Consider the following 240,017-nt stretch of genomic DNA (forward strand, 5'->3'; position numbering starts at 1 on the left):
AGAAAGCCCGCGTGCAGCAACTAAGACCCAACCTGAGTCGATCTGACCTTCCCCGCCCCCACTGAACCCTCCACTCTAGGAAGACTCAGGCATCCCCCCCTTCTGAACACCCCATGATGCTCCATCTCCGGAGCCTTTCCCTCACATCAAAATCTTTCCAATCTCTCAAGCTGAGGATGGCCATGCCCTTCTCCACCCAGCCATGGAATTGTTTCTCGCTGGGTTTCACTTTTCCACTTTACTCCCCCGTAAGCATCATCCATTATATTCCGGAATTCATATGCTTTTTCCAATATACATAACAAGTATTTTCCTTAACACTGCATTCCTGGGTTGGCCTGCTGAGTGTGTTTTAATAAGCAGTTTTCCCTAGGACTGTCTGTATGCTTGTGCAGCCATTCATTAATTCATTCACTGATCGCCTACTATGAACCAGTCACTACACTAGATCCTGGGGACATGACCAGGCCCCTGCCCTCTACTAACACACAATCTAAAGGGAAAGACAGTTTGACTGCAATGCTATAGAGGCTATCATAGAGGGATGGGAGCTTGGTGTGGGGGGCAGTGGCTAGCTCTGACTTCCCACTTAGAGAAGAGAGGGCAAGCACTCCAGCCAGGCAGAGGGAACAGTGCTGCAAGGCCTGGAGCAGCAAAAACAAATGGCGATTTTGAGGCACAGTGTGAAAGTCCACGTGGCTAGGGTCTAGACCACAGCCCTTCTCAGACTTGAACGGGCATACAAATACCTGTGGGCTTGCCAAGACCAGATTCTGTTTCAGCAGGTCTGGAGTAGAACTGAAGTTCTGCATTTCCAGCCAGCTCCTATGAGTTGCAAGAGCTTACAGGACACTGGCCTGGGAGGACTAAAGCAGTTCCAGGTGGGTATCTTCTCCTTTCATTCAAAAAAGACATGAACACTCCTTGTGTAGAGTGAATATCTCCTAGAAAGAAAATAGGAAGTGCTTCACCTTTTTATTCCGTAGTTATAAGGATATACTTCTACGTGGCTTGAGTTCCAGGACAGACCTAATCTTTAGTTTTGGCCTTTATATGTATCTCCTGCATCCCAAACTCCCACCATCGACTAGGAAACCGGTCATAGAAGAGGCGTCTCCCACAGCAACTCGTGCTTCCCACACCCCCTCGCGGCTTCTTCACCAAGCATGTGAGGGGCAGAGCTCCAGGTACCCCACGCTACTAGCCCGTGATAGTGATGTGCACTGTTACCCTTAACCTTCTGACAAGGGGTATCTTGAGTTGATCTATGTTGAATACAGTAAAGCCTCATTGGTTCAGGCTCTATTAACTTGAAATAGGTGACCATTTGGGTACTTAATGTTTACTTCTCTAGTCATTTCTTCATAAATAGGACAAAGTTTTATCATGCAGTTGTGATTGTAAGAATGATCAAAGCGTTTAAAAACATTTCAAGTAAACACATGGCTTTAGAAACACTCGTTTATATAATCATCCACTTTTTCTTTATGTAATCCACTTTCTTCTGTAATTTGTTCATTTCCTAAAAGGTTCTAATAGACACCACTGACTGGCTTCCAGGGCTGTAAACAACAAAAATAATAGTGACAGCAAACATTTATTGAAAGCTATAGATTTTTTTATACATTTGTAATGTGAAGAATCAAAAACTTTAAAACTTTTTAAAAAATTACATTATTGGATTTGGTCAAAATGCATCCATTACAAGAAGGTCCCTATACTTGTGTACAAAATGACAAGTCCTGAGCTCTGCTGTGAAGCTCTATTGCAAGGGTTGAGAAGAAAACAGAAGAACACTCCTCCTCAGAGGAACCTAATGCATTCGAAGAGCATCTAGAAAGACACACTGTGTGGGGAAAAGAAAAACTATTTGCTTATTATAGATGGCTACATTTTAGCTTAGTTTGTGGCATTTGACTTGGATTTCCCACTCCCCCCCGCAATTTTCAGTAAATATAGTTTAAGAATTGAAATTTGAAAAGTAGAAGCACAATTGGAATTTTAAGCCATGTCTACCTATTTGCCAATCTGCATTTCCCCACAAAGGCATTTCTGTGATACTCCATCATATTAATCTGCAGAATATGTATAGAAAATCTTTGTGAAGTAATTTAATCCTTTGAGATTATCATCACAAATGGTTTACTTGCTTATACGTCCAGGTGCACATGTTAAAATAAGTGAATCCTCTGGGTTTTTCAAGTGGATAAACAAAATACAGAAATAGATTTAAGTGACATCATTCTGGTAAACTACTAAGGTATTTTAACTTTTAATATAACTGTATTGACTTAAACAGTAGAACAGTGTGCTCTTTCCTTACAGATCAATCATTTTTTATAGATGACTTTTCCTTTAGCTATAACATAATCAATTAATTCGTGATGGCCTCCAAACTGGTAAATCAAATGCTCCCATCTAGAAAGAAATCAAACATAAACGGATACAAGTCAAAATTATCACTCTGTCAATAAATGCTAATTTCAAAATACATTCTCTAAAAATTTTTTTACACTTAGTAGTTAATATTTGGGCTTTTTAAAAAATGGTAGAGTACTATGATAATTAGTCTATGATAAATCCAATATTGTTTAATGATATTAAGTATTTGATCTTAAAATATTTGATTCACATTAGAACAATGACTCGAGATCAGTGCTTCTCAAACTTTAGCATGTATCTTTTTCACCTAGAAGACTTTTTAAGACAGAGATGCTAGGCCCACTCCTGGAGTTTCTGGTTTGGTAGACTGTCCAAGAGGCCTGAGAAGTTGCATTTCCAACAAATTCTCAGAGGATGCCCTTGCTGCTGGGACTGCACTTTGAGAACCACTGTTCTGGGCTAGCAGTTGGCAAACTGTGGTCTGTGGGCCAAATCAGGCCTGCTGCTTGCTTTTTATTGTTCTTGAGCTAAGATAGTCTTGTTTGGGGTTTTCTAAATTAGGACTTAAAATGAAAAACAAAGACAATAATATTCTGTGACATAAAAATTATATAAAATTCAAATTTCAATGTCCATAAATAAAGTGTTATTGGAACAGTAAAAAAAAAAAAAAATTTGCTTCAGTTAAATGATGCATGAGTGGTAACACCAGCATCACTCTCGATAGAGACAATGGCTTATGACCCTTGAGAGTAGAATTATGATGGAGACACTCTCTTCTGTTGAACATGAGGTCCAAGGCCTGGCAGAGGCTTGCTAGGGTCCAGACACCATAGGATTCACAACTTTAAGATTTAGAACAATAAAACTCAACTTGTTACTCTGGAGGCCCAGGAGGCAGCAGGCTGTGAGTGAGTAATACAAAACAAGAGGCAGGAAAACTGAAGCAAGGCTTTTGGGATCCAGCAGGAATGAGAAGTCAGAGAGGTAAAGAATCAGAACCAGGATGACAAGCCAGAGCTGGGACCTGTGTGGCCCAACACAAGCAGAAAAGGTCAGAACCCAAGAAGAAAAACAAACACAGGCCAGAGGGCACAAGTCCAAAGTCCAGGTAAACAGAGCAGAAACCTGGAGATCTACGAAAGATATAAGATGGATGAAGAGACCAGAAAAGTTGGTCTACCCTGCAGTTTAGGACCTGGAGGGAGACTTTTTGCTTAGAAAGGGGTGACACTAAGAAGACTGGGTAGCTGCTGAGCTTATACAGAGCCTGACACTAATAATCAGTGGAAAAGGGATTTAAACCAAGTCTCCATATTACAGTGGGCATACAATAACATGGCTCAGCTGGGAGAACACGCACCTGGATGAATTGATGATAATGAGATCTCCCCGTTTGCCTACTTCCAAAGATCCATGAGTGTGAGATTTTCCCAGCGCATAAGCGGCATTGATGGTGGCAGCGGCCAAGGCCTCGGGCATGGACATTCTCATGTTCACACAGGCCAGATGCATGACCATCGGCTAAGACGGGAAAAGAAAAGCATTGGAGGAAAGCAACAAAACGGCAGCTGCCACCTAGGACATTTCTCAACACAGCACAACAAATAATGATAGTTAAATGTATAAGTGGAGCTGGCTAAATCAGTATGAGAAAAGTGACATTTACATTTACACGTAAAGATCCTTATGCTTTGGGAAAGATTCGTTTATTATAGAGATTACTTACCCACCCACCCCCTATATGTATTTAATATTTTTTATTACTTTTCAAGGCCACTTACTGTGTACGATGAAGCTCATCTCCACATTTACTTACTAAAACTTACTAAACTTCCTTGAGCTTATGCAATTCTGAGAGGGGAAATAGGTTACTGTAAAACCACAAGGCCCAGAGGCTGCATCAAAGCATAGTATCAATAGAACCTTCTCCTTCTCTCTCAGCCTGGAGGCATTCAAGTGGCACAGAAATACCCAATTACACTGCTGTCCACACTCTTTTCTTGTTTCACAGGAAAATCTTTTCAGATCTTTGAAACATTTTAACAGTTAGTGAAATATTTTTAAATTATTTATATGCTTCGTAGAAGTTTCATAGACTATGAAAGGCACATTAAAAATAATTACCATTGCAAAACAATACGCATTAGGGTTGAAATCGCTGCCCAGAGCGACTATTACCCCTTCATCTAACATTTTCCTGGCTCGAGGTTGCTTCAGTCTAAGGAGAGGGAAAAAAATGATGTCAGTCTCTAGAAGTGGAACTTTTGAAGAACAGATGTTCAGAGTTGAAGCAGACTTAAAGATATCCAACCCCTTCGTGTTCTGGAAGAAGAAACAGAAACTCAAGCTTAAGCGATTAGTGGTGGCGTCCAGCAGAAGCCCAGGACTCCTGATTTTTATCAGCCTGCTTTTGAAATCACTTGGCTGTGGCTAGCTTTTTAAATTTGGGATTATCATGACAATCTTTATATATATTCAGAGATTGTTGCAAAGGAAGAAAACTTAAAATTGTTTTCAAATGTAATAAACTTTTTTTGACTCCCAAATATAAACAATGAGGTTTAAATAATGCTTTTTAAATTAACATTTTACAATTTTTTGTTCATATCTCTCCCTCTCCTTTTTTTTGGGAGGGAGAGGGGGTCTCAAACATTATTATAGGTCCTTTAAATTTTTGAAGGCCCAAGAAACTAATATGTAATATATTTGTGCTTCTTCCTGGATTGGGTATCTCCCTGACCTCCTTACAAGCTTTTTGTTTGTTTGTTTGTTTTTGTTTTTGCGGTACGTGGGCCTCTCACTGTTGTGGCCTCTCCCGTCGCGGAGCACAGGCTCCGGACGCACAGGCTCAGTGGCCATGGCTCACAGGCCCAGCTTCTCCGCGGCATGTGGCATCTTCGCGGACTGGGGCACGAACCGTGTCCCCTGTATCGGCAGGCGGACTCTCAACCACTGCGCCACCAGGGAAGCCCTTGCGAGCTTTTTAAAGTAACTGCTCTAAGAGGAAGTTCAGAGGCCTGCCTATCACCAGGTTTTACTGGAACAAACAGTTAATTTTCCTGGCAGGTTGGGCTTTCTCAGACAGGTATTCTAAGGGGGCCTGGGCTCATTCTAGGGAGGCATCCTGGAGCTGTTAGAAACTATGCCAGTGTTTGTTCAAGTCTTATAATGTTGGGGAAGGTGGGTGAATAAAATCATTTGTGCTAAGAACCTGTAGGTTTATAGGCAAGATTGAGGCTTAGTGGAGAGAGGGGCTCAGAGGAGCCTGAATGAAGTTTGGTCAAGGAGAGACCTCCGCTGGAAAGCCTTCCCAGTCACCTTGTTGGCCCTCATTTCCTCTGGCTGCCCCAGCACCCCACACCCCTCCGTTTTAGAAACAATAGCTATTGTTTCATGACAATGATAGTGGACTGGTACTCAGCCATTATGAACCTGTACTGCCCAGGAGCTGTCTTTAAATAAAGCTGCTGAGGGTAACCCTGACCCCTCCTTTGAGACCCTACTCTAGCCTTAAGTTCAATTTGATTGATCGGTTGGTTGTAAAGTATTAAGACTATTACACCTGCCCCTCTGCTGGCAAGTCCAGCAGGGGCTAAGGATCACTGAAAGGATTATTTCTTTTTCTTATAATTTGTCCCAGCACCCAGTCCTGTCTCTGGCTAATTAATATTTTTGATTGAATGAATGAATGATACTGTTATATTCTAGGAGTGTACTAAATATGGCAAAGAATGGAATAACTTTATTATTAATAATAATTATATTAATTATTAATAATAATTCTGTGCTCAGAGTAGGTTCTCTTTATGTTTTATACAAAGTCCACCGAAGTTTGGCATTCGAGGCTCCCCACAAACTGAGCCCACACTTCTTTAAGGCCCTCTTTCTCATCCCTGCCCTACCCAATACTGCACTCGAACCACTGGGGTTTTCTATTTGTACATTTCTGAGTCTGCCGTTCTCCTTGCCTAGAATATCCACCCCTCCCTGAAATGCATTCATATTCCCAGGCCCAGCTCACCTCTCACCCACCCATGCTCACTTTCCCTGGTCACTCAGCCAGAAGTGATTATCCTTTTCATTACCTCTATAGGTATTACTGTCTATTCATTTATCATGTTTCATATGCTTAGACTGCAAATTCCGTGAAGGACCATGTGTGTCTTATTCACCATTGTGTCTCTAGTACCAGAGTGCCTGGTATTAACAGCTGATTGATTATGTTTTGTTAAAGGAATTCTTTAATTTTTTATTATTGTGTTTTCATTGCACCTCAGTTTTATTTTCTCCCCAAAATACAGGGACTTCTTGGCAGCTTCAATGAAAAGCATATGGTATCTAACACATGGAGATCAGTAACACTTGCCTGGTCATTAATTCAGCCAGAGTCATTCTAAAACCATCCCATTAGTGAAAACTCTGTGCCAGGTACTAAAGCCTCAGAGTCATCCTTGAGTCATTTCTCACAGTCCACATCCCACCCATCAGAAAATCTTGTTGGCTCCCCCTTAAAACTATATCCAGAATCCAACTCATTTTTATATCCCTCTGCTACCACCTTGGATCCAAGTCACCATCATTGCTTGCTAGGATATTTGTTAAGACCATCCTAACTGGCTTTCCTGCTTCTACCCTCAAGCCCCTTAAAATATATTCTCTTCCTAGCAGCCAGAGGGATGTTTTAGAAAAATAAGTTAGATCGTGTCGCCGTGCTTTGAACCACTCTCAGTGGCTTCCCGTGGGCTTGCTGTCTGCACCATGAACTCAGCCCTTCAAGAACTGCCCCTCTTTCTGGCCTCGTCTCCTATCTCTCCCTGCCTGGCTTGTGCCTCTCTGGCCTCACTCTTGCTGTTCCTCAAATACTCTCAGTGCATTTCTACCACTGCACTCACCATCCATCCACTCAGAACACTCTTCTAGTTATCCCGGCTCCTTCCCCCAGATATGGCTTGCTCCCTCACTTCCTGGAGGTCTCTGCCCAAATGTCCCCTCCTCCAAAAGCCTTCCCTGACCACCCTAAAAACACAGCACCCTCCCCTCAAACACTCTCTATCCTCTTGTCTCACCTGGATTGTTTTCACAGCACCAAGCATCACCTGACATTTTCTATGTTCGTTGGTCGGTTTGCACATTGTCTGTCTCTCCCCATTAGAATGTAAGCTCCTTGAGGACAAGACTCTGTTTTACTTGTGGCTGGATCCACAGTGCCTAGAACAGTGCCTGACAAGTAGTGGGCCCCCAACACACGTGTTGAATACAGAAATTAATCAAGGATTGGGGGTACAGAGGTGACACTTGCCCTTGTAGCATTCCCAGTCTACGACAGGCAGTTTCCAGGACCACTTAAAATAGTGTTTCTCTGCTAGGACAATGCATGAGAGAGGTTGGTGAAGCAGAGGTACAGAGTGAGGAAAGGGTAGATGTTAAAATTTCCCTGCCGGTAACTCTGACGGCCTCCCCTCCCTTTCCCGAACTACTTAAGGAGGAAAAATATATGTATGTACAAGGCAGTAAAATTATAAAGGGGGCTCCAGATAAACTAAGGCGAATGTGTCCTGAATAAATTTAAATATTATACACAAAGATGCATAAAATAATGATTAAAAGAAGCCCTTGAGTGGCATAAGGCAATGGTTATTCTGGAAATGAGAGTCAAGAGAGTTCAGGGCGCAGCGGGGAAACCTGCAGGTTCCTCCTGATGGAGAGATCAGAGAAATACAGAAACAGAGAAGCCAGAGAAGAGCGTGGCTTTCTCTTTGGTTGCCCCTGTCATCCAAACAGGATGTTAAACCCATCTTGTGGTGATGGCACGTGGCAGCGGCCACTGGCATAGGGACAAAGTGCAGACTTTTAATGCTGAACTGCCCTCCAGCACCGCAGGTCTCAGATTTTTGCTCTGTCTTAAGAGATTCAAGGTGAGTTAAAGGAATCCTTTTCTTTTGTAAAAACTTATTCCTTGGGTGGTGGAAAGTTAACCAGATTAAGTCTTGATTGATGACTCTGATGACTACTGAGATTTGCAAGAAAAGCAGCTGATCATACTGAGAATAGTTATTAATGGATATTTCCTGACGGTAACCTACATTATGTCTACTCTTTAAGAGAATAGTAATAAGAGAAATGTATAATATTTTATATATATAGGTGTATAAAATCATAATAAATTTGAAAAAAGCACTGCAATATTCCTTTCTTCTCCCTTATAAAAGTTACTTGAACCTGTTTTTCCAATCCCTCAGGCAGAGTTTCTCAATCGCAGCACAATTAATGTCTTGGACTGGATGATTCTTTGTTGTAGAAGGTTTTTCCGTGCACTGTAGGATATTTAGCAACATCTCTGGCCTCTACCCACTAGATGCCAGTGACACTCCCTAGTTGTGACAACCAAAAATGTCTCCAGGTACTGTCAAATATCCCCTGAGGAGCAAAATCACTCCAACTTTGAGAACCACTGTCCTAAGGCCATAACTGCGGAATCACGCCCCTCCCCACAAAAAACCATGTATCACAACCGCAGAGAAAGCACCCAGTCCTAAGAGGAAATCAACTGCCTCTTGAACGCTGGACCTTCTGACCACAACTTCGGTGGCTGTCATGGAAGTGGTTCAATGAGTCAGGAGACCTCAGGTCTCATATTTGAACTGGAGCAATGGCCGTGATAAAAGATGGACTACACGGACTCAATCCATTGAGGGCACACAGCCAAATCCCTGGGGAGATGCCACAAAATATACTTAGACATCTCCTCTTTCCTCCCACTCCCAGGATTTATGAGGATTATGGTCCCCACTCGTATCCTCTTAGAAAGCAGCTCATTCAGATTCAGAATACTGTGAAATATCCCTAATATCTTATGCATAAGTATAAAGCCTTTAAAGTATAAAGCCTATATCACTATTTTCTAATTATAAAAGTAATACATATTGATTTTTAATTGGAGAATTCCAAAAATGAGGAAGAAAGAAAATGAAAGCGCCACTCTCGCCAGTAATCCCACCACTCAAACACAATTCGGGTCTAAGCTCCCTCCTCAGGGTAATTCATTACAAATATCATACCAGTATTAGCATCTTCCATGAGCTAAGTTTTCCTGATCTGCATTTTTTTTTTTTTTTTTTTTTGCGGTACGCGGGCCTCTCGCTGCTGTGGCCTCTCCCGTTGCGGAGCACAGGCTCCGGACGCGCAGGCTCAGCGGCCATGGCTCACGGGCCCAGCCACTCCACGGCATGTGGGATCTTCCCGGACCGGGGCACGAACCCGTGTCCCCAGCATCGGCAGGCGGACTCGCAACCGCTGCGCCACCAGGGAAGCCCCTGATCTGCATTTTTAAGGGATTTGTAAGGGTGATGAATATTTGGGCATCTTGGAAGTTTGTGTCTCCACAGCTTATACTTGCAGCTCTCATGCTGGGGGGAGGAACAACCTCACCTCAGCATGTAGGCCGTGGTGGGCAGGAGGACAGCAGAGCACCTGGCCGCTGCCATGGCAGCAATGCCTTCATCACTCACTTCTTCCAGGTGACTGATTGCCTGGGCTCCCAGTTCCACCCCGAGCTAAACAGAATGGGCAGAGAGACAGAGAGAAGTTTCACCAACAGCAACAACAAATCAATAACGTGCCAGCAAATGGTTTTCCTGCAAAAATAAACAGCACTCTATTATTAAGATTTCTTGCCAACTACCTCTCACGAGCACAAGCTCGGTGATCTGAAGTCGGCAGTGTGGTGAAGTGGATCCAGAGATATTTAGGAGGAGAATTGGGAGGACTTGCTGGTTGGCTGAAATGCAGTAGGTGAGGGGGAGGGAGGAGTCAAAATGATATCCAGGGTCTCGACTTAGGCAACAGATGGATAATGACGTCATTCATTGGGGCAGGAAACACGGGACAAGATTTGGACGTGATATTAAGAGATCATATTGAACGCGTGGTGGTCGAGACACATGTAGACTATCTACATCTGTATTTATGCCCCAAGGGCAGTTGTTTATGTAGCTCCAGGGCTTAGAGGAAAGAGCTAGACCCCCAACTGCAGGGATCTGGTGCGTCTTACTGCTGAATTCTCAGTGCCTAGAACAATGCCCGGCACACAGTAGATACTCAACTATTTGTAGAAAGCATGAATAAATTAATCTGGAAAAGACACATAGATGTGAAAATCCTCCTGTGGCTATTAATGGTATGCTCCACTAAAAGCCCTCTGGATGCTGCCACAGAAAGACCCTAGAAGCTACCTGTGAAATTAACAGACTGAGCTAGGGTGGCTTTGCGTGCCAATCAAAATAGGTTGTGAATTTAGTGAATGAGATCACAGAGGTACTTCTTTTTTCTACTAGTATCACCAGGAGGAAATAATAAAAGTAAATGATCAGCAAAAAAGTCTGCGATTCCAAGGCTCAACCGCACCAACCTGCAAATATCTCAAACAAGTTTCCCCATTCTCTATCTTTTCAGATGGTTACTCCTTCCTTTGAACAAACTCATTAAGTTTTCCACAGCACGAGGGTTGACAAAGGAAAAGCAAAAGGTCACCCATACCTCAGCAGCCTTCATTGGGTGGAGTTCATCCCCATGGAAGTTAATCTGTAACCCTATATCTTTCCCACTTTGAAGAATCCTTCTGGTGGAATCGAGATCAAAGACGCCCTTCTCACAGAACACATCTATATTGTCAACGTGTATTTCCCCATTTCTGCCAAGTTCCTTCAGCTTTGGGAGGTGGTTATTGATGATGTCATCAGCGGCTTCAGTAGCAGTTTTTCCTCTGAGGGAAGAAGAAAGTGAGATTACCGTGGGCAAGTGTTTTTTTTGTTTTTTTTTTTAAATTGGAGAAAGGGTTTTTTTGGCACTTGGAGAATCTGAGAAATTGTAGGTAAATGACCCCAAGCCTCAGAAAGGTAAAGAGAAGATCAAAGCTATAACTCAGGACTCTTAGCAATCCGGATGAGCCTACATAGCAGAGGTATTGATAAGACTTCTGTATACACTGACCCTACAGGCAGAGACTCAGATGGTTCATCCATTCTGGCACATCTGGGTTGCCTTTGGGAATGCCTGGCTGAAAAACTGAATCTTCTTGTCAAGGACACGTAGAGGACATCCTGGATGCTTCCTTGACAACCCAACCGTGAGCCCCTTATCTGGGCCAAGCTGTTTCTAGGAGCATCTGCCTAAGGCTTTCTGCCTCATCAGACATAGGGGAAGAAGATAGTAGGAGGCCCTGAAATTCTTTCTAAGATTCTGGGGTAGTTATATATGAGAAAGGTCTGGGCTTTTGAAGTCAGACACAGAGCTGCGCCACTTGCTAGCCGTATAACTTTGGACACATGATGTAGACGTCATTTGGCCTCCTCTGGGCCTCAGGCTTTATCTTCGGGGATCAGGATCAGACCTCAGAGGCTCACTGGCAGATGGAGAAATTTCCTGTAAAACTTTAGCCTTGTGTTTGGCACACAGAAGGCTCTCAGCAAAAACCATCTGGGTGGGTAGATAGAGGTGGGCTCTGAGGAGACACATACTTACATATGCTGTTTCTAATTCTCGAGACAACCATATAGGATAAGCGTGTTATTTAGCTGGTTTAAAGATAAGCAATTCATGTTCAGAAAAGTTAAGTGATCAAAACTTAACTCAAAATCACCCAGCTGGAAGTAGCTAAGCTAGACTCAAACCCAGGTCTGGTGTCCCTCCAAAGCCTGAGACTTTTCTGCCATGTCACATTGTCTTTCCTACTAAAAAAAAAAACAGACTATAATAGACAGGATAACCCAAAAGTCTTAGTGCAGTTTCAAGCCATAATAATTTCAGAAGTATAAATGCTAAAAACATACAACAAACATCATTGGAAATATTAAGTATTTATATTTCTTTTCTACTTAGTTCTGTAAATTTTTCATAATAATTTCAATGTTAATTTTTTTAGTTCCTTTGATTAAAGATGGTAAATGAAATATTAACATTAAAATTTTCTTTGTCAAAGTTCACAGAACTAAATAAATGTACACATTTTTTAATGATTAACCTTAAAAGATTTAATTAACTTATTAATATGACTTAATTAAATGGGCTATTTATGTGATTAAACCATTTTTGTAAGCCTGCAGCGTTTATTATCTAAGTTAGTTATCACAACTTAAAACTAAGACTTTGGAGATGCCTGAGAATTTTCAAGTCCTGGATTTCTTTTGGATCGTTTGGTTCTGGGACTGCAGGCTTTCTGATCTAGTAATTCCGGGATGGATGAGATGCAGATGCAGAAGGGGAGAGAATTCTCTACAGCAAATCCATACAGGAGGAACTTTCTAGGTAAAGAGGAAAGCTGAAAAAAACATTTACAGCATTAAAACAAGAATGTTTGCTGCTAAACAAGCAAACAGATGAACAAAAATAAAAACCTCCCTACGTCATCTTGACGTCAAGATTTGATCTACCTCCCACGGGGTGTTACTCAATTCCTGAAGTGCCTTTGGGCTCACTGTCATGGGAAACTATTTAAATTAATATCTGTCATTTTAAAGGACCTATCAGGGGAATTTCTTTTTGTTAACCAAGAGTTTTGAACATCTCCTCTTCCTTCACTATTAAGGGACTTGCAAACGAATGGGTCTGGTGGGGCCCGCCTTCCTAAACCCATGTGTGTGAGATGTCTGAAGGTTGGAATCAGAACACCTTTCCAAAGGCTCTACTGGTCCCTCTGCAAGAGCTAATGTGCTGGTGCACCTTCACTCCCTGGAGAACACAGCCCCACTTAGGCACCACATGAGCCCTTCTGCGTTCTCAGTACCCTGAGTTAAACCCCGGTCCCTTCGGCTGAGGTTACTTTGGCACCGAGTGAGCCCCGCAGTAAGTGGCTGAGATGCTGATGTCCAGCTCCCGCCGGGCGCGCTCAATCACGCGTAGCATCTTGAGCTCCGTCTCCAGGCTGAGGCCGTATCCGCTCTTGCACTCCACCAGCGTTGTCCCCGCCCTCATCATGCACCCAAGCCGCTGCTGGAAGGAACTGAACAGCTCCTCCTCCGAGGCCTGGCGCGTGCGCTCCACCGTGAAGTTGATCCCTCCTCCAGCCTGGTGGATATCCATGTATGTGGCTCCTGCCAACTGAACACACGGTTCACCCTTAGGTCTGCAAAATGCAGGGAGGTTGCAGGCAGCTCTACAGAACCTACGTACAGGGGTGATATTCGACATGACTGACAATCGATACGGCACAGGCACCAACCGATCAGGAAGGATGGTGGGGCACCATCCTTCTGGAAGTCCCTACTCTGCCAGGGTGGTGGGGAGTTGCAGGGGTCAGAGGTGTTTCAGGAAGGGACTGGGATGGCAGAAATGGGAGAGGTGGGGAGGACTTGGGGCCTCAGGCTAGCGACAGTTTACCAACAGGTACAAAAGTATTTCGGTATTTTAACAAGCCAGTCAGTCTCGGTGTGTACCAGCTAGTCTCGGTACCTATGAGAAAGCAAAGCTTAGGCGATTAGGGACCTCACTGTGGTTATTCAAGTCCCCACTAAGAGACCCAGAGCATTTCCACCCCTCAGTATCTGGCCACCTAGAGTTTCGGGCCTGACCTCTGTCACTCAAGCAAATAAAGAGGCTCTTTCTGGGATCCCACTGGACCCCTGTTACTCTGGGCAGCAGGGAGTGTGGTGCAAACAAAGTGTGCCCGCCTGCGGGGCTCCCTTAGTCACACCCTTCCCTTCTGTTCTTAATTCTGTCACGTTCAAGTTATTGCAAACTTGAGCTTTTAAGGAAAGTTTCAATGGTTTTATAATAAATGATCTTTGTTCATTTCGTGTTAAAAAAAAAAACAACAACACCTGATGGGTTTGGCCCTTTTTGCATCACTTTCTGCATCATCGAATGAGAGAATTGGACCGTAAATCTCTAAGGTTGATTTTTGGCTCTGAAATTCAGTGATTTAAGAAAGTCTTAAAAACAGTTCTAGATTGTTGAAAAAGGCAGACAATTTTTGAAGACATTTTTTCTTTTTCTGAAATAATCCAATTTAGCTGTTAGGCTGCCCAGGTTTTTAAAAAACAGTGTGAAGAAAAGACACGGAGGGAACAACCTGAAAAGGCTACGTACTGTAGGATTCCAAGTCTATGACATTCTGGAAAAGGCAAAACTATGGAGACAGTAGAAAGATCAGTGGTTGCCAGGGACTGGGGCGAGACAGGGATGAATAGGCAGAGCAGAGAAGATTTTTTGGGCAGTAAAATTACTCTGTATGATACTACAATGGTGGGGGCATGTCATTACACATTTGCCCAAACCTAAAGGATGCACAACACCAAGAGTCAACAGTCATGAAAGCTATCAACTCTGGGTGATGATGATGTGTCAATGTAGGTTCATCCACGGTAACAAATGTACCACTCTGGTCAGGGATGTTGAAAATGGAAAAGGCTGTGCTTTGGGCAGGGGGCAGGGAGCAGTGGTATATGGGAAATCTCTGTACCTTTCATTCAATTGTTCTGTGAACCTAAAACTACTCTAAAAAATAAAGTCTACTAAAAACAAGGAAATAAACAATGTGAAAATGGCTCAAACCAGGGATTTGAGGGTTGACTGCAGCCAATTAATGACTGACAAAGACTACAATTTATGTTTCTTAATAAGTTTCATTTTTCTGGAAAAAAAGTGGGAACAATATAAGACATTTTATTTTTGTGATTAATAATATGTTTTTCCAAGTTTGACCCCAATGAATGGTGATTTTCAAACTGTTTCCTGGAGTCCCTTCAAAGGCTACCAAGGGATGGAATGAGGAAAAGAAAAGAGAGGAGAAATTAGTGAGCAAAGCAGGTCAGCTCTATTTTAAAAGGAGGATTCGGCAGCTAAAACAGCTTGAAAACTATTATACTTGAAATGACTGACAGCCCTGGGCACAGTATAAAGATTTGGTACCAAGTTATAAATTGGTTAATTTTGTTGTCATTGATTTCCATAGTCCAAGCCAGTAAAAATATCCGTTAAAAAGACATGTAAACATTTGTTGTAAAGCCTAACAGCCTACAAACTCTAGAAAACCACGTCTATATTTGTGCTTTATTTTGATTTGCTATTGTTTATTGCAGTTACCTTCATCGCAAACTCATGAACTCTTTCACCAGCCCATACTGGATGTGTGTGTGCATCCACTAAACCTGTAATCAATAAATCAAATCACGTTTAAAGTTAAGAAACAGAAAGCACTTAGACAGCAGGCAGACTCTACTATACAGTTCTTAGGAAAGCACGATGGTGGTCAGCCATCTTGGAGGAGGGTGGAGAAGGGAGAATTTGTCTGAGTGGTTCCAAGAAGACTCCCTGCATGGTTGGTCTAGAAGGCTCTAATGGAGGAGGGTGACTCAACATGATGAAAATATCCCCTAAAGAAATACAGCTCCTTTTGCCCAATAAATCCATGCTCACCAAGCAACCTTTTAAAACAGGATGTCAAATCTATTAGCTGAGCAAAACCAAGGAAGAATCTGGGTGTGAAAAAGAATAATACTATCCCTACCCTCAACTTTGAGCAGGAAAAGTATAAAATCAGAAAGATGAATCTTTCTTTAAGAAAGAAAAATATTTTAATTAAAGAGAAACTATAAAATGGTCACTTGAAACTTTTGTTTATCCCAGTACAATTTGGTAAAGTCCATCCTTCCAGAACATTCAAAGTGCCTTATAGATTAAATGGCTCATTAGTGGTTCTGATCGGAGTAAAATCAAAAGTCCCTACCATATATTCTCTACCATATTCTGCTCTTTCTCCTGAGGTTTCACCCTGACTTTCTCTCCTGACCCCCAAGGGCCAGATAGTAGAAGCTCTGTCAGATGCGCACAGCACACAAGTATAAATCCTAGCCTCTGTGTTTGCGCAGAACTCAAAATTTGTGAAATTTGTTTCAGAGGATTACATAAAGCCATAAAACATAGAAAATGTAGGAGATAATGGTTAATAAACTGATTCTGTTATCAATCACTGAAGATACAAATGAACTTCAATGAAATCTCTAGGGTTTCTTGGTTTATGTTTTTTCACCTGGAGATGGGTCCTTTGTTTCATACTCTATACAAATTTAGAGTATATTCTGGAATTACAGAGAGCAATTTGCTCTCTTTGCCTCCCCTATGCCATGGATTAATGAAATTCTTCCAACAGCTTTTGAACCCAAGCCCAGCACAGCTGGTTCTCTTCAACATATGAGTGGGAAGAAGTGGAGTGAATGAATGGGTGTGACTCCCAGCTTGCCCTTCACCTGTTTAGACATCTTGGGTAAGATATTTCCCCCCTAAACATCAGTGTTCTAATCTGCAATGTGTAGATAATGATACTTACCTTCCAGGGCAGTTCGGTTTCATTCAACATGAAAGTGCGTTTGTAAAGCAGCTAGACATTTACTAGTAGAAATTCAATAAATGGTAGCTATTATATTTTCATATCATTGTGAAACCTTGTTTAAAACAAGCTACTACTCTTCCTCTTTACACTACTAAAACTGCTTTCAGGGCTTTACTGAAAAAGAGGTTAATACCTGGCAAGATGCATTTCCCGGAACAGTCAATTCTTTCTTGAAATGTTTCTTCTGAAAACTGTTTTTGGATAGCATCAGCAGGACCGATGGCTTTTATGAACCCATCTCTGAAAAAAAAATCAAGAAATTATGACTAACTTTGGGGAAAATATTGACCAATGATCACATTATTGATGCCTTTTGGTGTCAGTCAATATTTATTGTATTTCCTTCTCGAGTGTGTGTCTTTGGAAATTGACTCTAGCCACATGCAAGGCAAAAAGTCAAATCAGGTGTAGCAGAGATTGCTAATTGTTCCCCAAGATCAATGTTCCCTTTTCCCACAGTGCTAGATTCCTAAATTTTAGCTGGAGGCATGACCACCCAGAATAAAGACCACCTTTCCGCATCTCCCATCAGCCAGGTGTGGCCACGTGACTAAGTTCTAGCCAATAGGATCATTTTCTCTGCCTACTTCCTACTGGCTGGAATGTAGACACCATAATGAGAGATGGCACAGCAATCCTGGATGCTGGAGTGCCTGTGAGCAAGAGGGCAGTGCTCAGCTGAGCAAGACAGTAGGGGTCGGGTCTGGATCCTCCGTGGAGTACGGCCATCAACTAGCTCTAGGTTCCTACATCCATGCAATTCTGTTAACTCATTTTAACAAGTTTTTGACAGTAACACTGGGAATGTTTTTATTTCTTTGTTAATTAAAAACAAACACACACAGAGTCCCTAAAAGCTGGGCTCTTACACAACCCTAAGCAGATTCAGATAAGGGATGAGACTTGTGTAATCGCAGTGCCATGGGCTCTCCAATTCAGATGGGCACCCAACCCCCATTACCACTCCAAGTCCACCCTTCCAAACTTCGGCTGTTCTTTTATTCTCAGAAGTGTAAATGAAAATAACTGAAAATGTCCTCTCTTTCTGGTGTCTGAATCTTAATTATCTATCACCCCAAACCATCGCCATCTGAACGTTTTCTGTGGTTCTCAAGCTTTGGGGTGCAGACAAAGTGGGTGGGAGACGTGCTTTGTAAAAATTCAGATCTCAGAACTCCACCCATAGAGATCCTGATTCAAAAGACCTGGGGATAGGTGGGGACTGGGTGGAGGGGATTGGATGAAGGTAGTCAAAATGTACAAACTTCCAATTATAAGATAAATAAGTACTAGGGATGTAATGTACAGCATGATAAATATAATGAACACTGCTGTATGTTACTTATGAAAGTTGTTCAAAGAATAAGTCTTAGGAGTTCTGGTCACAAGGAAAAAATTTTTTTCTACTTCTTTGAATTTGTATCTATATGAGAGGATGGATGTTCACTATACTTACTGGTAATCATTTCAAGATGTATGTAAGTCAAATCGTGCTGTTCACCTTAAATCTATACAGTGCTGTATGCCAATTATATCTCAAGAAAACTTGAAAAAAGAAAAAAGATCTGGGGATGGGGGGGCGGCATCAGAAGTCTGTCTTTAAAAAAAAAAAATCTCAGGCCGTCTGAGTCAGGTGGTCCCCCGTCCGCACTTCAAGAAGCATTGGAGAGAACCCCTACGCCTTCAGATTGCTGCAATTATATTTTATCAGCAGAAGCGGGATCTTGACGCTCCCCAGTGGGATGTGCAGCTTGAGAGAGGTTTCTTCAACTGAATGACAACCGGAGGCGGCCAAATACATTAGCAACAGGCGCCTAAAAGGCAGGCGTGCCAATGACTCCCTGGGTGCGAAAAGGCTGTTACCGCGTTCCCCTCCACAGCGCACAAGTTACAGAAAGAGTACCAAACTGGGCCTTGGCTGACCAGTGCCCCACAGCACACGACCCGGGTCGCCCGCAGCTCCAGAGCGCGCGGCCACTTACGTGCCCACCACCAGGCTGGCGCCCTCCAGCACCGCCAGGCTGCGCAGCGCGTCCCGCGCCAGGAAGCGCTCGCCGCGGGCGCACACCAGCACCACTTGCCGCGCGTTCTCCAGCAGGAGGCGGTGGCCGTCCGCCATGTCGCTGCGCACCGCAGGTCTAGCAGAGGCTGTGCGGCTCCTGCCGCTGGCGGCCGGCGGTAGAGGGGACAAGTCCGCAGGCGGCGCCGCCCCGGGGCCAGCAAGGAGGGGCGGGGCGGGGGCGGGCGCTCGTAGCAGCTGCCAGTCCAGACCGCCGGGGATGCGCGCCTCCCCCCACTACGAACCGGCAAGAAGAGTACCAGCAACGAGAATGATGATTAGTAATAAACGTTATAATGGAATCTTCTCTTTCCTGTTCGCTTTGTTCATGCTCTGGGTAAATGTGGTAGAGAGTCCTGTCCCTACTTTACAGGTAAGGAAACTGCGGCTCTGCGGAGGGGAGAGAGAAAGGCGGGCTGCGACGATCACGTGACCTGGCGGAAAGGAGTCACCGAGGGCGAGGGGGCCCGGAGTGGGCAGAATCGGGGAGGAGGGGGACCTGGGTAGGGGCAGGGGCCGGAACCTGAGACAGAGTCCCGGGAGGGGACAGAGTGGGGAGAAACCTCTGACCAGAAACTCGCGGCAGCCTGGGACTCGGGGGGCCGCCCGCAGAGGGAACCCGGGGATGGGGAGGAGAGGGAGGCGGGGGGGGGGGGGGTCGCTCCAGGGTCCGCGCGACCGCGAGTACCGCGCACTTTGCGGTTGGCCCGCTCCGCTCCCGGATCCACTACCCCACGGTCCCCGAGATGAAGGAGGAGCAGGGCAGGGGAGGATAGAGCCGAGACTAAAAAATCGATTGGCGCCTTCGCTCATCTTCCCCTATCCTTCCGCCTTCCTGAAGGATAGGTTGGAACGGCTCCTGAATGCAAACTCGTCGAGGTAAGATTGGTTTCAGCTCAGTGTCGCCCACCGCAACTGTATCCGGTGGGGCCTGCCCTCACCGAGATTGGAGACCGAATTAAGTTTGTTTAAAGAAGATGGTCTGTAATTCTTAGCCACATCTCTTCCTGCCTGTCAGTTGCTGTGAATACACTGGCAGGCACTGGGTTTTGAGTTTCTCAAATATTTTATTTTGTTTATACACTTTTATTAGAAGCTCTGTGTTAGGCCTTTCAGGACATTCAAAGATAGGAAGGCCCTTTCCCTGCCCAGCAAAAACTTTACAATCAAAAGGAAGACACTTTATGGACGCAAATAGCATACGATAAAAGAAAGCTGCGGCCAGCAAAACCACAAAACCTAAAAGTCCATTTTTTGTCACTATAAAGCCATTTAAAAACGAAGAACAGAAAGCAAAAACGCCTTTAAATGAACACAATAAATACGAATATACTTAAGCTTCATATTACGGCCATGAAAGAGACAGATCAGACAGGTAGGAAAGAGAGAAAAAGAAGAGGGGGGGAGAATTAAATAGATAATGTGAATAAAAGAGACCCTAAAGGGAAAAAAAATTCATAGATTACTCACAGCTCAGACACACAATCAGAAACAGATGTGTGTCTTTCACAGTTTTAAAAAGAAAGGTATAATATATACAGAGAAATAATACTATAAGAGAAGTATAAAATCCAAACGGAACTTCTTGAACAACCATAGAAACAGTGGAAAATAGAAACACATAAAGTCACTAATTCATAGAGAAATATTAACATTTTGTTTATAAAATTTCTGCTAAAGACTTGAATCTGCTACATTTTGCAATTATAGGCATATTTGCAGATGTTGCAATTAGAGGTATAAACTAAGCACGGGGTGAAATTATAGGCACATAGAAGGCTGTGGGGTTCAGTAAACTTGTCGTAATCCCACTTCTGTAATTTATGAGCTATTTGACCTTGGGCAATTTACTTAATTTCTCTAAGCCTCATTTTCCTCATCCATATCATGGGAGTAATTGATTCTACTTTATGGACTTGTTTGAGCTTTAAATAAGATGAAATGTAAATCACTCGGCCCAGTGCCTAGCTCTAAAGAAGTATTATTATTATTACTGTTAGTTTATTTTAATCCTGCTATTTGCCTTGCTGGTCAATTAAGTTAAAGATTTGATTTCAACCAACAGTCCTTCAAAGAATATACCATGTTCTTAAAGCGTACAAGCTCTTGGTAAGTCTAAAAGAAATCATACTTTTTCTTCACGGGAATTTATATCTGTGGGTGAACTGAGTGTATCCAATTACAGTCCAGATAGACAACATTCCCCAAAAAGCTCCTGCAAACAAGAAGTTTGCAGAAGCAAGAAGGTTAAGAGTGGACTTCTCTCCTCTGGTCATTGTTAAATAATTATAGAGGGGTGAGGATAACACATTTTTCCTCAGAAATAACCAGCATCCCTGTAGCACTTTTTGGTTCACAAAGTACTTTTCACATCATGGGACTCAAATTGGCTATTTCTTTCCCCTACTCTTCCTTCCTCTTGAACTCCAGTAATATTTTCAGTTTGCAAAAGGTGCAGTCAGAAACGTCAACAGAAAAGCCCATACCAAATAGCTAGCTTGACGCCAGCAGGTCCTTAAAGGTCAAGCTGAAGGTAATTTCCTCACCGTCACGCTCTGCTTCTGACCTAATGAAAAGAGGCGGGTCCCAGAGTAGGCCAAGGACCTAGTGGCTCCCGGCTTTCCTGTAAATAAAAAATTGCTAGTGCTGGTCTCCACACACTATCCCAGGACAAAGTTCACAGCCCTTTCTCCTAGTATTTGTCCAACTGGGCCGGAATGAGGTGGGAAAAACTTGAAAGGCATTGAGTCTGAGAGAATCTGTCTAAATCTTCATTTGCATGTGGGGGACAAACAGAGCTTTCTATCTCCTAATAGGAGAATCTGCAAATCCATTTTCATTGAATTGTAGAGAGAGTTGTCGAGAAAATCAAACACAAACTGCTTCAGATAACATGTGCTAGATATTGCTACTGTGAATTCATTTAGAATTGGTCTAGGACTTTAGGTTTGGACATTATAAAACCCCATTCCTAGGGCTTCCCTGGTGGCGCAGTGGTTGAGAGTCCGCCTGCCGATGCAGGGGACACGGGTTCGTGCCCCGGTCCAGGAAGATCCCACATGCCGCAAAGCGGCTGGGCCTGTGAGCCATGGCCGCTGAGCCTGCGCGTCCGGAGCCTGTGCTCCGCAACGGGAGAGGCCACAGCAGTGAGAGGCCCGTGTACCGCAAAAAAAAAAAAAAAAAAAAAAAATTCCTCTTTCTCCACTTCCACAAAGATTGGAATAATAAGAATCAGCCCTAAGGTGAGTCAGATTCCCAAATTTGTATGGATATTGGTGGTCAATTCCTCTTAAACGACCGGGTTTCAATAACTTTAATTCAGGGTTCCTTAGGAAAGCTAGTTGTCACTTACCTCTCCTATTCTTTTCAAGTGCTGTGGTTATTCACAAGACAAAGTGGACCAGAAAGAGGACAGATCTGGATATCTACTCTGAAGAAAGTATAAGCAATTATCTCCCTATCAGTCTATCATCAGTAGGCACTTCCCATACATTATCTGTGCTTGGAAATTGCAACAAGGCTGTAAGAAAGGTATGAGTATCCACACTTGATAGAAGCAGCAGCTAAGGTGCACTGAGTTTACTCGGGTAGGCCTAAGAGAAAGAGCTGGGTGGAGTCAGAGGCAGGATTCAAACCTGCCTGTTCCCAAAGGCCAGGGTCTTTCCACAGTGCCATTCGTGCTGCCCCTACGATGACACGCATCAAAGGACCTGACTCAGTCTTTTATATAATGTGGTAACCACGTGTGATTGCATAATGTTAGAATAATGCAAGAATTAAACCAACCTGCATGGTGTTCACTTGGAAGAACAGTATATTTTATACCCACATCCCCTTAGATGTCTAATATTGATTCTGTCTCTGTTGATGGCAACTCCATTCTTTATTTCCTGGGCTCTTTATCTCATACCCCACATCCAAACCACCAGCCAGTCATGTAGTCTCTACTTTCCAGATATATCTAGAATTTGAGCGCCTCTCACCACTTCCACTACTATCCCGAGACCCCATAAGCTCTTGCCTCTCGATGGCTGTAACCTCCCAACAGGCCTCCCGACTTGACCCTCAACCTCTTCTATAGTCTCTTCTCAGCTCAGCAGTCAGAGTGATTCATTTAATGATCTTTATTCCACTGAGTAAATGACCTACAGGGCCCTTGTTGTCTCTTTGACCTTGGCTGTCACTCCCCTCCGTTCACTGTGCTTAAGCTCCACTGGTTTCCTTGCTGTTTCTCAAACACACCAAGTATCTTCCCTCCTTAGAGCGCTTTCTCCATGAGCTTACACTTACATAACACTTACTGTGCTCCTGATGCTGTCCAAAGGGCGGGACATATGCTAACTAACTCCCCTAACAATTCCACAAGGTAGGTGCTATTCTTACCATCTCTTTTGAAAGAGGGGGAAATTGAGGGGTGAGGATGAAGGAGCATAATGAGAGTCCATGCTCTTAATCACAAGCCTGTAAAACTGATGGCTTGCAATCACACACCACCATTTTCAATCCCTGGTTTTCTGAGCTCTTTATCTTTTTCATCCATCAGAAGTTGGATTTGTACATGTCTTTTAGATGTGAATTTGCACGCATTTGCTGTGCAATCCAGCAACATTTTCCCTCTCATTTGGGTACAGAGCCTTTGTTTAGCCATTCTGCTATTTTTATTTTGCACAACGAAGACATTCACCAGCTTCTACTTATTTTTCCTGGTTGGTACACCATATTGGTTTAGTTCGGGAACTTTATAATACCTTCCTAAGCATAGCTGGTTCTCTTCTTCTCCTTTATGGTCATCACCAGCCCTTCATTAATCAATAGGGGGATTAATACATATGGAAATATAGAAGTATAACAACTTCTAGAGACCACTGATTCTCTTTACGTGTGCTATGAATTACCCAAGAGATGAAGTAAGAGCAGACGTCTGCTATTAGCAGTTGGCTTAGAGGAAAGAGAACTTCCAGTTTTTCTATGAGTGAAAAAGTGCCAGAACCTATGGATAAAGGTGTTTATTGCAGATAGACTTTGAGGATAAAGGGAATGAGAGTAGGGATGAGGAAGGGAGTGAATTTAAATAGAAGAATTGAAGAGGGGGAAATGTGACAAGAAAGAGGTGAGCAGAATCTTAAGGGTGGGGATGAGTGCTGAGCATAAATTTAAGAAAATCTCCTGCAAATCTTTAGTATTAGCCATCCAAATTGCAAATACATCAACCCAACAGATTGTTATCAATTTTTCACCAACCTTGCTTTTCTACCTGTCAGAATGAACCTAATGCCTGTGAAAAAACTTCAGTAATCTGGAAAAGTATAGTATCAATGTTGTAGGTTTTTATTAATATTTTCTCTTTTATACGCTTTAATATATATTTTTTCTCCTGTTCATCTTTGTGTTTATAGTCACTAGAAGTGAAAACACAGGCTAATGAGTAATGATTAGCACCTGGTAGCTCCCATTTACTGAATTCATCCCGTATTCTAGGCATCCTGCTTGGTTGTTTATGTACAACCTCATTGAATCCTCATGAAAGCCTTAAGAGGTGGAACTGTTATTCCCATTTTATGGAAGGAAACTGAGGCTCAGAGATGCTAAGGGATTAAAATGTAGGCTCCATGAAAACAATGGTTTTTATCTTTTTTTGTTGTTCTTTTTAAAAAAAATTGCCCTCTCTCCAGCACCCAGAACCGTGCCTGACACACAGTAGGCAGAAATATATTTTGAATGTTAAATGAACTTGCTTACATATCTGTAAGTACCAAATCAAGATTCAAAATCAGATTTGTCCACTCCAAAGTCTGCATTCCTGATCATCTGCTACAGTGCTGCTGGGACATTTGGGTCTTAAATGTGACTCGTTGAGATTACGGAGGCTTATGTCAATATTTAAATGGGCAGGACTTCTCTGGTGCACAGTGGTTGAGAATCCGCCTGCCAATGCAGGGGACACGGGTTCAAGCCCTGGTCCAGGAAGATCCCACATGCCGCGGAGCAATTAAGCCCGTGTGCCACAACTACTGAGCCTGTGCTCTGGAGCCCCGGAGCCACAACTACTGAGCCCATGTGCCACAACTACTAAAGCCCGCTCACCTAGAGCCCATGCCCCACAACAAGAGAAGCCACCGCAACAAGAAGCCCGTGCACCGAAACGAAGAGTAGCCCCCACTCACTGCAATTAGAGAAAGCCCGCGTGCAGTAACGAAGACCCAACACAGCCAAAAATAAATTAATTAAAACAAAAGTATTTAAACGGGCAACCTGAGATAGGATGTTTTGTCCCATTGTTCCTGTTGTGAGCACACCCTTTTATATAAACTCCTGAATACCTTTTTCCCTCAAATGAAAACATCATTGCTATTTTTTTCATTGTAAAAATTACATAAGCTCATTGAGAAATTTGAATGATACAAAAAATATATATAAAAATCTGGACAAGGATTAGCGTGAGGCAAGTGAGGTACTTGCCTTGGGTGCAAAATTTAAGGGGGAGGCAAAAACTCAGCAATCAGAATAAGCAACATTTTAATTCACTATTGTAAGAAATTAAAATTAATGCAAAAAAATCCATGATGAATAAAATATCAAAATTTTAAATAAAGACAAGATCAGTGGGCTGGGACGAAGGTGTGGCAAGTAAGGCACTCACTCTCAGGGTCATACAAGTACAGAAGCAGATCCATGGTTCCGATTTCATGAGGTTTGCTTTGCTTATCACTAGAAGTAAAGGTTGATTACAAAAAATTTTTTAAATCCTAATTAGAATGAGGGGAAAAAAATCTAGAAATGCTTACTAACCAATTCAGCTGTGAGGTCATGGTTTTCTGCATGTGTTCTATAGTTTGAAAGTATCCGATATTGAGAAAAGATTCAAGAAATGGGAAGCCTGATTTTTTTTAATGTCTACTGGGGAGGTCCATTTGCTCTCAAGTTTTCAGTTCCACAGAACCAATCCTTTCAAATCGGTGGAATCTCCAAGAGACCTGCATTTTGAGCAAGACGAGATCGTGAAAATAAAACCAGAACACTTTCCAGTCTCCTGTTTGTGAAGTTTATGTTTAATCAAGGTTGAACGTTCCGATCTTTGTGCTCAGCTTCATATGAGAAGGAATTGAAAACTGGCACAATCCTTCAGACAAAAGAACTTGAAGTTGCTTGTTTAACGAATTAGTAATGAGAAAAGGGCTTGTTGCACATGATAATTTTATATACAATCACTATTTTAACACATTATTTTCGTATATTAGAAATTCTGTTAAACTTTTTCGCTTGGGCAGGAAAAATTTATGAACACAGCATGAAAATCTACCAAAAGTCTACTTTTTCATCCCGAATGAAGAATCGTTCATACCTGGGCCAAATGGGAATCTTCGCTGACACAGGTGGTACCTCAACTGAAAAACCGGGGCTAGATCCCACTCTTAGTCTCAGATTTACAGAAGGTAAGGCTAAATTACTGTTTGATTAAGAATATTGTTTTGAATATTTACTGTTAATGTTAGGTTTGGGGGCTTTTCTGGAGGTGAGAAAAACGAAGTATGCAGTCTCATAATATGGTAGCGGGTCTTTGTAAATGGGGGTTGAGAGTTGGGAGAAAATCTATTTTAAATAAGAAAACATACCTTTTCCAAGAAATAGACTTGGGCTTCCCTGGTGGTCCAGTGGTTAAGACTCCATGCTTCCACTGCAGGGGGCGCGGGTTCCATCCCTGGTCAGGGAAGTTCAGCAGCTGCGAAAAGAAATAGACTATGACTCATTTTCGTGGCTCTAAGGAAGAAGGTCACAGCCAAAATGATACAGTATTAGAGCTATTAGCTCTGCCTTTTACACTCAGTTCTACCTTTTACACTCATCTCATTTCAGATGTAGAAATACAGAAACTTTCTCAAGTGGAGCCTTGACTGTTCAGGCCGTGAAACTCTTACGTCCAGAATTGAGAAGCTCATAGAATTAAGCAAGTTTGCCTGTTGTTGAAAAAATCATAACCTGTTTTAATGTTCTTTGAAGTCAACCTGTTAAAATAGTACAAGCTATTCATTATTGCTCTATGAATGAGGGCAATCTGGTCATCAAAATGTCATGGGCGTTTCTTACTCATCAGATCAAGAAGTGTCTATAAATGAGATTGATAGCAGTTTGAAGCTAGTGAGGTTAAAGTGGTTAATGGTACGATGATGGAGTCATAAAATCTTCCCCCAAATGTGTCTTGTCCAAATTTTTAAATTGAAAATTAAAAGGAAGGAAGGATGAACACACATGGAGTGCCCAGCATTTGCTGTGGTAACTAAAAAAAAAATTTCTTTGGCTCCCAAAATCCATGTACTTTCCCAAATTGTGGAAAACAAAAAAATCTTCAGAGAACAAGAAAATCACTTAGGAAAGGACTTTGAATTCAATAATTAATGTAGAAGAAGGAAGCCATGTTAACTTATTTAGAAGCTCTTGGAGGTGCATATTCTGCACTGTAATTGTATGAAAAATAGGCAAATGCTGGGCAACACGGTGATACCAGGGACTATACCTTTCTGCCACTTGTTAGCTGTGCAGTCTTGGGCGAGCATCTTGACATCTCTGAGCTTCAGGACCTCACATACAGAATGGGGATAGTAATAAGAACCTTACTGGGGTTATTAATAGAATTAAATTATATATTTTAAAAGTCTAGTGAAGTTCCTGGAATATGGGCATAAAATAAATGGTAGCTAATATTATTAAAGTAATTTTTCAGTGGTTACGAAAAGGTTTATCTGAAGGTATTTTTTTTAAGTCAGATACATACTGTATGCAATAATTTAATTACATACCTTTTATTTTATACAACATCTTTGAGGGATAATGAATCAAACCTAAGTCTATTTCAATTTTCTTTAAAGGTGCAGACACAAAAAGGACTGTCCATGAATTTATTAAAGACCACAGAGACAGATTTATGCTCGAGGTAGTTAAAATAATTTCTTTCTCCCATTAGCCAAATAGAAGACTTCCTGCATATACCTGCCAAATTTTCACCTGGACATTTTATTTTTCCATTTCATGCCCCAGATACATTGCCTTTCCTACCTTGAAGATCTAGCCTCTTCTAAACCCACTTCATTCGGGGCTTTTGTTCTCATCATTCCACCAACACCACTTCCATTGCCAAATTCAAATGGTCATTTCACAGTCTTCCCTCTACTCACTTCCAGCAGGTATTGGCCCAGGTGATCACCCTCCCTTGAAACACTTTCTTCAGCTGGTTTCTGGGCCTCTCTATGTCTTGGTTCTTCCATGGCACTGGCAGCTCACTCCTTCATAATTTTCTTGTTCCTCTTCACCCTGATCTCCAAATGCTGGAATGACCAGGGCTCACACCTCACCCCACGCTCTATCTACCCTTCTCCAGGCTGGAGGCTTTAAATTCTACTGCCCTGTTAACAGCTTCCAAGTTTACTTCTCTAGCCTGATCTTCTTTCCTGAACTCCAGACTCACAAACGCAACTCCAGACTCAACAACTGTAATCGTAGTTCTTAACATCTCTACTTAGATGCTCCGTAGGCATCTCAAACTTTGCATTGCCAGAGCTGCCCCTGCTATACCCTTCCTGCCCCTGCAGATTGGAATCTCAGGCAGTGCTCCCTATCTCTGTAAACAGCAATTCCATTTTTCCAGTTGTTTATGCCCAAAATATTGGAGTTATCCTCAACTCCTCCTTCTTACAGCCCACACCCAAATATCCTTTGGAATATATTTTTTTCCAACTATATCTGTAATCACACTATTTTTCATGACCTCCTCTGCTGCCACTGTGGTCCGTGTTGCCAGTAGCTCTCGCCTGAATTACGTTAGACCTTCTGAACACAGGTCTCGCACGTTTGCTCTCTGAACTCAGCCTGTCCTCCACACCTGCCCCTCCTTTGCTGAAAACCTCTGGTGACTTTTCTGGTCCCCAGCTCACTCGCTCTCTGACCTCATTCCTACCACTCTCTACTCTGTCACTCTGCTCCAGCCACACTGGCCTCCTTGCTGTTCCTGGGACACACCAATCATGCTCTTGCCTCAGGACTTTTGCACAGGAGGCTTTTCCTTCTGGGAGGAACACTTCTCCCTCAGATATCTGCATGCTTTGCGTCCTACTTCCTTCCAGTCTCTGTTTAACGTTCACCATATCAGTGAGGCTTTCCTGGGCTAAACCCCTGCCCTTGCCCACTGGACCACTTGTTCTCCTTTAATCGACACCCTTGCTCTACTAGAATGAATACTTCGTAAAAGCAATGCTGTTTATTTTGGTCACTGCTCTATCAGTACCACTTAAAACAGACCTAGGGGGCTTCCCTGGTGGCGCAGTGGTTGAGAGTCCACCTGCCAATGCAGGGCACACGGGTTCGTGCCCTGGTCCGGGAAGATCCCACATGCCGCGGAGCGGCTGCGCCCATGAGCCATGGCTGCTGAGCCTGTGCTCCAGAACGGGAGAGGCCACAACAGTGAGAGGCCCACGTACTGCAAAAAAAAAAAAAAAAAAAAAAAAAAAAAAACAGACCTGGCACACACCAGGCACTCAGTAACTACTTGGCAAACAAAGTAATAAATGAAATATCTTGGGGTTTTAAACTTGGAGTATCTAACTTTTGGTTGTTGTTTCTTTAAAGTTATCTCATTTCCATATTCTAATCCATTTATATTATAATATATGTGGCTTTGTTTATACTTTATTTTTCATGCATGGCATTAAAAACCCAAGTGGATTCTTATATTATGTACTAAAAAAAAAAAAAGCAGCTAGCTATCAAGGTTGTATTTGGGGATCTAAACAGGATGCTCTGAGGCTGGTTAAGCACCCCCCCACCCTCCTACCCCCTTGGAGGAATCACTGGAACCTGACTCTCCCATGGTACTTCCTACAGGAAAGCTTTTGTGGCTACAGACAGCCCAATTTCCCAAGGCCCAGAAAGTATTGGAGGGACACTGAATAATACTAAGTAGACTTGCTCTTTGGAGCGATATGGACCACCACCCCCTTTTTTTAGGATAGAGCCTGAGGGGATACGTAGCTATTTTGATCTGCAGAACCATTTTGGAACAACATTGAACCTCTTTATAAAAGTGAAAGAAAGGCATGAGTCCCCGTTCTAACTATCCTGAAAATAAAATCCCTACATGCAATGAAGGCTGTAGCCCCAAGATTGGGCATACTGTTATTTCTAATACAAGTGATCACAGACCAGGCCAGTTATTTTTCCCTTTGTTGTGAGACCATGGAAATGTGCTAGAAATGTGGAATCATGTTCTTGATGCACTTCTGTTTTCAATATTCCTAGTATGCTCTGTCAACCAAAAGAAACACAATTCAGAAGTTTGAAAAACACACAATAATGAAGGAAAGACAATTCATGAAAGCAGAAAAAAAGCTCGAAGAAGACGCAATGGCCTTTGAAGAGTTCCTTCGAGAAAACGACCAGAGATCTGTAGATGCTCTTAAAATGTTCGTTTTTTCACTCTGGCCAGATCGCCTTTTTCCCTCCTTCTTTCTTCTTTTTAGTTTCTCAGAACACAGCCCAATACAAAGCAAACTAACAAATCTGTTTCTTTTCAGGGCAGCACAAGAAACTATAAACAAACTCCAAATGACAGCAGAGCTGAAGAAGGCGAGTATGGAGGTACAGTTGATAAAAAGGTGAGGCCGGGCACCGTCTTCTCCTCATCAAGTGTCCTTGCCCCACTGAAACCTACTTGTGCCTGGCAAGACCTCAGTGGGACTAATCCTTATCAGTTGATGATTTCATAAGTATTATCACATTTTAAAAATAAGTAATCTGTCGATCAAGGATTATCTCTACCTGGGTGCCAGGACACAGTGACCTCTGGCTGAAACATTTCTCTAACTTGTCATTACAGAAACCAAGAAATTAGTTGAAAAGAAGTAAAGTAATGTTAGGGGTAAATAATAAATTATTTTCTAAGTGTCCTTTTATCTTCATTCTAAGGCACTGTTCTTCCCCCATTTTACCATCTCTGAAATTGGGGTGCTTTTATATTTTTACAGTCATCTTACAATTATAATTGCGAGTATTTTTTATATTTATACTTACACTTGGTTGAAACTAACTTGGTTGATATTAAAAACTGGATTTATGTACCAATTTTTCTTAAGTCAATCTCCCAAGGCAGTAGAAATAAAAGCAAAAAATAAACAAATTGGGCATAGGCAAACTTACAAGCTTTTGTAAAGCCAAAGGAAACAATAGACAAGATGAAAAGACAGCCTACAGACTGGGAGAAAATATTTGCAAATGATGCAACGGACAAGGGCTAAATTTCCAAAAAATACGAACAGCTCAAATAAGACAATAACCAAAATACAACCCAATCGAAAAACGGGCAGAAGATCTAAAGAGACATTTCTCCAAAGAAGACATACAGATGGGGACTTCCCTGGCGGTCCAGTGGTGAAGACTCTGCGTTCCCAATGCAGGGGGCATGGGTTCGATCCCTGGTTGGGGAGCTAAGATCCCACATGCTGCCCGGTGCAGCCTAAAAACAAAACAAAACAAAAAAACCCACAGATGGCCAACAGGCATATGAAAAGATGCTCAACATCTCTAATTCTTAGAGAAATGCAAATCAAAACTACAGTGAGGTACCATCTCACAATGGTCATAATGGCCATCATTAAAAAGTCTACAAGTAGGGCTTCCCTGGTGGCGCAGTGGTTGAGAGTCCGCCTGCCGATGCAGGGGACACGAGTTCGTGCCCCGGTCCGGGAAGATCCCACATGCTGCGGAGCGGCTGGGCCCATGAGCCATGGCCGCTAAGCCTGCGTGTCTGGAGCCTGTGCTCCGCAACGGGAGAGGCCACAACAGTGAGAGGCCCGCGTACTGCAAAAAAAAAAAAAGCCTACAAGTAACAAATGCTGATGAGGATGAGGAGAAAAAGGAACCCTCCAACACAGTTGATAGAAAGGTAAATTGGTGTAGCCACAATGGAAAACAGTACAGAGGTTCCTCAAAAAACTAAAAATAGAGTTACCATATGATACAGTAATCCTACTCCTGGGCATAAATCCAGAGAAAACCATAATTCGAAAAGATACACACACCCGATGTTCATTGCAGCACTATTGACAGTAGCCAAGACATGGCAACAACCTAAATGTCCATTGACAGATGACTGGATAAAGAAGCTGTGGTACATATACACAATGGAATACCACTCAGCCATAAAAAGGAATGAAATAATGCCATTTGCAGCAGCATGGATGGACCTAGAGATTATCATACTAAGTGGAGTAAGTCAGAAAGAGAAAGACAAATACCATATGTCACTTATATGTGGAATCTAAAATATGACGTGAATGAACTTATCTACAAAACAGAAACAGACTAACAGACATAGAGAACAGGTTTGTGGTTGCCAAGGTGGGGGGAGGGGGGAGGAGGAGGGAAGGATTGGAAGTTTGGGATTAGCAGATGCAAACTATTCTGTATAGAATGGATAAACAACAAGGTCCTACTGTATAGCACAGGGAACTATATTCAATATCCTGTGATAAAACATAATGGAAAAGAATATGAAAAATAATGTATCTGTATATATGTAATCGAATCACTTTGCTGTACAGTAGAAATTAACAAATTGTAAACTATACTTCAATAAAATAAAATTTTTCAAAAAAGAGTAAAAAACTGGGATTTATAATGACAAAAATTACAGGAGCAGGAGTTGGGATAAAATTATTCTAATACCAGCTACTCTTTTTAAACCTTGGATATTTTCTTCTATGGTCAAGTGGATGTCAACTTGATCTAATTTTAAATATCTCAAGAAGCTTCCTTCTGTCACATCCTTAAACAGAAATTTCACGATCCAGGAGACACTTGGTCTTGGTATCGAGTCATGCTAAAACTTGTTTTTTCTTTTTGAGGACTCAGTGTTTCTCTCTTTTCTAAAACTAAGTCCTAGACTTACATCCCAGACTTTTTTGGGAGGAAGACAATAGCTTGTCTGAAACACAGCAAATGAACTGGATGACAGTTTCTTGGAAACTATTGCTACTAACAAAATGTGTGTTTCAAACGCATTCTGGCTTCAGCAGCCTCTTTCGTCAGGAGCCTAAGGTTGAAAGTGCTCCAAGTTGAAGAATCCTGTCCTACCTTCCTTCCCTCCATGATGTAATTAGAAGATTCTCTTTATAGAACTAGAGTACCAGCCTCTATGTTTGCATAAAGTACAGTAACTATACACAATTGCCACCCAGTTAAACCTTCCAAACAGCCTGGCCATAGAGAACTTGCTTGTCGTTTATGTGTCTTGTCACACTAAGAAGGTGCAAAAGGTCATGAAAAACAGGCTGCTAACAGAGCAGAGAGATGCAAGCATCTGCTATATATTTCCTCTTCTCTTTTTGGGCTCAGGATGACCCACAGAGGCCCTCTGCTGAAGGGAGGGCTGGACATCTGTTTACACAGAGAAAGGGAGCTTATTCTGAAGCTTTTGCTTGGAAGCTGTGCAGTTGTAGCCATTTTAATCCTGTTCTTTGTAGAACATCAGAGAGGCTTTCAGTCTAAAAATACTGTGGTGGTAGAATGAGGGGTTCCCAACATCTTTTGACGGCTGATACATGAGCCCGCCATTTATTGACTCTTGAATATCACTCCCAGCAGGACTTAAGGGAGGTTCTGAGCAAAAGAAGTACTGAGGCTGAAGATAGAGGAGTAATATTGATAAGGGTATTGACAAGGGTATGGATAAGGCAGGCTCTGAAGGATAAGAGTGGAGCTCCCTTTCACAAGGACCTTCATTGTTATTTTCAACATTCCTTCTGGGTCCATTTTGTAACATGATTTTATGGGAAAGCAATGCGAGGCTGGGGGAAGGCTTTCTGTCCAAGTCACCGGGTATTGTTGAGAGTGTGAGCATCTGAGTCAGACAGACCCAGGTTTGTGTGCTGACTTTGCTCATTTACCACACAGATGACTTCGCAAGTCATTTATTTCTTTTTCCAAAAGATAGGAATAACAATATGTATTATTATTATCATCAGTATTATCCTGTACTGAGGATGAAATCATACATGCAATGTGCCCTGCATATTACCCGGTCCATAGATGCTCGCTGAGTGTTAGTTTCCCTTCTTCTTCTTACATAAGTGCCATCTTTTGCTGTCTTCTAATTTCTCCCTATGTCTGAAATTTAACACAATATGTCCCTCAGAAATAAGGAGAGTAAATCTATTGTTACCAAGCAAGGGCTCACTGCCTGATGCACATAGCACCCAATACTATGGCACGGGCTTTTGAGAAATGAAAGAGCTTTACTGCGAGGTTGACTGACAAGGAGGCAGGAGGCAGGGCTAAAATCTGTCTCCCTGATCCAGGGTTTGGGGCGAAATGTGAGGGGTTGGGGGAATAAGCTGATTGGCTAGTCTTAAGTCAGTCCACATAAGCTACTCGAGCTGCTAGAAGCCAGATTTTCCTCATTTAAGGACTCTTCTCTTTGTAAAGGGCTCTGGTGGCAACATTTCTATTCTTTAAGTTCGTAGACTGAAGATTCTTTGTTCTGGGGTCATCCTGGAGACATGGGTTCCTGTCTAGCACATGCACGGTGCCGTCTTTAAAATAACTCAAAGTTTGATGAATCAACAACCTATTTGAGGCAAACCAGTTTAAGCTGGTCAATGTTGTTGTTGTTGTTGTTTTTAATATTTATTTATTTATTTTTGGCTGCGTTGGGTCTTTGCTGCTGTGCGCGTGGCTTTCTCTAGTTGGGTTGAGCGGGGGCTACTCTTCGTTGTGGTGCGCGGGCTTCTCATTGCGGTGGCTTCTCTTGTGGTGGAGCATGGGCTCTAGGTGGGTGGGCTTCAGCAGTTGTGGCACGCGGGCTCAGTAGTTGTGGCTCACGGGCTCTAGAGCGCAGGCTCAGTAGTTGTGGTGCACGGGCTTAGTTGCTCCGCGGCATGTGGGATCTTCCCGGATCAGGGCTCGAACCCATGTCCCCTGCATTGGCAGGCGGGTTCTTAACCACTGCGTCACCAGGGAAGCCCCTGGTCAATATTTTACATGCTGTTTCAGTTTCCTTTGTCTTTGTACACCTCCTCAGTCTTGAGGGAAAGAGGGCAAGACCGCCCTACCTGCTCCCTGCTGATTAAAGGGCTTAGATTTTTATAAGAGGAATGAAATTGTTTTGCACTTAAATGTAACTACTTATGAGTCCCACCTTGAACTCTTACGTCTTGGCAATCATCATGCGAGCTGGGGAGGCCTTTTTAAAATAAAATGCAGACAATAAGTACAAAATTTGATGAGTAAAAGGATTAACTCTAAGATACACAGAACTATAACTCCTAATTTTAACAGTCCTTCAAAAATGGACCTTATTTCTTTGGGAATGCAAGAAAATATGTTATTTTGAGTGATTGAATTTGGATTTATATAGGCCTGATCTGGACTCAGGTTGAAGCTGTCTGCATTTCTCTTCCTGGCCAGGTGGAGCCTTAGCTCTCCTGTTTCTTTTGGAGAAGTAATTTAAGGTCAGTTAAGGGTTCACAAGTGTAATGAGCGTGGGGAAATCAGTAGTGGGTTTCCCTCCCGTGTTAGGATGGTTGGGTCCTCCTGTTTCCTCCAGTCCATGGAGAGTGTGCCCTGTTTGGGAATTGTCCATTCCACTCAGGTTGCAGCTGATTCTCAGGGTGTTGATTTTTCCAAGTTTTAAGGAGGACCCAATCCCCTGAGATTATGCAGTGCAGGGGAATGTCTGTGGGAAACATTTATGGACTAGAAACATATTTAGATATAGCAGATAAAGTAACACCTAGAGACTGTACACATTCTATAGTATCTAATTCTTTTATAGTATGATCATTTTCAAGACTACAATAATACTTAGTCTTCAGGAAGTGTCTCCCATATAACATTTCATAAGGGCTCAACTGGAACTTACTTCTAGGGGCTACCCTTACCCTAAGCAGGGAAACTGGTATAAGACCTTAGCCCAAGTTAAGTGGATTTCCTTACATATTAATGCAATTGTCTTTAAAGGTACGATTCATCTTTTCAGTCTTTCCCGTAGACTGAGGTCTCCATGAAGCATGTAACTTCCATGGTATTCTGAGGGTTGCAGACACCCCTTGAGTTACCTCTGTTGTCATTTAATTGAATGAAGCAACCCCAAACGAGGGATAATTTCTTTCAGTAAGGCCTCTGTTACCTTGGAAGCTTTGTCTGTCCAACGTGGAAAAGCTTCGACCCATCCTGTGAAGGTGTCCACAAATACCAGCATATATTAAAGTCTATTTGCCAGTCATTTCCTGGTTCTGTCTGTCGGGTTTGCACCCCTTTTATTACTGTGGGTGGCCCGGTTTTAGTATTTTTCTGGCGCAGATCCTGCAATTCTGTATTACCTTTTAAATGGTCCTTTGCATCTGTGGACCAACAATAAACTGTCGTAGACAATGATAGGTTGCCTCCCTCCCATGATGCATTCCTTGATGTAGATGAGTAGTAATTCTTTCCATTAAATGAGCACTAGTCCCTATTCAGTATAAATCCAGCCTTGTTTGGTTGTTTGGTACTGATCACCCTCTAAGTCTTGAGAATCAGCATGAAATCCCCCTTACTCTATTCTCTCTGAATCCATTTCTAAATACTGAGCTTGAACAGGAGTAAGTGGAATGAGTGCTAGGGCCTTAGGATCTGGGTTTGGGGTTCTGGCTGCCCATTTTGTAGCCTGATCAGCCAGAATATTTCCTTTAGCTCTATTAATATCAGTCTTTAGGTGGCCCGGGCAATGTACTATGGCTACTTCTTCCAGCATTATAATAGAGTCTAATAAGGCCAGTATCTCCTCTTAATTTCTTCCCTTCCTGATGTTAGTAGATGTCTCTCTTTCCACATGGCCCCATGGGCATGCATGACAGAGAAGGCATACTCAGTATAAGTGGTTACCTTTTTCTTAGCTCTGAGGCACAGGGCTCTTACGAGGGCTGTGAGCTCTGCCTTCTGGGCAGACGTACCTGGAGGGAGGGCTTCTGCTTCTAAGGTTCCTGAGGAGTTACTACTGTGTACCCCGCCTTCTGGAGTCCCCAGTCCACGAAGCTGCTCCCGATCATAAACATATTCATATCTGCATTTTCTAAAGGCTGATGAGTTAGGTTAGGACAGCTAGAACAGACTTCTTCAGTCATTTGTATGGTATGAGATGCCTTACGGCATTCCACAGTGCACTTAATGGCTCATTGTCATTTCCTTCAAGAGCCTCGTACAGGGGTTTGGCCATGAGTCCAAAGTTAGGAATCCAAATATTACAAAACCCAGCCGTTCCTAAGAATCCTAGCAATCGCCTTCTGGTCGTGGGTACAGCTACCCTAGCTAACGCTTCCCTTCGATCCAGCAATAAGGGATCTTTTCCTTTTGATAACTCAAATCCTAGGTATTTTACAGTCGGTTGAGAAATTTGCGCTTTTCCCCTGGAGACTTTGTCCCCAGTCTGCCAGAAAGTTTAAAGTGAGGGTTGCATTTTGGTCTGAAGTTTCCTTAGTTTTACTAGAAGCAAATATAAGGATTTGGCATCACGGGATGTATATCCCCTACAGTTTGGTTAATGGCTTTCAAATTCTGTACAAAACAATAATCTCTGGCCCTGGGTTTTTGTACCAGCAGGATTGGAGAGTTATATGGGGATTGACGAGGTCCGATTAATTGGCATTTAAGAAAGGTGGTTATCAGAGGGTTTACACCTTTCTTTGAATGCCTGTTTAAAGTGTATTGCTTTAAATTGGGAGCCTTGGTGCCTGGATGGAGTTTTACTACTATTGAGTCAGGCATCTTGACTCTCCCTGGCCTTCCTGCAGCCCAAACATCCGCTCTTACCTTTTGTGGAATTTCCTCAAGGACGGGTCTCCCAGTTGTAATAGTGCAGCTCAGAGGGCGCAGGTTTGATCTGGGAGTACTTTAATGTCTGGTGAGAAAATCATTTAATTTTGTTAGTAGATCTTGCCCCAACAAGGGAATGGGGGCATCAGGCATGTACAGAAAGCTGGGCTTTAAATATGGTTTTTTTCCGGTTACATAGATCAGAGGTAGAAAGGGGGGAGTGCACAGATACCAACCCCCTGGGTTGACCTTGGTCATCTAGATCGGCAGGAACTTGTCTTAAGGGATATTGCCCTGCCTGAGGCAGAGGACCACGTGGACTCAATTGAATACGCTGGCATGTACGGGGAGGGGAGTCGATCCCTTCTGACTCTCTGGTAAGGAGGGTATGAGGGTGGGGCTGGTTGTGGCTGTAGGAGGATTGCTGGTAGAAGTCTTGGCACGCCACGCAGGACTTCCCCCTTCATATGGCGGGAGGGCCACAGGGCGCCCAAGGCGAAGCCAAATGGAGTAAGTCGAGATCATCATTAGGCTCTGACTGCAGGCAAGACAGGCTTTTCCTGAGGGTCTTGCCTCTGAACCATGATTTTACATCTATTCTGCAAATTCTTATTGTGATATAAAGACCTAATTTGGTTACACTGCTGAAAAAATTGCAAAATAAGTTAGAAAAAACAGTCAAGTGACTTGTACCTGCTACCTCTTGATCTGAGGAAAGTTGATATTCACAGTGCAAGGCAGAGCTGATGGTAGGACAGCCAAGATTTCTCCATGTGGAAGTCCATCCTCTGGAGGAAAAAAAAGCCCCTTCGTGAAGCAGGAGCTCTGTTGTTGGCTGACCGGGCTGCCTCCATCGTTGTGCTCCAAGCACTTTACTTCTTGGCCAGCAAAAACACGGAAGAGCCTGGAACAACTGCCGTTAGCAAACGCCTGCTGCCTCTTCCCAGCCTCCATGGATTGGGCCCGACGTCAGTCTTATCAGAGACTCGACGTCCGTGGGATGCAATGCTGGCTGCACCTGGAAAACCCTTGAGTTCATGGGAGATGAAGGAAAGCACCAGGGTTTGCCAATCTGGGGCTCAGGGCATACTTTGTTCCTTTGTAGGAAGCACCTGGGCACACTCAGGGCTTGCCCCCTCAATGATTCCACCTTAGTGCTGATTCTGAGGGGTTAGCTGGCCCCCCTGAGAATGGACGTTTGGAGAGAGTGTGCAAACAAGCAACTCATAAGTCAACAGTTAGCCAGTACCCCAGGTTTCAAACCCAAGAGCTGAGAACAGTCTACGGATTGCAAACCTCTAGAAAATGGCCTTCCCTCACTCCCGCCGACCCCACCCCACCCAGAACAGCAGACAGCCTCAAGAGGTGTGAGGGAGAAAGCAAGAACCGTACAATTTGGGAACCAATTTCTTCTCCTAGTTGGTTTCTGGAAAGAAGCAAGCAAATGAAGTAGTGACTATTCACAACTTGGCTGTATGAATTCCCCCGAGAATCCAATGAGGAGTCAAAGATGGCCAGCATGGATGTGAGGGTTCACTTAGGGAACACTGGAAACTTTCCATTAGAGGTGATTGCCAAGAACTGTGGCTTGAAAGTCACGCATGCTACCAGCTGCTGAGGAAGCTGCCCGGCAGCTCCAAGACTGTAGTCAATTTGGCCAGAGGCTCCTAATGATTCTCCCCTGTGTGCTAAGGGCAGGCTTGCCTATTGCAGAGGGGCCTGTGAAAGTCCAGACTGTCTCCCTCGCCAGTTCAGAAAACTTACCCGATGAGGAGGAGGGTGAGAGAGGTGACTGGACCACCTTGAAGAAAGTGAAGTGAGGAGGCTGTCTTAGACTCAGTTGGAGCTGAATTTGAGAGAGGAATTCAGGAAGATACAGGCTGAAATACCCAAGCCCTCACTTCCTTTCTGAGCATGTTGGTGTTTAATCTTCCTGGTAGACGACCAAAACATTTTACCTCCCCAGCAGAGATCACAGACGAGCTAATCTAGACGTCTGGGCTATTTCTAGGTGGAATGCATTCAGCCCAAGGCCTCCATGTATGTAGTCCATGGCCTTAAGCACCACCACCAATGTTTGTTCCTCCAAGCAAACTTTCCTTTTACATAGAGAGAGACTTAAAAGCAGTTCAATGCTAACTCCCTGTTAGTTTGGCTCATGCAAAATAGGGTTAAAATTCTCAGTAAGGGAAAACCAAAATGTGTCCAATTATATAGAATTCCTTTAACCCAAGAACAGGGTATGTTCCTCTGGGATGGAGGATTTTCCTGCTTTACACGCCCTCATTTCTCCTTTACCCTCTCACCCCAACAAGGTAATCAGGGCTGGTTCCATTAAGAATACACCCCTGTATCAATACCTTCGGGCAATCATATTAGGGACAAGTGAGAAAAAAAACCCCACACCTCCATAAGGCAAGGTTTCTAGCCAGGGAGCAATGTCTTTGGTCTCCTGAGTCAGAGGGCCCTCATTCATATCTGGTTTAATAAAGTTCTGGTACAGTCATACAAGAGCCAACCGCTATCAGCCAATCCTAACAAATAAAACAGTCAGACACAGACAAACATAGATAAACAATGAAACCAAAGGCCTGGGACTCTAACCCCATCCTTTGAGTACCTCAGTGGCTAGAACCTTTTATATTGTCTCCCTTAATACGGGACTCTAACCCATGATCTTGGCCTTGGGACTCTAACCCAAGGTTTGGGAATCTAACCCAACAAAAATCTCCCCAGGTTGGAGCTCTAAATTATAATCCCAACAAGGTTATTAGACAGGCACAGGTGCATTTTAATGAGCTTACTCGCCCAAAAGACCTCTGATCCAGGAGTTGCTTCTTTTCTCAAAAGTGAAAGTAGCACCAAGGAAGCTGGAGTGCGGGGCTGGGGAAGCAGGAACCTGATAGGTGACCCTCTAGACAGATTCGGTCTAGGTAGCCACTCTGGATTGGTGGCAAGGCACACACTCCACTAAGGGCCACAGCGCCTCTGGCAGGCACTCAGAAGACCTATGTCCTTTTGTGGTCGCCAAAATTGTTCCAGGCAAGGGCTCGCTGCCCGATGCGCATAGAAGCCAATACTACGGCACCGGCTTTTGAGAAAAGAAAGAGCTTTATTGAGAGGTTGACAGGCAAGGAGACAGATTTGAGAGGCTTGCCTCCTGTCGATTTGCTGCTCAACCTCTCAGTAAAGCTCTTTCTTTTCTCAAAAGCCGGTGCCATAGTACTGGCATCTATGCACACTGGGCAGTGAGGCCTTGCCCAGTAACACGATCATCAGTCTATTCTATGTGTGCATATCCTCGGGCATGTTTTATTCAAATAACATTCCTACAGGTTTCTTTTTATAAATTTATTTATTTATGGCTGCATTGGTTGCTTCTTAGGGGCTTTCTCTAGTTGTGGTGAGCAGGGGCTACTCTTCGTTGCAATATGCAGCCTTCTCATTGCAGTGGCTTCTCTTGTTGCGGAGCATGGGCTCTAGGCACGTGGGCTTCAGTGGTCGTGGCACATGGGCTCAGTAGTTCTGGCTCGCAGGCTCTAGAGTGCGGGCTCAGTAGTTGTGGCGCATGGGCTTAGTTGCTCCGCAGCATGTGGGATCTGCCCGGACCAGGGCTTGAACCCATGTCCCCTGCATTGGCAGGCGGATTCTTAACCACTGTGTAACGAGGGAAGCCGTCCTACAGGTTTCTTGCCTCTTGTCTCATATCTTATTGAAGCCCATTTTTTTTTTTTTTTTGCGGTACGCGGGCCTCTCACTGTTGTGGCCTCTCCCATTGTGGAGCACAGGCTCCGGACGCGCAGGCTCAGCGGCCATGGCTCACGGGCCCAGCCGCTCCGCGGCATGTGGGATCTTCCCAGACCGGGGCACGAACCCGTGTCCCCTGCATCGGCAGGCGGATGCTCAACCACTGCGCCACCAGGGAAGCCCGAAGCCCATATTTTTATGGCCATATTTACAATATTTGTTAAACAAATTATTATTCAAATACATGACCAAGAAAATGACTTTTGTAAAATGTTTTTTAAAAAATGAACATGATTTCACACAGGTATATCTAATCATATCTTTATTTCTTTTGAGTAGTGAAATAGCAAAAACAGAATTCCTCCTTAAAGAGTACATGCACTATGGATTTTTTCTGCTGAAACTGTCTCCAAAACAATGGCAAATCCAGCAAGCAACGAAAAGGGTGTCAAAGAATAAAGAAAATGTGAATGTCAAGCTTCCAAGTATAATGACAAGTAAGTCCCATATTCTTAAATTCAATTAAGTAAATATCCCTAATTCTAAAATATTCTGCCTCAATGTTTGTTTTTTATTAAATAGTCAGAATTTTTATTTTAAGCAGAACCTGAACAATCCCACTATCCCACTATCTCTGGTATTATAAATTATTAATTTGGAAATTCAGGTTAATTTCAGATATGAAGTAATAAAAATCTATACATGGAGGGCTTCCCTGGTGGCGCAGTGGTTGAGAGTCCACCTGCTGATGCAGGGGACATGGGTTCGTGCCCAGGTCCGGGAAGATCCCACATGCCGCGGAGCGGCTGGGCCCGTGAGCCATGGCCGCTGAACCTGCGCGTCCAGAGCCTGTGCTCCGCAACGGGAGAGGCCACAACAGTGAGAGGCCCGTGTACCGCAAAAAAAAAAAAAAAAAAAAGTATTTGTTTATCTTTCTAGATGAACCTCAGAATCATTATGCAAAGTTCTACCTAACCCAACACCCAACTCCCTGACCAATTTTTTGTAACATTTTTATTATAATTCCATAAAACATAATTAATTTCAGAAAAATTGGCAGCTTTACAAAATCAACCTTCCTATCTAAAAACATGACACATTTCTCATTTGTCAAATCTCCTGGTCACACAATTAAGGTTAGAGGATCTGGAGTAGAGTGTAGGGGAGGGGGGTGGAGGAAGTAGGTAGTGGGGTCAATGTCTTCTTCTCTTTAAAATCTTGAATATAGAAGTCACTCAGTTTAAATAACATCCCTTAACAAGACATTTTAGTAATATGTGTTCCAGTATCAGTCTAAAAGCTTAAGATGGTAATTTATGGCGGTGGTAGAATCCACTGGTTCTTCATCCATTTTCTTTCCTTCCCCCACTCACCATGTATATATTGGAGGCATACAACGTATCGGGTTCTTTTTAAGACTCTGAGTACACAAAGACCAATAGGACATAGTTCTGCACCCTGGACCTATACTATACAATACAATAGGGCAAACGATACAGCAGTGATAGTGAGGGGTCTGGGAGCAAAAGCAAAAAATGTGATCTATGCCTGAGGCATTTAGAACAGTCTTTTTATATATATATATAAATTTATTTATTTATTTTTGGCTGTGTTGGGTCTTCATTGCTGCACGCGGGCTTTCTCTAGTTGCAGTGAGCGGGGGCTTCTCTTGTTGTGGAGCTCGGGCTCTAGGCATGCGGCCTTCAGTAGTTGTGGCGTGCGGGCTCAGTAGTTGTGGTGCGTGGGCTCAGTAGTTGTGGCGCATGGGCTTAGTTGCTCCATGGCGTGTGGCATCTTCCCAGACCAGGGATCGAAACTTTGTCCCCTGCATTGGCAGGCGGATTCTTAACCACTGTGCCACCAGGGAAGTCCCAGAAGAGTCTTTAAGAGGAGGTGATGTTTGAGCTGGATTTTGAAGAATAAGTAGGAACTTCCCAGGTAGAGGGTGGGAGAGTGGGACCTGCTGTGGTTTCAAGACAGAATAGCAGAAAGGGTGACTGGAAGTCACAAGAGCACAGGCATGAGGAAGTGTGGCCTGGCTGTGGGGGGGACCTGGGGGTCAGTGGATGGAGAGACCCAAGACCAGTTTTGCCCACTTCTCAGTTTCAGACCAGGGTCAGGCCCAGACACTGGTGTCAGGGGAATGAGTGCATGGGCGACTTGTATGGGCCTATGGTAGGTCTCTCCACAAGATGTAATAATTGAAGTCCATCATTTTTATTTTATATATTGATCTTTTAAAATCTCTGATTAGAAATATGTATGATTAGGTAAAAATAGAACCATGGTTTATATTTCACCATCTATGTCCCTGATTTGTGACCTTTAATAGTTGTGCCACGTTTTTGACAAAATGCACCCCCCCACCCCAAACAGTGCCTTTGATTTTATGCTTGGAACCAAAAGTAGTAGAATAAAAGAGCTCTATTTCCTATACGATTATTATTCTAATAATAATTTTTAAAAAGTAATGGGCATATCGGTGCAGAAAAAATGAATATCTTGTACCAAATAACAAGGACTCAGTTCTAATTACGTTATTTTTTTCACTTCCACCATCACCAATGACATGGACTTCGCCTGGACATTTTGAACAGCAAAACCGCGCAAGACGACCACTCCCACCCAGGAGCAAAAGAAATCATCCTTATCAAAGTACAGTACATATTGATTAACTCTCTTGAAAACTGTGAATTTTTTTTTTAAGCAAATATTTCTTTTAGCCTTTCTTTAACATACGTACCATGTATCCACACCCACCGTTAACAGATGCCGGAGGTAGTGGTTCTATGTGCTCCTGAGGTGACCAAGCTCTCATAGGCCTCCCTGCATCCTTTGATGAGGGCCTACAACTGCTATCTGCAGAAACTGCCTGCGCCCTGCGTCTTGGGTCTTTGCCTCTCAGAATTCACTGCCCAGTTGTTTGAATCCACTGCTGACTTGTGTGTTTGCAATTTTACCATGTCATTCAAAATTGCTGCAATGAGACTATAAAGCATTTTTTGTTTCTTCCCTTATTTGATTATTGACTCATTTATACTCATTATTTCATAAATTGGTAGTTCTCAACCCTAGCTACCCCAGGGGAGCTTTTAAGAAAATATATTGATGTTTAGGATGGGTACACCAGCCCCAAAGGAAGGATCTGGGCCAGCACTGTATTATCCATGACAAAAGCCAACACAGATACTGTGCTCTGAATTCCAGGGGCTCTGGGGTGACTGCACTTCTGTGGCATTTAGGAGTCACTGTTTTGTTGTGTTTTTAATTAAATTTTCATTTTGAGATAATTGTAGATTCACACGCAGTTGTAAGAAAAAAATACAGAGAGGCCCCACTACAGTTCACCCAGTTTCCCCCAATAGTAACATCTTACAAAATTGTAATATGATATCACAACCAGGATATTGACATCAACAGAGTCAAGACACAATCAAATACAGAATATCATAAGGATTCTTCATGTTGATGCACACAGTAATACTCAAACGTCACATTCATTCTCTCAGAAAGCTCACCACTCTCCTAGTTTCTTTCATTTACTCAGCACATATTTATTGAGTGCCCTGCAGGGCCAGCAATAAATAAAAGACAGTCTCTGCCCTCCAGGGGCTTACCATCTAGTGAGGGAGACAGACGAGGAATTTGTCAGTTACACTATAATGTGATAAGGCCATTGGAAGGATAAGCTCAGGGTGCCACAGGCATGCAAAGGAAGGACTCTCAGCCCAGATGAGAGGTGAGAGACTCAGAAAGCAAGGGCGGGATCAGTGAACACCCTCCAGATCAGGTGGCATCTACGCTGCTCCTGGTGAGGAGGAGGGGTCAGTGAGGACACTCTGGAAGAGGGAGGGGCCTTCTGGGACAGGGGTGACGGCGTTTGGCTCTGTTCAGAACGGCTGGGCCGCAGGGTGCAAGTGGGTGAGGCTCGAGGGGTAAATAGGTATTGCATCATGAACAGGGAAGCAGTGGTGCCATCCAAAGGAGTCTATGTTTTGTTCCAAGTGCCCTGGGGAGCCACTGAGGGTTTTAGCAAGTGTGTGACAGAGACCCAATCAGATCTGCATTTTAGAAAATTGGATATGGTGGTATTTTAAAGAATAAAATGGACAGGGATGAAACTAGAAATAAAATGGACAGGGATGAAACTCCTAAATGGACAGGCCAGTTAGGAGCCTGTTGTCACAGTTCATCAGGTGAGAGATAATGGACTGCCTCAACCAGACAGTGGCAGCGGGAACGAAGAAGGAAAGGCTGTGGGACACATCAGGGAAGTGGTATTGACAGGCGTCCCCTATACTTTGGGGGAAGTGTGAGGAAAAGAGAGTGGCCACAGACAACTCCCAAATTTCTAGTGTGGCAACCGGGTGTATGATGTTGTCATTCAATGATATTGGGAACACAGTAAGGGGAGCAAGCCTGGCAGGAGGATAAAGAGTGTGATTTTGGATGTGTCTGTTTGAGCTCCCCAGGGGACACCCAAGTGGATACTGGTGTCCAGTTAGAGGCTGGCCATTGAAGTCCAGAGCTCAAGAGAAAGAGAGAGAGATGTGAGAGTTAGTATATTAGCAGTGGTTGAATCTGTGAGAGAGGATGAGATCAGCCCAAAAGAATGGTTAGAATGAGAGGCAAGAAGGCTGAGGAACCAGAGACCCAAAGAAAAGGAACCCCAAAAGGTAAAAGTATCAGAGAGGTGGGAGATTGATTAGAAAATGCTATCACTGAGTTCAAGAAGAGTGGCATGGACAGCAGTACCAAATGCTTTCTCAGGGGATGTTTCCCAAATATTCATTTACTTCTATGGCCCTTTCTCAGTTTTCCTACAACTTATTTCCAATTGCCTAACGGGCAGCTCCAGGTAGGTTATTTTGTCCCCTCAAACTCAACATGAACAAAGCAGATCTTAATCCTGTTCTTATCCCATCCTTTAACCGTTTTCCTCCCTGTTAGTGCAACCTCCATTATTCCAGGCTCACAAACTACAAGCATTGGAGTCATCTTTGTCTCTTCTGTTTTGGCCCCAGTAGCTCTATTCTTGGTTACCATGAATTCTTTCTTTCATGCATCTCTAGATTCTCCTCCCAAGCCCCACCCATTTACTCACTTTTCCCATCATCACTACCCTCTACTTGAAAGTGTTACTTACCTAGATCACACCAACAGCCGCCTTACTCTCTCCTTAGTCCCTGCCCCTTTTAATATTCCAATCATTTTCAATTTATCCTTCTTAAAGGATTTTTCCAGAGCCACCTTGCAAGCCATATAATTATTCTTTAAGGATGTACCTCATCACCCACCCACCCCCAACCAACATTTCCTCAGCCTGATCAGAAGATATTTTAAAAGGTAAAATCTACTCTTAAAAAGACAAATATTGTGTTACTTGGAACACACGTTTTGTTTTGAGCACTAGAGCACATGTTTAGTTTCTCAAGAATACTGCCTTAAAAAGGACAAAGCAGATGTAGCAATGTAGATTGTCATGTGTTTGTTTTTTCTAAATTTTTTTAAAATTTGAAATTTTATAGATGCACCTCAAATAATTGGTATCATGTGGCATGGCCCTTCCTTGTGGTCTGTTTGCATATGTCACCCTTGTCTGGGACTGAATCTGATTTTCTTTTGCATACTCATGGAATCCATGGATTCCTGCAATCAGCAATTCCCTAAAAGGCTAAACAGGCTATTGAAAAGAACTATGTTACCGTTAGGTTCCAAAGACAATTTAGAAATGAAAGCAAATCTGTTGACAGAAAGTGGCTCAGAAATCAGGCATTTTCTTTTTCTTTTACAGCCGAGCTGAAAGTATCAGTTCAGAAGACAGTTCGGAATTCTTTTTAGATGATGATATGGACTATGATCTGGTAACCAGATTATCTTTCTTGATTTAAAAATTGTGTTTGGTGAAAAGTATAAATGCTCATTTCTTCTTTTGAAATTAAAATGTCCTATTCCAAATATTCCACAACTTTCCAGAAGAAAATATGATTTTGATACTGTTCTCCAGTTATATACAGTTCATCTTTGTCATCAGACATTTAATGAAAAATAAATGTCAGGACTTCCCTGGTGGTCCAGTGGTTAAGACTCCGTGCTTCCACTGCAGGGGGCATGGGTTCCATCCCTGGTCGGGGAACTAAGATCCCGCATGCTACACGGTGTGGCCAAAAGATAAAAAAAAAAAAATTAAAAATAAATAAATAAAGGTCTATAAGAAGGTAACAATTTAGGAGATATACATTATCTACAGTCTTCCTATAAAAATAACCACCTTCTGACTGTTTATCATTTTATTGGGGCTTGAGGTATGCTGGGTAGCTGGACTGTGAGATAAATTGACCTTCAACAAAACAGCCCTGTATGGCTACAACCCTGACTTTGAGCTAATCCCACACTATATACAACCACAGAAACTCAAAACGAATGAAAAACACTTGAAAACACCATCCATGTATTATGTATAACATACCTTATCCAAGTCTTTTTTTCTTAATTGTAGGAAAAACATAATTTACCATCTTAACCATTTTTAAGTGTATGGTACTCTAGTGTTAGCTATAAGCACACTGATGTGTAACAGACCTCTAGAACTTTTTCACCTTGCAAAACTGAAACTATACACCAACTGAACAACTCCCCTATGCCCACTCCCTCTAGCAACCACGTTCTACTTTACATTTCTAAGAGTTTGATTACTTTATATACCTCGTAAAAGTGGAATCATGCAGTATTTGTCTTTTCATGACTGGCTTATTTCGCTTAGTCTCATGTCCTCATGTCTTCCAGGTTTATCCATATTGTAGCAAATGACAGGATTTCCTTTTTTTTTAAGGCTGAATGGATATACCACATTTTCTTTACCCATCCATCCGTCTATGGACATTTAGGTTACTTCCACCTCTTGGCTATAGTAAATATGATGAACATGGGTGTGCAAATATTCAAGTCATCTTGCTAATAATTAAATTTACTTAAAGTAATATAAACTTATACTTAAAATTTTGGAAAATAGAAAATCATTAAAATGTGGGGAGAAAATGACCTCCACTTAGCCTCCTGTCTTTCTCGTTCTTCTGTTCCTCTCCCCTTACCTTTCTGTAGACCTGCCTTTTCCCTTTTTCCTGCCCTTGCCTCCTCCTCTGCTCCATCCCTTCTTCCTTCTCTTTTCCTCACCCTCTTCCTTTTCCCCTTCCCTAACAACCTTGATCTCCCCCCAACACCCAAAGTGCTCTCTTCCTGAAGGCCAGCTCTCATGTGGAAATAGGCTCCTTTGTCAATCTCTGCCCATGTCTCCCTCATAATCAGAATGGTATTCCTTTACCCCCCTGTTTCTTCCCTAGATGTCACATGTACACAGGTAGCATGTTTTTAAGCGAATTATATTCTTCATTATTGATTGATTAGGAGCCAGAACTTTATTTCAAAGAACCCGAAGAGTTACTTCAGGTCCTCACAGAGCTGGAAGAGCAGAATCTTACTTTGGTACAATACTCCCAAGATGTAGATGAAAATCTTAAAGATGTAAATAAAAAAGAAAAACTTATACAGGATAAAATGTAAGTCATTAAAAACAAGTAGACTTATTCTATTAACCGATTTCTAACCAGAGATAAAGTCCAACTCATTTATGTATGGCCCTTCCTTGTGGTCTCTCTGGATTTAGGATGGGATTTTTGTTAATAATAGTTTACACTGAAGAGTGGAAAAGGTAGAAGTTATATTTACACAGAATAGACTGGCTTTAGTTTAATTTTAGTCCCTACTTTTCACTTGTCAAAATATTTTCCTAGCTAGCAATAATAAAAGACAATTTAAAAGATTAAAAAGAATTGAAATGTCACCTACTGCCTTAATTTTTGTTCATTACAGTTTTATGCTAGCATCTGGCTAATCAATTCATGCTTTGGATAATGCTAATAAATGCCTTTTACTTGGCTGTGACTCTCAGCAAAAGTTTTTTTTGTGTGTGACTTAAATATATCATTTTATAATGTACATATTGATATATCAGGGCTACTATAAAAAAGGATTTCTGTTGGGAAGGAGGCTGGATTTGATGACTCACAAAATTCCTTTCTACTCTAAAATTTTATATGATTACAATTTTGGAAAATAGCTTCAAGTTGCAGAGAATAGACCTTTATATCTACTCATTCTAAAAATGTGTAGAACCTTTTTTGGGAAGAGTCTTCTGGATCAGAAGACAGCAATCATTTTAAATAGTTAAGTCAAACTACATTGAACTTTGGAACATATTAACTTGTTCATAAGTTAAGAACCTAAAACCATAATCTCATAATCACCCAGTAGACTACTGTATCCTTTTAATCCTTGTCTCTTCTCTCCCAGTCCTCAGTGTATGGGGCCCCCGCCCTGACAATATGATTTGAGGGGATGGGGTGGGTATGGTTGGGCAGGAAAAGGGGATCTATATCAGAATCTCTAAGTGAGTAGTCAGGAGTCTGTACTTCACCCAGTGGCTCCTCAGATATTCTGATTATCAGCCAGGTTTGAGAACGCTGACATACTAGGTCACACAGCTTGGGCTCCCGATACCTCAGCTCTGCTGCTTTCTATTTGGGGGACTTGGGGGAACCACAGAAGTGGGGGTGGGGTGAGAAAAATGCTTCCTGATGGAAGTTAAAAAGCATCTGTGCATTTATTTTTCTCACTTTAACCTGAAAAGTTGCATGTACTTTGTCAATGTCTTAAAATATAAACTTGTATTTGGCTTGCTAGACATAGGATGTTGACACATGATCTGGAGGGAGTGCTGAAGCTCCTGACTGATGGCTTATTTCACTAAACCACAAATTACAGACAAGGGTCTCTTTCTTCTTTTGCAATAGAAATACCAACATAGAGTTTCTTTTGGAACACAAGGAAATGCTTAAGGTTAACTGTGTAAGAGAAGAGGAAAAAGCAGCAGAACTGGAATTAAGGTCCCGGCTATTTAGTTTTGGAGAATGTAATTCAGATGCTCAGGTAATCATTCTTTGCCTGTAGTAATTTTATTTTGGCTCATGATATTAATAATCTGCATTCCCTGTGTATTAAGCATTGGAATAGGGGAATTAAAGCAAACCACAAGTCCCAGGTTGATGATGGAGCCCAGAAAGCAGCTTGGAAATAATTACCTTGTCAATATGTAATAGCTAATTTCACAGTAGATAGAAAGCATTTAAATTGGCATTGGAGTTCTCTTAAAATGTTACAAAGTATGATGCTGAGATTTCCCCGCCTATAAATACATTTCTTTTAGTCAGTATACATATTACCATACATATGAAGTATTTCACTACCTGTGATCATTTTGGTATTAATTTGAGGGGCAAATAATTAACAGAGGAATCACTGAATCAGCACTGAAAGGAATTATCTTCCCAACAGTGAGCTTGTAATAGATTGTGGCCTCTTTCGGGTCTGCATAGATCCATGTGTGCTTATCTGTTTGCGTGCTGGTTTCTCCCAGCTCCATGCAAACCCCAGGGTAGGGGTTGTCTTACCCTATCTAGTCAGCTAAGTTTAGTGTCCTCATAAAGTAAGTGCTCAATAAATGTTTGTTGAATGAATGATTAGGTTAGTTTTAAGACCCATAACAAACTCCAGCTAACATTGGTTTTCTTGTAAAAATCTCAAATGAATAAAATTCAAAACTCATATGTGAGACTAATATCACAATTATAGTTATGAACTTGATTTTCAAACACAGGTAGATTTAAGGGGACTCTATCAGAAGATGACTATGCTCCCCTGCCCATAGGTGGGCAGGGTTATAAAAGACAAACCTGTTTATGGCTCCTTCACAGCCCACATTTCCTAGGGTGGCATAACACCCGGAGGTAGGAGGGGATAGGACTGTGCACTGCCAGGGCAGGAAGTGTGATGACAGCCACCTCTCAGTTCTTCAATGCTGGGGGTTTTTTTAAACCTTTTTTTAAATTGTGGTAAAATATACACAACATAAAATTTACAAGTTAACCATTTTAAGCGTACAATTCAGTGGCATTAAGTATATTTGCAATATTGCATAAGCATCACCATTATCTATTTACAGAATTTTTCATCATCCCAAACAGAAACTCTGTACCCATGAAATAATAATTTCCCATTCCCCCACCTTCCAGCTTCTGGTAACCTCTGTTCTACTTTCTGTCTCTATAAAGTTGCCTCATATATATGGAAGCGTACAGTATCTGGACTTCTGTTTATGGCTTATTTCACTTAGCATGTTTTCAAGGTTCATCCATGTTGTAGCATGCATCAGAATTTCATTCCTTTTTACAGCCAAATAATATTCTGCTGTATTTTTATACCACAGTTTGTCTATCCATTCATCTGTTGACAGACACTTGGGTTGTTTCCACCCTTCAATTCTGTTTTAAATAATTCTGAAGCTGAGTAACATGAAAAATGTCAGGTAAATATCAGTGGTATCTCCCCGTGCCCTCCACCAAGCCCCTTTCATCCAAATTTAGGATGGCTATGAAAAAAAGTGGCATTTCAATACTCAAACTTTGAAGCAACCAGAGCCCTAAATGGAGAAGATAGAATTGATCTGAAAATTACTTTTTTAAAGACTATGACATTTGGGTCACAAGTGTAATTTTGGCATCCGTGTATTATATACTCTGGGAAAATGGAGCTAATAATTCACAGTGTCTCCCAAAAATGTGAAATGTTGGGGCAGAGAAGCAGAGGCAGAGCAGGACAATTGGCAGGGGAAAGTATTCTTTTCTAAGAATTTTCCAGCTTCCCCACTCCCATTCTTTTCATATGTTGAAATGTGCAAAACATAATCCTTTATGAGTGAATAAGCATAGCTGTGTCTAATTTTAATATTCATAAATTATCATAGGTATTTTGGAGCTATGAGTATTTTATTCTTTCAAAATTTCCACACTCTTAACTGTACTTAATCCCCTAAAAACATTTTTCCTTGATTCAATATTTTACTTTTAAAATAAAATTTTAAACTCAACTATAATGTAACACTGAAAAGTGCACAGATCCTAAGTTTATCTCTCAAGGAATTTCCTCAAGGTGAACACACCATTACCACCCCCAGAAGCCTCCCGCATGCCCCGTTCCAGTCTCTGCCATACACCCAAGATGACCACTATCTTTACTTCTCTCACCATCGATTAGCTTTCATGTTTTTGAACTTTATATAAATGGAATCATGTAATATGTCTGGCTTGTCTGGTTTCTTCCTCTCAACATTATGTTTGTGAGATTCATACATGTTGTTTTGTGCAGTTGTTTATCGAACATGAAATGGAATGTAAGCTATTCCGTTGTTCAATTTGCAGAACGTCCTCATCTCTCGTTTTATCGTTCTTGGGCACAGGGAGCTAATCAAGTTCAATTGCAAAAGTTGTTTACAGTCAGCACTCAGCAGAACATAACATGGATTAGAATTACAGAATCCTTGAGTTGGAAAGGACTTTTAAAGGTCATCTAGACATCTACCCCCTCGCCTATCCAGTTTTGATACAACTATTTCTCCTAATCATTGCTCTGGTCAGATCACTTCCCATTCACTGCTGAAGGCATCCAGAGTTCGTATCCAGTATTCTGAGCCTTTCACGGTCCTGTCCCGATCCTGTCCCGCTACACAGCAGGAAGCAGCATCTCCTCCCACTTCTTGCAGCCTCTCTTGGCTGCTCCTCCTCCGAGGTGCTCTGGGCTGGGCCCGCCATCTGGTGGCAGCTCCAGGGATGGGACTGATGCTTTACTTCTCTGTCATCTGTAGGCCTGTGCCTTGAGCTCCCTTTTTCCTTGTCCTTCTGCTCTGTTGGGCCAGGCCCTCAATCTCTTTTTCATACATGAGTATTTTCTTTAACCTCATTCCCCAATCCTACTTCTTACACTGTTCTTAACTTGTTATCTTAATAAAATATCTCTACTTGTCTTTTCCTCTCCTGTTTGACAGGCAGAACTTAAAAAGAAAACAAGACATGCTGAAAGGTCACTGCCCATCCATCTCTAAAGCTCTTTCTAAGTGTTCAAGAGGTTTCCCCACAAAACTTCCATCAACTTACTAATCATTCTCATATTAAAGATGTTTTCTCAGAATATATATTTTTAATGACCCACATTACAGTAATTTTTTCCATATCCAAGTACAATATTTTAGCCCCTTGATGAGTTATACTTTTTTCCTTTTATATTTTTCTATACATCTAAAGTTTCTAAAAGGAATGTGTTAATATAAATAGGAATACAATAAATGTTATTTAGAAAGGGAAAGAAAAAAGCTTTATGGCAAATAGGACTTTTGCTTTTTTTTACTTTTTCCTTTAACATTATTTTGTATTTCTCCAAATTTCCTAGAAGAAGCATATTTTAAATATAAATAGGGAATACAGTAAGTGTTACTTTAGAAGAAAAACGGGGGACTTTATGGCAAACAGGACCATCAGAAAGCTTGTTAAACTAGGTGGGACAGACAAGCTGTTTGAAGTAAACTATTGGTAACAGATCTTGACTTGTAATTAAGTGTTGGTGGCTCTGTAATGAGTCTGTGGTTTCAGGAGGGGTCTCCCATGGCTCCTGGAGCTACATCTGTCTTGAGGATTATTTGTCCTTGGCTTTATGGTGATTCTCATCTTCCTGAGCAGAAGCAGGAATGAGGGCAGGATGCTACCTGGAGAACGATTTACTTTGCTCAGTTTATTGAGATCCTTTCATCTGCGAATGCCGGGTACACACTGGAGAGACAGAAAGTTTCCTTACGGTCCCGAAACATGTTACCTACAAGCTCGAGCATCTCTACCAACAGTTAAAACGGCACAGTGGCCAGGTACAGGGATCAGCAAGGTTTGGCCTAAGCCTCTGCTTAGACTGGAGTACTAGAATGGCTTCCCAGTGGAGAGAATGAAAAAACTCCTCAAAAGATTTTACAGGCCAGCTTAGGAATCTGTTTGCTTGTAACTTTTTTTTTCCTTAGAGAATGCATTCATTTAATCAGCAAACATTTATTAAGTGCACAGTTATGTGCAAGGTGCTGCTTTAGATATAAGTGTAAAAATAAGAAATAGCTCCTGCCTTCCAGGTGCTTACAGTCTAGGAGGGGAGATAAGGCATGTATGCAAATAACTATCATACAGGATTATAGTTTTAGCAAATTAGAATAGTAAGGGCAAAAAAGGGAGCTCACACACTGTGCTGCTAGGAAATGCGTTAGAGTGGGGAAAAAAAGGATTTAAAATGTTTATGTAGTGTCTACTTGAATGAGAATGATACAGAAAACATTCAAGCAAAAAGACAATCTGTCCTATTAAGTTATTTTTATACCTAGACTGAAATATTTTTAAAGAAAATAATCCAAGGTGTTACTATAGTAATGATCTGACTATAAATTATAACATAAATTCAATGCTGCATTTTCTCACTGTTCTATGTTGTACTAAAGTTTTTCTTTTAAAAAAGGAAATACTTAGAACATAAAAGCCTTTTTCATTATAATATAGTAAAAGGGAATTTTACGTTTATTGAATGAACAAGAAAATGGTAATGAAATTTTATGTTTTCTGCTCTCCTTTTCTTCTCAACCTCAGGAAAAACTGATAGACTCTCTTAGTAAAAAAATTAATCAAGTATACAAAGTCTGCATTGGAGATGCTGAGGTTGGCAGCCTCAACCCAGTTCAAAAGCTGGTAAAAGTAGAGTCTCGCCTGGTGGAACTGAGTGATCTCATTGAATCCATTCCCAAAGAAACCGTGGAGGCAATTGAGAGGATGAAACAGAAAGAACGACGGCAAAAGTACAGTCACTGTCTTATGATATAAATGTAGTGAAAGACTTAATGAGAAGCTGTTTTTGCTTGGATTCCACACACATTAAGGAAGTCTATTATACAGCAAGTCTCTATTATACGCAATATAGAGACACAGTGGAATCAAACCCAGCCCTGCCCTCCTCATGGAGCTATTATTTAGTGTGGAGACACATAACATCCATATTCTTACGAAATAAACATCTCGTTATCAATGGTAAAACGAGCACTGTGAAGGAGAGAGTTCATCAGGGGCAAATGACATAGTTTCGGATGGGCAAGGGGTCCTTCTAGCCTGAAAAAGTGAATTTTCAGAGTGAATATTCACTACTTACATGAAAATTTTCAAAGGGCTATAATGTAGAAGGAGAACTATACTTGTGGTGAAGGGCCCAAGACTAGAATTAGGAGCCTTTCATTGGAAAACTACAGGGAGACTCAACCTATGAAGGAATTGTTTGAAAGTTAGAGCCATGTAATGAGGGTTTTCCTCAGTTCCTAACTGCCAACACTTACATACATCACATTTACTCATTAACTCATTTATTCCTCAAGATAATCTCATGAAGATTGCCATCCCTGGAACACATACCACCACCCTCACCTCCACCCCTGCCCAGCCCCCATGTCCCCACATCTTTGCCTAGCTTGGGGCCTTTCCCGGAGAATTCACTGATTTAGAAATTTCCATACCAAGTTAAATAAGGATTTTATGTACATACTACCTTTGAGGCAATGATTATTATAAATATAATATGATCCCTAGTATAATGTAGCATATAGAGAATGCTTATAGGTGGAATAATGTTCTTGTTATAGCAAAAAAACATGTTGGCAGGCATACTAGAACTATGGCTATGAGCATGGGCATTAGAGCTGACCTGCCTGGGTTCAATCCAGGTTCTGCCATTTACAACTTTTGTGACCTTAGGCAGGCCACACAACCTCTCTTAAGTTTCAGTTTCCTTATCTGTAAAATGGCAGTAATAATGGAACTTATCTCACAGGGTTGTTGTGAGGATTAAATTAAATAATCTATGTAAAGCGCTAAAGCATGCTTGGCATATAGTAAGTACTCAAAGAGTAGCCATTAATATTAGATACTTTGTTACTGCTTACATTACTGGGGTGGGGGGGATATGGTTTCCTCCATATAAAAACAAAGTCCAGAATATATTAAGGTGATCCTGATGGGATTTTATTGAATATGAAGCAATTTTTTTAAGAAATCATAAATGAAAATCACTCCTTCCAGAAGATGACCTTTGACTAATTATACTAAGAGCATTTGCATCTTGTAATTACTACTATTTCCAGTAGTGATACATGAACCTAATTCCAATTACTTATCATTCTTATCAAAAGGAGAATTTTACTGGATTTTTCCCATGGTTTGGAGGCACCTAACATAACACCTAATTTTGCATAAAAAATGTTCAGTGAATGTTACATTGATAATTATATACATCCATACAAAAGCTATCACTTGTCCAGTGGTTATTCTGTACCAGGCATTGGACTAGACAGTTTGCATAAGTCAGCTCATTTAATTTTATCCTCATAACAATTCTGAAGAGAACAAAGACAAATACTATTTCTTGGCCTTAATTTGAGGATAACATTCAAAAAGATTTACTGGAAAGTATGTTTTTGTGGTTATCCATTGAACTATATACACTTGTGATCTGTGTACTTTTCTCCACATTATACTTCAATAAAAAGGTTTAAAAAGAGGGGGAAATAGCTGGAAATTAATTCAAGTGGCTGCCATACGGATTAACTGCGAAGTACCGAACTGTAAATGGAGTGATGAGAAAGCTTTGCTGAGGTGCTTGTTTTAGACCAAGATTTGGATAGATTTTACTTCTTCCAAAATGGTGACATGCATTTTCTTCCCATTTCAACACAAACAGGATTTGTTGTTGAAATTTCACCTGAATATTCAAAACCCATAGATTTGGGTGAAGATGAAGTATTATTTTCATTTAACCTTAAAGGAAACTTTATAATATTTACATAATTCTTTACCAAATAGTAATGATGTAGGTCTTTTTTACTTTCTGTGATTTATAGTTAGAACAATGTCTTCCCCTCTTGACAGGTTGCGTGAAGAGAAAGTGAAAGAAAAACAAAAACACCAGGAGGAAAGGCTAAAAACTGCTCTGGAAAGAGCAGGAGCACAACCAAAGAAAAAGGTTTGTGTTTTGTTATTAATAGGTTCCACTACATCAATGTGTGAGGGCTTCTGTGGTGCAAAAACAAAATACCTAACTCATCTAATTTATCCAGGTTAAACTTCAGTAAGATTGCTAACAGCTTAAATTGATCTCTCTCTGGTTCCTTGCTACTTTTAGAATGATTCAAATTACTGGTTCTACAGTTCTCCATTAGACTAACTTTTTGGTAAAAGAAACCTCTCCCCTCTCCTCTTTTTCTTTAGCTCCAGGTGCCATGAAACTAGAGAATTAAAAAAATAATAGTAAGTGAATTACATATTACTGGAAGGGTCTTTTAATCCTCACACTGTAAAAATAATGAGACTTATAGTTGAAGTTAAAATAATTTACCCAGAGTCACTTCAGATTTAGCAGCAGAATCTGACCAGAAGCCAAGGTTCTTCATATTTCAAGATTACCTGTTCAGTAAGTTTAGAATTGGGCAGTCACAGAGTGCACGTGGTCTATGACTCCCCCTAGGTGTGAAGAGCCTTTTGTTTCTATATGCCACTCTCCCTCCTCTGAGCTAGAGTCTGAAGTATGTTCCAGGAAGGCAATCTCATAGTTAACTGCAAAGCTAATATGGACATTGATTCTCACCATAGTCACAGCTAACCTATAGTGAATGCTTCTGTGCCTCACAACCAGCCTTTGAGGTAAGTACTTAAAGTTCTGAAGTATGGTAACTGTTAATATGTACTATGTCAAAAAGTGATGATTAATTTTATTTAAATAAGCATTTCATCTTTAAAAGGGTCTGTACTTATCTAGTTCAACTCTGCTTCTCTTGAGAAGTTCAACTCTAACTTCTCTTCTTCTAAGAGAGAATTAACCATTCATCACCCTGCTACATGTATATACTATTATTTACTAAACTCACCAAATTAAAGTGATTATTTTTTAATATATCCATCTTTCCTTTTAGACCATGAATGAGTTTTATGACCTTTGTATCCCCAATGCCTGGCACATAGTGGACACTCAATAAATGCTTACTGAATTAACAGACTAAAAATGAGAATGAAAACTAAATCTGGAAGAAAATTGGAGAAAGAATGTTGATAAGTCAACAATGTATGAAGACCTCTGAAAGAAGATTTTACTCTTTCAGAGGACATTTAGGACATTTCATCACTGGCAATTTTCCCAGACAGAAATTAATAACAAAGGTTATCAAAGGAGATCATCACCAGTGAGGGAAAAAATATGACATTAGGAAAGGAATTCAAGGATTCCAGTCGTCTAAGGATATTTTTGTTGTTATAATGAGGGGAGGACTGCTAGTGCTATTTAGTTCTCTGGAGTCAGGAATGTCAAACATTCTGCAATGCAGGGGACAGTCACACACAGGGTTGGTGCCCCTTTTGAGGCACAATGGAAATGTCCCATCAAATTTCATGTCTAACAGAACAGTTTTCTTATACATTTAATTTATAGAAATTCAGATATAAAGGCAAAACAAAAAATAAATAAATGAATAAGGAGAAGGGGGAGAAAAGACTCAAAGAGAAAGATTAGTATGATATACTTGAGTATATGCTCCAGAGAGAATAAATAGGTATGAACTGGGGTATTCCTAAGCCTCTCCTGGTGGGACCAAGAGCCAACAGGATTTCTCGTGCCTAAGAAAATAGTACATGGTTTTCTCAAGGTTTTGTTTAACAGGATTTTTTTTTTTTTTTTTTTTGCGGTACGCGGGCCTCTCACCGCTGCGGCCTCTCCCGCCGGGGAGCACAGGCTCCGGACGCGCAGGCCCAGCGGCCATGGCCCACGGGCCCAGCCGCTCCGCGGCACGCGGGACCCTCCCAGACCGGGGCACGAACCCGCGCTCCCCGCATCGGCAGGCGGACCCTCAACCACTGCGCCACCAGGGAAGCCCTAACAGGATTTTTAAATGCCAGTCAGCTGTTGCTTAGCAGAGGAAAGTGGTCTCTTTGAACCAATGGAGTAGAAATTAGCTATGGCAGTTACTGAGAAATGAAGTGTTGGCCTCAAACATGGAGTTTCTCTAAGCTTAGCATACCTGAAACACAAGCTATCTGATGACTTTATCTAAATCCTCCCACTTGCCCATAAAACCTAACTGCCCTGTCTTCTGCATACCATGGTGCTCCATTCGTTACTTAACTTTGCCTGCATTTGGACATCCATTAGGTTATCAATCCCTTTGTAATTGAGATTATTATTTACTATTTTAAACTATATTATTCTTCAGAAAAATCAAGTTAATATTAGTATTTTAGTTACACTTCAATAGAAAATGGTTAGATGAAAATATTAACTACTTTTTCTTTTGTTTCAGCTGGGAAGACAACTTATGTACCGCTCAAAACCTCCATCTGCTAACAAACATGAACTACTTTTAGTCAAGGATACAAGAACAAAATCACTGGAGGAAGAATATTTTTTCACTTGAATAGGAGCAGTAAGACATTTATAACCAGAATGCTTTAGGCATATTTTGCAGATTTTTGCTTTTCAGTAATGGCAATATTCTGCCCCACACACAGGCCTAACCAATTTCAGGAAGACAGGTCCTTACTCTAAAAGGCTCTTAGGATTGGAAATGGGAGTTATTTTCTTTTGTTGAAGACCTTTATTATCCACATCCTAACCATTATTCCATATAGCTAAACATTTATACTTTCTGTTGTCCCAGGTGGGGATACACATCCAAAGTGACCTTACTGATGTAACTGTATGGTGAATGACCATTTAAGTGCAATAATGGCATTCTGACAACCTAAGACTTTAAATAATCTTTTTTTTTTTCAACCAGTCCACAGGAAAGTTCATAGTGTCAATTTTATCACTGTGGAGTATACATTTTAACAATGTGCAACTCTAAAATACTGATTTGAGGAGTTTAAAACTTAAATGAAAACTACTAGATTATGTTCTCATGAGAACATAATGAGACATAACCAACCATGAGACTGATTTTTAATTCACATTAAGGGGTTCTGTTCAGAAAACTTAATTCTCTTAAGTGAACAAACAATATGTCTTCAGCCTACATGTCAGTTCACAATTTCTGTTGTGTTCTATACTCAAAACCATCTTAATTTTCAGGTGACGTTTCAATTTTAGCTGTAATGTGCATATCATTTAGCTCACATTGATATAGAATTAACATGTAATTTATTGACTAGTAAGTAAAAGTCTGTATTAACTCTAATAAAATATTTAACTTTATATGTGTCAAAAGTGGCTCAAAAATAACTCTAAAAGAAACAGTTGCTTTTAAAAGGTCTCAGTTAATATACAATTACAAGGGATAAAATTGACTTTCATAAACATTTATAGAGCATATAAATAAATTTCCCTTATAGAAAAAAAATACAGCATTGGGCTTACATGAAAACCAACTTGAATAAAGTTGGGTGGCTTTTAAAGCATTAGTTCTGTGAATAATTTTTCAACTGTTTCAACATCTGACCTCTGCATGTAAATATCTGAATATGAATAGCTCACAGTCAAGTTGAAAAACAAACAAATCTTTATTGTCTACAAATATATATAAAAAAAATTCCCCCCGAAAGATGCTATTCTCTCATTTCCCCATCTTCTTCTTCTTCTTCAACACCCCTGATATAAAGGACATTATTACACCTGTAAACAGAAAAACAGTCCATTTTGTTGTTCCAACAAGAAACCATATAAGATCTGAATTACGACGTTTATTAGATTTTTTCATTACAAAAATATTAATGCTAAAATTACAATACATCATTTCTTTCTCTTTTAAAAAAAATTTTACCTTTGGTTTGTTAAAGAGCACATGACACTCATTTTTATATCATGCAGTTGTTATAAAATGGTATCTTTATGATCTTCCAAAGGGAATAATGACTAGAATTTGGAGATGTGAAGCTAGTTCTAGAAAATAAGTGTAATACGAATCCCTAATAGCAGCCAGACCCACCTAAAATTCAAAACCAAGCTCTTGCAACTAAAACCACTGAAAAAGGTACAGTTAAGAGCTAGAAAGTTTAATATCAACACTAGAAAAACCTTAAGAATGAACAACTCCCAAATATTTAAATCTGCTTTGACAAGTTTAACAATTTCAAGAATCTTGAAGTCTAGTTGTAGAATGTTATGTTAAAATTAATAGTGATTAAAAAAAAGTAATTCTGAGATTGGGGCACTAATAGTTTATTTAAACAGGTATTTTTACTGCTCACCAGTAACTCCTTATATAAACTACTGATGTTTTGTTACCTTATTAAAACTTCACCCAGATGTCCAGATAATGCTCCATCTATGTATTCTTCTGTGTTTGCAAGCTTTAAATAAAAAGAAAATATATTAGTATAATCACACAAGAGGAAAATAGTATTATACACCTAATATTGGTGAGAGAACTTATTAACAGAGAACTTTCGGTACCAATGACTCACATTTACCTACAATAATTAGAAGATTAGTTTTCTATTACTACTGTAGTACTTTTTGGTTTCATATAAACATTCAGTAAAGTTAACATTGATGGATGTAGAACTGATATATAATAAAGCTCGTTTCAACACAATTTTTTAAATCTCAATAATGTAATATTTCTTTCTATTAAACATTAAAACAACATGTCAAGGAAGACAGTCTCCAATTTATGAATAAGCTGTGAATAATTCAGGTCTAAAGAAACAGACGTTAACTTTTCTCAGAGTAATAGCATTATATCATATTGAGGAACCCAAAGGGTACAAAAGCTATGGCTAAAATACCAAATACTCTTATATTAGTCAACAACCAAACTAAAGAACTGAATAAGAATTTTTAAAAATTATGTGCTAATAAACAGGAAAAAAATAAGTTCTTAAGAGGAGGTTTAATTAAGAGTGACCTTTATAGTTACTTTAGAGAACTCTATTATTTCTAATTTTACATCAAAATGTTTAGCTTTCCTTTTACATGAAGATAATAAACTTTACTTATAATTTAAAAAAATTACAATCAGTGCTACTGGGACTCACAAAAGAAATGAACAAGATAGAAAGGAAACAGGGAAGTTTCCTTCATTAACTAGGCAAGTGGGCAAAGGGAAAGAAAAATAGGTCTTAGAGAGGATATAAGGTAAGGCATTTAAAACATGTTAATGAATTAATAATGCTACTGGATATTATTCCTTCTCCTATAGAGAACAAAAAATAATCTCTTATACTCAGGGGATATGGTTTTGTCTGAAATTGTTGCCAACAATTAGTTTTGTATGCAATAGCTCTCAGAAATAATGTATTAACATCAACTAATTTTTTTTTAAAGTGATTATTTCCGGCAGATGTTCACCACCAACATTTAAACTGGTTTCTAAATTATAATAATGCTCCAAAGGCCTTCTACCACACTTTAAAAAAATTGAACTATAGCTGATTTACAATACTGTGTTAGTTTCAGGTGCTCAGCAAAGTAATTCAGTTATCCCATTTTTCAGATTCTTTTCCATTATAGGTTATTATAAGATATTGAATATAGTTATAGTTCCCTGTTTTATACAGTGGGTCCTTGTTGTTCATCTATTTTATACACAGCAGTGTGTATCTGTTAATCCCAAGCTCCTAATTTATCTCTCCCCCACTCCTTCCCCTTTGGTAACCATAGGTTTGTTTTCTGTCTCCGAGTCTGTTTCTGTTTTATAAATAAGTTCATTTGTATCATTTTTTAGATTTCACATTTAAGTGATATCATATGATATTTGCCATTTTCTGTCTGACTTCCTTCACTTAGTATGATCATCTTTAGGTCCATCCATGTTGCTGCAAATGGCATTACTGCATTCTTTTTATGGCTGAGTAATATTCCATTGTGTGTGTGTGATACATATGTACCACATCTTCTTTATTCACTCATCTGTCAATGGACATTTAGGTTACTTCCATCCATGTCTTGGTTATTATAAACAGTACTGCTATGAACACTGGGGTGCATGTATCTTTTTGAATTAGTGTTTTCTCCAGATATATGCCCAGGAGTGGGACTGCTGGGTCATATGGTAACTCTATTTTTTGTTTGTTTGTTTGTTTTTGTGGTACGCGGGCCTCTCACTGTTGTGGCCTCTCCCATTGCGGAGCACAGGCTCCAGACGCGCAGGCTCAGCGACCATGGCTCACGGGCCCAGCCACTCTGCGGCATGTGGGATCTTCCAGGACCGGGGCACGAACCCGTGTCCCCTGCATCGGCAGGCGTACTCTCAACCACTGCACCACCAGGGAAGCCCACTCTATTTTTTAGTTTTTTTTTTTTTTTTTTTTCCGGTACGCGGGCCTCTCACTGTTGTGGCCTCTCGCGTTGCGGAGCACAAGCTCTGGACGCGCAGGCCCAGCGGCCGTGGCTCCGGACGCGCAGGCTCAGCGGCCGTGGCTCCGGACGCGCAGGCTCAGCGGCCATGGCTCACGGGCCCAGCCGCTCCGCGGCATGTGGGATCTTCCCAGACCGGGGCACAAACCCGTGTCCCCTGCATCAGCAGGCGGACTCTCAACCACTGCGCCACCAGGGAAGCCCTATTTTTTAGTTTTTTAAGGAACTCCCCCCATACTGTTCTCCATAGTGGCTCCAGCAATTTACATTCCCACCAACAGTGTAGGAGGGTTCCCTTTTCTCCACACCCTCTCCAGCATTTATTATTTATAGACTTTTTGATGATGGCCATTCTGACCAGTGTGAGGTGATACCTCATTGTAGTTTTGATTTGTATTTTTCTAATAATTAGTGATGTTGAGCATCTTTTCATGTGACTTTTGGCCATCTGTATGTCTTCTTTGGAGAAATGTCTATTTAGGTCTTCTGCCCATTTTTTGATTGGGTTGTTTGGTTTTGTTTTGTTTTTTTGATATTGAGTTGTATGAGCTGTTTGTATATTATCACATTTTAAATAAAATCCAAAATTCTTACAATCCCTTAAAAGGTCTTCCATGACTACCATTCCAATCTTTCTATCATACTTCCTGTAATTCACTCTGCCCTCACCTTCTTGTTGTGCCTTGAAAAGAAAAAGCATGTTTCTGCCGCAAAGCCTTTGCAACTTGCTGTTCCCTCAGATTGGGATGCTCCTTCCCCAAACACTCTCTTTAGTTGCTCACTCAATTCTGGTCTCTGTTTAAATTTACTTCCTCAGAGAGGCTTTCCCTGGCTATCCTATCTAATACTGTACACTCTTGTCACCCTCTTCCATTTCTGCTTTTTCTCCATAGCATCTATCATTACCTGATACCATATCACATTATATTACCATCTCCCATCACTAAAACACAAACTTCTTGAGGATAGGGACTTTTGTTTTTGTTCACTGGTGTATTCACAGTGCCAGGCACATAGGGGCTCTCAGTAAATATTCACTGAGTGAACAAACTCAAAAGCATCACCAATGCGGTTAGTTACTCAGAGATACATTTCATAACTCTGGCAGGTCCACTAGGAAGCCATATTACTTCTAAAACCAAGTATTTGGTGGGTATTCTTTATCCCTTTCTTTTAATGAGATATAGTTCTTTATAAAATTCTCTTTTAAAGTATACAAGTCAGTGGTTTTTAGTATATTCATAAAGTTATGTAATTATCACCACTATCTAAGTCTGGAACATTTTCAGCACAATGGATATAGTCTTCAAATTTCTCTATGGCCTTGGTAAATGATTCCTGCTTAGGGAATTTTCCAGGCCAAAACCATGCTCTATAAGAACTTTGGGGACCTGAGCATTGTCTGTTCAGGTGGTAAACTCTTAAATTAAGGAAAATGTCAGCTTTGGGCCTACAAGTGCTCCTATTAGTACTTTGCCTACTGCACTATCAGTTTGGAATACTTGGGAGTCATGATTGGTTTGACCACCTATCTAGGTACCCTTTAAAGTTCACTCATCAGCCATTAATCAGTCACAAAAATACCTGCGCTTCAGGAAAATATAACCTCAAACTCTTTCTTCAAAAACCTGGCTGAAAACTATTGAATTAAACAACAAAAAAACCAAACACCCCAATTTAAAAATGAACAAAGGACATGAACAGGCATTTCTCCAAAGATATGTAAATGACCAATAAGCACATAAAAAGATCTTAACATCACTAATCATTAAGTAAATGCAAATCGAAACAATGAGATACCACTTCACACTCATTAGGATGACTATTAAAAAAAACAACAGAAAATAACAAGTGTTGGTGAGGATGTTAAGAAACTGGATCCCTTGTACATTGTTGGTGGAATGTAAAATGATGCAGCTGCTGTGGAAAACAGTCTGGCACTTCCTCAAAAAATTAAACAAAGAATTACTGTATGATACAGCAATTCCACTTCTGAATATAGACTCAAAAGAACTGAAAGTAGAGACTCTGATATTTGTACACCTATGTTCACTGAACTATTCACAACAGTCAAAAGGTGGAAACAATTCAAATATTCACCAACAGAAGAACGATTAAAATGAGGTAGAGTTGACCCTTGAACAACACAGGTTTGAGATCGCATGAACAAGCTGATGCAGAACCACGGATACGGAAGGCCAAGTATGGACTCAAGCATCTGTGAATTTCAGTATACCAGGCAGGTCCTGGAACCAATCCCCCAAGGATACTGAGGGACCGCTACACACAATGGAATATTTCAACCATAAAAAGGAATGAAATTCTGATACATGCTACAACATGGATGAACCCTGAAAACACCATGCTGAATGAAATAAGCCAGACACACAAGGACAAATATTGTAGGATTCCACTTATATGAGGTTCCTAGAATAAAGACAAAAAGAACAGTGTTTACCAGGAGGCAAAGGGAATGGGAAGTTATTGTTTAATGGGTACAGAGTTTCCCTTCGGGATGATGAAAAAGTTCTTTAAATGGATAATGGTGATGGATGCACAACCATGTGAATGCGGTTAATGCCACTGAGTTGCACACTTGAAAATGGTTAAAGTGGTAAATTTTGTGCTATATATATTTTACCTTAATTAAAAACAAAAAACAAAACGTGGCTGAAACATTTACAGAAGCTAGTTTAATAGACAAGTAGCCAGTTCATCAATTCTTTTGGTCAGTCTGTCTTCTCCCTCAAGAATTGCTTTTATCGGGCTTCCCTGGTGGCACAGTGGTTGAGAGTCCGCCTGCTGATGCAGGGGACACGGGTTCGTGCCCCGGTCCGGGAAGATCCCACATGCTGCGGAGCGGCTGGGCGCATAAGCCATGGCCGCTGAGCCTGCGCGTCGGGAGCCTGTGCTCCGCAACAGGAGAGGCCACAACAGTGAGAGGCCTGCGTACCGCAAAAAAAAAAAAAAAAAAAAAAAAATTGCTTTTATCAAATTACTTTGATGTTGTACATTTAGCATTCATCAAAAGACTTAAGAATTTCACTGGAAAAGTTTCTCTCAGAGCTAAGTGCTGGGAAAAGTTTTGCTTTTTCTGCGAACTCTAGTGTATTTGTCTTATGGCATTGTGAATCAAATGTCTGAGCTCTTCTTACTTTTAACCGCTAGGAGTCAAATCCGTGCTTGAATTTTGCTTTAATATGTCTCATACATAGTTATCACAGTTACAACACCCTCCTTGGCCTTGACTTTATTCCTGAATTTTGCTCTGTGTTCGTCAATTAAACTAATTACAACTTTGTAAGTCACACTAAACCTTTGAGGAGTCAGGTGAAGAAAAATAAATACAATTTAATGATCTTTGTAACTCTTCAGCTTACCTGCATGTTCATATAGCCATCTACAGACACCAGGTAGCCTTTGTACTCCATTCCCCACTTAAGCTTCACCATTACTGGCTTTCCTGTTAATCCATTGAGGAAAGGTTTGGGATTGAGGGGCAAACTCTGCACAAAGAACAAAAAAAGAACCCAATTGATTATTTTTCCTTAGTTTGGCTTCCATTACCTACTCTCTTCTCTATCAAATCACCAATATTTTATAGTATCCAAATGAAGCAAAACTCTTGTTTCCCTCTCACATTATTACATAATTTTCACTTTTGTTGAAGAGCATCAGAGAAACTTAAATACCCAGTTAGCCAATTTCACCTTCAATCCATCAAGACTTGTAGAAGTATTCATTGTTCACTTAAGAAACACTGAACACCTAATATGCATCACTCACTGTTCCAAGGCCATAAAGAAACAAAGGTAAAGGCAGAAAAAAGAAAAAAAAAAAGCAGATAACAGTCCCTGTCCTCAGGCCCACAGTGGGAGGGGGGAAGGCCAAAACACATGCAAATAGACAATTATTTTGCAATGTAGTAAGAGGAGATATGCTATGTACAAGGGTACCAAACAATCAAACAATCCAGGTTAAAAGAAAAGGAAGAGTTGCCTGAAATAAGTAATGCCTCTGTTTTAAAGGATGAGAGGTATTTCCAGAGGGAAAAGGGCTGATCTGGTGGGGTGGGGGTGGGGGTACCTATGTAAAAGGAGGGAAGAGTGAATGAACAAGGGATCTCAGGGACACACAAATTAGTTTTGTATGAGGCTACAGGAGGAGGCAGGGACAGATCATGCTCCACGATCTTCAACTGAATTCCAGGAGCTAGGACTGGGTCTTCTTTGACTTTGCAGTGCCTCCTACATATGGGCAATCACTTAATGTTTGTTTATTCAGCTAACCGGTAGTACCCCCAGTGAATTCAGACTTTTCTTCCTTTCCTCATCTGCTCACTCATCGGCCAAAGAAAGAAAACCAATAACCTTGGCTACTAAAGCCTCTAGAATAAGCACATTCACAGTGATCTCAAATGGGTCTCCAGTTTTCACTCATCTTTCTCCAACTTATTAGCCACATGGCAAGTATTATTTTTATCATACCATGTCTCTGCTTAAAATGCTTCGATGGCTTCCAACTGCACTTGGAGTGGAACCCAGACCTCCTAAAACGGCCTAAGAGGTCTTGCCCGACCCCATCTCATGACCACTATCCCTGCAGGCGGCTGTGGCTTTCTCAATTCCTCCAGCTAGTCAGGTGTTCCTTCCGGCCTCACAGCCTGTGCTCCTGTTCCCTGAGCTTGAGGTACACACGCTTCCTCCTGCTCTTCACGGGGCTGCATTCCACATCTCTTAGATTTCAGGTTCAATCCCTCCTCCAACGGATGCCACCTGTAACCACTCTTCTAACGTACCTCGGCGCCCCCATCACAGCACCGTTTGCTCCCTTCTTAGCAGTTAACGTTATTCGAAATTATGTATTTATCGTTGTTTGATTAATGTCTGAGTTAACCTAGAGCAGGGTCCGCATCAGTACTTTTTATCCTATATTCCTAGCACCTAGAACGTTACCTGGCCCTGGCAGGCGGCAGGCGCTCAGTAAAGCTTTGCTAAACGAACAGGAGAATGCTCAAAGCCTGGGCTCTGTATTCCAAAGGGCTGCAGGGCCCCCCAACCTCACGGGACGAAAGCGGATTGTGGAGTGTGATAAGTGGGACGTGAAAAACCGCTGCATTTTTACCCCAGCCCTGTGGCCCCAGGCAGCAAGGACACCTCAGGCTCGGATACAAAACGAAGACGGGGAAGGGGGCAGGGGCACTCCTGGGGAGGGGAGCGCTTCGGAAGGAGGGCGCGCCTCAGACACCCAGAGCAGGGAGAAAGGGGCTGGCCACCCGGCGCGCCGCGCCTCACGCGGATGAATGGGAAACGCGCGAACCAACCACCAGGCCCGGCAAGGCTGGTCACCCGCCCTCTCTCTCTCACGGGACGCTGGCCGCTCTCTTTCTCCTTACCATCGCGACTACTGCTGCAGTAGTGGGCAAATGCTGCAGGCTACTCGCCGCCGACCCAGCTGTCGTCCGACCCTCGTGACTGGAGTAGCCACAGCAGGGTCCCCAGCCGCGTAGCTTCCAGAGAAATGGCCGCCAAATAGCAGCGTGACCTTTCACCTCCGACTACCTCTCTTCTGGCTTCTGTGATTGGACGCAAAGAGGTGCGTGCTGATTGGAGGAGGTGGCTGGGCATGTCTCCTGGCAACCAGCTGCGCCGAGTGGGTGCGCGCCTCCATGGCAGTGCACGGGCCTCTGGGAAACCGGCTGCTCCAAGCCAACGGGAGGGTACCTGCGAGGCTGCAAATGCCGTGAGGCGGCTCTGGTTTCTCGTTTGCTCACCTACCTCAAGGGTGCACTGTGTACCCTGTAGAGTGGACGTGATGTCTTGCCAACTTGGCTAGTGGGGGCTTCCTTTGTCCTCGTACACCTGGGAGAACGAATTTGGGGCTCTCGGGTTTCCTCCTCACTTTCCCACAGAATCTGCTGGGAGGTCTCCTCTGACACGGTCCCCTTCTCTCTGTTCTGTAATGCTCAATGCTCATGTCAACCCACTTCAGGGGAAGTGGGAGAAGCAAGACTAGATAGGCTAAGGGACGTGAAACGCACCGAAGTAAGTCAAGTACAGAATATATTTCAGATGAGGTTACATGGAGTCTAGAACATGGTGTGGTGGGCTCCCGCTCCATCTGTTTCTTTTGCGTTGTGAGCAGAGGCCCGCTACAGTCTTTATACTGCACTTACAGCAGAAGGTGGAGGATGTTTACGCTATCACGGATTGATCCTTCCAATATAAGAGTGGAATTGTTGGGTCATACAGTAATTCTGTACTTGACTTTTTGAGGAGCTACCAAACTACTTTCCACAATGCCTGCACCATTTTACATTCCCACTAGCAATGTATGAGATTTCTAATTTCCCCACATTCTCACCAACACTTATTTACCATTAAAAAATATTATCATAGTCGTCCTAGTAATCCTAATAATAATAAGCCGTCTCATTGTGGGTTTGATTTGTATTTCCCTAATGACTAATGATGTGGAGCAACTTTTCATGTGCTTATTGGCCACTTGTATATCTTTGGAGAAACGTCTGTTCAAGTCCTGTATGCCTTTTTATATGTTCTATTTCTGGAACCCTTGAATGTATTGCCTAATTTGAAAAGTCATGTGACCATTCTGGGTCTCAGTTTCTTCGCTGATAACAATGAAGGGATTGGACTCGATCGGGGTTTTCAACCTCAATACTAGTGACATTTGGGGCCAGACAATTCTTGTTGTGGGGACTGCCCTTTGTATTGTAGAATGGATGTATTGTAGCAGTATCCCCAGCCTCTACCAAGTAGATGCCAGTTGCAACGCCCTCCCTCCAAGTTGTGACAACCAAAATATCTCCAGACATTGCCCAGTGTCTTCTGGAGGGCACAGTCGTCCCCTGTTGAAAACCACTGGATTAGATCCATGATTTGTAAACACAGGCCACAGACTTGGATCACTTTGCAGGTAGTATTGAGGCTTTGCAAACTATTTGTATTATTAAAAAATAAACAAAACAACTAACAAATCGTACATTTATTTAACAGGGATATATAAGAATGATGAAAACCTGATGCTTCTCTGCTTTTGATTTATTTAACAGGGATATATAAGAATGATGAAAACCTGATGCTTCTCTGCTTTTGATTAGAATGAAATCAACTCAAAATACAAATACTAGTTGATAATCATGGATCAGAAGCTCTGATTGACATTTATAGATGTATCTGATTTATAAAAATGGGAAAGAAAATTGTCAATAAATGATGTTTTTTAGCTTCATAAATCATAGATTCAGTTTGGGGGGAGGGTAGATAATAAAACCCTTTGCGGGTAAAAAGCTGGGAACCCCTCAGCTAGCTGACCAGTGTTAAATACTGACTTTAAACACAGTTCGGTTCTTTGCCGTACTTCCACAAGGTGGCAGTGGTGAGTTTTGAGTAAAATTTCTAATCATACAGGCACTTGGAAGTTAATCTGTTCAAAAGGGGACTTCACTGTTCTCAAAACACAAACGACCCACTACTGGGCATATACCCTGAGAAAACCATAATTCAAAAAGAATCATGTACCAAAATGTTCATTGCAGCTCTATTTACAATAGCCTGGAGATGGAAACAACCTAAGTGTCCATCATTGGATGAATGGATAAAGAAGATGTGTGGCACATAGATACAATGGAATATTACTCAGCCATAAAAAGAAACGAAATTGCGCTATTTGTAATAAGGTGGATGGACCTAGAGTCTGTCATACAGAGTGAAGTAAGTCAGAAAGAGAAAGACAAATACCGTATGCTAACACATATATATGGAATTTAAGGGAAAAAAATGTCATGAAGAACCTAGGGGTAAGACAGGAATAAAGACACAGACCTACTAGAGAATGGAGTTGAGGATATGGGGAGGGGGAAGGGTAAGCTGTGACAAAGTGAGAGAGTGGCATGGACATATATACACTACCAAATGTGAAATAGATAGCTAGTGGGAAGCAGCCGCATAGCACAGGGAGATCAGCTTGGTGCTTTGTGGCCACCTAGAGGGGTGGGATAGGGAGGGTGGGAGGGAGGGAGATGCAAGAGGGAAGAGATATGGGAACATATGTATATGTATAACTGATTCACTTTGTTATAAAGCAGAAACTAACACACCATTGTAAAGCAATTATACTCCAATAAAGATGTAAAAAAAAAAAACAAACGAAACAGAACAAAACCACATAGAACTTCTCCCACAGTCTCCTGTGCTGTACAGTCCCCATCCCCCTCATCCCTCAAATGTTTCCAGTGAATCAAATTTTTAAAAATAAGCTTGTTATTCTACTTTTCATCTGTTACCCACCTTGTTGCTAGAAGTATCTCTAACCTCCCCTCCTCCAAAATAAAATGAAAATCTGGACATACTACTCTGCTACCTTTTTTTGGTTCCCATTTACCAGCGGCCTAAAACAAGTTCCTTCCCAAAGTTTCTTTCCAGCTTTACGTCTTTCCGTTCTGTCCCACAAACCACAAAGCTGGCCTTTGAATCACAGGCCATGTTTTTTTTTGTTTTTTTACAACTCCATGTACTTACACATGATACTCTCTCCATCTAGAAATCCTTTCTCCTGTTTGCTTTGCCTGGAAAATTCTTATCTCCATGATCCAATTCAAATGGGCACTTTAGGTCTGAAGACTTCTCTTAAACTTCCCCAGGCCATTATTTATTCTGTCACATGGTTCTACACCATCTATCCTGTTTTAACACCAGCTACCCTCTATTTTAGAGAAAAAAAGATTTTGTTCATTAACTCATTTGTTGCTGTTACATTTCGTTCCCTAATGCAATGCACATCATTTTCCACATTCTGTTGGCTAGAACACAGTCACATGACCTCACCTAAGTCCAAAGGAGGCTGGGAAATGTGCTTTGTCAGTGCACAGGAGGAAAAAGGCAGCGTGAACACAGAGTGGTCTCTGCCACACTCAGAAATTCTACTCTAACAATTAGGTTAGTTTTTACAATTTTACCTAACCTCTTATATGCCATCTGTTTACACTCATTCCATTTTAGGCTGTATATCAATATGTTATCCAGCTTCATTATCACCTTTCATTGTCCTGGGGTATTTATCAACTGTAATTCCAATGCTGAAATAACTACTGTTAAATTTTGTTATCATCTCTTTTCTCTATGTATAAGTGTATGTATTTTGATATAGTTGGAATAATATATAAATTTTTATCCTATTTTACTTAACATTATAGTAAAAATAATTTCTCTTTCTTAGGAATGTTTCAGTGTCAATATTTTTAATGGCTGCATAATATTTATCATATATTTAGATATACCCTAATTGTTGGGATTTAAGATGTTTCTTGATTTGTTACTATATAAAATATCAATCTAGGAATATTCTATTTATGTATGTATATTTCTTTCCTTTATGTCCATGTATCTCTGTACAAGTCTTTCTGTAACATGGGTGCCTCTGTGCTACTAGAGGTAGTTTAGCGCAAAGTGTGTGGACTCTGGAATAGGCACTGCTTGAGTTCAAGTTCCTTCATGGGCCTTCTGACTTTGAGTTCTTCATTTGTATAGTGGGGCCAACGGTAGTCTCTACCTCCTGAGGTTTGGGATGACTAAATTAGTTAATAATTAAAAGAGATCCTTTCCTCCCTGAAACTTTCATTCATTTATTCAGCAAATATATATTGTGTCACAACGTGCTGATCATTATTCTAGGGGCTGTGGATGCAACTGCTCCAAAAGGAAGGAACAATCTGTGGGAGAAACTCAACCAGAAAGCAAAGAAATAATTACAACTATTATGTGCTGAAAGGAAGTGAACTGGGCGGGGAGATAGAGAAAGGGTATGGTGGAAAGTGAAACCAACTCAGATAAGGAAGTTCTATTTTGCCTAAACTTGTCTAAAGACCAGTCTGCCAAATGACGAATATACCAAAAATTGCTAAATATCTAAAACAGGTTGTTCAGAATGTTCCCTGCAATGGTTTCACTGTCAGTGAGTGGCCAGGGTAGAGGCAAAGCTCCAGTTTACAAAAATAGAGAAGACAGCAAAACCTTTCTGATGGAAAGTTTACCCTCAAAGAGGGCTAGGCATCCTCAGATGAAATGCACGCAAAACTGATAATCAACTGAGCTGAACCCATAAATCCTTGGAGGAAAACAGCTGTGGCAAAATGACTGCAGTGAATCTTGCATGTAATGAAAATTTCAAAAGCAATCAGTAATTCAGCAAGTGTGCGTTTAGTGAATTGACTTCCTTCTGGAAGTCAGAGAAGGCTTTTCTGAGGAGGTGATATTCAACCTGAGGCCAAAAATATGAGAAGGCATAAAAACTCCTCTATTCGTAATAATTGGACTACTCACATAGTACATGTTATAGATCGTTCTGTATTGTGGTATTCGTGTACATGTATTTGACCTCCTACTATAAGTTCCTTAAGTGCAAGGTAAACAAAAATTCAGTATTTGGTTACTGCTAAATGAGGACTGAGTGTGGTGAGACAAACAAATTGTCTGCTGGGCCATCCCTGTGGCTGTCTGTGGGTTGCTTGGTAGTAAGCTTGCTGGGCTTGGTGGCTCCTTGCCCTCTCTCTGGCAACCAAGCTCGAAGACCAGTTTTCCTCTACATGCAAGGCTGTTCTCACAAGGAGGGGGCAGGCAAGTTTGCTTTTCTGGAGCACAACCCTTGAAGTATCTAGCCATGCCAAGCCCACACATATCTGTCCATGGGATGCCAAACAGGCCGCTGACCCTTCTGCCTGCAGATTCCTGCCTGCAGTGTTTGGCCCTAGCCCTTCACTCAATTGGATAACACCCAAGGCAGTGTTTCACTTTGCCGATATTGAGTGAATGAATGAACACATGGAAGAAAATGATGACCAGACTCAGCTCTGATCTAGATGATCCCACAGGCATACTACAGTATAAGTATAGGTGAGGAAAGCAATAAAGCCTTGAAACTGCAGTCTTAATGCTTGTTTCTCTTCTCCCAAACAGGGAGCTCCGCTGAAGATGCTACATTTGTTAAGCATAAGGTATCGCTGCTCTTTCTAGTCTTAATTTAGGTTGATGCTTTCAGAGAAGGAAAACCTTGCCAATGGTATGTGGCTTTTTTTTCTTTTTTCTTTTGCTTCCACCTATAATAAATTAATTGTGTATGGAACATAAAATAAATATTAAAGAATACATTGATAATCTGTTATGGTCAGTTATTTCCTCTTTTATTCCCATCTTTTCTCTTCCCTCTTCTTCTCTCCCCTTTCGTTCCTTTTCTTCAGTAAGCATCTATTTATCACTGACTCTATTACAGGCTCTGGGGATACAAAGATTAACAAATAGAGGCTTGGTTCCTGCCCGTGTGGAACTAACTGGACCCAGTTAACAAAAGGAAGAAGAAAAAACACTTTCAAGGCAAGGAAAGGAAGGCAGAGTAGAAAAATAGTGAACTACAAGGGACTAAGCAACATCTTTTATTTTTTCCTACCTCGGTCCTACTCAAATCCTTACACAGTTTTTCCTTGCTGTGTGCTGTCTTCTCCCAGCTTCTCATAAATCCCACTTGCAATAATCATCAAAGGGTTCCACTGATATTACAGCAAGTTAACCATTTATTTTATCATATTTTCCAAGATGATCCTCAAAAACTTCTAGGAAAAGAGAAAACAGTACCTTTACAGCAGAGAAACTGGGCAAACACTGCCTTAACTAAGCAATGAAGGTCAAGATGACCAGTGATGTCTGTGGATCTCATTTAATCTGCCAAATGTGTATGCTCTCCTTTGCCGGTTAACGATGAATGAACCATCTTTGAAACTAAAGGAAGTTCTGTGCGCGAAGGGACTTCTGAAAGTTTTGGGGTCCTCGAGTTATTTGCTTTCTCCTTCAACCCTCTCCTCATCCATCCCTGCTCTCTGCTGAGACTGTCTTTTCTACTTTGAGCTTGATTTAGTGCATTTGGCCTACCAGTCAGGGCCACTTCCATTGCCATCATGCTTAACAGAAGTTGCTTTAAAATTGTTTTTATTAAAGTTTCAGACTATGTCAAACATACAGAAAAAGTGCAGAAAATAATGTGGCAACATGAAACACACTCCATCTCTGATTTAGCACATTCTAACATTTTGCCATATTTGTCTCCCACGCCACCCCACACTCTTTAACGTAGAGAAGTTCCATCCCTTCATCTCATTTTACAGCTCCCGACCACAATGCCAGTACTGCCCCTTTGAGAGGGACTGCAGGCTGCGTACCTAGATCTGAAATTGACCACGCCCATCTTTAGCTTTTCTAGAACTTGTTCAACTTCAGCTTTTCCCGAAATTGCCAAACTGTTCTTCAAAGTGAATTTGTATTATTTAGGGTTCTTCAGAGAAACAGGATCAGGAGGTTCTGTGTATATACGCACGGACACATGGCACACAAAAACACAGACACACACACACACAGATTATATCATATACGTATAACATGGAGAGAGAGACAGACAGAGACAGACAGATTTTACTGAATGGGCTCACAAGATTGTGAGGGCAGACAAGTCCAAAATTTGTGGGGCAGGCCAGCAGGCTAGAGATTCAGGTAAGAGTTGATGTTACAGGCTTGAGCCTGAAATCTGCAGGGCAGCTCAGCAACTGAAAATTTAGGCAGGGCGGTCTTGGGGCAGAATTGCTTTTTTCAAGAAACCTCAGTCTTTGCTCTTAAGTCCTTTAACTGATTGGATGAAGCCCATCCACATCATGGAGGGCAATCTGCTTTACTCAAGCTCTACTGATTTAAAGGTTAATCACATCTAAAAATATACCTTCATAGCAACATCTGGACTGCTGTCTGACCAAGCAACCAGACACCATAACCTAGCCAAGGTGACACATCAAATTAACGATCACAGGGTTGTACCAATTTACACTCCTACCAGCACTGTTTGAGAGTTCTTGTTGCTTCACAGCATTACAAACCCTTGTAATTTTGCCAACCTGCTTAGTGTGAACAGGCATCTCGTATTAATTTGGATTTCCCTGACTACTAGAAAACTGAGCATCTTTTGTACGTTTACTGATCTGAGTTTTCTCTTTCATTATTTGCCTGTTTAAATCCCTTGTCCAATTTTACATTGGTTCTTTGCCTTTTTCTCATTGACGTATAAGATTCTTTTATAATTCTGGTTAAAAATACCTCATAGGTTATATACATTGCAACTTTCTTCATCTTGGCTGTAGATTTTAGTCACCTGGGGAGCTTTTAAAACTCTAGGCACCTCAGCTGTATCTTCATCCACCTAAAATCAGAATCTCTGGGAATGGAACCTATGAATCAGTACTTTTAAAAGCTCCCCAGGTGGTGACTATGTGCTTCTGAGAAACACTGTCCCAGACTGTCGCCTGAACTTTCATTTTGCCTATGGTATCTTCTGCCACACAGAAAATTTTGATTTTAATGTTTTCATTTCACTAATCATTTTCTTTATAGTTTCTGCTTTTCATTTGGTTTACTTTTTTTCTTTACCCAAAGTCACTAAAATATTTCCCTATATTTTCTTCTCCCCATCTCTTTTGTAAATTAAAATTTTGCGACAAGAATTTCTCTACATATATGACTAAAATTCTTATTTTGACAGATTATCAGCATCTTTTTTCTAATGTGCTATTATGGAACTAAGAGTAATTTTAGTAAAAGTTGTGTAAGATATTTATTTTTATGATGTGGCTATGTTATAGGTGAGAAAACTTTTGATTCTAATCGTTGTGTTCCAGTTTTAGAGCTTCATTTTCATTTGTGTTAATATCAAAACTTTTGAAGGGCTATGGCTTTGCTGATATACTCTAATCCAGCTTCAGCAAGAGCTATTAATAATACGTATTGTCCCAATAAGAAATGTTTTAATTACCATTGACTAAATTGGGGAAGACGGGATACTGATAAAATATTTGCAGAGCTGAAATAGTATAAAGTGAAGTGACTAATTACTACTGGGTTCAACTCTGAACACAGGGGAGATATTTAAAGTAGTGGGAAGGTAGATTTGAAGAAGCATAGGTTGAGGCTGCAGTCTACACTTGATAAACTTTCTTAATGGAACACTATTGAGTGGACGCCTGCATTTAGCTTCCTTTGGGACTAACACCAGAAAAAGAAAATAAATCTTCACTTCTATCTTTAGTGTTTTTTGAAGCATGTTGTTTCATATTGTTTTGTTCTTTCTTCTCCATACAGCCCATGTGTCACATTTTCTTATTTTCTGTGTTTCTGTGTCCAAGTTTCTTTGCTGCCCCTTATATTTGTCAAGACTTTTGTTGCATGTAACTGAAACCGAAGTCAAACTAGCCTAAGCAAAAACAAACAAACAAACAAAAACCCTAATTATAGTTTCTGTTTTCATTTTTGTTGCAGCAGTATGCATGTTGGTGAGGAAACTAATTGTTTGGAATCATTCACTAGTGGATGAAAGAAATTTGGAAGCAAGTCAAGAGAGAACAAAATATGATTTAATAGAAGAAAGTAAAGTTGTTTGCTTTATTAATGTCACTTTATCAGATGCAGAGTCTTTTAGCCTTCCTAGAAGTACTGAAATACATTCCTTATAAAAGGACTCTCGGTGATTTAAAGCTCTCAGTCTCAGCACTATTGATTTCTTTTTATTGTGGTAAAATATACACAACATAAAATTTACCATGTTAACTATTTTTAAGTGTATAGTTTATCGGCACTAAATACACTCACATTGTTGTACAACCATCACCACCATTAATCTCCAGAACTTTTTCACTACTGACATTCTGGATCAAATAAGTCTTTGTTGGGGTTGAAGGGGGGTGTCTGTCCTATATATTGCAGGATGTTTAGCAGCATCCCTGGCCTCTACCCATTAGATGCCAGTAGCATCCCTCCTCCCCCTGAGTCTTGACAATCAAAAATGTCCCTAGACATTGCCAAATGTCCCCAGGAGGCAAAGTTGCCCCTAGTTGAGAAACACTGATTTAAAGAGGAAAAATTTTCATTGTAAATTGCGTCATTTTAACTGTGAAGAAATAACTTTGGAAAAATGCATTATGGGCATTCATTAATATCAGACACAGAACTATTTGTAACTTGACTATGTATCGGATCAGTCATGCTTTCAGTAGTAAACAAATAGAGCATTTAATTGCCACAAGAGTGATAACATAATCACTCTGATTGGCATTGCTTCAGAATAGCTAAGACTAATCAGAAATAGTCTAGATTGGAAATGACAGCTTTACATGCATGACTGAACATGCATGAGTGAAAAATTGTTGAAGTGTAAGGTTAAGAAGTCTATTTTAGTTTTTTATGATAATTACTGCCTATTTTATAGAGTGACATCAACTGGCTTACAGGAAAATAGCCATTCTGTGTTATTCTCAAACACAAAGAATATCCTTTGTTAAAAAATTATTTTATTTGACCTTGTTAGCCGATATATAGTAGAGTTACAGTGAACAAGACAATATAGACAAATATTTGAGTGATATATTAATATATACCAAGAACTGTGAAACATCCCAAAGCCAAATATGATTCTATATCCTTTTTTATCCAATGTCTAAAATGATGGACTTTGAGTAGCACTTTAACTTTTGTTTTGTTTTGTTTTTTGCGGTACACAGGCCTCTCACTGCTGTGGCCTCTCCTGTTGCGGAGCACAGGCTCCAGACGGGCAGGCTCAGCGGCCATGGCTCATGGGCCCAGCCACTCCGCGGCATGTTTCCCGAACCGGGGCATGAACCCATGTCCCCTGCAACGGCAGGCGGAGTCTCAACCACTGCGCCACCAGGGAAGCCCTAGCACTTTAACTTCTAAGGCACTGAAGAACATGTCCATGTGTTGTAGAAATGCAGTGGGCTGTTATTCAAGGAGCTGTAGAAATGAAGCACCTAATGTTATTCACAGTGTCCCAAATAGCTGATATTTAACCCCAGGTGTGAGAACCAGTTAAGATTTAAAAAGTCAGATTTATTCCATACCAAGTTAGTTCTATTATTTACTTCTAGCAATTATCAGGTTATATTATTTATAGCTGCTGCAATTCTGAAAACAAAAAAATTTTTAATATTACCCTTGGTCCCACTGATATTTCGTGAAGTCCCTTGACTTCTGTAGGCCTTAGTTTTGCATTAGTCAAATTAAGGGATTGAAATAGATCATCTTAAGGACTTTTCCACCTTTAATATACTATTATTCTCTGATAGTTTAAATTAATAGCTGGAGTGAACTGAAGAGTAAAATAAAGACTATCCCTTGAGTTGTAACTATGGCTTCAATTACAGGAGATTAACCCTTCATCCTCCCAAAGACAGAATAGCTTTTCAGTAAGTGTCTCATAGCTTAAATCTTTCAGTTTTCCATGTATGTTGAGAATGTTAGGCAGTAAAATATAATTCTTTTAAAGCCATACACTGTAAAGTGAGATTTTGCAATGCTGCTGTTAACATCTGTATCTTGATTCTCAACGTATAATAGAGCAATCAGAAATGTAATAATTTAAGAAAGGGAACTGAAACTGATTCTGTTTCTATCCAATCATAGATAACAAATTAGATTTTATTACTGACAGAAGATTAAATTTATCAGCAGAAAATATTTTTATTCATAATATAATTTACTTATCCATAATTATTTAGACAATAAAAATTTTCTTCTCCTTACAGGAACTTATTATGCTTGGAGGAAAGCCTAGACTGTTCTTGGATCTGTATAATAATAATATTTAAGCCAGCAGCAGCATCATTATGACTGCCATTTATTGAGCACTTATGTGTCTACACTTTACATATATTATCTCATTTAATCCTTACAGGAATTCTGTTAAGCAGTTATTATTAGCTAGAATTGCTAAATAATTTGCACAAAGTCCCACAAGGAATAAGCCTCAGAGCCAGGATCTTTCTCCTAACTTTGCTCCTTAGCACTTCTAATCCAAACTGTAAGAAACTCAGGGAAAACAAACACACACAATCAATCTTAATCCTTAATTCCGCATGTAATTAATAGCCTAAGTAAGAGCGAAATTTCTATACTGCAGACTGAGTGTGAATTATTTTGACATATGTGATTGTCCACTTAATTACCCATACACATGACCTTCTGTATAGTATCAGATTCATCTGTCAGTCTCCAAATTAGGTTTTGGTGAGTGGTCAAAATTAAGATCACTCTTATATCCGAATGTCTGCTGTTCTTTATTTCATTCTCTGTCCGTAAGCAGATAGAGTGCCCACAGAAAGCTCCTGGGAGTTTAAATTAGAGGAAGACTTTCTTAGCTTCTTACAAACCTACCCTCTCTTTTGAATGGTAGTCCTTCATAGGCTTGCTTAAAGAACAGACATTTTCCCACAGCCCCCTGCTGATTCTGACTGAACAGATTCTCAACCCCCTGCTGACTGGTGAATATATTGCTTATCCTCATCTTTACTCTTTACTGACAGCCTTCATAATAACTTGTTTAGAAGACAAATGGCATGGCAGAATCTCTGACAACTCATTAAGGAAGAATACAGTAGATTTCTGCCAAATATCACTACCATTTTAATGTGAACTAACAGCAGTTTTTGTCATGATGGAAGAAGGAAAAGATGCTGCCGACAACTGCTGCCTTCTGTCAAAAGCAGCATAATGTCTCTTTGCACTGTTTTTAAAGAGAGATTTAATGACACATCAACGTATCGATTATCTATAGCGTTTTGCCTCAGCACATCCCTCTTCATGGAATGCCTTTCTCTCCCTTCTCTGCTGACCTTTCCAGAGCCAGCCCAAATGGTACATTCAGTATGATCCCTTCCCTGTCCCCCACGGCATCACTCCTTCCTCTGGGATCTGGCAATGCTTCTTTTTTCTACCTCTGTTATAGCAATTAACATGTTGCAATATAGTGTGTATAATTCTTTGTCTGTCTTGAGTCAACCAGAAGCTTCTTGAACACAGGGACCATGGCATACTTATTCATCTTTGCATCCCTGGCACCCAGAACAATGCACAGAGAAGGTGCTGGGTTACTGATTGTTAAATAACTTGCCTACCATAGAATGAGTCTTTTCTCATTGGGGTCCAGACCTACTTAGAGTATGGTGATTGCGATCATGGAAACCACTGACAAGTCCCAGCTCTGCTAATTCTTTGACATGTAGCCTCTTCATTCTATAAAATGGGGGTTGTAATGGTACCTACCTCGTGGAAGTATGGTTCTGCAAGTGTTTTCAGTTTTCTTCATAGTTATAGATCTATTCAGGTTTTCTACTATTCTTGAGTCAATTAATGTAATTTATATTTTCCTGAGAATCATTCATATCTTGTTTTTATTTACTTTCATAAAGTAATAAGTAGTCTGTTGATTTCACCTATGCATTTGGTCATAGCCCATTCCTAATTTGTATATATATGTGCTCACCTGTCTTTTCCTCTTTCTAGAGAGAAATATGTCAAAATGTTAATATTTGGCTCTCTCTGGGTGATATTATAGGTTATTTTTATATTTTTCTGTTTTTTCCAAATATTCAGAATCAGTATATATGTTACTTACATATTTGCAAAAAATACTTAAAGAAAAAAACTCTTTCAATTCCTGTATTTCCAAATAAGAAAACTGAGACCAGGAATATCACTTAAGTGGAACATGGTCTTAGATTGCTGCTGGCTCAACTACTTTTTCCTGAGCCATGAGATAAGAGTCATGAAACCACCATGGTTTCTCTAGTTCTCATCTGATATAAAGAAAATGAGCCACGAAACCATCTCACTTCCTCTTGTTCTCATCTTATATAAATGTGAAGTTTGTTAGAGGTGGGTAAAATATCACGAAGAATTATCACTGGGGCCTAACTCACCTTATGTGGTGGATTGAATTTTTTGGTGACTCAGCACATCGTTATCATAGAAGATCATTACTGTAGTGATAAAGGACAACTTAGTTAATATGTGAGGATAATACATGTGGCAATGAGTGAAACATCTGAATGTGTAATTGCAAGGTGGATGCTATTTATTTAATGTTTTAAAATTTCCTGTGATTCTATAGTAAGAGTTTTTGTTTTTTTTGTTTTTTTGTTTTTTTTTTTTTTTGCGGTATGCGGGCCTCTCACTGCTGTGGCTTCTCCCGTTGTGGAGCACAGGCTCCGGATGCGCAGGCTCAGCGGCCATGGCTCAGGGGCCCAGCCGCTCCGCGGCATGTGGGATCTTCCCGGACCGGGGCACGAACCCATGTCCCCTGCATCGGCAGGCAGACTCTCAACCACTGCGCCACCAGGGAAGCCCTATAGTAAGAGTTTTAAAGGAAAACTGGTTTTTAAAAAACTGTCTGGGAGAAGGCCCCATTTGGTTTCCCAACTCACAGCGAACTAAAAAGAAGAGATATGCATCCCAATTTGATTCGACAAATATTTTTGGATTATCTAGTTTGAATCTCTTACTAGACCTCAAATAGAAATGTCTTAATTACCTTGTTAGGGACATAACTACTTTCAAAGAGGCTTTCTACAATTAGATTTTAAATATTAGTTAACTAGGTTACTACACTGTAAATCACTCAAGGAGAGGCAAGTCATCTTAACTCACCTTTTAACTCAAAGTGATTTGCCTGGTGCTGATCACATAGTAAATACAATGATAATTGTGTCCTTTTCTCCTAGGATATATATAAGCGTTATGAGAGCAAAATCTTTTCCTTATTTCATTGTTTTAAGGTCATTACCAAACCTTAGACCTCTGTGTGACACAATGGAGGCATGTAACAGACTTTTTTAAACTAATAGTGATAATAGTGGATAATATTTATCAAATGTGCCAAACATTGTGCTGGTCCCTTAAATGAATTATTACATTGAATCCTCATGATAACTCTGTGAGTTACTGTTAACATCTTCATTTGACTGAGGTTTAGAGAGATTAGGTATCTTATTCAAGGTCACATAGCTTGGAAATAGTTTGGGCAGAATTTGACACAGGTCCATCTGATTCCAGAGTTTTTGCTACTTTGATCACCAAACTCAAGAAATTAGTTAAAAGAGTGAATGAACTTTCATTCACAGAAATTTGTATTTATTTCATCACTTTTCTTAAAAAAGAAAAGGATTTCTGATTTTACGAACACCTTCCTATGGGCAGGAACAACTGCAAGTGCCTATGAGATTTATTTTACTATACTTCAAAGACATACCATTGTTTTATGTACCAGTTATGTTTCAGTTATAATTATAGGTATCATTTATGTATCAATATAGGTGTCAATTATAATTGTAGACCCTACTGAGGGTTGGTAATATCCCAATTTTAGAGATGTTGAAAGATGTGCCTTAGAACAGGTAATTTGTGTGATGCGTACATACATGTGTTTATTGCAATGTGAAGTTTTTTCTGTAAGTTCTGAGGCAATACAGTGTAGTAGTCAAGCATGAAGACTTTGAAGCCAGTCAGATTCTTATTTGCTTGCAGGCCTGGGAAAGTTATTTAATTTCTCTGATTTTAGATACTTCATCGATAAAATAGGGATAATAATATTTCCTCTGGATCATTCAAAGCACACTTCATTAGACCTAGCTAAGCATTTTTAGTTTGATTTCTAAAGCCTTTTGCAAAAGATGGATCTGGTTCTTTGCTTAAAATATCTATCAGCTCTCAGAAGAACTGCACCCATTATTTCTGCCTTAAAATATCTATCAGCTCTCAGAAGAACTGCACCCATTATTTCTGAAAATAAAGTATTTTATTTTCAAATACTATCTTTTAGTTCAAAGACTTGTCATTGTCTTCAGGAGGTCTCCAGTTCTATGATGCCCTAAAAACAGCCGTCCTATCAGGTTATTGACACTAACTGAGCTCATGGTAAATGCATGATTTTGGGACTTCCCTGGCGGTCCAGTGGATAAGGTTCCGCGTTCCCAATGCAGGGGGCCCGGGTTCGATCCCTGGTCGGGGAACTAGATGCTGCATACATGCCACAACTAAGAGTCCGCTTGCTGCAACCAAAAAAAAAAAAAAAAAATCCCACATGCCCCGCAATGAAGATTCCGCGTGTGGCAACTAAAACCCGGCACAGCCAAAATATAATAAAATTAATTAATTTTAAAAAAGAATGTGATGTTAACGAGACACGTTTCCATGCATTCACTTCCCACTGTAAACCAGTTAATTTTGCATAAAGAAAACTTCCAATCCATAACTACAGCCTACACTTCTCATTCCAGCCATCTAGGCAGGTTCTTGTTCCATATCTCTTTGCAACTGAAAGATATATAGTCATTCATATTTTCTTGATCTCTTGCTCTCTCCTCCTCTGTCTCACCAGTTAGTTTTTGTACAAATAAACCTCTTAGCTCTATTCAGGTAGCAACTGAATAGAATTTATTTTTGTCAGATGAGGCCCTCATGGGTCCAGTGGATCTATTTGGAATGTGCCAGGCTATTTGTTAACTAAGGTGAGCTATAATGAATTTTTGGAGGCAAAAACATGATGTCTTTTGCTGTAAGACTAGGAAATGTTTTCTGAATTTAAGTTTAGGAACTCTAAGATGTGGGGTTTTTGTTTGATTCTGTTGTATGCAATCCTGATGGCTAAGAAAGAATAAAGATGTTGACACGTGTTAACTTTGGACAGAGGATGTAAGAATGACTATTTTCTTTTCGTTTCTTCCACATTTAAAACACTTCCTCTAGGATAAGAAGCCTACATTTCTGCTCCTCTTTGAAAAGGTCAGAAACTACTTCCCTAAAACATTATTTGATCATTATAAAACAGTGGTCCTCAACCCTGGCTGCTCATCAGGTCATCTGAAAATATTTATTTTAATGACGTGCCTGAGACCAAACACAGGGATTCAAATTTAATTGTTCTGAGGTGGGACCTGGGCATTGTTATTGTTTAAAAGTGCCTCTAGTTGATTCAAAATTACAGGCAGGTGTGACAGTCACTGAGGTAACTGTTGCTTTATGTAAACATCTCCCCAATCTTTTAGCAGCTCCTTGGGAAAGGAACTGTTTGTAATACTTCATTTTATTCCTTATAGAATGTTTGATTAATATTTGTAGTTTGATTGAAGATAAAAAGGAAGAAGGAAAAGATATGATCTGTTATCTGAACTTTATAATACAATGATGTAATTGTGATCAATCAGAGACTCAGTTAGTTGATTTTTGAGTATTTATCTTAGTGCCACACACTTATTTTATTAACAGGCTTAAGCTAAATTTCAATGCCTATTCCTGCTATAGGAACTAGAAATTTTACATCCATGAACTGAATAATAATAGAACATGTTCCAGGACCCTTGTCAACCTGTTCAATGAACAGGTGATTGGCCATATGCCAAAGGAATCTGCTGCCCTCTAGAGGGTATTCTGCTGTGACAGATGAAAACAGAATTTCCCTATCCAAAGTATGGGAAAAGTTATGAAAAAAGAAAACAAAAAGGTTTCATGGTCAAATCATTTGGAAGATACTATACTATCTCTGTATGGGGAAATAACAATGCAAACTAACAAAATAAAGACTGAGAAGTTCTATAATAAAGAAATTTGTTTCCCACACTAATTGGATTATTTTTTCCCCTACCTAACTCCTGTTGATATTTGGGGAACTAATATTTACACAAACAATATTTTTATTAATAATCTACAAATAAGAGTTGGGATTTGGAGAAAGTAAAGGAGAAAACTTAATGAAAGATTACTTAAATAAGCTATAAAAAGGGAACAATTGATAAAGTAGATGCAATAAAATGAAAAGATCCCACATCCATGCAGTGATGTTTTGACTGGAGGGATACAATCTGATGTGGCAGTGTGGTGTGCCATGCTATAATATTCATGTTTCTCTTTATTCTTAGTTTTTATCCTAATGAAACATTTGAGATGTTTGTACTGTTGCAAAACAAATGGAATTGTGACTTTTGCTTTATAATATATGAAGTTGACTTCATACACTGTCAAATGTACCAGGAATAACATTCAACCAAAAAGGTATGAATAGCGAGAGGCTAGGCGTAATGAGGTTCCACCCAGAAGTTCAGTTAGTACAGAGGTGGACCCCATGTATGCAACTACAACTGTGCTTTCCTCAGGCTAGAATGATAGCAAGTTTAGTAGAAATAAAATACTTTTAGTCAAGAGACTTGGGTTTCAATCTTTTGTGTCACTAATTTTGTGATCCTTGCCAATTATATGCAACTCTCCTCGTGTATAAAAGGAAGACATACAGAGCTGTTGTAAGTGTTCAGTGAGATACTATATGTGAAAATGCTTCATACAGCCTCTGATATAGTAGGTGCTCAACAAATATAAGTTCAATGTAAAGATGATTGGTGAGCACAGAGATAACGCCAAATTAAAGAGTCAAGGGGGTCAATATAGGAGGAAGCTGAAACTGGAGGTAAAAACAAAAGTGACCTACTGTCCCATTCCAGTTTGCCAAGAACTGTCCCAGTTTTTGCACTTAAAGTCCTGTTTTGGGAAAACTCTTCAGTCCTGGGCAAACTGGCATGGTTGGTCACCCTAACTCAGAATCCAGAATAGGAGTGCAAATGGCAAGGGTATGGACTGCAAGAAAAGAAACAGTGGTGAGAACACAGACACAGTCTGGGAACATTAGGAAGAATGGTGCTGAGATTGACCAATATTTCTCAGGCAGATGGCAAATCAGGCTCAGCATGTGAGTAGGGAAAAGCCCACAGGTGGAATGTGTCAGTAGATACACTTGACTCAATTGAGGGAAACTCAAGGTCCTATTCAAGTAGCGCCATACAAGAGAAATTTGACACAACTAATTTCTACAGTGAACAATAAAGAAGAGATCGTCTCTTCGATGAATAATGCTGGAACAATTATTATCTATAAGAAAAAAGAAAACAAATTCGCAACCTCACACAATACACAAGAGTTAGCAACATGGAAGCCTAAATACGTAAATCAAAACTTTAAACATTCGAGAAGAAAATAAAGGAGAAAAGCTTGCCAAAGGATTTCTTAAGCTATAAAAAGGAAAGATAGATAAAGTTGATTACATTAAAAAGAAAGGATCCTATGAACATAGTGAAGAGCCGAGCCATAAACTGGGGAACAATATTTGCAGTGCATTAAACCTACAAAGTACTCATATCAAGAGTATGTAAAGAACCCCAAGAATTCGGTAAGGAAAATGCTAGCAATCCAACAGGCACATGTGAGGTACAGGCAATTCACAGTGGAAACTTGGGTGGTAAAAACATATTTTTTAAGAAGCTCAGTTTTACTACTAATCAGGGAGATGCAAATTGAATATAAAAGTATATACCTGAGGGCTTCCCTGGTGGCGCAGTTGTTGAGAGTCCGCCTGCCGATGCAGGGGACACGGGTTCGTGCCCCGGTCCGGGAGGATCCCACATGCCGCGGAGCGGCTGGGCCCGTGAGCCATGGCCACTGAGCCTGCGCGTCCGGAGCCTGTGCTCCACAATGGGAGAGGCCACAACAGTGAGAGGCCCGCGTACTGCAAAAAAAAAAAAAAAAAAAAAAAAAAAAAAAATATATATATATATATATATATATATATATATATATATCTGAGCACTACTTCCTTGGCATTCAGACTACAGAAACTCTCAAACGTGTGCACAAGGGTGCTGTGAGTGAATATGAGTGTTCACTGTAGCATGGTTTAAAAGAGCAAGACACTGGAAACAACCCAAATGTCCATCAATTGTAACATAAATTGTGCTATAATTTAGTCAATGTATTACTACCACACAGCAGTTAAAATAAATGACTAGAGCTAATGATCCATATGAATAAATCTGAAAAGCATAATATTGAAACAGAAAGAGCAAGCTGCAAGGACTTACACAGGATGGTGTTGTTTATATCAAGCATAAAAAGTGCAATATAAATTTTACAGGTATATAAATATGTAATAAAAAATATAAAAACAGTCACAGAAATCGTAAACCAGATAGTGGTTACTTCTGAGGAGAAAAAGATGAAAGTGAACCAGGAGAGAGTTCACAGGGCATCAAATGTGTCTATCATGTCTTACTTTTAAGCTATCTGAAGCAAATACAGCAAAATGCCAACACTGGGTGATAGATCCATGAGTGTTATTTTATTCTCTATGCAATACTTCTCTCTGTGCTTTGAGATTTTTTTTATGAAAGTAAAAACAAGGTTATCGACATTTAAATTCAGATTATTTCAAAATTACTCTAAAATGTAAAAAAGAATGAAAACAAACTATGCTTTTAAGGGTTGGTCAAGCCAAGTTTAACATTATTTGCAAAAAATAAGTTAAAGCTAGTGTCTTTATACATATTTCACTGCCACTTAACCAACGCTAGATGTCACTTTACTTCATTCATTTAGTTTAATGTGAGCGCTTTTAGTTGAAATTAGATGAACTTGAGTATGTCTTATACATTTTTTTCCTCCAGTTGATATAGAGAACAAGGAAAACTGAGAGTGTCTTCTGCTATATATCCATCCTGGAAGGTGAGGGATATGTCTGTTTTGGTTCATCGTTTTTATCCTCAACATCTGCACATAATACATTTGCAAAAATATTGTTAACTGAACAAAGGATATGAGACTTTAACAGAAGAAATGTTTAATATTACCAAAATCTATAACATTACATTTAGAACAGTTTTTCTTGCAAATGGTAGCTAGGTATTTGAAGGGTTTTCCAGGGAAAGTCTGTGGTCAGCGGGGATGGGACATCATTTCAAATCTTTCTCTTTTTTTTTAGCCGTGTCCTGAGGCTTGCAGGATCATAGTTCCCTGACCAGGGATTGAACCTGGGCCCTGGCAGTGAAAGCGCCGAGCCCAAACCACTGGACCACCAGGGAATTCTCATTTCAGATCTTTTAATCCAAAGTTGTATTGTATTTTTGGTTTTTTTTTGTTGTTGTTTGGTTTTTTTAAATTAATTTTTATTGGAGTATAATGGCTTTACAATGTTGTGTTAGTTTCTGCTGTACAGCAAAGTGAATCAGTTATACATATACATATATCCCTCTTTTTTAGATTTCCTTCCCATTTAGGTCACCACAGAGCACTGAGTAGAGCTCCCTGTGCTATACAGTAGGTTCTCATTAGTTATCTATTTATACATAGTAATGATTATATGTCAATCCCAATCTTGTATTGCATTTTATTGGAGCACTGGATCATCCATGAACAAAGACTCCCTAAATCAATAATTGTTACCTTTTTAGGGGGATAATGACCTTTGATAATCATGAAAAACATGGAGGGGCTTCCCTGGTGGCGCAGTGGTTGAGAATCCGCCTGCCGATGCAGGGGACACGGGTTCGTTCCCTGGTCCTGGAAGATCCCACATGCCGCAGAGCGGCTGGGCCCGTGAGCCATGGCCGCTGAGCCTGCGCGTCCGGAGCCTGTGCTCCGCAATGGGAGAGGCCACAACAGTGAGAGGCCCGCGTACCGCAAACAAAACAAAACAATACAAAACAAAACAAAAAAGGCACTCTCTGAAAAATTTCATATAAACACATAAAAATTTTTCATGCAGTTTCTGCAGATTTGAAGACCTCGGCTCATTAAAGCTCATGCAGGGGCCCCAGATTGAGATCCCCTGCTTGAGACAGGCAAAAGCACTTGCCTAGGTGCTTTTCCTGAGCCTCTTAAACGCTGCTTTCACTCTGGCAATAACCAGAATGTGCGTCTGAGGCCTGCACACATGATGGGGGCTTAATGATTTGATCGTGTGAATGAAAGGTATAGAAACAAACCCCGTAAATTCAGGTATTAACCAATCATGGGCAATATCTACTTTGGAAATATCTGGCTTATAGATACGAATCAAAGTATTTACATATATATATATGTTTTTTCCTATCAAAATATTTAAGAAAAGAAAAAAATGTAATAATATATTTATTTGCTAAGCTATTTATTGAAAGGTTATTCTTCCTTGCGGAGCAAACTAAATCCCAGGAATTGCTCCACAAATTAAAAATATTTCCTGTGCCCCCTTGTCCAACTCTTTTCATTTTATGCACTCTAAATGGAATGAACTATTTTAATTTTTTATTATTGATTTTCTTGCATAATAAATAGTTCAAAAGTAATCTTTAGCACCAAACTAGGTGATAGTAGTTGATTTTATGAATTCAAGTTAATGAAATTTCACTATATAGTGTAAAGATACTCAAAATCAAATAAGTCTGAAACCTCTTTATCTTCTTTGTTTCAAATTCTTCCCTTATTCAAAAGGCCTCCCCTCTTTCTAGAAACTCTCAGTTCTGTTAGTCATTCTCAATCTACCAATAGCAGGTGTTGAAAGACAAACAGGATTCTTCTTTAACATGACAATTCTTTTTATTTAAACAACTTAGGCCATAGTTAACAGTAGATATATTGGGCCAGTTTTTTTAAATTGTAGTTTTACTCAATAGAGATTATGTTAATGCTGTGAGAATTGCACCAGACTTTATTTTTCTCCTATTATGCAACCCTACTACATGTGTAAGGCCATGGTAAAATAAACTAAGAGTATTTTAGAGTCCTGATTTGGTGCAATGACTCTGTATAGAACTATCCAGTTATAGCACCCATTGTGAAATTACATGTAGAAAACGGAACCTGCTATAAGAGAACAGAATCTGTCTTGGGTTCTCATTATTTGTCCACCAAAAACTTTCACAATCCTAATAGATAGAAAAGAACATATGGCCTTTATCAGAGGTATAAAAGGCTGCATTGCAGCTGTTTTATTTGGGCAATTAAAAATTAAGAGCTCTGTTTCCTTAAAGCAAAGACCTGTATTCTGATTCTTATTTATAATTGACAATGCCCCTAGGATGTTTTCTTAAAGAAAATGATCAATATAAACTTTTTAACTCTATGGAGAAAAACATATTTTCATAGCTAAATATTTAATCATTTACCCAATAAAATCTCTAAATTTTCAGTTATTGATTTAACTATTTCTCTCTGGCCTTAGAATTTAGAAACATTTGATCTTCATTAAAACTATTAGCATAAGTGCTTAATTGAAAGACCAACCTTTTCCTTGGAGGAAATCATCTATATGAGCCATGGCTTAATCAATAGACTCGTATTTCCAGTTCTATAGCCAAAATCTTGGAATAACATTTGATAATTCTGTCAATTTCTGGTTCTGTGATAAAATATTTTGCTTTTATATGATAATACCATATGCTAAAGTTAAGTGTTTACCATCATTATTGACACTTTAAAAATTATTAGCATGTTTTAAGGTTTAGAATTTCTCAGTTTGGGGAGTTCAGTGAGGACTGTTGGGAGATAGCATCAGACCCAGGCGTTCCTAAAAGCTGGCTCCACCTCCTTCCTCATGCTGCTCCTTGGAAAAATAGACTTTCTTTCTGTTTCAAGTTATGTCTCCTTTTCCTTGCATTGTAAGCGTATCTCAAGGTCTTACAGTCTTTTCTCCTTCTTATTAACATAATAGAAGTAATTGGGGGCAGATGGGAATCCAATAAAGTATACTTTTGGCCAAACAGAAAATATGTTACACTCCTGATTAAATCCCACCTGTATCCCTCACCCCCAAAGAATGTTAAACGTCACAAGAGCAGAAACCTGGTCTGTGTTATTTCCCACAGAATCCCCAGTGCCTGAAAGAATGCCCGACACATCGAGAGAACTCAGTCAGTATTGACTGAATGAATGAGTGAGAGAATCCAGTGTTTAGGATTGTGTGACTCTGGCTTTGGGAGAAGAAGCCTGTCTCAGTTCTCACAGTCTCCACTCGCCAAGTAACATCATGATTTTTAAAGATTACCAAGAAGCAGTCTTAATTTTAAACATTCTTTAAATTCACAGAGAAAGGGCTTCCCTGGTGGCTCAGTGGTTGGGAGTCCGCCTGCCTCTGCAGGGGACACGGGTTCGTGTCCCGGTCCGGGAAGATCCCACATGCCGCAAAGCGGCTGGGCCTGTGAACCATGGCCGCTGAGCCTGCGTGTCCGGAGCCTGTGCTCCGCAACGGGAGAGGCCACAACAGTGAGAGGCCCGCGTTCTGAAAAAAAATAAAATAAAATAAAAACACCCATTCACAGAGAAAGTTCTACCTCTGAAGTGATCATGATAAAATGGTCTTTATATATTTTCTGGTATCCTGAGTCACTAGGTTGTTTAAAGACTTTCACAAGTTAATAAATCAACTACATTTATTTTTGCATACAGAATCACTAGATTTTGTCAAATTAGATTCATTTTATATATTTTAAGAGAATTTTTTTAAAATCATAGACACCATTGGTTTTGGTATCAAACAAATACTAGGTAACTTTTGTGACCACTTTAACTCACTTATATGGAAGGTCCCCGATTTATGATGGCTGGACCTACGATTTTTTGACTTTACAACAGTGCAAAAGCGATTCACATACAGTAGAAACTGTACTTTGAATTTTGATCTTTTCCTGGGCTAGTGACATGTGGTACAATTTCTCATGATGCTGAGCAGTGGCAGTGAGCTGAAGTTCCCAGTCAGCCACACAATAATGCGGGTAAACAGCTGACACACTTACAACCATCCTGTTTTTCACTTTCAGCACACTATTCAGTAAAGTACATGAAATATTCAACACTTTATTATAAAATAGGCTTTGTGTTAGATGATTTTGCCTAACTGTAGGCTAATGGAAGTGTTCTGAGCACTTTTTTTTTTTTGTGGTACACGGGCCTCTCACTGTTGTGACCTCTCCTGTTGCGGAGCACAGGCTCAGAGGCCATGGCTCACGGGCCCAGCTGCTCCGCGGCATGTGGGATCTTCTTGGACCGGGGCATGAACCCATGTCATCGGCAGGCGGACTCTCAACCACTGCGCCACCAGGGAAGTCCTGAGCACATTTAATGTAGGCTGGGCTAAACTATGATGTTCGGTAGGTTAAATGCATTTTCAACTTATGATATCTTCAATTTACAATGGGTTTATAAGATTACAATCCCATCGTAAGTCAAGGAAGACCTGCACTCAAATCCTTAGAGTTCCAGTGTTCTTTGCTTGAAATCTGAATTTTTATGAGGCGAATCTATATCACAAATAATGCTGAAATATAAGAAAAATTTTAGAAGCTTCTCAACCTCATGTCTAATCATTTGAGCTGGCCAATGGTGGAAGGGCCATCTACCCTGGAAAAGGGTAAACACCTGGCTAGAGTGTGGACTCTGCAGCCAGACCATCTGTATGAGGATCCTGGATCAGCCACTTACCAGCAACGTGACCTGAGGCGAATCACCTATCTTCTCCTTGCCTCACTTCCTTATCTGTAAAGCAGGGATGATGAACATACCTTGGTCAGAGGGCTGTTATGAGACCACTTGAGTTAATGTCTGTGAACTCTTCAGAGCAGTACCTGGAGCATAATTAGTGTTTTGCTAAACAAACAAGAAACGTGTAACAGTAGATGTTAAATGACTATCAGCCAGAGATGTTATAAAAGAGATTTTTGCACATTCAGAAAGATGACATCTAAGCTCCCTTCCAGGCTAAATTCTATTATTCTACTCACCTCTGTGTACCCTGCTCCTATGACACGCCTACCCAGTGTATCCCAAACATTCCTTATTCACTTTAAACCTTCACTCCTGCCTTTGGAGAATGTCTTCCCTGCCCTTCTTTAGCTTATCCAAATCTTAGCTGCTCTTCTCCTTCTCCTTCTCCTTCTCCTTCTCCTTCTTCTTCTTCTTTTTCTTCTTCTTCTTTTCTTCTTCTTCTCCTTCTCCTTCTTCTCCATCTCCTTCTCCTTCCTCTTCCTCTTCCTCTTCCTCCTCTTCCCCTTCTCCCTTCTCCCTTCTTCCTTCACCCTTCTCCTTCCTCTTCTTGGCACACCAGTCTCTGGTGTGTTTTATTGCTTCATATCATTCTCTGTTTGTTTTACGTGCAATTATTGTATTCTCAATCAGATGTAAGCCTCTTGAGAACAGTCTTACGCTTCACTTATGTTTCCCAGCACATAAATAAATATGTATTAAATGAATAAATGGTAGGGGGAAAGCAAATCAGCAATCAATTCTTTAGTGATAATTAAATGCAATTAAAATGGATTATATATCCAGTGTTTATATTATATATTATATATATATATAATATATATCCAATAAGCAGTTCTTATTCCTAAAGAAATGTTGGTTCATAACTCCTCCTTCACTTTTTTGTGGTCTGATCTACTGTTGGTGAAACATTTGTAGATTAGCTGGTTTCCCTTCATTCCTTCTCTTCTGAAATGTGTGGTAAAGTAAAAATGCCTAGAGCAATAATTTGTGGATAAAAAACAGCTGCACATGAAAAATAATTGATGTGGTTTTAAAATTACCCTGAGATGGAAATTAAAATGCCTTTTCAACCTATGCTCTAAAAAGAGTGCTGAAACTAATTCCTTGTTAATCATGAAATGGAAGCAGAAGAAGACACAAGTTTTTGAATAGTCAATTGATTTTGGATAAATAGAGGTTTTAAATTTTGTACATTATATTTTAAAATCTTCAGTTCTATGAAAGGACATATCTGTAGTTAAAGAAAGTCTTATCTATACCGTTAGTAATGTGAGTAAATTGTTTTCCATAATTATAAATATGAAAGCCGATCACTCTGACTTCTTTATAAGTTAATTTTCTTTTAATTTTTTTTGTAGTTTTAATTCTTTTTCCTATTATGCCTCTGATATTTTCCGAGGAGTGAACCAAATGGCAAATATTCTTTATTCATTTTTTTCCAAGGGGAGGTTATCAGTGTGTGCTGCCTTCATGCCACCTATACCTGGTATGCAGGTATGTAAATGATGCCAGACATTGGGACAAGACTGGAGAATTCACAAAATAATATTCTATTAACATGACACAGACAACACTTGACTGACTTTTTAAACTCTAGATCTACATAGACCTATCCTTTCTAAACTCATAAAAATACTTTTTCTCTATTCACTTTCTCCTTCATCCGAAATTCTTAGCTCTAGAAGATATGACTGTTAAGAGAATTCTAATTTCCTGGTTTTATTTTTATAGAGAATGCCTGAGAAATATTTAAAAACAATACTTTCCTTTAGAAAGAAATTAAGCAGGAAAGAGAAAAGGTTTTATCATTATTATTTAAATTGCTGTATCTCTTAGCTAATTCACACAGGAAGCCTAAAAATTAAGCAGCATTAAAATGGGATGCGGGGCTTCCCTGGTGGCGCAGTGGTTAAGAATCCACCTGCTAATGCAGGGGACACGGGTTTGAGCCCTGGTCCGGGAAGATCCCACATGCCGCGGAGCAACTAAGCCTGTGCACCACAACTACTGGAGTCCGAGCTCTGCAACAAGAGAAGGGACTGCAATGAGAAGACCACACACCGCAAGGAAGAGTAGCCCTCGCTCTCCCCAACTAGAGAAAGCCCGCACGCAGCAACGAAGACACAATGCAGCCAAAAATAAATAAATAAATTTATTTTTTAATTTTTTTTAAATGTGATGAGTCACTGGCATATTTCTCTTCTTGATTTGAGCCTGTTGTTAATTTCAATACTCATAAACAGTACTTAAGCATAAAATTAAAAAATATGTACAAAAACAGTACATGTATTTTGCTTAATTTTTGAGCTCTAAGACTTATGACGTTTAGCAGAGTCTGTACAAAAAATAAAATATTCTAAGTACTTATCACATTCACTATATCTTAACAGTTTGCTTTGTTAGTAAGGGAAATTGCTATAAAATTATATAAACAAGTTTAATCTCAAATAAACAACCTAAACTTACACCTAAAGCAATTAGAGAAAGAAGAATAAAAAACTCCCAAAGTTAGCAGAAGGAAAGAAATCATAAAGATCAGATCAGAAATAAATGAAAAAGAAATAAAGGAAACAATAGCAAAGATCAATAAAATTAAAAGCTGGTTCTTTGAGAAGATAAACGAAATTGATAAACCATTAGCCAGACTCATCAAGAAAAAAAGGGAGAAGAGTCAAATCGATAGAATTAGAAATGAAAAAGGAGAAGTAACAACTGACACTGAAGAAATACAAAGGATCATGAGAGATTACTACAAGCACCTATATGCCAATAAAATGGACAACCTGGAAGAAATGGACAAATTCTTAGAAAAGCACAACCTTCCGAGACAGAACCAGGAAGCAATAGAAAATTTAAACAGACCAATCACAGCACTGAAATTGAAACTGTGATTAAAAATCTTCCAACAAACAAAAGCCCAGGACCAGATGGCTTCACAGCCGAATTCTATCAAACATTTAGAGAAGAGCTAATACCAATTCTTCTCAAACTCTTCCAAAATACAGCAGAGGGAGGAACACTCCCCAACTCATTCTATGAGGCCACCAACACCCCAATACCAAAACCAGACAAAGATGTCACAAAGAAAGAAAACTACAGGCCAATATCACTGATGAACATAGATGCAAAAATCCTCAACAAAATACTAGCAAAGAGAATCCAACAGCACATCAAATGGGGTTTATCCCAGGAAGGCAAGGATTCTTCAATATACGCAAATCAATCAATGTGATAAATAATATTTACAAATTGAAGGATTAAAACCATATAATCATCTCAATAGATGCAGAAAAAGCTTTCGACAAAATTCAACACAGATTTATGATAAAAACCCTCCAGAAAGTAGGCATAGAGGGAACTTACCTCAACATAATAAAGGCCGTATATGACAAACCCAAGGCCAACACCATCCTCAATGGTAAAAAATGAAATCATTTCCAATAAGATCAGGAACAAGACAATGATGCCCACTCTCACCGCTATTATTCAACATAGTTTTGGAAGTTTTAGCCACAGCAATCAGAGAGGAAAAGGAAATAAAAGGAATCCAAATCAGAAAAGAAGAAGTAAAGTTGTCACTGTTTGCAGATGACATGATACTATACATAGAGAATCCTAAAGATGCTACCAGAAAACTACTAGAGCTAATCAATGAATTTGGTAAAGTAGCAGGATACAAAATTAATGCACAGAAATCTCTTGCATTTCTATACACTGATGATGAAAAATCTGAAAGAGAAACTAAAGAAACACTCACATTTACCATTGCAGCAAAAAGAATAAAACACCTAACAATAAACCTACCTGAGGAGACAAAAGATCTGTAGGCAGAAAACTATAAGACACTGATGAAAGAAATTAAGATATACAAACAATGGAGAGATATACCATATTCTTGGATTGGAAGAATCAACATTCTGCAAATGACTCTACTACCCAAAGCTATCTACAGATTCAATGCAATACCTATCAAACTACCAATGGCATTTTTCACAGAGCTAGAACAAAAAATTTCACAATTTGTATGGAAACACAAAAGACCTCGAATAGCCAAAGCAATCTTGAGAAAGAAAAACGGAGCTGGAGGAATCAGGCTCCCTGACTTCAGACTATACTACAAAGCTACAGTAATCAAGACAGTATGGTACTGGCACAAAAACAGAAATATAGATCAATGGAACAGGAGAGAAAGCCCAGAGATAAACCCATGTGCATATGGTCCCCTTATTTTTGATAAAGGAGGAAAGAATATACAATGGAGAGAAGACAGCCTCTTCAATAAGTGGTGCTGGGAAAATTGGACAGCTACATGTAAAAGAATGAAATTAGAATACTCCCTAACACCATACACAAAAATAAACTCAAAATGGATTAAAGACCTAAATGTAAGGCCAGACACTATAAAACTCTTAGAGGAAAACATAGGCAGAACACTCTATGACATAAATCACAGCAAGATCCTTTTTGACCCACCTCCTAGTGTAATGGAAATAAAATAAAAAATAAACAAATGGGACCTAATGAAACTTAAAAGCTTTTGCACAGCAAAGGAAACCATAAACAAGGCAAAAAGACAACCCTCAGAACGGGAGAAAATATTTGCAAATGAAGCAACTGACAAAGGATTAATCTCCAAAATTTACAAGTAGCTCATGCAGCTCAGTATCAAAAAAACAAACAACCTGATCCAAAAATGGGCAGAAGACCTAAATAGACTTTTCTCCAAAGAAGATATACAGATTGCCAACAAACACATGAAAGGATGCTCAACATCACTAATCATTAGAGAAATGCAAATCAAAACTACAATGAAGTATCACCTCACAGCGGTCAGAATGGCCATCATCAAAAAATCTACAAACGATAAATGCTGGAGAGGGTGTGGAGAAAAGGAACCCTCTTGCACTGTTGGTGGGAATGTAAATTGATACAGCCACTATGGAGAACAGTATGGAGGTTCCTTAAAAAACTAAAAATAGAACTACCATATGACCCAGCAATCCCACTACTGGGCATATACCCTGAGAAAACCGTAATTCAAAAACAGTCATGTCCACAATGTTCATTGCAGCTCTATTTACAATAGTCAGGACATGGAAGCAACCTAAGTGTCCATCGACAGATGAATGGATAAAGAAGATGTGGTACATATACACAATGGAATATTACTCAGCCATAAAAAGAAATGAAATTGAGTTATTTGTAGTGAGGTGGATTGACCTAGAGTCTGTCATACAGAGTGAAGTAAGTCAGAAAGAGGAAAACAAATACCGTATGCTAACACGTATATATGGAATCTAAAAAAAAAATGGTTCTGAAGAACATAGGGGCAGGAGAGGAATAAAGATGCAGACGTAGAGAACGGACTTGAGGACACGGGGAGGGGGAAGGGTAAGCTGGGACAAAGTGATAGAGTGGCATGGACTTACATATACTACCAAATGTAAAACAGATAGCTAGTGAGAAGCAGCCGCATAGCACAGGGAGATCAGCTCAGTGCTTTGTGACCACCTAGAGGGGTGGGATAGGGAGGGTGGGAGGGAGATGCAAGAGGGAGGAGATATGGGGATATATGTATATGTATAGCTGATTCACTTTGTTATAAAGCAGAAACTAACACACCATTGTAAAGCAATTACACTCCAATAAGGATGTTAAAAACAATTATATAAGCAAGTTTAAACCTAAGCATGGATTTTAGGAAAAGTAACAGGCTGAGACAGTAAAAGGCAACTACTCCGAATTAAGTATCTGTGGATTAAAATAGAATTAAAGCAATAATTACAATATACTAAAATTAGACAGATAGAAAGGCTTGAATTTCAACCACATATTAAATATATTTTAGGCATTTAGAGTAGGGGAATTTGAATGTTTTCCTATGGACATTTTGCTGATAAATTTTTAAAAATCAATTGACAAAATACATTTTTCAACTATATGGAAAAAGTATAAAAGAAATAATAACTCACGTAAGTGCAGACTATGTGCAAGGCATATTCCTAGAACTTTACTTGTAATGACTCATTTAATCCTCATAACAAGTCTATGACGTAGATACTATTACTATCCTAATTTACAGATGAGGAAACTGAGGTATACATAGGGTAGATAATTTGCCCAAAGTCACTCCGCTAATGAGTGGAAGATCTGGGATTCTTCTAGAGTTAGAATGCCAGAGTCTGGTCTCTAAGCAGCTCACTATTCTGCCTTTGCAACATGATCAATAATCTTTTAATTCATTTTTGTTAAAGCAATATGAATTCCTGGTTAAAATAGTAAGTTAAGGTATGTTGTATTACAACATGGAATATCCAAATAAGTTCTATAGGATTTTAAGAAATATGAGTACATGCTAGAAATCACATTCTTGGGCTACAGGAACTGAAAACATGTAGTGATATTGTAATTTTTTTTATTGTAATTTTTTTGTAGAAAAAATAATCCACTGCCCCTGATAGGAAAAAAATAATAGTTAACTCTTATTAAATGCTTCCTCTGTGCCAAGCATTATTCTCAGTGCTTTAATTAACTTATTCAATCCTATGGAAACCTACAAAATACATGTTATTATTACTCCCATTTTATGAATGAGGTTAAGTGGGCAGTAAAATGCTCACTGTCCCCTCCCACCTCTATTCTTTATTCCTGGAGATTTCTGGATCTTTGGTGTTCTCTTGTTTTATATTGTTAGGTAATTAGAAATGTTTAGGTGGCTTTTTCTGGTGAGGAAGGTTGGAATCGTTGATTGAGTTGAAGGATAATGCTGCTTAATGACAGAATAGGGAAAAAACCCATGACAACTTTAAGGCATTTTACTTTCTACCTGCCATGTAACTAGTGCATAATCTAGTTTAGCAGAATGGTAATAGCCACAGGCTCTGGAGTCCAATTTTTCAAATCCTGGCTCTGTCTCTTCTTAGGCTATCTTGGGCAAGTTACTTAACTTCCAAAGATAGTGCTCTTGAGTGGATTACAGGGAAACATCCCTGCCTCATAGTGTGGGGATGGAAGAGGTCAAGGGGAATAGGAGAAGTCAACATGTGAAAGGGAATGAAAGGAAGGAGGTTATAAATTATCTAGAAATGTCTCCTCCCATCATCATTCAACATTTTCCATTACCTATTTGATGTTTCCTATTTATTTAATGATGAAATCTGTTCAATTTCTGTTAGCGTCTTCTTAGTCATATGAGAACTTTCTAGAATGAATGTGCTTGTATGAGAACTGACCTACCAGGCCCACCCATGCTGCTTACAGTGAGATCACTTTTTTACAGCTTTTTCTCAGTCTGTTTGCCATCTTTCCTGATGTGTCACCAATGCTGGCTGAACCACACCTATAAAAACAACTCAGAAACAGATTTTTCTTTAGCCACATGTGACATTTGTGAGTTGGGATATTTTATTTTATTTTATTAATTTATTTATTTTTGGCTGCATTGGGCTTTGTTGCTGGGCGTGGGCTTTCTCTAGTTGTGGCGAGCAGGGGCTGCTCTTTGTTGCGGTGCCCTGGCTTCTCATTACGGTGGCTTCTCTTGTTGTGGAGCACGGGCTCTAGGCGCACAGGCTTTAGTAGTTGTGGTATGCAGGCTCAGTAGTTGTGGCTTGCGAGCTCTAGAGCACAGTCTCGGTAGTTGTGGTGCATGCTCTGCAGCATGTGGGATCTTCCCGGACTAAGGCTTGAACCTGTGTCCCTAGCATTGGCAGGCAGATTCTTAACCACTGCACCACCAGGGAAGTCCCAGAATATTTTAAATTAGGTCACATAGGTATCTAATTGATCATCCTTCTTCCATTTTCAACAAGTATTTATTGAGAACTTATTCTGTGCCTGGCACTGGTAATATAAGGATGAAGTAATACAGTTGATGTCCCTAGCCACCTCATATTAGTGACAAGCCTAATATACCTTACACATTGCCAGGGCAGACTGTTTTTATTTTTTTCATTTAAGTTGCTTTCGAACTCTTGACTATTCATAACTTTTTCGTATAACCTGTGGTCTCTATTTTAGCCCTCTGTTTAGCTTCTATGCTAGCATCATTATTTGCAAATGTGTCCAAGCATCCAAACTTTATCCTTTTCTATCAAGGTCATGATTGATCTACACTCTTCTTTTGGCTCCATCCAGTGCTTTTTTTCTGATAGCGCAAGCTGGTTGCATGTGCTTACTTTGCACCCAGTACATGTTATTCCCTTTGTGGTATTACCCCCTGTGAGGTCTAAAACTGTGCTATCCAATACTGAATGAATGAGTGAGTGAAATATATATATAACTTAAAACTGCAGATGTACAGCTATAAAGATGAATTGGCTATAATCTTTGCCCTTTTTAGTCTATAACTAAAGACCTGCCTTTCTAAAGAGAACTTTATGGGTTCAGTCAGATAAAATTAACTTTGACATTGCTTGGGCACGAGATGATAGTTCAAACAGTTGAGAATCTGGTATCATTGTATGTTTGGCATACATCATTAACACTGACATTTCTTAGTGAGAAAGTAGCACCTATGCTATATAATCCTCTCTCTTTCTCTGTCTCTCAAGAACTTTTTATGGCAGAAACTAAGCCACAATGCAGTTTAAATTTGGAACTAAGCCAAAGTCTACAAATAACAAATGCTGGAGAGGGTGTGGAGAAAAGGGAACCCTCCTACACTGTTGGTGGGAATGTAAGTCGGTGCAGCCACTATGGAAAACAGTGTGGATGTTCCTCAGAAAACTAAAAATAGAATTACCATATGATCTAGCAATCCCACTCCTAGGCACAGACCAGAAAAAAACTATAATTCAAAAAGATACATGCACCCTTATGTTCATATCAGCACTATTCACAATAGCCACAACATGGAAACAACCTAAATGTCCATCGACAGATAAATGGATAAAGAAGATGTGGTACATATATACAATGGAATACTACTCAGTCATGAAAAAGAACAAAATAATGCCATTTGCAGCAACATGGATGCAACTAGAGATTATCATACTAAGTGAAGTAAGTCAGAAAGAGAAAGACAAATACCATATAATATCACTTATATGTGGAATCTAAAATATGGCACAAATGAACCTACCTACAAAAGAGGAACAGACTCACAGACATAGAGAACAGATGTGTGGTTGCCAAGGAGGCTGGGGGTGGGGGAGGGAAAGACTGGGAGTTTGGGATTAGCAGATGTAAACTATTATATATAGGATGGGTAAACAACAAGGTCCTACTGTATAGCACAGGGAACTATATTCAATATCCTGTGATCAACCATAATGGTTAAGAATATGAAAAAAAGTATCTGTATGTGCATGACTGAGTCATTTTGCTGTACAGCAGAGATTGGCACAGCATTGTAAGTCAACTATAACTTCAATAAAAAAAGGGAACTAAGCCAAACAACTACGATTCATTATTATCATTACCACCTTACCATTATCTAATCACAAATATTATTACTACTAGTGAGATTTGTAATTTATTAGTTTTATGTTGACTCTTCCCCCAAGCAATTCATCCAACTTTCCTTGTGTGTTTTTTTTTTTTTTTTTTTGTGCGGTACGCGGGCCTCTCACTGTTGTGGCCTCTCCCGTTGCGGAGCACAGGCTCCGAACGCGCAGGCTCAGCGGCCATGGCTCACGGGCCCAGCTGCTCCGCGGCATGTGGGATCTTCCCGGACCGGGGCACGAACCCGTGTCCCCTGCATCGGCAGGCAGACTCTCAACCACTGCGCCACCAGGGAAGCCCCGACTTTCCATTTTTTTTACCTCATCCTAATTGTGTGTTTATATAAACGGAAGTGACAATTTACTTAATCACATAATACTAAAGTTAAAGAACACTGAATCAATACTGATTTGGGGTGGAAGAAGAGGCTACCCTACTAAAGCTGTATTATAGTAACCCATCTCCTAGACATACTATTTTTCTGCTTGTAGCCAAAGAATCTTTTTGAAACACATTTAGGGTTATTTTTGGAGCCAGACATTTGCAGATTATCACTACTTGCTTGAGAGAGAACCCACAGTCCTAATTAGACAGAAAAATGAAACACACAGGCAAGGCCACTACATCAGCCTTGCAGGTTGTGCACTGAAAATTTCAGGAAACGCCATTCACAGAGACAGTGATGTGAATGGTGCCTCTGATGCTGTGCAACAAAGCAAGCTGCACATTCGGAAGTACCGGAAATATCGTAGGAAGATATAAAGAATGCTTCATTAACGTGCTAGGTAGACCCATGGTCATCTCATTGTCTTTGAAAGTACTTTCATTTTTTAATTAAGTTTTTCCTGGAAGCCATGAATATTAAGAGGTAATTTGAATGTAAAGAGAAAGATAATTTCTCAATAGGGTATTGATTTCACAATCAATATTCAATTTCAAAAAAAATACACCATTGGAAATGAGAAAAGTGATTTTAAAACATGGACTTAGAAAGTGTATAAAGAGCAATTCACCTAGTAGAAAAAGAAGGTAAGGGTATGGGAAATGATTAAGGTAGGATATGACTCTAGCAATAGGGCAGATTAGACAACTTGATTTCTCTCAGTGCAAAACACCTAGTGCTGGGTTAAAAAAAATCTTTTAAACACATTGCTTACCTCACAAAATAATAAGGGAAATCACCAGTCTTCCAGTATTGTGACTATTCAAAATGTACTAAGTGTTCTAGCCAGCGTAGTTAGCAAAGAAAAACAAAAGTTTTAAGGATTGGAAGTAAACCATGTGTATACACATATGATATGATTGTTTATACAGAAAAATCCAAAAAGTAAAAATATCAGAACTATGAATTTAGTAAGGTTGCTAGATATAAGATCAATACACAAAAAATCAGTTATGTACCATTATACCAACAACGATTTTTAAAATATTATTTTTAAAAAGGTATTTATAAACATAACCAAAAATAGTGTCTAGGAATGTCTGATTAAAGATTGACAAGATTTTTATGAAGAAAAGCATAAAACTCTATTGAAATGCCTTAAAGAGGACTTAAATACATGGAGAGTTATACCATACGCATAAAAATGTAAATTCAATTTCCTAAAAACGTAAATACTCCTAAAATTAACTTTTAATGTAACACAATTCCAATTCAACCCAACTCAACAGATGTGAGTAGTGGAATAGAATTGAGTTGCTGGTATTTGAAGTGATTCTGGAATTCTCTGGGGAGCCTAATATAATTAACGGTACCTCTGATAGAAAAAAAAATCCCTGTAAAGTTTGTTATCAGAAAGATGAATGCTCAGATATATGTACACTGCAAAGAGAAAAGCTGTCTTATATACCAAGAACTGGATTGTAATGTCAACATTAGGAAATTAGGAATGTGATTTCTTGGCAAAGGAAGTGCTATCTCAGTTGCAAGATGGCATTTTTCATCTATGACTCAGAAGGGAAGTCTGGAATACCAGCCCAGTGCCTAAGATACAGACTCTAGGTTTCCAGATCTAGAGAGGAGAATGTTTTAGCAAGTGTACCCTGCCACACATGAGAGCATCCAAAGCATCCAGAGGTATCTGAATGACTATACCTCACCCAAAGGCCACTTGTTAAACTATAACAGACATGCCACCTGTTCCTTCAGAGGCCAATAAGTGATCTTTGAACAGGGTTGGAGTTAAAAAGTAAACCTATGGTTCACGTTTTTGGATTGCTATAACTAAAATGCAACAACTGACTTGATATAAGTATGCAGTCAGTGTTTGCTTCTAAGATTGGCTCAGTGTTTACTTTTTTTTTTGCGGTACGCGGGCCTCTCACTGTTGTGGCCTCTCCCGTTGCGGAGCAGAGGCTCCGGATGCGCAGGCTCAGCGGCCATAGCTCACGGGCCCAGCTGCTCCGCGGCACGTGGGATCTTCCCGGACTGGGGCACGAACCCGTGTCTCCTGCATCAGCAGGTGGACTCTCAATCACTGCGCCACCAGGGAAGCCCAGTGTTTACATTTTAAAGGAAGAACACATATATTATGAAAGAGGTTTTCCAAATAGTCTGATTGCTTTTGAAGGAGCTCTTAAAACTATAACACTATGTAATCAGTCAAACTTTCTGTACTACAGTTACCTTTACGACTCTATAACTGTGATTTTCTGGTATTTTACAGTGAAAACAGGGTCAGTTCAAAATATGGATTATAGATGTTGTTTTTAAGAGTTATTACTTTTTAATTAAAAATTATGAATTCTCAAGAAGACAAAGATAAAATAAGCTTTTTCTTTTTCAATAGGCATGAAACCATCATTTAGAATACGGAAAAATCTCAGACTAGTGACGTGATTGGTGTTTCCTTTCAACATTTTCTTCTGTGTTTCTGACTTACCCTCTCACCCAGCTTTTCCTCTCATACATCCTCTTCATTGTTAGAAAGAGGTAATAGGCAAAAATGAAAAACTTCATGAAAAGCATGCATGGAAATCTGTTTCCTCCATTATAAACTTTAAGTGTAATTAAGTTTTTTAATTTACTTTTCTCTTCTGTTGTTTTGTTCACTAGTTGTATAAAGTGAGTATAGGACTTCCCTGGTGGCGCAGTGGTTAAGAATCCGCCTGCCAATGCAGGGGACATGGATTTGAGCCCTGGTCCGCGAAGATCCCACATGCTGCAGGGCAACTAAGCCCATGTGGCACAACTACTGAGTCTGCACTCTAGAACCCGTGAGCCACAACTGCTGAGCCCATGTGCCACAAGTACTGAAGCCTGTGCGCCTAGAGCCCGTGCTCCGAAACAAGAGAAGCAACTGCAATGAGAAGCCCGCACACCGCAACGAAGAGTAGCCCCTGCTCACTGCAATTAGAGAAGGCCCGTGCACAGCAATGAAGACCCAACGCAGCCAAAAATAAAAAATAAATAAATAAACAAATAAAATTTTTTAAGTGAGTATAATTTGAAAAAGGTGAAAACAGTAAGGGTATATATGACGTGAACAGATCAGTCAATTTGATCGAGTTGACATTTACAGAATACTCCATCCAACAACAGCAGACTCACAATAAGTATACACCAAGATAGACCATATTCTGGGCCGTAAGACACACGTTAATAAACTTGAAAGAATAGAAATCAAACATGGTATGTTCTCAGACCACAATGAATTAAAGTAGAAACAAATAACAGAAAGATAACTGGAAAATCCCCAAATATCTGGAAATTAAACAGCATACCTCTAAGTAACTCATGAGCCAAAGAAGAAATCTCAAGAGAAATTTTAAGATATTTTGAATTAAAGAAAAAATAAAAGTACAACTTATCAAAATTTGTGGGACACAACAAAATCAACTTGCTTAGAGGAAAATTTATAGCATTAAATGTGTATATCAGAAAAAGCGAACTAAAAACAATAATCAAAGCTTCCACCCTAGGAATCCAGTGAAAAGGGTAAAATAAAACTGAATAGCAAGCATAGAAAAAAATGTTCAATTTTGCACATAATCCAGTAAAAGAAAAGCAAATAAAAAAATCACTTTTCACATACTGAACTAGGAAATTTGTATTTCTAAAGTATAATACCCAATGCTGGTATGGGTGAGGTGAAATAGGCACCACATTGGTGGTAGTTGTACAGATTGATGTAATCTTTTTGGAAAATAAATTTGGCAATGTGATCTTAAATGTATTTAATGTGGCCTTTAAATGTATGTATTTGACCTGGTGTTTCCATTTTAATGATCATAAACAAATAATCCCAGATTAAGAAAACATTTAATTCACATAAATAGCTATAAAAGTATTATTTATAGCAAAAATTTGAAAATAGCCCAAGTGTCCAAATAAGTGTGGCATTAAGTTGAACAAGGAATATCCAATCACTGGAATAGTTAATGGCCATGAAAATTGATATTTTGAAATAATTTCTAATAAATTAATAATAATAAGTGAAAGAGTATGGAACAAAAATTGTATGGATAGAAATACAATCAGAAAGAAATATACCAAAATGAAAACTGGTTTCTTGGCATGATGGGTTTGCTCTTTTTGCCACTTTTCCATATTTTCCAAAGACCCATGATGGACATAGTGGCTTTGGAGAACAGTGGTTTGGATTACCGTCTCAGCTCTGCTGTGCGAGTCTCAGTTCTCATTTGTAAAGTGAGGATGATGACTGAAGGTCTCTCCCTATTGTGACTGTGAGGACTGAAGATGATAATGTATGTCACCTGTTTAGCACAGGGCTTGCTGTGCTTTAAGTCCCCAGTAAACACTAGCTATTGTTACCGGTTATAATAGTTTAAAAAACAATGTCCCATCGAGAGTAAGCACATTAGGACAGGTTCATCCAAATTTGCATAGGGAATTTTTTTTTTTCTATTTACTGATCCCTTTGGATTACATGCATATTCAAGATATTTGTTTACTGATTGCAGGATATTTTGAGTCCATAGAGGGGCCATTAAATATCCTTTTGTATACAAAAAAAGTACATACTAGAAAACCACAAATGTATTTGACTCTCTTCACGTATTTAAAAGTATGCATATAGCTGATTCACTTTGCTATACAGCAGAAACTAACACAACCTTGTAAAGCAATTATACTCCAATAAAGATGTTAAAAAAATAAATAATAAATAAATAAATAAACAAAAGAAGCATCAAAGAGGCATGGGAAAAAGCAAAAGTACTATATACCCAGGACCACACCAGTGAGACTGAGAAAAGAATTCAAAGCTACTGTTTAGCTACATATTACTTCAAGTCTGCAGGTTTTGATTTTTTTTTTTCCCAGAGTAAGAGATAGTAATCTGTACCTCTTTCTTTTCCCCTGTTGGGTCGGTAGGAAGACAGGGGAATATGATAATTTCAGAGCAAACTTCCTATAGGGTCATTAGTAGACTGAGAAATCTCCTACTGCTTCAGGATTCTTTTTAATATAAATTCTAATACTGCTTTAAAAGTGTTCATATAATTCTATATGCTTTCATTACCAAAAGCAGAGTTCTGTCCATAATAGGGATATCATGTATTCTAACAATAATCTATCATTTTAAAAGAGGATTCCTTCTTTTCTGTTTGTAATAAAACCTGCCTTCATTCAAACATTCTTTTTTTTTTTTTAATAATTTAATTTATTTATTTTTGGCTGCGTTGGGCCTTCATTGCTGGGCGCAGGCTTTTTTTTCATTGTGGCGAGCAGGGGCTACTCTTGGTTGCGGCGTGCAGGCTTCTCCTTGTAGTGGCTCCTCTTGTTGTGGAGCACAGGCTCTAGGCGCGCCGGCTTCAGTAGTTGCAGTAGGCAGGCTCAGTAGTTGTGGCTTACGGGCTCTAGAGAGCAGCCTCCGTAGTTGTGGCGCATGGGCTTAGTTGCTCTGCAGCATGTGGGATCTTCCCAGACCAGGGCTCAAAACCATGTCCCCTGCATTGGCAGGCGGATTCTTAACCACTGTGCCACCAGGGAAGTCCATTCAAACATTCTTGAAGGAAGGAAGAAGGTGGGAAAATGATGTACTATTCCTTTATGATGAAGGAATCTTCTACAGTTATGTTAGAGAGACTAACTGCATACATGAAAAATTGCTTAGACTTCACCAGAGCAATGACTATTTTCATATTAATTCTGTATTAACTTTGGCTTTAAGGCCTTTATTCCTCAAGTTTAATAGGCACTATTTCTGTGAGTAAATAGCATTTATAAGTAGAGAAGGTTTAAAGTAGAACATTGGAGGTGCTATTTTGAATTTTGCAGGAACATAAATGAAATTATTTTTATTGTAACCTTGAGTGGCTATAGCCTTCCAATTTCCTTTACTGCTCAGTTTATAGGCTTTCGAAATGTATTAATACCCTGAAGCTGTTACCTTGAGCTCTGAGGATGGTGTTATGGTTCGACATTATTTAATGAGGTTCTCTGATGTTCCTGGTAACTGAATCTCTCTTCTACAATGAGGTCCATTATACTGAATTTAGGGTTAAAGCAAATTATGTCACCATTTTGCCCTCTAAATTGCATTGTAATCTTGTGAGATTTGAAATAAAAACATGCAGAAAAGTGCTTGTGTTTGAAATCGCAGCCCAAGTTTAGTACTAAAAAATATCCAGGGCTTCCCTGGTGGCGCAGTGGTTGAGAGTCCGCCTGCCGATGCAGGGGACGCGGGTTCATGCCCCGGTCCGGGAGGAACGCACGTGCCGCGGAGCGGCTGGGCCCGTGAGCCATGGCCGCTGAGCCTGCGCGTCCGGAGCCTGTTATCCACAACGGGAGAGGCCACAGCAGTGAGAGGCCCGCGTACCGCAAACAAACAAACAAACAAAAAAAATAAATGTGATCATAACAACTATATGGTATTGCTGAAAGTTTCGAAGCTAGAGAAACATGCATCTCTAGTATTTTTGATACATTCCATGCCTTTTTCATATGTATGTTTCCCATAGTTCTAACTAAAGCATAAATATAATTTTGCTTCCTGTTTTCCCCCACTTAATATATAAGAAAAAAACTATAATTGAGGATAATGAAGTGATCCATGGGATGATAGAGGGGGCAACTAACCCTGCTGGAAGAGGAGAGAGCAAGAGAGAAATGTGTCATAGTAGTTATTGTCTGAACTGAATTTCCGAGGACCTGCCAGAATTAGCCAGGAGAAGAGGAGGCAAAGGAAGGGAGAGAGCATGCAGAAACAAGAGGCATGAAGCCCGTTACCCACTCAGAGACTGCAGGAAGTTCACTCTGGGTGGAGCCAGAGACCCTGTGGCAGGAACTGGTACATCACAGCAGGTTTGGGTGCCAAGCAGCATGAATTCCATCTGTCAAAGGTGTGGAGCCATGAAATATGTTAATAGGTGCTTGGGCCAGATACACTAGTGAAATATTACTAACAATTTGATGACATACACAGTACATCTACTTGACATTCAATCTCCTCTTCCTTCTAATAGAAGCAGTCTGATTTTTTAAGGGTGGCAATGTGCCCAGTTAAAATATTCACCTCTTCAGACTTCCTCAGGGTCTGGAAAGGCCACATAACCCAGTTCAGGAAATTAGATATAAGCAGGTGGGTGGGGCTGCTGGGGAAGCTTTTTAAGACTCAGATGGCGTACATTCTTTTTCCTTTTCTCTGTTCCATTTCTCTTGCCTAGAAGGGGGATACAAGTCCTGGAGGTGGAATAGCCTTCTTGTGACCATGAAGAAGAAAGCCACGCAAGTCCTGATGACTTCCTTGAGCAGCTGCACTTGTTCTGGACTGTCTACCTCCTGACTTCCTGTCATGGGAAGAAAATCAATCTCAATTTGGTTAAGCTAGTGAGTTGAGTCCACGCAACTGAATGTAATCCTATGTAATATAATGTTATGTGCATTTCTTAAAGATTGGCAATGAACTTAGCATAGGAAAGGTGCTAAGTCCTATTTAATTTTGTTTGACCTAATATTGATATCATTTGACAATAGAACTGTTTTTCCTCAGAACACTTAGTATATCTCACCGAGCATGAGTATTCTGCAGAAGTTTGGAAAATACTACTCATTTGTGTTGATCCAGTAGATGGATAGCTGTGACCTTCTACTAAGATAGTAAACACAGGAGGAGTAACCTGCTAGGGGAGAAAGATAGTGAGTTTAGTTTTAAATGTGTTGAATTTGAGATGTCTACGTGGAGGTGTCCATTGACAGCGCTGAGGCCCACGAGTGACGTTAGGGAGTAAACAAGGTAGGTGGTAGTTAAATCCATGGCTCAGTGGGTTCAACGGTAATTGTTAAGGTAGAAAATATTCTATGAGTGTTTTTACCAATGAGGAAATTGGCAATCTAGTCTCACACACTTTCTTTAACTGCCTTGTTATGCCACCTCTCTTGAAAGAGGAAACGGAAAGAATACTGTGCTTAAAGTCAGACACACTGGGGGTTCAAATCCTGCATTGTCAGTATACTTAGCTGTTAGAACTTGGCTCAGATATTTAACGTCTCTGAGCTTCAGTTTTCTCATCAAGTGGTTGACAACCTAACCATATAAAGTTGCTGTGAGAATTACGAAGTATTCAACATTGTGCCTGGTAAATTGCAGCTGCTCCATCAGTGCCAATCCCTCTTTCCCTCTAGTTAAAAAAGATTTGTTGCTTCATACTTTCACCTCCTGTGCAATGCCTTTTACACAGCTAAAACAGCACTTAAAATTAAGCCAGGGCAACGATTTCATTTCTGCCTATTAAATATCCATATATAACTTGAAGATGGAATTCTAGGGCAGGTCAAAAGAGATTGTATGTACTTGATGGATTTGTAGTTTACTATATTATGTATTTAACAAAACTTAAAGTGCTTCCAATGTGTCTTGCTCTTTTCTACCATTTCATAAATATAAACTCATTTAATATTCATAATAACCGTATTAATTAGATACTGTTATTATTTCCATACAGCAAATAAGGAAATGGTTGCACCAAGAGGTTAAATAACTTGCCCACACTCACACAGCTAGCAGGTGGCAGAGCCAGGCTTAAAATGTGGGGAGTCAGACCCCATTGTCCATGCTCCTAATTACTATACTGCTATATAAAAGATATAAATAAGAGAAATTACCCATATTGCTTACTGTTCTTTCATCCTCATGAGGCCTTTGGTAGCTGTTTCTTTATCTATTTCCCTACGTTTAAAAAAGTAGTTATTTGTCTCTGAGCATCTTTTCATTAATGTCAGAAATAGAAATATGTATAGAAAGTTTTAGCTAAGAGCTATTTTGAAGAGAAAATGTTTAAAATTCGTGCCAATACAGTGTTGTCCAGAGTAGCTATCTCTGTAACAACAACAGAACTGTTCTTGTTTATTTGAACTTTCTAGACTCCATATAATTAATCTGAACATGAGAGAACGTGTGTGCATTTTTTTTTTTTTTTTTTAAGGAAAGTACTGCTTACCTTCCTGGAAGAGCACATGTGTTTTCAAAGACTCTTACTCCCTTCCTAGGAATGAGCAGCTGTAGCCAGGAAGCAGATGAAATAAGAAACACAGTGCCAGTGGCAGGAGGCTTAGATTAAAGCTTAAGGAAATTCCCAGGACGGTGTTTTTAAAGGGCATTTGAAGGGCATAGACCAGGTAGAAAACAAAATATAGGATTATTTCAATGGAAACAATTCTCCATTTCATTGTCTCCTAAAAGTCTTCTAGTTCAAAAAGAGAAGATTGTATTCATGGAAAATTGATGGATAAGCAATGATTAAAACAAACAAACAAATCTGGAAACCCATGTCCTACCTCTGGTGTATATTTATTGGATGATCTTAATTTGGCATTTATATCTTTCACATCATTTTCTCTCTCTGAAAATGTGCAAAATTATACCTGTTCCTTCCCACACATTGATGCTTCCAGGATAAATGAGATACTGTTTATAGTTCCATGGAGGAAAGATAGTAGGTATACTAAAAATATCACTATTTCAAAGTCCCTCCTTTCCTTGGAAATGTATAGTAATACCAATGTATACTGTGTTATTGAATCAAATTTTCCATAGAAGTGATGATTTTTTCAGAAAATAGATACTTATCCCATTCAGGATTAACAGTTTCCTTTTAAGAATTTAACCATTTTTCAAATTTAGCAATTTGAATTTGTTGCTTTTTTTCCTTAATATTTATTGAATGCTTGCTATCTGCAGTGTATTTTAGTGGAACTCTTTCCTTCTGGTTAAACAAAACATGTTTTATGTTTTATTAATGACTCTTTAAGACAGCAGTATATAAAAAGGGGATTTTAGTTTGCTTCAAGCATAATATCAGCTGACATCATAAAGCTTCTAATACATTTTTAGGCTAATGAAATATAAGCCCTAGACCTAAGTTAAAGGAACTACTAGTTCAGTTTTATTCTACACCGATTCAGACAAACCTGGAGTTGAGTTCTAGATGCACAGTATAAAAGCAACATTGACAAACTGTAGTATATCTGAAGAGGGGTGAATAAGATAGTTAAAGGTTTGGAAATCATGCTACATGGGCAATTAAACACTTGAAGAAGAGAATAGTTAGGAGGAGCAATAAAACTTGACTTCAAATTTTCAAATACCTATTAGAAAAGAGATTGGACCTATTCTGTATTGTTGCAGACAACTAAACTATAAACATAGGAAGAATTTTAAGAAGAAAGATGTCACAGTTAAACAAAATAGTACCAAAAATGACAAGGGCTGCTTTTGTTTACTGAGATTTCTAGAACAGAAACTGGATGACCATTGGACAGAGATTTTGTGGAGAGAATTCACGATGGGGTAAGAAGTTGGCCTCAAAGACCCCTAAGGTTCCTTTTGATGCTAAAATAATCCCATGATCCATTAGAAACCTCATTTACTGTACTAAGTTATACTCGAATGATACCTTTGCAGCCTTTTGGTGCTTTGCCTCTAAACTAAAAGTCTTCAGATGGCTGTGGGGTTTTTGGTCCTTATGGCTACTTTTTTCTTACCACTTTGCAACTCATTCCTTGTTTTAACAGGATTCTGCTTCATTCTACTTTGTTACTTCTAATATGCTATGGTCTAGGATAACAGCATAACCAAACTTATTAACATTGCATGAATAATTTAAGTGAAGACCTAAAGAGCTCTCCTGTGAGTAAGGTCTTTGGTGCATGGACTTTTTGCCATCTATTTTAGTTCTTAAAGGCCCTTTTATCTTTCTTTCAAGTTCTCAGGAGTAGTCTAGATTTGTCAATTATGTGGCTTCTGAAAACTGGTTATCAAAATTCCATGCTAAGCTTCCTACTAATTCATAATTTTTTAAAAAAATTCTAAACTCATTACTAAAATTTTCAAAAACACTTAATCATAGGCAATATATGCTGATCACTGAGCAAGATTTTCCTTAGGTAGGTAAACTTTTCCTGTATAGTTTCTTCAAAATGAAAATAGAAAAAAAGAAAAACAAAATTTTTAAATGAAAATAAAATTTATAACTAAATTAGACTATACCACCAAATGAACTTTATTAGAATGCTAATTACTTCTCTCCTGAGCTGCTTCATCTTGGTATAAACATACAGATTTCTTTAGACTATGGAGAATCATTCTGATTTCACTGGTTTTCTTCTTAATCCCTGCTCTTAGTATATAGTAATAATTTTAACATTACTCAGTCAAAAACATTTAATGAAAATTTACTATATATCTAGCAGGTGTTCTCAGTTACGAATAAAAGAAAAACATAATAATGTTTTATATAGACTAAGTATAAAAGACTGCTTGACCATTAAGGCATTTACTCTCTTGTTAAAGGAAACAGGAACCAGTTACAGAGCAATCAAGGAAGTATATTATCAAGGCAGGATTGGTGCAGATATTATGCCCCTAACACTTGTAATGAGAAATGGAGTAGTTCTGCCTCAATATAGTAGAATCAGAAGTTAATAATAAAAGTGCATTTTCTTTCTTTTTTTTAAAGATTTGCTTTGTTAATTAGGTTAATATTGGTGCTTAGAGCCTTTGGTTGTTATAATTTCCTATCATTTATTTGGTAAGAAGAATAATTTGGGGACGTATTTCACTGACTTCATCGGGAACATGTCTATAAGATATGAAGAAAGCCCTAACACTACCAATATTTGAAAAATTCAAAGGGTTTATTTTCTAAAGTGTTACATAAATTGCTGTTCCACACCTTTTGCCACTTCCCAGTGTTGGCCAGAATAATTTTAATGTCTCCCAAATGGATGATGCTGACCTTGCCCCAGTCCCTCCTGGGAGATATAAACTTCTTACGTGTCCCCAGCTGAGTCATAAATAATATCTACATATGCCCCAGAGCTCTGAACTGTCGTCATCAGTAACACACACAACTGAATGGTATCTGTAAAGTAGATAATTTTCTGGAAAATATTTAAAGGCACAATATGAACACTGCAATAAAAAATTGCTTTCTACTTAACTTTAACCAATTTCCCTGGATGTGTACATAGATTTATATCTTCACAGAACTTGCAAAAGTCCCAGACTCAAGGGCTGTGTAATCGTCTTCCATAAGCAGCAGCCCTGAGCAATCCTATCCACAATTAGCTGCTTGCCGTCGCTACTAAATTGTTCCCCATACGTTATTACACAACATTATTGTTTCGCAGCACAACTGGAGAGAGAGTGCTTGGAAGGACCAAAGAGGTTGTCTTTGTCGTGCCCCTGCCCCTAGACAAGGATGTTCTTAAACTGGGTACTAGCTAATCCTGTGACCTTTTTCTTTTAGCACCTTGAGTTTGAATTAGGGAACACGTTTTACATCAAAACAGATACACCTCGGATAAAGTAAGCATTGATTGTTTAGCCAAGATGCCCTCCCCCACCCCCCGAAAGTCAGCAGAGAAGCGGCGAATGCCACTTAGCAGTTAATGAGCTCTCCCTTGCCCTTGACCCCGGACTGGATCAGGGGTTCCATCCCTGGGTCGTTAGACTCTGGGAGAAGGGGTGGCGGGAGAAGAGGAGGGCTTGTTTTTGTTGGGGGATGTAGGAAGTAGGAGCTAGCCTGTTTCGCGGTTTTTTAAGCCCCTTGGCATGCCCTGACCTGATCAAGAGGGAGTCAACTGCTCTCTGGAATGTTCCGGGAGAAGGTGGGAGACTGCTTCCAGAGGAGGCCTGTGGGTGCTGGAGGGCACCAGGGGGGTCACACAGGGAGATGCAGGGCAAGAGACGGGAGGGGCACGAGAGAAGCTGGGGTGCGAGGTGACGGACGCGCGCGGGGGCTGAGGCGGGCGGGTGGAGCTGGCAGCGAGGCAGCGGGGGCGGCTGGTCGGGCGAGAGGATCCCTCCCCGGGCGGCGGCGGCGACCCGACCGCGAGGGCTACTGCGCCCGGGCTGTCAAGCGAGCGCGGGGGGCGGGCGGGAGGAAGGGGTGGAGGTGCGAGGGGAGGAGGGCTGGCACCGGAGCGCCGCGGTGTCGGTGCAATAAAAATGCATCCCATGGAACTGCCCATGGAGAAGGACGGGACCGAGACGCAGCAGCAAGAGGACGTGGTAAAAGCGGAGGAGGACGCCCAGGAGGCGGTGGCGGCGGCGGCGGCGGCGGCGGAGGCGGCCGGGAAGTGAAAGGTCTCGCAAAGTTCAGCGGCTGCTGCGGGCGCCGAGCCCCGGGCTAGCGACGGAGGAGCTCGCAGGACCGCTCCGCGGGGCATCGTGGCCAGGCGGGCTATGGTGCCGGGGCTCCCGCCGCCCCCGAGGTGCCCGCGCCCCTCCAGGCCGGTGCGCGAGGGTCACCCCACCGCCCGGCGCGGCCCCAGCCCGCAGCTCCCCGCCGCCGGCGCCCACTGACCGAGCCTGGCGCCCTAGGAGGAGGAAGAAATAAAGAGCCCGGTTCCTTCCGAGGACTGCTGGCGCTTCATCCCGCGGCCGCGAGGGCTCGACTCCCTCCCGCACCCGCCCGGCCCGGGTCCTCCCGGCTCCTCCCGGCCATGGGGAGCTGCGCGCGGCTGCTGCTGCTCTGGGGCTGCTCCGCGGTGGCCGCAGGTGGGTGGTGACGCTGCCGGGCCCCCAACCCCCTTCCTTCGCCCCTTGTGTGCCCCACCTCGGAACTCGGGGGTGCAGGCGAGTGCAGGTTGAGAGCGCAGAGCTCAGCTCCCAAGGATGAAATGAGTGGCCATGTTCCGCCTCCTTTCCCCGGGTCTCAGCAGTTTAAAATACTACTGATTTTTTTTTTTTTTTTTTTTTTTTGCAACTGCGATACACATGCCTTTGGATAACCCGATATCCTGGGTGCGCCCTGCCGGAGACAGCGCGACCTTGGTTTTTTTTCTCGGTTTGGACTTGTAAAAAACTGCCTTTCCATTTTGTGAGGGAACAAAGGACCAAGCTCGCCATCCCCCGGCACTTCATGGCCTGAGGAATGATGGGGAGGGGTGGCCCAGCGACCCTGGGCGCGCGTGGGCCGGGGCCGCTCTCTTGTTGAGAGCGATCGCCGTTGTCCCCGACCTCATGCTGGGTACTAGGGAGCCAGGTAGGGACACCTGGGGCGGGGTGAGTGGCCTCTCCCTGGGCAGTGGCTAGAACTCAGTGAGACCCCGGGCTGGGACGATAGGTAGTGATCGCCCCGGGTTGCACGGAGCCGGCCTGCCGCCCTTGGGGAATTGGTACCCTGGCCGAGGCTCCGCGGGAGGTCGGAGGCGGGTCTGCTTCCTGTCTCGGTAACTGGACGACTGATAGAGGCGTCGTCAGATGCGCTCTCCCTCCCACTCCCGTCCCGGCTGCCTTGGGTTGCCCTTGGCCACCCGTTCCTAGCTTGCCGTTTCTAAATTTGGGAACCGCTTTTGCTCCTCTCTCTCCTCTTGCAGGTCACCTGGTTTCCAGCTAGGCGTAAGTGCGGTTCAGGGTGTAAGGGGGAAAGAAAGTGAGGGACTCTTTGGCCACTTGGTCTCTCAAACGCATCTCGCTTGCTCCAGAAAGGGGAGTGTGGGCTGGAGGGACGGACTGTTGGAGAGAGAGCATTGGCACACTTCTCGCTTCCCTTCGGTTTCATCCACTCAGCCCCCAGAGACGCTAGCATGAAGTAAAAGCCAGGCTTAGAGTCTGCATCCCAAACGCGTCGGACTCTTAGGAGCATCCTTGCTATACTTGGATGGTCACTTCTTTAGGGATCTCTAAGTATTGTGTCCACCGATTATTTATCTGGCTCCAGTCTTTTCTGGATTTCTTCCTAGTTTGGGGTGGGGACATCTAAAATTATTCAGTACTTTTCCCAAGGAGCCGTCAAAGGTCTAAGCTTTTACTTTAATTCTTGCTACTTATGCACCCCTGCATGCTGTTATGCATGCTCCCCCAGCCACAAGGTGAACTTTAATAAACCTTTCCCTTTTCAAACCGTGTTATGGCAAAAACATGCAAGCAATCAAGAGGTTGTAAATAAATATCACAAGGCAAGTGTTTCAAGTCAAAAATACTTGTACGGGCAGTATATGATTTTCCCTGAAATGCTTTACAGGTGAGTCATAGCACACTGTGTGTTTGGGTGATCCTGGCCACAAGCAACTGTTGCCCCAGCTAATCAGAAAAGTGGCAAACAGAGTCCAGGCATAACGCACACTTGAATTTGACATTTAAAAAATATGCCTAAGGAAGCCCTTTCTTATGGTTGCAAAGAACCATAAGGCTCGTGAGGCTCGTGATAGTCAGTTGAGTGTGTGAAATGTGTCTCTTTTGGTCTAGGCTGTCATTTGGCTTCTCCAACAGTATAGTGATAACGATTCAGAGATGCTCCCTCTTAAGAAGCAGAAACGTTCAATTAGCCGGAATTTGGGGTTTGACTTCTTTTTCCTTTTTTTCCCTCTCTGTTTTAACTTTTAAAATAGATAATTTTGCTTCAGGTATTCATAATTAAAATGACAAGCCCACATTAAGGATTATATTATGTAGTCAGGATGTTAGTAGGTGTATAATGTTTATCATTTTAAGTAATTTTGAAACATTAAAGTCTGTTGGACCTTTGTTTGGGTGGAAGCGCATGTTTCTTTAGGAAGGTGTTTTAGTTCACAGATTATGTTTAAAGGTCCTGTTAGTGGCTGCCAGACTGTAAACATTCTCCTGTTAAGCAAACAGGTAACTACTGTAGAACCTGTCATAGGTAGAAGCACTCAAGAGGCAGAGAGTGTGTCAAATAAGCTTTTCTGTCATTTGGCAGTTTAGAGGGTTTTTTCTTACTTACATTTACTTAATATTAAAAATAGATATTGCACATCTTGGCTCCAGTGGTCTCTAGCTTTGTATCCCTAAGTGAGATCCCATTGTATACCAATACCTCATATTGATTTTCTTAGGGAATTGGTCCTTTCATGTTTTCGTCTTAAAAATACAGTAGAATTCTACATTTCCTCCTTAATGCATTCTCATAAACATGTTAGATAATGCTAAAGACTCATATTATATTTGAAAGACTAAATTGAGTGATCTTAAAAACATTGTTGGTTTTTGGTATTATTTATGTCATGACTTCAAAAGCAAATGAGTGTATTTCAAAAATAGAGACTGTTAGAAAGCAGTCCCATTATCTTTACCCAATGTTTCCACTTTCCTTCCTCTTGCCCTTTACCCAAAGTGATTTTATTTTCTTCTATGGGAATTTTACATGAAATGGGCACGCAGGCACACACTCACACACACACATGCACATTCACACACTTGCATATTGCCAATAGTATAAATGCAGAACAGTATTCATGCTCAAATTCGGTAGCATTTCCTCTTTACTGAAAGCCTTGGGGCAATATGGGGATAACGCGACTGTTGAAGATGGACTAGGTGGACAAAAGAAGTTTCCAGATGGGTTTGTCTTGAATAACATATGCTCTCCCATCTCTAGGACTGAGTGGAGTGGCTGGAGTGAGTTCCCGCTGTGAAAAAGCCTGCAACCCTCGCATGGGAAATTTGGCTTTAGGAAGAAAACTCTGGGCAGACACCACCTGTGGTCAGAACGCCACTGAACTGTACTGCTTCTATAGTGAGAACACTGATCTGACTTGTCAGCAGCCCAAATGTGACAAATGCAGTGCTGCCCAGCCTCACCTGGCTCACCTGCCAGCTGCCATGGCAGACTCATCCTTCAGGTTTCCTCGCACGTGGTGGCAGTCTGCTGAGGATGTGCACAGAGAAAAGATCCAGTTAGACCTGGAAGCTGAATTCTACTTCACTCATCTGATTATGGTGTTCAAGTCCCCTAGGCCGGCAGCCATGGTGCTGGACCGGTCCCAGGACTTTGGGAAAACATGGAAGCCTTACAAGTACTTTGCAACTAACTGCCCGGCTACATTTGGCCTGGAAGATGATGTTGTCAAGAAGGGAGCTATTTGCACTTCTAGATACTCCAATCCTTTCCCGTGCACTGGAGGAGAGGTAAGGGCACATGTTTAACTCTACACTGTAAGTAAGGTAGAAAAATGTTACCAGCCCACATTTTTTTTAAAGCATGAAGGTATACTTGTAGCAACATGAGTGAAATTAGAATTTTTCATGAGCTTTATTTGTCATAAATTATTTCTCACCCTTAGACATGGATGTGTAGTCATTTTCAAGCAGGTTGCCCACTGGCTAGGTTTAAGTCAGATTTCTAAGATTTTACTATTTTTCATTTTAAGAAAGAGGAAATATGCAACATTATCATTTTGCCTTAGAGGTTTAAAAGGCTACTGATTTCTTCAGTTAGCAGGACTGATTACTGTGCTTCTGAAGAGGCAAGAGTTACTGAGACAGCCTGTTCCTGGAGCCCATGCTGGTATCTTCCTGAAACTGTTAGCATAAATAGGAAGTAAATAAAAACAAAACCAAGGGAGAAAAAAATATGTTTGTCAGAAGGATACTTTTATATAACAGAGGAGTTTTACTGGTAAGATTGCAAGAGTGCATAGCAAACAAATGAAGGTAGTTTCTTTTAAGATGCAGAAACTCTTTTTGGACACACATACACAACAGTTGCAGCTTAGAGTCTGGGGTCTATCCTGGGCGCAAGACCATCTCAATATCATTCTGCAAAACAGCCTCCTTAGCTACTAGTCCAATTTCTGTATGGAATGTTTACTCTTTGTTTCATATTTCCCCTCTCCTAAGGGGGAAACATGTCTTTTTTAACTTGTACAGATGTACCTAGAAAGCCCTCCCCCACTGAGATATGTGAAAACATGGAATTTAGAGGCAATTGAGAGAAAGCAGATTAAAAGAATAAAATACCTTCAACATGTAGATCAAGAAATATCAATGCAGAAAAAAAGAGAAGAGAGAGTATAGTATTTCTAATTCTAGTACATGACACAAACACACAGAGTAGATAAGTGGTTCTCAACAAGGAGTGATTTTGTTACCCCCATCACGAGGGGGACATTTTTGCTGGGGAGAGGGACACTGTTGGCATCTAGTGGATGGAGGCCAGGGATGCCACTGAGCCTCCTACAGTGGGCAAGATAGCATCCCTCCCACTCCTGTTCCCAACAAAGAATTGTTAGCTCAAAATGTCAATAGTGTCAAAGTCGAGAAAGCCTGGACCAGGTGTTAAGCATATATCCAATGCATGTATTACAATGGCTTCAGAGACTAACATAATCATTCTTCTAGCAGTCATTTATATTACTGTTCACAGACTTCCCAGATGATTATATTTAGTAAACATTCATTGAGCCCCTACTATGTGTGTCAGGCATTGTACTCAGTGCTGCTAATTCTGTCTTTGGTTTGGGGGACAGGGGTGCTTGCCAGGGACTTGATGGAAGGACTGGTTTGGAAACTTCTTCTCCCTCCTACCACAGACCCATATGGACTTTTGCCATGTTACCCAGCTACTTCTTCTTCTGTGGACACTCCCCAGACCAGGAACAGAGTTGCTGGCACCAGAGCCGAGCAGGATGTGGTACAAGCAACACACAGACTATTTTCCATTCTTAGTCTTCTTTCCATTCTTCTCTAAAGTTGGCTTAATATTGTAAACCTGCATGCACCCTGTCATGATGGACATTTTTAAAGATACCAGGACAGGAAAGAGACAGATAAGTTAGACTCATTGTTTTCTTCTGTGGAGAACACTTTGTGTTGCAAACAAATGAATGGCTTGAACTCTCAAATTGCTTTGGAATTGATCCACAGGCTCCTATCAGTTGCCTGCATCTCAGTGCTACTGGGCCATGTGTACCTATGAAGTAGCAAAAATAGAGTTTCAGTAACCAGATGGCAGGCATGCTTGCTTAGCAAATATCATATTGAATGTATTACAATGGCCCAGCAATTACTTAGAGATGACTAAAGGAACATTTATTTAACCTGTAGCAGAGCAAAATCTTGTCTTCTTTAAAGCCAAACTACTTATTGTCATCAATGCTTACATCAAATTTCAAGCAGAGACTAAAATTTACGTTAGATAGATCTTTCAATGTGCAGTCACCTTTTATATCCAGTTAAAAATTTTTTTACTGTAGTTGTTATTTCAGCAGACATATTTCAACGGCAAGAAAAACATCAAGGGCCACCTAGTTCTCTCTAGAGCATTATTTGCAAGTGTACATTAAACCATCATAGAATTTCTTCCCTTCAGAGACAGGTTTGAGAATGAATCTTTCCCTCCTGAGTTAGAGAGTAGAAGAGAGTCTTCCTCAAAGGTAAGGACCAGAGGAAGCCCCCTAGGAAATGATTATTATCTACCTCTCGCATGTTGCTTTGGAATATAAATTAGTGCTGAACTACAAATTAATTTTTCAGTACAACCCTGTATCCTCAATCACTCTCTTTGAAAACTGAGTGATCAGAAAAATAAGCCAATTAATCTAGCATCAAATAAGTAGTCTCAAATTTCATTTACTCCTTATTTATAATACTATAGACCTGTATCTTCCTCCATTCTATATAAGACTTCTCAGGCTTTCTCTAGGTATTATCCTACTACTCAGACTAACATAAATATATCCCAGACTTAATTTGTTTCCATTATTCATTCTAAAATATTTCTTTGGGCTTTTAGGGCCCTAGAGAGTCCTGTAGTTGCATGTCTAAGAAATCAGATATGCCCATCTTCAGAGTGGAAGGCACCAGTCATCTGAAAAAGGACTTTAAAAATATAGGCCCGAAATGCACACAGAAGAATACTTTTTAAATTCAAGAATAATTTTTAAATTTAAATACTTTTTAAATCCAAGTCAAATCTACTACACAGAAACTTTCTAAACTGGTCAGCAGTTTCAAAGAATAGGATATGGTTATCCTAAAATGTGTCTCCTTTACAGGAGAGGAGATAGGCTCAGAGGTAGGGCGATTTGCCCAACGACATACAGTTAGTTAGTTATGTGGCAGCGCTAGGACTAAATCACAAGTCTTCTGACTTTAAGCATAGTATTTGTTTCAAAAAACCATGTTCTCTCTCCATTACCTCTAAGAATTGCTAGCAAAGAGCTATCTGCCTTTCTCCTCGCTCACTCTCTCACATTTGCTATTCATTTGGATGTGACATGAAGGTAAAAAAGAATTTGCCAGATGGCTTTCTCCTGAGCAGGAATGTCCTCTGAGATGTCAGTGGTGTTCTGGGAATGAAAGTTTCCATGGCCAAACCAGATTGGGAAACACTGACTGGGTTTAACAAAATTAGACATTTATAAGTATATAAATATTCTCATTATGTGTCCTCTGTCTCCAAGTGGGAAGTATAGGATGGGACATCCCCAAACTTATTTGCCCATGCAACCCTCTTTTTGCAGAACTCCGATGACTATCTTTCAGAACTCTAGAGATCCTCAGAGCACAACTTGGGAAATGCTGGGGTGGAGGTATTAAGTGCTCCCAAAATCCTGGTAAAAGGCACAGATGGGGAAGGTGTTGTTCAAGGGGTACGAAGTTTCAGTTATGCAAGATGAACAAGTTCTGGAGATCTAATGTACAACAGTATGACTATAGTTAACAATACTTTATTGTGTACTTGAAATTTGCTAGGAGGGTGGATCTGGAGTATTCTCACCACACATACCGAAAAGTGGTGACTATCTGAGGTGATGGAAATGTTAACCTGAAAGTGGTGATTATTTCACAATATTTATGTATATCAAATCATCAAATTGTACACCTTAAATACATGCAATTCTTAATTTTCAAATATACCTCCATTTTTTTTTAAAAAAAGGCACAGGCAGATGTGGTGCTTGGCATGGTACTGGGAATGGGGGTGGGGAAGGGGGAGATAGAGAACAAATAACTAAGTAAAATATACAGTATGCCAGAGTGTGATAGGTAGTAAGGAGAAAATAAAACAGGGTAGGGGATAGGGAATGCTGGCAGGGGAGGGCTTGCTGTTTTTAAAACAGGTTGAAGGATTTGTGTTTGATGGAACAGACAGTGACAAGAAATCTGAGTTCCTGGCAAGTTTTCTTGAGTGAACAAAATCTGTACTTAAGGGTCCCATTCTGTCAACCTGTTGATATGGAAAAATGAAGTTGTGTATTAAAATGACAAACACTGGTAAAAATCCCTCTTGCTAGTGTTTCTTAAAATGAGAGCATTTGAAAAGGAACCTGAATGTCATTGATGGAAAAGCACATGACTGATGAGTAATCTGAAGCCTGAAGAGAGTTAAGTGACTTGTCTACAATTACTCAGCTGAAATTCGTACTTCCTGACTTCTAGCCCAGTGCTGTTTCCATTATACTAGTTTGAAATTCCTTTGTACCAAGCTGTGTAGTGTGAAAGATACAAAAACTATATACATTCCTTTCCTTCGTAATCCTTACAGTCCAGTGGGTAAGAGATTAAATGTGATAATTTATGGACTGATTGATTAAATAATGTGAGGTAGTGCATGATTAATTCCCCAAGTATGTTGTGAAAATAATGTGCTTTGCAAGATCTGAGTATCTGTTTGTCTCTTTAGGCCATTGAAAAGGATTATATTTCAATACCTTGTGATAAAGTCAGTATGGCACAAATGTGCAGAAAATGATAAATTAATCAGGTTTTTACAGGTATTTATATGTATAATGTCCTAGACAATATTTAGGATTTTTAAAACTGAAAAGATAAAGTAATACATGAGTAGAAATGCTTTCTAAACACTACTCTTTGGTTAGCTACTTGTTTTCTTCAATCATTGAAATGTGCTCATGCCTATTTTTTCAGCAGCATCAGTCATGAGTCATAGTGGCAGCTCTTATCTACTGAAGCTTTCCCATCTGCCAGGCATTCTGTAGAGTCCTCTGCATCCCTTATTTTCACAAGAACCCTGTTAGTTGGGTACAAGTATTTACCCCATTTTACAGACAAAGTACCTGAGACTTAGTGAGTCAGAGTAACTTGGTCAGAGTAAGTAAGTAATGAGCTAACCTGTGCCAGAGCTGGGATGATTAGCTTGCTTTAAAATTATTTATATGATTAGGTTTTATTATAACTCCAAAATTAAAAAAACAAAACTAAATTGCTCTGGTAATTATGAAACTGTAAGACTTACAGTTTAATTGATAATTTGTAATATAGGTTTGTGAACTTTGCATAATAAAGTTAATTTTTTTTACATTAGATAGAAAAATAACAAGTAAAGATTCTTTGCACTTAATGTTACCCAAGATATTTAAAATAAACTATATGGGAATGAGTATTACAGTTCTTCAGTACCATTTAGCATACTTTTTATTTGATTGATTTGTTTGTTGGGTGGAAGGGAAATACTTTTTATCTAGTTGGTAACCGCTTTAAGTAATTCTTCTAAGTTATTAATGTTATGCTTTGAAGCATATTCTCAGCTACAATTTTGTTGAACTTTTTTGAAAATAAAATGTTGTATATATTTGTTTAGAGTGTTTCAATTATCCACACCCTGGGGCTACTCCCTTCCTGTAGGGGTGAGGCTAGAGACTTACAACAGCACATTTTAAAAAATGGCTTTAGTTTAAGGAAAACCCACAGGATGGTTATCAAATAAAATTATTCAAAGGAGCTACATTAAAAATTCGAACAAACCCAGAAATTAAATCAATAAACTTTGACTTATTGATTTCAATGGGTGAATACCCACCCCCCTACCAAATACCTTCTTTCTAGCTATTAAAAAAATCTGTTTAGCAGATATTTGTTCTACTTGATGGTTTAACTTTGCCAGTATTTGGTTGTAATTTTCTGGAAACTTTGAGATCAGATTGCAAAATGCTGAGTTAGTAACTGATGATTCATATGGAAAAATTAAGGCCAGACAATGAGGAACAGACACCTGGAGGTCAGGTATATCTGGGCATACAAGGTAACTTCCTACCAAGGAGCGGAGAACACAAACCAGGATGGGAGTATTAGAGGTTAGGGGCTCTGGAAGATGAGGAAAATGAATCATGCAGAGAATATGGAAGTTGTTGCTTCTGATCAGTAATCAGAATTGTCTGAAAAGTCACTGAACGTAATCTCTCTCTGGTCTGCACTCCCATGCACTCTGGTCACTCACATGTAACTATAATATCATGTCCCCCGTCTCTTCTATTCCTACAGTGGTCACTTCGTGAGGAACTTTGTCTCCTCTCTCCTTGTATTCACTCTGTGGCTCCCAGGACCCCAACCTCTGAACCTAGCGCAGATCCCCACAGGGCATGAATGTCCAGAGTGCATGTGGAGAATACTTCAGGACAGCGAGGGCGCTGGTGCTGAACTGAATTATATGAAAATAACTGTAAAATGATAATACTGTTTACTAATTGTGTTGGATGTTACACAACTCCTAAGTATCCTTTCAAACTAGTCCTGATTCGTTCATTCTTCTTACAAATATTTATATAGTGTCTCCCATGTGCCAACTATTTTAGGAGTTGCGGACACACAGCAAAAAGTCAAAAACTGCTGCCCCTGAGATTACATTCTAAATGTAAGGTGCTAAACAAGTTAAGTAAGTAAAATATATGGAATGTTAGATAGTATCAATAATCAGTGTAAATTAAGAAAGAAAAAAAAAAAGCAGGGAAGGGGGCTAGGAAGTAGGAAGGGGGTTTTAAGTGTTTAGACAGAGCTCCCAGGGAAAGCCTCACTGTGACTTTTAAATTAGACCTGAAGGGAAGCAGAAATGAGTCATGGGCACGTCTAGGGGAAGAGCAAAGGCCCTGAGGAAGTCTGCCTCCTACTGATAGGACTGTGAAGAGGCTGGTGCTGAAGCAGAGGGGTTGAGGTGTAGTATAACAGGTGAGGTCAGAGGTCAGAGGGATAACGGGGAGGTGTGGGAGATTATGTGGAGCCTGATAAATAGGTGCCCAGGATGGCCCAAATTTACACCTAGATCACTTAAATCCTGTTCATTATTTGTAGCATCCCCTTTCACTCTCAAAGAGATCCCAGTTTGGACAATAAGTTATTATAGTCATTGAGTTTTACTCTGAATGATACTGGAAGCCAGTGGAGTCTTGAGCAGAGGGGCAATATGATCAATTTATTTTTAATAGGATTTCTCTGGTTTGTGTGTTAAGGAAAGACCAAAGGGGGAAGCAGGGAGACCAGCTAGAACGCTGTTGCAGTAATTCAGGCTAGATCTGATGGTGCCTGGACAGAAGGTAGCAGTGGAAATGGTAAAAAGCTGTTGAGTTCTGGATCGGTTTTATGGATAAAAGCCAACAGCATTTGCTGACAGGTCGGATGCAGGGTATGAGAGAAAGAGAGAAGTAAGCATGTTTTTAGCCTGAGCACCTGGAAGAATGGGATAGCCAATTACTGAGATGAAGAAGACTCTAGAGGGGACAGATTTGGAGAGGAATGCCAGGAGCTTATATGTGGACACGTTAGGTATGAGTTGCCTGTGAGACATCCAAGTGGAAATACCGAGTAGGCAGTTGGATCTGTGAGTTTAAAGTTCAGAGGAGGGTTCTGGACTAAATATATAAACTTGGGAGTCATCAGTGCAGAGATGATGTTTAAAGCCATGAAACTGGATGAGATCATCAAGGGAGTGGGTGTGGATAGAAAAGAGGAAAGTCCAAGAACTGAGCCCAGGAGAGGATCAAAGTTAGTCCACTGACGCTGCCATTACCATAAACGCTTGGAACTGCCCAGGCTTATACAAGAACCAGTCTTACCAATCTGCGGGTTGGTAATTAAATGGTTGTTTAATTAAGCAACAACATGAATTCGAATAACATTGACTTGCTACAGTCGAAACAGAGGGTACAAATCTAAAATGAAAAGTCAGAGGGAAGGCATGAGAACTGCAACTTTAGGTTTTCAAAAGATGAACCGAAACAAATGAGGAGAAGGGAAAGCACTGAGCAGGTAATAAATGATGATAGAAAAGGGAGAGGGAACAGTATTGAAGGAGAATGATAACCCTTGAAAATATCATGCTGAAAGAGAAATGTTGATTTTAGGTGCTTTCAGATTTTAAGGGCCTCACATTCCATTTTATCTTGACTTATCCAACTTTTAATCTTCTTTTGACTCACAATTCCAGCTATAGGAGCAATTTTTTGGAATGATTTTTTTTAAAAGGCATTTTTTAAATGCCCCTGAGCTATTACAGTATTGGAAATGAAATTAAAATATAGCATTGTACACATTTTTTCTGCTTAGTGGGTTGTGAAATTTAATTTTCAAAATGTGATGGAGAACATCTACCTAAGGCAAGGGTGCTGTGCAGTTAATCCCGTTTATGTAGAAGTATTTACATTTTCACAATCTTGAAAAATATTAATGTTTTTATTAATGCTTATGTATTAATGTTTAGTTGTTCTATTAAGGAGGAGAAGAGAAAAGCATCATTTAGAGATCACAGTATAATGTGCCAGTTTCTATTATGCTGGGCATTTTGTACACATCTCACTTTATCTCTAAGAAACAAGCTCTTTTCCTGGATAGTTTGTCTTGTTAACAAACAAACAAAAACAAAACACCAACCCTCTTTCTATGTCCTGTTTCACTCGTCTTCCTAACTTTCCTGTAACTGACAGGAGCAGAAGTCTTTCAAGGCATCAGCTATGTTTGCCGATGTTACTTTACACTTCATAATCACAGTTCCTAAAACAAAACAAAAAAAGTATGAAAAACATTCAAATGCCTTCTGCGTGACATCATCTGTGCTAACACTCTGTCTTTCGGCAGCTACTGAAAAAGGTTTCAGTGTTTTCAAATTAAATCAAAGAGAGAAAATGTAATCACTCCCTTATACTGTTTAATCTCCATTAAGAATTTGTGTTTCTTTTTATTTCAGCCAACCTGACCTTGCTGAGGTCTTTGAGGCTTTCCATCAGTTCCTTTTGTAATTGATGCCTACATTTTTCTCATATCCTGTGTCCCAATGAATAACCCTCTGACTCCACTCCCACCTCCAAATAAAAAGCAAAAGTAAATGGAGGCCACATCAACCACTTCTCTGTCAGAAGAACTAGGCACCTCACTCTCCAACAACCCATGTTCACCATCCCAACACACCCAAAGGGGGAGGACACTACACTCAGCCTGTTGTAACAATAGCTCTCTCTCTGATGATTACCAGAGTTCAGAAGAACATAGGCCCACTGGGGAATCCTTTCTGGGGCAGGGGACGTAGTGAAGAGGTATAGTTTGCAACAACAGAAAGGTAATCGTCAACTCCTGCCCACATGCTCTATCAATCCTCTTTGTTACTTTTGGCCATTTTTCTTTCTAATTTTTATTTCTTCTCTTTAACAATTTAGTTATGTCACATTAGACCACTTCTTTTATCTCTTCTTTGGCCCCCAAATATCTATTTGTCTGCAAAAATGGACATGATACCTAGCCTGCTCCCATGATTTTCTCTCTGGAATCTTCTGTCAGTTCTCTCAACTCCATTGCCCCCTTGTCTGTCCATCACATCCCCATTCTAGATCAATTCTACTGTTCGCCTTCTCGCTCCTTCAGCTAAATAGCTGAACTCTAATGGGAAAAATAATAACACAATTGTGCTGAGAGATACCTCTACAGATTTATGTTTTCCAGCCTGAATTTGGCCCTCAAACTTCCCTGGAAATCCTTTTTCCGTCAGCTCCCTTTCATTCCTGCAATGACTCTTTCAAAGTGTCTTCTCTCCCTAAAACCCCTTCTCACACCCATTGCTTGCTCTCAGCCAGAGTTTGCCTCTTACCTCACTGAGAAAATAAAGACCTAAACAAACAGCATCACTGTCTAACCCAGAAAGACCCATCAAGGCGAAAACTGAGATTCATTCTCGATTCTTTTCTCTCCTTCACCCAGCCTCAGCCAGTCCCCAGGGCCTGTCCCATTCTGCTACTGCAGTGTCTCTTGAGTACGTATGCTTCTCTCCATCCCCACAGCTACAAATGGTGGTGCAAATCATTTCTATGTATTATTGCAATGTTCTCCTGAAGGTTCTCTCTACTCTGTCTTGCTTGCTCCCCAATCTGTTCTCTGTACCACACTCTGAAGGATCTTTATGAAATCTAAAATGTCACTTCTCTGCTTAAAACCCTTCACTGACTCTCCAGTTTCCTCATAACGTAGTCCACGTTGTTTAATGGGGCACGCTAGGTCCTTTCTAATACCTGCTGCCTCAGCCTCTTCACTGCCGCTATGCCCCAGCCTCCAGCTCTACCTATTGAACCATCGTATTACCCCAAGGTGCCATGCTCTTTCTTATCCTCTGACCCTTGCACACATGCTTTCTTTTCCTGAGATGCTCCTCTCCCCAAGTCCTACCTCTCATCCACTTAGCCAAGTTGTCACTCAGATATTTTTGGATGGATGGATGAAAGGATAGATAATTGCTATTGATCCTTAAGGACTTTCCTTAAACTTCACCTCTTTCCAAAATCCTGGGTTAGGTGCACTATGTATGTGCCTTACACCTGTGCATCCTTATCACACGCTCACCTCTGTCATGGCGTTTATCGCATTGTTCTGTGAGCTCCTTAAGGCAGTCCAGACCACACTTCGAGAAACACTAGACTTGCATCTAACATGTTGCCTGCTAAATAGCTGTTTATCAAATATATGAACTCTGAGGCATTATCATTGTTAAGATTATCTATAATAACTATTTGTTACCTTTTGTTGTTCATCTTTATGGCAGAGCACCTGGTCTGCAGGCACACTAAACAGTCTGTTTGAGAGATGACTTGCTAAATGTCTGTTAAGTTAGCCATTTAGGAGGACAGATCCTAAGGCAGATAGTTAATTAGTACAATTTCTCAACAAGAACAATGTCGTAGCCTCCATCCCTTTGCAAACCCAAACCATAGGCTCTATTGCTAATCTGCAAAGGCCTGGTACAAAGGGTTGCAGTTTAGATGGAAAGGTACAAATCTATCAACACCTGTTGGAAAACAGCAGAAGGTGCATGTAAAGGTTAACTGGGGGATTTTGTTTAGTTTTTCATTGAAATCATTGGAAATGATTGAATAGAGGGCCTCATGCTTCTGCTCCTGCAGTGCTTCCAGCTGGGCTTCTTTTCACAATGCTGTGTTGGGTGCAAAGGTGGGGTTTTTTTGTGATTCTGGAAAACAATCACCTTATGACATGGCCTCTGGACAAACCTGTGCAGCTATCTGGTTCACTCAGATAAACTGCCAAAGTTGTTACTCCCTATCCCTAAGAAATATTATTTCAAGTAAGCCAAACCCCACTCACCTGCATTTCTAGAGCTGGGAGGAGAAACTAGCTTTGAAGAAAGAGGTTTAAATATTCTTTTCTTTGAAAAATCGAACCAAAAAAACTTAAAAATATAAAACTTGTAAGTTATGTCTCTTTCTTATTATCTGAACATCACTGTAGTATATTCCTGCCTTCAGGGAGCTCACAGTCTGATCGGGACTTTTAAATTGCTGTCTCTTAAAGTATAAAAAAATAATTGAAAGGTGGAGAAGGAAATTCCATGGAAAAGTGCACATGTGTGAAGAAGGTCAATGCTCAGAATGGTTGGAGAGTATGGAATGGTGGGGAATGGAGAAGAGAGAGGGATGAGGGAAGATGAGGCTAACCCTGAAGGCTCAGTTCAGATTATACAGGGTCTAGTGTGCAGAGTATTTTGGACTTGATCCTGTGGGTAGTGGAGATCAATCAGTAGCTCTGGGTAAGGATAACATAATCAGAACTGTTTAAGAAAGACAACTCAGGGAACGTTGTGAAAGATTCTTGAGCAAAACTTATGAGATTAAACTTAATAGTGATAAATTCCTCTTTTCAAAAATCAGCTGTAATACCACCAAAGAGGTGTGACTTATCAGCCATTCATGTGAAAAAGACCTGAGGGTTTCGTTTGACTGTAATCTCAATGTGAGTCAACAATACATCACGACTGCCAAAAAAGCTAATGCAGTCTTAGGCTGCATTAATAGAAAAATAATGCTCCAAACAAAAAGAGAATAGTCCTTTTGTTGTGTTCTCTAGTCAAAGCACAGCTAGAATATTATGTTCAGGTCAAGATATTCCTATTTAGAGAAAGCTGAGCAGAATTGGTGAGATCAATTAGAAACCTCATTATATCATGAACAATTAACTTGGGATATTTCGCCTGTGAGAGAGGATTTATGGATGTTCAGGAATTGCTAGCATTCTTCAGATGTTTGAAGAGGGATTAAATGGACTCTGATGCTTTCAGAAAGCAAGAGTTTGACCAAAGAAAGACTTTTTAAAAAAACGGATGTATCCAAAAGACAAAGTGAGATCCATTGAGTTTCTCATCCCATGAAATGTTTCAGCTAAGGCTGAGTGAGCCTCTATGAGAGATGTTACAGAAAGGATTTGTGTACAGATTTGAAGATTTGTCTCAGGACCCCTTAATGTCTCATCCACCTCTGAATACATGGGTTATGCCATAGAGTGAGTAAATGACAAGAAAATTCTTTACATCCAAACTACTCCAATAGCAGGGGTCTTGGGCTGGATACTGCTTAGCTAGTCACATCAGTCTTCCTGCTAGCTAGGCAGGAGCCCTCAATTTTGGTGTAATCTTTTTGGGGAGATCTCATTTCTTGCAAGGTGAATGGGTCCTTCTTCTTAACCACTGAACATAAGGAAGTCACTTAACTGCTAAAGAAAAGGGTGTCAGCAGAAAAAGAAATGAGTCCCTACTCTCTCTGAGTCTCTATTTTGTATGTATAGATGATATTTTATCTATAGCCTGTATTTCTAATGCAATGTGATAGCATAAGTGTAGGAGTTGGAGGCCCATATCAGGTCCATCACCAGGTTCTGGTGGTTCTATCTCTAATTGGTTCTCACCTCCACTGTTACCACTTTAATTCAAGTTCCACATCTCACACCCAATCCTCTCAAGTAGCTTCAATGGCTCTCTTTAATTTAGGGGTCTTAGACTCTTCATTTGTAAATTGAATCAATGTGAGAAAGGACAAAATAAGGCACATATAAATGTGTTTTATAAATGGCTAAGTGCTCTATAAATGCTAATTATTATTAACAATAATATAGTTCAATTACGTTATTAGTGAAGTGCACTTTTAGGTCACTTCATCCAGTCAATCAGCAAATATTTGGATGCCCACTATGTGTCTAGCACTATCTCAGGCTCTGGGGATACAGTAGTAAACAAAAATAGACATAAAATGCATTCTAAAGGCCAGGCAACTGACTTACAAATAAATTTTTAGAACACAAACCACTTGTAAGTTAGGGACATCCTGTACTAACATTGGTTAACTGTCAATGTTTTTCAAGAGCATCAAGGGTCTACATTTTTGCTTAGTGCTTTTGGACAGCTATTTAATTAGAGAACACATCAGTCTTGGTCATTTCATAGTAGAGTGAATATAAAGAATTATATACTTTTTTTATTAAAGCAGTAGCCCAGTCATCTTCACAAACAGGCAAAAATAGACTAGAAGGAGTTAGATTTAGAGAAAAATGAACAAATCCGATGTACAAAGAACAATTCATGTCTCTTCATTCCATATTTAGTTCTACATATCTATTGTGACTCTACAAATTCTTTTAAAACTATATTATGAATGTCAAGTACAAGATAAAGAACTAAGTTTTAAAAGATATTTTTAGATGGCAAAGTTATGTTAAGAGATAAGTATGAGCTTAAAGTAAAACTTCTTATCAAAACTGAAAAAAAATGTATCCACCTACACCTTGTTGGTATTTCGGACTCCAAGGAGGAATCTCCAAGTGATCCCAGTAAGAGGTTGCTCTGTAGGGAACTCAGAGTGAGTGAGCAAAGTTCAGTTCCTGACCCTGGTCTGGATTCCCTATTTGGACTTGTCTTTATTCTTTTGTTAAGAATAGATACTCTTCATGACTTTGTATGGTAGGTTTGTTGTTAAAATAAATGGTCTTTTAAAACAATATGCTTGAAAAAGTCTCTCTTGAAGTCCTGTTCAAGTTAGTCAGGGAGTTATAACATGTTTAAAAGATTATCAGTTTGAAATACTGTAACCAGAACAGGTGGGAAACACCTGTTTTCCAAGAACTTTATAAAATATGCACCAGGCGCACGTGGAAATTCATGGGCCAACAGTTCAGTGATGTATTATTGCTGTTCCTTTTTAGTTCTCCTTTTTAAAAAGCCCAGTTGAGAAAGCATTTAGCTACTTCTGGACGTTCTAGCAGGTGCCGTAAGTGTAACCAGAAGGCTATGTTACTTGTGGAGCTGGCCGCTGGTACTTTCATCCTCAGAGGCCATTTTAATCTCCTGGTCAGTTTCAACCAGTCACCTTCATCCCTTCAGCTGCTTATGGAGACAGGGGGAACCAATTCTGTTCATATGTACCTACTGAATATTTAGACTGCTGTGGCCACCCCCAACTCCGCTTCGTTACGTCAGCCTTACCTGCCAGTTTGCCTGTCAGTTTAGTTGGTGTGTAACCAGAAATATTATTTTCTCATGAACTAAATAATACAATGACAGATACTATGGAAATATGCAGATAATGTTACGACATTCTATTCACATATAGAAGTGACTCTTCCCTTCCCTACCTCCCAAAATAATGACACTGGAATGGCAATCTTGCCTCCCTGTTTTACCGTGATTGTAGGTGCGTGCTCAGTAGGCTACATAAATAATATTCTCATGGTGAATTCATTTTTTTTTTTTTACTTTCATACCACTGTCCCTACTCATCAACTCCATTTCTTCCCAAATAGCTGTATTGAAATACTATAGGTGTTTTAAAATCTGAATATTCCTTAGGTTACAGAAAAACCTTTGAAATGCATTTGGATTGAAAAAGAATTGGGAAAAAATGTTCAGCAGTAGAGTTTAGAATTTGTTTGACATCTTAGAGGGGGAAATGTGAGGAAAATAGTGTCATTGGTTGCTTACATATATAAATAAAACAGAGGTCATTTGCTACCTAGCCAGAGTGGTAAATGGTCTAAAAACTACATGATATGAGACACTGTAGATATTTTACCTGGAAAATGAAAGTGAAGTTGGTGGCTGCCGTTAAATGTTTGAAGGACTTGCTTGTTGAAAGTAAAATAGACTTATTTTGTGTAGCTTCAAGATCAGTATTAGAAGTTACAGAGGACAGATCTAGCTTAACACAGAGGAACTTTTTGATAATTAGAATCATCAAAAAATGAAATATGCTGCCTGATGAGGGTGTGGGATCTAATAGAGAACAGATGGGTATCAGCCATTCTAGAGGAACTTCCAGCATTGAGAAATTTGGTTAAACGGCCTTACGTGCTCTTCTGATTTAAAAAAATAATATTTGGGGCTGTTTTCTGACACCGCTTTTCACAGAGCTCGCTCAATTTTCAAGAATTCGGGAACAACTGAAATCCTACGCATGACTGATTTTTCTTATTCAGTTTTGTATCCAGAGTACCTAGCACAGTGCCTGATACAAAGTATCTCCTCAATAAATAATGGTTGAATGAATAAATGCTTCTTTGATTAAAAGGCTTAATGTCACATAGACCTGGAATTTTATCTTTAATCACAGCTCTGTCATCACTCAGAAATGACACTGCTGATAAGAGACACAATTAGGATTTATATTAGCCAAGCTTGCAATCTATCCAGGTTGGAAATGTCTTTTTCTTATCTAAAGTATGAGAAAAAAACATTTTTAGAAACTGAAATGAGATTTAATTTGTTTCTCTTTGGAGGTCAGGATTTTTGTTATGGGCGTTCATGCTCTGTAAGCTCAATGGCTTAAACATCCTGAAAATTCTGTACTTCCAGTTCTTCTCTATAAATCTCTACTCTGGAGTGGAAGGAAACATAGACTAATTTTATAGTATTTATTGTTTTCCATCTTTTTAAAAATTTTTTATTTATTTATTTTTGGCTACGTTGAGTCTTCATTGCTCTGTGCGGACTTTCTCTAGTTGTGGTGAGTGGGGGCTACTCTTCCTTGCAGTGTGCGGGCTTCTCATTGCAGTGGCTTCTCTTGTTGTGGAGCATGGGCTCTAGGCGTGCAGACTCAGTAGTTGTGGCTCGTGGGCTCTAGAGCACAGGCTCAGTAGTTGTGGTGCACGGGCTTAGTTGCTCTGCAGCATGTGGGATCTTCCCGGAGCAGGGCTTGAACCCGTGTCCCCTGGATTTGCAGGCGGATTTTTTTTTTTAATAAATTTATTTTATTTATTTATTTTTGGCTGCGTTAGGTCTTTGTTGCGTGGGCTTTCTCTAGTTGTGGCGAGTGGAGGCTACTCTTCGTTGTGGTGCACGGGCTTCTCATTGAGGTGGCTTCTCTTGTGGATCACGGGTTCTAGGCATGCGGGCTTCAGTAGTTGTGGCTCGCAGGCTCAGTAGTTGTGGCGTACGGGTTTAGTTGCTCTGCAGCATGTGGGATCTTCCCAGACCAGGGCTCGAACCCGTGTTCCCTGCATTGGCAGGCGGATTCTTTTTTTTTTTTTTATAAATAATAATATTGTGAAAGAACTTGGCTCGTTGACGGAACATGGTGTTTTGTTTTGTTTTTTTTCAGATGTTTGGGGTAGGAGTTTAATTAATTAATTTATTTTTGCTGTGTTGGGTCTTCGTTTCTGTGTGAGGGCTTTCTCTAGTTGTGGCAAGCGGGGGCCACTCTTCATCGCGGTATGCGGGCCTCTCACTATCGCGGCCTCTCTTGTTGCGGAGCACAGGCTCCAGACGCTCAGGCTCAGTAGTTGTGGCTCACAGGCCCAGCCGCTCCGCGGCATGTGGGATCCTCCCAGACCAGGGCTCGAACCCGTGTCCCCTGCATTAGCAGGCAGATTCTCAACCACTGCGCCACCAGGGAAGTTCCTTGTTTTCTATATCTACAAACATATAAATTAGGGATACCAGTCTTTCAGTTGAACTGATTGTACTTCATTACATGTAGGTCAAAGTAGAGAAAATAATATCTACTTTTTATCTTTTAAGCCAGTTTATTGGCTTTTATTTCTGCAAGTTTCTCCTTCTAATTAGCTTTCAGCTCTCTTCTTTAATTAATCTCTTGCAATTAATCCTTGTATGTCAGACTAGAACTTAATGGGAAAAGGTGTATGAGATTTATCTCTACTGGGAAAACTTTTCATGGTGGCGATCAACACCTATCTTCAAGGTCTCCTACAAGTGAAGGACAAAGTGGCCCTATGCTACCTATTACCATAGTAATAGCAAATATTTATCTGTGGTTTAGAGAAAGTCAGGAGGTCCCTTTGAAGTCTATTTGTTTTGTAGCCAGGATCTCCCCTCCAGGGTAACAGTGTTTAAAGTTTGATATATTTTTTAAACCTTAAGCAGTACATTTTGGTTGCTCCTGATTAAGTCTCTTGAATGAAAAGTTGAAAGCACATTCTAGTGGAGGTTTGCATTATGAAAATCCTCCAATAGGCACACAAATGTTCAATAAGAAAGCTAGTTTTAAAGTCAAACTAATTGGGACTTCCCTGGTGGCACAGTGGTTAAGAATCCTCCTGCCAATGCAGGGGACACGGGTTCGAGCCCTAGTCCAGGAAGATCCCACATGCCGTGGAGCAACTAAGCCCATGCACCACAACTACTGAACCTGCACTCTAGAACCCACGAGCCACAACTGCTGAGCCCACATGCCACAACTACTGAAGCCCGGGTGCCTAGAGCCTGTGCTCTGCAACAAGAGAAGCCACCGCAATGAGAAGCCCATGCACTGCAATGAGGAGTAGCCCCTGCATGCCGCAACTAGAGGAAAGCCTGCGTGCAGCAACAAAGACCCAACCCAGACAGATATATAAATAAGTAAATAAATTTATAGTAAAAAATAATAAAATAAAATAAAGTCAAGCTAATTGCCATCTGTGGTTTTCTATGGTACATAGTTAGGGAAAGTGTTTGTTTTTAACTTATATGTATATATGCATTTTTATAAGGAAGATTAATTGAGGAGATAAACAGAGGGGAATAAAAATTTTAAAGCCTTTAACATGAAAAAATGGCTGAAAATTTTTGCCACAATGGACAATTTTCCTGGCATTCAGTCTTGTTAGCGTTTAAGAGTTGTCTTACTCTTTTTTTTTTTTTTTTTGAGTTGTCTTACTCTTAAAGAGGAGGATAAAAGAAAAGAACTACGTATTTATAGAAATGTAGATATAGTAGACTTAGAGAATTCTTCTGGGTGTTAACAACTGAGTGTTCATGGTTTATCTTTTTTCAATGTGGGTAGGTTTTGTAAGTAAACTGGAGATCCAAGGCTGACTCTTCTAGTGCACTTCATTTAAAGGAATATCTCAATTGCTGTGCTTCAGGAAAATTCACTTTTCCGTGTGCACAATTTTACATTCTGCATTAAAGTACCTTGATATTACAGTTAAGCAACTGAGGCATAGAAGAGGGTAAAGAGCTTTGTTCTGATCGTGTTGAATGACAGCAGGGCCAAAGTGAAACCCTAGGAACTTTTAATTCAGTAAGTGAAATAGCTACCCAGAGCTATTGTAATATCATCTACTTTGAAAAAAAAAAGGGGGGGATATCTGCAACACTATGGTTTCTGCTCCTTAAATACTGAGTACACCTCCAAACACAACAAATTATAGAAAGCAGTTTCATTTGCAAGTTTCATTTGCTCAAGGGAAAGATCTCAGGTAGAATCCTCTACCCTTTAGGGAGGAAAGGGAGATGGATAGGGAAGGAATAAGAAAGAAAGAATAATTACATTTAAGTATTCAAAGTGATCTCCTTAAAATCAGTTAGGTTTTCCCTTTTGTCTCATTTCTGACACTCAAGAAGTTGCAACATATTAAAAGTTAGCAATTTGAAATGGGATTTCTTCTTCTGCTTGTGAAGGATTAACTGCTGTAGGAATTACCTTTCCACATTAAAAAACTAGAAGACGAGGAAAAAATATGTGATACAATTATTTCAGACTGGCCAACAGACAGCACAAGACTGATCTCTGAGAGGGGAAACAAATATGACAAGCCCTGTGACTGTCCAGCTTATTGATGGGGCATTTCTAAGGCATGGCATAGGAAGGGGAACCCAGAGTCCAGTGATCTCACTGACTTGAGGAGATCAGTGCTCAAGGAGGCCAAGGCAGCTAGAATTTGTGGGGAAGAATACTGGAAAAGAGGAAGCTGCAGAAAGAGAGAAGTCCAAAGATCTGTCCAAAGGTCCCCTCAAATCTTTGGCTGAATACTGAGCTGCTTATGTGTGAACTAAAACTCTATGAGAGGGGGAAAAGAACTGATAGAATGCAGAGGCTAGCTGAACAATTCCTAGTATTCCCAGAAGGCTGAGAATAGTTCATGTTCCTACCACCCAAAGTGGAAAGACCTCATAATTCACAGGCACTGGGAAGGGTTCTCAGAAGGGTCCTCAGATGGCCTTACTAGTGGGGTTAAATTAGCTCTAGAATAAAGACTAAACTGGATTCACCCTAACGAAAATTAAAAACAATGCTCAAAACAATTTAACCCCAAGTAAATTAACTGCAGAACAAAGTCTAACCCTACTTAGAGAAATGCATCAAAATCCAGCAACCAGCAACATAATATTTACAAATGTCTAATGATTAATCAAAATTAACAACCATGACACACTACTATATACAAAATAGGTAACTAATAAGGACCTACTGTATAGCACAGGGAACTCTTCTCAATACTCTGTAATGACCAAATGGGAAAACAATCTAAAAAAGATTGGATATATGTATGTGTATAACTGATTCACTTTGCTGTACAGCAGAAACTAACACAACACTGTAAATCAACTGTACTCCAATAAAAATAAAATAACATAAAAGATCAAAAAAAAAAATAACAACCATGAGAATATGACTCCTGATCAGAAGAAAAGTCAATTAATAGAAACATAATCAGAAATGACACAGCTGATAGAATGGGCAGACAAAGGCAATTAAAGCAGCTATTATAAATATGCTCCATATGTTGAAGAAAACACAAACACTGAAGATAGAAATAGAAGATATAAAAAAAGATCCAAATGGAGCTTCTAAAGATGAAAAATGCAATATCTGAAATGAAAATATACTGCAAGGGGTTAACAGCAGATTAGATAGTGCAGAAGAAAAAACTGGTGAACCCAACAACATAACAATGGAAACTATACATTAATGAAGTACATAGAGAAAAGAGAATTAAATGAAAAGAGTATTAGTGAACTGTGGGACAATATTGAGTGATCTGACATTCATGTAGTTGGAATCTAAAAGGATAAGCAGAGGACAAAAAAATTTTTTTTAAGGAATAACAGGCAAATCTTTTCTAAACTTGATGGAAACTATAAATCCACAGATCTAATAAGATCAATAAACTTCAAGCAAAAGAAACATGAAGAAAACTATACCAAACAAAGCCGTCAAGGTGATTCAATGAAGAAAAGCTAGTCTTTCCAACAAACAGTGCTGGAATAATTGGATATCCACATGCAAAAAAAGAAAAAAGAAGAAGAAGAAGAAAGAAAATAAAGAACTTAGTTCTCAGCACTTAGTTCACACCATATAGAAAAATTAACTTGAAATGGACTGTATATCTAAATGTAAGAGGTAAAACGATAAAACTTCTAGGAGAAAATATTTATGACCTTGAGTTAGGCAAAAATTTCTTATCTGGGACACAAAAAGCACAAATCATAAAAGGAAAATATTTATAATTGAATTTCATAAAAATTAAAAACTTTTGCTTTTAAGACACCATTAAGAAAATGAAAAAGACAAACCTCAGACTGGAAGAAAGTATTTGCCAATCACATATCTGAATATATATTTACATATCACAACTCATAACTCAACAAGAAGAAAAACAACAAGAATAAAAATGGCAAAAGATTTGAACAGATACTTTACCAAAGAAGATGTATATCAAATAAACACATGAAAAGATGCTCAACACCATTAGTCAACAGGGAAATGCACATTAAAACCACAATGAGAGACTGTTCACATTCACTATCAAGGCTAAAATTAAGAAGACTGACAATACCAAGTGCTGGTGAGAACGTGTAGCAACTACAATTTTCATCATACATTGCTAGGAGAAATGCAAAATAGTACAATTACCTTAGAAAACAGACTTGCAATTCCCAATAAAGTTAAACACGCTCTTATCAAACCACCTAGAAATTCCTCTAAGTACCCATGAAAAATAACTTAGGTTCTCACAATGACTTCTATGTGAATGACCTTAGCACTTTTATTCATAATAGCCAAAATCTGTAAACAACCCAAATGTCTATCAATGGATGAATGAATAAACAAACTGCCAAAATTCTTCAATTGCTTCTTTCTTGCTTCCTTTACTTTGTCCCTTATTCTTTCTTGAAACCTTTACAAACCGTTCCTTATTCCATCTAGGCTCTCAAAAGTCTTCTGTGAGCCAGCCAACCCCTCCCCCATTTTTTTCCTCAATCTTCTTCCTTGCCTCCTGAATTGAATATGCCATTAATAACTACATTTTCTTTCTTTGCATTCTCACTTCCTTTGGCTTTTACGAAAATGAATTTTCATTATTTTCCTACGTTGCTCACTGATCCTTCTTTTGTATTATTTCTGGCTCATCTCCTTTCTTCTGGTCTCTAACTATGAGTGGCCCCTAAAACTTAGCCTTTAGTTCTTAGTTTTTGTTCTAATATTCATTTTTTTTGCCTCTCACCTATGGGTGTTCTGCCCCACCCTTCCCCCACTGCCTCCACCATGGTTCAAGCTCTTCTCTTTGCCAGATTTATTCTCCTGCTCCAATTATTTATATCCCCTGATCACTTGCTTTAGACTTTTAATTATTCTATAACCAAACAAAATTAGTTGTGATGTAATGGTAATAACACTGAACTTGGACTCCAACAACCTGGGTTCAAGTACTAGCTCTGTCACTTACTAGGTAGGTAACTTTGGACATGTCAACTAACACCTTCTCAGGGTTTCTATATCTGAAAAATGGAAATGAATAATAACCACACCATAGGTTTACTGTAAGGATGAAATGAGATAAATAAAGGTGAACGCAGTTTGTGACATGTAAATCCTTATCAAGCATGAGTATCATATTTCCACAAATATGTGTTAACTCTTCTACGTGCCAAGCATTCGCTGTACACTGGTAGGCAAGCAAACAAGGCCCTCTGCACTCATGGGGCTCACAGTCTAGAGAGGAATATAAGCAATTAAAATAGACATGGTTAAGTTTTAAGTCTGAAAGAAATAACAGGTGCTTGAAGTAGCACGTTGGAAGAACATCTTGTCTAGGCGTGCAGTGGAGAGGAATGGTGAAGAAAGTGACATCTAGGATGACACCTAAAAGATAGGTAATGAGTTGGCCAAGTAAGGAGGTCAAGCAGTGGGTGACAGTGGCAAAGAGGTGTGAAAAGTATTCCAGGCAGTAGAATTTTATGGGCATAGGCTGGGAAGGGAAGGGAGAGAGACCGTGGCGCTTTCTAGGAACAGAAAGTGTTCAGTATGACTGGAGTATATCAAGTTGAGTACACAGAGAGGGAGCAAGAATTGGAATTTTCACAGGCAGTGAAAGCAGAGAGATCATGCATGCAATTTCCAGCATCGGTGAGGCAAACAGAAGGTATCAGGGACCCAAGATGAAGCAGAGGGTATTCCAGACTGTAGGCCGAACATGGTTCTAGGAAACAGAAGGTAAATGCTGAGAAGTTACTCAGGTTGACATACAATCCACATCTGAAGGGCCCGTCAATGAATCCTAGCCACTGGGCTGCATTTACTGATAGGGCTCAGTCCCAAAGAAGAGAGACTGGCAAAAACAAGGCATGTCCCTAATAAAAAGCTATTCACCAATCAATTTTATTTATAAAGAGCAGTAATTTTTCAAGGTGTTTCTATATCTGATATCTTTTTAAAAATCTTCACTGTATCCCTGTGAGCCAAGCAAGAGTAGCTATTGTTACTTTTATGAAGGGTACAGTTATTCACATCCATTAATAAAATAAAGGTGGCAGGCACAGTTAGTCCCATCCATTATTAACATGACAAGGGGAAATGGGATAAATCATATATAATATTTTCCTTAATCCTCCACTTTAAATTTAACTTTAATTCAGGAATGGCTAGCTGCCAAACAAGTATAAAGTGGGATATAATGGAAAAATCATTAGATTGGAGGTCAGGAAACTGGGTACTAGTCTTAGCTCTGTCACAAGCCTATGGATTGACCTTTGGCAAATCACTTTAAGCACTCTGCGTCTCAGTTTCCACTAGTTGGACTAGATCATCAATTGCTAAGGACTCTTTTGACACTCAAATCCTATGACTCCAAGTACTGAGGGCAAAGGAAAAGCTGGGATTCCAAATGTATTGAAAAATGTTTTAAAATTTATTTTTAGCCCCAATTTTTATTTTTATTTTGGTCTTTCTGTCTTGTTTCTTGTTCCTCCTTGCAGTTCTGTCGTTTCCCTTCCCCCTGAAGATATTTAAGAAGCTGCCTTTTCATCATTTTAAAACTGTAAATATGCCCTTGAAACATGCAAAGAGGCTTTTGTGTACTTACAAATCGAGGTTATTATAGTACAAGTAAGTCACTTGAGTGCACTGCATTCCTCAGCTTGCTCCATTGAGAGCTTTATTAGCTTATATTGTCCTATCTTAGAAGAACTAGTTGAGTAGATAAGACTCTCCCACTTTAAAAGGTGGGCTATCTGATGAAAAAGGGTGCTTAATGCTCTAGAGTGTAAGCAAAAGGATTTTGGCACTGCCCAAAGACAGACACACTTCTCTAAGACAAGCAGGTGCTCCACTTAAAGTGGCACAGACAAGACAAATGTTCTAAAATTAAACCAACCAGCTGCTCCGCCACAGATGCCCACCTGTTAATTATGCTATCTTTTCCTTGTCCAGCCTTCTCTCTCCATGAAACCGGAACTCTCCACTCATGGCAACCCTTAAAAAGCCTGAAACTTCACATACTTTCCCAAAGGTTACCTACCCAGGAAAGCAGAAAGCTGGTTTCAAAAACATATTAGGGTACATGTACTCAAAGAATCTGTGCTCTTTGAGCTTTTTGTCTCAAATTCCTAAAACCTCAACTTAAATGGTGCCAGCAACTAACTTCAGAAGTCAAGGGACATAAAGCCATCCTTGTTTGCGTGGTGACAGTATAAAACTAGAGTGTGTGGATCGCACTAAATTTTAGGAACTTTTTAAGTATGGGAATTTGCACTTTTGAGATAGCTTGATAAACAGCAGAAATGAAGACAAATATATCAGTTTCTATGTTTAGGTCTTAGGTGTGTCATCAACCTAACAATATACAGAACAGTTGTCAATGTGTAGTAGTTATGAGATTCAAATGAATTTATCAGATGCTATTTGTAAACAACTAGTAAACAACCACATAAAACAAATGATGGCTTTATAATGTAATTGGAAATATTTCTTTTTTTTCTTTTTCCATTGAAAAAGAGGTAAATATATTTTTATATTTAACATAATTTTTAAGAGAGAATAAAACATATATATATATATATTTCCAAAAGAAACACTGGAAGGAAAACTAAGAACAAATAAAAGGCACTGCCTTCAGAGGAGGGAGAGGACATCAATAATATGAGACTTTTCTAGATAGACTCTATATTGTAGTTTTGCCTATGGAAGCAAAAATGTTTTACATATTTTAAAAAAATGAAATCAAGAAGAAAAAAGGCATCTGTAAAGGAAATATTTCTTAATACAGATGTTACTCTAACCAGGCTTAAGTAGAGTAGGGAAGAAGTGTGATTATTTTTCTAATATAGAGTTAGTTATTACTGTAGATTATATTAGGCAAAAGTACCAGGGATTCCTCTCTAAATGGGTTGTCATCCTGGCAGTTGGTGTAAATTTATTACTGAAAATACATTATTCAAATTTGGCACTCAAAAAGTATTTTCATATTGACTAATAGTAAATCCATTTTTTTCAATAAAGTAAAATTTTTAAGTAAAACTTTTAAGTGGTATAAGATTAGCAAACAACTAAGATACCTTTAAGATGATAAAGTTTCTTGTGAAGTACTATGTGCCTAGTATATTCTCTTATGAATAAAATTCACATTATATAAATAAAATTTTATTACATTTATATTATTATTATTTTGGGGGGTGGCCACACCATGCAGCGTGTGGGATTTTAGTTCCCTGACCAGAGATCAAACTCGTGCCCTCTGCAGTGGAAGTGCAGATTCCTAACCACCAGACCGCAAGGGAATTCCCATATTATTATTCTTGTATCAGAAAATAAAAATAAATCTGTCTTAACATGATTCTATATTGACTCAGTCTTTCAATATGTATTGTTGAGAATCTATCAGACAGTAGTACATGGGAATACAAAGATGCATCACAGCATAGCATAAACATAAAAATATAAAGTAGAAGATTATAATAAGTATCATAAATTATAAAGAAAGTTATAGTGAAGGTTTACCTGTCTATTAAAATATACAAATTACCAAAATTGAATTATCGAATAAACTTATAAAGTTTAAATGCTTATGTTTTCAATTATTTTTCCTATTTCTTAGTTTGATAAGCCCCATAAGAAAACTCATTTGTTCTTCAAGCCTTTTTAACTGCGGAATGGAACCACACTTCTAGCTTTATTATGAAAATTTCAATATGTCATTTCTATGATATTTTTATACAAAAATAAGGGCTTAGTCCAATTACAGTTTTATAAATTGTATTTTATACAATTAAGCTCTCTTGGTTCTTTAGACTTCAGCTCTCAGCCAAGATGCAATAACGAGAACCAGACTAACCCTACTGCCTGAAACAACTTGGAAAAAAAAAATGGACAAAATATATATGAACCATGTTTTCAGGTGCTGCACATCAGGCAGCAGAGGACAGTGATCCCTGGGAGAGCAAAAGCAAATGAGGTGAACCCTATGATTGCCCCAGCTTATTGCCTGGAGTTTCCAGGCTGGAGTACAGGGAGGAGGAACCTAGGAGGAGCCTAATGGATTTCCTGAATTAAAGAGCTGAGAGTCTGGGAAGGCCAAGGTGGCTACAGTTTTCAGGGCAGAGTACCAGAGAAGAAACAGCTGCACTGGAAGAGGCTTCCAGAGATCTACAGATGGTCCCCCTCAAGTCTGCAACTGAGTACTGATCAACACATGTGTTTAAGAAAACTACCTGAGGCCAGGGAAAGAACCACCCTAAAGGACAGAGGGAGAAAATCCTCAGAGGTTATATAGGACCAGGACTAGTCAGCCAGAATGGAAAACCTTATAATTCAACCTTGTGATGCATCAGTAGAGTAATTAGAAGGGTACTGCCTGAGTAAAAGTACAGAGCCAGCCCAATACTAATGAATGCATCGGCCCCACCTAACAAAACTTAAAAGCAAGCCTCAAAAGGAGCGAGCTATTTCCAAGTAACTGCACCCCAGAAAAGAACTCAAGAATACAAAAATATCCCAGCAATCAACAAGGTAAAATTCACAGGCTTCCCTGGTGGCCTGGGTTTGATCCCTGGTCAGGGAACTAAGATTCCACAAGCTGCGTGGCACAGACAAAAAAAAAAAAAAAAAACATGGAATGGGATTAGTAGGTTAGCCACTACAGAAGCGAAGATTTGTGAAGTTCAATATAGAGCAATAGAAATATGATCCAATATGAAACACAGGGAGAAAAAAATGCAGAAAAATAAATAAATAAATCAGCAATTTAAATAAATCAGTGAACTGTGGAACACCTTCAAGCAATCTAATATATGTGTAGTTGGAGTCCATGAAGGAGAGAAGAGAGAGGAGGGGAACAGAAAATTTAAGAAATAATGGCTGAAATTTTTCTAAATTTGACTGTAACTATAAATCCACAGATCCAAGAAGTACAACAAAACTTAAACACATGAAACAGGAAGAAAAATACCCCAAGGCACATCATAATCAAATAGTTTAACAACCAATAGTAAAGAGAAAACCTTGAGGCAGCAAGAGGGGGGAAAAATAACACATTATGTACAAAAGAACAAATACAAGAATGGCAGCTTTTGTACAAAAACAATGCAAGCCAAAAGACAGTGGGGCAGAATCCTGAAAGCAAAAAAAATTGTTAACCTAGACTTCTATACCTGGCAAAAATAGCTTTCATAAATGAAGAAGAAGGGACTTCCCTGGTGGCACAGTGGTTGAGAATCTGCCTGCCAATGCAGGGGACACGGGTTCGAGTCCTGGTCTGGGAAGATCCCACATGCCATGGAGCAACTAAGGCCATGCGCCACAACTACTGAGCCCACACGCCGCCACTACTGAAGCCCGTACGCCTAGAGCCTGTGCTCCGCAACAAGAGAAGCCACTGCAATGAGAAGCCCGTGCACTGCAACAAAGAGTAGCCCCCGCTCAGCGCGACTAGAGAAAGCCTGTGCGCAGCAGCAACAAAGACCCAATGCAGCCAAAAATAAATAAATACATAAATATTTTTTAAATGAAGAAATAAAGAATTTTTCAGGCATAAAAAGCAAAAAAACAAAAACAAAAACAAAAAACCAGCAGAGCTGCACTACAGGAAATGTTAAAAAAAAAAGTCCTTTAGGCAGAAGAAAAATGATACCAGATGGATATCTAGATCTGTGCAAAGGCATGAAGATCATCAAAAAGGGAAAATAGGTGGCTATATGTAAAATAATTGTTTTCTTATTTTTAAAATCTCTTTAAAAGATAATTGACTTTTTAGAGAAAAAATATTAACAATGTGTTATGGACTTTATAATATATATAGAAGTCAAATGCATGAAAACCACACAGATTAAGGGGAGGAAATGGGAGTACACTGCTGTAAGTGTCTTAAAGTATATGTGAACTGATAAACATTAGTTAAAGATAGACTGTGCTAAGTTAAAGATGTATACTATAAACCCTAAAGCAATCACTATTTTTTCTAAAAGAGTTATGACTAATAAACAAAAACAGAAGTAAAAAGGATCCTAAATGTTCAATCCAACAGAAGAGAGAAAAAGAAGGGGACAGAATATAAAGCAAAAAGCAAGATGGTAGATTAAACACAGCCATATCAACAATCACATTAAATTTAAAAGGTCTAAACACTCCAATTAAAGGCAGAGATTATCAAATTGAATAAAAAATTTTAAAAGACACAATTATGATGCTTATAAGAAATCCACTTTAAATATTAAGACATAAGTAAGTTAAAAGGAGAAGAATGGGAAAAGATATACCATGCTAACACTAATCAAAAGCTTTTGATAGTGGCTATATTATTATCAGACAAAGTAGATTTCAGATAAGAGAATATTACCAGGGATAAAGAGGGACATTTCAGGGCTTCCCTGGTGGCGCAGTGGTTGAGAGTCCGCCTGCCGATGCAGGGGACGCGGGTTCGTGCCCCGGTCCGGGAAGATCCCACATGCCGCGGAGCGGCTGGGCCCGTGAGCCATGGCCGCTGAGCCTGCGCGTCCGGAGCCTGTGCTCCGCAACGGGAGAGGCCACAACAGTGAGAGGCCCACATACCGCAAAAAAAAAAAAAGAGGGACATTTCATACTGATCAAGAGCCAATTAATCAAGAGAATATAACAACCTTACATGTTTATGCACCTAATAACAAGGCTTCAAATTGCATGAAGCAAGAACTGCAAGAAGGAATAGATAAATTGATAATTATAGTTGGAGATTTCAACAACTTTCTCTCTGAAATTGACAGAACAAGTAGAGAAAATCAGTGAGGATATAGATGATTTGAATAACACTGTCAACCAGCTTGATCTGATTAACATTTATATAACACTTCACCAGCAACAGTAGTATATACAATCTTTTCAAGGGCACGGGAGCATTTATCAAGATAGACCATATTCTGGGCCATAAAACAAGTACCAATAGATGTAAGAGGATTCAAATCATACAAAGTATATTCCCTGACCACAAAGGAATTACTTAGAAATCAATAATAGGAAGGTATCTGGGAAATCCCCAAATATTTGGAAGTTAAATAACATATTTTTGGATAACCCATGGGTCAAAGAAGACATCAAAAGGAAAATTAGAAAGCATTTGAACTGAATTAAAAATGAAAACACAACATAGAAAAATTTATGAGCTGCAGCTAAAGAAGCACTTAGGGGAAAAGACGGTCTCAAATCAATGATCTACAGTTCCATTTTCAGAAACTAGTAAAAGAAAAGAAAATTAAACCCAAAGGAAGCAGAAGAAAGTAATAAAGATAAAAGCAAAAATGAAATAGAAAAATAGAGAAAATCACTGAAACTAAAAGCTGCTCTTTTGAGAATATGAAGATGTCTAGGGTTTCAAAAACCATTAAATAACAGTTGCAGTTATGATCCTGAAGCTTCTATTTTTGGTAACTAAGAAAACTAGACCAGAAACCATGGGAAATATCTAGTATTTGTATGTGTTTGGGTGCTTGCTCATGCCTGCCTGATTTGTTTTCTGAAGAACGTGGAAGATCTTGTGTGCTACTGAAGAGAAAGAATCCATAAAGCCGTTTGAAATGTATTACCTATTTTTACATAGGTATTTATGCAAATGTGTGTGTTCACATGCTCCTCATCAAGAGTGCAGAACTGGTGGTAAGACCATCTTGCTTTCTTTATTTTTCTAAACCCTATTCCCTATTTGGCTTCTCCTTTTAAAAATGCTATTTAGAGAAATCATTCATTCATTTATTCATTCAACATAATTATGAAATGCTACAATATGCCAAAGACTGTGGGACATGCTGGGGGACACAGCTGTTAACCAGACAAACAAGATGCCTGCCCACTGAGCAGAGTCTAATGTGAGATACAGACAAGTAAATAGGCAATAACAATGTACTAGTGTAAAAATGCTGTCATGGAAAGAGCAAGTGCCAGAGGAGTCCGTGGGATGGTAATGAACTTGGACCTGAAATATTCCTCAAGCTAGCAGCTGAAAAGTTTTTTTTTAATGTGATAACTAAGTTTCTCAAATTATTATGATTCAACACAGGCAATAAAATTTTAGGTACAAAGCAATATGTCAGGTATGAGTTCAATACTGAAAGAATTCCTTGATTATTACGTACCAAATACTTCCTCTACTTCTTATTCTGTTCACACTGTGTTAATACTCTGTTGAAATTTCTATCTCAGAGTATAAATAAGACATAAAGAATACAATTTTTACTAACTTTCAGTATTATTGAGAGTTTTTTGTAAGTATTCTAGAAAAGAAAGAACATATAGGTGATTCTAACCTGTTCAGAACTTCTTAAAGATCTCTTTGTTTTAGTGGGGCATAAGAAGTGGCAGAACCTAAGCCAAGATTCCAGATCCTTAGGCAAAGTTTGAGGGATTCCAGGATTAGAGAAGTGAGGCAAGACCAGAGAAATATGAAGATTCCAAAGATTATGTAGGAAAGGGTCCATGATTCATTCAAGAAACTCAGATAGCTTTTAAAACTATGCATTCCGGGGCTTCCCTGGTGGCACAGTGGTTGAGAATCTGCCTGCCAATGCAGGGGACACGGGTTCGAGCCCTGGTCTGGGAAGATCCCACATGCCACGGAGCAGCTAGGCCCGTGAGCCACAACTACTGAGCCTGTGCGTCTGGAGCCTGTGCTCCGCAACAAGAGAGGCCGCGATAGTGAGGGGCCCGCGCACCGTGATGAAGAGTGGCTCCCGCTTGCCGCAACTAGAGAAAGCCCTCACACAGAAACGAAGACCCAACACAGCCAAAAAATAAATTAATCAATTAATTTTTTTAAAAAAATTAAAAAAAACAACAACTATGCATTCCTTTAACTCTTGATTTTCTCATTTGAAAATGTGTCAGGATATTATTATAAACTTCCATATTCTAGCTACAAGACTGTACATTGTAATGTTATACTGAAAAGTTGGAAACAGCTTAGATGACTAACAGTAGCAGTCTGGCTGAATAAACTATGTCATATCCACACAATGGAATTCTAACCAGGTTTTAAATTATGTAGCAGTGTTTCTCAAAATTTATTGTGCATCAGAATCACTTGGAAGGCTTGTTGAAGCACAGATTTCTGGGCCCCATCTCCAGAATTTTTGATTTGTCAATCTGGTGTAGGGCCCAAGAATTTACATATCTAACAAGTTTCCAGGTTGATACTGATGATATTAGTCTGGGGGCCACACTTTGAGAACTACTGATGTATGTAGAGTTATTTTTAACGATTTGGAAGAATATTCACAAAGTGTTGCTAAGTTGAAACAAAGTTGTTTACATTATATTCTGTATTTATACATATAGAAGTTTAGATGGAAAAATATTATCAAGCTGGTATCCCTGGTTGCCTTTAGGATGGATTGAATTGTAGTTTTTTAATGTCTTCTACATTTTGAGTGACAGATTTTTCTGTAATGAGCATAGTATTAATCACTAAAACATAATCAAATTTCTTAGTTAAAAAAATAAGATCATGAAATCCTGGCCAATGGCACTAACAAGCTGGAAACATCAAAGTGGGCTTGATCCTAATCCTCCTCTGGCTTTTTAACTATGTCTTGTTAGGAGTGCATCTTCAGAAGCAATCACAGGCAGAGGAACAGTGATGGGCCCATAGGTACATCCAGTTCCTGATGGGGACAAAAACAGAAGAGGCTGATATTATATGGAGGGCTTCTACACTTTTTCTTCCTTCATTTGAGTAGTGCCATACAGGCTTCTTCTGGGGATATTTGAAGAAAAACTGGGTGGGACCCAAAAGGCGACCTGCCAGAAGTTTGAAGCATCTGGATTGGCACACTCTTTGTTTCCTGACACAGGGTAGATCCATTTCCCAGGGTATCAGATTAAGGCGTCTCCTTTCTGGAAAAAAGATTTCATGGTTTAAATTCCCATCCACTTTTGTGTCTGTGGCACTCCGCTGTCTCCTTTCCAGCACGCAGCCTCAGGGGTCATGATGTCCGTTCCCTGCTGATATCAGCGTGCCAACTGTGGTGTCATGCACACCAAGCACAGAGCCGCCATTCAGCTTCCACAGTCTGGGTCCAGGAAGCAAAAGAGCTTCTAAGTTCCTACAAACCTTGACAGATCTTCCTGTAGTCCTGCATGTGCTGAACAATTCTCACGGGGAGGGAGACAGAGGGAACTAGGGTAAATGTCAAGGGTAAATATGTGCCAGGAGCAGAGACAGCAAACAGTTGCCACCAATGTTCAGGAAAAGGATGGGTGGGTGACAGTGTAGCATGCAATAGACTTTTCAGTGGAATACTTATTTAGTTAGCACTGGTTACCTTTTTCCATGTCCTTGCACCACTGTGCTTGATAAATTGGGAGGCAGCCACATCACTGATCTTATTTAGAGCAAGAGTTCTTCACAAATGTCTAACATAATGCCAGTGTTTGGGAGTCATATGGAAAATAAACCCCATGTAAAGCTCACAATGGATTCAATGCTTTTTAAAAATTTTTTTTAATGATTCAAAATGTGAAATCATGTTCTGATTTAGGCTGTTGTTAAAAGAAAAAGACATTAATTCTATATTGACTTTCAAATAGGCGACATATTGTTTATTGGAAAATTTTATTCCATACTATGTTGCTTTCTACCACTTTCCATGTGAATAAATGGTGCAGAATATTGTTTAAGATACAACTTTTTTAAGTTTTGCAAGTTCAAAATTAGCTACATATGCAGATACTGGTTAGTAATTCATTATTGGTAACTATTGCTTTAATACAACTTCTCACCTGTCCCCTTCTGGTGCTATGACATGAATTCAGTGTGTCAATCTGTTTAGGACCCTGTAAAAGAAGTTATTTGAAATTCTCACCTATTATTTGAGTGCCAAGAACAATGTTATAGTTAATCAATTCATTTACCAAAAATTTATTGAGTAGCTATTCTGTGCCAGGCACTGTCCTGGGATACATCAGTGACTCCGCTCAAGAAGTTTACATTCTAGGGACTTCCCTAGTGGTGCAGTGGTTAAAACTGTGCTTCCATTGCAGGGGGCACTGGTTCTATCCGTGGTCTGGGAACTAAGATTCTGCATGCCACGTGGCCCCCCCCCAAAAAAAATCAAGTTTACATTCTAGACGGGGAAGACAGTAAAACATTAAGCAACTACAACTAAAATGTGCAGGTGGTAATAGCACTAAGAAAAAAAAATAAAGCAGGGCCATTATAAGGACTTTGTATTTTATTCTGAGAGACATGGGAGGTCTTTAGGTGCGTGTAGATCTAAGCAAGGACATGGTCCAATTTCTGTTAATAGAGAATCACTCTGGCTGCTGGATGGAGAATTGGCTATAGGAGGCCTAGTGCTGATTATCACCTTCCCTTAAGTTATATTTCATTGAGGACAGTTCTGTACCAATAGACCTGGAGATGTGATCCTACAGAGTAGATTCTTGCCTTTTCATACTTTCCGTGCAAAAGCAATTTATAAAAATGAAATTTTTCTATCCAAAGTATTCCTTAAAGAAAAAAATTTTTTTTCTGGAAAGTTACTTTTAGGTACATTCTCTCTAAATGGGAGTTTATCCAAAGCTTACTTTTTAATAATTACTTTACTTTCATACTACAGTCAGCCCTCTGTATCCACAGGCTCCACATCTGCAGATATGGAGGGCCAACTAAGGGACTTGAGCATTCGCAAAATTTGGTATCCAGGGGGGGGCCTGGAACCGATCCCCCACAGATACCAAGGGACGACCGTTATGTGGTTATCAAAATATTTCTGTTTTTTTGTAAATAGGGTTTTTTTGACATATTTTTAAAAAGTCAAGAGATGCTTAAGAATTTTTCAGAGGAGCTTTGTATTTCTTACTATATAAATCAACAAGATTGATTGAGGTGTTTTTTTTTAACTGCATAATGAGTTGTAACAGTGTTGCCCTCCTTATAATAATGCTTCATGTTACATTATATTTATATTCATTGGTTTCCATGGGCAGTGATTTCCCTTTCCACTAACCTCTACTCCTCCAAGGTAACAGGTCCACTAGAGAATTTGCACCACCCCACCCCAAGGCCCATTTTATTGCCCCTGTATAATGTATAGACTCACAGACATGTCCAAAGTCTGTCCCTTCTGAGCCTTCCTCCCTCTGGTTTCCTCCTCATAACTAAAGCCTTAAGTTGCCTGTAGAGTCTGTCTATAACCTGCACAATAAAAAGTCTCATTACTTAGTTACACCTTGCATTTAACCAAAAGTGCTGTTAACTAACTTGATCAGGTACATTACTCACTGCCTTGGATTCAAGTGACTTCTGACTAATTTTAGAAATCAAATCCACCCTCAAAGGGTTGTATATTTACTTCCAGTAAAAATATTCCAAATATATGCCACAAGTTGCAAGGCAGATCCAGAAAAGGAGAATCAAAAATACTCATAGCGAAAGTGGTCCCAATTAATAACTGATGAGTCTTTGAAAGGGTCATTCCTCATTTAGAAATATAAGTGCCTGGATCTTTATTTTGCAGTCACTTCTTAACTGGTCTTCCTGCTTCTATCCTTTACCCTTTATAATCCATTCTCCTCGCAGAAGCAAGAGAGAGTTACCTTTTTTAAAAATGCAAATCAGATCACATCACTTCTCTGCCTATTACCTTCCAGTGGCTTCCCACTACAGTTAGGATAACTCCACCACGGCCTATAAAGGGCTCTCTATTCATGATCTGTCATACGTGGCCTCTGTCCTCCTCTCCACTGCCCCCTTGTCCCCTGAACTCTAGTCACACTGGTCTTGTTCTTCCTTGGATAAGCCAAGCTTGATTCCACTTCAAGGCCTTCAAACTGGCTGTTCCTTCTGCCCAGAATGCTCTTCCCCCAAGATCTCTGTATGGCTGCCTTCAACCCAAGAGTCAGATTTCTGCTGATTACTCAATTTATACTTCTTCTGCATCCCAACAGGCAGCACATCTGTTCCTTAGAATAACAGGGCAGCTCTTCCCCAGGGGTGATCAAGGTCTGAAAACCTCTTGTTATCTTATCACTTGCAGATAATAAAAGGTATAAATCAAACCAGGACTACACGGGGCAAATAGTTCAGGGTTTGCACACAGTCCTATATATGCACAGCATTTTCTTTTTCTTTACAGGTTATTTTCAGAGCTTTGTCACCACCGTATGATGTGGAGAACCCTTACAGTGCCAAAGTGCAGGAGCAGCTAAAGATCACCAACCTCCGTGTGCAGCTGCTAAAACGACAGTCTTGTCCCTGTCAGAGAAACAACCTGAATGCAAAGCCTCAACATTTTACGCACTATGCAATCTATGATTTCATTGTCAAGGGCAGCTGCTTCTGTAATGGCCACGCTGATCAGTGTATACCTGTTGATGGCTTCAGACCTGTCAAGGCCCCTGGAGCATTCCACGTGGTATGTAAAACAAGTCCTCACTTATGAAAAAAGATCATTTGGTAGTCTAAGTTCCCTTAGAGTGCGTCTGTGCTTACATGGTTCTTCTTCTTTCTTCCTCTGCTGATTCACTCCTCTGACTCCATGCCCATCCTATAAAGTGCCTATTAACTTGTTTTTTAATCTTCCATTTTAGAATTATAAATAGTCAAGTATGATAACCAGATTCCTTGGAAAACATCCATGCCAGTTTTTAGTACCATGACTTCCAGATATAAAGTGTAAGGCGAGCAGTAGAAGAGGTTGGCATAATCATATTTGTGGCATTATCACATGGAAACCAGCTTTGACAGTAAATGCGTGCCATTGTTAAGGAGATTTTAGAGTGTAAAAAATAAGAACTTCAATTTAATGCCCAGCCAGTAGAATGAACAGTAATTTTCCTCTGTAAAGAGTAGCCTCTCACCCTAAGGCAGACGTAAATGCTCTCTCCTCTAGGCTCACACTTCTCATTGCGCTTTCCTCTGAACTTTTACTTGTTTGCATCTCCCAGGAGATCACGAACTTCCTGAGGACAGGGACTGTGTGATCTTCATATCCTCAGGACCAAGTGTATTACCTGAGCCAGAAGAAGGTGTTCAGTAGGTGTTTGGTTGAATGATAGCAACATAGGAATAGGGAGATGATGAAAATTACTGTCATTGTCTTCACCTCATCTTTTTCCAAAAAAGATACAGAGTGGCTCAGACAGCAAGTACCTTGTTGGGATGCATCCAGAGCTGTGAATGAGGATTAGGCAAGTAGGAGAGCACTCTAATTCTTTCTTTTTATGTTTTGCTCTGATACTTCTAATCAAACCAAACCAAAAATAAATAAATAAAACTTAAAAGGCCTCAGAATATCCTTACTTCATTACCTAAAGAGTAGACTTACACATTTGTCTTCTTTCTCCCAGCCCTGATATAGGTACAGCCGTGAGGGACCATGAGCCAGTTAGCCAGCAGGACAGTCTGTGTTAGCTGGGCTGAGTTGCTGGGGTGCAGAATAGCATTGGGGTAACTGAAATGACTAGGACAGTAGCCAGGAAGTTACAAAAATAGAAACAATGCTGTTACTTCTAGAAGTGAAGCTGGGGCTTCCAAGTTGAAGGGAGTGCCATACTCATTCAACAAACATCTACTAGTTTCTACTCATTAATGGACTTTTGAACCAATATTGTTTCAAATAAAGGATGGAATAATTTGTTATACCTAAGTTAATTGGGTTCAGGTATTATTCAAATAGAAAATAACCTAGATATTCTAGATACATGCCAACCAACTAGACTGAAACAGGAAAATTTGCATGAGGTAAGATGCTAATAAATTTCTGCCATTATATTTAAGTGCATTAGTGAAGGAGAGCCGGCTGGCTGCAATGTTCTGAATGTTTTTGTCCCCACCCCCAAATTTGTATGTTGAGACCCTAATCCCAATGCGATGGTATATGGAGGTGGAGCCTTTGGGAAGTAATTAGGTCATGAGAGGGGAGCCCTCATGAATGGGATCAGTGCTCTTAAAAGAAGAGGCCAGACAGCTAACTCTGTTTCTGCCATGTGAGGACACAGTGAGAAGTCTGCAGTCTACAACCTGGAAGAATGCTTTTACCAGTACCTGACCATGCTGACACTCTGATCTCAGACTTCTAGCCTCCAAAACTGTGAGAAATACATTTCTGTTATTTATCATCCGCCCAGTCTATGGAACTTTGTTCTAGCAGCCCAAACGGACCATGACACTGGCCTTTTGTTTCCTCAACTATCTTTGTAATCCAAGCCTTATAGGATTATTTCAGGGTAGAGTCCTGAGCAAAAGGACAGATACAAGCTTAGAGGCCCCCAAAACATGGCCCAGAATAGGCCATATCTGATTTGTCTCATGACCTATGAGACAACCTGAATGGCTCTGGTCAACCGAACTAAATTACCAGAGTTCTCAAGAGCCTTATAAAGCATTCATGAGTATGCGTTTAAAAGCAATAGTTCTGAGACTTCCCTGGTAGTCCAGTGGTTAAGACTCCATGCGTCCACTGCAGGGGGCATGGTTTCGATCCCTGGTTGGGGAAATAAGATCCTGCATGCCACATGGCCAAAAAAAAAAAAAAAGCAGTGGTTTCTTTTTTTTTTTAAAGTAAATCCTCTGAATGTAAACTTTCAAAGAGTTAGCAACACTTTCTTAGGCTGAAGAGAAAATTCTGGAAGGTTTTTTTATATACTCTGGGTATATGCAAATAGACTGTCCAGGGTGAGAGCCACTGGGGGTGGGTATCTTGCATTTGCTTCTCACCCGATAGCAGCAATCCCATCATCATCTCCTGTGCCCGGGACAAGCTGGTCAACATATGGAACCTGGAATACTGCAAACTGAAATCCAACCATATCAGCCCCCCGGGCCACCTGAACACTGTGACTGCTCTCCAGATGGATCCCTCTGTGCTTCTGAAGGCAAGGGTGGCCAGGTCATGCTGTGGCACCTCAATAAAAGCAAGCACCTTTATATGCCAGATGGTGGGGACATCATCAATTCCCTGTGCTTCAGCCTCAACCACTGCTGGCTCTGTGCCACCATGGGCCCCAACACCCAGCTCTGGGACTTGGAGGGCAAGGTCACTGTAAATGAACTGAAGCAAGAAGTTATCAGTACCAGCAGCAAAGCAGAGCCACCCAGTACACCTCTCTGACCTGGTCTGCTGATGGCAAAAGTCTTAAAATACAACTGTTCTCTATAATCATCTGCCAGCCTACCAAGGCTTGGACAGTGGTGATGGTAACATGGATGTCTGGGCTGTGCACCACTTCATTCAAGAGGGCATTAGTGTTTGTCTCTGACGATCCTATGCCAAGAACACGGGCTTACATGGTGAGCATGTGGGAGCCTTCACTGTGGTCCTACAAAGATGCTGATGAAGCCAAAAGGGTGGAGTCACATTTGAAGATCTCGATCCATCCCATGTATTCTCAATGGAGCCCTGACTGCCTTAACCACTGTGACCAGCCTGGATTTGCAAAAACAATGGTTGCAAGAAGTGAAAGGCATGGCCAACTGTGTCATTAGATTCGGATTCAGCTTGTCTCCAGCCTCAAGAAAGAGGGCTTCTCCCACAATGGGCAGCAACATCGCTAACCAAAGTGGCATGTTTTATTTCACAGGGCTAATGCCTGAACAGGTGGAGTGGCTGACCAAGGAATTCTCCATCTACGTGACAAAGGTCAGCCACATCTCTGTGGCAGGGGACACAGACAACTGGGCTACCTTGCTCATGACATCCACCAGGTCACCAAGTGAGTCCCCTGATGAGAGGGAACAGAGACAACCTTCCTGTCTTCAGCCTCTGCAGTTGTGAGATTCACACGGAGGATGAGGGAGGGTGAATCATTTTTTTCAGCCACAGTGCTTAACACTCAGCAATGTGTTTCTCAGAAAAGAACATGTAGTGAAATGGGGCAGAAACATCCGTGGCTGGTGTCTGGAACTTTGTGGCTCTAAACAAAATTTTCCCCATACTTATATTTCCAGCTTTTCTGTAAGAATTTACATGTGTAAGGAAGTAAGAGCCCCCCCAAACCTGCCAATCACTCCATTGTAATATTTCAGAAGCTTGAACTGAAGCGCCCTGCAGTGTCGGGGGTTCCTCTGTGGATCCAGCATGTGAAATAGCCCCTGTCCAAGGCTTCGTGAGAAGACCTAGCTCTGACATTAACGGTCAGCCTGTTTGTTCTCCAGTGGTTGAGGAGCCTTGTCAACAGACCATATTACAGAAATCGTGTTCTGTGAAAACCAGCAAGTCTGCTGCCACTGCCACAAGAAAAAGAAAAGATGCCGTCTCCTGTCTTACATAAGTGAAAAGAAAGAAGGCTCTCCTTTTTAATACTTGCAGGCATTTTTAATGTTCCTCTCTTTTCCCTTATCACTGCTGTTCTTTTCCTTAGAAAGATCTAGAACTAGCCTAGATTTTCATCCTGTTCTACTACTTGATTGACCATCAACCCCATCCTATCAGGATTTACTTACTTGAAGAATGAAGAACATCATTTACTGCTCATCCCATACCCTCACCTCTCTCAGCAAGGAGTAGTGGAGAGTAGGTAACTGCACTTTATTTCAGCAACCTCTTCAGTGATTATCTCCTGTCGGGATGTTGCCTCTGGCCAGTCGGACCTCATACTTTCATTCAACGTGGTTGTGCAGTCACTCATTTCATATCATGAATAGGCCAATGCAGTGTTGTACCAGACAAGAGAATTCCCTGGGCTTTGGTGTTAATCTTTGTGTGCTGCCAGCCAGGCTTAGGCTTTACCCTTTGGAAAGGTAACCTTCATCTGCTCTAATCATGTAGACTTATTGCAGCTTGGTTTCTCTGCCACACTAAAGTTACTGTAGACCCTGCCCCCCGCCACCCAAATAGATAATTATCAACCTAAAAAGAGGATCTGGATAACCACGAAAAGGGGATTGTATAGTAAGTGGTTTTTTCCATTTCAAAAGGATATTAGAATGAGAAGTCTCCATCCTAGAAGACCCTATGGGATGGAAACCTCATTTCCTTACTCATCTCAGGCTCCTTTGAAATTGGAAGCCATATCTTCTTAAAATAATACTCATCTTGTGACATCCTACTCCCCAGCTTATGTACTGATTTCAACTTCTGCAACAATGCTGGTAGCCCCCCGTGCTGTAACTATAGCATGTACCAAAACCAGGCAAGACCAAGTCACACGTGGAGCTAGGGCCAGGTAAGGGGTTAGAAACAGGTAAGTGGCCAAGGCCATGATGGCTTGCAGGGATCTGGTTCCAGAAGAACTCTCTTTAAAAAAAAAAAAAAAAAGCCATAAGCAATTGGACCAGCAGAGGGTTATGACTGGAAATGTGAATGGTTCTGGTTTCAGATTTTTCCCATCCCTAAGCTTAGGTGCATTTTATTTTCATGTATATATTTCTTCTCGATTATAAAGAGCTGGTCTTAAATTTGGACATAGTTGCCTGGTTTGAATGTGATATTCTTATCCCTATGATTGCTTAGCTGAGCAAATTGCACATTAAAAGCATAGTCTTTTGCTTTATTAAGAGCATGGTCATAAGGTCAATTGTCCTCCCATATTTGTGTATCTGTGAACACCATTCATTACACATATGCAGCTGTAAATAACCAGATTCATAAATTGTGCCTGCAGAACAGAAGGCAGCCTCTTAAGAGAGCATTCTTTTACTAGTCAGCTTGTCATAGGTATGTGTGTATAAATCTGACTTTCTTTAGCACAGTTTTTCTTTATATCAGTCATTCTCAACGTGTGGTCTCTGCACCAGCAGCATCAGGATTACCTCAGAACTTGTTATAATTGCAAATATATATCCAGTCCTACTGAATCAGAAATTCTAAAAATGGGGCTCAGGATCTGTGTTTAACAAGCCCTCAGGTGATTCCAGTGCTTGCTAAAGTTTGAGAGCTGCTGCTTTATAGACTATGCCAAATCCCCTGCAGCCAATGTTGTGAGGATGAGCAATTAGTTAATGAAATCTGGTTTTACGGGCTAGAATTTTTGATGGCTAATGACAGAGAACTAGGGAAGTTAATGGAAATGATACTTAGTCTGTTTCTTAAGCTACATAAGATTTTAGGGCCATTTTCCTTCTTTGGAAGAGGGGGGTAGGAAAAGGCATGAAGTGGGGTACCAGTTCACAACCTCATTTACCTTTAAACACTCCTCCTGTGTCTTTTAAAGTAGTACCACCTTTTCCATGTTTCCCCTTCTTCCCAATCCATTCCATTTAGCCTTCACCAGTTCAGTTTTTCCTTATCTGTTCATGTCACTGGAAGGCAGAACAGCACAGTGTTTAAGACCCTAGCATTGGAGTCAAATAGATCTGGATTTGACTCCCCACAGCATTTACTAAATTAATGTCTCACTGAACCTCAGTTCCCCTAAGAAAATGAGAACAATGTCTACCTTATATAGTTATTGTGAGGCTTAAAAATATGATAGCCAGTGCCTGGCGTATGGTAGCCTCTATCTACATTGCTGCTGTTATCTTATATTATCTCAGCCTTTTCTACCACATTTCTCACAGACACTTTCTCCCCAGTAGCGACAGGAATAAATCATAGTGTATGTGCTTTTTGACATGTTTACAAGGCTAGAGTTTTTGTGTCAAGGAAAACTGTATTTTGATTCCAGCCTGCTGGGATCCCAGAAACTATGTGAAGAGGAGATCTCAAGCTTTTTCTCCTTGCAGCTGGGGAGAACTGATGTAGTTCTCTTTTTCCCAGCAGCTGGTGATTTTACAGCTGTTGGATGATGGATGGTAATAAGAAGGAACATGGAACGTTTCATTGTTTTACTAAAATATCATTCATTGGATAACAAGAGGCCATAGAATGCCGTGGAGAATTGTTTAAATGCCTTGAGTTACACTAAGGTTAAAGTGGATTTTTCTTTTGTAACCAGAAACTCATTATAAAAGAGTGTCAACATTTTGACTAATGTGTTCTAAATCTAAAAGAGAACATTAAAACCTATGGAACCATAATGTGGGTTTTGAGGAAAATATTACTTAGCCTACCTAGCTGTGTAAGGCAAGTTTCAGAATCATTCATAAAGTTTCATTACAAAAATTCTTCTCATCTGAATCTGAATACATTTATTCATGTATTATATTTGCACATCTTATATGTCATGTTTTATAAATTCAGGACAGATTTAAGACCATAGTTTTCTTTTTAAAAATTCTTTATTGTACTGTGAATAAGCCAAATGGACAATAATAATTAGAAAGCTCTTGGCTCTTCAAGGTATTAAGGAAAAGAGCAGAGGGTTTAAAAACAATCAGTAAAGTTATTAAATGAGAATATTAAATCAGAATTTTAAAATATTTTCATAGAGCAAACATGCATGTATATTTGGAAATGAACATCTATAAATTAGTGTCAGGTCTTCTCAGCAGAGAAAAAAATAATTATCATGGATTATAAATACTGCTGATAATAGTTACAACTTTTTAAATGCTTATAGTGTGCCAGGTCTTGTGCTGTCATGTTACAAATGTTATTGAATTTAATCTTCACAACAACTGCATGAAGTGTCATCATCACTTTCTTTCATAGATGAGGAACTGAGACCTGAGGCTTGGGAATGCTAACTGATTTCCCAAAAGTTAATAAAAAGTAGAGCTCAGGTTAAATTCACCACCCATTCTCTTTTTGTTGTTGTGTTGTTAAAAACTTAATCTGTACTTAATCTATACTTGATATTATGCCAAGAACAGAGTAAAAAAGAGGGGAGAAAGCACAGGAGGGCAAGTGTGGTAGGGGTGGGCTCAAGCGATTGATTATCATCATGGATCATGGAATCTAAACTGAGCAAAGGGAATTCCCTGGTGGTCCAGTGGTTAGCTTTCACTGCCGAGGGCATGGGTCTGTGTGGCCCAGCCAAAAAATAAATAAAAAATAAACTGAGCAAAGAGGGAAGTGAGGACACAAGAGAGCAAACACTAGTCCCACAACCAAAGTTTCCTTGTTTTATATTTTATAAAGCCCTTTCCCATGCGTTATTTCACTTGATCCTTAATACAGTCCTAGAAGATAAGCATTTTTGTTTCTGTTCTGCAGATAAGGGGAACTGAGGTACAGAGAGATTAATTTACCTGCTTGTAGTCACAGTGATAGAGAGCAATTTCTCACATTCAGAGTTCTTGCTACCATACCCTACCTCCACCACCAATATGGTACCAAGAAAAAAGCTCTCATTAAAAAGACTATTTCTATAGGAATCGGTAATTTATCCAAGTCATCTAATTTCTGTTGAACCAGAAATTATCATTGATTCTCTCTTCTCTTCTATTCATTACTGAAATGGCCCAAAGGGAAAAAAGAAAGAGTAAAAGCAGTAAGTTTGGAAAATCTACAAAGAAAATAATTCAGAAGTGACTATCTTTTGGGGGGTATGAATCATCTTTGATCAGTATCTTTGGTTTTATTAGGAAGAGGGATTTCTGGATCTACCATTCTTTACTTCCATCTTTAGCCATAAATCATTTTCACTGCTAATGAAAGGCAGCAGCAATCCCAAGCAGTTCACTTGTCACATTAGACCAGGAGGAATGGGTAATCCTATCACCAAGGGGCGTGCAATGTTGTATTCCTAATATTAACAAAAGAGAAACTGTCAGCCTGATGCAGTTAGTGTGAGACTATTCTCAATTCATTTCAAGGTCTCAGAGTTCTTCTTTCAATATTCCTACGTTAGTATAGTATAACTTTGCCAGTCGTCCCTTGGCAGTGAATAACTACATAGAAGGCGTACAGAGTGTTCTTTATACTTCATTTACTACCTTGTGTTTCCTAGTAGCAGGGCAAGTCAGTAAAACATGTTCATGGCTGCAAATTGTTAGTGTTTTGACTATAAGATTGCAAATGAATCTAGCCTTATTTTCCCTCTAAACAGTAAGACACACTCTCTTCTAATGGCAAAAGTTGCCTGAGATTACTCTTTTTATTTGATGATTAGGAAACCAAAAGACTTTAAACCTAGAGGCGTTACAAAATAATTTTTGCACTCAGGAAAGGAATTCCCTGTGGGGTTCCTTTCAAGGGTTCCCCCAGAACATTTAAGTATTTGTTTATAGGCTTTTGACTACTTCACAGAGAGGTTGAAGGATAAAAATACCAGAAAGCTAAAATGTTAGTGTGAGAGCTGGCATCTCTGAAAGTAAAATATAAGCCAATAGGAAAGTAGGTTGATTCTCCAAATAGTATAATATTTGTACATTCAACTTTTCATGAACATGCTTTACAGAAAGTGAATCACATGTATTTTTAGGTCAAAATTTGGGCACTGTAAGGATACAAAAATGAGTTTCTTTAACAGGTTTAAGCTGCTAGTTCTATAGATTGGGAAACAACAACTTAAATTTGACATTTTTCCTACTGTAAAATACTCCTCAGATATTCAAGGCATATCTCACTTTGCCGATTTTCTTATGAATATTTCCTTTTCAGTCCAGTAGCATTTGGGGGTCCATCCTGTGGATAGCTGGGAGCCTAGAGTCAGATCTCTGGATCTGGAAAGCCTAGTCTCCCTGTTTAATTGCTAAGATAATGGAGTGAGTGGAGGGTGAAGCTACATGGAAAGAGAAAAGCTGAGGTTACAGATATCTGACTTCTGGTTCACAACCCCAGGTCTCATATCTCTGTGGTATTTCATTTGTGTCTTGCCAATTTTGTAAGAGCTGGAAATGTACTTCAATTTGTCTTAAAACAATTACATTCAGTAGAAGATAAGTTGTAATTTAAGTCCTGTTCCCTCTTATGAGGCGAATTTTAGTTAAAGGTTAAAATACACACGCACACACATACAGACAAGTATATAGATATATATAATAATTACTCCACAAGATGGAGGAACCTCACAGCCATTTCAAATAGTGAGGAAGACAAGGTCTCTTAATCTTGGCATTCAAAACCTTAATGCTATAATTGGAGTTAGAGTCATCTTAGCAATGTAAATATTTAATGGAATAAAATAGTACATGTGTGGGGATACAGAAGTAGTATGGTATTTGTTAATTTTTAATAAGATTTTTTTAATCATATGGAATTCTGATACTTTTTTAACTCTCGAGCTTTTTAGATAGAAAAAGCAGAGAAAATTATGGTTTCAAAAACTACAGTATATTGTATATGGAAATGGAAAAATGATTACTTTTTCCTACTATTAAATATGTTATATATACAAACAATTATGAAATTTGTAAAAGTAAACACTGATCAAGTGTCTTTGTCCTTCAATTTTTGCATCTCTAAGGGCACCAGTACCAGGCATGTAACTTAGCTGGCTCAGTCAGCTCTCAGAATTCCTGAAGGGCAATGGTTTCATTGTTTCCCAGATAAGCCCCTAGTAGGCATTAAAATGAAAGGAAACATGGAATTGTAGTATTTCCATATGCTGAATAGAGGCTAAAGATCATAATTGTAGTATATTTATCTTCTAATTCTCATTTGTAATTTAATTCAATTCTCATATGTAATAAAAAGAGAATTACACTTAGGCACCTAACTTCACTAACATGCAAAGCAAAGAATGACAGTCTATTTTATCAAGCAAGTAGGTTATTAGTGGCCTTGACACAAAGCCTCAATCATTCCTCAGACCTCCAAGAGTCCGCTGTACTTATCACGATTAAAATATTTACTTCACTCTGTTATTTGCTTACATATCCAGCTTTCCCTATCTGCTAAACTATCTGATTTTTTAATGGCAGATACTGGGATAGTCACCATGTCTAGCATATAGTGGGTTCAAAAAATCCCCAGTCAATATATGAATGAATTAATCAATGGCATTGAAAAAATAAGAGATTCATTTCAGATAATAATGTTAAAAATATCAATAATAATGACTGTTCTTGATTGTGTCACACATCTACATATATTTTCTCTTTTAATTCTCAAATACATGGAGCCAGTACTATTATCCTTATTTTATAGGTAGGAAACTATGTCTTGTTATTAAGGAATTTACCCAAGATTATTGAGAGCAGGGATTGGAAACCCCATGTATCTAATTCCAAAATTTATTCTCTTTATGTCACATTTATCCACATAATGCTAAGAAAAGAACCCAATTTAAAAATGGGCAAAGGAAAAAAAAAAAATGGGCAAAGGTTTAAATAGGTATTTTTCCAAAGAAGACATGCAAATGTCCAATAAGCCCATGAAAAGATGCTTGACATTCGTAGGCATTAGGGAAATGCAAATCAAAACCACAATGAGATACTGCTTCACATCCACTAGAACGACTATAACAAAAAAGACAGATAATAACAAGTGTTAATGAGGATGTAGAGAAATTGGAACCCTCATACATTGCTGGCAGGAATGTAAAATGGTGCTGCTGCTGTATGGCAGGTCCTCAAAAAGTTTAACATAGAGTTATTATATGATCCAGCGATTCTACTCCTCAGTATCTGCCCAAGTGAATTGAAAACATATGTCTACACAAAACCTTTTACATGAATGTTCATAGCAGCATTATTCATAGGAGCCAAAAAGTGGAAACAACCCAGTGTCCATCAACTGATGAATGAATAAACAAACTGTGGTATATCCATACAATGGAGTATTATTCAACCATAAAAAGGAATGCAGTACTGATACATGCTACAACGTAAATGAACCTTGAAAACAGTATGCTAAGTGAGAGAAGCCAGACACAAAAGGCCACATATTGTATTATTCCTTTTCTATGAAATGTCCAGAAAAAGCAAATCCATAAAGACAAAGTAGGTTAGTGGTTGCCAGGAGTTGGAGCTCAGGGAGGAATGGGGAGTGACTGCTTAATGGGCACAAGTTTTCTTTTTGGGGTGACGGAAATTCTCTGGAATTAGGTGATGGCAATGATTGCACAATTTTTTGGATATTCTAAAGACCACTGAATTGCATGCTTTACAATTGTTAAAATGATGAATTTTATGCTATGTGAATATAATCTCAATAAGAAAAAAATCAAAAGCTAAAAAACAAACCAACCAACGCATGGCTGGTTATAAGGGAACTTTACAAAATGAATATATTTCTTTTCAAGTCCCAGTCATTAAGCCGACTGTTTTAAAAAGCAGTACCTTTGGATGGATGGGTATTGAAGAAAACCAATTCTTTCAGTATCTGTGGTTGTTGTTTCTGGACATATTCAAATGATCACAGATGTGGTAATGACTGCTTTCTGATAGAGTTACCTAACAAGCATAAGTTTTTAATATCAGTACTTCCACCTTAATCTTTCATATGAGCATACTCAATAATGAAGACAATATTTTACAAGATTCACCTGGAAACAAGCAATTTTCCAATATGAAAAGAAGCACCTGAATGAATTAATTCAATAACAAAAGACTATGGAAGAAAACATGCCCTAGCTCAACTGGCTTCTTGTACTATAATCAGGGGCTCATTTATCTTAAGTCAACTTTTGTAATACCCTCTGCACTGTATAGAATACTGAGTGACAGTTAAACAGAACTGTCAAGAAAAAAGGAAAACAGTGGGAAATGTGAACTAGAATGAATTTACAAAAAAAGAAAGAAAAACCTTTGTATAAGAATGCAAAATAGTGGGTGACAAGGAATTTTCCTTTAAAATAACCAAAAGCTATGTGAATACATTGAGCAAGCGAATGCCAATGTGGTGAAAAGTACTTAATAATCCCCCACAGCATTTCTAATAGAATTTACCTGGTCCCCAACTAATTATAAAAACCCATCTAAATCCTCAAAAACACTGAACAAAACCCCACAAGACCTTCCTTCTTTCTTGCATCAAATGCTGCTTGACAGATAAGTTGCTTACAAAATGAGTTCTAGTTTTTCCCTTCACTTAGTTTCTTAGGTTCTTGTCTGATAGTTTTAACAGCATAGGAGAAGTTATATATTGTTAATTCTACTTTTGCTATTTCTTTCTAAGATTATTCAAATTAAATAGATACTAAAAAATTGAAATTGATATGATCCCTTTTTCCCTCCAGAGATTTTATCATAAGAAGTTATTTTAGGTGTTTGTGGGAAGGAAAAAAAAAGAATCTTCCTGATGACATCACTGTTCTAAGATGGAAGCCTCTAATATTTTAGAACTCTCTTGGGAGTTCTGTTCCCTGTTTTGCCACTGATTTGTGTTGTGACCTTCGAAAAGTTTAAATATAAAAAGACAAGTGCAAAGTGAACTTATGAAACCAAGACTTAACTGAGATCAAACGAAGAGCAGAGATGGATTGGTCACACGGCTATGTATGATAGCAACTGTCCCAGTGACTCAACACAGTAACGCAGGCAGTAATCGGGCTTGAAAGAAATTTCAGATGCCTTAGCTGTATACTAAGATAGTTTCTTTTTTTTTTTTTTTTTTTGCGGTACACGGGCCTCTCACTGTCGTGGCCTCTCCCGTTGCGGAGCACAGGCTCCGGACACGCAGGCTCAGCGGCCTTGGCTCACGGGCCCAGCCACTCCGTGGCATGTGGGATCCTCCCGGACCAGGGAATAAACCCGTGTCCCCTGCCTCGGCAGGCGGACTCTCAACCACTGCGCCACCAGGGAAGCCCGCTAGTTTCTTATATAGTACTTTAGGAAAGTCAAAGTCTGCCTATAAAAAAGAACTGCAGCAAGACTCTAATGATATTTGTCAATCTTATCTTGAAGAAATTGTAGCTGTTATAGAGGAGAAACGGAGCTAATCTGATATTATGAGGCAATTCCTTAGATACACTGAAATAAATGTCTTAAAATCAGAGTACCTTACTTTATTGCATTGTACACATGCAAATCTGAAACCAAATTATGCATGTAACCTAACTATTCATTTGTAGGATTTATCCAAATAAATATACCTGTTGGACAGACATCATTTTTAAAAGCCCAGTAGTCAGAAATAATTTTTAAAAACCATTGGAAACAAAAAGCAAATAAGAAATAGTTTTATGTAAGGAAGTAATGATAGAAAAAACATCACATAAATTGGTAATAGTATGATCTTATCTAAATATAATCTTCATAAGCTTCCTGAGCATCACAATTTTTAGTTTAATGCTATTTTCACTTTTTTTTTTTTTTTGGCGGTACACGGGCCTCTCATTGCTGTGGCCTCTCCCGTTGCGGAGCACAGGCTCCGGACGCGCAGTCTCAGCGGCCATGGTTCACGGGCCCAGCCGCTCCGCGGCATGTGGGATCTTCCCAGACCAGGACTTGAATCCATGTCCCCTGCATTGGCAGGCAGATTCTTAACCACTGCACCACCAGGGAAGTCCCAAGGATACATTTTTAAAGAGTAAAGCCATGACTGTCACACAGATATAAAATAAACATGTGTCAACCATTTTACTTAAATCAGTAATCAATGAGGTACCAGTAAGACCTTATAACTGCTTCAAAGGAAAATTCGAAGAACCACACATACACTGGTAAATGAAGAAATATACAAAGAGGTGCAAAATAGGTCAATATGAAGGGCAATGATCAATTGCATTGTCAGACACAACTGATTTGCATTTCTATGGACAAGAGTTATTTGAATTATTATTCATTTTCTACAACTTACAGAGTTGTAAAATGGTTCAGTGATATGATAATAAAATGCAAAGATGGGCAGAAGACCTAAGTAGACATTCTCCAAGAAGACATACAGGTGGCCAACAGGCATGTAAAAAGATGCTCAGCATCACTAATCATTAGAGAAATGCAAATCAAAACTACAATGAGGTATCACCTCACACCAGTCAGAATGGCCATCATTAAAAATTCTTCAAATAATAAATGCTGGAGAGGGTGTGGAGAAAAGGGAACCCTCTTGCACTGTTGGTGGGAATGTAAATTGATACAGCCACTATGGAGAACAGTATGACGGCTCCTTAAAAAACTAAAAACAGAACTACCATACGACCCAGCAATCCCACTACTGAGCATATACCCTGAGAAAACCATAATTCAAAAAGAGTCATGTACCACAATGTTCATTGCAGCTCTATTTACAATAGCCAAGACATGGAAGCAACCTAAATGCCCATCAACAGATGAATGGATAAAGAAGATGTGGCACATATACACAATGGAATATTACTCAGCCATAAAAAGAAAAGAAATTGAGTTATTTGTGGTGAGGTGGATGGACCTAGAGTCTGTCATACAGAGTGAAGTAAGTCAGAAAGAGAAAAACAAATACCGTATGCTAACACATATATATGAAATCTAAGAAAAAAAAAAAAGATCATGAAGAACCTAGGGGTAAGACAGGAATAAAGACACAGACCTACTAGAGCATGGACTTGAGGATATGGGGAGGGGTAGGGGTAGGCTGTGACGAGGTGAGAGAGTGGCATGGACATATATACACTACCAAATGTAAAATAGATAGCTAGTGGGAAGCAGCCGCATAGCACAGGGAGATCAGCTCGGTGCTTTGTGACCGCCTAGAGGGGTGGGAGGAAGGGAGACACAGGAGGGAAGAGATATGGGAACATGTGTATATGTATAACTGATTCACTTTGGTATAAAGCAGAAACTAACACACCACTGTAAAGCAATTATACTCCAATAAAGATGTTAAAAAAAAAAAAAAGGCAGAGATAACCCACAAAAGTATGCTAGCCAGAACACTTAGTCTTTTTTTTTTGGCGTGGGGTTGGGGGCGGGGGGGGGGGGGGGGGGGGGGGGGGGGCAGCATTTCAAAGTTTATCTGAATTTTACCAAACAAAAAGAACATTATTTGTTAATTAGGGAAATATGCAAAGAAAATTATTCTGATAATGTTGTTTCCCAAAACTTGCTACATTTGAACCTTTTAAGCCCATTGTTATAAATAAAAGTAGTCCCTATACCTGGACTAACAAAGAGAGAGAGATTTTCTTTATTCTAGGAAATCATCACTGAAGGGTAAGAGAGAATCCTACCTAAAATTTACTGAAGAACCCAAAATTTAAACTAAAGTGCTCACTTTAAAACCATTGTTGAGCTAATAGTACATTTTAAAACAATGGGAATATTTTAAAACCTTCTTTCATGTGGCTTTTAAATAAGGTTACGTTATTAACCCTATTTTTTAACTCAAAAGTGTTTTGAAATTTATTTGGAAAGCCCAAAATGCTTCTTTCTGTCCTGGAGCAGTTTCTGCCTTCCTTTCTGCAGGGAAGTTGGTTTGGAAAGTTTGTTTGGGCTTTGTTTTGTTTTTGGTTTTGACCAATCATCTAATTTCACAGAAAGCGCCATGATGAATGTTGAAAGATAAACCACAAAATTTGATTTTAGTTCTTAGTTCTAGCTGTAATACTACAAAACAGAGGTCTGCTGAAACACATCTTTACGAAATCTTAAAATGAATGTCCACAATTTGGAGTACACAGATTTAGTAGCATTTGGAAATTGTGTGTGTGTGGATTCACACTTCTGAATACTACTTCAACTCCTGGTTTCATATGATAAATAGCATGCACAAGGGCACAGAAAAACTGCCATTTCGATATATAAATAAAAGCTTTGGGGCATACAAAGTTTTGTACATGAAAAAAGGGAAATAAGCCAGCAACCTGAATCTAAAAATTAACCTGAATCATTAGGCTATGCACAGTGTTCTCACTTACCATTCTTTATAAATTAAAACTAACTGTTTAAAAGCCATCACACTACATAATATTACTATCTATCCCTACCAAATCATATCTCATAGGGAGAGCACATAACAAAAGGGAGGCTATTCACAAAGAGCAAATCTTTAATTAGAATTCATTTACATTCCTATTATCTCCATTTGCAAATTTATTCAGGGGAGTTTCTGATAAGTTAAAGAGTTGTTAATACTTGCAGTGGCCCAGAAATGCCCCTAGGAGGCATCAGAATTTTCAGTGTACAGACAGATTTTACACTGAACCAATGAGAATCTAAAAGTATTCTCCACCAGTACATGCACTGAACTTATTCATGCCAGGTATGGGAAATGGGGGCCAATCTTCCTATATTCACCCATCTTGAAAACTGCTAGGTTTCTCCCAGAGGAATAGGACAAATAATCCATTCAAGAACTTAATACCCTTGAAATGGCTCACTTTGAGTCCAAACCAGCCTTTGTCCCTAGGAGCTCTTCAAGGACAAATTGGTTTGAAACATACCAATATTATTTAAGTAACACACTGAAGAGATCTGGCCAAAGTAGATCTCTCAAAAATCCTACTCCCCAGGGTCTTCAGAATAGTATAGTTTAAGGGTTAAGATGGTGGCTCTGGAGTCAGACGGCTAGAATTCAAATAGCTCCACCATTTACTGGCTTTGTGACCTTGGGCAAATTACTTAAACTCTTTGGGCTTCAGTTTCCTCATTTATGAAATGGAAGTAATATACCTACCTTATTCTTGTGTAAATCCAATGAATATTTATACAATGCCTAGAACAGTGCCTGGTACATAGTAAATGCTAATCAATATTAACTACTACTATTAATTGTTATTATTTATCATCATCATTATCATCATCTTCTTCTTCATCTTTATTGTTCCCATTTCCCTCCCTGACTAATCCATGTTCCTTGGGCCTACAGTAGTTCTCCCAGATCAACTATAGACGACCACTCTATGTAACATCATATTTACCAATATTCCTTGACCAGAAGCACTCTGGACAAAGCTGAATGTCTTTCAATCCTACTCTGCCTGAAATCCTGCTCTGTGACAAACAAAAGTATCCTATTCCCACTTCAAATGAATAATTAGCACCCTGCTTTCTTGGGAAGTTTTTAAAATGGAACTAAACTCAATAACTAAGGTTCTCAATGCTCATTTGAATATACATTGGCTGAATAAAATTAACACATATTGATTGAAAACCTATTATATGCCAGTTACTGGGGATTCAAAGAAATTTAAGCCACAGTTTCTTCCCTGCAAGAGTTTAGTGGAGAGAGGTATATAAACACGATTACCATACAGTGTACTTCCATGCAGTTTTCCTATGAAATTTGTATTGGCTCCATGCACGTTTTTTGTTTTTGTTTTTTTTCCAGGTTTGTCAGCCAGAGCAAGGTTCTTGGCAAAATAGTGAAGTAGGCACAGTTTGTCTTTGGCTCCTTCCCTCTCCCCTTTAGACATTCCCTTTCCTTCCACCAGGAAACTACTTCCTCCTTTAAGCAACTCTGAGTACAGTTTTAGGATTGAAAACAGATGGTTATAATCCCTGCTGATATGTTTGTTGCTAATAATTTAAGGATTTATGCCTTCTGAGCTTAAGTACATTTTTGTAGGGAGCTCTTGAACCTAAAGCACCATTCAGAAGCTAAAGGAATGAGTCCCAATAGGAAGAATTTCAGGCAACAGGCTGACAGGGAAGCCTCTCGTGGCTGATTTTCATTCTTTACTCATAATTGTTTCTGCTCTATACCTCTATTTTTTTGCCCATGCTTTCTTACAAGACCCGTTTTCTCTAGTGTTAAAGTATAGACCAAGGAATAGACTGTAGAGCTTTTCAACTTCTTACATTCTTGCTATATATATTACTGGGCAAGGGTTTGGAATACTCGGGCTTCAACCTATTTTATCTCATTCTGACAGTATGTTTCAAGCCCCCTTTTACCAAACTCAATTACTATGCTTTATATTCACCATAGAACTCCCGCTTCTTCTGTTAAATTAAAACATGCAAACCTTTAATAGGGGTAGAGGAATATTTTATTTGTTAATGAAAAGACGTGTTTTCCTCACAATGCTTTCTATTCAAAGGTTTATGCTGTAGCATTGTTGTGCCTGTTTTTGCCCTGCTTAAGAGGAGCAGGTTCTAACAGGCTGGTCGTTATTAGAATTTATCTCTTTTCATGCATAAGAAGTTCATTCTTTTAGAAGTTAATCCTTTTCTCTAAAAGGGACATACTATCTCTTTAGAAATTAAATCAGTTTTTTGCCTTTACATTTTGTCTTAAGGTGCTACAAAGCATTGTTCCACTTTCTAAATTATTTGTCATAGCTAAATGGAGGTCCGTGAATTGCCACAGCTGCCTTTAAGTGGGCATTTTTCTTAGGTTCATAGAATAGGCACTGTTTGTATCCTTTTTTCACAAACATTTTTTAAAGTTCCAATGATGGTATGAAAGAATATTCATTTCCCATTGGAATTCAAAGAATGAAAATAAAATCATGTGTAAACAATAATGGCACAAGAGCTCAAGGAAATTAGTCAATTGATGAAATTCAGGAATTTCTGAATATTTAGCTGTAAAATCTTTTTTTCCGCTAACTTTCATTATAAAGTTTAGTAGGACATGAACAATAGTTGGTCCTTTCTTTCTTGGAAAGCAGCTGGGAAGTAAATTTTATCAGACATTCACAAAACAATTCAGTTAATTTGAGTCCTTCAAAGCTTTAACCAGACTGATTATTCGCTTTGGTAATTCCATTATGGTGAATGTCTGTGGTGAGCATCACTAGATGATGAAATATACCTTTATTTGGAAGGCAGGTGCTAGAATGACAGTCTACAATTACTTTAGTCACAAGACAATGGGGAAAATGCAGTTCAGAAGGAGGAAAACAGTAGAAGAAAAATCAGAAAGAATACAATTTAGTTTAGGTATAGTCATTATTGACAAATGCAAATCCATCTTCAGAGACTATTAACATTTATTTTTCATTTGTGCCACATCAGGTAGTACCTGCAAAAAAGAAGAGATATTCTCCTAGCTCTCCCTTGTTTGACTTTCACATCATTTGGAAACATGCTGCATTGGAGAGATGCCAACAGGACCCAGCCATATGACATTTAAGTCTTATCTGGTAGCTCAGAAAGGATTATGGGTAGTTGCCTACAACCAGGCAGTATTCACAATACAGAACAGCAGGGCTTAGAATCATAGAACCTTAAGACTAGAAGGACCTTACAAGTTGTCAAAGCCAATCTTCCATCTAATGTTTAAATATTCTACAACATCTTGATAAGTGATTGTCCAACCCATATGCTTGACATGGCAAACAACCAGATTCTCACAACCTCCTGCCATGGCCAATTTCCTCAACTCTATGTTTGCTGACTACTAGAAGGCCTACTGCCCCAAAGAGAACAATTAAAAAGCAGCTTTTCGGGCTTCCCTGTTGGCACAGTGGTTAAGAATCTGCCTGCCAATGCAGGGGGCACGGGTTCGAGCCCTGGTCCAGGAAGATCCCACATACTGTGCAGCAACTAAGCCTGTGTGCCACAACTACTGAGCCTGCACTTTAGAACCCATGAGCCACAACTAGTGAAGACCACGTGCCTAGAGCCCGTGCTACGCAACAAGAGAAGCCACCGCAATGAGAAGTCTTCACACCTCAACGAAGAGTAGCCCCTGCTCCCACAACTAGAGAAAGCTTGTGCGCAGCAACAAAGACCCAACAGAGACAAAAATAAATAAATAAAATAAATAAAAAAGAAAGCAGCTTTTCTAAGCAAGATGTGTATCTTCCAATGACGGATTTGAAAGAATCATTTCCTCATTTTGCACCCACCTAGATTCTTACTTCTATAGCCTTACATATGAAGGAGTGGTATTTTCTCTTCCATGTCTATTTGCCTCTAATATATAATATGTGTCAAAGTGCACAGGTATTAATGAGCAAGCTGTTCCAGTAATTCCTTAAATTACTGGTTCAAAGTTTGTATGATTCCCTCCCTGTAAGATAAATATGCTAAAAATGACTTGCAAGTAGGTTAATATTAGTAACAAATAAATACTATTAGACATGAGGCTGAAAACTTGGCCTCTGTGCACCGGTGCTGAATCAAATCTTGGAGACAGAGTTTTGGGTGAAGTAGAAAAGAATAGCTTTATTGCTTTGCCAGGCAAAGAGGGACACAGCGGGCTCGTGCCTCTCAAAAGTGTGTGTCCCAACCTGGGAGGATTTGGTGAGGAGTTTTATAGCAATGGTTCAAGGGCGGAATTGTTGATAAGGGTCAGGGTGTGTGCAGGGCCTGCACTCCTTTAATCTGGCCTCAGGTAGTCTCTCTTGATAAGCTTCTCTGGAATGAAGAATGCTAACATCTTCCATTTGTTGGGAATTTTAGTTCTGTAAAGAGCTTAAAGATATTGTTATGTGCGTCCCTTGAGGCAGAAGCAGGACCCTGCCCCAAGGCTGCACTACTGTTTCTTGGCTGCTCCTCCCTTATCTTTGCATCGCCTCCATTCCTTGATTAGCAACTGTTTGGACCTGCTCTTTGGAACTCAGGGAAGGTCATGGAGGCTGAAGACTATTCCCTGCAAACAAAAAACAGGGGACACAGAAAGGCTTTCATGCCCAGGAGTCCCACAGGGTCTTGCTTGGTTTCAGATATAGGTAGGAAAACTTTTGACATCAACAGAAAAAACATACTCTCAGCATAGCAAAGGAGTTTATGAAATTCATAGAATATCCAAAATGCCAAGGTATTATCTAAGAGGTATACCTCTTAGATAATTAGGAGTTGTAGATTTTTTTGTTGAAATAGATTTCTCATTTTCCAATTATAAAGCCAGACACCACTCTTCAACTAAGCCTTAAATACATAATCCCATTTTCCTGCTCTTTATCTAGCTTATGTTTGTGTACCAAATAAGAGCTATGTTTAACTTGTTATTAAATTTTCCTTTTTCTGTTTTGTTTTTTTTTTTCAGTGAAGACCTAGTTTTACTTGCACATTTTTCACGAGCATCAAATAGTGGGTGATCTTTCAAGCTTGAACTGTAACAGTTGTATTGCTGAGGAAGGATTTCTTGTTTCAAATGGTCTAGGTAATGATTTACAGCTATTTTTGGTAATTCTCAAAATGACAGCTCCTTGAATTTTTCTGTGTGCAGAAATATTTGCTGGGCTGGCATCTTTCAGACCCTGGGAGGTTCATCCCAATCCTTGGCATGCAGGAATGAGGGAATGCTCTGAAATCTTTACTCCAGAGGGAACTGACCTGTCCACATTATCTTGTGATACATGTGAATGTTTGATGAGGTTTCCCTAAATGTCTGTGGCCTCCTGAGGCCTGGAATTTGTGGGCCAGGACTAACCTATGAGTTGGGTGAAATTACATATAGGCCTTGGGCATTCCAAGACCAAACCAGATAAACTGACTTATGATGATAGTTTAGTTCCTCTAAAGAAAAGTAGCAATAATTTGCAGCATCTATGTTTATATAGTATTCAATAAATGGTTGTTTTAAAAGTAGAAAGGATACAAAAAAGCAATAAAATGAAAATTAACAACCTTTTAAAATTCCAAACATTATCAGAAAATACATTCGACTGCCATTGGCTGTTGGAAGGTATAAGCTGGGGTAAAAATTTTGGAAAAGAAATAATAAAGGAGGGGGAAGAAACAACATAACAGACAAGATAGGAGATAAAAGGAAATCTTTTAAAAGAGAGGAAAATGAAGTATATTTAATATACCTTTCAATCACTTCCTACTCAAAAATCTTCAATGGATCTTCAGTATTACAGGATAAATTCATCATTCTTAAGCTCTATAATGTATTCCGTGGTCTAGATAGAACGTACTTATTCAACACATGTCCTCTGGTTTACTTACTGACTATTCAGAATATTCCTTTGGGGTTATCTTCTTGTCTTTGCTCCCTAAGGAAAATCCTATGTACTCTTCAAGACACAACCTCAGGGACCACACTTAGAGTTTTATACAGATAGCAATTATTGACCTTGGTCTCTACTATATTTACTTTGGATTTCTTAACATTGTTTCAAATGCCCTCCTCAGATAGTATTCCATATAATCTCCGTAACAGCAATGATGAATTAGGGATGGTTTATTCTAGGAATTTGGACTCTAATTCTATCAAATATTTGTATCCTGGGTGTTTTGTACGTAGTGGTTTGTTTTTTATTTTTTCACAGGTTATTATAGAATTTAGACAGTTACAAAACTGCTTTTTCTGCTAATCTTCATTATGCTACTAACTTGTGCCAGCTACATAAGTATGCCTTCGCTTCACTAAATTCTTCAACTTTGGAAGATTTTTCTTATTCATTTTTTCAAAAGACTCCATTTTGTTTGAAATCAGGATCTAGTACAAGTAAACAAAGGATCATCCATCTTTTTAGAGCCTTTAAAGAATCTTACCATTCAAATCTAGAATATGACACAAATGAACTTATCTACGAAACAGAAACAGACTCACAGACATAGAGAACAGACTTGTGATTAGCAAGGAGGAGGGGGTTGAAGAGGGAAGAAGTTGGAGTTTGGGGTTAGCAGATGCAAACTATTAGATATAGAATGGATAAACAAGGTCTTACTGTATAGCACAGTGAACTATATTCAATATCCTGTGATAAACCATAATGGAGGGCTTCCCTGGTGGCGCAGTGGTTGAGAGTCTGCCTGCTGATGCAGGGGACACAGGTTCGTGCCCTGGTCTGGGAAGATCCCACATGCCGCGGAGCGGCTGGGCCCGTGAACCATGGCCGCTGAGCCTGCGCGTCCGGAGCCTGTGCTCTGCAACGGGAGAGGCCACAACAGTGAGAGGCCCGCGTACCACAAAAAAAAAACCCATAATGGAAAATATGAAAAAGAACATATATATATATATATATATATATATATATATACACACACACACACACACACATGACTGAATCACTTTGCTGTACAGTAGAAATTAACACAACATTGTAAATCAACTATATTTCAATTAAAAAAGAATCTTACCATGCAGAAGTTATTTTATAGAATAACTATTTATTTGATAGAATAAATTTCTAAAAATTAATATTTGGGATCATCTGGAATACTTCCTAATAACTAAGTATTGCCCTGAATTCCAGTAGCAAAATGCATTTATTGACACATGATGTCATGACTGTACAAATGAACGTTTTGTAAAGCAGCTCAGAATGGGATTCCCAAATTTGGATCTATGAGGTATTGTTGTTGTTTTCTTGAGAAACAGTATAAGAGGTAAATCAGCATAAAGGTAATAAATTATATCAACCCATCAACAATTATTTAATGAATATCTACAAGAGAGAGTTGCTATGTTAGGCAATGTTTGGTACACAAAGCATTACAAAACATTTTTTCTGTCTTTAAGCAAAGTATGATGTAGCTGGAGAAAAAAAAAATTTACATAGAAAAAAATTACAGATAAACAAGACAATAAATAAATACCTAAGAAACAAAATGATGTTGGAATTCAAAGAACGCAGAAATCACCATAGATTAGCAGTTGTTGAGGACCATGAGAGGGACTGGGTTTTGAGATGGTTCTTGAAGTTGGGCAGTATTTCTGACAGGCAGAAGGGAAGAGACTTTCCAGGAAGAGGAAACAAAATTAACCAAGCTGCGGTGCTAGGAGGCTAGGGGAAATCTGTGAATGTGTGGAGACTTCCCTGGTGGTGCAGTGGTTAAGAATTCGCCTGCCAATGCAGGGGACACGGGTTCTATCCCTGGTCTGGGAGGAGCCCACATGCCGCAGAGCAACTAAGCCCGTGCACCACAGCTACTGAGCCTGCGCTCTAGAGCCGGCGAGCCACAACTACTGAGCCTGCGAGCCAAAACTACCGAACCTGTGAGCCACAACTACTGAAGCCCGCGCACCTAGAGCCTGTGCTCCGCAACAAGAGAAGCCACTGCAATGAGAAGCCTGAGTACCGTAATGAAGAGTAGCCCCCACTCGCCACAACTAGAGAAAGCCTGTGTGCAGCAATGAAGACCCAACACAGCCAAATAAATAAATAAATAAAATTTTTAAAAAAGAAATTATTGGTGAGATAATACAAAAAATATTAAAATTCTCATAAAACTCTCAGATCCCAGATAATTCCACTAAAGTATTCCTCCCTGTGAGAAATACTATTTTAAAAACCCTCAACTATTCTGAATTGTGGGATTAAAAGAAAATGCCCAGTCATTATGACAAAATGTGTTCAAAGCCTTAAAAATATACAAATGTTGACTGTTCAATTTTACCTCTAGAAAACACATTCCTAATAAAGATGTACACAAATTGTTAGCTACAAGGATATTCATTATAGAATTAAAATATAGTATGTAAAAATATTTTAAAGCCTAAATGACAAAAAATAGGTGATTGGTCAAATAAATTTTACATCATACAAGGGAGCCATTAAAATGTGTGTTGTACAAGAATATTTAATGACATGAAATGATGATCTCAATCCAAAAAAGAAGTTTTAAATATAATTGTGTTTTTTTAAATTTTATTAAATATAATTTTATTTTTAAAGTGCCTCAAATATATGCTTCAAATGTTGATAATGATGTCACTTTGTGATGGGATTACAGATTTCTAAGTTTTCTATATTGAAGATGTATTACTTCTGTGTAAAGAATAAAATAATTTAAAGGTATTAAAAATTTAAGTAGGGCTTCCCTGGTTGTGCAGTGGTTAAGAATCCGCCTGCCAATGCAGGGGACACAGGTTTGAGCCCTGGACCGGGAATATCCCACGTGCCACGGAGCAACTAAGCCCATGCACCACAACTACTGAGCCTGCGCTCTAGAGCCTGCGAGCCACAACTACTGAGCCCGTGTGCCACAACTACTGAAGCCTGTGCGCCTAGAGCCCGTGCTCCGAAACAAGAGAAGCCACCACAATGAGAAGCCCGTGCACCACAACGAAGACCCAACGCAGCCACAAATAAATAAATAAATAAATAACCAAAAACAAAACAAAACGAATTTAAGTAAATGCCTAGCCAGTATCTCAGAACTGCTCATTAGGGTCACATATTCTATAGCCAAGGATATGAATTAACAAAAAGACAAACTAAAGAAAGGATCTTTCATCTTGATGACTAACTTCTCAGCAAAAATGAATGAATGTCATATGGCTAAAGCCAACCAATGAGATGAGGTTGTGGGAAGAGTGTTCTTTCCTAGCACTGTTTGTGCTCATAGTGCTTACTTATTTTTGTTTGCAGGTCCATGGAAAGTGTATGTGTAAGCACAACACGGCAGGCACCCACTGCCAACATTGTGCACCTTTATACAATGATCGCCCCTGGGAGGCAGCTGATGGCAAAACAGGGTCTCCAAAAGAGTGCAGAAGTAAGTACCAAACCACAGACTCAGAGCCTTCTTTGTAAAGTAAACATCTATGGACTCCTTGTTGTCTCTAGAAACACAATATAAGGTAGTAGCCCATATCAAACATAAACCATATCACTGCCCACTGTAACTTCAGCCATTTGGAAACAATTACTGCTTGCAAAATCACCGATATACTATTTTGCCAATAATGTGTTGCCCATTTGCTGGGACACTATGTGGGACCTAAGCACCCTCCCTGAGACTTTGACATAATAAAACATGGCTAGACGCAAGAGCAACTGAGGATTAGAATGTGCAGTTACCATCATAGCTGAGATATTGAATTATAATCATGAAAATAGCTATCTTGAATTCAGTTCTCAAAACAACCTTATAAAGTAGGTGGTGTTAATCCCATTTTAGAGATCAGGAAACTGAGGCTCAATAAGATTAAGTAACTTGCCAAAGTTAGTAAATGATAGAGTCAGGACTTGATCCCTGCTCTTCAGACTCCAAATTAAATGCTTTTTTTTCTGTAATGCCATAATGCCTTTCTTTTCACTTATGATACTTGTAGTGACAAATTAGATTTAAAACTAAGCCAGTTCGTCAAGAATGAGACTAACATTGCCATGGCTAACTTTGGGTTTGAGGTTGGAGATTAGATAGAAGGGTAAAAACTATGGGAACATGAATCATATTTTTTCTTTGCAATTCAAAATGAAATATACATGAAATAGAAATACACATGCACAGAGAAATACACATGGCCTTAACAATGTTTACACTCACAGACTTCAGTTTTACTAGGATTTAAAGGCAAGTACAGTGGGTAAAACTGTGAGAAGTCTCTTCGCTTACATAATTTGGAATCATAACTGATTTATTTTAGTTTCTAGGAAATGTAAAGGATTTCCTCTAAGCATAACTCTTAAATTATCTTACAATATGCTTTTTAAAGACTATGAGTCTGGTCAAAGTATCATAACACATCAAGGAAACAATGAAAAACAATAGCACAAACATTTTCAAATGCAGTTGACCTCCAGAAAAAAGTCTGGATCCTTATTCAAATCACTCATCAAGAGAATCTAAAGAATTTCTTCTAAATTCCTAGAGTGCCATTCTGGCCCTTTCCACCGAAACCAGCTGCATATCTAAACACATATAGAACACAGAGACTTGTCACTTGGCACTATTGACTGATAATCTTAGAAATGCCTTTGAGAAATTGTTATATGAGAAACTCTGCAAGCCTCTTCTATAAGAAAATTAAGGCTTCTATAGGAGACTACCTCGTACTCACCAGTACAGCAATAGCTGAGGAATAGTACTTCATGAAAGGTAAATCAATCTATCTGCCAAGTTACTAACCCCTGTGCACCAGAAGGTTCCTTCTAGGCTCGGAGGAAGGAGGGAGGGAAGGAGGGGAGAAAGAGAAGGAAGGAAGGAAGAAAGGAAAGCAGCTGCTGAAGGCCAGAGGAAATGGGGTGAAAGAGTTCTTAATGTATAAATGTTTTTATACTGTTTTGAATCTTGTACTGTGAAAATGTATACTACTCAAAAAACTAAATTTTTTTTAATGGAAGTATAGTTGATTTACAATGTTGTGTTAATTTCTGCTGTACAGCAAAGTGATTCAGTTATACATACAGATAGATGTATGTACATATATATACATTCTTTTAAAAATATTCTTTTCCATTACGGTTTATCACAGGATATTGAATATAGTTCCCTGTGCTGTACAGTAAGACCTTGTTGTTTATCCATTCTATATATAATTGTTTGCATCTGTTAACCCCGAACTGCCACTCGTCCCTTCCCCATCTCCCCTCCCCCTTGGCAACCACAAGTCTGTTCTCTATGTCTCTGAATGTGAAAAAAGTAAATTTTTAAAAATTAGGAATCAGCTTACCCTACTTTTAACTGCCTGAATATTAGAGAACCTGTCATTTTATTTTTAATTCTTTGTTTTCCTCCCATGCTTCTTTTTCCCAGCCTGCAAGTGCAATGGACATGCTGATGCCTGTCACTTTGACATTAATGTGTGGGAGGCATCAGGGAATCGTAGTGGTGGCGTCTGCAATGACTGTCAGCACAACACAGAAGGTCAGCATTGCCAACGATGTAAGCCAGGCTTCTACCGGGACCTCCGAAGACCTTTCTCTGCCCCAGATGCTTGCAAATGTAAGTGAATTAATGGTTACTGGGGAAAAAAAAAAGGTCGATCTGTACAAAAGAGATGACTCTCCATCCTTCATTTGCTCACGCGTGGGAGAGAGGTCATGAAATTCTCAGACAATCCACTCACACACATCAGTTAACTTCATTGATAAGGGGTAAGAATTTTCAATCTGTTAGGTGGAAACAGTATAATATTCTTAAAGACAATGTCCTTTCTCACTCTCCATGAAGTAAAATTGTTTCCTATAGCACCACATTTTGGAAAACAAGATGTTTAATAAGAGAGAAAAAAGAATGATGAAGAGGGAGATATATTTAAGATCATCTTAAGACCAAACATATGAGTAGGACGCAGACAATAATGGACTCAAATAGACGAAAGAAAGAGTGGTTATCTGCACTTGGGTCACTCTAGTGTTCATCTCTGCAGTGAATTTGAACACCTGAAAAACGACAGGTTTTGGTTTCATTGTGAATGCAATTTGCTTGACTCTGCTCTAATGTAGCAATGAATTTAGAACATAACAATAATTCCCTACTCTCCCCCCAAATACTAAACTGTTACAGAATGGTTCTGCTTTTTTGTTGGTATAACTCCAAGAAGAGGTTTATTTGAAAAAAGAGTAGAATCTTAAAAGATCTGCTCAATTAATGAGACATTACCTGAAACATGACTGTGAAAGATATATGCAGAGCTTAAGTAGAAGTCCAGTGTGGATGAATAGTCATTTAACTACATGAGCATTTCCACGTCTGTCAACTCAGAAATTATTAGATAACAGAAACCACTCAAGACTGTTAATGGAGATGAATGATCATGCCCTTCCTTTCCCCGCCAAGGACTCCATGTTCTAGATCAAAAACAGTGACAGGAAAGGAGCAATACAATGGGAAACAATCATTTAAAATCTTGGGTTCATTTTTAATTTAAAGGAAAAATTCTATTGCTCTTGAAAATACAGTTTTAACCTCAAGCAGGAGATACCTACATGAAATATGAGTGGTCTTCCTTGTTACAAGCTTTCTCTCTTAGGCTGTGGAAGACAGAATGTGCAACAGCTCCCTTTCAACCTTGAGCCCCAAATTTGGATTTACGTCATAATATTTCTGCAAGAATTCTGTTTTACTCCTGCTCCTTGTTGTACTCAGACTTTCATTTTAAACGGTTTCAAACAGATCTAGAGTAGAAGCTTTCCCTGCCCCTTACGGCCGTGTCATCCTACGCCAGCTGTTGAAGCTCTTTGCACTTCGATTTCCTTCTCCCAACAGGGCTGTAATGAGAACTACATAAGCTAAAGTATGTGGAGTGTTTAGCGCGTTGCTTGTCATATAGTAAGCCCCCAAGAAATGAAAACTAGTATTATAATAACTGTTGTCCTATAAGATAGACAGTGGGAAATAATACTATAGAGTTTCTACTCTTTATTGACTAAATATACCTTATGTCAAAGATAATTACTTCTTTAAAATCCACAGTACCTTAGGGACTAAAATGTAGTTTCCTTAACTCCATGTGCTGACTGAAGGATCTGCTTATGAAATTTCAATCTAGAATATATTCAGCCCTAACACCATTTGTACAGGATATATTTAAATAGATATGTATGTGTGTATTCCACATCCTCAGACCACTAGTAGAAATGTCTAAAAATAAGAATGTATGGACTAACAAGCAGATGAAACAGGAAAGGAAATTCATTTGTCATTGAGTAACTTAGATACTTGTAACTGTCTTGTATAGCAACAGGCAACATTTTCAAAAAGATACTGTTATATAGCACTGACTTGAAACAGTATGTTGTACAAAGTACCTAATGTATTCATTCCTTCCTTCATTCATTCGTTCATTCAGTGGATATACATTGAGTGCCTCCTATGTGCCAAGGGCTTAGGATGTGTTCAGGAACAAAACAAAGACCCCTGCGCTCAAGGAGCTTATATTCTAGCAGAGAAGACACACAATAAATATAAGTAATAAGTGAAATATATAGTATGTTAGAAGGTGATAAGTGCTTTTATCACCAAAACAAGTTAAGAAAGATCCAAGGTGCCAGAGATTTGGAATGAGGAGTGACAAGATGCAGTATTTTTTTTATTTTCCCCCAGTTTTATTGAGAAATGATTGGTATATAGCATTGTATAAGTTTAAGGTGTACAACATAATCATTTAGTATATGTATAATGGTGAAATGATCACCACAGTAAGTTTAATTAACATCCATCACCTCACATAGTTACAGTTTTTTTCCTTGTGATGAGAACTTTTATGATGTACTCTCTTAGCAATTTTCACATATACAGTATGGTATTAACTATAGTTATCATGTTGTACATTACAACCCCAAAACTTATTTATCTTGTAACTGGAAGTTTGTGGGGTTTTCTGTTTTTTTTTTAACTTAGTTGAAGTTAACAAGCAAACCAGTGATTCTCAAAGTGTGGTTGCAGGGCCATCAGCAACAGCATCACGTGGGAAATGTGTTAGAAATGCAAATTCTCAGACTCCAGCCCAGACCAACTGAATCAAAAATTCTTTGGGTGGAGCCCAGAAATCTGAGTTTTCCAAGCCCTCCAGGTGTTTCTGATGCAAGCTAAAGTTTGAGAAACACTGGTCTAGTTGAAGGTTCCCCCAATTTTACTTACATTGGTTAAAACAAACCCAGTTTCTAATATCTAACTAACATTCAAGTATCTCCTATGTTCTGGTATAGCAAATGGCTGGTCACTTTCATTAGAGTAACAAGTAGAAGATCTACAAGAACAGTGAAAGAAAACTTTGAAACATTGATTAGGGCTAGATTTTAGAGAGTCTTGTATGCTATCCTAAAAATTTTAGTATTTATTCCCTACGGTACTGGGGGCCAAGTGATTTAATTAGGAAAGTTTCATATATTTCAAATATATTTTACTGATATAATGTTCAGATTAATTTGAAAGCATTGCATATTATGCACTGCGTTTTACTTTACTAATCAAACTTTAAATTCTGCAGCTTTATAAAACTGTAAGGTAAGTAAATGTACAAAAGATTAAAACAGTGACTTTTTTTTAAAATGTCTGTGTCTTACCAATAAAAAGAGAAATAGAAAGGTTTATTGGCAGACTTGGAGCCAAGATAAATACCTTGTGTTTTGTTTTGTTTTGTTACTGTTCTATGTTCAAGCTACTGCTCATATTCTTACAAAACGTAAAAAGGTTGCCAGCTCTAACTATGTAAATCCTAGAGGGCTCATGGCTTCAGAGTTTTATAAAAAGAGCATGAAAGAGGAGATTATTTTAAAAGTTACCCCACTACTTATATAGCTCTTCTAGGGACTTGTGCCGAAAAGGCTTTATAGGTTTTTGGTCCCCAAACTACAGTTCTATAAAAACATAAGCAAAATTTGAGAAGGTAGCTAAAACTAACAAAACACATAACTTTTTATTATTTTTTAGCCTGTGAAAATGTCAAAAGAGACAGTATTTTCCATATTATAGTGTTTGATTTCCAAGGTCAATAGACTTGAGCAAAATTAGGACATTTAAAAAACTTATTCTTTCATTCTACAAATTCTTATTGAACACTACTGTGTGCTAATTCTTGGGAATTATAACAGTGAGCAAGAGACACAGTCTTTTTAAAGAGCTTATGAGTGTGTGTGTATGTGCATATAAATGTGTGTATATATATATATATATATATACATACACATATGTGTGTGTGTGTGTATGTGTGTGTGTGTGTGTGTGTGTATAGGCAACTAGTGGTATATACGTGTGTGTGTTAGATCACACAAGTATGACCAGTATTGTTTAGCGAGTGTACAGGGCAGCTCATAGGAGGGGCAATGAACAAGAGTTAATTTTCTCATTAAGGAGACCTGAAGTTTAATAGGAATCAACATAACATGGGTAGGAATATTCTCAGCAGAGAGAACAACCAGTGCTAAAAAGGAGCAGAAGGAAGAAAGACTATAGCATGTTCAAAGAACTGAAAAAATTTCAGAATGGTTATAGAGGCAAAAAAAGAGGGGAGGACAATAAAGGAGTATGAGGATGAGAGAAATAGAGAAGATGGGTGGTTGGCTAGAGGTGCCCTCATCTTGGACGCCTCAGTCAGTGAGATGGTGTGGATTGAACTATCCACAAGTAGATGATAATCAGTCAATAGGTACCTTTAGTATAATTACCTGGACCCTGCCAGTTGATATTTATAGGCAATATCCAAGTGTCCGAAGACCAAAGGTATCAAAGCTATTTTAATGAAAACTGCATGAAGAGCACATTAATATATTTAAAAGAAAGAAGGAAAGAAAGAGAGAAAGAGAGAAAGAAAGAAAGAAAGAAAGAAAGAAAGAAAGAGAAAGAAAGAAAGAAAGAAAGAAAGAAAGAGAAGGGAAGGGAGGGAGGGAGGAAGAAAACATTATAAGACAATTGTAACATACTTGTCTGGATTAATTTCTCAACCCCTTAAATTATAGAATTCCCCTGCATCTGGGGTACTGAAAGACTTCAAGCTAGAAGCTACTACCAATAATTCATATTGCTAATCATTCCTAGTTAAAAACATGTACACAATACTTGCACCAAGTAGGGGGATTATGAAAATAACTGGTACCAATTTAGTCCTTTTAGCATAATTTGTAGGTGGTGGATGGATTAGTATGGAAGATCTGTATTTCCTTTTTTCGTTTTCTAGACATACCCTTGATCCTGGGTAGGCTGCCTGAGGAAGGCGTATCTCCATTCACTTTATGACTATTCCAGCATATGTTTGGGGCAGAGATGCCTGTGTCCACTTCCCTAGCATGGGTTTTCTTACTGGCACCTTCTTCCAGAACATTATTCTGGTTCTTCCCTTCCCTTTTCTGAGCCAGGGGTAAATTCCACCACTTATTAGCACATTCAATTTTTTTCTCTTTCAAGTATTTTCCATACTATACTGTTTGATTGGCAATGTTTGGCAACATTTTCATTTTTATTTAGTAACATTTTCTTATCATTAACTCCCTCCTTAGCAGATGTGTCTCTGTATCACCTTTACAGTTACCAAGGCTGATAATAAAGTGTATGACAAATAGGTTAATGTACTTAACAGTTATTAAGTACCTACAGTACACCACGTTTCACACTAAGTGCTGATAGAAATATCGCTAGAGCTACAACTTTTCTGCCCATTGGGTCCCACTTTACTTTTATGAGGAAGGTAGTATCAAGAAAACAAGTGGATACCTCTAAAAATTTAAACTATCTCAGTGTGTGGTTCCATCAACAGCATGTACAATGTTATTCAAAGTAACAATTTTATTATATTTACTCTACTGTGCTTACCAAGGCAGAAAAGTAACCTGATACTCAGTGTGTGGTCCAAAGACCAGCTGCACTGGCATCATCCAGTTGCTGATTAGAAGTAGCAGAACCTCTGATCCCACCCCAGACCTACTGAATCAAACATGCGCTTTACCAAAATTCTCAGGTGGTTGTGTTATATTGAAGTTTGAGAATGCTGCAGAGTACTTTTCATCAAGGGTTAAATGCAGTTAGCATTTACTCTACAGTTAATTTTAAAAAATTAGTTAGCCAGACAGAATATCCCACTATTCCCTTAGCATCCAAATTAACCAGAGTTTGCATCTCTGTTTGTATGCACATAGACTTAGATTTTTTAATGAATTACATAGAGATTTATTGAGGAAAAAAATGGAAATCTGGATAAATGTGTTTCTATGATATAGCATTTTCCAAAGTTTGATTCATGGAACACTAACTCCGAAAGGTGTTAATGGGAACTAGATTCGGGGAAATTTTTCTACAGACTTCAAATTCAGGAAGTGGTGAATTAATCAAAGGTTTCTTTTCTTCAGGATTTCTCAGAGCTTTTAATATGCTAGTGTTCATGATAAACCTCCTATAGAGAGCTCTGAAGTCTGTCTCCCAAATCTAATCAGAGAATGCTTTTCTTACAGAGCATCTTTTAGGACCAGCATTCTACAGAATGCATGGGAAATACTGCTATTGTCTTGTGGCCATATCTATATGAAGAGTCACTTACAAAGACATATCCTAGAAGATTCCTTCTGTATGTTTGCTCCTCATTTCCAAGTGCTAGAGCCTACAACTGTTTATCAAGGAAATAATAAACTTTATATTTCTATCAGTGAAATAATTACAAACATAATATTAAATAGGCCTGGACAATTACCGTCTATTGGATTATCAGTGACGATGTATCAAAACCCTTCTCACCCTTATTTCCTAGTTTATGTCTTCTCAGGAGTTGGAACTATTGAAAACCTGAAACAGCAGGTCAAAGTTTACTATTGGATTATCAGCGACGATGTATCAAAACCTTGTCACCCTTATTTCCTAGTTTATGTCTTCTCAGGAGTTGGAACTATTGAAAGCCTGAAACAGCAGGTCGAAGTTTATAAATCATAGCTCAATTTAGCCAAAGAAGCACTTATTGGAAAAACAGCTCCTCTATGGCAGGCACTGCAGTAAGCACTAGCTCTGAAAAAGATGAAAAGGTCTTCCCTAAAGGATCTTACATTCTAGATGGGGAGAAATTTATAGTAACAGATCATTTCAATACACTGTGGTGACGGTAATGATATAATAGTAATAGCTGACATTTATTGAGTGCCTACTCTTTTCTGTTCACTGTTCAAAGGGCTGTATATTTAGTAACTCACTTAACTTTCACAAAAGCACAAAAGTATTAATGTCCCCCCATCATATGAGGAAAATGCAATGAAAGTGACACATGAAGTGCCTCAAGGAGAGTTTGGGGGTGGTGTGAGGGCAATTAAGGGGAGGCTTCCTTAGAAAGATGCCTTCCATACTTCCTTGGTGGCTGTTTTTATTTTTTCCTTTTAAAGTGCTGAAATACAAAGTTTGTCCTACTTTCTAATCTATGATTGCCTTTGTTGCCTTTAACGAGATAATCTAGAAAAGGGAATGAACTGATGTTTATTCTTCCTCACAGAATCTATATACTATACATTGAACAGAATACTCAGGACTTACTGGCCCCATGGATGTTCTAGGCTATTTTTTTCCTCCTGACAAACATCATGCTAAATACTATGGTCCTTATGTGTACACTTGTAGTTAATGGCCATAAGTTCACCAAAGCTGAATAAACAGGGCCCTGAACCAAATCTACTAGCCAATAGATTTATTCCTGTGAGAAATTAAATCATCTTTGTTCTCAATTCCTCTTTATTTTAACCTTAACTAGAGTCAACTGTGGGACCCAAACAATCAACTACACATTTTCATAGTCAAGAAATTACTTCTGAGGATTTTAGAGATGTTGTTTGTTCTTTTTTAAGACTAGTGGAGATCATTGAAACTGAATTTATTTCTACAACTCAGAAAAAAAATTTTTTTTTTTAAAGACAGTGCATTTAACATCTATAAACACAAGAGACAACGTGAATCTCTCCAGCTGAATCTAGGGCTGAGAGCAGAATGGAGGCGCAAACTGGTTGTTAAGATACATGAGAAATATAACTATCACTGTGTACTGAGACACTTGGAGGAATACTGTCTCTTTGTTCTAAAAGAGAAGTCTCTTCTACACAGATGTAGAGACAGACGTAGGGACACCAAGGGGGGAAAGTGTGTGTGTGTGTGTGTGTGTGTGTGTGTGTGTGTGTGTATGTGTGTGTGTGTGATGAACTGGGAGATTGGAATCGACATATATACACTAATGTGTATAAAATGGAAAACTAATAAGAACCTACTGTGTAAAAAAATAAATAAAGAGAAGCTTCTTCTAGAGTAGCTCACTTGAAATCTTTAAAGTCACTTATGTGCCTTTAGTAGCCTATAACCTAAGTAGATTTTCCTATGGCAAGCATATTAAAAATAGAATAATCCTACTGGACAGTGGCACGCTGGCTTTCTAGGGGGGAGAAAGCCCTGATTTGTAGCACTGGTCAATTTCTATGGTTTAAATATTCCCACCATGGGGATTTCCCTGGTGGTCCACGGTTAAGACTCCACACTCCCAATGCAGGGGACCCAGGTTCGATCCCTGGTCAGGGAACTAGGTCCTACATGCATGTCACAACTAAGAGTTCGCATGCTGCAACTAAAGATCCCGCGTGCCACAACTAAAAGATCCTGCATGCCGCAACAAAGACCCCACACGTGGCAATGAAGATCCCATGTGCCGCAACTAAGACCCGGCGCAGCCAAATAAATAAATAATAAATAAATATTCCCACCATGGCCTATTTCAAGCTACCATATATATATTTTTAATATCAGGAACTCAGACTCTAAACCAAAAGTGGATGGTTTCTCTCCTTTGAACAAAGTCTGGCTTCCACTTTCACAGCCCCCTTATCTGATCTCAAGCACTGTTGCTATCTAGTAACTGGTTCCCAAACCTGTATGTGGACCAGAATCACTTGGGAAAAGTTGCTGAAATATGAAATTTCAGAGCCCTGCCCTAGATCTGCTGAATCAGAATCTCCAACAGGGATGGAGACAGAAATTTGTATTTTATTTTAAAAAGCATCATTGGTGATTCTGACTCAGCCTTTTGGTCTCCAGGCTAGCATGTGAGAACCACTACACATACTATTCCTGTTTCTAGTGTGAACTCTGTTCACTTTCATCCTTGGATCAAAGATTTTGAGCTAATTATCATCTATAACTTAATCCACTCCCTGAATTAGCCATATCTCTGGTGGAAAATCCTAAAGGATTACTAAAACTCTGGCTAGACATGTTTTTCCTGACTCAATGATAGATATAAATGCTGGTAAGCATTCATTCAATTATCTTCTCCCACATAAGGCTGTCTAACTCAGAACCTCTGTTTTTCTCCAAGAAAATTTCTGGAAGAATTCTAGGATGTCTCTTTTTCATGTAACAGTTTCAAAATAAATACCAAGCAATTCCATTCACAGGACTCCCTTACTCATAGTGTACAGGTTTATTTACCATAAATACCTCATACTTTAAAGTGAATTATTATAATGAGATTAGAATTTATAATAAAATTAGCTTATCACTACATTGACAATTTGCTTTTACTTCCATGTTTACATATTCCAGAACATAGCATTAAACTAGTATAAGTATGTTATGTTGGTATTGAAATAAATATTGAAGCCAGTACTTCATGAAGTCCCATCCTCCCCCGCTTCCCTATTCTTTTAACACCAAAGGATATGTTAAATGTTCAACGGGTGGGAAATTGATTGGGTATGGAATATTGACAGCTAGTCCATGACATTTTTCTATAGAAAATTTCCCTTCCTTTAGTGGGACACGTGGATTGAAACAGATGTTTTATAGAACAGAAGAAATGCTTTATAGAACAGAATTAGTTCTCTTTTTGGGAAATAGCCAGTTAGTTACTTTACAACGAATGAATTGACTTTTATGTCAAGACATATTTTTGACTATTGCATAGTCTCTTTCTACATCTAAAGAAAAATCAGCAAATGGAAAAGAAAGTATCATTCATTCTCTGTCAGAGTAAACAACCTCTTGAAGAACTGACATGCCCATCCTTCTTCCCTGGTGGGACAAAATAAATGTATTCAACTGCCTTTTAACAGAGAGTGAATAGAAATAAACTTAGTCCCTCTGCCCTAAAACCTAAACCAAATGTTTACCAAGATAGTGTTTGGTTACTTGGTTACCATTACCCTAAGTAGCAAGCTATCTCTGTAAAGAAAGAGTTCTATCATCCATTCAAATCTCTCTTGTGTTCCTTCTTGCTTTTTATTTCTTCTTTCTTCTTTCTGGCTTAGATGAAAACTGTTCAACTGATGGAAATACAAGTGCCTTGAGTGGGTGACTATCTTGCTGCAGACCATCTTTCCATCCTTCACAGTCTACTCAGATATCACCTTCTCAACATGGTCGCAAGAAGAATCACTGTCTCTCTCTGCTTGTACCTCTATTTAACAACTATTTCATTCTACCTTTAGCATGGTTATTCTTTACCTTCAAATTGTCTTTGAAGTATAATTGTTAAATTAATAAAATCCAGAATACCTTATCACAATATCACCTTCCATTTTTCATTCTTGTGCCTGTATTCCAGTCCATCTCAGAAAAGAATTGTTCCCCAAGGGTCATTGACATTTCTTCCAGTAGTAGCTCAGTGGGCTTTTTCTTTCAAATTGTAGTTTTAGCAAATCCACATGAAGTCATCTTATGTCATATAAACAACAGAGACATCTTTGTTTTATTTTGGAAGCAACTGTGAATGATTCCAGCATAGAACCAATATGAAGTAACTGTTTTTGAAAAGCAAACTTTAAATAGAACAGTGACTTGGCAATAAGAGTTGGGAAACTTTAATCTCAGTTTTAAAAAAATCTAGGATGTAAAACCGGAAGGTTAAGAAGTGAAAGAGCTAGGTAAAATACATATATCATTATGTAATAATCATACTAGGACTATCCTTTAAAAAGCTTAAATAACATTAAAATTCACCACAAAAAGGAGACATTTTATGAACTGATGAATAATAAAAGTCAGTCAAATTTTGGAAGAGAAGTGGGAGAGGTCATGGAATTCTCTAAAATGTCTCCAGAACAGTTCACTGAATAAATAAATAATATGCTATTCTGCATTTGATGAGAAGAAGCATTAAATAATCAAGCAAATAATTATAAAATATCTAAACTCTCAGAAAGCCTAGACAAAACTAGATGGGGTATAAAGAAGAGAACTAGCATTTGTTGAGTGGCTATTATAGGTCAGACACTGTGCTGGGCAATTTACATAAGTTTTCTCATTTAGCAATCTTTACAAGTTAGGTGGTATCTTTTGTATTTTATAAATGAGGACACCAAGGCTTAAATTGACTACATAATTTGTCCAAGTTCACACAGCTGGTCAGAGGCAGAGATTTGAACCCAGATTTGTCTGACCCCAAAGACTTTGATCCAAAGACCTATAAAGATCCAAAGAACTTGATTCCATACTGTGACCTAACTGACGAAAACAAAATGAGTAAACAAAGGCAGAAATAATCGGAAATTTTATATATATATATATATATATATATATACACACACACACACACACACACACACACACACACACACACACACACACACTTGCATTCTTGAATCTTAAGAGCTGTATTTATCTTAAGGAATCTTAGTATAAGAAAGGTGAAGGTAAATGGAGAGTGCTTCAAATAGACCAACAAAACAGTCAGGAAAAGAGCGATACTAATGAATAAATATGAAAGAAGATAAATATTCTCAGATCAACTAGTAAACTGCTCAGGGAGAATACAACAACTTTTTACATATACTTGAAAGGTATAAGGGGACATAGGGAGGGGCAAAGAATAATTTAACTTACCTAGAACAATGAGTCATAATTATATATAATTGGATGAAAGTGAGGAAAGGAATTTCAGATTGATTAATGTGAAAAAAAATGCTTTGCTGCCAGTGAGAGGCATTTAGGGGTGGGGAATCTCTCCCACAGAGTTAGAATAAAGAACTTTTCTTGCAAATAATAAATAACAGTACTTGACTGAGTGTAGCATTAAATGTAGGAAGCAGTCTTGCACTCATGCAGGGAACAGTCTTGCACTGGGAAGATTCAGAATATTCTGTTCTGTTTGACCATTTCAGTTCTTTATGAATTTGCTGTGTTTGTTCTGTTTCTAATATCTTAGTGTTGCAATGCTATGATGCTAAGATACTAAAAACCTGTAAAAGAAATAGTATGAGCCTTTTAGGAGGTTCATCAAAACATAAAATCATTTCCTGGTTGTTGCTCATTGAGAGGCACATTCATTCAACAGAGATTAAGTTCTGAAAATGGGTCAGTCATGGTCCTAGGTTTTGGGGATACAGAGATGAAAAGACATGGCCCCTACCTTCTAGGCCTTCACAATGTACTATGGAGACAGCAATGAGGTGAAAAATCATAACAAAATTACATTGGAGGCCAGAAGACCATCAGTCATTAAGAAATATCTATTAACTGGCTATAATTAATCCATTTTTAAAAAACTCAACAAGGATTTACTCAGTGCCTATCATGTGGCAGCCCTATCCTATTCACGGTATATACAACAAAACAGTCCCTTACCCCATGGGAACAAACTATAAATAAATTTACCCAAGTAAATATGTAAATTAAAAACTGCATTAAGTATTAAGAAGAAAAGGGTACCATGACAGAATCTAGCAGAGGCTAACCCATCAGTTCCATGGAGATAAATGGAGTCAATAGGGATTCTTTCTCCAAAGGAAAAAGGAGTTAGAGATGACCCCAGTTTCTCACTAGATGCCTAGCTAGGAACTAGGCACCTGAGTGGTACCTGAGTGGCCTGGGAATATAGAAGACTGTCTTCAACAAAAAAGATAATGGTGTATGATCAAACCAAATTCTCCAAAGCAAAATACATTGTCCAAAATTATACTAAAAAGTTTTCCCATAGTAAAATTTGTCTGTACACTCAAAAGTACTTTCTTCAATTTTAACTAAAGTAGCAACCTAGGAATATAAAATCGGCTATTTAGCTTGCTAAGATCTCTTAGATATACTCAGAAATAAATAGGAACTGGCTCAGTTACAACTAGTAAACAGGAAAGGAATGATACAGAAATCAAACTGAGAGTCTGAGCAGTGGTCACATAGTGAAGCATTAAAAATAAAGGGCATTGGGACTTCCGTGGCTGTCCAGTGCTTAAGACTGTGTGCTTCCACTGCAGAGGGTACAGTTTGATCCCTGGTAGTGGAACTAAGATTCTGCATGCTGCGTGGTGTGGCCAAAAATAAGTAAATAAATAAAATAAAAATTCAGTGGGAGTATATTCAAACAATTGAATTTAAAAAAAATTTTTAAAGGGCATGACTTTTGTATTTATTTGCATTGCCCATTTAAAAGCGTATAGAAGACAGATAGGAAATACACTTAAATACCTTATATTTATTTTTAAAAAGCATTTAATAGAGGCAAGAATGAATAGATCTCATGCATAAATGGATCTCTTTCTTTTGTGTGTGATGTACAGTTCAGGAGATATTACATTTCAGTACCTGATAGGCAAATCCTAATTTAGATTATTTTCTTATTAAATTTATTCTAGTGTAATTTTTTTTTGAAATTAACATATTGAATATTGTGGAACAAGCTATCTTTGAATACAATGTATATAACATTTAAAGGATGAATAAAAAGATGCTCCTTAGGAGAGTAAAGGGGTAAAAACCATATTGTCTTTGAGTAAAGTTCATTTAGTTTTTTCTCTATTATTTGTAGCTATCCATCCACTAGCAAAAAAAAAAAAACCAGTTGATAGTAGAAGGAGAAAATAATGCCCAAAAAATGTAGAAGACTTCATTTTATCTAACATTTAACTTCACACTTAATATAGTAATGACAGTTCATACTGTCTCCTTCTGTTTGGAGCTGCATCTCAAAGTCATCTTCTGTTCCTTCTAAGAACCTCGGCAGGAAGCTGGACAGCTTTCAAAATGGCTTTGATATTAAAAATTCTCCATCAGAAATTCTGTAGGGCCTTGGCCTTTGCAGGAGAAAACAATGTTGGGAGGCTGGGAGGCCACTGAGTGGCCACTGAGGAGTGGCCACTGAGCAGTGGTGAAAGGGCTTGACGGGCAGTTTCTTTCCCAGCTGAGGGCCTTGAACTTTGAGTTCTGTTTTTAGAAAAGCTAAATCAGGAGCAAATACTTTCAGGGTATTTTGCTCCAAGTGTAGCTTTTACTAATAAAATGGCAAAAGCTAGAGCCATCAGGTAATACTAAGGAGTTCGGGCAATTTAAAAAAGGTGAGATGCTAAACTCAGCAGGCTGTTTCTGCTGCACACTTGGCACTGTGGATCACTCTGAGTGAAAGATGTGAAGACTCATAGAGCTCAAGTGAAGGTGGGAATAAAGATGAAAAGGCAGCAGTGGTCTCCTGCGACTCTACCACCAAATGCTTTAGCAACCCCATCAAAATAAAGGAAGCCATAACTCTTCCATTATGTTCCTGGCCATTTTGTACCCATGTTTACATGCTTATTATGTTCATGTAGATTGACAGCTGTGACTTTTGTCCTACATTCCATGGCAGGGTATCTCCCTATAAGCAGCAGGATCATAGATAATACCCTACTTTTTCTCAACATACTGTGATCCAAAAAATGAAAGTAATAGCCGATTAATTTGTTTTTTAAGCAAAGAAAGGAACATGTAACAAGAGAGTAACCTAATTCTATAGGATTTAGATTAGTCAAGAAAGCTGTTTGCCACCAGTTCCTCACAGGTGCAAAGCAAGGAATTTCAGCATATTTTGAAAGCCAGTTAGATCATTAATTTCCTTAAAAAACAACCCATATCTATAATGAGGCAGTTATTATTCTTTCTTCTGTGTTTCCATGCACCCTGGTCTACCTCTGTTTTAACATTTACTGCCCTGTAATTATTTATTTGCATATCTCTCTTCCCTCTCTGAAGAGATATGACTGTATTTGTCTTTGTATCTTCAGCCCCTAGCATAATTCATGTTAACACTAAAGCTCAAGAACTCTTTGGTAAAGGTATAATGAATGAATGAATGAATGAATGATGGACATTTTAAAACCAATATGTTTCATCCAGATAACAATAATAGTTATTATCTAAGCATATGGTACCACTAAATGCCTGAAACATTGCTACACATATACACTATCTCATTTAGTCCTCACACAAACAACTCTATAGCCTAGGTATTTTTACTCTTCCTTCATGAATGAGAAAACTGAGACTTGAGGGGGTTAATTTCACAGTCATATAAGGAATAAGCCTCATAACCAGAATTTGAACTCTTCTAGTCTGACTCCTAAGTTTGTGCCCTTACCAACTCTATTACATTGCCTTTGTTTTATTTTATGTCTTCCTGAGATATTACAAGTACTTTCCAGACAGCTGTATTTATTGTCAGCCTTTGTGATTGAAACAATTATTAGTTTAGAGCCTTACAGATACACAAGGTTATTTAAAAACGTGTTCACCCATTGCTTCATTAATAGTTATGTTTCCTAGGAGAAAAGCAGCTCATGTCCTCTTTTCTGTGCATGCTCTATGGAGGGACAATACTTCACAAAATAGATGTAATTACAAATATATATCTGTAATATATATTTGTAAAATTTGTACAACATTTAGCAATTATCTAAATTCATTATTTGAAGGAAAATTGTTGTGAAATCTTTTGTAAAGTACCCATTTCCTCTATCTCATCTGTTCTGGAAGTTTTGTATTACTATGTCATGTTTTCTTATAACAGGACATACCAGTATAGAACATACTGTTTAAAATAAGATGTTTTCATTATTAAAGAAATCTTGTGACAATAGTGAGGAATTAAAATGACATTTTTAATAATTTTGCTTTGCCAATATGATTATGTGAGAGCAGCCTAGGGCAAATTTTCTTTTGGGGGGTAGTGGTAATAATTACTCCAGTAATGATTTGCTACCTAGGTAGACCACATAGTTTCTAAACATATCTGGTTACCAGGCAATTTTCAGCTGTCAAGAACAATTTACCACAGCTGAATATACCAAAAGTGGTAATGAAACAAATAAGTTTAGAATAATAGTATATGATGTTAGTTCAATCTTTACTATTGGGTTTTATGTCTAACAAGGAGAAAGCTGAAGTCAAGGATTTATGTCACTGCAATTGGGTTCTAATTTGACGTTCATCATAATGAATGCATAAAAAGTAAGTGCTTAGGTTGCATTTTAGAATCAACAATTGGTAAAAAATATATGTTGGGGCTTCCCTGGTGGTGCAGTGGTTAAGAATCCACCTGCCAATGCAGGGGACACGGGTTCGAGCCCTGGTCCGGGAAGATCCCACATGCCATGGAGCAACTAAGCCCATGTGCCACAACTACCGAGCCTGCGCTCTAGAGCCCGCGAGCCACAACTACTGAAGCCCACGTGTCTAGAGCCCGTGCTCCGCAACAAGAGGAGCCACCGCAATGAGAAGCCTGCGCACTGCAACAAAGAGTAGCCCCCGCTCGCCACAACTAGAGAAAGCCTGCGCACAACAACGAAGACTCGTAGCCAAAAGTAATACATTAATAAAGTAAATAAATTTTAAAAAAAAAGAAATATATGTTGGAGGATCAGAACCTGAACCAGAATCTAAGAAGAAACTTTTTTTTCCCCCCAAGCAAGAAGAAAATATATTTGCATTTTGGAAGAAAATAAGAAATGTAGATTATGTGTGTCAGATATTGCCTGCTATACAAACTTCAAGAGATAGGTATGCAAGGCAAGCCTCCGTGTGCAGTCCGAAAAAGTATGCCATGAAAGGTGTCAGGGCCTTCTGCCTGAAGCTAGTTCTGCATAGTTTCCAAATGGTATTTTTATCTTGTAATTATGTGAAAAGTCACATTGACAGAAATCCACTAGCACATGTGATAGAATCACATTCTTCTCTGGCCATTCCTGAAATGTGTGTAAGTTTTAAAATATATGGCAGGGCTTCCCTTGTGACGCAGTGGTTGAGAATCCACCTGCCAACACAGGGGAAACGGGTTCGAGCCCTGGTCCAGGAAGATCCCACATGCCACGGAGCAACTAAGCCCGTGCGCCACAACTACTGAGCCTGCGCTCTAGAACCCGCGAGCTACAACTACTGAAGCCTGTGCACCTAGAGCCCGTGCTCCGCAACAAGAGAAGCCACCGCAATGAGAAGCCCACCACACCACAACGAAGACTGGCCCCTGCTCACCGCAGCTAGAGAAAGCCTGCTCGTAGCAATGAAGACCCAACGCAGCCAAAAATAAAATAAGTAAGTTTATTTAAAAATTAAATAAATAAAATAAAATACATGGCAGTACAGAGAGGTCAAATCCTAGAAAGGATTGGATCTTCTATTAGAATAAAAGATAATGGTGATGGTGGTGGAATACCATATAATAATAGATGAGAGTCCTACATTGTCTTTCTTCTGGCTCCCTGTCTGCTGTCAAGAACCAAGTTGACTTAACTGAATCATACAGTAACTATTGGTTTAGTCACCTCAAAATGATGAAATGTTTATACTGGATTATGGGATTTAATTTAAAGTCATAGCATTTTGATACATTCATGTTACATATTATATAATACCTCCAAATTATTTAATTAAAAACAAATGAAAAATCAAAAGTGCTTTGCTATCTTAAGAGAAAATGCCTAATGTTTTCATAATGAGGCCCAACCAAAAGAAAAAATATCTGGGGATTTAATGTGGAAATAGTGATCACCGTAACTGTATGAATTAAAATAAAACTGGTCTCCTGAGAAATTCAGCGTTTTAGAAGCAAAATGTTTACTTCTCTCTTGTGTTAGGTAAGTTTTTTTTTAATCTTGTAATAATTATTCTTCTAAATTATGAATCTCTTTAAGGGCCAAGACTGTCTTATCCCTAGGAGTTTGTTCAGTATTTAGCACATAGTAGATGCTCATTAAATGTCTGTTGAGTAAGTGAACAGATAAATAAATGCTGCCTTAAACAAACACACACATTGTTATCCTTTCGAACAAAATCTATTATGGTGTTTTCCTCCTCTGTCCTTTGTAAATAGTTTCTTTTATCACTGCCTTTTAATTCAATTTAACAGTCTGTTTTAGAACAATAATCCAATAGAAAATAGGGAAAGATCAAGAAGACAGACGTCACAGAAGAGGAATAAGAATAAAAACAAACAAAAACAGTCTTTTTTTGAGCAGCCATAATTTGCTATCTGCTAATTGCCTGTTAAGTGCTAGGGACATACATTATGGCTCATTTAACTCTCGGTACCACCTGGTAAAATAGAAATGTGGGGCTCATAAAGGTAAAAATTTAGCTAGGAGTTGAACCCAAGTCTACCTCCACTAAACCCTTCAGGGGATAGGTGAGTGAGACCCATGCTCACCTTCAAGGAATTTACATACCGGTTTGACAGAGAAAAGTAAACCTCTGACTGTCTGAAATGCAAAGTAGAAGAGACCAGAGCGATAAGAAGAAGTGTTATTTTTAAAGCACTAGAGGGTTTCAAAGAAAGGATGAAATCATATTCAACTGTGCTGAAATAAGGAATGACTTCTCAAAGAAGGTAAACTTGTCCATTAGATGGGTAACTGGAATGGCTGCTTTGGGCTTCATACTTGGTGAGGTGGGAGAGGGAAGCAGAGGGAAGGGTGCTGCATCTCTTTTCTGAATATCACTGAATATGAGTTTTGAAGTTCTGTCTTTACAAGAAAGGTGCAAACAGAGCTGCTACCTTGAGCACTTCCACTGCTCCAAATGGTTGAATCGCTTTGACCATACCCTTCCAGCGACAACTTTAGGGGTGACACTTGAATAGATCTTAAAGGACGTGTAGAATTTTGGAAGATAGATATAGGAGAAAAGATTTCCCTATTGAAATTAATAAAGGTACAGAAACAGGAAAGGTTGGGGGTTCATTTAATTAGAATAAAGGCTATCTGCAAGAATTCATCCCATTCGATTAGAATGAGGGCTATAGGCAAGAGAGTAATGAAAAGTAAGACCGGAAAAGTGGGCTAGGGCCATAGTATGAAGGATCTTAAATGTTTGATTAAGGGGCAGTTGTGTTTTGTAGACTACAAATGCTTCGTAAACATTAGAATTATTAACTAACACATGTTGGTTGAGTAAGCAAATAAATGAATATTCTCAAGAAGATAATTTATACCTTTTGTTTAAAAAAAAAAAAGGCAATATTCCATGCCCTTACTGTAGTGGTTCTCAACCAAGGAGAGCATAAGGGAGGAGAGGAAGGGTGTGTTTCACATATGTAAGATGTAAAGAACTTTTGCAGACTTCTCACATTCCTGCTGGTTTGGGAACCACTGCACTAATGATTATAGGCTTAACAAAATTAAAGAGATCTAAACAGAGTACTACACCATCAATACCTGCATTTCTTCAGCTCCTCTTCTCACAAGTCACCAACACCTTCCTGTTTGACAGCATTACTGTCCTATTATAAATCTTATGTGACTTACTCATTCTGTGTTGTCTTACATTGTTAATCACTTGAAACTTTCTCATCCTTTGGTTTCTATAACAACACCTACTTGATTCTTTTCCCTCTCTATCTGGTCCTTATCTGCCTGGACCAGTGTTCCACCCTTGGTTGCCTTCTCACTCTATACACTATCCCTGGGAAATCTCATCCAGCCCTCCTAGTTTCAACCCCCATCTGCTGACAACTCTCAACACTGTATTTGTGACCCCAACCTTCTCCTACACTTCAGATTATTATTTCCAGTTGTGTATTATAACTTATTGGTGCATCCTTCAGACATCTCAAACTTAATATGTCTAACCCTGAACTCACTCTCTTCTCCCTCCCTTCCCTATCTCCACCCCAACATGGATTCACCTATCCCAACCTGCTCTAGTCATTCACTTTCATAAACTACAAACCTTAAAATCTTCCTCAGTTTCTGTTTGTCCCTCAACAATGCATTCTTCCTCCTCATCCAGATGGCCTCTGAACCCTATCAATTCACTATTAAAAAAAATAAGGTTTTCTCCCATTCCTTCATCTGCTGTCTTAGTCAAGTTCCTTGTTCTCTCTCATTTCTTTGGTTTCTCTGCCATCAGTCTCCCCCTACTGCAGTCTATTTCATACAATGATGCCAAAGTAACTGTCAAAATTAAATTATAACCATGTCGTAGTTCTGCTTTTTTAACATTTTACTTCCTATGATTCTTTATACCCATAAGACAAAATTCAACTTCCTGGGTTAGGCCCTGCCTCAGTCTGGCTCCAAACGTAACTCTATAGCTTTTTCTTCAGGCTCATCAGCTCCAACTGCTTTCCACTCAATGCACACTCTAGACACAGTAACCTTCTCACAGTCCCCAAATAGGCCCTTTCACATATGACTCCTACAGCCTGGAATGTCCTTCAGGTCAATTCCGTAAATTCTTATTTGGGCATCTACTATGTACCAGGCTCTGTTCTGGGGCATAGAAAGCAAAAATAAGAAGATAAAGATCCTTCTGTCAATGAGTTCAGAGTCCAGTAATAAGGGAGACAGGCACATAAATAATAATGCACTGTGATACACACAGAATAGAAATATATACAAAGAACAGAGGCAGCATAGAAGAGAGGGTGGTTAATTGTCCGGAAGGCGTGGGACAAGGAAGGGTAAAGGTAAAAACAATGCAGGCACAGCCAGGGGCACTGAGGCATGAAAGAGTTTCACGTTTTCAGGAAGCAGGAAGAGCTTCCACATATAATGCAGAAACATAAAATGCAATGAGGATGAACCATACACTTAAAAATGGTTAAGATGGTAAATTTTATGGTATGTGTTTTTTACCACAATTAAAATTTTGTTTTAATTATTTAAAAGAAATGCAACGGGGAGAGAATCTAAAGACAGGCTGAAATAAGCAACTGCCTATCTTCCCCTCCTTTTCACCTTGCAAACTCCTACTCATCTTTTAGGATCAACTCAGATGTCTAAATGACCCCTCCTTTGTGGATCCTATGTGAGACCCTCAGCCTGTGCACCCCTCCTCTGTGCTCTTACAGAGCTCTATCAGAGTGCTAATCACAGATTATGGAAATGTTTTGTTTATTCCTCTGTTTCCCCCACACGGATATGAGCTCCTTGACTCATATCCGTGAGTCACCATAACTTACACAGGCATAGACTCTATGCTTCTACAAGAATTATCTAATGAATTCATTAGTTATTTAACTCACGATTAACTAACCATATGCCATACACTATACTAAGTGCTTTATATACGTGATCTCCTTTCACCCTTACAACTGTATGAGGGTAGATATTGTTCTCTTTTCCATTTTATAGAAGAGAAAACTGAGAAAACGAGAGGCTAGGTATCTTGCCAAAAGTCACACAGTTAGTAGTTGATGTGAAGCCAGATTGAAGCCAAACAGAGCTTTTAATGACAAAGAAAGTAATCAATAGAGTAAGTTTCCAAGGGGATAAAGGAGGGAGTGGGATCTAGAAAGTTAATTGAGAAGATTCAGAAGGAAGAGCCGGCCGGCAGGTGTCAGACTCTGTGCTATGCACCTTGCTGAAGTAATCTCATTTAAAATAGTTTCATCCTCATCAAATCTCTGTGTAATGTAGATACCCAAATGAAGAAACCGACATTCACAAAAGTTAAATTTTTTGTCCAAAATCACAGAGCTTGTGAGAGACAAGGCCATAAAGCAAGATCTCTTCCAGCTTTCTCATTTGATTCTTAGAGAAAAGCGTGGAAAGTTGAAGATAAAGAGATTTTGAGGTGGAGAAAAGATTACCTGAGGACCTTATCAGTGAATCAGAATCTTCAGACCAAGTGGTGAGGGTGAATTAAAAAGTCTGGAGAAATTTTGGGACACCCACTGTGAGGAATTTTATTTTAAAAAAATAGGCAGGGACAACTGAATAAATAGGGCTAATGAGCATCAGTTAGGGGACCCTACTGAGGTTAGGGTACACAAATTTGTGATAAACCCAACAAGCACATTTTGTTTTTACTTTGTTCAGCTACTCTTGCTAGCCCATGAACAAAGAAAGTGTTGGGGATTGTCAAACTGAGCAGTAGGCAATCGCAGGAGTTGGGAGAGGGCTGAGGGGAAGGACTTTTGATTAATAGAAAGGACTTGCAGAAGTGGCTGATTATAGATTCTAGTCTGAGGAGCTGTCTTAGCCCATACAGGCTGCTATAACAAGATACCATAGACTAGGTGGCTTAAAAGGTAAACGTTTATTCCCCACAGTTGGAGAAATAACTGGAGGTTGAAGTCCGCAATATGGTACCAGCATGGTCCAGTTCTGGTGAGAGCTCTCTTCTGGGTTGCAGACTGCCAACCTCTGTTGTTGCCTCACATCCTTCACAAAGAAGAGAGCTCTGCATTCTTCATTCCCTTATAAGGGCACCAATCTCATCTCCCCCAAATTGTATCCAAACCTCCTAAAGGCCCCCCACCTCTAAATACCATCACATTGGGGATTAGGCTTCAACATACAAATCTGAAGCCGGGGGACACAAACGTTCAACAAATCAAATTAAGCTTTCTTCCTATACCAAACCTGAACTCTCCCAGGTTTGTATAGGGTTGGAGAAACAACCTATCATTTTATCTGGGGTCACTATAAATTGATGACTACTAACCTCAAAAGGTGGCCTTTATGCTGCTGGCAATTATACTTCACTTCCTAAGTGTCTCATTCACTCTCCCACTCCCATTCTTCATCATCTCTCTCACCTGATGACCTTGCTTTCTATTTCATCCAGAAAATACAAGCAATCAGGGGACTTCCCTGGTGGTACAGTGGTTAAGAATCTGCCTGCCAGTGCAGGGGACACGGGTTCAATCCCTGGTCTGGGAAGATCCCACATTGCTGCGGGGCAACTAAGCCCATGCACCACAACTACTGAGCCCACGCACTGCAACTATTGAGCCCATGTGCCACAACTACTGAAGCCTGCATGCTCTAGAGCCTTCATGCTGCAACTACTGAGCCCGTGCTCCGCAACGAGAAGCCACTGCAATGAGAAGTCCGCACACCGCAACGAAGAGTAGCCCCCACTTGCTGCAACTAGAGAAAGCCCGGGCACAGCAACAAAGACCCAGTGCAGCCAAAAAAAAAAATGCAAGCAATCAGAAGAAAAATCCCACCGGCTCCCACCACTGCATTTATTCACTTCCCTGCATTTGTATCCATATGCTCTGCCTTCTGTCCTATTACTATGAACTAATCATGCTCCTACCCAAGTCCAACACCTCCTCTTCTACACCAAATCCCATCCTTTTTTTCCTCACTCAAGTATCCCTTTAAAAATTCTCCCATCTCTCTTCTACTCACCAATTTTTCCCTTTCTACTGGATCATTTCCATCAACATCAAACATGCTGTAATTTCCCCTATCTTAAAACAATCAAAACAGACAAAAATTCAAACCTTCACTTCAGTTCATATATCCATTCGGTATTAGCTACCACCACATTTCTGTGCCCTTATAGAAAAGCTCACAACAGAGCTGTCTGTTCTCTTGCTCAGATTACTCTATTCCCATTCTCTCCTGAGTTTTCTTCAGTGAGGTTCGCCACTCACTGTTACACTGAAACCGTTCCTGCCAAGGACACCGGTGGTCTTCATGCTGTCAAGTACAGTGACCCATTCCTGTTCCTCATCTTCTTGGACCTGTCAGCATTTAACACAGTTGATGTCAGTCCACCTCCTTGAAACTTTGTTTGGCTTCCAGAACACCATGCGCTCATGAATTTTTTCCTTTCTCACTAACTGCTCCTTCTTTGTTTTCTTTGCTGATTCATTCTCATCACCCCAAACAAAAGCCATTCATATTTAATGCCTTTAATTTTAGGATAAATTAGGTGGTTTAGCAGCAGATGTGCTTTTCTGATGATATCTTCTTATCTGTCATTTAATTAGCTTTCATTCATTGAGCATACACCAAGTGGGTAAAGGAGGAGCCTCAGAGATATGCTGTGTGGTAAAGGGAAGCCAGTTTGGGATGGCTGGGCCTAATCTCCACAGATAATCTGGTTACTCATTGGTCCTTGTGTGTCCTCTCTGTTGTAGTGTGTTCCTGTCATCCAGTTGGATCAGCTGTCCTTCCTTTCAGCTCAGTGACCTTCTGTGACCCCAGCAACGGTGACTGCCCTTGCAAGCCGGGGGTGGCAGGGCCACATTGCGACAGGTGTATGGTGGGATACTGGGGCTTCGGAGCCTATGGCTGCAGGCCTTGTGACTGTGCAGGGAGCTGCGACCCTCTCACAGGAGACTGCATCAGCAGGTGAATGTGCATGGCTCTTGTTCTCACCTCTGTGTCTTTCAGATTCTTTTGAAGATCTGGTAGTGATTTGGAAAACGTTGCATGCCGCTAGTGGACAAAGATGTATTTGCACATCTCTTTAAAAAATTTTTGTTAAAGTGCAGAGTCAAGTAATTTGTTCTTGCAAGATTCTAGAGATGGCCTGGTTCATTCTGTAAAATAAATTATTCTTTTTAACAATAAGCCCTTTACAACACTATTTCTGAAAAGTGAAAGGATGGGAAGGTAGCTAATAAGGTTTAAATCTCTAGAAATACATTCATTTCATTCAAGTTCTAAGAAATTCCTTAATAAGTTCTTCATCATTTTCTATTTTATTAGCAGCACAGACATAGACTGGCATCATGAAATTCCTAACTTCCATTCCATGCACAATAAGAGTGAACCAACTTGGGAGTGGGAGGATGAGCAAGGATTTTCTGCACTTCGACATTCAGGTGAGACAATAGATATTACTGCGTCTAGTCATATTTCCGGGTCTGGTCTTGAGTAACAGTGATTCATGACAAACCAGAGAACAGATTTTGGATCTTACAAGGGGAACTCTAGTTCTAAGGTTAACAAAGTAGTGACCCCCGTAAGTATAAAACTCTTAAACATAGCTAAATGGTATTTAACAAGCTTTTGTTTATTTTCTGATTGTTAGAATAACATGTAATTAGTACAGAAAATTTGGAAAATGCAGAATATCACAGTAAAAAAAACCCTCCAAATCTCACTATCCCACTGTTAATACTTTGGTAAGATTTTTCTTTTTTTTTTGCTGTGGACCATTTTTAAAGTCTTTATTGAATTTGTTACAATATTGCTTCGGTTTTATGTTTTGGTTTTTTGGCCATGACGCATGTGGGATCTTAGCTCCCTGACCAGGGATTAAACCCACGCCCTCTGCATTGGAAGACGAAATCTTAACCACTGGACCGCCAGGGAAGTCCCTTCCTCTCTCTAAAACATACTGTTTTACACAGCTGAGAGCTAACTCAATGGAAATGTACAGATTCATTTAAAGGAAAAACATTCTTACAGACCTAGTGTATGTAACTCAGTACAAAGCAAAAGCTAGCTGTGAACTCCTTATGTTTAAAGCTTTTAACCAACTATAAAACAAAAATAATTTTACAAACTAAATATAAGCCAAATAAAACTAATAAAATTCAAATTAACATTAACTGAATATGAAAAATGATTTTTACTGAAGCCAAAACACTGTTTACTACATAAATATGATTCCTTGAGTTTATCAAGTCTATACTCCTCTTTATTCTGATTTAATTTTCCTGTGATGTTTACGTGTTCTGTCATTTGAGGAGCAGGCTGTGATACTGGCGTGAACACATAATTTCTGTGTTCATCCTATCTCTATTCTTTTCTCATAGAAACTCAAGTGGTTCTATTTAGCATCAACTTAAATCACGTCACAAATACAAATGTGGACAAGAAATCTTGTTGTCAGCATTTGGTTGTAAAGTGCTCACCAAATCATCCAAATAAAACTTAAAATAACATTAAAATATTTTTTATTATTAAACACGACAAACACCAAAAATGTGATATGAACACCCATATGAACACCTTCTAGTGTTATGAAATCTTGATTTTGCCATAATTGCCTCATATTTTCATTTAAATTCTACAGATGCATTTGAAGCCCCTGATGTACCAATCTACAAGTTGACTAGCCTTCCTTACTCCACAGAATAACCACTAACGTGAATTTTGGTGTTCATCATCCACTTTCACATTTTTACTATTTTACTATATATATATATAAAATAGTATATAATTAATATATTTATATATTTATGTAATGTTTTAAAAATATCATGTACATGATAACTTACCCACCCTTTAAATTTTTTTTTTTTTTTAGTTAAATGTGTACTTTTTTAGATTTATCCATTCTATTATATGAATACAACACTCTGTATTCTCCCGTTGTTTGCCATTTAGGTTATTTCCAATTTCCAATTTTCCACTATTATATATAATGCTACCATGAATGTTCTCTTATATGTGTTATATTGTGTACTTGAGAAGGAGTTTCACTAGATCAGGGGCTGGCAAACTACAGCCCTCAGGCCAAATGTGGCCTGCCATCTACTTTTCTACAGGCTAAGCTGCCTGCTCTAAGGTTTAAATGGTTATATAAGTTATTTTAAATGGTTATATAAGTACCTACATAAAATCTTTAATTTTTCCCCATGGCCACAAAGCCTAAAATATTTATTATCTGTTCCATTATAGAAAATGTTTGCTGACCCTTGTTCTGGGGTACAATCTAGACACTGTTGGGTCACAGTGTGCTTATTGTCAAATTTACCATTTATTGCCAAATAGCTCTCTCAAGTGGTTGCATAAATTTCCATTCCACCAGCAAAGTATGACACCCTGTTGTTCCACATCCTCACAAATAAGTACTTTGTACTTATTTAACAAATGTCTATATAGCACATACAAGGGGCCAAGCAGTATTCTAACTCGTTAATAACTCAGGCACAGTTTAATTCATTCAATATTTATTGGACTTCTAAAACTGATGTTATCAAACCTCTAAATTTTTGCCAATCTGATGGGTGTGAAATGGGATCTTGTCATTTTAATTGCATTTTCCTGATTAGTAATTTTTCATGGTTTCTTGGACTTTCAGGTTTCTTTTTCTGTGAATTTCCTATTTGTAATTTTCTTACTAATTTGTAGGAATGCTTTATAGACTCATTCATTTGACAAATATTTATTGAATACTCATACTACGTGCCAGTGCTGTAAATCTAGTAACTGAACAGACAAAAACCGCAGTCTCCAAGGAGTTCACATTCATGCAGAGGAAGACAGCTAAGAAACAAGTAAATATTTAATGATGTTTAATATAATAGACAAATAAAGCAGGGATGTGGGATAAGAAATACTTGAGAGGGACATACTTTTAAATGGGGTGATCAGAAAAGTCCTATGAAAGGACTTTTGAGAAAAAAACCTGAGGAAGGTAAGGGAGTGAGCTATACAGATAACAGAGGAAAGAGAGTTTAGGCAGAAGATACAGCAAGTACAGAAACCTGAGGTGAGCCTAGGCCTGACTTATTTAGGGAACAGCAAGGAGGCCAGTGTGGCTGAAGCAGAGTAAGAAACCACAGTTTTAACACCTTCTCATAGAGAATTTATGGACCTTTCAAGAATCAAGAACTCGAGTTATAGAAACACTTGGTATCTGCAATTCCATATCATGGGTTTTTTTTCACTTAACATAATCTTATGATCATTTTCCTAATTGGTTTCATTTTAATTCACAACAGGAAAGAAGGTGGGAAAGATAAGGTAATATGAAGTTGTCATATTTATCTTTTTTAGCATTTGAAAAGGAAAAATCTTTCCCATTAATTTTGTACCTTAATGCTACGTAGTCTGAATTCTATGATGTTAACTTTAATAACCACTTTTGAAAGATTTCTTCTCTTTTTCTAACACAATTGTTTTCAGAATTCTCCAACTTTGTCTGCCAAGCCAAATCTGTAAAAATCAAGGTTCTAGTGCCATAAGACATTCATTAAGCCAATCATCATGTTACTAGGGAGGGAGCTGGCAGCACACTAATGAAGCACATAACGGTGCTGGCATCAGACTAACTCCGGACTCTCACATCCATAACAGCTGTTAGGTCTATGATGTCCCCAGAGAGTCTCTGAAATTCATCTGGATGAGCTCCGGATTGAGGAAGAGACTGTTCAGTCTCCTGCTACAGCAGTATTCCCAATGAGTATAAAATAGTGCCCCTGCGTACCTTTTTCAACAGAAAAGTGATAATCAGTTTTCTAAGCACTGTGGTTCATTTTCAAATCTATGTGCCTACATACCTATTTACCTGCCATAAGTTTCCATAACTAGGAATATAATGCACTATACCAAGATACTCTTAATTTCTACCACTTCTTGTGGGGTAGAGAGCATCAGATGTAAAATTTCACTTCCTGTCCAACAAAACTGGCTTTAACTAGTACCAGAGAACTGTAAGCAATACTTTTTTTTGAAACGTTCTAACAACCCAGTATAACTAAATAGGTTTTCCTCTTCTTCCAAATTTCTTTTAAGAAAACACATCTGGGCTGAAGCCTAATCAAAAAAAGATTTATTCAAAAGCAAATTTTAATGTCTGATTTCTTAACATATGAAAAGGGAGTATTGGAAAGCAGCCAAGGAAAGGTCTTCAAGTAACAGACTTATTCATGTTCTTTTTATTAATTTTTTTTTCTTTTTATACAATATTTAAAGGTTACTTTCCATTTACAGTTATTACTATATTCACTATAAATATTCACTATATTCCCCATGTTGTACAATACATCCTTGAGCCTATTTTATACCCAATAGTTTGTACCTCCCACTCCCCCACCCCAATATTGTCCCTCCCTACTCATGTTTTTATAGGCTCAAGGACAAAGGGAAGAGCATTATGTTGAGGAGTAAGATATGCATGGTAGTTACCATACTCTTCTGCTTTGGTGGAATCATCAAAGGCCATGAGCTGTCCACTCAGGTTACTACAGTTTCTGAATGAGCAATCCTCTGCTTCGTTTAGATGATAAGCAATATTACTTAACAAATCACAACAGCTCATTTTAAGCATCTTTGATTTAATCTTTCCCACTATTTAATTCCACTGTGATTTTCTACTTGCAGATCTCGTTCTGGTTTCTCAAGAAACTTTAGCTAGAGCCGATATGTCAATATTTTCCTTTTTCCATATCTACCTACCTAGTCTCACCAGAATCACACTCTCATTTCCACATGTATGTCTGTCAGCATCTCTAATTCATTATATTCTCCTCGTACTAGACCTCTGTTGTTTTTTGCCTGACCAGATCCCTTTCCCCTTCTTTCTTGCTATTTCTGTGGTAGCTCAACCCAGTTTTTCTTTGGGGAACCACTCTTCCGCCATTTAATACAGTCTTAGAGAGGTCAATCAGATGTTCTGTCCCTAGAGTTTAAATCTTGAGCTGAAAGTGGCAAATTCTGAAAATGATTAGAGTTCATGATTCCAATGGCAAAGCCGTAAAGAGACTGCCCAATAGATCTCTGGCGCTCTCTTGTTTCTTGTCCTTTCAGAGTTCTGGTTCTTCGGCTTTTTCTCCTTTCTATGAGCTACTCAATAAACTTTCAATAATTAAGTTAGACTATTGATTACTACAAAAAAAAAAAATGTAATACACTCCTAAAATGCTCTCCTTCTCCTAACTTCCCTATTTCTGTTAGTGAAACTACAATCCTCTCTGTCACCTTGGCTGAAAATTTCAAGTACATTTTTATGCTTCCTCATAAAATTGGATGCTTGTCCTCATCCAATGCAGTGACCGGATTTGTAGACCTGTAGACCCTAACTCTGCAGCATCCCTTGATATTTCTTCCTATCTACACCCATGGCCACCTCTCAGACCCACATCCCATCTGCCTTAGAAAGACAGTACAATGGAAAGATTGGGGGCTTCAGATTCTCCCCAACCCAGGCTTAAAATCTGGCTTTTCTACTTGTTAGCTATACGCTGCCTTGAACAAGCTAATTAACCTCTCTGAGCCTTCCTTTTTTCATTTGTTAATAGTACTTATCTCATAACCTAACTGTAAATATTAAATAAGATCATATGGATAAAATTCCTTATAAAGTTTATGGCTTATAGTTGGTATTCAATTTAGTTACTGTTGTGTGTTACCAATTTCACGAGTTTCTAACTGGTCCCTGCCTTCATATTTTCTCCATTCCAATAGTTTTGATACAGTAATGCCAAATTAATTTTCATATATATATTTTTAAATTCATGTAACTTCTTTAAGCTGATAGCTTTGAAAATTCCCCTTTATCTAACAAATTAAATTCAGGCCCTAACTGCATATCAGTCAAGGTCCTCCATGATACCTTCTATTATCCTCAACTCAGTCTGTACCCAGGATAAACAGAACAACTGGTTCTTCCATGAACACTCTCTCCTCTTTCTCTTACATTTCTTTGCTCATCCTTTTATCTCTGTATTCCTGTCAAATTTCTATTTGTTAGAATCTCAGACTATTGTAAATAGTAAATAAATAATAAATAAATAAATAATAAATAAATACTTAGTAAATAAATGTAAAAGACTTAAAATAGTGTCTGGCATGTAGTAAGTGCTCCCCAGTAAATGTTACCTGCTGTTATGCCACTCAGTGCCTATAAAATGCAATGTGTGAGGGTAGGAGGGGAGGGGTTAGGGAAGAGGTAGAATTATATCTAATTGTTAAATCAGTAAGAATGAAAATCCTGGGGAATTCCCTGGTGGTCCAGTGGTTAGGATTCTGTGCTCTCACTGCCAAGGGCCCGCGTTTGATCCCTGGTCAGGGAACTAAAATCCCACAAGCTGAGCAGCATGGCCAAAAAAAAAAAAGAATGAAAATCGTATCCATTCTGGGCTTTAAGCATATAAAGATGAATAAGACATAACCATCGTCCTCAAGGATCACAGTCTAGAGAGGAAACAGGTACATAAATAAGTATAAGAATGCTATTATAGACTATGTACAAAGGCATTTTGAAAGTCTTCCAAAGATTTCTTGAATTTACTTGCGATTGTTGTTTGTTTTGTTTTGTTTTACTTTTTTTCTAAATAACTAACACCATGTTCATTTACTTTCTGTAGGTAAATGTGAGTGTAAGGAACAGGTGTTAAGAAACTCCAAGGCATTCTGTGGAATGAAATATTCATACGGTGAGTTTGAAGTGCTTGAATGCTTCTAAGGATCTATTCAAACTAAGTAGGAAGAGTTTTTAAGGAAATGGGTGGCCTGGTTTATCACATTCACAGTAAATCAAAGCACTAGTCTTATATAATAATAGTAAACATAGTAGTCGGCCTTGACCTAGATTCTTCTAATAGAGATGGTGTTGAATGTAATGGTGAGAGCAGGAGGCTTTAGAGCAAAAGCAGGGTTATCCTGCTATGTGGAAAAGAGGCAAACAAGAAAAAGAAAAAAATCATGACACGTAATCCTTTCTTATAAATGCTTCTTGTATTAGTAATCTAAAAGGGAAGTCTCTAGCCACTTAAATGATTTCTCAGCCAGTTTATCCTGTAGTACTACTAGGCAGAAATCAGTTTAAAGCTGTATATTTCACAGTGATTAAAAGCTCAGGCTTTGGGCTCAGACCTCATGGGTTTTATTTGTGGTTTATTGGGTGGGTAACTTAACGTCTCCAGACTTCCTCCTCTGTAAAACAGGGATGACGCCACCTTCCCCATGAAATGAGATTTTTGAAAAGCACACAGCACATTACCTTGCACATACTAGATACTCAGTCAGTGTTAGGGAAGGAAGGGGAAATATAGTGGGGAGGCCTTGAGACAAGCTCTCTGCCTGAGTCTCTTCCCTGCCCTCTCTATATACTCTAGACTCCTCTACCTTCCAAATGCCAGGAAAATACAGTGTATGGACAAAGGAAAATGCCATTGCCCTAAGTAAAGACTGTTACTATCTTCAAATTCTAAATGGCTTTATGTTTATTATTAAGTATATTAAAGATGCCTTATCTTGCCAACATATCATTGACTAGAGTCTGAATCTTTTTATTATTCCATAATGTATACAGCAATATTTATTATTTATGCATTACAATGAAGAGAAAGTTTTAAGTCATGATTTCTGAAACAAAATGTTTAGGTTCTTGATAACATTGTATTTATTCTCATAAAAGATAAAAACACAAATGTTAAAAACCTCATAAATCTTATCTAAAATTATGTGCATATTTCCCTCCTTTCACCTGCCAACTTGGTTAAATAATAGAAGCAAACTTTTGAAATGCATAGTGCCCAGTAAAGAAAAGTCAGTTTAGAGGGAAAGGTATTTACTATTAAAAGCAAAAAAATATGACAATTTAGTCCAAAGTCATTCAGTTCAATAGAAATATCAACTGGTTTTCATTATCAAATAGATTCAGTAGCTCTTTGACTGAATTTACAACCACATTGATATCTTTTAATACAACTGTATTATTTTCTGCTTAAGAGAACTTGAATGCTTTTAATGATGTCATGAAGTATCTTGGTCTTATTAAGTGCAATACACCTACAGACTTGGGGAAAAATGGTCTCCCCCTCCCCATTCTCTGACTTAATAGAAAAAATACTCGATTCATTTTTATTCTTTTAGCAAATATTTATTGAGTTATAATAGTGAATTGATAAGGTTCCTGCTCTCTTTGAGCTAGAAAAATAATAGTGAACATTTATTGAGCATTGGCTATGTGCAAGGGGTTACTACAATATGTACCCTTCATGCATTTATCTTATCAGAGTTCTAGTCCAAAGTCTACCTCTAATCAATCAGGCATACAGGTTTGAGCAGTTCACTTAAAACTTGCTTCCTCATACATAAAACAAGACTAGATGAGCTCTTAAGAGCCCTTAGACGTCTAAAATTTGGTGAATCTATAATTTGGTGCATTTGGTGAATCTATAAAGAAAACATGGCCATCTGACAGCCATATTCTCAGGATATGGTACCAGCCAAGATAGGGTTCTTTTATTACACACAATCTTCCATCATCTTCCAAGATATAGATGAGCCAGTAAGAACTCTCCTAATAATACAGAACGTTGCATTCAGTGTTCCTTAGGTCTATGTTTTTCCCCACCCCAATTTATCCCATTACTTGATCCCTATCCACATCCATTTCATAGATGGAAGAACATAATAGAATCAGGAGTCATATCGAAAACTGGAGCTCTGCCATCACGTAGGACAGCTTCCTAATCCCAGTCAGCTTGCGTTACACCAGGGAAGAAAATTAAGTAATCAATAATATTATTTAACCTCTTTAGAATACGTAAAATATGTCCTGGCAGTAACATTTTGCTTTTTGTCATAACATTACACAAAGCTAGCTATAAGAGTATAATATAGTCAGAATCTAAATAAAAACCAGGATAACAATTCTACTTCCTGTGCATCTTTTTTCTATTTAGATTTGATAGCTGAATGTGTTTAAGATTTATTTGCAGTAGGCAAATGGCTGATATTCTCTTAGCATAGTGATATGGACAGAAGTAGCAGTTGAAAAATGTTAAGAAAGAAGAGGATAGTTAATATAGATAAATGAGATGAAGTCAGTGCAAAATCAATGAGCCTAATGATTTTCTTTCTTTTTATTGAGGTATATACAGTTAATGTACAATATTATATGTTTCAGGTATACAGCTAACCATTCACAATTTTTAAAGGTTATATTCCATTTACAGTTATTATAAAATATTGGCTATATTCCCTGTGTTGTACAATACAATATATTCTTGTAGCTTATCTATTTTATACATAGTAGTTTGTACCTCTTAATCCCTAATGATTTTTAAAGCAAATTTCCACATTATCATCATTGGTTCACTTTTCCATTATACTCTGAAATGCATATTTAAGTTGTTCAGAGTTCAAAGGATAGTATGAAATTCTATGCATTTTGACTTTTGGAATTGTGTTGTTACAGTGCTAAAAATAAAGATTTTATCAGCTCATGATAAAGGATCTCATGCTGAGGTCAATGTGAAGATTAAAAAAGTCTTAAAATCCACCAAATTGAAAATTTTACGAGGAAAACGAACATTATATCCAGAATCATGGACTAACAGAGGCTGCACTTGTCCAATCCTCAACCCTGGTGAGCATTAGTCTCTTCTAGCTTGTTACCTACCGTGTTTCTGCTGATTTGCTGCTTGTCCTACATTCTCTGAACCACAACCTAAATAAACTCAGCAAGAGTATCTCTCCTTTTCACCATCTGATCTAGGGAAAATCCAAATGGAATTCGTTGAACTGACATCAAAAAATTTTTTCTCTTTCACATGCTCTATAAAAGTAAAATATTTTAAAATCCAGCAATATAATATTTTCTGTCCTGAAAGAGAAGTCTCAGATTGGTTCCAGGTGTCAGTAGCAAGGAAAGCACTTTCATGAATTTATCTGCCAATAATACTGTATTGGAAAGCTAGGTCCTATTATGATGCCCTGGTTAGAACTTGCTCCCAAAAGGAAGTTCAAATGCAAAATTCCATCTGTGCAAATAATATCGAATTCATTTTTACTGTTGCATGAGAAGCATCTGTTTCTCCTGGATAGAAAACAACTCTCAAGTTCTCATCATCTTCTTTTTCATTAAATGACCTTTTGGTTTCAAATTAGAAACAGCAAAAACAAACAAACAACAACAAAACTACAGAATCTTAGAGAAACTTGGAGTGGAGGAAAATTTGCACTTTAAAACATTGTGGCAGACATAGAGGCAAGCAAGTAAGGATGGGATTCATATCTGTTCACTCTACAAGTACACTCATACTGTGTCGTAAGCTGCTTATTTCTGTCTCCCTCATTAAATTTGAGGATGGGATTTAGATTTTTGACCATACTATCTCCAGGGCCTACCATTAGTACCCAAATAATAGTAACAAAGTACCCACAGAGTAAGTTCTAGTAAAACAAATAATATATTTTTTAATCTTCTGTATTTCCTTGTTTATGAAGTTGCCAGCTGTGCCTTAATGGCACTGCTGAAACAGGTGCATAATTTGTGTTCTGGATCTAATTCTTTTCAAATTTAAGTCCAGGAAACCACAGTTATGTTAAGAAGTCATTTATGGGTTTTGGTTAATAAATTTGAGAGAAATAGATAACTGAGTGAGAGAAAGAGAGAGAAAAACTATCAATAAAATATTCCCCACAACCTAAACGATCTACACAGTGATATAAAACTCTTGACTTTTGACCATTGACTAATCTCTCACACCCTTTTATACCTCTTCATATTTTATTTAAATTAATCTAAATTTTAATAAGGAAAAATTTAAAGACATTTTAAAATAAATATGTTTACAAAGAACAAATGAAGTAATCAGAATCTTGGATTTTGAATACCGGAGACTAGGAGTCATCAATTTAAGTTCTGTTTCCCGGGGCTCTTTCTATAAGCACTTTCTACTATTTTGGCAAAAGAAAAAGAAAGAAAGAAAGAAAGAAATCCACTCAGTTTTTTAGTAAGACATTATAAACAAAAGCTTTGACAATCTGAGCCACCCTCCAGGAAGTGAATTACACTTCCTAATCAGATTTCTGCCAAATAGAGTAAAAGAATCAACTGAGCTCATCACAATTGAAAACATAAGCACAATTATTCAAAGAATTCTTGAAAACATGTTTATTCACTTTGATGAAAAGACTAGAACCTGCCAAAGCAAAACCAGACACTCTTTCATTTCACTTTGTTTTTCCATTTTACAAGTTCAATAGCTAAGGCCAAAGAAAGCTGATAAGAAAACTCTGAAACTTTACACGCCAACATTTCCTTCGCTACTTTTGAAAAGGAGTAATCTAATTGGCATCCCTGCAAATTCATTCATTCCTACATTCATACATACATTTACTCATTCATCAATCATATATATTAGAATACCAAGACTAGCACTAAAGTATTATATTTTCTTTCTCTATGGATACAAAGTAAACTTTGCACCCTCAAACTTATAGCAAGGTTGGGACTTCCCTGGTGGCGCAGTGGTTAAGAATGTGCCTGCCAATGCAGGGGACATGGGTTTGAGCCCTGGGCTGGGAAGATCCCCACATGCCGCAGAGCAACTAAGCCCGTGTGCCACAACTACTGAGCCTGCGCTCTAGAGCCTGTGAGCCACAACTACTGAGCCTGCATGCCACAACTACTGCAGCCCGCGTGCCTAGAGCCTGTGCTCCGCAACAAAGAGAAGGCACCACAATGACAAACCCGCGCACCGCAACAAAGAGTAGGCCCCGCTCACCACAACTAGAGAAAGCCCGCGCACAGCAACGAAGACCCAACGCAGCCAAAAAATAAAAATAAATAAATAAATAAATAAAAACTTATAGCAAGGTAGATGTCAAAAGCAGAGATAGGAAGATAAAATGTAAATGCTAATAAGTGATACAACAGGTAACATTGTTTTCCATGCTAACGTTTGGCATGATGCTGCTCCATAATTTATGGATTTATTCAGCATCATTTTATTAGTTTAATTTATATTTATACTTCAAAGTAATGGCAAACTCCTATAATATTTGTTCTATTTATAGTTTCAAAGTAAATTCATTTAAAATACTAGACTTAACACTGAAAGTTTCCTAAAAATTGTTTATCATATTTTTAAATGAGGATTTTATTATTTTAGAGATGATACAAACAATATCAAGATGATTATGTTTTGGGTTTTTTTTTTTTTAAAGACGATTATGTTTTAACTAGTCTGTTAATCAAATATTGGGATTCTTTTTCATGAAGAAGCTAAGGTTACCCTTTAAAGAATTTAAATACCTTATAATCCATCTTACGTATATATATATGTATATATTTTAACAAAAATGAAATCATAAGTATATGCTTCATTCTGCAACCTACTTTATTCAGTTATTATCTTTACCTTCAGTTTTAATTTTCATATACTCTAATACTCAGATCATATTCCAATTTCCCAATTGATCCCAAAATGTTCTTTAGACGTGGTTTGTCCTTGCCAGTATTCAATCCAGAATCACACATTGTATCTAGTTTTTAAGTCCCTCAAGTATCTTTTATTCATGCAGAGTTTCTTTTTAGTATTGAAGAAATTATTATTGTTGAAGAAACCAGGCCAGGTGTCCTGTAGATTATCCTGCCTTCTATATTTGTCTGGTTGGTTCTTTGTGGTGTCATTTAGCTTGTCTCTCTACTTCCTATATTTCTTGTAATCATAAAGAAAAGCTTGATAGACTCAAGATAAACATTTTGTCTAGAATTCATCATAGATATTGTTGTGTGCTTCATGTTAAATCACATCATGTTAAATCACATCACAAGATATATAGTACCTGGATGACCCACCGTCAGGGTTGCTAAACTTGACTCTGGGGTTGGAGTGATTACAGTCTGATCTCTCCATTGGGTTTCCTTTTGAGACTAGAAAACAATGAGTATGAGTTACTTAGTCACTAAGCAAACATCCAGTTCCCCATTAACTATTCAATTTAATGATTTTTATCACCAATTCAATTGGCAATCCCTTCCTCAATGAATAATTTCATTAGAATTTTGAGAAATGATGTTTTTCTAATTTCACCTAATTCCCTTCATTTATCAATTAACATTATTCTGTAAGAGGACTTTCTCTCCCAAGCTGGGCTATTAGGTTACCATGAAATATAGTTCCTATTATAAAAGCACGATAAATGCTAAATTCTTTCCTTTAATTTTCAATTTCCAAAGTAAGGAATGGTTTTAACAACTGTCTCAAGACGACAAGTTAATTTTTCTCTGGATTTCTCTTTTTTGAGTATCACTTTGGAATTGTGGATTTTTGTTGATTCAGTATATTAACACACACACAATTATTACATTCTTGGTGCTCAAATTATCACAACTTTGGTGAGTTATAACCCTCCCTTGCTGGTTCCTGTATCCTTTTAAAATGATTCCCATTAAGCTTTGAGAGCTTCCTTGCTTTTTTTAGCACAATAAGAAATCCCATGCTTACCTTGTATCTTCCTGCCCTGGACCTAAAAAAAGCATTTCTTCAAGAAGCCTTGTTTAGTTTTGTTTTGCCTTTAGTGAGACCTGTTATTAGAGACATTATGTTTGTTACAGGTGTTCATTACCACTGGAATGACATTTTTAAAGCCATTTTAGTGAATGAACAAGACTGTATATATTAAACCATGAGCTTAAATTGATATTTTCAATTGAATTTTAACATCTTGTGTTTTCCCTTAACTTGAGTTTTAAAGTATATGTCTCTTGATCTTATATAGGAAAGTTTTATTTTATAAATGTAATTACTTATTTGCTCTACCCTATAATATTAAAGAAAATTGTTTCAAAATACTAATATTGATATTACTACAGACATGTACCGAGGGAGATTATCACATTTCTTTTTATTAATGTATGGATAATGAGATTGTCCTTTTGGATTCTTATGTTTGTTAGCCAAAATTTTTACTTGAAGCCTGAAAAGAATTTTGAATTATAAAGTCAGCACTAGTCAAGTCTCATCTTTTTTTTAAGTATGACAAACAAACATTCTATATTCCAAAAACACACTGACTTTATATAGGAGATATGTGTTATTTTGTATAATCCATAGCTCTCTTCCAATACGTTTTCCCAAATGATTGTTTCACTTTTATAAAATCCTCCTTAATATACACTACTATACATAGTGAGTCTCCAAGAAATATTGAACTGTAGCAGCATGTTAAGTAGTCACAGAATCCTCACTTCTTCACCATAGAGGGAAAGAGTAAAAGTTCAACAATCAGACAGGTCTGAACTTGAGTCAGCGTGCACTGCTTACTGGCAAACACTGTTTCTCAATCTTGCCAAGCCTCTGTTTCCTCATTTGTAAAACAAGGAAAGAAGAAAGGTAATACCTACTTCATAGGGTTATTTTCAAGATTAAATGAGATAATACATTTAGAGCACTTAGCACATAATAAATATTTACTAAGTGTCAGCTATTATTGCATATGACTCCCTATTTCAACTATGAATTTATAAAACTGTGAACCATGTATATATAAAACTGCTAAAGTCACATCTCTCCCTTCACTAAACTATGATACTACATAGTCCCTAATTTTGTTCTCTTTCAGGTTTGGAGTACCTTGTAGCAGGACATGAGGATGTAAGAACAGGCAAACTAGTCGTGAATATGAAAAGTTTTGTCCAGCACTGGAAACCATCTCTTGGAAGAAAAGTCATGGATATTTTGAAAAGAGAGTGCAAGTAGCAGAAAAGGTGTATAGCACATAATGGCAATTCTCTATGTACAAAACACAAACTTAATGGAAAGGAGACCTCAAAGATGAAACTGGAAATTTTTTTTAGTGCCAAAATATATAGAAATGTTCCAATGCATGGCCCTTGTCTACCCTATCTCTTTTGGGCCCATGTTTAAATACAGTTTGTTTCATAAAGTGGAATGAAAAATCCAATACCGATACCTATTTTCTATAGGACTGATTCTGAAATTCATAACTATTAAGAATATTTTAATAGCAGTAAGATATTTAGCAGTAATCCATTAAGGGCAATGCATGTAACAAGGACTCCTCCCATCTTCAGATATGTTACTTACATTTGTGCTACTTGGAGTAATTAATGAGATTTTAAGGAATCCCCAACCCTACTATCAGAAAAGGTGTTTCTTAAAAAGAGCCTTCTCTTGCGTGATGTGTGTGAACTTTGGTCTGTGGGGTGTTAAATGGAACCTCTCCACATGTATATAGTATTTCATTGTATAAAGCACTTTACTACCTACCACTTGTGTTGTGAAAGTTTGGAGACTGCCGTTGACAGAAAAAAAAAGAAGAAAGGGGCACGTAAGAAAACCTGCTGAAACAGAAGCACTATCACTACGTGTGGAAAAAAAGTGGAAGTTGTACTCTTTAAACTTGAACACTTGAGAGTAACTATGTGAAGATGCAACCTGAAAGGAGAATATGTTTGCATGAAGTCTCAGCTTTGGGATAGAGGTTAGATTCCACAGATACCGGCCATGATGAAACTTTTAAAAAAACTGAACAAGAAGAGACTCTAAGAGAAAGGAGTCATAAGTGTAGAAAATGCTTGGATAAAGAGAAAATGGACTTTAAATTTTAAAAGCCCATTTATTTGCAATGCACTTGTATACACTTCAAAAATTATTGTAGACACAATTTGTTTTATTTTTGTGTTTAGTATTTAAACCTGAATATGGAAACAGTTTCCTCCTTGTCTTTATTAACAGTATATGGTCATTCTATTCACTCATTTTTTGACTCAATGTATGTGATAGTTCACCAAATTACAGTTTTTCATTATTATTTCTCTTCTGTACTCATGCATAACCACTATACATATCACTTCTTCTGTACTTGAATATATAAAACCTGAACCACAGTGCCATAAGATTAACTTCACATACAGAACATATTTTTCCTGAGGTCCTGTGGACTTGCAAAATATATATATATATATTGCTCTGTTAATTTTTTATATTTCATATATGTAATAAAGGAATATGATCTCCTGATTTTTGCCTCATTTCCTGATCAACTCTTTCACTGATGCTAAAGATTACCTTCTTTTAATGAGGGAACTCAAATCTAATTCCTTAAACTAAGAAAATCAAATAAGGACCTGGTATTTCTACTCTTATATTCTAGGGTTTGGGGATGGAGTGGAAGCTAATTCAGATGGGTTTACTTTCTGTAGCTGTTGAACGTGAACTTTTTCATCAGATGCATTGCATTTTTTTATATTACATTTACTTTTTTTGTGTGTGTGTGGTACGTGGGCCTCTCACTGTTGTGGCCTCTCCCGTTGCGGAGCACAGTCTCCGGACGCGCAGGCTCAGCGGCCATGGCTCACGGGCCCAGCCGCTCCGCGGCATGTGGGATCCTCCCGGACCAGGGCACGAACCCGTGTCCCCTGCATCGGCAGGCGGACTCTCAACCACTGCACCACCAGGGAAGCCCTTACATTTACTTTTTAACTAATTTAAAAAGTAATAAAAGTTCACTGTTGAAAATACAGAAAACCATAATGAGAAAAAAAAATGCCTATATTCCAACAATCGTGATAATAGCTGTTAGCAGTTTAGTGTAGATGCTGCTAGACTACTTTGTATGCATATACATACCTCTTATAGAATTGGAATTATACTATACATACTCTTACGAAGTCTGCTTTTATAACCTGTAGCATATCTCTTAGTTTCTTACCTATTCCTATCTCATCCTCATAGATGGAATGCTAACTAGTAGACATCATTTACCAGCAACTTATAAAACATGGTGGTAAGTACATCATACCAAGAAAAATATTTTAAGTATGTCAGATATAGGATTTTCTTAAGTTTCAAAATTGCCAGGTTGCCTTCTTTTCCATTTCACTTTATATAAAATAGCTACTACACATTAAAAAGAAGAATATAAATAATGTCTATTTTTTAAAAGAGTAGAAAGATGCCCACAATATACTATTCAGTGAAGAAAATGACAGAACAATACTTATAGTATTAGCTCCCATCCCCAAAACACATTTATAATAATATAGTACCTCGGGCTTCCCTGGTGGCGCAGTGGTTGAGAGTCCGCCTGCCGATGCAGGGGACATGGGCTCGTGCCCCGGTCCAGGAAGATCCCACATGCCGCGGAGCGGCTGGGCCCGTGAGCCATGGCCGCTGAGCCTGCGCGTCCGGAGCCTGTGCTCCACAACGGGAGAGGCCACAACAGTGAAAGGCCCACGTACCGCAAAAAAAAAAAAAGAAAGAAAAAAAAAATTAATATAGCATCTCAAAAGTTCTGACAGATAGATTATAGCAGTATTTACCCCTGCAGGGGAAAGAGAATTCTCACCTTGTATTTTGCATATGTCTGCATTGCTTGACTTTCTTTCATTGGTCACGTACTGCTTTTGTAATTTATTTTTTAAACACTTAAATTTTTTTAAAAATTTATTTATTTTATTTATTTATTTTTGGCTGTGTTGGGTCTTCGCTGCTGCACACGGGCTTTTCTCTTGTTGCGGCGAGCGGGGGCTACTCTTCGTTGCGGTGTGCAGGCTTCTCATTGCGGTGGCTTTTCTTGTTGCGGAGCACGGGCTCTAGGCATGTGGGCTTCAGTAGTTCTGGCTCACGGGCTCTAGAGCACAGGCTCAGTAGTTGTGGCGCACAGGCTTAGTTGCTCCGTGGCACATGGGATCTTCCCGGACCAGGGATTGAACCTGTGTCCCCTGCATTGGCAGGCGGATTCTCAACCACTGCACCACCAGGGAAGCCCTAAACACTTAAAATTTAATCAACTCTTTTTAAAGTATGTTCAAGCAAAATCATAACTGAAAGTTTAATTTAGCTAGTTTACCAAATTGCTGGGCCCCTATATGGTTTTCCAGTCTTTTTTTTTTTGTTTTTTGTGGGTTTTTTTGTGGTTACGCGGGCCTCTCACTGTTTTGGCCTCTCCCGTCGTGGAGCACAGGCTCCGGACGCGCAGGCCCAGCGGCCATGGCTCACGGGCCCAGCTGCTCTGTGGCATGTGGGATCCTCCCGGACTGGGGCACGAACCCGCGTCCCCTGCATCGGCAGGCGGACTCTCAACCACTGCACCACCAGGGAAGCCCTTCCAGTCTTTTTGATTAGAATCCTCATTAGGTGCTGTTTCAACACCTTTTCTGGCAACATTCCAAAAACATAGGTCACTGTTATAATCATTTTTTAATCTTTTGATTCTTAAATCATTTGCAGCCCTTTCACTGCAGTTTTAATTTCGTATGAGCATTATTGGCTTCCAAAGTGAAAAAAAAAGGAAAGAGAAAGAAAAATAGAAGGAACCTCATGTTCCTCTTTGTAAAAGTAAACAACAAAATGAAATGTGAGCAAGCCGCCCCCTGACCCCACTCCCATTCCATCATTCCATCATTCTGCCACACTTCTGTATACTTTCTCACCCTAGGCATCTTTCAAAATAACCATCACAGTACCAAGGCAACAGAATCACATAAAACTTCCATCTATGGCTTCAGATGAACATGAATACTTCCTTCACGAGCTAGTGGGAAAGTCTCTGCCCCCAGAGCTTTATTCTCTGTACTGTGGGGCTTTATTAGCCAGCAGATTAGTTGCATAATCTCCACATACCTATGTGCATAATTTGTCTGAGGTCAACCCAGTCTATGCCTTCTTATTACATCACTTTCCCCACAGAGGAATGTTACTAATATTTGGTATTTGATGCAATGGAAATTCTCAATCGCAGGATAATCTTTTAATAGTGAGGTCAAATCTGTAGGGATATGATGGCGAGTCCAAAAAGCAGTGTCCATCTGGCTATATTAAACAGAGAGCAAGGCCTGTTACGGGTAAACATAGTTCTTTGGGATACTTTGGGTTCTTGCAGAACAAGTCCCTTTCTAAATGATTAGAGACTTATCTACTCTGAAGGGTGGGAAAAAAAACCCTTGAAAATTCCTTGTGCTGGCTGTCCCTTTGCCACTGCTCTGGAATGCCTGAGAACAAGGAGTACGAATGCCGCCTTGGCTGTTGAGAGTTTTGTCAGAGGCCCCAGGACTGAATCGCCTTTGTGTTCATTGTTTCAATGAGAAGCAGTCTCCTAACCTAACTTTATCAAAGAGCCAAATTACTCACGATTTATTTCCCACAGTTTGGAAGGAAAATATTTATGAATAACCTCAAGTTTGCAAGGGAGATTGGTATGATAGAAATGGAATAGAAGCAAAAGGGTGTGTGCCTTGCATGACGGATTTTTTTAAATCTCAGAGAATGATTTGTCTGAGAATACTTTTTGAAAACCGATGCCCTTGTTCCTGCTTTCCTACACTTGCGCCAAAGGGATTTAAACATTTCTCTACTTCTTGAGCATTACTGACTGTGTTTGAGACCTGCAATATTTTAAATGACAAATTCTCAGCTTTATTATTAGTCAACTCACATAGGGTGAATGACCCAAAAAAGCAAAATACTAGTGAGAGAGAAAGAAATATGCACGGGGCCAAATAGATAGTTCCAGAATTGAGAAGCATGTTCTGTTAAGAGAGAGTTTTAGTAAATGCTGAACACATCTCTAGTTTCTTACTAGGTAGTCACAGGTGGGTGGCTGTGTTCCAAAGTGTGATCATTAATAATGAGTCAATTTAGAAATCCAAAGCTCTCCAAGATTTACTGGGGATGATCAAATCATAGTGCACTTATCTGAATAGAGGGGAATGGCAGCCAGGCAGGGAAACTTGCTTCCCAGAAAGAAAAATAACCACTGTCAGCAAATTTTCACAGTGTGAACAACATGGTCCACCCAGAGACACCCTGGACACCCCCTCCTCAGCCAGGGTACGGTCAAGGATTTCAAACGTGGTGAATAAAAAATAAGAAGGATAATATATCAGTAGAAATCAATAATTAAGAAGACACTTTTCAAAATGTTTTACATGTGTTATTCTTATTTGATCCTCCTAAGCACACGTAAAGGACATATTATTACCTCCATTTCCCAGATAAGGAAACTGAGGCACAGAGAGACTAAATTGTCCAAGGACACTCAGCTAATAATTGTGACACCTGGGTTTAAACCCAAGCATTCTAATTCCCAGAGTCCGTATTTCAACCACTAAAAGGGGATCCTAGCACTCAGAAAGGAATTCACATGAGATGATGCCAACTGCACCATTTTCTCCATTGGCCATTTCATTTATTTATTTATTATTTATTTATTTATTGAAGTATAGTTGATTTACAATGTTGTATTAGTTTCTGATGTACAGCGAAGTGACTCAGTTATACATATATATACATTCTTTTTCATATTCTTTTCCCCTATGGTTTATTATAGGATATTGAATATAGTTCCCTGTGCTATACAATAAGACCTTGTTGTTTATCCATTCTATATATAATAGTTTGCATCTGCTAGTCCCATACTCCCAATCCGACCCTCCCCTGCCCCCCTCCTCCTTGGCAACCACAAGTCTGTTCTCTGTGTCTGTGAGTCTGTTTCTGTTTCATAGATAAGTTCATTTGTGTCATATTTTAGACTCCACATGGCTGTTTCTTTTAGATCATAGTTGAGGGAAGAACACTGAAGGTCAGCATTTCTCCCAGTTTTCCTTCTCTATACTCCAGATTATAATGTATCCCATTATTCCACCTTGCGATTACATAATTTTCTACTATCTTTCTCATTATTACATTGCCATTAGAGTAAAACTGTTTACCATAATTTATACTAAGTTGAGATAATGAGTCCATTTTTATCTTTGCTCTTTTCCTCTTGATCTGATTTTCTGAGATCTATTTAGGTATAAGGTCCACTTTTGCATTTATCAGTAATGTCCCTGAATAAGCTACTATACAATTCAACAGCATTTCAATCAGTTCTCTCAGCTCTAAATTTTGCTGTGTAGAGCAACTCTGCTTGCAAGATAAATGAGAAGGAATTACACCAGAAAGACACAAGGAAACGGAAAAAAATAGAGAATGTAGGCACTTGTCAACCAAGGAGAGAGAGCAAGAGGCAAGAAAGAAGGGGTAAAGATATAAGAGAATAAAGGAAAGCAACAGCTGGAAAAGGAGCCAGGTGATCTGTTCTAGTAAGAATATGCAAAATATTTTAAAGTAGAACCTACTCAGTCAACCAATTCTTCCATAGATACTTCACATAGATATCCATAGATACTTCCATAGATACTTCACATAGATATCATGATTTATATGAGATCACTGCAAATATTTATTACAAAATTTTTCCATCCAACTCTTTTGCTATCAGTTATGTTTGAGGAGTCAGAAAAGCTAAAAAAGATAAAGCAACAGAGAAACCTTAGGTGATAGTAATTAGGAAATTAGGAAACCAATTGGTTTTACCATATATTGAAATAGAATTTTAAATTTACCTTTTACAAGGTACATAGTCATCAAAATATTTAATACCAGTAAGCACTGCCTAAGACTCATCTTAATAATGATTATCACTTTTGCCCTTATTAAGTGCCAGATGCTGTGCTAAATTTTATACGACTTACCTCAGGCCTCAGTTAACAATCTTGTGAAGCTGGTACTGTTATTAGACAGAAACTGAGGGCCAGAGGGTTACTTGTCCAAGGTCACCAAACAAGCAGAAAAGCTGAGATCTGAACCCTGATTTTCCTAGCTTTAGAACACATACTTTTAACCCCTATGATCTACTGAAGCCTCCAAACCAATGATTCTCAAATAATGTCCATAAAAATCAACAGACATGTTTGTTAAAGTGCAGAGTCCCAGGCCCCTATCTCACAACATCTGTTTCAGAAGGTCTGGGTGGGGACCCGAGAGGAACAATTTAATAAGCACCAGTGGTGACGCAGATACAGGTGGTCTATAAAAAAGACTTTGAGAAACACTGCTCTAGACACTTTTACAGAATAGTCTCAACAAAGTCAGAATTATCACTAGTTCTGCTTCTACAAATGCATCTCCCTCTGGTCATAAATCTACTTGGCCTTCATCACACATATTATTTTATGAATAACCGAATCATTAGTCCTGTTATGGTTACCCAAGAACTAAAATGGTGGAAAAAGGGAATTGAAAAGAGATTCCTCCAACTATTATATACCCTACTTCTTAACCTAGCCTGAAACGGAATTACGAAATGCCTGAATTTGTCTTTGATATCTTAGCTCCTTGGTCCATTTTGGGCAATCTCCTCCCAAATGCCTATTGGCTTCATACTGCTCAGAGTCTACACGAAGATGCTACACAAAACTCTGAACTCCCAACATTCCCTCCAGCCTTAAACAGTATACTTACTTGTCAAGATGCTACTCTTGACCAAGAGATTGGTAGATTGATAAGATAAAATAAGTCATTCTAATGAGATACTTTCCCGTTTTCCCACTTTCCTTTTTCCCAAACACAATGTTTTATTAACTCAAATAAACCATGCGTGTCTGCAGAAAACTTTTAATGGGTGATTCTTATCATGGGAATTTCAGGCACTGATGGCAGGCCAGTGGAAGAGATATTTTTGGTCAGCTGTGCCTTTCAATGCCTCATAAATCAGGACGCTTAGGCAGCTTCCTAATTACCCTTTAGGCAGTGCCAGTCCTACTCACACACTCAATTGTACCCCACTCAGAAGCTTAAGAAGTTAGGAGAAAGGTAAAAAGCAGTGACATTGGGAAAGGAAAGCACTGGGGACCATCTAACTTACCCTCTCTCAGAAGTAAGGATTCAAGCCACAAATAAAATACGAATCCACACAGACTTCACATTTTGCTTTCCCATTCCTGTAAATGAGAAGTAAAATCTAGGATAACATTTTCCTTGATACGTATGGGGAGAAAAACCAAGGAAATGTACACAACTTGCATCACAGCGAATAGAATTCCTTAACCTCGGTTAATACTCATTATACATACACACACGCTCCAACCTCTTACACAGGGACACTTGCCCAGAAGTGACCTTCAGCAGCCTTGAGAGCTTTTTATAACAATTGAGAATACACAACTGGATATTTTTATCAGCGTGTTCTCTGCCTTTGATAAATGTTGCACTAAGCAGTTTGAAGCAAAAACACAGTGATTACATTATTTTTAATGCAGTATCTACAAGTATACTTAATTTGCATCCTCCAGAATTTCACAAGTCTCGCCAAATGTCTCAGGAAAGAAGGCTAACTTTAAGAAAGATTCCTCTAAGTTTTCACTTGTCCCCAAATGTTATCCTACTTGGATTAGGTAAAAGCTATTTGAGAAGTGATGTTTTAAAGCCTCATATAGGCCACAGTTGATTTTTCAGGACTCTGATTCAATATCTTTATGAAATGTGTTTTCAGTTTTTAAGTAGAAAATAAAAATAACACATGTATAAAAACAGAACAATAAGTACCTTGCAACCTGAAGAGTTCTTTAAAATCTATTTTTACGGCAGTAAGTAGATGCTAGCCTAGCTTACTCTCCCATTGAGTAGGTCGTCCATTGTGTATTATTAAAACAACATGATTTATGGAAGGTAGGGGTAGAACCAGCATTTTCAGAGTGCCAAACACCATCACGATCCTCATCTCAATTAGTCCTCAGAACAAAGTTTTGAAGACAGATCTTTCTTATGACCCTCCTATGCAGTGGGCATTGTTCTGGGTCCTGGGGATACAGTGGTGAACAAAACAAAATTCCTACTCTCATAGAGCTTACATTTTAATAGGGGAGGCCATTCAGAAGATAGATATAATAATCCCTGCTCTATATCCACACTGTAGGAATTATTTATGGAGCACTCAATGCCCTGAATGATTTAAGAGAAATATTCTTTCTTCATCACTAAAGGGAAAATTCAATGCAATGGACCCTATCCTCTTGATTGCACTGAACACTGTTTTCCCCCAGATGAACTGAAAGCAGTAAATGACTAAATTCTTCAGAGTGGAAAGCTGTTAAAATTGGCTAATGAACACAAAGCAGGCGTTCTGAGTTACACTAAATGCCTGGGGGGAAGCAGCAGAATTCTTCCTCCCACCACCCATTATGGAGCTGACAAGGTCCTGCTCTGTGCCGTGCTCATTAATTTTCCTGTTGGCTTTAAAGATTTACAACAGCTCTGACACTCATGCATGAGAATCACAGGGATCCCATGTGCCCAAGCTGTGGTGCACTGGCCAGCTTTGCTCCCCACAAACCTGCTGGGGGCTCATGTACTCCAGTCACGAGAGCTCGGGAAGATTCACTTGCCTCTGTGAGAAATAACAGTGATCATAATAAAAAAAAGAAATTCTAAGCATTCTTTCAAGCCATTGGGAAGTTCCAGCACATTCCAGCTGCAAAAGAATTCAAGTTCCTCCACTTATGTCAAAGCTTCAGCACCATCATTGTATGCTTTGTACATTTAATAGACCGAGGTCTAGTAATTAACTCTACAAATTCTCTCCCTGCCTTTTTTTTTAAATCATGAACCACAAGCTGATTCTATAGGGAGGTCAGTCTGGGATTTGGTGAATTATCCTCAGGTTTTGAGCAATGACTTTTCAGAGGTTCGAAGATTTTCAACTTCAAGGATTGCTATTCCAGAGCAGAGTCATCGTTTGTGATCTGGAAATTTTGCAGAACAGTTTATTCCTTAAGCTTCAGAAATCTACATCTATGACTACTGATGGCTGTTCTAAGAAGTCTTCACTCCTTTCAGGGTCCTGAAAATCAAATGCTCCTGTGTCCTTTTCTAGGTCCAACTGCATCCTCCAAATCATCCTTGTTTGAATTTCTCCTGTAAATTTCATTCTCACTTGTGATTCTTTTGCGGAGCAGTGGGGGAGGGGGGGGCACCGCAGGGCTTGTGAGATGTTAGTTCCCCAACTAGGGATTGAATCAGGGCCCTCTGCAGCGAAAGCCTGGAGTCCTAACCACTTGACCACCAGGGAATTCTTTTTAGGAGACTCACTTCCTGCTTACCTCCTCTTTGCTATTTCTTCCTCTATAAAGAAAGGGAGGAAAAATAATAGAAAAATATGAGAAGTTGCTCCAATTTTTCTTAAGGCAAAGAAAAAAAAAATTATCCCATCATTAAGAAGTGTCCCAAAGGAGCTTCAACTGATACAAACTTAGGCTACTGTTACTAGGAGTCAAAAACACTGACCTTGATAACAGAGCAGGGATAATTATTACACTCTGCAAACAGAAACTTATTTTTGGCCACACTGTGTGGCTTGCAAGATCTTAGTTCCCCAGCCAGGGATCAAACACAGGCCAGGGCAGTGAAAGCGCTGAGTCCTAACCACTGGACCTTCAGGGTATTCCCAGAAACCATTTCTTTACAGAGCCACAGATTGAGTATATATTTCCTCCAACATAGAGTACACATGCACTTATTCTAATAATTGAGAGGTGGAAGGGGGGGAGAAAACTAATGCAATTCAAACACTAGCAAATAGAAATCTGATTGAGAAGATAATACAAACAAGCAACAGTATGTCACACCGGGATAAGTGCTATTAATGAACCACAAAAATGCATGCTGAGGAAGCCCTGAATGAGAGATTCTTAGAGACATTAAAGAGAAGGTGATTTGGCTGTGTCTAACAGCAACTTCCCCGCTTTTGAATTTCACTAGGCAAAGGGGATAGACTCTACATTGTAGTTTATAATGACTAGGATGGCTCTAATGTCCTGACTCCCCTGAAATCCAGATACTGTTGTCATTGAGATCTGCTTTATATGCATTATCTTCACAACAATGAGGCCGGTGCTATTATTATTCCCATGTTACTCCTGAGGAAGAGGAAGCCCAAGTGAGCAACTAGGCCCTTGTCACAGGCAGTAAGTGATAGAGCAAGAGTACAAGCCCAGTTCTGAGCCCCAGAGCCTGTGTTCTTAGTCATTATACTGTAGTCCTTCTTCTTTAACATGTGCTTTCTCAGTCTGCAGAGGCAGCCAACTGCTCTGACTCTCCCTGAATCTCTCTCTTCCGTCTGGCCCTCTGCACCATTTGCTGGAAGAACTCAGGAACTGAGTCCTGAGACAATGAACTGGTAACTCTTCCTGCAGCTAGGCACCATCATTAGTAGGAGCTTCAGCATCTCCATTCTGTTCTCCCTATTAAGCCTGGCAAATGATGACTTCCCTACAATCTTTTTTAAAAAAATCACTGAGTGTAGGGAATGGTGCCATCGTGGCCCCATTACCTAAGAGTATGCCCTATGGGACTGGTACGGGTGGTACTCTGGTTGCCTAAAAATGAAACCAAACATCTTGGACAGCAATGATAGTGATAACTACTTCTAGACCACCACCTTAGAAGGATGGAAAATAACACATCATAATAAGATAATTACTCATTTTCATACTTAGTCTATTTTCTTCCATTAGGTTGTACAAGCTCTTTGAGGGCAGAGATCATATCTGTTTTGTTCATATTTTATCCCCTATGCATACCAAAGTGCCTGGCAGATAGCAGGTACTCAGAAAATATTTGTCAAATGAATAAATAGGTGATATCCCCCAAAGCATATTCAACTTTTTCCTTATTTATTCAATCATTCAACATTTATTGAACAGCAGCTACAAAAAGAAACAGCTTATTGGCGTGGTTAAGTACACAGAATCTAAACTCTGATTTCCTGGATTCAAATACTGGTTCTGTCACTTACCAGCTGTGTGGCCCTGGGTGAGCCAACTAACCCTTCTGTATTTTATATTCCCAATCTGTAAAATGGGGGAAGTAATAGTACCAACCTCACAAGGCTGTTATAAGGATGAAGTGAATTCACATAGATAAAGTATTTAGAACAGCACCTGGCATATAATAAATAGTAGGTGTTTACAAGGATGAAGAAGATGAGGATGTTCTAAGCTTCAGGGCACTGGAGGTACAATAGTGAAGAAATCAGACAGGTCCCTGTGTGCATGTAACTTACATTCTAGTGGGAGAAACAAACAATAAACTTACAAAGAATCAGTGAAACCATTTCAAATAGTTTTAAACACTGAAGGAAATGACACTTTCCTGGTGTTGAGAAATGAACACTGAGGTGGAATTTTAAGAATTTTACTAAGGAGGGATCAACCTCTGTGGAAGGGAGGAAAAGGAACCAGAAGCAGGCAGAAGAAGAAGCTGCACTGCAAAGCAGCCCCAACGATAGCCCTAGCCCATGCTACAAGGAGAGCTGGAGTGGAATGACGCTTTGGGGAGGTCCCAAGTGGGGCTGAGGTGACCAGACCTTTAGACCCCTCTCTGGATGTAGGCTACCCTAGGAAGGGTGATGACCTTGCTCTCTGCAGCTGAAGCAGTCCCTAAAGGGGCTGACAGCTGAAGACTGCCTGTTGCCATCGAAGGGAGATAGGGCAGCACAACACAGTATGCATTCCACCCAGCAGATATGATGGTGGGGGTGGGTCACTACCTAAAAAATGTGGTCATGGAAGGCCTCTCTGAGGAGGTAATATTTAAGCTGGTAACTATACAGTGAGGAGGTGGCAGCCACATAAATAGAGCAGAGAAAGCATTCTTATTAAAGGAAATAGCCAGTACAGTGTCCCCCAGGGCAGAACAAGTCAGGAGTGTTCAAAGTTCAAACAGCCAGCCAGGCCCGAGAGTTGTATAAAATGAGTCTGAAGAGGCAGGCAGGGGCCGGAGCATGAGAACCTTGCAACAGTTTGGATTTTATTCTAGATAATGATGAGTAGCAACTGGAGGGAAGAGGCAGGATCTGATTTATTCTTTTAAAAGATCCCTCTGGCTGATATGTGGGGAATAGATTAAAGAAAGGATACAAGTGAAGGCAGAAAGGCCAATTCAAAGGTTGTGGAAATTTTCCCAACAGGCAATGGTATGTTGATGAAGATGAGAAAAGTGGCTGTATTTATATGCAGTATTCTGCAGGAAACCCCACAGGGCTTGCTAATGGATTAAATGAGGAAAGTGAAGAAAAGGAGACTCAGGAATGACTCCTAGTTTTTTCGGCTTGAACAACTGGAAGGATGATGGTATGTACTGAGATGGCAAAAGGCAGATTTAGGGTTGAAAATAAAGAGTCCATCTTGGATTTTTTTGGTTTGAGATACCCACTAGACATCAGTGGAGATGTCAAGTAGTCAGCTGGATATAAAAGTCTGGAGCACAAAAAAGAGACGTCAAAGCCTAAATATTTATATTGGGGAGTCATAGGTAAATAGATGTTGCTATTGCCACGTAACCATTCCCAACACTCAGTGGCAAAAAAGAACAACAATTAATTTTTGCTCACATCTGTAGATTGTCTGGGGTTTAATCTAGGCATCTCTACTTCTATCTGCAGGTATATGGGTCAGACAGGTGGCTCTACTCTATGCGTCTCTCATCCTCCATCAGGCCAGCCAGGCAAAGGCAAAGGCAATGGCAGAGGCTCAAGAGGACAAGAGGAAACATGCGAGGCCTTGAGAAAGTCCTAGGAAATGAAAACAGGATGTGAAAAAGATATCTGCACTCCCATGTTTACTATAGCAGTATTCACAGTAGCCAAGATGCAGAAACAACCTAAGTGTCTGTCAGTGAATGAATGGATAAAGAAAGAAGATGTGGTATGTATGCATACACATATATACATAATATTTTATTATATATAGTGGAATATTATTCAGCCATGAGAAAGAAGGAAATCCTGCCATTTGCACAACATAGATGGACCTTGAGAGCTTTAGGCTTAGTGAGATAAGCCAGACGAAGACAAATATTTTATATCATTTACCTGTATAATCAAAAAAAGCCAAACTCGTAAAAATAGAGAGCAGAATGGTGGTTAGGCCAGGTTCACAATTCCAGGCTGCTGTTCAGACTTATCCCCTGAGTCCCTGCTGCTCTCCTTCCCCGGTCCCAGCCCTGTCTGTTCTCCCAGACTGCTCACCGCACACTGAAAATTCACGGAGTTCAGAACATGGCGATAGCCCTCACCGCGCTAGCATAGGCTCTATTCTTTCTTCACCAGTCCTCCTCATCTCTGGCTTGACATCTTTCCACCTTGTACAAATGCTTTTCCTACTTAAAGTCCCACTTGGCCCCTCTAGGGACTCTTAGCAGGGGGTTGAGGTGGGGAGAGGGTGTGAGCAAGTAATGATCCTGAAAGGCAGCCATTCTGTCTACTACATGGCTTAATCTGCACCATTTTCCAAGAATCCTAAAAGGCACCAACAAATATCTCACATAATGAAATATTATTGTTGGTATTATATAGTAGTTTGGCTTGGAGAATTTATCCTACATTCTCATGCCAGGGCTTCCATCAGAACAGGTGTTGTTTCCTGGAACACAAGGATTACTTGAAATGAGCTATAGTTTAAAACAAGAAGTCATTATTGGATAGATGCTAGGATTTTCCTTGTTGATTTTAAGGGACCATGATGTTTATCTATAATTCATACATCTTCAGTTGCTATGCATGGTATTTTCCTGTTGTCTGTTAGCTAAATATTCTTTCGCTGACTGGTCCTAGTGAGATATGGAGAAAATCATAAAACGAAATTAGGAAATAATGACATCAGCTTTCAGATCGCAAAAGACAATATGGAAACAAATAGTTATTCCCTGGTACATGTGGGGCACTGGTTCCAGGATCCCCCACAGACACCGAAATCCACAGATGCTCAAGCCCCTTACATAAAATGGCGTGAGTTGCATAAAACCTACAGACATCCTCCCATCCTCCTGTATACTTTAAATCATCTCTAGATTACTTATATACCTAATACAATGTAAATGCTATGCAGACAGTTGCCAGTTTACGGCAAATTTAAGTTTTGCTTTTTGAAACTTTCTGGGATTTATTTTTCAAATATTTTTGATCCTTGCTGGGTTGAATCTGCAGTTGCAGATAGGGAGGGCTGGCTGTATTCTGCTTTAATTCTGGTTCACACTGTTAACAAAGGATTGAATTTGGCAAAGCTGGAAACTGCTAACTGCTTGGTCACTGCCATTTAGTAAAAATTTATTTCCCTAAACTCAACAGTACTTCATCTGGCTGTGGTGCTCACTGGGAAATTTCCAATAACATGTGAAACTCTCTCAGATTTCACCACTCCTGGGTTCTAGTTATACCTCCTTGCCACAAAATCATTTTGTGGTCTCTGCCTCTTCCTTCATTCTTTGCCCTGAAAATAAGGCAAAGAATAACTATGCTGCCCACCTGATGACAGAGCCACTCAGAGCTTCCTGTGCTTCCTGTGCTCACAGGCATCTTCAAAAAACAGCTTTAACTTTGGTCCCTGCTCTCAGGCTATTTCATTATTTGATTTACTTGAAAGTTTGTGATACCCAGACTGAATTACTTTTGCCTGGTGGGGACCAGAGTCTCTTTAGTCTCAGGCTGCCTGTTGCTCCCTTCAGCCATGGCTTGCCCCAGTGGCAAAGCTCTTATACACGCTGATGCCCCTTGTTGCCTCAGGAGTTGGTTACACTTCTTAGAGGGACACTGCAATACCTTTGTCAAAGGGTGGTTCATAGCAGTTTCTCCACTGAATATACATATTGCTTGCATAGATAGTATCTCACAGCTCTTCCCAAAAAGGCTTTTTTGAATTGAACTTGTGTAAGATCCTAAAAATAATTAAAGTGGGGAAGCTAAAGGAACACACCACAGACACACTCAAAGCTGCCGTTTGACTTTATCATTTGGGTCTCTGAGGCAGGACATGGGCCCACTGACTCTCTTTTAGCTCATGTCTTTGAGTGTGTTCTTGGCCCTTCCTGCATGACTACCAGCCCTAATACCGCCCCCAGATGAAAAAGTGATGCATGTGCAAAACAAGCCTTGAGTATTTCTTAGTTCCCCCAACACAGACATACAACACCCTAGGTTATACTGGTAAAGGAATGGAGTCTATGACTAGAGCCTGTGTCTGAGTCAGTTCACTTCAAATATTTACTGAGAACCTTGTTTATGCCCAATACCAAAAAGTTCTTGGCACCCAGCTATCATCACTAGTCCCAACAGCTTTCTCTGAAAGCGTCATTACATCACATGCTTTTCACAGCCCTCACTGCCCTCCAGTAGCTATGGTGCAATACTGGGTAACTGTTGACTGTTGTATGGAGCAAAAGCCTGGGCCACAGATGGACCAAAGACAGACGCAGTACAGCTGACTCCTCCATCCCTCCTGTATCCTCCAAAAGACTCCGAGTAAAGAGTACCTCTATGTTACCGTCATTATTTTGTATTTCCCTCCTTTGTTTCATTACTTCATATCTGTTACTTAGATTGTAAACATAGACCAAATGCCAAGACAGAGATCAAGTCACTAGGAAACCCAGTTCCGTGTGCCAGACCCACCTTTGTGCTATGTTTATTTAGAGATGGCAGGAAAAAGGTGCCACATGGCTCAGTGCTCATTTGCTTCCTGCTCTGTTAGGTATTAAATCCCAGAAACCTGCGCAAGGTTCGGTCTCCCTGACTATGGCCAACTGACTAGAACACTAACCCCCGGCTTTATGCCCAAAGAGTGTTTTCTCTTCTCCTCTCCTCTTCTCTTTTCTTTTTACTTCTCTTCTCTTCCCAAGGGCCTGTGAACCAAACACCATAATATAACAAGCAAGAAGTATATGTTGCAGAGACTTCTCTTCTTTATGGTTCCACTCATAGAAAAATAAAAATAAAAAAGAACTGTTGATTATCTTAACCTGCACATAACTTGTAGGACAAAAAGATTCCTGTGAAATAATCCTCCCTTAGTAAATTCCCTTCGCCATTGTAAACTAAGACATGACCTTCAAGCATTAATAACCAGACAATACAACATTTGTGTGTTATTTAGCTTATTGCTTTTGTTAATGTACACGCCTATGGTTACACTACTTTCCACTCAAACTTGAAAAAATTTTTTTACCAATGCATCTATACTTTTGCTCCATTTTTTAATTATTATTTTTTTACCTCCTAGCCAGGATCTTTTAATGTTTTGAGATTATCTCATAACAATGGCTAATGTATTAAGTCCTGGAAAATTATAACAGTAAGTTTTTTTGCAAACTTTTGGCATGCTGGAGATTTTTGGTTAAAAAAAAAAAAAAAGATTGTGACAGATCCAGCAGAGACCACTGTCATTTTTGTACCATCTGATCCCCATTATGAAGTGATTTTTATCAAAATGGGAAGTGATCTTCGGCAGCATAAACAACACTGGAAAAGCTAATTCAATACATCAGAGGGGTTATTCCATGTCATCTACATGCTCAAACAAGAGGGAGAGCACAGAGCTTTAATAAATCCTCAGTTTCTAGCCAAAGGCCTTTCAGAGCTCTTGGCTGCCTGATCATTTGTCTGGAATTATGAAAGAAAGGAAGCTTCTGGAGATGAAGGAGGAACTCTGATTTACCATAAAAAGATTTGGACTGTACAATTTGCTCAGTATTCTACATGAGTATCTAATAATCATGTAATTATCTAATAATTATTATCTCATTTTACCTATGAAGAAATAAGACTAAAAAGAGTTAAGAAATTTACTCATTGTCAGGCAGCTGGGAAGTGATGGATCTGGAATGCTAACCTTTCCACAACGTC

General features: G+C 39.1%; 4 protein-coding genes, 3 long non-coding RNA genes and 1 pseudogene across 9 annotated transcripts; 3 read left to right on the top strand and 5 right to left on the bottom strand.

The window, feature by feature from the left end:
• Positions 1-1,578: 1,578 nt before the first annotated feature.
• Positions 1,579-19,233, bottom strand: AMDHD1 (amidohydrolase domain containing 1). Of its 2 annotated transcripts, XM_004325924.4 has the most exons (9): positions 18,751-19,226; positions 16,902-17,008; positions 15,463-15,527; positions 13,202-13,479; positions 10,921-11,146; positions 9,814-9,938; positions 4,510-4,603; positions 3,746-3,906; positions 1,579-2,418 (listed from the first exon to the last, which is right to left on the bottom strand). In XM_004325924.4, exons 1-9 carry the CDS (start codon positions 18,885-18,887, stop codon positions 2,331-2,333), a joined length of 1,281 nt encoding a protein of 426 aa, XP_004325972.1. In that variant the 5' UTR covers positions 18,888-19,226; the 3' UTR covers positions 1,579-2,330. The 2 variants fall into 2 exon arrangements, with proteins under 2 accessions (XP_004325972.1, XP_073644436.1); XM_073788335.1 differs by lacking the exons at positions 4,510-4,603; positions 9,814-9,938 and having other exon boundaries at positions 18,751-19,233.
• A 305-nt stretch (positions 19,234-19,538) lies between these two features.
• Positions 19,539-60,807, top strand: CCDC38 (coiled-coil domain containing 38). The gene is made up of 13 exons (XM_073788336.1): positions 19,539-19,706; positions 26,096-26,260; positions 27,692-27,756; positions 30,114-30,277; positions 30,389-30,469; positions 41,748-41,905; positions 44,006-44,063; positions 47,203-47,272; positions 48,813-48,964; positions 50,258-50,393; positions 54,971-55,176; positions 57,290-57,383; positions 59,707-60,807. The coding sequence occupies exons 1-13, from the start codon at positions 19,691-19,693 to the stop codon at positions 59,818-59,820; spliced, it is 1,479 nt and encodes a 492-aa protein (XP_073644437.1). The 5' UTR covers positions 19,539-19,690; the 3' UTR covers positions 59,821-60,807.
• On the bottom strand, positions 26,254-40,767 carry LOC141275832 (uncharacterized). Its single transcript, XR_012324244.1, has 3 exons — positions 38,355-40,767; positions 37,659-37,746; positions 26,254-26,547 (listed from the first exon to the last, which is right to left on the bottom strand). It is a non-coding gene; the product is annotated as an uncharacterized lncRNA (long non-coding RNA).
• Positions 60,808-60,880: 73 nt separating the features above from the next.
• On the bottom strand, positions 60,881-69,255 carry SNRPF (small nuclear ribonucleoprotein polypeptide F). Its single transcript, XM_019918655.3, has 4 exons — positions 69,097-69,255; positions 67,082-67,207; positions 61,629-61,693; positions 60,881-61,016 (listed from the first exon to the last, which is right to left on the bottom strand). The coding sequence occupies exons 1-4, from the start codon at positions 69,097-69,099 to the stop codon at positions 60,950-60,952; spliced, it is 261 nt and encodes an 86-aa protein (XP_019774214.3). The 5' UTR covers positions 69,100-69,255; the 3' UTR covers positions 60,881-60,949.
• Positions 69,256-87,956: 18,701 nt separating this feature from the next.
• Positions 87,957-117,735, bottom strand: LOC141275834 (uncharacterized). Its single transcript, XR_012324246.1, has 3 exons — positions 117,389-117,735; positions 110,563-110,662; positions 87,957-88,142 (listed from the first exon to the last, which is right to left on the bottom strand). It is a non-coding gene; the product is annotated as an uncharacterized lncRNA (long non-coding RNA).
• Positions 116,823-223,540, top strand: NTN4 (netrin 4). 2 transcript variants are annotated; one of them, XM_033866245.2, is made up of 10 exons: positions 116,823-117,330; positions 120,173-120,702; positions 155,654-155,932; positions 181,359-181,485; positions 183,469-183,657; positions 207,215-207,428; positions 207,792-207,904; positions 214,124-214,192; positions 216,964-217,134; positions 222,120-223,540. In XM_033866245.2, exons 1-10 carry the CDS (start codon positions 117,276-117,278, stop codon positions 222,254-222,256), a joined length of 1,884 nt encoding a protein of 627 aa, XP_033722136.1. In that variant the 5' UTR covers positions 116,823-117,275; the 3' UTR covers positions 222,257-223,540. The 2 variants fall into 2 exon arrangements, with proteins under 2 accessions (XP_033722136.1, XP_033722135.1); XM_033866244.2 differs by having other exon boundaries at positions 116,824-117,330; positions 207,789-207,904.
• On the top strand, positions 157,390-159,003 carry LOC109552891 (small ribosomal subunit protein RACK1-like; annotated as a pseudogene).
• On the bottom strand, positions 217,082-230,287 carry LOC141275833 (uncharacterized). Its single transcript, XR_012324245.1, has 4 exons — positions 230,211-230,287; positions 221,003-221,082; positions 220,341-220,428; positions 217,082-217,259 (listed from the first exon to the last, which is right to left on the bottom strand). It is a non-coding gene; the product is annotated as an uncharacterized lncRNA (long non-coding RNA).
• Positions 230,288-240,017: the final 9,730 nt, after the last annotated feature.

This window comes from Tursiops truncatus, chromosome 11, assembly GCF_011762595.2.
Source record: "Tursiops truncatus isolate mTurTru1 chromosome 11, mTurTru1.mat.Y, whole genome shotgun sequence".
Taxonomy (NCBI): domain Eukaryota; kingdom Metazoa; phylum Chordata; class Mammalia; order Artiodactyla; family Delphinidae; genus Tursiops; species Tursiops truncatus.

Excerpts from the sequence above, each read along its gene's own strand:
- CCDC38 (XM_073788336.1), top strand. Across the intron at positions 30,470-41,747 it reads GAGGTACAGTTGATAAAAAG|TGAAATAGCAAAAACAGAAT; the intron begins GTGAGGCCGGGC and ends TCTTTTGAGTAG. Across the intron at positions 57,384-59,706 it reads GAGCACAACCAAAGAAAAAG|CTGGGAAGACAACTTATGTA; the intron begins GTTTGTGTTTTG and ends CTTTTGTTTCAG.
- NTN4 (XM_033866244.2), top strand. The coding sequence starts at position 117,276 with ATGGGGAGCTGCGCGCGGCTGCTGCTGCTCTGGGGCTGCTCCGCGGTG. Across the intron at positions 207,905-214,123 it reads TTCTGCACTTCGACATTCAG|GTAAATGTGAGTGTAAGGAA; the intron begins GTGAGACAATAG and ends TACTTTCTGTAG. Across the intron at positions 217,135-222,119 it reads TTGTCCAATCCTCAACCCTG|GTTTGGAGTACCTTGTAGCA; the intron begins GTGAGCATTAGT and ends GTTCTCTTTCAG.
- SNRPF (XM_019918655.3), bottom strand. Across the intron at positions 61,694-67,081 it reads ATGGCTATATGAACATGCAG|CTTGCAAACACAGAAGAATA; the intron begins GTAAGCTGAAGA and ends TTTTATTTAAAG. Across the intron at positions 61,017-61,628 it reads CTGGGTGAAGTTTTAATAAG|GTGTAATAATGTCCTTTATA; the intron begins GTAACAAAACAT and ends TTCTGTTTACAG.
- AMDHD1 (XM_004325924.4), bottom strand. The coding sequence starts at position 18,887 with ATGGCGGACGGCCACCGCCTCCTGCTGGAGAACGCGCGGCAAGTGGTG. Across the intron at positions 11,147-13,201 it reads GGGGCTCACTCGGTGCCAAA|AGGAAAAACTGCTACTGAAG; the intron begins GTAACCTCAGCC and ends TTCTTCCCTCAG. Across the intron at positions 3,907-4,509 it reads ATGCGTATTGTTTTGCAATG|CCGATGGTCATGCATCTGGC; the intron begins GTAATTATTTTT and ends TTCCCGTCTTAG.